This window comes from Episyrphus balteatus, chromosome 1 (assembly GCF_945859705.1).
Source record: "Episyrphus balteatus chromosome 1, idEpiBalt1.1, whole genome shotgun sequence".
Lineage (NCBI taxonomy): Eukaryota > Metazoa > Arthropoda > Insecta > Diptera > Syrphidae > Episyrphus > Episyrphus balteatus.
The window spans coordinates 45,759,663-45,979,947 of record NC_079134.1 but is presented as its reverse complement, the minus strand read 5'-3'; the positions used below and the strand labels follow the sequence as shown (position 1 = coordinate 45,979,947).

The following is a 220,285-nucleotide window of genomic DNA, read 5'->3' as shown; positions in this document are numbered from 1 at the left end:
ACAGTGCAGATTGTTGGAAAACTTTTAACCTATGTCTAATATTGTAACCAAGGTAAGGCAATTTGTATGTCCTCTCGAATGAGGTATACTTACTGTCAATGAATCTTGACCCATAACTAAGACTCGTGTGTTAACCTATTTTAATGAAAAAGAAAACAAATACATATTTTAATAATAATTGTTTTATTATTGTTATTATCAATAGTACCTGGGTGACCGAGCTTTGCTCGGTATCTTTAAATGTTATAACTTTCAGTAAAAAAAAGTCAAATGTAAACAGCAAATTTTTGGAGTGGGTTTGAGTTAGCAATGATCAGTTTTTTCGCGGGTTACAAAACACCACATTCCCACTTTATAATCCAGTTTATTTACGACGATCAGCAATGGATAGAAGGGTTACAGGAATCTGCATTATCGAAAATGCCTACAGCAATGAGATCCCTTTTTGTTCAAATTTTAATTTACGGGTCAGTGGATGGTGTACATAAAGTTAATATTTTTTTCAAGTTTAGCCTTGTCGGCAAAGCTTAGTATGAAGAAATACTATTTTTTATCCCTGTCTCTGTTTTATTTTGTATCAGAGGATGCTTTACTTCTTTATTTTTTTTACTTAGGTATATATGTATTATAAGATTGACATTAGGTCAATGGTGTTACTTGTTGTGAGTTATTTTATTTTTATACGTTAACAGCAGTCGCATTAAAACAAAAGAAAAACGTAAAACAAAGATAATATGTGATACCAAATTAACAAATTACTTAAAAGTTTCAATACATGATCAAAAAAGTCATGATCTAAAAAATTTTGTTAAGTTATTGTAACAAAAAGAAAAAGAACAATGCATAAAAAATGGAATCATCCCTCAAAATTTTATTGAAATTGTTGAATCTGTCTCCGCGAAAAAAAAAACTAATGTAAGAGAAAATACTTCCAAAATGTTGTATTTGCCTAGAGGAAAAAACCCTCAAAATTTCATCGAAATCTTTAAAGGAATTACCCAAAAAACGCTGCGGGCGGATATTTCTAAAAGTACTTCCAAAACATTTTATTCGGCTAGGGGACCAAACCCTCAAAATTTCATCAAAATCCTTAGTTGTTACCAAAAAAATTCCATGTTAAAAAAGTGGGCGTGGCAGTGGGCGGATTTTTCCAAAAATACTTTCCAAACTTTTGACTCACTTAGATATACAAACCCTGAAAATTTCATCAAAATCGTTAGAGCCGTTTCCGAAAAAACTTATATGTTAAAAAAGTGGGCGTGGCAGTGGGCGGATTTTTCCAAAAAAAAACTTCCAAAACTTTTGACTCGCTTAGATAAACAAACCCTGAAAATTTCATCGAAATCGTTAGAGCCGTTCCCGAAAAAACTTATATGTTAAAAAAGTGGGCGTGGCAGTGGGCGGATTTTTCCAAAAATACTTCCAAAATTTTTTACTCGCTTAGATGAACAAACCCTGAAAATTTCATCGAAATCGTTAGAGCCGTTTCCGAGATCCCAATTTTATATAAATATATATATATATAAACAATTTTAGCTCGTTTAAAGTTATAAGATAAGATTTATTTTGAATCTAAAAAGGTACGCTAGGTGTAGTGATCGACATGATCTATCATCGAATCTTTCACGTTTGACTATTGTTAAACATAATTATTTATTTTTTTTTTTTTTGTTTTTTAATTCTTAAAACCACAAAATATTTATATAAAACAAAACAGTAAAATTTTTTGTTTAATTTACACAAAAATGCCTTAAAACAATATTCAAATATACAAATTACATTTTGTATAAAATACCTTTTTTTTTTTAATTATAGGTATACGAAGGGTCATTTAAAGAGAAAAAAAAAGAAAATCATAATATAAAGGAATAAAATAAAAATTCATAAATTACTTTTAGTTACTTTAAAGGATTTCTTATTCTGCTTAAATGCGGATAATTAGGAACAACTTCTTCGATCCATTCGGCTTCGATTTCCATTACTTGTCGAAGGAAATTACGTTCGGTTAAGACTATTTCCGTGAATATTATATAGGCGGGACGATATTTTCCATGTAAAATACTCGAGGGATGAATTTTGGCACGTTGGCGTCCAGACACTGTCAGATAGAAATTGTCACGTTGTAATTCAGCTATATTATCAAATAATCCAGCTAAAATGCATTTTCGAACTTGGTCCATGTCATTGCCACAACTAGTTACTTCAAGTGATAGACGTTGTGAGATCTCGAGCAGTTGATTTCGAACATCTCGTGCATAGAGGAGATTTCTAGTATTGAGGAAATTATCATGGCACCAGAGCTAAAATTGAAAGAAGTAAAAATATAATCAATCAAACAAGTTTAAAATTTGTATTTTATGAAACTGCGACTATTTCGGGGTTATATTTAGTTTGAGATTTGCTGTTTTATTGAAATGGTTTTTATAAATGAAAATAACTTACTTTTAGAAAATAAACTAACGATGTTTTTTAATTATAAGTTTTTGAATTAGTCTAATTTATTCAATCTTCATTAGTTCTGTTTGGATATTTGGAATACAAATTTGGTCTCTTAAAAGATATGAAAGTTTTATAACTATTCGGTATCTCAATAATATTGTATTAAATGTTGGCTTCCTTTTAACTAAACCTATTTTATAGAGAGAATTTTGTTTGGGAGCTAAAATTTAGCATTTTTCTCGATCTGCTTCCTAGGCTTTATTTATTTTTGATGTTTAAAGTATATTCGCTTTAGAAATCGAAATGACCGACTCGATTGGTATTGTTATGTTCAAGGGAGAGATCCTGAGAACTCCGTTGAAAGGCCAAGATCATACAACGTTTAAATACGAATTAAGAAAAAAATTCCTGGTATAAGCAAATGAAAAAAAGTTGGCCTAAGAAATACTGCCGATTTCTGAGGTCAACCCGCGGAACACTAGTTTTAAGTAGATACATGAGAGAGTTTGATGATCGACATGGAGATCATAACAGCGTCGTAATTTAATCTGCAAAAAACTCAATTGATTTTGTTCTTGTTCGCGGTATAATGAAAAGGAGTTGTCATTTAAAACTGCAAGAAATGACTAAAGTCAATATATTTAAAGTAGTGATGAACTGAAAACCCTACAATTGGGTGAAGCTAAATCATGTGGTGAGGTGGCTCAGTTCGTAGTGTACTGGCCTCTGAACTCGCTTGGTCTAGTCTCAATACTCAAGTGTGACGGAAAAAGTTTTTCAAATTAAATGAAAAACTACTAGCATTGTAACGATTGTGGCGCCACCCCTAAAACAAAGCGAATTTTTTTTCCGGTGTCACTTCTATATAAAATTATTCAATGCTACTAGACTAAGCACCACACACAAATGGAATAAAGGAGTCTGATGATCGGATTGGCATCCGTGAAACAGTAGTGCAATTTTAGCCATAAACACTTGGTGGTAGAACCTTCACGATGTTGTTGTTCAAAAATTATAAAAAAAACACTGGTGTTTTATTGCATCTCAAAAGTTTTATCTAACAGAAGAGAAAAGGCGTTTGCTAAGTAAAGTCTAGTATGCAGATCGACCTAAATTTAAGTTCACATACAAAATTCTCTTCAAAATGTAGGTAAAAATTCACATTTTTCTTTTCAACTGTACATTTGTATGCGTCATAATTTAGTGCACGTAATGACAACGAGGAAAAGCGAAGAAAAAATACCATTTAATTTATATGGAACGAGGGCGTATCGCGGCTAAGAATAAATTTGATATTTATTTATATACATTCGTATGAATTTGGAGAATTTTCCAAATTTTTAAAAGAAATAAAAAAAAAACCCTATATTTAAAAGTTAGGGCAAAATTTTACGGAATTCTGTTAAAGTGTATCTACTAAAAGTACAATCGTATCGACTTTTACAACCCAGTTGAGTATGAGTATTGGACATGTGCGGAAACGTTAATGACTAAAATGAAAAAAATTATGAAAAAGAACCTTAAAATTTGGGCATTTTTATTAAGAAAAATCTAGTTCATAAGCATAATATTTCTTGAACGTGCGTTATTCATCTAGGAATCAGATTTTTCTTGAATAACTTTTCAATCAACTTTCCAATAAAATTGACTTCTAAATTGGAAAAAAAAATTGACAGCTAAAGTACCTTACGTTTCTCAACCTTCTTTTTGTTTAGAAAACAACAATTTTTCAACAGAGATTTGTTGATTTTTTTTCAAAATCTATATTCTTTTAAAGAACACAACTTTTTTTTTTTCATAAATATTGAAACCAATTTCGTAGAAAAATAACGAAAAATTCATCTTACCTTAATTTTGTCTGTCTTCTCAAAAGCTTTATATACATTGAGCAGCATCAAGTGATCCCCTAACTTAGACTCAAACTTCGCATGGGCCAAAGCAGCTTGTTCCCGTTTCTCTATACTCGATACAAAGATATTTTCACCAGACAAAATAGCCACTAAACTAAGCATTTCTTCTAAGCAACCAAATGCTGGTGCAGTTAAAAGTAGCTTACTGAATTTGGGATCGAGAGGAAATTGTGACATTTGTTTGCCCAAAGTCGTCAATTCACTTTTGGCATCATTGATTTTGATTGCTCCCAAGAGTAAAAGTTGCTTGTATGCCTTATCAATGGCATCTGGTGCTGGTTTGTCTAGAAAATCAAATGTCTTACAGTCGATTCCAAGAGCAAGCAATTGAAGGACCTTTTTAAATAAAAACAGATATGAATAAAAAGTCAAACAAATTATAAATAGGAACTTACTGTAGCTGAAATATTACTACGCAAGATTTCTGGCTTTGGCATTTTTTCAAATGCTTCTAGTTCTTCTTTTGTATACGTCCGATAGCATGTACCTTCTGCATCACGACCAGCTCGCCCACATCGTTGCCAACATTGCGCTTGTGATATTCGCACCACTTTTAGAATATCCAAATTAGTTTCGGGATTGTATATGCGACGTTTGACGAAACCACAATCAATGACAAAACGAATGCCAGGAATTGTAATTGACGTCTCGGCAATGTTTGTAGCTAGAATCACTTTTCTAGCATTTGGTGGCGATGGTATAAAGCATTCGAGCTGTTTGTTTTGAGGTAGTTGTGAGTAGAGGGGGAATACACGTATATTTGGGGCATTCAAGGTGTTATTCTGAAAGAAAAACAAATCTCTTTAAGTGAACGGACTTTTACAAGAGTTATTTAACAAAGGTAGGATATTTTGATTTTAAATGACTGGGGAAAGAAAAGTTAATTTAAATTTACAAGAATTTATTATTTCTTTATCAAACTAACTGTGATAATTGTTATTGTGTGAATTAAAAAGTTTAAACTTTTTATTTAAAGGTGAAAATTGTTCATAATTAGTACCATAGTTTGAGATTAGTATACTTTCTGGTATCTTTCTCAAGTTTCTTTGTGGAATATTTAAGTTAATACGAGCCAGAAGGTGCAAAGATTTTATGGTACTGTTAATTAATTTAACAATGAAGACAATACATAAATAGGAATGTCTGTTCTCAAGACTGGGTAAATCAAGAAGTCTAGTCTGTTAATATAAGGTGGGAGATTAAATCTAAGAGATCTTTTTTGCATCTGTTCCAGTCTATTTTTATGGTAATCATAATGAGGTGACCAAACCTGGCAAGCATATTCTAGGATGGATCGAACAAAAGCTCTCTTGTTAAACACATAGTTTAACATTTAAAGACGTTAAGTTAACAAACAGTCAAAAAACGAATTAAGATCACATTGAAATTCTTGACAATAACGAGTATATGAAATAGTTTTGAAGCTAGTTACATCATCGACGTAAATTAGACACGTTGAGTGTTTGAACACAGGTGGCAAGTTCTTAATAAATAAAATAAAAAGAATAGGACCTAAATGACTGCTCTGTGGAATTCCCGAATTGATCTTGAATTTATTTGATTTGCAACCATTAAACAGCATTGAGCAAGATCTAAAAACATAAATTAGATTTTATCTATCTTACAAAGTAATGGCTAAATCGTATGTGACAGCTTGTCAAAGGCTTTACAAAAATGCGTGAGCACTAGGGTGTGTCACTTTTGTATGATCCAAAAAAAGTACTAATTTTTAAACGTTATAGCGCTCAAAACTTGCATTAGTGTCCGAGGTATAGGAATATGTAAACAAAATCAAATATCGTTAAACAAACTTGTATATTTAAATTAATTTATTAATTGATTCACATGTGCTCTGGGTAAAAAATATATTAAACGTAAAAAAGAGATATTTTTTTACTGTTATCTCTGAATGTGATGTTGATTGAAATTTTTTGAAAAATAGTCTTGCTTCTTATCTATCTACTGTGAATTTCTTTCAAAATGAGAAAGATATTAATGAAAAGAATAACTCTTAAAAACGGTCAAACAATTTTGGGCAAAATTTCATTTTAAAAATCCATCTTTTTGCACATGCAATGCACATTCGCAGTACCTATAAGTCGTGGAATTTTAAAATTTTATAAATACTTTTAAAAATTCTTAAAAATAAAAAAGACTCTAAAAACGGCTAAAAAATAGGTGTTCTTTAGGAAATCATGTTTCGAGATCTACCCCCATAGAAAAAAAATCTGAAATAGACTGCTTATTTTTTTTTATTAACTTTCCATTGGCAGTAGCCATATTGTAGAAAAAAATTTCCTGTACCCATAATTGTCACTTTGTCGAAGTTCTTTTTGATTTTTTGTTTTAAAAAATCGTTCATAACTTGGTTTTGAAATTTTTGTATTACCTTGTTTATAATTCTTGTATCAAATTTGTCTATCAATTAAAAAAATTAACTCTCTACTTTTTGTTTTCAATTGCTTCGTTTGGATACAATAAAATATATAAAAATATTTTTAAGGTCTCAAGTAAAAGATAATTTTATGAAAAAACCTAAAAGTATTAAGGTTTCAACGCTATCAAATAATGGCCCATATGTATCAAAAATAGTAAATGCTTTTACCTACAAGAAAAAATCTATCTATCACGTTTTTTGCATATCAAAAATAGTTTATATCGACGGTTAAACTTCATAGCCTCGTAGGTCGAAAAAAATATTATTAATGCAAACAATTCAGAAAATTCCGCGCTATCTTTTGGTATATTCAGTTCAACAATGTTTTTTAAACATTTTTCAGGAATGACGAAATTCAAAAGCTCGTATTGATAGATCCCATACAAAAACAAGAAACACAACATATTGTTTTTTTGATTTCTGAAAAACTTGCAAAAACGACTTACGAGGTTATGAAGTTTAACCTTCGATATAATATATATAATATTATGTATACTTATTAATTCTCTAGTTAAGTAAGTCAGTTCTTTTTTCTTTTTTTTTAGAACGTTTTGAGTTCAAAATTTATTTCTTCCAAAAGTAAGTCCAAGAGTAGTCCATGAAATAACTTCAAAAACAACCATTACATGCGTTTTTGGCTTTACAAAAAGATATATCATTATATTGTAATAATATTAATATTATATTGATTTTTAAGATTGTTTTTTTTTTGTTAAAAAAAAAACAATTTTGTGTAAAAAAAAAATGATTTTTATCCTTCTTTTATTATTTCATAGCTTCTTTATTAAGTGTTCAATTTAAACAAATATGATCTTAAAATTTTTAATTTAATTTTCCTTGGAATTATCTTACACTTGAAAGCCTGAAAATATTTAATGTATTTTTTTTTCATCCACATGGCGCAATTTAAAACAACATGAATATTTCAAAAATTTCGAAATTTCTTGGATTTCTTCCTATATTTTGAGCGAATCAGACGAAAATTGTAAAAGCATGATTAAAAGCTTTTGCATTTAAAAATTCCATAGTTGAGCACCGTGACACACTCTAGTGAACACACAATCTACTTGTTTTTATTTTAAAGGAATGAATAGTTTTCAATAAATTCCTATACAAAAGTTACTATTGAGCGACCTTTTGTAAAAACCGTGCTGATTAGGAACAATAAAAGATTTAACGTTAAACCATAACGATTTATAAATAATAGCCTCGAAGAGGTTAGGAATCACAGATAATCTGGTAATAGGCCTATAATTTAGTAGATGGTATACCATCAGTTCCAGGTATCAAGGGGCACGGTAGTGCCCAGCTAAGTTCTCTAGCAACTTTGGCACTACACCCTTATTTACAGGAAACAACTCAGGCCATTTTCGACCCCCCTCTTACTTCCACACCAAAGAAGCTAGAAATTTCAAACTCGCTTCATTTGTTAAGCTGGTCAAAATAAAACTCCTCACAAAATTTCAGCCTGCTACGATGAATAGTTTCTGAGATATAGGGCTTCGAAAATCTCAAAAACCGTAACTGACTGACTGACTGACTGACTGATTCACTCACTGACAGATCATCAAAATTATGGAGAACTTCCCGTTATCGTAGAAACTTGAAATTTTACACGGTGATAGGACTTGTGGTGTATACAAAGGAAAAAATCGAAAATTTGAGATTTTCAATTCAGGGGGCGTGGCAACCGCCTATTTCCGCAAAATTTTCATCAAATATTATAGAGCACTTCTGATTATCTTAGAATCTTGAAATTTGGTAGAATGGTAGAGTTGGTAGTTTATACAAAGGAAAAAATTTAAAATTTGAGAATTTCAGCCAGGGGGCGTGGCAACCGCCCATTTTCACTGAATTTTCATCAAATATAGAGATTTTCAATTCTACAGCCTTACCTTGCAAAAAGTAGTGAAATCACAACAAAAACATTGCTGTTAAAAAAAGAGCCAAGTTCTGCTATGTTGAAATTATGCTGGCACAAAAAGTACTGAGATGTAAAAGTGTACCAAGTTCTAAGGTTTGGGTTCAAATTCGTATCAATAAAATTTTGATTGTTAACTTGGCAATTTTTGAAATAACTTTAAAAATCGGAAATTAAAAGAAAAATTGTCAAGAGAACAATCAAAATTTTATTGATACGAATTTGAACCCAAACCTTAGAACTTGGTACACTTTTACATCTCAGTACTTTTTGTGCCAGCATAATTTCAACATAGGAGAACTTGGCTCTTTTTTTAACAGCAATGTTTTTGTTGTGATACAATTATCGTCAAGGTTAGGCATAAGCTTTTCAATGTTGTCAATATCAATATTGAGTTTTTTCAATCGACAGTTAGCCTATGAATCAGAAGAATAATGTCAATATAAAAACGTTTTTTTGTATGAATAAGTCTTAACTGAGGTTATCTGGCTAGTGAGAAATTAGTTCTTAAAATGGTTAACATTTTGAGAAATTTTGTCAGATTTATCACAAATTAAGGAATCAGTTTAATGTATCACAGCTTAATATATATTACAGTTTAAACAATTTAGAAAACATCCCAACTTACCTTAGCGATCATTCGTATTTGTTGTGCCATCGCTTCAATTTCCTCCTGACCAGTTAGAAACACCAGCACATCATGACTATCATATATATAAAGAAATTAATTAAATTTTTAATTCAACTAATTCACATTAAGACACTACCAACTCACTTTGGTGGCGCACTTCTATGAATCTCGAAAAGTGTCACCAATATTGCATGCAAGTAATCACTTTGTGTCTCCTTAGTATGCATAACTTTAACTGGAAAAGTTTTACCTTCCAGATACATGCCCTTGACACCAAAGTACTTGGCAAAATGGTCAATATCCATAGTTGCCGATGTAACGAGCACCTTCAAAGGCAACATACACCGAAGTTTTCTTTGCTTTTGTGCCTCCTTGACAATGCCAAAGAGGACATCTGTATTGATTGTCCGTTCGTGAGCTTCGTCCAACATTATGACGGAATAGTTTTTCAAAAGCCTATCAGACAATGCTTCTCGCAATAAAGAACCATCAGTGACGAATTTGATTTTTGTGGAACTTGATGTGCAGTCTTCGAAACGCACAGTGAAACCAACCGTTTCACCTAATTTCGTATTCAATTCCTGGGCAACTCGCTTAGCCACAGTTATCGCTGCCACTCGACGTGGCTGTGTAATAGCTATCATGGCCTTGTTGCCAAAGCCTGCGCGAAGTAGTAATTGTGGAATCTGTGTAGTTTTACCAGATCCCGTTTCACCCATTAACACAATTGTGTCTGAGTTCCATACTTCTTGGATAATCTTTAAGCGACACCCATAAACGGGTAGGCTTCTTTGTTGTTTCTCAATTGAGATTTTCTGTTGATTGATTTGATGGTGTTGATGGGTCTTGCCACCAACACTCGGAGAAGCATTACCACCATTCGTTGTTGTTGTGGTAGATTGCTTATCATTATTGGTTTTTTGTTTTTTAATTTTAGTCTCGCCTCGATTTTCGAGGCCAACATTATTACTTGCATTATTATTGCCTCCTCCATTAATTTGAGGAATTTTTCTTTTCACAGCAAACGTGTTGTGTGAATTGGCGGAGCTGGCATTACCTCCATTTAATTTGAATGGAGATTTGCCCATTAGGGCGTATTTTGAGTCCATTTTTTGTTTGTCAAACTAAAACTACAGTTTATTTACATTTCTTTATAATTAAAATAGTGCTTTTTTTAAGAAGTTCGAATTGAATAAAAAAATAATCTATTTTTTATCTAGTTCAATGTATTTTTTTTATTTTTTAAGGTTATGTTTTGAAAAATAGATTTTTGACACACCATACACGACCATACGCACATACGGGCGGTATAATTGGTCGACAGATCGACAGCGACACATGGGAAATGTATAAAAATTTAGACCAGTTTGACAAGTGGTTATTATTTTTGTTTATAGGACTTGGCAATAGATGGCGTATTTTGTTGGCAGTTGCAATTTGAAAAGGAAGGTGGGAATAATGATGAATGTTTATTAGGGGTATTCACGATCCGATGCAACTGGTCTTGTATCATTGCAAAAGTGCAAAAGTGTAAAATCTTGCAACACTACAACAACAAAATATATAAATTGAAATTTTACAATGGTCTTGCACTTTTGCTATACCCTAACCCTATTGCAAAATAAAAATACAATGGTGTAAAATTTTTTTGACAGATGGCAGCTCACCGTCGCGTGTCGCCCATGATGAACAGTTTATCTTTTTTATTCTTATTCTTTTTTATTTTGTTTCTTTTGATGTAATTTGTGAAAATAAATTAACCCGAACACAACAAAGAATGAAATTATAAAAAATTGAAAAAAAAGAATAAGCATCGTAGGAAAGACAACTCCGTAAAAAAAAAGAATGAAGCTGATATAATTCATATCATGGATTCCATTCAATATTTACTATAGATAAGAAGAGGTGCTTTCACGATCTATTGTAAAAAAATAAAATTTTACACTTTTACTAGACCTGTTGCACCAGATCGTGAATACCCCTATTGTCTCTAAAGAAGAGAAATTGGAAACGGTGAGAGAGTTCATAGACCAGTGCCAATCATTTTTGAAAATAAAAAATTTATTAGCAGCATATGGGTGGTGGGATAATTTAAGATAAATGGTATGAAAGGGGAAAAATAAATTGCCCACAAACAAATTGTGTTGGTGTCAAAAATGGGCATTTTTGACGAATTTAATAATTGGAAAAAATAGCCTATTTATTAAATCAATAAAGTTACCCAAAAAATTTTTGATTTTTGAAAAGTTTGGAATGCAGTTATTTAGATTAAAACCTTTTATTTAATTTTATAGTGTGGAAAAACTATACTTTTGTTTTAGAAAATATTCATAAAAGTTGAAAAAATTTTTTCTGACTTCGGATTCGAGCTCGGCGCATGATTTTCTATACTTTGATTTCTATAAAAAAAACTTTTTGACTAGTGAAATCATACAAGGGCATTGGGTTTTTTTCTGCCCTGTTCGATTTCACTAGGCGAAGGGTTTTTTTTTTTATAGAAAACAAAGTACATTTTTCTAATGGTTTTTTATGCGCTGAGCTCGAATCCGAAGTCAGAAATGTACATCTTAATGAGTTATTACAATTTTCTCGTAAACGACTCTAACGATTTGGATTAAATTTTACACACGTAATGTTATACGTAAATGTTTTTTTTTTTCAAAAAACTACGGATAATGGAAATATGATATTAAATTTTTTTTAAATCGCTGATGTCGGCTCTTCCCGTACATCTTAATGAGCTATTTCAATTTTCTCGAAAACGACTCTAAAGATTTAGGTTAAATTTGACATACATTAATTTCTTAAAAAATCAAATTATAACTAATTCAAAATATTTTTCCTAAAAAGCTTTGACATAAAAGCTACTTTTATCATAAGAGCAAGTACGTGCGACCCCAGTCGTGCATTTTATTTTTTTTTTATCAAAAAGAACTGTATACCTACTAGGCTTAAACGAAAAATCTTGTCTTGAAATTCATTTTTTTTTTATTTTTTGCTTGTTATTTGCAATGAAAACAAAAGGTATTTTAAGTTGTTATAAAAATATCCATAAAGCCTTTATTTAAGAAAATATGAAGTGTTTTGCAATAGATATGAGATCAAAACAGTTATGAAAAAAGAGAAAAAGATTACTTTATAGATTTTTATAACATTTAAAAATTGAAATACATTTATATGAGTTTTATCATTAAAAAAATTTTATTTCTATTAGACTTTTTTTTAACAGTATGGAAAAAAGTTAATGAACCATAATTTCAAATGAATAAAGAATGCATGCTTTGATTAAGGGATTTATTTTTTAAATACACATATTTTAAAATAATATTACGTACATTTGTTTTGTTTACATAGGTTTTGAATGAACAACAACAACTTGTGTATATTTACCACCAAGTTCATGGGCTGGAGTTATAGCTATTTCACATTTGTTTGTTTAACCGTTGTGTTGATAGAGTTCAAGTTAAACAAAGATTTCTTGAAAACCCTCTTCAAAAACTGGGCTGAGTCATATATAATCATTTCTGAAGGGTATCGTTCTTGGAGATCTTTTTGAGTTTGAATATTTCTGAGCGAAGAAATATATAGGTCAGATGATACGAAGAGACTGCAAGTATATGAAATAAATCTTTGTTCTGTCGAATTCTTGAAATCTTACATGTATTTTGGTATGTAGGCACCACCTATATTTCTTTTAATTATTTCTTCAGTGACCTTCTTCGTATAATGTTTTTTGGTTTTGACTGCAAAAACAGTAAATTCCTGAGCCTCTACTGACAAATTCTCCAATTGTTAATGATTGAAACTCGATTATACATTTTGTCCATGCGCCAATATTTTATATTGAATTTTTCTCCTTAAATAATTTCACTGTTTCCATGGTTATTTATTTTGTCTCTAAAATGCAACAAAAGCTGAAGTCTGACAAAAATAAAAAAATGTTTACGTTGTTTCAATTTTAATTTAAAGATGTTTCATGTTAGTTTTTTCAACATTAAATCAACTTTGAACATATTTCATTTTACGTTGCGTTGTTTCCTTAAGTGTAGGATCACAGAAGATAAACTAGTTTAAATGTTATTATTATTAAGCCTTTTTATTAGAAAAACCCTTGTAGTCACTGTAGCGTATACGTAACTTTTTTTTCACTGTAGAACTTTTAAAAATAAATTTATTTTGCTCATCAAATAATAAGTTCGTTTGATATTTTACTTCTGCCAGAATAAGTTTAAATGAAATTCATATAAGCTGCGTTCCTTTGGAAATATTTATCTACTTTTTAGTACTTAAAACTGCTTTGAACTACTTTTTCAGTATAGCAAAAGTAATTCAAAGTAGTTTTAAGTACTAAAAAGTAGATAAATATTTCCAAAGGAACGCAGCTATATTTCCTTGAACTAAATCTAATAATAAGATGAAATGGTTTGCCTTCTGTAGAGTGTTCTATTATGATAAAAAAATAGAACTTTAACAGCCGGATGCCGACAGTAGTTGATTAAAAACAGCTGTCCAAATCGGCAGATTTTATTCCGTGTTCGGCCATTTTCTTTAAATAATGACAAGTCGTCATAAGAGAATTGGCATTATAATTACAAGAACAAATAAAGATGAGTGACAAATTTAGTTTGATTTAGTTTTATTTATTCAGAACTAGGTAGTACAAAAAGAAGAGGATTTTTGTTACTAGTATTAACTACTATAAATTTAATCTTTAGAGGTCATTTCAGAGCATTAACAAATTCAAGGAACATTAAAAAAAATTAATTTACGATTTTTTTTTGGTAGTTACTATAAATTTGCGGAAAGGACTTAATTTAGTGAATTGAAGTTATAACTGCTCAATATGACAGTGTAAAACCCATGAAAGTTTCAAAAAATGTTTTCTTAATCTAGATATGCTAATTAGTGGAGTAACTAAAGCTCAAAAATTGGCAATATTAGGGAACCCGGCCGAACAGCTTAGATTTTGATGATCTTTTTTTTCAAACGTCGGTAACTAAAAATACTTTAAAGTCTATAGATTAAAAATTGCCGGTGTTGCCGTTTTGATTTTTTAAATTTTATTGAAGATTTTTGTGAACAATAACAAATTTTTTTCAAAAATTTTTCTTAAATTTCTTAAATTTCATAAATTAATTGATGCCAAAAGATTGTCTAGGAATTTCAAGGAAAAAAAATATATGGGAGTGAGGGACAATCTTCCATAGTTCAAGCATAGTTCAAGCGATAGATGCAATTTTCTTATTGATTGACTTCAAACACAAAAAAAAAATATTTGAACACAACGGCAACACCTACAATATTTAAATATACATTTTTTAAAAGCTAGAAGCTTAGTCATATATGTAAAATTAAAATTAAGTTAATTGAATGAACGGCTTTTGAAAGAATGGTAATTGATCTGAGATTTTTGAAAAAAAAAAAAATTATTGAAAAAATTTTAACATGTCGTTTTTTAAACATGGTCGTAATATAAAATGCATTTATTTTCAAATTTTTTTGGCCGCATTTATTATGATTTCAAATTATAAAAGGAAATGTCAATATGTTTTACGGTTTATGGAAAAAATTAAAAAGTATTTCATTTTCGAAGAATTTTTTTTAATAAAAGTTTTGAAAAAAAATGTAACTTATTTTTTTTTTAAAGTTCAACATATAAACATAAAATTATTTTTTATTCATTTAATAACCCTTACTGTTGAAAGTTAAATAGCAAAAATTTAAAGTTCCTATTTACCACAGTCTTTGAGAAAATTAATTATTTCAATGCAAAAATTCAGTTTTAATAAAAAAAAAACCATTGAAATTGAAGTAATTTTTCATTTTTTTTTCAAAAGTGTGATATATTTTACCTTTTTTGCTTCGAAATTCAACTGATAATATTTATGGCCAAAAATTTTTTTAAATAAATTCATATTTTATTAGAAAAAGTTTGGAAAAAAGTCATTTTAAATTTTTCTAATAACATTTTTTTTTTAATTCTGAGTTTGAGGACCATTTTTTCAAAAAGTCTTGATTTAATTTAGTGGATTTAAATTTAAGAGATAAGAATGAGCTTCTGGCTTTTTAAAAATGTATTTTGAAATATTGTAGGTGTTGCCGTTGTTTTCAAAATATTTTTTTGTGTTTGAGGTCAGAATGTTAGAAAATTGCATTTAACGCTTAAACGATGGAAGATTGTCCCTTACTGCCTTTTATATATTTTCCTTAAATTACCTAGAGAATCTTTTGCTATCATTTGTTTTATGAAATTTAAGCAAAAAAAATGGTTTTGTTAAAAAAAAAAATAATTTTAATTTAAAAAAAAAAACAATATGGCAACACCGGCAATTTTTAATCTATAGACTTTAAAGTATTTTTAATTACCTACGTTTGAAAAAAAAAAATCGTCAAAATCAGAGCTGTTCGGCCGGGTTCCCTTATAATTTGCTTTAGTTACTCTACTATATACCTTGTATTTATTTCAAAAGAACACTACAAATATAGTTTTTTTTTAATCGATTTCATTTTCAATTATTCAATAAGAAGTATTTTGAACAAGTTAGACACTATTCATATAAATACTTCTCATTTATTGTTGAATTTTTCAACAAAAAATATTGTTTTCCTGAGAAAAACATTTTATGTTCACACAACCGACCACTTAGTCGAACTTCACCGGCAAATCGAGCAGTGAAAAAAACAAACAAAATTAAAACACAATAATTAATAAAATAATCAAAGAAAAAAATTCGAAAACATTAACTCAGAAAAAATGAATCACCTGTTTGAAAATAAAATTAAAAAAAAAAAAAAAACAACAAAATATAAACACATTCCAGTGAGCTTCTTCATATGGTCCAAGGAACTGGGTCTTTCATTTATTAATGAATTGTGTTGTTATTGATTTGCAATTCAATTGTTTAATACAATTAATCTCCCTACACACTTTGTTTTACATTAAACTTAACCTTAATTTCGCTAAAGTATATCGTATATGTAAAATGTAAGAAGTAATACATTTCATTATTAATAAAGGGAAATGCCATGATGGCTGGCGTTACACCTTCTCGCCATTATTCCTTCGAAGAGACTCTGCCAAAGATATTTTGAGAGTATTCCAGATAATTAAATTTATATATCTTCTGTGGCAATGTGTTGTCTATGAAAGATAAACATTGTTTTCTGAGAAGTGAATGTCTTATGTTATCATTGTTTTTACAAGTAACATGTCCTTCACCTTAAGAGTGCATTTAGATTATATTTTCATTGGAAATCTTACCGATATACCTAAAGGTGTAATGTACTTTAGTAACTGCAATCACTTTTAAAAAACCTTTATAGGTATGATGTTTTAGATTATTTTTACTTAAATAAAAAAAGAGTAAACATTTGTTTGATATATAAAAATCAAAGGGGAACGGGTCGTTATTCTGTATTCCAAAATTCTGTATGACCAAAATTCTGTATCTGAAGAAAAAATTCTGTATGAACATAATTCTGTATTCCATTATTCTGCTTTTCTATTATTCTGTATTTCAGAATTCTGTAAATCCAAAATTCTGTTTTTCAAAATTCTGCAAATCCATTATTCTGCTTTTCAAAATTCTGTAATTTTAAATCTCTACATGTCCCTCAAGAAAGCAGAGCAAGTACCCCAAAATTATATCAAGTGCTCCCCTACTTTTGGAAAAACTTAATGTTCTGCTAACTCGATTTAAAGTTAGCAGAGCAATTACCAGAAAATGCCCTAAACTGTTAGTAAAAAATTCGGGTTTGGTTTAATATTTAGCTGCCAAACAAAAATTCCAAAAAAAAATTGTTTTTACAAAAATATTTTTTGTTACAAAAATAATTTTTTTTCTGTGATCTTCGAAAACAAAATTTTTTTTTGAAATTATCTTGAATAATTAAGTGCTTTGAGTTAAGTACCCAATTTTCGAAAAAAATGTCAGAGATTTTCCATTAAAAAAAAATATTTTAATTTTCCATACAAATTCATGTTCTACTAACTTGAATTTGTTTTTTTTTTCAAAAAATTCCACTTTTTCGAAAAAATTGGACATAAATAATTGAATGTTCGACTAATTTGAATTAAGCGCTCCATTTTCCGAGATTTTCATGTTCTGCTGGCTTGAATTTCATTTTTCTCAAAAAATTCAATTTTTTTCGACAAAATTTGAATGGATTTATTAAGTGCATGACTAATTTGAGTTAAGTACCCTATTTTCCGAAAGTTTTTTCTTCGTTATTAAACATAAAACCATCGACACACAATTTATCCTTTCCTTTATTAGGTTTTAATAATTTAATATTTTCCATTTTTCTGAATTCATTTTATATCACGATTAACTCATAACACTTAACTTAAGCTGGCGAACGCAAACTGCTTCAAGGTTCTGCATAGAAAATATCAAAAATCTGTACTCCAAAATTCTGTAAATGATAAAAGAAAAATTGTTTTGATAATGAAAAAAGTGCGCACTTTTTTCACTATCAAAACAATTTTTCTTTTATCATTTACAGAATTTTGGAGTACCTACAGAATTTTGGAATACAGAATTTTGAAATCCAGAATTTTGTGTTTACAGAATTTTAGAATACAGAATTTTGAATTTACAGAATTTTAAAATACAAAATTTTGAATTTACAGAATTTTAAAATACAGAATTTTGGAATACAGAATTTTGGAATCCGAATTTTGGCCCATACAGAATTTCGACCCCAACCCAAATCAAAGTTCTAGTTTAAGTTAGAATTCGATTTGGGGGAAGCCCGAAAAATCGAACATTGGGGAAGAAACAAAACCAATAATTAAAAAAATTACCTACCTATAATTTTTCATCTACATTTTTTTTTTCATCTTTTTATTATTTTGTTCATAAGGTACATTTTGTAAGTTGAAGGAACATATATGGACACATTATTTACTTTATATATAGCCCTTTTAGCCCTTTTAGCTAAGAGCTTACTTTACATACTTAAAGAAGTCAAAGTGGGCACAAAGGGTTGCCATGTGTTTTAAAACACTTTGGTTATTGAGAACAACAGGGCTGCCATAGGTCATAGAAATAACATAAAAAAAAACATTCTCATAAGACACAAGTCTGAAAATTAGTATTAACATACCCCTTATTAGCATATTCAAAAAAAAAAACAACAGAAGAACAGGAGTTTATGAACAATTATAGCGCTGCCAGATTCATCAAACATGAAGCTTAAAATCTGTATTCTTGTAAATGTAAAGAAGGAATAAAAACGGCAGAAGCGACCAAAGGTTTGGCCAGGTAAGTTTCGAGTATACTTGCAAAAAGGAGAAATCAACGTGAGGGCCTGACTTTCGATAAGCCCAGATATGAATCCTATAGAACACGGATGGGGTCTTGGGGACTTGCCACTGCCGCTCCGGAGACACTCAGTAGAAAGCCTGAAATGGCGAAGGAACACACCTCCACAGGACATATGTAAGTCCTTAATGGATCTCTCCGGGACATATCTCCATAGTTTGATTATAGAATTTTGTCCCTTTTTAATGGAACCTGAGTCCACAAAATACCATGTGGATTAATATCCCTCCTGCAAATTTTGTTTAGTGAACCACGCGAAAACAGTGAGATGTGAACTTATTTTCTGAAAAAAATAACACTGGCCGACAAAATTCTTCGTACGATTTTAACATTTCAATTTCCAATATTTTTGCATATGAATACTTTTATATTTGTCTTAAGCGCACGTGAAATGCTATTTATTATGTATTCTTTTATTGTGTTCCATTTTTAACTATTACAGTTCGTATAAAAGTGCTGTTTAAAGGATATGAAAAACAGAGATTTTATTTTTCGTACGAAGAATTATGCCGGCCAGTGTATTTCCCTGAACCGATGCAGGGAGGCAAATCACTTCTTATACGCCTTTTTAATGTTTAAAACGTTTTTAACATCACTTCGTTTATTTTTACTTGCGATATAGGTACTAAATATCAAGTTATGCATTCGTACAAAAAAAAAAAAGTTGGGATAACATTTTTCCATGACATTACGATGATAGACAATGCCAAAAAAGTGGGTCCCGGAAGTCCGTCTGTCTGTCAGTCTGTCTGTCTGTCTATATAAGGAACTAGAGCCTAAACGGATGGACCGATTGACTCCAAACTTGCTATGTAGCAGTTTTTGGAGACTCTCCAGAGGGGTTTTTGGAATAAATTTTTTGGGACCAAAAATAACGGTACCTGTCATACAAAAATTTCGAAAAAATTTAATTTCACGAAAACGGCTCCAACGATTTTGTAAAAAAATTCAAATGTTAGTTTTTAAACAAGATCTATCTTTTGAAGAAAAATTTTTTTTTTGAAAATCATTATTAACGGTACCTACCATAGGACCGCTTTTTTTAAATCGCATTTTCTGCAAAACTACTTATTGTATTTTAACGAAATTTTTTATACAAAAGCATTTATATAATTTAAATATAAGCCAAAAATAAAATTTTGAAATTTTTTTTTTGAAAAATCAAATTTTCGAAAACGGGACATTGATTTTTTTTGAAATTTTGTTTTTAGATGTTGATTAGTTATTTCTACAAAATGGCATACCAATTTTATTTTTAAACTTTTTTTTCAAAAAATTATTTATAAAAAATTAGTTTTTTAAAAAAACGATTCTAACGATTTTGAAAATTTTTTTCTAAAAATGCACCTTAATATATCAAATAAAACTGCATACTTGTTTTGTTAGGCGATTTGATTTCAGATATATGAAATTTTTTTTTTTATTTTTTTTTATACCAACATTTCCCAAGTTTCTACATAAAAAGTCTTAAAAATTTAAGCAACCTGAACTCTAAGAGCAAGTTCGTGCGAACCAGTCGTGCATTTTATTTTTTTACAGTGGAGGTAGAATTATTGTGGAGTAATGTCCCTTATTTCCCCACTTGTTCATAAAGAATTTGTGAAGTTATGTCTTACTGAGGTCTGACATTTATGTAAGTCCATTATGGACGGATGTGTTGTGGACCTATGATCTTGCATGCGCAGCCGCCGCCTGAAATTTGGTCTGGTCTAGGAATAAGACTATTGGGACAACACCATCAAAACAAACCCTATTCAAGGCATGCCCACGTTAATGGTTTTTATTTGATATTTGAGAGACAATATCAACTATACTTAAAGAAAGAAAAGAGCTGTTCAAAAGAAAAATATGTAAAATGTCAATTCTGAAAGTTTTGACATTTTTCCTCAATTTTATGTCTTATTTCTAAATTTTTACTTAAATTTTTAGTTTTTAATATGAATTCATTTGTTTGGTGTGATAAACAAAAATGCATTCAAAGAAAGCAAGAAATAACCAATCGAGTAATTTATAACGTGGAGAGAATGCATATCTATTGACACACCCCTTCTAAAATGTGGCGTTTTCAAAGAGATCTTAGACTCTATTCGTGTTATGATGAGTTTGTCTGTACTTATCAAAAATATTTCACCGCTTCGTTTTCGTTTAAGCGCATCATTCCACATTACAAAAAAAAAAAAAAAACAAAGTATTAGTTGTCTTGCTTTGAAAACTATCTAAGGTTTATTTTTACCAATAATTAACTTTTTCTCTGATAAATGTATTATCAACTTTAGCCATCAAGTTCAAAACTAGCTTTAAAATAACGATTTTTTAGGATAAAAAGGAACCACTTTTGAAATTGGTAACTAAATAACTTAGGTATTTTGTTGGCTAAAATTTAACGATTATTATTAAAAATTTCAAACTGGTTATAAAAAAGCTTATTTTATTGGTAGTAATAGTAATATAACCAATATAATTTCCTATGTGAAATCGGTTTTAAAATAAATTGTTAAAACTATAGTTCAGTAGTTCAGTAAAGGATAAGCATCAAAAACAGTTTGTTTTTGTTTTACCATGTTAAATTTTGGATGTTATATTTTTTCTATAATTAAAAGGACTGCACGAATGTTGAAGATTTTACACATCTCTATTTTTTCTTCCCTTAAATATATTGGAATTTTTTTTATTACAATTTTATAAAGTTTAGTATTAAAATTTAAAATCCTCAAGACTTTATGTGCGCCTTACTTTTCCAATAAACCTCACACCGCCCATTTTTATTATCTATAATTGTTCACTAACCATAATATAAATTGCTACTCTAGAGGTGGGATGTGCGTGCTGCCCTTGCCATTCTACTATATACCATCCAAATGAGAATGAGCCATCGCAACTAATCCTGAGCTTTTGTCGATTTTAGTTTATTAAAAGAGCTGCAACAAGTCAGACGTTGCCCCAAGAAATAGTAGTTCATGCAGAACGAAACAAACTACTGACGCTGTATAATGTGTCCGCTAATATTTTGATTTCCAAGAAATTAGATTAGATAACGGCGAATGATCAATTTCTTTCAAATTTAATAAAACACTTTGTTCTGGTATTTATATATCGTTATCGAGTGCCCCTTTTGAAAAGTGCAAAAAATTTGATATCGTCGAATCGAATTTATGACTCGAATCATGTTTCTATTTTCGCGTTGTTTACTTTGGCCATCTTCTTGCGTCAAATTATTAAATTATCAAATTTTCGTTATCGAATTTTTGACTATATTGTTAATTCGACTAAATTATGTTAGTTCGTTGCCATTGGAAATTCCAATCTGTTGTCCCAGCGGATATGTTTTGGTTGACATTAATCAGGGAATTTTACGGTCTGAAAAATACGAGTGCATGTCGGCGGAAAATGCGTCTCGTAGCGACTCCCGGTGGGAGTTTTTTCAATCGGAACTCATTCATGGTTTTCGAATAAAAACCGTTAATGTATCGAGCGTTCCCCAATGTGACAAACAAACTCTGTTCAAATTCTCGGAAGAAGTTGATCTTAGTCCAAGAAGTTGTTTAATTAAATTATATGGTGCAATGTATGCGATATCTTGCCCCCCTTCCGAAAACCATGAATTAATTCACAAAGTGAGTGTAATGAGAAAATGTTGTCCATACGATTACATCTATGAGTCAGAATTAAAAAAATGCATCAAAAAGAATATTCCCCTCAATTACTATGAAGTTTTCTACGATCATCCGGTAGTTTTAAATGACAATCAATTGCAGTGTACATCGAGTCAAGCTATTGTCGAATATAATTTACGATATAATGATTTTAAATTTGTCAACGGATATCTTTTGATAAAATTGACAAATCAAAAATTCGACATTGATGAGTTTTGTGTTGAAGGTGTGGTGAATAGCAATGAAGTTGTGGTGTATAATAGAAGTTTGGTAAATTTTAAGAATTCATTGAGATTTTTGGTAAGAGTTTGTAATCGAGAATCGATTTGTGATCGAATACCATGTATACGGAAGTGTTGTGAAGATGGTCAGATATTGGCGCGTGTAAATGGGACAACACGGTGTATGCGTGATTTAACTGATGTTGGCTATCATAGTTTTGAGAGTTTTGATTTGAGTGGGCATTTTGATAAGCCATCGGGTAAGTAAACATTTATATGTGTTAAGTAGTTTTATATGTTTTAGGTTAAATTAATTATGTAAGTGTATTATTTTTTTTACATGGAATTTAATCTGATAAAATAAAAGTAAACCATAACAGATGGGTCATATTAGGCCTTTGATCTTTTAAAAGGGCTCGTCTATCTATAGGCGGTATGATCTTTAATTCAAAAAGTAGTTTTTGTAGTTAAAGTTCCACAAAACTTGCATTGACTTAAATAACTTAATTCGTCATTATAGCATGTTTAAAGATTGTTAGTGTTTTTCATAAACGTGTTATCTATCTGGTGAAATATGGAACAGCTGCTTTTATTTCAAATTTAATAGCAGGAGATAGAATTTTAAATAAGGCTTCTTTAGACATATATTTCTATTTCTACCAAGATGTGGAGATATGCTGAAACTTTAACTGTTCAGCCTTCATTATTTCTTGATTGAATTTCCTCATCTGTGTGTTCTTTGAAGATTTTAGAATGATGTACAAAATCCAATTGTTAATATTCGTAGGAAAAATCGAACTCTAGATGATGGAACAAGCAAAATAGTGGGTCCCGAAATTTTTTTTATTTGCTTGTCTTTTTGTATCTCAAGTTACATCTTAAACCACTGAAGCGATTAACTACAAACTTGGTAGTTTAATGAGTGTTTTTCTAAAGGGAAATTAAATTTTGTTTGAACAAAATTAACGTGCCAAATGTAAAAATTGTTTTTATCAAAAAACGGATCAAACGAAATAAAAAACATGCACTGTGGCAAATAAGGTCCTACTTTTGATTTGGAATATAAATATTTATTGGATCGATATTTCTGATTTTACCGTAGAATATTTAACCAATAATTTCAAGAGAAATTATTTTTACGAAAACGTTTTCTTAAAAAAAAAAAAAAATAAGTTTTCGTATACAATTTTTCAAACATTTTTATTTACCGTTCTGAAGAAAAGCTTAATCTACACAGTTTTGTCTTTTTTTCTGATTTTTCAAAAAGAAAACATTAATATTTTTTTAAAAATCCAAAATAATGTTTTTTTTTTTTTAATTTATTATTAAACGACTCCAAAAACAAATTATTGAAAATTCTTTTTTAGGACAAGAATTCAAACGGCCTTGTAAAATATATTAAAAAAATTTTCTTCGTAATCCCATAAACTACTTTTAAGGTATTTCTTAAATATCTTATAAAATTAATACTAAAATTAAATTTAATTTATTCTAGGGAATATTTATACAATAAACGCAGGTTCATGCGTCCCAGTTGTGAATTTTATTCTTTAAGGATGCATTTTTAAAAACAAAAAATTGAAAATACAAAAAATTTTCTGAGCACAAATTTTAAGTAATTTGAAATCAACTATACTTAAACTAAAATGTAAAGATCCTTTAATTGTATTAATAAATTTGTCACTGCGACCTTAAAGGTCTATTGTGCCCCCAAATTTGGCTGCAATTTATTACTTACAGTACGGTCTCCACTTTGATACTTTTTAGGTATTTGATTAACTGGAGTATTTTTATCGACGGTAGATCTTTACTTGTTACCTGGTGCTGGCCCAGGTGTCTGTGTCGTTGGTACATTAGTGCTTCACAGTTGCCCAGTATGTGTTCTGGTGTCTCTTCATTATTGTTGCAGAATCTGCAGGTGGCACTGTCTGCCAGGCCAAGGTTGTTGAGGTGTTTTCTCAATCTGCAGTGGCCTGTAAGGACCCCTGTTATTATTCTCAGGTTGTTTCTACTCAGGTTAATGCAGGTTTTAAATCTTTTTTGGTTGTAATTCCCAAGTAGTGATTTCGCCTGTCTGAGTTTAGGAGTCTCTTTCCAAATTTTTGTTCGTTTGGCCTCCTCATCGGTTTTTATCATTTTGTCGGTTTTTATTATTTCTTTGATCGTGCTGTCTCCAATTCCGCAATATGGTTCTATGCCCATAAGAGGTGCGTTGCACCTGCTTTTGCTAAGGAGTCTGCTACTTCGTTCCCTTGTACTCCAACATGTCTGGGAACCCAGTACAGTGTTATTTTATTTGCCTTGCCAAGCTCGTTCAGCTTGACTTAAAATTAAAAAAAATATAAATAAAAAAGTGGTCACAAAAAAGTGTCTTTATAAGGGTGGAAATACATTTTTTTTAAGCGAGGCATTTGGCACATCGAAATATCAAAATATTCAGTGGTGACATGCACTTTTTTTTTGTAATTTTTCGATAGCTTAATGTGTTACCTTTAATTCTATATATAAAATAGTTCTATAAAACATACAAAACCTTATAATAAGCAAAATACACAAAAACGCGCTGAAATATGCCTATTAAATAATAAGAATAGAAACTATAGTTCAGTCAATGGGGAAAAATCTGGAAAAAGCTATGACTTGAGCTAAGTTTGAATGCAGTATTGAAGAGGGGTTTATCCCAAGTACAAATCTCAGATTGCGTATTGTTTGGTCTTGTGGGGCGACCGCCATTTTAAAAAACGCATTTGTCTCAATATCTCGAGAACGACTGGTCGGCTAGAAAACTAGAGAGGACTTTTTAGATTGGAAATTAGTTAATCTTTCTTTTTCTAGTACATCATTTTTCTCTAGGAGTTATAATTTCAGAGTTACACTACCGAAAATTGTGTGTTTTTTGATATTTTAAATATTTTAAACAACCCTTAGAGTTAAGTGCGGAATTACTGAGAATGAGATACTTTGCGGTTCTGTTACTCTGAAAGTATAACTCCTAGAGAAAAATGATGTACTAGAAAAAGAAAGATTAACTAATTTCCAATCTAAAAAGTCCTTTCTACGCATTCTACGATTAATTGATCGCAAAAATAGCTGAAATCTTGATTTTGAAATCCGAAACTTCAAACTCAAATATCTCCAAAACCCCACTAACGAATTTGAAAATATTTTACCCACGTAATGTGCTTACCGTCACCTTTCATTTGATACCCATTTCGTAAGTGAACACACTGGGCCCAAAAATGTGCCATCTCCTTTATATCAAAATATTTTAAACAATCGTTTTTGAAATAATGATTTTAAAGTTAAAATTAGAGAAAAAAAACTTAAAAAAAAAACACAAACTATATGTTTCTATGCTTTCTAGTTTTTGAGATCAGATTTTTATTTTTTTATTTATATTTATGTTTTCTTATTTTTTAATTTTCTCAAAAACTAGCAAACTGGCAATTTTTGTTTGAACTTCTCAATGGGTAAACTAAATTCTATAAAAGATTCAACCTTCCAACACCAACTTTTTTTAAATTTTTGTTTACACTTTCGAATTTGTATATGAAGTGCAAGGTTGAAGCCTGCTAGACCAAGATTATTTTACTTCAACACTATAAGCCATACAAGAGATACCTTACTCGTATGGTCCATTAGCTCTTGGACTAATACATAATGTATTTTAAGTGTTAAAATTTTCAAACTCAACTTGAAGGAATTGTATTTCAAATAGCGTTCTGTAGAGGAAAGCTTCAACAAAACCCATTAATTTTAATTTCCAATTCAACTTCATTAACTTTACATAAGTTAGAGTAAACCTAAACCATGTACATAGGTATTTCAATGTACAGTTAGCAAAAATATGTAAATCTTCTGAAGATACGTCTTGATATCTACATAAAATAACAATTAGAGTTTTATTATTGCGGTCTGAGTATTTGAGAATAAAATTTTTGCTGTAGTTATGTACATATTTTTTGTTCTTTCAAACAGGAAATAACTAGGTATTGTAAAATTTTGTTATAGTTTTAATGAAGGGATAAAAGGATAATGTATCATTAAATGGGAATCGTTTTGGTCACTTGTAAACTAAATTTTATGTGATAAACATGAACAGTTCAAAATGTGCGTTCTTAATATAATACAAATAATATCAAAGATGATAATCCTCTTTATAAATCTCATCTGAATTTAAACTTTGAACTGGTGACGAAGCAAGTAACAAGCACTTTTGACCAGTGGCAGGGGCGGACTGGGGGTCAAAGGGCCTCCCGGGACTTTAAGGAAAAGGGCCACAAATACATAATTCACTTTTAAAATTTTTAAAAAGAAAAGTTGATAAGCAGAAACTGTTTCTTGATATTAAGTTTTTTCACGTTTATTGATCTATAATCTGTGAACAGGCGGATCAATTTATTTGAGTGATTAAAAATTAAAAAAATGTACAGGGCTAAGTTATATAACATTCATTTTAAAACGTTAAGTGGGTGTTACTTTCAGTTAAGTCAAAAGAAAGTATGTATTCTTTATATATCTAATATAAGGTCTTTATATATCAATATATCGAATGTCACTTTTCATTAATGTCCACCTCTTCCAAAAATACAAATACAAATCGAAAAAATCTTTATCTTAATTTGTTTGACTAATGTAGAATGTTATTATTATTATTTGATCTCAACACAACGTTCTAGAATGATATTATAGCCCAGGCAAATTAGTAAATCAAATCGCATTTTTCGCAGGACTAAATTTTTTTCGTGGAATGTATTTTTGTGAATGTCCTTATCATAAAAGTCAATTTTTTGGGATGGTAGGATGTCCAAAGCAGCCGCCATCTAGGAAAAGAGGTTTTGCCATTTATATTATTCACAATAAAATTATCTAAAAAATGATGTTCTAACGAATTCCGTGGCTATATTAAATTCAATATTATAACTGGTTCCGGTTTGTCTCGAAAGGTGGGGACAAATTGACACTTTTACTTACTATATTGGTACTATAGGGCAAGTTAAAAATTCAAAAAAATAATCGGACTTGAGATAACAATCAGACATGACATTAAGATGATAGAGTATGCTAAAAAAGTGGGTCCCGCTATTCTGGTCTGTCTGTCCGTCTGTAAGTACCGCGAGTTATAGCCTAAACTAATAGAGCGATTTTTTTCAAACTTGGTAGTTAATAGTTTTGGGTGATTCCCTGTAGGACAAATTGAAATTTTATTTAGGGCCAAAACTAACCGTACCTACCTGTCTTTTGAAAAATCGATTTTTTGAAAACGGGTTGATATATTTTATGGAAATTTCGTTTTTTTATTTCTTATAAATGGCATACAAACTATATTTTTTGAAAATGTTAGAAAAATTTTATATATAAAAAATTATTTTTTATAAAACGGCTTTAACGATTTTCGAATTTTTTTCTGAAAGTTCCTTTTCATGGAAGATATCAAATAGCATAGGTACTTAGTTTTGCGTAAAAGATCATTTCCTTAAAAATATCAAATTTTAATTTTCCCTAATTTTGTTCAGGGGGCCTATTACATAATACGAAACGAACGGCAAAACAACGATAGCCACGACAAACGATAGTCGCGACAAAGAGCGACTATATAAAACGATAACGCATAAAAGAAATTGTACCAGATGAAACAGGAAAAAAAAATCCTTTTTCAAGCGCAACTAACTTCACTCCTATTTGTGACTGTCAAAATTGGCTCAGTAAACAAACGAAAAAAAAAAAATAAATTAAATTTCTAAACTTTGCTAAAAATGTGTTTTCAGAGTGTATTTGTAGATTTTTCACAAGTGGACATAAATAAGAAAATACCTAATATAATTATACTTGTGTTTAAAAGAACGTACGCGCTTTTCAAGCCATCGATGTATTTTTTCGGAGGTCCACTTGCATTGAGAGTGTCTGCGAAAATGTTCCAAAGTAATTTGGATTTAGCCTTGGCTTGGGCTTGGGTGTTTGGCAAGGTCGGGATTGTTTTCCATACATTTGATAAAAAAATCCATTTGTTGGCGGCCTATTAAATGTATAAAATATTTTATTATTTTCATACTTCATTTCCAAATACAATGTATTCACATTTTTTTGCCGAACAGGAATATCACTGGCAGACACGAAATATTTTTTAAACGACGAATAAAAAATGTATTTATTTACATATTCTCCTCCAATTAGTTTTTTATTTTAATTATTTCAAGAGGAATATCACTAGTAAAGCTTGATAGAATTAGAAGTACGAAGATCCGAGGAAGCCTTCATGTTAAAAACACCATCTCCCAAAAAATTGAACACGACCGACTCAGTTGGTATTGCCATGTTCAAAGGAGAGATCCTGAGAACCCCGTCAAAAAAGCAATATCATACAACGTTCCAACACGAAATAGAAAGAAAGGTAGGCCTAAAAACTCCTGGTACAAGCAAATGCAAAACCACCAGCATTCAGTTGGCCTTAGAAATGGAACAATACAAAACCGGGAGGCTTGCCGCCGATTTCTGAGGTCAACCCGGCGAACCCCACAGGCGGATCACTAGTGTGAAGCAGTTACGTGGGATAGTTATGATCCCCTCGACATCGAGATCATAACAGCGCCGAGAAAAAGGAAGAAGAAGAAGAAGAAGAGGAATATCACTAGTAGACACAAAATATTTTCCACAACAAAACCAAAACGAAAGCCAAACGACAGCAAAATGTCAGTCGTATTGAAAAAACGAGTATCGTTCAGCCTTAAACGATTTTCATTTTACGCAGTCGCGTGTCATCGTTTTTATACGATAATCGTTTTACGGAGTCGCTTTTCAACGATAAGTAATAGGCCCCTAGTAAAATTCGTTAACATCAGAGTTACTTTTACCATAAGAGCAAGTGCGTGGGACCCCAGTAGTGTATTTTATTTTATATATTTCACAAACTTTTGAAACTATAACACTTCTAATTGCACTGGTTTACAGCCAAAATGGACACTCAATCCCACTATTTTTACTTGCTCTATAGGGCAAGTGTTGGTTTCGTGTAGAAAAATAAAATGCACGACTGGAGCCGCACGTACTTGCTCTTATGGTAAAAGTAGCTTTTATGTCAAAGCTTTTTAAGAAAAATATTTTCAATTAGGTAGTCAAATTTGATTTTTTAACTATTTTCATAAGAAATTCAAAAATATGTACATTTTTTGTATGGTATTTCTTACGCTATTAGCTATAATAAAATCACTTAAAGCATTATGTAAGTCAGATTTAGTCTAAGTAAATCGTTAGACCCGTTTTCGAGAAAATTATAATCAACTTATTAACGATGTACGGGAAGAGCCGACATCCGCGATTAAAAAAAAAGTTAGTGTCATATTTTCACTATCCGCATTTTTTGAGAAAAACTAAAAACGCAGTTATGTTAGAACTACGTACAGCATTACGTGTGTTAAATTTAATCAAAATCGTTAGAGCCGTTTTCGAGAAATTTGCAATAACTCGAAAATTTTGTATGGGAGGTATATGTTCTAAGCGAGATATTAAAAAACAAAAAAAAACCAACCTTGGAAATTACGAAAAAATCATCTGTACCAAATTTCAAGAAAATCCGTCCACCCGTTTAGCCTGCAGCTTCATGTACAGCTTTTTTTGACGACGCACCGACGCACCGACGCACAGACCGACGGACGTCATGACGAAAACTACTTTTTCGGACTTCTCCATCATCGTAATGTTAGTTTTGATTAAAACCTCGAATTATTTTTTTGACACGAAACCAATACTTGCCCTATTGAGCAAGTAAAAATTGAGGTTTTAATCAAAACCAACATTACCATGATGGAGAAGATCAAAAAAGTGGGTTTCGTTATGCCGTCCGTCGTCGGTCTGTCCTACGAGCTATGGCGTAAACGGGTAGATATGGTAGATGGATTTCCTTGAAACTTGGTACAGATGATTTTTACCTATTGTTGCAATCTTGTATTGCCTCCAAAATTTTCCGAAATAAAACTCAATTGTTTTTTTGTTTCGATCAATATATTTCGGCAACAAGTGCCATCTTCAGGATCTATTAAAACAATAAAGTTATAACATAATAATTACAATAAATATTAAAAATATAAAATTATAAATAGTATACCTTAAAAAGAATATCACAATTTACTTTTTAAACATTTATTTTGATTTGATCTGTCAAAGAATACTTCAATAAAAAAAAAAAAAAACAAAAACAAATATAGTTGTCAGCCCCTATCACGGTGTGCAGTGTTTGCACGGTCTGTATCTGTGGTGTTTAGTGTGTAGTGTTAACGCGATCATTTGTCACTCGTTGTAGATTTCCATTATTTCCATATGAGATGAGATTGAAATATGTATTTGCGTAATCTTTTTTGTCCGTTTTGAAATTACACGCATCTTCTCCAATTTTAACAATTTGGTTTACTTCATGAACCTGTTACTTGAATTTATTGCGCTCATATCTCAATATTTTGGTCTTATCGAAATTAAAAGAATGGCCAGTTTGTTGTTTGTGGTTAGCCAATGCTGCAATACTTTTCAAATAAGCTGTCCCTGAGTCAACCTTATCACATTCATTTGAGTGTTGTTCGATTCTTTTGCACAATTTTTGAATCGTTTCACCAATGTATTTTTTGAGGCGGTCTGCACATGGAACACAATAAACAACACCTGAGTTTTGCGTCAGAGGCAGTTTTTGTTTCATGTTGGTTTCATAGCTACCTTAATATTTGGAACGAAATATTCACAGGATTTGGCCAAAGATTCTGTAAGCCCTGGAAAATAACATATTGATGAATAGATTTTAGCTGGTTCAACAGTTCTTTGGGTTGAAGTTTCCTCGATTGATTAATAAGGATAGCTACTCCTGTCAAATCTTCTTGTTTTATTTTTATATGAAGATGGCACTTGCTGCCGAAATATATTGATCGAAACAAAAAAACAATTGAGTTTTATTTCGGAAAATTTTGGAGGCAATACAAGATTGCAACAATAACATTAACTAATTTTCCGGAAAAACAAAATCCAAAACTAATTTTAACCTAGTTCCAAAGACCCGTTTTTTTTTCAATATACCGTTTTGGAGGTATTCCAATTTTCTCGAAAACGGCTCTCTAAATTTTGTCTACGTAATAGTCTTTTGGATTCTAACAAAACTGCATTTTTAGTTTTTTCTCAAAAAATTCGGAAAACGGAAATATGGCGTTGTCGTTTTTGCAAAAATTCTCATATTTTTTAGGTTTCTATAATTCATCAAACCATAAGCCAATTTAAATCAAAATTTTAAGGCAGGTAATTCTTATCATTTTAAAGTGTAAAATGCAAAACAAAATTTTAAAAAAGTTTCTATTTTAAATTAAATTTTTTAACTTTATATTTTTTTTAATTTTTTTTTTCTCGGAACTTAACAAAATCTTAAATTTCCAATAGATATTTAAGATAAATATACTTTTAACTACAAGAGCAAGTAAGTGCGACCCAGTCGTGCATTTTATTTTCTTACGTGCTTTGACCTAAGGGTCTCGGAAATTACATTACAAAAAATTACGATGGATACGTTTTCGAGACATAATTTCTCAGTTTTTTGTCGTTGTTTTTTCCCAGCATAGTTAGTACCCATTCGGGCAATATCTTGAGTAATAAACGATCAATCTGCACAGAAAAACCGGCCCTGATAGCTGAATAAATAAGCAACAAACACTAAAATATTTTTTTGGGTCACTCCAGATGTTTAAGAGCAATGTATAAAAAGATTTTTAAAGTAAATTTTTGACAAACAAAATTTCTTACTGAAAGAACAAATTAAAATTTTGTCTATAACTTGAAAACCAAGCTGAATTTGAAAATTTTTATTAAATAATATTTTGAAGATAATCAAATTTTATATCGATATGTATCCTTTAAAAATTTTTTTTTTCAAAATAAAAATTGAAAAAAACTTAAGAAAAAACTATTCAAAAAGGGAAAAAAACGACATTTTTGATGTTTTTACTAATAGTTTTTTTGTATCTTTTGAGCATTTTTAGATATAAAGGAGAAAAGAGAATACTACGTTATCTTTCAACATAATTGTCACAAAAATTAAATACGACTAAAATTGGATAAAATATGGACTTTGAAAATCTACTGTTTTTGATCTTTTTAAGCCATTTTTCTTTAACAAATTTTACAAGTAGCATATTTTTATCAATTTAAAGTATTATTTTATAAAAAAAACGATCTCATATGATATTGTTTATCCTAAATCCCGAAACTATTTTCTAAAGATAAAACCGCGTAGTTCTATTAAATGAGAGGGTGAAAATTGAAGATAGGGGTGCAAAAGCCACATTTTTGAGGTTCTCAATATATCACCAAACAAAGCAAAATTTTTATGTATCGCATTTAAAACTTTTTTGTAGAGAATTAAATTTCCTATAAGAATAATGTTTTTTTTTCGTATAAGAATAATATATTTTTTAAATTCAGAAAAAAAATTGCGTATCTAAACAGTCGAAAAAAAAAACACTAAAGAAAATCAAAAATTTCATTTTTTTTAGTTTTTTTTTGTTATTTTGGTTGTATCTCTTTTTTGGGCTGAGTAAGACATAAATATTGTCTATGGGCCGCTTAATACAGTGATTGTTTATTATGGAAAGGGGGGAGGGTCTATCTGCCCCCTTTTAGGCGGGAACGGCAATTTTCTAAAAAAATACTTTAAATAAAAAAAAAATTATTAAAAAACAACGGCAGCACTTACAGTTGTTAACGATACTATAAGTTTTTTTACAATATTTTAATTTAAAAAATTTCAAAAGGATGCATATCGATAGGAACTTTAAAGCGGAGTATCTAAGGCAAATTATTATTGTAAAAGATCCATAGGAGATCTACATTGAATAAAAGGGCCACAAACATAATTCTGTGGACCTCGAAAGATCCATAGGAGGCCTACATTGACTAAAGGGCCACAAACAAAATTCGGTGGGCCTTCAAAGATCTATAGGGGGCCTACATTTACTAAAACGGCCACAAGCATAATTCTGTGAACCTTGAAAGATCGAAAGGAGACCTACATTGACTAAAGGGCCACAAACAAAATTCGGTGGGCCTTCAAAGATCTATAGGGGGCCTACATTTACTAAAACGGCCACAAGCATAATTATGTGAACCTTGAAAGATCGAAAGGAGACCTACATTGACTAAAGGGCCACAAACAAAATTCGGTGGGCCTTCAAAGATCTATAGGGGGCCTACATTTACTAAAACGTTCACAAGCATAATTCTGTGAACCTTGAAAGATCGAAAGGAGACCTACATTGACTAAAGGGCCACAAACAAAATTCGGTGGGCCTTCAAAGATCTATAGGGGGCCTACATTTACTAAAACGGCCACAAGCATAATTCTGTGAACCTTGAAAGACCGAAAGGAGACCTACATTGACTAAAGGGCCACAAACAAAATTCGGTTGGGCCTTCAAAGATCTATAGGGGGCCTACATTTACTAAAACGGCCACAAACATAATTCTGTGGACCTCGAAAGATCCATAGGAGGCCTACATTGACTAAAGGGCCACAAACAAAATTCGGTGGGCCTTCAAAGATCTATAGGGGGCCTACATTTACTAAAACGGCCACAAGCATAATTCTGTGAACCTTGAAAGATCGAAAGGAGACCTACATTGACTAAAGGGCCACAAACAAAATTCGGTGGGCCTTCAAAGATCTATAGGGGGCCTACATTTACTAAAACGGCCACAAGCATAATTCTGTGAACCTTGAAAGACCGAAAGGAGACCTACATTGACTAAAGGGCCACAAACAAAATTCGGTGGGCCTTCAAAGATCTATAGGGGGCCTACATTTACTAAAACGGCCACAAGCATAATTCTGTGAACCTTGAAAGATCGAAAGAGGGCCTACATTGACAAAAGGGCCACAAACAAAATTCGGTTTGCCTTCAAAGATCTATAGGGGGCCTACATTTAATGAAAGGGCAACAAACAAAATTCGGTGGGCCTTCAAAGATCTATAGGGGGCCTACATTTACTAAAACGGCCACAAGCATAATTCTGTGAAACTTGAAAGATCGAAAGAGGGCCTACATTGACTAAAGGGCCACAAACAAAATTCGGTGGGCCTTCAAAGATCTTTTAGGGGCCTACATTTACTAAAACGGCCACAAGTATAATTCTGTGAACCTTGAAAGATCGAAAGGAGGCCTACATTAACTAAAGGGCCACAAACAAAATTCGGTTGGGCCTTCAAAGATCTATAGGGGGCCTACATTTACTAAAACGGCCACAAGCTAAATTCTGTGAACCTTGAAAGATCGAAAGAGGGCCTACATTGACAAAAGGGCCACAAACAAAATTCGGTTTGCCTTCAAAGATCTATAGGGGGCCTATATTTAATGAAAGGGCAACAAACAAAATTCGGTGGGCCTTCAAAGATCTATAGGGGGCCTACATTTACTAAAACGGCCACAAGCATAATTCTGTGAAACTTGAAAGATCGAAAGAGGGCCTACATTGACTAAAGGGCCACAAACAAAATTCGGTGGGCCTTCAAAGATCTTTTAGGGGCCTACATTTACTAAAACGGCCACAAGCATAATTCTGTGAAACTTGAAAGATCGAAAGAGGGCCTACATTGACTAAAGGGCCACAAACAAAATTCGGTGGGCCTTCAAAGATCTTTTAGGGGCCTACATTTACTAAAACGGCCACAAGCATAATTCTGTGAACCTTGAAAGATCGAAAGGAGGCCTACATTGACTAAAGGGCCACAAACAAAATTCGGTTGGGCCTTCAAAGATCTATAGGGGGCCTACATTAAATGAAAGGGCAACAAACAAAATTCGGTGGGCCTTCAAAGATCTGTAGGGGGCCTACATTTAATAAAAGGGCCACAAAAATAATTCTGTGGACCTCGAAAGATTTATAGGAGGCCACAATATGTTTATATTGACTAGCAACCGAGTATTTTATGAGAAAGTTTTGTTTTACAAAATAGAATTTCAAGTACCTACTTTTAAAAATTTTCTTCTTGCCCGAGGGCCTACCGGGAAAAATCCCGGTTGCCCGGTGGGCCAGTCCGCTCCTGATCCAGTGGTATTTACGCATTGCGAGAATTCATTCTATATAGCCTGAGATTTCACTTATGCTAGCTCAAAACATTAATATAAACAGCGAAAAATACGCTCTGTTGGAATTGATGTTCTTATCGTTTAAGACTGCGCAATTCTACACAAAAGTATGTATGTGTTGTATAATACTCTTATCTATCCTGGATGATATATTCGGGGTTTTAAGTTTTCCCAAAATTGGTTTTATCTAAGATAAAAATGGGATTTTTCACAACTTAAGGGGCATCTGGCTGGAAAAATATATCTGAAAACTAGATTTTTTTATGGGGATTATTTCGCATATTTACAGTTGAATCTTGGTCATTGTCGAATAACAGATAAGGCTAGATATTACTTATATCTGGGACTATTATGAATTATGTTCGAATTTACACACTGCAGACAAACCTAAAAATTTTAGGAGGTAAGATCATGTTCGATTGAACTTTGACATTTAAAATCTTTTTTTTAATAAGAAATTGCTGTTCTTTATAAACACTATTACCTATTAGTTCACCGAATTATATACGTAAAATGTGTTAGAATGACGTATATGCTCATCCTCTAAGGTAAAGACATTAAAAATCTAATATTCGCAAAATGTTTATTAAATAAATTAAAAATAGCCAAAACCAAAACAATGAAATATTTTTGTTTCGTTCACCGGTTTTTGTACTCAAAAGATTCAAAAACATTTTTGAACAATTTTTGTATAGGTATTGTGTTTTTGAAGAAAAATAGAACACCTCTATACGATTAAATGCGACGATCGACTCACACGTCTATCGTTTTGTTTGCTTTATATACAGCTACAGCAAACTTAACGAAAGTAAACAAATAATGTATAGTCATTTTTTATTTGCGAATCTTTTTCAAACATATTTGATTTGTAGCGATTGTAAATATACATAAATGTATCTATATAATTTGCATTATCAATAAATGATCTTTTTTTTTTTTTTTGAGAAATTATTGGTAGAAGTGATGATTTATTGGAAACAAAAGTTCTGAAAAAAAATTATGACATTTTAGGTCTTCGTTGCAAATAGGATTTCTTTACTCTAGAAATCTAAAGCTTCATACTTTGCATGATGTAAAGAGTGTTTTTTTGTAAATAAAAAAAGTACAAACTGTCATTTGAATTAAAGCTCATGAGTCATGAAATTTCAATCAATGGGAATTTATGTATGAAAATCACATGAAATACCATTTTTTCTACTACTTTTTCAAGCATTGAGTAAAAGAAATTCAGGGGTCGAATTACGGCATACGTTCGTTATCGTATCGTTGCTATGTGTCCCTATCTTTCTCTACTAAATAAATAGAGGGAGACATAATCAAAACGTTAACGTAAGATCGTAATCGTGTGCTGTAATTCGACCCCAGGTCTTTGATTAATTGACTCACATCATTTTTTGTCCACAAATTACATCCTTCATGAGGATTCAAGATTGCAAGCCCTTGTGACTACAACGGCGTATACAAGGGGGGGGTCACGGGGTCATGACCCTCCCAAGAACTCAGAACTTAAAAAAGAATTTGTTATGTGATACTGAAATCTCTTGAGTAAGATTATTTTCAAAATGTTGAAGTTTTAGAACATGAACGAAAATTAAAAGTAAACAAAATTTTTGGTATTCAAACATATTTTACCATATTTTGGGGATGTGGTCATATTTTTAGCGAACGCTATGCTGGATTAGGATTATTTTGATTCGTTCGATAATATTAGTTGAGCTGTAGAGTTTTGTATGAAAACAAAATCCGGATAAGTATTATATTCAAAGCTTTTTAAAAGAAATTGAATCTAGTAGGTACACAAAAATAATATATTAAGACACTGCTTACCAGCAAATAGAGAAGCAGCCATATCTTCTATTTTTTTATATGATGAAGTGCTGTGTGGAGGTCAATTCTGTTGATAAAATTCGTCATCGGCAAAATGTTAAAGAAGGATATTATTTCTCAAATCTTTTTAGTTTTTTTGCAATGTTCCAGTTCAATACATTCGTCTGATAAAATTTGGTGAATTTTGTTTGCTTACAGAATATAACAGTATGTTGTACATACTAAATTTGCTAGATCTGTTGCATTTTTTGAAGCAACTATCGATTTGTTAATCATCAATGGCCAGCCAATTATAGAAGCAATGTAAGCAACCTTATCTAAGGCAATTTAAATATTATTATTAAATATCACTTGGGGCTAATTTTTTGAATAGTTAGATAAACCTAAGTTAGAGCTTATTCCTAGGAATAAAAGTTTTTTTTTTATAGTGACATTTATTCTTCTGATAGTCTATCTGACGATTGAAAAAGCAGGGCTTAATCTAAAAAATACAACTGAATGTTTTTTATATTGTATTTTATATATTAATACCTGAAAACGGACGAATTCCAAAATATCGCCAAAATAATTTTTTTGTCTTTACTATTTTAATAGAGGTATTTTAAATTCCCATACAATTTTAAAACAAAATTTAAAAAAAAATATATTTTCAATGCAATTTTTTTTACAAAACTTTGCGATTCGTTTGCCTGAGGTTAGGAAGACTTTTAATTCAAAAGTTAAAACTGTTATTAAGTAAAAACGATTTTTATTTTAACTTTCTGGGCTAGCGGAAAACAATGAACAGTTGTTTTAAGGCAAATTATTCAATCGAAGTACTCGTACAGTACATTTTATTTTAAGGAGAGGATAGCCTCAATTTGTCAAAATTAAAGCCTAGTACGCTGCTGATAAGAAACGAAAAATCCCATACAAAAATGAAACAACGAAATGGTAAACCAAAAATTTCGTTCAACTTTTCGTTCTGTAGTACGCTGTACGCTGTTCGGCACAACGAAATTGAAAGTCTAAACTTCTTTTTCGCACACAAACAATTGCCGGGGACATTCATTGTGTGTGGAAAAATGACATTTTGAGTTTTTTTGTTAGTTTTTGTTGTTCATTTTGTCATTGCATGTCTTTCTGCTATGCGTGTTTGCTTTTTTTTCATTTATGTTTTGCAGTTTTTGAGTATTTTTCGGTCCAGATTTCGCAAGCATTTCGTTGTCCTCGTGGAGACCGACGAAAAATTTCGTTTCACATCAGCTGCGTTCTAGGCTTTAAGGCCTAACGCTTAACTTAAACGAATCTCATACCGTTTTTGTTTGGTTATTTTTAGAACTACATTCGGAACTTTTCGATTCGAAATGCAAGACGCACAAATTTTAATGTTTAATAATTCAAAAAGCCCTGCTATCAAAACTTTTGAAAAAAAAAAAAAAAAAAAAAAAAAATTGGCATGACCCCCCCCAAGAAGCAAACCTGTATACGCCCCTGTGTGACTATTTGTATAGTTAGATGTTTTTTGACTCAATAACACATTTTTCGAATACCTACGCTTATAAATCCTTACCATTATCAGAAAAATCATAACGAAACTCACTGCATAAAAAATCATGCGAGAAAAAAAATAATTAAGGGAATATCGGTTTGATGCCCGCTGGACTTTTCTAAAGCTATTTTCTTAAGTTATTTATGTAATACAACACAACGCACATAGGGGTATTTGAAAATTTTACGCGGACAAAATTATTTTTCCGGTTTATCTTCATCAACAAGGTAAAAGCTTGTATTTAGTACCGAAATAAAGTGTTTTAAGTGTTGATTTCAATGAAAACATTTTTCTTCCTAAACCACTTTTTGATCAAACAAAAAAGTGTCAAGAATGGATCCCAAAGGTTTGTTAAAGCGCTTATAAATGGAGTTCTATTAATGGTATCGCCAAGATAAAGGTCTTAAAATTTAGGAAAAATCATAAGGATTCAGGTTCTGTAATTCAAGAAGTTGAATCTTAAAAAAAAACTTAAAATATGGATGCTGAATACAAGGTAACCATTTTTCAAAACCTAAAATCTTTAAGAAGGGCAAATGTGTCGAAGTTGCACTTAGTTGCACATTTTTTTTACAGATTCAATTAGATAAGAGTTTAACCTTTAGAAAACATAAAATTTTATCGCACAATAATGTGAAATTGTATAACTTATCTCCTTACCAACACAGAAATTTTGTTTTTTTATGATTATTTTATATTAAGATTCAACATATCACTTTTTTGTTTATAGAGTAATATAACATTTTGATACAACATCTAGTAGACAGTTTCGTATCTCCTTATCAATATTCCATAAAAACTTTTTTCTACATCCACTTCAAAAAAAAGTACTTACGTAAGCACAGTCGCTAAATTACAAAAAAAAAATTATTTTTTTCTTTGGGCTGAAAACTTTGAACTCTAGAGCGCTGCTGTTAGTCACCTGAAGGGATAATCAATTTTAAAACTATAAGAAAATGCTAAGCAAGTTATCTACTTTTAGTAGGATGTTGATTTTTTACATTTGGATCAGTTTAAAATTTCGTGTTTTGTCCGCCTAAATTGACTAAATACCCCTATGTGCAACGTTTGCAAGTTTCTAGAAAATTAATCCAACCTTCAATTTTAAAGATGAAGTGCCACATGGGTGTGTTTTGGGGCCGATTGTGTTTTGTATAAATAACTTACCACCTGTTTGTGAAATTGTTGTTTTTAAATTTATATGCCGATTATGTAAAAATTTATTTCTCACGTAGGATTGGTCTGACAGGTGATTTCATTTTTGGCATAAATGGAATCTTGTTACAATATGTAAATGGTCGGTAGATAATTGGCTCATGCTAAATCCGCGAAAAACACAACCTCTCTTAATTTCTAAGATGACACTGAACATTAATAATATCCCTCCGATAACCTCAATTAATTTAAGTGCACCATATGTTAACTCTGTAACCAGTCTTGATTTCAAAATCAAAAATAATTTATCTTGCAGTGTGCAAATACCTCCCGATATACTTTTGCAGTTTTAGAAAACTTTGGCTGCAGATTCTAAACCTCAAGAAACTACTCTTCGAAGAGAATAATAGATAAGAAGTTGCTGAAGTCACCATCCATCAAAATGAGGAAGGAGAAATCCTACAAAAAGAAGGTCGAGAAGGATTAAACGCATGGACAAATTTTGCATTTCAATCAGGAAATCGAGAAGAGGAGATGTTAGTGAGATTCAGGTTGTGCAGAGTATAAACTACTTAAGGACACAGTACACATTAGGGTGCTTTTTTTTTAAGGCGACCATCGATTTTTGTCGCTCCCATTTCAAAATTCGGTTGGAAATGGCCAAAAAAAAAAAATTCCCTTAAAATTTGAGCCCTTTGAGTTTTAAGATTTCCCATACAAAATACACGTAAGTTTTAGAGATTTTTTTTTTTAATTTATACAGCTCAGCTGAATTATATGCTATCTAAATGAATCAAAAAGTTTATTATTCAGTATTGATCTATAAAAGTTTAATAGGTGACTTTACTGTTAATTCAACCAGTGAGGAGGCAGGGCAGGTCATAAAAACCATTTTTTTCCACGATTTTTTTTTTTTTTAATTTATTTCGGTGTTATTTTAGAAATGGGTATTCTACAACAAAATTTTATATGGCAAAGTGTTAGAGCATTTGAAAAAATAAGCTTAGATATGTTCATAACTAGCGATTTTAACAGTAACAGTAAAGTCACTTTTAACACTTTTATAGACCGATCAATTCTGAATAATATGCTTTTTGATTCATTGAGATAGCATATAATTCAGCTGAGCTGTATAAATTAAAAAAAATCTCTAAAACTTACGCGTATTTTGTATGGGAAATCTTAAAACCCAAATGACGAGTTCTAAGTCTTAATTTTGAGGGCTCAAATTTTTAGGGAATTTTTTTTGCCATTTCCAACCGAATTTTGAAATGGGAGTGACGAAAATTGATGGTCACCTTAAAAAAAAAACACCCTATTAGCTGATAGTTTGGTTGCTTTTGAAAGACTCGAAAAGCTTATTTAGCAAACAAATCAAAAGCTGTTTTTATAATTTAAAAGCTACCTACTCACCATATGTGACAACAAAAGTAATCGGGGTGGCATAGCTTATAGATATCTAAAAATTCAATACTCATTTTCTGGCTATGTGAAGTTGGCACCCCCAAATGCAATTTTTTTTTTTTCAAACCTGCCTGGTTTGATTGCCCAAGGTAAGCCCAGGATAGCCCAATATTTTTTTTTCGCTAGCCCACTATTAGTTCTTAAATTTAAACGGAATTATTTGGTTTACTTCGGAAATCACAAAAAATATTTTTTTTTTTTTAATTCAGTGCAAACATTTTTGGTTTTACATTGTGGTTCGTGTGCCCGTTAGCCCAGGAAAGCCCAACTTTTTTTTCCTAATATCAACATTTTTCCATTTATTAGAAACCGCAAAAATTAAGATTTTTATATTTCTCTGAAAAAATCGTTAGTTTAACCGTGGTTTGTTTTCCCAAGGTAAGCCCAGAATAACGCAACTTTTCTTTCCGCTATACAGCCCTTAGTTTAAAATTAATAGAAGCATTATTTTTTATTGACCTCAAAAACCAAAACAAATATTTTTTTTTTTTTTTTCAGTATAAAAATCGTTGACTTACCACTGTGGTTCGTTCGCCCAAGGTTTGTCCAGGATAAACCACCATTTATTTTCGTCATCCCGATCCCAACTATATTTGGTAACAAAGGCAAACTAGTTTCATTATTTTATTAGAAAAATAAAAATAGTAGGACGGTACTGTGATGTAACCTTTTTTATTTTTTATTTTGGAAAAACTAAATCCACTGTGTGGAAACTGCGCCTCAAATGATATTTATTTGACTTAGAATTTTTACTTGATTGAATGTAGTCCATAAAACATTTCTGATAAGAAGCTTAACATGATTTGTTTTATTTCACCTTAAATACCACAAAATACAAACATTTTGATTTTTTTTGGTTTTTCAAATGAGCACCTAGAATTTTTTTTTCAAAAGTAACCACGAATATAAAATGGTGTCTATGGTGCAAGACAAAATTTTTTTCTTTGAAAAACAAATTATTTTTGAGGTAAACAAAAATAATTCCCTTATAATTTTAGGGCTAACGACAAAAAATCTTGGGCAATCGAATGAGTCAGGTTTGAAAAAAAAAAAAAATTTGGGGGTGCCAACTTCACATATCCTAACTTTCTCACTCTTTCGGGAACATTTGGCCGTGTTAAATTTGTTGGAAACAATCAAATGCTTGAAGTATATTGAGTAAAAATTTATCTGAATTTTAAACGCTTAGAATTTAGCTCGGTTACTGAAAACTCTGAAATCTCAGGAACCTTAAAAGTTTGATGGTTACAGCTTAAGAGTGATTTGAGTAAAATGCAAACGCATTTAACGAAAGCTACTAAAAGCAAAAGAAGTTTTCTTTTTAGCTAAGCAATTTACTAAAATTGCTTGAATATTTTACTAAATTGTTTAAAATTAGGCGCCATTATCTCTTTTTTGACCTCTATCCACTGTACAATATTATGGAAACTTAGACTAGTGTATTTATGAGTGTTTTCAAAGTTCTCATGCAGACCTAATTTTAACTTTTTTTTCTAAATTTTATTAATTACATAACATTTTCTTTTATAATTAGTTTTTGGCGTCGTTCGGGGCTTGGAATGCAAAAAATTCAGACTTGAAGCTGATCCGGATAATGCTGAAGATGAACACAGTATTAGCGATGATGATGGATCCATTTACTTACAATTTCTTCGAATGAGATTGGAAAACACTCGATATTGTGTTGAAAAAATTCGAAATGCATCTTCAGGACCTCAAAAGGTAAATCCCAAACTTTTTACAATCAACTCAAATAACCTAACATTTATAAATATCTACTTCAATTGCAGCTCTACACTTTTGTTTGTTTTGAAGATATTGGAAAGGATAATTTAAAATTTAGTTTATATTCAATTGGATGTCTAATATCCTGTTTCTTTTACGCCCTAACTCTCCTAGTCTATTTATCTATTTCGAAATTAAGAAATTTGCCTGGAAAAATTCTGATATGCTTGGTAGTAAGCCTCTTCACTGCATATCTGGGGATTGCCTCAACACAGATAAGACAACCCGATGACAAGATATGCTTTGCCTGTGGTAAGCTCTTTGCTTTGCTTTAATGGCTTTGATAACGAGTTTTGTTTTTTTGTTTATTTTCAGCTTTTTGTATTTATTTTAGCTTAATGGCAGCCTTTGCATGGACAAACGTCATGTGCTTTGATATTTGGCAAACGTTTGGGTAAGTTGAGTGTTGAATAAATTTAATTAAGTAAAAGTGGTTGATTAAAAGTTAGAAAGTAGTAATTAAATAACCGATTTATAACCTTCGTAATTAATAGCAGTAATTAAGTTACCAATTTATAACCTTCGTCTTACTGCTAAGCCAAACCTTCCCCTTGTATATATTAACAAAATCAAGTAATTTTATTTTAAAGACCTTAAGATTATAAACAAATTTTATAGAAAACTAATGTCTAGATCCCGCAATCCAGGCAACTTAAATTTTTTCCTTTTAAGTTTATTAACAATCCAACTATGGGCACTGCTTACTGAAGCCAATAAATCTGGTAGCGGTGGGGTCTTAAATCCCCAGGACATAACTCCAACTTGTGCCATTATTCCACTAGATCTACAAAGTGGTTGATTAACTTTAGAAAGTAGTTATTAAATAACCGATTCGTAAACAAAACTTTAACTTGTATACGTTTAATTGAAAATCAATTAACTTTATTCAAAGAACTTAAGATTATAAACAAATTTTATAGAATTTCAATAAAAACTAAGGTCTAGATCCCGCAATCAGGCAGCTTAAATTTTTTCCTTTTAAGTTGATTAACAATCCAACTGTGGGCACTGCTTATTGAAGTCAATACCTCTGGAAGCGGTGGAGTTTTAAATCCCCAGGACATAACTCCAACTTGTGCCATTATTCCACTAGATCCACAAAGTGGTTGATTAAAGTTAGAAGGTAGTAATTAAAAAACCGATTCGTAACCAAAACTTTCCCTTGTATACATTTACTTCAAAATCAAGTATTTTTATTTATAAATTAAGATTATAAACAAATTTTAAAGAATTTCAATTAAAACTAAGGTCTAGATCCCGCAATCAGGCAACTTAAATTTTTTCCTTTTAAGTTGATTAACAATCCAACTGTGGGCACTGCTTATTGAAGTGAAAACCTCTGGGAGCGGTGGAGTTTTAAATCCCCAGGACATAACTCCAACTTGTGCCATTATTCCACTAGATCTACAAAGTGGTTGATTAACTTTAGAAAGTAGTTATTAAATAACCGATTCGTAACCAAAACTTTCCCTTGTATACATTTACTTCAAAATCAAGTATTTTTATTTATAAATTAAGATTATAAACAAATTTTAAAGAATTTCAATTAAAACTAAGGTCTAGATCCCGCAATCAGGCAGCTTAAATTTTTTCCTTTTAAGTTGATTAACAATCCAACTGTGGGCACTGCTTATTGAAGTCAAAACCTCTGGGAGCGGTGGAGTTTTAAATCCCCAGGACATAACTCCAACTTGTGCCATTATTCCACTAGATCCACAAATTGGACACACCAAAGGAGCACCGCCATAAACATCCAGAGCTCCCTTATCAAAGTCTCCCCCTGCACACATGAAACTTTTGTCCAACTCAAACTCTCCACCAAGACCTGTCAGCCTTAGTACTTGCTCACATCTATCTCTTCGAATTGTGCTCATAGCTATTTTTTTGAAATTACAACCAGGTTTGTCCTGAGCTTTTTTCACCCATCCAGTAACAAAACATTGAACATTTGGAGCAATTTTCTGTACAGGTTTTGGTAATAGACAAATTGTTCTAACATGAGGAGAATGATCAAAGCGGGTTTTGAGAAATATCAAAGCAATATCTTTCATTGGCATCGTGATGTTATATTTTTTTTTATTTTGATAGATGACTTGTCTAATTCGACGTTCTTGTTGGAATGTTCCTTCTCCAGCACGAACTTTTAGTTCATTTTTTGTCTTGTTGTATGTACAGTGAGTTGCCGTAAGGACGACTTGGGTATTGATGAGAGAACCAGTGCATTGTTGAATGTTGATGATTTTATCTTTTAGAATGATTTCCTCTTTGAGGATAACAACGGTCCAAAGAGGTTTATCCAATTCTGTTTCATTTATTTTGATGCCTGTTTTACGGCTCATGGAGACATTCTGAAAATAAAGAGTGTTTTTGTTTATTTTAAGTTTTTAAAATCACATTAAAATCCAAATCTTTATTTGTCTTATCCCAGTCTTTATAGTATTTAAAGAAGTCTTATAGAAGTTTTATAGTAGTCTTATAAATGATACAATATATGATTGAAGTGGTGTACCCTGCCCTAGAGAATTTTGTAGCTTTTTTTTTACAACAAAGTTGATTTGTTTACTTTAAATATGAAGTACAATCAGCTGCAAAATGTTGCTAATTTTAAGTATTTGTTGTTAGTCATCATATTATCTCTCACCTCTCAATACAAACACTATCTATTATTTATTAAACAAATTAATGTAAGATCAATACTTATTAGAAATGAGTTATATGTATGTGATTGAAAGTAAATATTTATCTTTCTACATGAATAAACAAAAATAATGACGTGCAGCTAATTCATACAAAACGTATTTTCTTATCCATTAATAAAAATTGAAGTTTGAATTCTTTGGAACTAAAGTATTGAAGAAAAGAATTGAAAAAAACATTAAGTAGACTTCTGGAAGCTCATTGAAAGATAAGTCCATGGATTTCATTTAAATAATGAAATAGAAGTATGTAAATGTAGTTTGAAAATTTTTATATTTTTTTTGTCACTTTAATTTTTTGCTGATTATTATTATAAATAACACGACTTTTTCGCAGCTTTTTAATTTTACAATTCTTAAATTGAAAAAAAAAAAAATAAAAATATATACAGGGTGATTCAGGAGTAATGTGCCAAAAAGCTAGAGCGTGTAGGTTGGGTCGAGACAAGAAAAAAATCGTATGGGAGTGATCTATTCCCCCTCGTTTAGCGGGGATAGGCAATTTGAAAAAAAAACTTAATTTGGAAAAAAAATTATTAAAAATCAACGACTATACCTACAATATGGTGTTATACCTTTTTGTAAAGCCAAAAACCTAGTCTTTTACAAAAATTTTAAATCAAACCTATATATTACTATTAGTCCAGTCAATTTGTATTTACATATAATGAAAAGTTCTAGTGCAGGTAATTGTTTTTTGTGGCAAAATTCTTTCTTCAAAATCCTGCTTTTCAAAGTTTTGTTTTTAAAATTCAGCTATCTGGTACTCATTAGGGCAGGTTCAGAAACGTTAGGGACTAAATATTTAGGTAATTTCTCGGTCTCTGATTGGTCAGCTGTCAAAAAAATCCTTCCAATTTAGGTAATTTTATTGGAAAGCTGACTGGAAAGTTGGGCAAGAAAATTTTCCCTAAAAATTTAGGAAAGTTTTTTTTGTCAACATGACAGCAGATTGTTTTTAATTAAAGAATTAATTTAGCAAAATTAAATTTATTTGTGTGAAAAACGAGTAAAAAGTGCATCATCGGTCATAATAAGTATTATTTTTTTTATTAAAGTAAAGTGAAATTTGATGTCTGCCCCATGCGATCTCTAAAATTCTCAAGTAAATTTCGAAATTTGAAAATAATGGCATATCCAAAGTATTTTATTCAATTTACTCAAAATTCCGTTCAGAAAATGACGTTACCTAAGTATCTAGTCCCTAATATTAAGTGAAAGTGCCCATGATAGTTTCGTCAAAAGCGATTGATTTTTTTTTTTAAACTGTGCATGTTGTTTTGATATTCACTCTTATGAAAACTGCAATTTTCGAAAGAGAACTCGATTCACAATTTTTAAATCAAAGTGCATCATCACATTTTATGGAAAAAAAAAAAAAATAGCAATTGAGAAATGCAGAAGACTAAAATTGAGTTTTTAGAAATAATCACAAATGCTTATAAGTTTTATTTTAAAATTCCAATACATTAAAACCCGCTTAAGAGAAAAACTCGTTAATTTCAAACACTTTTGTCATCCCCAAAAATCTTTTTCCATTTAAAAGGGGTTAGTTTAAGTGAAAAAAAAACCAGCTTAAGTGAAAGACTAACTGTGACATTTTGCCGTTTATCTTAAGCGCATTTGACTGTATTCAATTTTATCGAAGAAAATCTTGCACGTGAAGACGACATTTCATTTAATATTTATTTTAATAAGAAAATTAATTTTGACTTATTTGAAATTCTAAATTTGTATAAATTTCTAGTTAAACATTCTAGCTAAACAAATTAGAAAATTCCTGTGCCCATATTCTGTAACTTTTATCACTGGTGATAAAATATTTGAATGACTTTTAATCTCATCCAAATAAAAGACATTTAGTACCAGATCATACCTAATTTCATTCATAAGTTCTGAATTTGAAAGTAATTTTCTTTAGAAAATGGATTTTAGAAACGTTGAAAAACTTTTATCGCCAGTGGCAAAGTTACAGAACAGGGGTTTTTGATTATGATGCATTGTAATTGTTGCAAATATATTTCAGTGGTTGCAGGCAGACCAGCTATGAATTTCAACTAAAGAGATTGAACTATTATTGGCATTGAAAATAAAACTTATTTTTAGTTTGAGTATGTACAACATTGTGTGTTTTTTTTTTAAGTTTATTGCAAAAGTATTATGACTACAAATCTCTTAAATAATGTTTTTTTTTTTTTTATTTTATGATTTTTTGTAGCTCATAAAAATTCAATTATGAAAGTAATATAATTTTCCTATGTAGGTAGGTATTACTTATTTCAATTTTTATGAGCTAGTTTTCTTTTTTCTGTGATCGATAAGTAGAACAAAAGAAAGAATCTTTACCGGAGTTGCCCTATCCGCATTTACGGATCAAAATGTTGGACGGTTGAACTGAGATGAAGATGCTTGACCACATCAAAATACGAATGACAAAACATGATCGAATTAAAAGACCGAAGATCGGAGCTAGACTTCGTGTTCAAAATATTACATCGCGAAATCTAGATCACAACAAAAACATTACTGTTAAAAAAGGAGCCAAGTTCTCCTATGTTGAAGTTATGCTGGAACAAAAAATACTGAAATGTAAAAGTGTACCTAGTTCTAAAGCTTGACTTTAAATTTGTATAAATAAAATGTTGATTGTTCTCTTGAAAATTTTTCTTTAAATTATCGATTTTTAAAGCTATTTGAAAAATTGCCAAGCAAACAATCAACATTTTATTTATACAAATTTAAAGCCAAGCTTTAGAACTTGGTACACTTTTACATTTCAGTACTTTTTGTGCCAGCATAGCTTCAACATAGGAGAACTTGGCTCCTTTTTTAACAGTAATGTTTTTGTTGTGATTTCACTACTTTTTGCAAGGTATTGCTGTAGAACTTAAAATCTCTATAATTGATGAACACTCAGAGAAAATGGGCAGTTACCACGCCCCTTGTCTAAAATTCTCAAATTTCAATTTTTTCTTTTGTTTAAACTACCAGGTCTACCATTCTTCCAAATTTTAAGGTTCTACGTAAGTTAGAAGTGCTCTATAATATTTGATGAAAATTCAGCAGAAATGGGCGGTTGCCACGCCCCCTATCCAAAATTCTCAAATTTTAAATTTTTTCTTTGGTATAACTTACTAGCTTTACCATTCTACCAAGTTTCAAGATTCTAACAAAATTAAACTTTTTTTTTGTTGCCGAAACAAAAATATACTTTTCTGAAGGTTTTTGGTGTGCTGAACTCGAATCCGAAGTCAAAAAAAATTAATCAGCTCCCGTTTTTTAAATATTACCGTTAGAAAATGCAGTACTTCGGACCTTATTATTTTATATAAGGAAAATTGTTTGAGCATATTTAGTAACGGTTTTTAAAAGAACTATTTTCCACCTTTTTAAATCTGTTTAAATCTTTCCGATATCTTTTTTACTGCTCGAGATATCCTCAGTTGTTTGGTATTTTTATAAATTTTATAACGTCATTATCTCCTTTATGATGTATGAAGCCAAACCCACTTACTTCATTTTATGATATCTCGGGCAATACAAAAGATATTGAAAAGATTTAAACAGGTATCGAAAGATGGAAAACAGTTCTTATAGAAATCGTTACTAAATATGCTCAAACGATTTTCCTTATACATAAGAATAAGGTCCGAAGAACTCAAAAAAACATTTTTTTAGCATTTTCTAAGGGTAATATCTCAAAAACGGGAGCTGATTAGTTGTTTCTGACTTCGGATTCGAGTTCAACACACCGAAAACCTTTAGAAAATTATATTTTTGTTTCGGCAACAAAACCCTTGTAAACCAGTGTAATCAGAAGTGCTCTAAAAAATTTGATAAAATTTAGTGAAAATGGGCGGTTACCACGCCCCCTGGCTAAAATTCTCAATTTTCAAATTTTTCCCTTTGTATAAACCACCAGCTCTATCATTCTACCAAGTTTCAAGATTCTACGATAGTTAGAAGTGCTCTAAAATAATTGATGACAATTCAGCGAATATGGGCGGTTACCACGCCCCCTGAATTGAAAATCTTAAATTTTCGATTTTTTTCTTTGTATGCACCTCAATCCCCATCACTGTGCCAAATTACAAGTTTCTACGATAACTCCATAATTTTGATGATCTGTCAGTGAGTGAATCAGTCAGTCAGTCACAGTCAGTGAGTCAGTTACGGTTTTTGAGATTTTCGAAGCCCTATATCTCAGGAACTACTCATCCTAGGCAGCTGAAATTTCATAAGGAGTTTGTTTTCGACTAGTTCAACAAATGCAGCGAGTTTGAAATTTCTGACATATTTGGTATAGAAGTTGGAGGGGGGTCGAAAATGGCCTGAGTTGTTTCCTGTAAGTAAGGGTGTAGTGCCAAAGTTGCTATAGAACTTGACTGGGCACTACCGTGCCCCTTGATCATGAATGAGACCCCCGTCAAAAAGCCAAGAGCATTAAACATTCTAATAAGCACTCGAAATTAAAAGATATTAAAAAACTTTAGGTAGAACGTAGAAGCAAAGGCTGACTCAGAAATAGAACAATCTAAAACCAAAACAAACCCATTAGTTTTCTGAGATCAATGTTGGGGAACTCCACAATATGTATGGCAAACACGTGCGAATGTTATTATTATACATGATGTAAACATTCTCTCTGCTATTTCATTCTTTCGGTCTAGATTAGAAAATCATGTATAATTTTTATTCGATTGATAGTGCAGACGAAAGCAAAAGCCAATCGTCATCAAAAATGCAAATGACATTTAATATGTAATCGCTTCATTGCTTGCAAACCCAATTCCAAGTAACTATTTAATCTCTATGTTTGTCAATAAATTGAACCTCAATGTAATGTTGCCTTTTTTTGAGAACTGCGAAGTTAAGTCACATATTTGTATAGGTACTCACCAGACATTGTTTTATATTTGATGGTTCTCCGTACAGTATTTTTCGAATCTCAGCATCTTCTTTTTGGTTTTCTGCTGAAACTGCTCCAGATAATTGCATTAATTCCAAAGAACTCCCAAATAAAATTGCCACAAAAACAAACAACACTAATTTTGCCGACATAATTAAAATTTGATTCTAAATTAAAAAAATTGAGTTTAAGCAGTTTATTTATTTAAAAATGATAACAACTTGAATCATTCCTTGTCACAAGGGCAAAACTTTGTTTATTTCAGAACACATTTGAGCGCGCCGCAACTATTATGTATCTTGATCTGTTTACGTCGATCTTCAAACTGCGAATGATCGCAGAATCGAATTGATTGTCGATACTTTGAATTTGAGTGGGCAAACAATCGTTTTCATTTAGGTATTCAGCAACCGACTATCTTCCATCGGTTTTTCCACATGAGGTTGAAATGAGTAAATTACGGAGATAATTCTCAAAATATTGTTTGTTTTGGTTATTGAATAGAAGTAGAGTAGAGTCTAGGTACCAAAATTGTTTGATTACATTAGTACATAATAATGGTGAATGCTGAGGGTAGATAGAAAATACGCATCAGGTATTTCGTGGTATTTATTGCTTAGATACCTTGTCATTTTCAGGTAGATCATTCCAAATTTTGGTTTTTGTGAATTGAAGATATTAGCACATGGTTTCTACAAGAAAAACATAAAATGATGCAAACTCAATACTCCAGGGCTGGATTTAGTAATTTTTAAGTACATTTTAAATTTGTTATTTCGCGATATTATCTTCAATTGATAATAGTGAGGCGGCTTGGGCCACCTTGTATTCCATCCTGTAGGGTAGATACAAGAGCTTTTCTGTGTTGCACCTGCATTGTTGCATGTTATAGGATAGCTAATGAAACCTTTTTATTAATATAATACATGATTTCGAGGTAATTTTTAACGCCCGATCGAATAAAATCAATAGCAATATGCCTCGACCGTCATTTAAAAAGTTGTTGCACTCTTTATAAATAGTCATTTACTTAAAGAACAAAAGCCAAAATATTACCAAGTACTCCTTGAAAATAAGTGGTAGGCTGATGAAATTTTGTATGCACGTTAACTATACCATAGAAAAAAATAATAAAATATGCTCATCAAAATATTTCGGGTTAAAGGGTGTTTTTTTTTTTTTAGTGATAATAAACACTTTTGAAATGGTATCATTGCACCACATGGAAATTTTTTGCATTTTTTTGAACCGCATATATATTTTATACATCGTATGATGTATGGCATGGTGCAATGGTACCATTTCAAAAGTGTTTTTTCTCACTAAAAAAAACACCCTTTAACACGAAATATTTTGATGAGCATATTTTATTATTTTTTTCTATGGTATAGTTAACGTGCATACAAAATTTCATCAGCCTACCACTTATTTTCAAGGAGTACTTGGTAATATTTTGGCTTTTGTTCTTTAAGTAAATGACTATTTATAAAGAGTGCAACAACTTTTTAAATGACGGTCGAGGCATATTGCTATTGGTTTTATTCGATCGGGCGTTAAAAATTACCTCGAAATCATGTATTATATTAATAAAAAGGTTTCATTATCTATACTATGATATGCAACAAATCGAGTGCAACACAGAAAAGCTCTTGTGTCTATCCTCCTGGATGGAATACAAGGTGGCCCAATATCTCAAAATAACTCTTATATTGAGTACTACCAACGATATAAATTTCATGCTTTTATCACAAAGTACACAATGGAGCTCCTTTTTAATGCTAAGCCGCCTCACTATAATAAATAATTATTAAATTATACTTATGAGACTTTGAATTATTGATCTTCATTTGAGTAAATTCCTATTTTACTGTGTTTTTTTACTTTTTTTTTACAATTTTTCAACTTAAAAACATTCAACGCGAAGTGAGGAATTCGCATAAACTACAACTTATTTAAATACATGTTTTTTGACGTGATAGCGTCTTATAAATCAATGAACCATGGCAGCCACCACAAAAAAGTGACGCCATTTTCTCCCGTTCCACTCACGCACTTTCACAGTGCGGCAAAAATTTCAATTCAAAATTAAAAATAAACTATTAGAGATACAAAAATCTTCTATAGCTTATTTGAAAGATAATAAACTAAAGCTTAATCCAAATGAAGGATTTTTAAAAATTCCGTCATTTAATAGGGTAAACAGGGGTAAAACGGAAAGATGAAATTTGGGCTAAATTTTAAACGCGAAGTTGTAGAGAGTTGATTTTTTTTGCTAAAGATAGATGGGACTAATTTAAGTATAACTGCATTTAAGAAAAAATTCTAAAAAATTTTGAAACTAAGCTATAACGTTTTGTTTGAACGTTGTACACGTGTTGGGACTATGACAAAATGATGATTTTTGGTGGGGAAAATTTTTTTTGACAATTCTAAAGGTACCAGGTGAAAGATGAGGGAAAAAAAAATTAGGCGTCTGAAACGGATTTTTTTCAACACTCTGCGTTTCGAAATATGAATTTTTGAAAAACACCTTGTTTTTTAGGGGTATTTTTGGATAGTTTTTGATTTTTAGCTTTTTTTTTTGAGAGTTCAAAAAATCTGAAACTTATGCATACATGTGCAAAGAAATGGAATCGTTTAGAGAGTTTTGACTGAATAACGGAAGAAACAATTAAAAAAAAAACACGTTTTTTGACCTTTTTTAACCGATTTTCATCGTTTTTTTATTTTATGTTTTTTTCTTTAATAGATACAGGAATAAAGTATATAGAGTAATGATAGACCATGGCTACGACTTAATGTGTGTGTTTTTCGTAAACACAATTTTGAGATAACGGTAAAATCAAATTTTAGAATTCAACAGCTTATAACTTTTGACCAGGAGTAGATAGAAATTGTAATATGTAATTTATGAGCATCCTGATACAATTACCTTTTCTTTGGTATATCACACATAACGGTAGACTAACTACAAGCTACAAAATGTTAAATAAAGAAACTTGCGAAAAACCTCAAAACACCAGTGGAGATCTGTTGCCCCCCGAACAGCCACCAGTAATCTCAGTCTGGAAATTCGCCATGGTTATCTTTAAAAAATTCTAACTTCTATTGTAGGCATCTAAGATTCCATAGCGTGAGAACATAAAAATAAATGTTTTTTTTTGTTTTTTTTAATGAAATTTGATCGAGTTCAAAAAACTCTAGCTCTTTTTGTAGATGTCTCATAGACCTGATCGATATATATATATATATTTTGAGCTAAGACAATAAGCTTGCATATTTTTTTTGTAAGCTTTTAAAATTAAAAAATTAATATAATATGAAAATATAAAAAGGTATTTTTTTTAGCTTTTTCTTGTAAATTATGATTGTTTGAAATAATAAGTAAACGCTTCAATTGACTAATTTTAAACAAAAGCACACATACTGTTTTCTGACGACGTTATCACGTAAAATCATCGTCGGTAAACCGGCTTTACAGACAACCTCTTTTTTCCAAAAAATCAATCCGTGTCTTTGAGCGAGCAAAATACTTAATAAATGACTTTTAGCTATATAATAAAAAGTTACCCATCACTACTTGAGTTCTTCATACAGCCGCACCATAATCAAAAAATTCTATACCGCCGCATCACCGCCGGGCCTCGACCAGATGTTTTGTATGGAATTCTGTGAGTTGTTCTTATCTTTTTATATTTGGCTTAGAATGTATACAATATTTTGGAATATTTGCAATTTGATAGAAAACGGATCTAACGACTTTGATTCGGAAGGTTGTAATAATAACAGGAAAATCTATTTATTTTATGCTCCTAAAGCTTTGCCATTTTTTTTTTTTTTTTTTGTAACTGCTATTCAGTTTTTTGCACTGATATTGAATTTTTTTTGTTCTTGTGAGGGTCAGGATCAAGGCAATATGTTCAAAAATTGGAACGATATAACCTTTTAGGATGACAAAATTTTTTGGCCTACTTGCTATAAAAATAAAAAAAAGTGCAAAGTTAAACAAAAAATTAAAGAAATAGCATACAAAATGGTCTAAATTGTGTTTTACTACTATGGTACTTGGTGGTCTTTGTTTTAATTTGTTTTTCATTTAATATGAACAGTTCTACATAAATCCATGAGCAAACGTCTATTTGACATTCATTTAGTAACATTTCTAGGTTATGTACAGTTTTGAAAAAGAAAATTCTATTAATACTTATTCTGCCTGCCATTTTGGAACCACCATTTTGAAAAAATTAAAGTTGGAAGATTTTTTGTAATTCTCATACTAATATGCTTTAGTGTTCCAAATTTCATGACTTTTCGTCAAGAAATGGCCGTGTAAATGATTTTTGACGCCATAAAGCACCAAATGCACCACTGTCCGGCGAGGAGAATGATAAAAAAAAAAAACGATAAAAAAAAAAAAAAAAAATCGTAAAAATAGGAATTTTGCCAAATTTCGACAAATTTCAAAACGCTGTGCGACCGGAAGTCCTTACCCAATTTGAACAATTTTTTTTCTACATAATATTTAGCTCATATAAGAGTTGTTCAAAGCTATTTTATTAAAAAAAAAAAGATGTTAGGGAGGTTATTTTTTGTTGTTGTAAAAATACCATTTTTTAACAAATTTTTTATCCTTTAGAGCCGATGCGCGGGCAGAAGATATTAACTGATTTTGATTATATTTTAACCCCTTCTTAGTCTTCACCATTCACAACTTTTCCGCGGTATTACGATTTGAAATTCGAAAAAAAAAACCAAAAACGACCCACCTTACTGAGTATGTTCAATGAACATTGTTCATTGTGTCATAAATATCTATAAACAATATTCAGAGCTTCAAGATTTAACACACGGTCTGATGTTTAAGATAACTGTTCTATAATTATTTTGATAGAGATAAATAAACAATATTTTTTTTGTATTTTATAACAAACGTTTTTTCTTTGATTTTTTGAAATATTAATTGTTTACTTGTTAGTAGAATAAAAAAAAAAAAAAAACACTAACCGCAAAACTTATTTTATTTTTGTTTGTTTATATTGATAATAAACCATAAACCAAACAAAGTTTTTGTAGGTATAGAAGCTTTTCTATTTCTGGAACAATCGATTTCTATCAAAAATTAGCTTAATTTTATTTGATTACAAAACAATTACCTATAACTATGTGAATCTTAATCTAATTCTTAAATGTTTAACAATACATTCAACAGCTACACTGACGGTCAACAGAATAGGTTCATCTTGTAAACGGCAAGGAAGAGATTTTTGCGTTTAAATAAAGCTTTTCAAAAACCTTTTTGGGAATGCAGTTTCAAAGCATGTCTTTTTTTTGCTAAATATAAAGCAGGAAAAAGGTAGTTGAAAAACCATGTTACGGTAAATGTATATCTTGTTTTGGAATGTTTCTAAAAAAAGGCTTATTTTGATCGGTCAATAGAATAGGTTCACACACTTTAAAGTAAGTTGGGTTCAAAGAAACTTAGATGAGTGGGCGGGTTTTTTGGTGGAGTAAAGTGAGGAGACAGTCCAAGTGCCTTAGTTTCGAAGAAAAAATAAAAATCAAATTGTATACGGAACAAAATTAAGGTGTGTGTAAAATCGAGAAAAAATGAAAAATCGTAGAACCTTGTTAGCAGTTCTTTAAGTAATAAAGAAAACTACAAAAAAAACTGTAATAAAAATATAATACGAGGGGAAAAGATCCTAAAAATAAAAAGAAAAGCGCACTTTACTTATGTTGGTATTCGATTTTTCCGTAATAAAATCTTAAATTAAATCTTCCCCTGCAAGTACTCTTATAGTCTTTGTAGAAATATTGATGAGAAGTGCCCAAACCTAGATCGCATTTAAAACCAATAGGAAACTCCGTTAAAACCTCATAGAATCGAAAAACGTTGAATTTCGATAAGTGTCACATGAGTTAAAAAAGAGATTTGCAGCGTGTGTGTTCTTTCCGAGGATTTAAATAAAATTTGTGTATCTTGGAAGGTTTACATCATTTCAAATTTGATTTAAAGCCACAAGGTGGAAGTAATGGTTATAGTCAATATTCCATATTTTGATAAGACAAGCCTTGATATTCCATCGTCTTGAGTCATTGCAAAATCATGCAAGTTCACTTTCAAAAAGAATTTTTCAAAGTTTAGTGATTTATTTGGAACCTTTAGCCTTTTCCGCAAGATTAAGAGATATTCACAACATCAGAAAAACCGGTAAAATCTCGCACTTTTGTAATAGTCTTTCCACTCTTCGGACCTTTGACTTGTTGGAAAAAGTCGAACATGTCTTGTTCGTGCATTCTATGAGTGAAGATAATAATAATAATAATTTTCGAATAAAATATAATCAAAAAATCCAATCAAAGAAGCCTGAAGAAAGTAAACTTAAATTACATGAAAAAGTTTTACTACCCAAACGTAATGGAGTTTTTGAGATAGTTGTTAATTAAAAGAGTTTTTTTTTTCTAATAAAAATTGCGTTGGTGGTTAATGACCAAAACCCGTAATCCCAAAAAGAAAATCCCCAAAGCCGGAACCCCCAAGACAAACCTGGGTAAAGAAAAAATCTCCAGAAAAAAATCTCAACAAAAAAAACATCTCCGAGAGAAAATCCCAAAATTTCAGTTGCGCAAGTTGGGTATCCTTTTTTATTCCTTCGGTTTTTGTGGGCGCAAAACTCAACTCTTTATCGTTTATAAAGGGTGAACCTATTCTATTGACCGGCAGTGTATCTTCCACTCACTTTCATAACTGTTTAAAGTGAAAGCTTAAATTTTAGCGTGATCCCAATTAAATAAATACAAATTAACAGGGTGTAGCAAACGGTTCCATAAATATCCATTCGCATGAAAGCGATAAAGTGAAAACTATAATCTTTCGATTGTTTTCATGTTTCGTGATTAGATGGTGGAGGTGTTAAATTCTATCTTTTCAAAATGATTACTATCGTCCTGAAAATAATATTGTAGTCATAATAAATATAAGGGGTTGGGTTATGTCCTTGTGAGTGTGAAATGTTTATTACTGAATGAATTATTCTTACTCTATGTCATTCTCGTCCTCCATTAGGATAAAAGAAGTATATTATATTGGCACTAATCGCTGATTGATTGTTCGTTTAATATGTTTCCCATTAAGATTATATGCATGTGGTATTTTATAATACCCTCGTTAGGATAAAAAAAAACTCACCCAATATAAAATTAATATCTATAATTGGAGTAATAAAAAGACCCACCATTGCGACATTATTGTTGTGGGAGGATATATGGAATTAGGAATTAGTGTGCAACATGCTATAATACAAAACTCGCATTACTATCGGGGGAATTTAGCAAGAAATCTAATTTCAGATAATGCTGCGAATGAATCATAATAAGGTACATACTGTTTTATTTCTGAGTAGGAAACAATTTTCATTCATGCAATTGTGTTTTGTTTTAATCAAAATAACATTTGGGGGAAAGTATCCAGCACTGTTTGTTGATAAAAACTGAATCAGCATCATTTAGGAAAATCTAGTGTAATCATTTGATTCAATGAATGTATCGACATTTGGCCGATTTTAAACAGAAAGATAAGTATAAAATTACAGTTTTTCAGACTTTAGGTACTCTTAGAAAATTAGGCTTTTGTAAAACTTAAAAATTTAAATTTAAAGTGCAGATGCAAAAAATTGGAATTTTGAAAAAAAAAATTGGTTTCTTCTCCAAGTTGGTGTTCCGTTTTAAACCGTTTTTTATTTTTTTATCTTTTTCAGATAATAGGCAGTTCTATATTTGTACAAAATTTCAATCAATTTCGTATTCACATGTTTTGAGTTTTTTTTTTAATACATTAGCTGTGTTTTATTTTCTTCGTGATCCAGATCAGATCCAGCTACACATACGCCGCACAGTGTGACAATTCGCACATTTAGCGGGATTTAATTAATAACGCTCACAGATTATAACTTTTCGATGATTTTTTTTTATAGAATTTATATCAAATATATACAAAATGAAATTAAACAACGATTTTGTTAATATTCTTTCATATTTTTAACCAAAAGAGGTTTAATGGGGGTCATTTTTGGGCAAAAGTACGATAACTCATAAGGTGAAGAATTGTAACGAAATCTTGTAGAGGAGGTAAATACAACCATTTTTTACTACAGGAGAGGGGGTCAATTTCCCCCCGTTTAAGAGGGAGGGGAAATTTTCTAAAAAATTACTTAAAATTAAGAAGAAAATATTTAAAAAGATGGCAACACTTACAGTTATGAATGATACCTTTTTCAAAAGCCAACATTTTATACTAACTTCTTATTTTTAAATCAAGTTATTTTGATAAATAGTTTTCGAAGTAACCAATTTCAAAGTCAAAATTTGGGAAAAAAAGTTTTAAAAAACACATAGAACATTATTTTTTAAAGACTGTGGATGTCAATACAAAATTGACTGATAAATCCAACTGCTTCAATTCACTCATTATCAAACACTAAAAACCATAATGTTCCTATGCCTTCTAGTTTTTGAGAAGATTGAAAAATAAGGAAACTACTTTCTTATTAGATTATTATTTTTTGGCTATTTTCCATAACCTTGGCTTTTACAGTGCCACTATCAAAAATGATCTTTAATATTTAACTTTATAAATACTTTCTGGCATACAAAACCAGCTAAAGTTTCTGATATATAGCTTCCTCGTTTCTCTTGCAAATGTTTCAAAGGAATCCCAAGCGCTTCTAAAATAATGTGAAACATTATTCGATTCCTGTAATTTCAGCAGTTTTTTCTTCATCTCTAAAAAATCTTCTGGCCGTGTTGCCATCTAACATCTAGTCTATAAGCGATGTGTAGGCAGGGGCGTACACTCCCTTGGGGCAAGCGGGGTGGTGCCCCGGGGCCCCCGACCGACCCCAGGGCCCCCACTGGAGACAATGCAGGGAAAAAAAACTGTTAGCATAAATTGAGTTACGAAGTAACCAGGGAGACAAATTATGTCATTCAGTGTAATGTATAATTCATTGGTAGCCACACAATATATGTATACATATTATGTATACTGATTTTAAAAAAAGTTACCCCAGGGGCCCCAAAAAAAATAAACTGCTTTTTTAAAAGAAAAAAACTATAATTTTATCTTAGGGCCCCAAAAAAAATTACTTGAAAAATCTTTGCCACCACAAATAATACATTAGGGGCCCCAAAAAAGCAAAAAAATATTATTTGAGGATCTTCAAAAGTGGTTCAAAACAATCAAATGGAAAATTAAATATAAATTCAGGGGCTCCAACATAAATACATCAGGGCCCAAAGTAAAAACATTACGTTATTGATGGCATTCCGAATATTACTTCAGAACAGAGGCCCAATACCTATTAATTCTTGGCTCCAAGAAAATTATATCCTATTTTAGGGGCCTCTAAGCACTTAATTTTGAGGCTCTAAAAATAATTTTTCAGGGGCCCCAAAATAAAAAAAAATATGTCTAATGATGGAAAATAAAATATGTATTTATTACTTCAGAAAAGAGGCCCCAAGAACTATCAATTCTAAGCTAAAAAAATTTTTATTTTAGGGGTCTCTAAATATTTAATTTTGGGGGCCCCTAGTACAAGAGTTAACTACTTTTATGAGAGCCATTTTAAGTAAGTATAGCAAAGTGCATTACGAACATATTAAAACATTAAAATAAATCAAAAATAAATAAGCCATACAAAAAAAAACCTATGGCGTATACGTAATTTTTTTTTAACTAAGGGGCCCCCAAATATCAAAGGGGCCCCAAAATTTCGTCTTACCCCGGGGCCCCGGCGACTCAATGTACGCCACTGTGTGTAGGATACATTCCATAAACCGGATCCAAGAGTGTAGCGGACTTAACCCAAAGGACATTGCTTGTTGGTCCACTTCCTTTTGCGAAAGTTTGGCTGAATGTTCATTTCAGATGGTTTTGCTGCGCAAATGTATCAGGTTTGTAACGAAGGTGTTATAGATGATAAGGGAATTTCATCTAAAACAATTTGTGGCAGTTTAATGATTTCATTTAACCAATCACAATTATTGCTTTCAAAGCGCTCTATGACAACCAGATTTGGCCATTTTTTCGTCAAACCTCAAACATAAAGTTTTGATGGTTCCCTTTATTGACTTATCCATAACGAAGGAAAACACAGAATCGAAGCGCTTAATTTTGATTTTGTAAATCCAAATATCAAAAATTTGTTTTTTCCAAATTCGGTTGGCATCCTCGCAAAAAGACAAAACACATATTCCACATATACAAAGCTTTAAAACAAAAAGGGTCTCAACCTTGATAGTAGAGTAACTAAAGCAAATTATTAGGGAACCCGGCCGAACAGCTCTGATTTTGACGATTTTTTTTTTTCAAACGTAGGTAATTGAAAATACTTTAAAGTCTATAAATTAAAAATTGCCGGTGTTGCCGTATTGTTTTTTAAAATTAAAATTAATTTTTTTTTAACAAAACCATTTTTTTTTTTTTAAATTTCATAAAACAAATGATATCAAAAGATTCTCTAGGTAATTTAAGGAAAATATATAGAAGGCAGTAAGGGACAATCTTCCATCGTTTAAGCGATAAATGCAATTTTCTAACATTCTGACCTCAAACACAAAAAAATATTTTGATCACAACGGCAACACCTACAATTTTTTAAAATGAATTTTTAAAAAGCCAGAAGCTCATTCTTTTCTCTTAAATTTAAATCCACTAAATTTAATCAAGACTTTTTGAAAAAATGGTCCTCAAACTCAGAATTAAAAAAAAAAATGTTATTAGAAAAATTTAAAATTACTTTTTTCCAAACTTTTTCTAATAAAATATGAATTTATTTAAAAAAAATTTTTGGCCATAAATATTATCAGTTGAATTTCGAAGCAAAAAAGGTAAAATATATCACACTTTTGAAAAAAATATGAAAAATTACTTCAATTTCAATACTTTTTTTTTATTAAAACTGAATTTTTGCATTGAAATAATTAATTTTCTCAAAGACTGTGGTAAATAGGAACTTTAAATTTTTGCTATTTAACTTTCAACAGTAAGGGTTATTAAATGATTAAAAAATAATTTTATGTTTAGATGTTGAACTTTAAAAAAAAAATAAGTTACATTTTTTTTCAAAACTTTTATTAAAAAAGTTCTTCGAAAATGAAATACTTTTTAGTTTTTTTTCATAAACCGTAATAGATATTGGAATTTCCTTTTATAATTTGAAATCATAATAAATGCGGCCAAAAAAAATAAAAAAATAAATGCATTTTATATTACGACCAAATTTAAAAAACGACGTGTTAAAATTTTTTCAATAATTTTTTTTTTCAAAAATCTGAGTTCAATTACCATTCTTTCAAAAGCCGTTCATTCAATTAACTTAATTTTAATTTTACATATATGACTAAGCTTCTAGCTTTTAAAAAATGTATATTTGAATATTGTAGGTGTTGCCGTTGTGTTCAAATATTTTTTTTTGTGTTTGAAGTCAATTAATAAGAAAATTGCATCTATCGCTTGAACTATGGAAGATTGTCCCTCACTCCCATATATTTTTTTTCCTTGAATTTCCTAGACAATATTTTGGCATCAATTAATTTATGAAATTTAAGAAAAATTTTGGAAAAAAAAAATCACAAAAATCACAAAAATCTTCAATAAAATTTAAAAAATCAAAACGGCAACACCTGCAATTTTTAATCTATAGACTTTAAAGTATTTTTAATTACCGACGTTTGAAAAAAAAGATCATCAAAATCTAAGCTGTTCGGCCGGGTTCCCTAATATTGCCAATTTTTGAGCTTTAGTTACTCCACTTTGAAAAACACTGTAAAATTATACTTTCTGTCTAATAAACACATTAAACAGATAGTTTTTTCACTAATTTTTTGCTTCCAAGCACCCCCGTTTTTTATGACAACACTTTATAAAAAAAAACTTAAGTTTTAAATCACAAATATTATACTAATTATAAAAAAAATAAACTTTTCCTTTAAACCTCACGAACCACTTGCAACAGAAGCTAATCCATCAGACCATCCTCCTAAAAATTATCCAAATTTTAATTTCTAAGGTAATTTTTTGTTGTTGTGCTTAGTATCAACTCATAAAAATGTGCACAGTCATTGAGGGGGAGGTTTAGGCTTTAAGAGAAACTGGTTTTTGTTTACATTCATGTATGTTGTTTTTTTATTTAAATCCCGCTAAATGTGCGAATTGTCACACTGTGCGCCGGCCCAGAATTATAAGGTTCTAAGCGCCATTTTTACAAAAAATGAGTTATGGGTAGGATGTAAATCTGGAACCTTACTAAAAAGAGAACATTTTGCTCTCGAGCCGTCAAAAAAAGAGGACTTTTAAGAAAAAAAAAAAGAGAACAAAAAAGAGATCAATTGATACAAAAATCAACGTAATATAAACAATCCTAAGCAGTTACTTATAAGTAGGGGACCTAAAATACAGGACCAACTGATCAAACAGGACTTACTTTTAAAACGATACAAAATTTGAGAATTACACTCAGCCGACGACAATATAAAATACCACAAAACACCAGCGGAGATCTGTTGCCGATGACTAGCCAGTAGCCACCAGTGTAGGATGTACTCGTTTTGGACTCGTTTTGCACGCGTTTCAGAAGCGTTTTGGACGCGTTTCGAACGCATTTCAGATGCGTTCTGAACGCGCTTGGGACGCGTTTCAGATGCGTTTTGAACGCGTTTTAGACGCATTTTGGTCGCGTTTTAGGCGCGTTTCGGATGAGTTTTGGTGCGTTTCAGATGCTTCCGAAACGCTTCCAAAACGCGTCCGACAAGCATTATAAACGCGTCTAAAACGCGTCTGAAACGCGGGTGCGTTTCAGATGCGTTTTTGACGCGTTTCAATCGCATTTTGGGTTTGGGTTTCGGGTGCGTTTAACATGCGTTTCAGACTCTATTTGAACTTAATTGCAATCAGGTGGGTGAGTTTGGTGCTGTCGGCCCAGCTATCAATATTGGTTGTATTTATCTACGCTATACTTGGATACTACTGTTACATGGATACACCTGATACAGCTGTAACTACGCTCCTGCTGACCACCCTTACGCCTTAGAACTTTTCAGGGTGCGGTGAATCATTTGTAGGGCACTTTAAACGTAATGTTCTATTAAAGAAGATTGTGAGGGTAGAAGTGTGAGTTCTGAAATCCGCAGTTTCTGTTTGACCTTGTTTATTTTTTGCTTCACTTAATTTGATATATGTTTTAGTAAAAATAATGACTTCAGTGGTGATGTAAAATATATATTTTTCAACTCTGAAAAATACTCAATTTAACACTTTTTTTTTGTAAATATTTGCAGAAGTTCCCAGCGCGCACACAGCATGAACAACAAGCACAACAAAAAGTTCATATTTTACTCACTATACGGATGGGGATTGCCTTCTCTATTGACAACAATTACCATTTGCCTGACGAAATTTGATATTCTTAGTGACCATTTGCGGCCAAAGTTTGGAAAAGGACGTTGTTGGTTTGAACGTAAGTTTTGAATATCCTTACAAAAACAAACAAACAAACAAACAAAATTTAATACTATATCCTTTTCCTTTCAGATACACTTGCCAAATCACAACTTATATTCTTCTCCTGTCCAATTGGTGTCTTATTTATGGTTAACTTGTTACTCTTCTCCTTAACACTCCGCTATTGTAACAAAGTTAAGCGAGAAATATTTCGAATGCAAAGTTCAAATATCGAAAAGCCTGTCCTGCGAAAACGTTTCTTCATGGATCGTGCCCGTTTTGTAATGAATACAAAGCTTTTCATGGTTATGGGAATTACATGGTTCCTAGAATTTGTCAGTATTATATTTTACGATCGAAGAAAAACAGTTTTCTGGTATCTAAGTGACTCGGTTAATGTACTCCTTGGAGTTATAGTCTTTTTTATATTTGTCTTTAAGAAGAGAGTTTGGATGGCTGTTTTGGTAAAATTAGGTAAATATTCTCAAGCAATTTTTTTAATTCGAATGAAAATTATGATTTTCTTCAATCACCCCAGGTTGTGCCAGCAGAGAATCTCTTAAAAGTAGTCCTGGAACTTATACAACTTATTCCACCTGTGGAACACCTAATCTTAATTTAAATCGAATGAAAAGCGCCGAAAGTCATTCATCACTTTTAAGTCCAGCATCAGCAGCTATAAGGAGGCCATCTTAAATTTTAACAATTTATACGTAATTTTCGATAGTAGTTTTTTTTTTTAGAATTTTTGTTATCTATTTTATCTAGATTTAAGCTTTTGTTAGAATGTATTTAGTTATTAGATCTTTGAATGGTTCATGACGCACACCCCTACTTAATAAATACGCTTTTAAATCTCATTAAAATTTACTTAACAATTAACATGAGCCTTTTTTTGTTTGTTTTTTTTTTTTTTTTTAGAGACTTTTGAGTATTGCATTTTTGGGGGTTCTAGGACTCTTAGTTTAGCCATAAGTTGGCTAGTCGCACAATTACTGGAGATCCCATACCAATATAGGGCCTCGATCAAATTAAATGTATTGGGTTCCAGAAAAACTAAATGGATTTTTTAAATGCAAAATATTAATTACATAGTTTCAAAACTGCACTCCAAGACAGTATAAAACTAGCAATTTTGCTTCTATAATGCTTTACAGAAGCAACATTTGCATCTGTAAAGCTTTATAGAACCAAAATTGTTTGTCGGACGGCGATCTTTTTAGTGCTTGTATAAACAGTGGTCACAAGAAATAAATAAAGTGGTCACAAGACAAACAATAATATACAGGGTGTCCCACAGTCACCGCCCCAAACGAAAACCATGGATTCCTGATGTCATTTTAAGTCGAAAAACTCAAGAAGTAATTTTCTCGTTTTCATCCCGTTTTCGAGTTATGACGGTTTTTATGATTTTTGATTTCCATTCCCTTATATGGCTTTATCTTTGCCAAAATACGTCTGTTTTGAAAGATTTTTTTTACAACCAATCAAGAATTTGTTACAGTTTAAGTTTGTACCAAAATTTTTGTTTGCGGACAACGTTTCTCCGCAATTTGTAACAAACCCAATTTTCTTCGTTTATTAAGTTGTTCTTTCACTTTCATATCATTTTATTCAAAAAAACAAGTAAATGAGTATTAATTTTGTTCACTTATTATTAAAGCCCAGTTTATTTCCTTAACAAAATAACTTTTTTTCATAAAAAAGACTACTGAAAGTATTAAAAAAAAAATAAACAAACTGAGTGAATTTAAAAAAAAAATTATTTTTTAATACAAAATTAACTTAAATGAATTAAAACTTTTTCTGAGCTTTACCTATTTGTTCTTTTCTTAACCGCAATAGCTCAGAAAAAGTTTTTAACTCATTTAAGTTAATTTTGTATTAAAAAAATATTTTTTTTATATTCACTCAGTTTGTTTATTTTTTTTAAATACTATCAGTAGTCTTTTTTATGAAAAAAAAGTTATTTTTTTGAAGGAAATAAACTGGGCTTTTAGATAGAAGAGAGTCTTAGCTAAACATGATGTATTTTATAGCCTTTAACTCTATCAAATATTATACACTTAGGCCTAAAAACAAGTGATTTTAGTGTTTTTTTTTAGCATTTGGATAGGGTTGCCAAGTACTTGTGTGCATTTGCGAGGTGGCACCCGACATTTTTTAGATAATAGAGAGTATTATCTACAATATGGTGTATATTTTAGCTTCCTAATGCATAAAAAGTTATACTGTTTTGTTCAAAGAAGATTTTTGTCATATTGTTTTCATTTGGATGGGGTTGACACATTTGTAGGGTTACAATCTTTATGTTATTTTATTATTATTTGTTTTACTATTTTGACTTTCGTTTGACTTTTCAAAAATTTTTTTATCTGGCCAAACAACAAAGATATGAATGTATTAGTTATGTGACAATTTTTCCTTTAAAATAGGGTTGTCACATGGAAGTTCCCATTTTAGAAGTGGGAACCCTATTTTTTAATTTTCAGTATCAACTTATCTTTCATTTGACACTAATTTTAACCTCTAACCTTATGAGCTAAGTAACTCGACGGTCGCCGCTTGCACTATTGGGACATGCTGGGGACATGCTCGGGACATGCTCGGGGCACGCTCTGAACATCTTCGGGACATGCTCGGGACATCTTCGGAAAATGCTCGGGACATCTTCGGGACATGCTCGCCATTTTTATGTTATTATATTATAGTTATAATAGTGAAATCATACCTTATAATAGGGTTTTTTTTTTAGCGTTTTTTTGCGTTTTTCAGACAAGTGGTAAACTTAGAAGAGATATGAAAATAACACACTGTAAATTTCATATTTCTATCATTATCTATCTATAAAAGCTATCAAGTTGATTTAAGATTTATTTTGTTGGAAAATATTTATATTTAATATTTGATAAGTATAAGCCACGAACATACAACAGTCAAGTTTCTGGAGTAAGTAAAAATCCATAAAGAATCAGCAAAATTACCAGTTTTTCAAAAATTGGTTTTAATTCAGGGTTATTTTTTAATATTTATTCAAAAACCATTATTTTTTAGCTTCAAAATCCCGTTTCAAACAAAAAGATATCATTCATAGAAAAGTTTTTAGAAACAAAGTTCCAAAAGTTCGAATATGGGTAGTGGGGAAGCGAAGCAACTTAAAATTAAATCACCATGGATATACCTCTTTACAGTCCTCGAGAACATCCTCACAAAGTTTGAGCAAAATCTAAAACGAGGCCGCAAATACTTTTTTTTTCTCTTTTTTGACGTTGTCATATGGAATTACTCAATAGGAATATAAAAAAAATTATGGTTTTGTCAATTTTAGCTGTGTTTTATTTTCAACGTGATCCAGTTCAGATCATCGTATTTATTTGTAATTTGTGTAAGTTGATAGCTAAAATGATTGTATTAATTTTGTTTAATTTTCGACCAGAAAAGAGCATACTTCGCTAGACCAATCCACTTAAATACGGTACACTCGGGTGTATACGTGATTTTTATTTAAATCTTACTTAGGTAGGAATTAATCAAATTTTTTTTTTTTTAATGGGACTAGTTCGTTTTTATTTGAAAAAAAAAGTAGATAACAAAAAGAAATGTACAAACAATAAATTAAAGCTATAATAAATGGGACATTTTAGTATTTCAAATTCAAAAAAAGAATAAAACTTTAAAATCCAACTCAGTCATGTGTGTTTTGTTTTTTTTTTGTTCAACACATTACGTTCCGTGTGTGGTGAATGGTTCATAGATTTCTAATGAATAATTGGTTCATATCCATGCTTCCTTGTCGTTGCAGCTAAACAAAATGTCAACATTGTTCCGAATAATGGAAATAATGCTATCGCCGATGCTGATGCTCCAATTAATGATATATTTGTGTTCACCAAGTTTTCTAGTTTTGGCATGCAACCCTATAAGTACATTTATTTTAGTAAAAAGCTAATTAAAAAGTACTATGCATTATTTCTTACAATTGTGTAAAGGCTTTTTGGATCAAAACGATTGCACTTAGCAACTGGTACACTGCAACAAGATGCTGGAGCCATTTTCTTTGGACTTAAAGCCCAGTCTTCGAAGCTTTCCCTACCACAGCATTCCAACTGAAAAATTTAATAAAATTAATGGACAATTATTTAAAGAAATATTTTGATTAATATTTTACATTAGTTTGAACGTAATCAATGAGTTTTGTATTGTTTGATGATGGAGTATTATAATGGCTGATGTCATATTCAATGCCTTCTGCAAGTCCTGAAACCAGGTTATCTTTGTATGTGTACATGTATGCCGAGAGTGTTATGACAGTAAAAAGGATCATAATTAAGAATGCACCGTACTTAAAAATCAGAAAAAAAGATATTAAGTAAATTAATGTAAAAATAAATTGTTTAAGAAAAAGATAAACTTACAATAACAAGCATCGTTTGTTGAACCCTTACAATACAAGTGCAAGCTAGAGTTGCTACAAAAATGATAATTGTTCCAATAGTGACCAAAACCATTGGCGCTACCGTTGAGTATTCTGTGCTGATTTTTAAGTAGTCCTGCAAGTCGGTTCGCAACCATACGCCAGCCCATACAATGGATAGTCCACAAAGCTGAAAACAAATTAGAATTATTTTATTTATAGGTATAATATAAATGATAAAAATTTTTAAGTTGAAATACAGATATTATGAGACACTAGCTAACCCCCACCCCCTTCGCTGAATGCACTTCAAAAAATAGAACCTGTTTGAAAATAAATTAAAACCGAAAAAAAAAACTTGTTTATTGCAATGAACATTAACCAATTTATTGTAATCTAAGCAGTTATTGGACATTGTCAATGGAATAATGGCACTTGATTCTGAAGCCGAATTACACTTCAAAACAATTTTTACTGTAATATAAATTCAAAAAATGAATTGATTCAAAGTGTATTTCCAAGTGAAAGTGCAATAATGGCTGGTACAAATAAAAATGTTTCTGAAATCAACGCAACAATTTTGAACGATATAAACGCACAATTTTTTGTCAACAAATCGGTTGACCTTATCACAAATGAAAGCAAATGTATTAAATTACCAAACGGAGTTTTTGAATTCATTGGATAAACCAGGACTGCGGCCACATCATTTACCTAGCGCGGAAAGTAGTAGCGCCTATTATAATGCTTCGGAACATACAACAACCTTAACTTTGTAATATACAAGACTTGTCTTTAAGGAGTTCATGGCAAATCTAATTGAAGCTACCATTTTTTGTGGAAAATTCAAAGGCAAAGATGTGTTGATTCCTCAAGGTCCGCAATGATTCGGTCAGATTTCCCATTTGAATTTAAGCGTCTTCAATTTTCTGTAACATTAGCATTTGCTATAACCATAAATAAGACACAAGGTCTATCTTTAAAAATATGTGGTATTAATTTAGAGAATTCTGTTTTTTCTCATGGTCAAATGTTGGCTGTTCACAGGCAAGAAAACCATCTGCTCTATTTACATATACATATAAAAGATGGAAAAACAAAAAATGGTGTGTATCAAAAAGCCTTGCCATATTAATAGGCCCTAGCGAAAAAAAAAAACAATTTTTTGGTTCATGCTGGTGAATTTTTAAAGTTTTTGTCGAAATGTCTTAAATTTTTTTTTGTCCCATTTACCTGCGCTTATAATGTAGATACGGATTGCCTTAAAAAGTCAAAGAATTCATACTTTTTGATTCAACATAACGTACAAAAGGGGATAAGCTCCAAAAGACATTTCCTTTGTAATTCATGCCGGGAGAATTATCAGACCGGTCCAATACTTTAATTTGTATTTCGAGGAATAACGTGACATTCTATTCTGAAATCGTAGAATCAAAACGTTCTAAAGCTCCTTTTTATGTTGGCGTGGAGTTATGGCGTTTTCCACAATATAAAAAGAACCTCATCCTTTCTTTGAAATAGCAGAACAGCCAATAATGATCAGATGATGTTTTTTTATTTGAATAATGTACTGCTTGTCTGGTCTTATACGAAAAAAACTACTCAAAATCTTAGAACATTACGTACTGTCCAGACGATCAGAGCTTCTATGTTTATGCAAGTTGCGATCCTTGCCATAAAGTTAAGCATGTCACGTTATTCTTCGGTACAAAAATTAAATATTGGACCGATCTGGTAATTATCCGGGCGTGAATTCCATAGAAAACGTCTTTTGGAGCTTATCCCCTTTTGTACGTTATTTTGTTTCAAAAAGTATGAATTCTTCGACTTTTTTGAAGTCAATCCGTATCTACATTCTAAGTGGAAGTAAGTGGGACAAATAAAATTTAAGATATTTCGACAAAAACTTTGAAAATTCAGCAACATGAAACAAAAAATTGTATTTTTTTCGCTTGTATCTGAGTGTGTATTTGATTGTATTGCCTTTCGCGTAGTATTTTTTGATCAAGAACAATTTGCTCTTCACGATTTGGAGCAACCAATCCTAATTGTGCCAATGCTTTATTGGCAATCATCAAACACATAAAGATCAGGGGTCGAATTACAGCATACGATTACGATCATTCGTTAACGTTTTTACTATTTGTGTCTCTATTTATTTAGTAGAAAAAGATAGAGACACATAGCAACCATACGTTAACGAACGTATGCCGTAATTCGACCCCAGAACTTGATTATACATTTTTTCATTTGTGTAAGCCAAATGTGGATTTAATGTCACACGACGCATTTGATGTATCAAATCCTCAGTCATATTATCACGGAAATTATGCTAAATTTCGAGTGGATTTGAAGGACTACATGTGATTATATTTACTGAGAACAGTATCCGTATTTGATGTGGCGAAGACGAAACAGATGCACCAGAAAACGTTGAGTCCCAATGAGTGTCTGCTTCAAGCAAATTCAAACGTTGACAGGCATCACGGTTTGTTGCACATAATGTTTTACTCAAAATCAGACTATAAACGATAATAATTATTTTGAAAGCCTGTCTTAATAATTTTTTTTACAAATAAAGCTAAGTTAAACTTTTTAAAAAGCTAGAGTGTTTCTTCACTCGTACAAATTGATAGCTATGTGAAGATGGGAGAAAAGGTATTATTTTTTTTTGATACAAACCATCTACATATTAATACCTTTCAAACAACAAACAAAAAAATTACCAAAATCGGACCAGCCAAACGCGAGTTTATCGGCCACACACACTTAACGAACTCTCTTTTATATATAAGAGATATCTTCAAACTTATAATTATGATGTTTCCCTTAAAGTCTTTAAGTGGGATATCAACAAAGGATTTTTAACTTCATAAAAATATTTAACAGTCTAGATTTTGGTGTTGAATATTTTAAAAAGATTAAAAACATTTAGGTAGTAGCAAACGTTAAATACAAAATTTGTATAGAAACTCTTTGACAAAATGCCTGGAATGTTACTAAAAGTTTGATAAAAGAATGTTTAAATTAAAAAAAAACTGCTCCCCAAATTATTCTCTTACAACTTTAGAAATTTAACACAATCCAATTCAAGTCATGAGATATTAAAAAAAACATTTTTTTAAATAAAAAACTATAAATGACTGACTTACTGACAGACCTACTGACAGACCTAATCTAAGACCTCGCCTTAGATGACAAGTGGGGAACGTTCTCAACCCACTTGCGAATGTACTTAACCCACTTGCGCAACTGAAGATAGCAATCTAGAAACTGAGATGGGTGGGAAAGATTTATGTGGTTTGAGGCCGATAACAAACCTGGACTGCAAATGAGCACCGATTGCCTCAAGGTAACGAAAATGCAAATACGTTATTTTGAATTCACACGGTAGAATACTGATCTACTTTATTTAATTCAATATTTCCTAAACAAATTGGAAATCATCTGCTTTGAACCACTAAAGATACAATTTTTGAATGGCGTGGAAACATCGTCAACGGAATTCTGAAGCCAAGCATAACGAAGAAACAATATATGTATTTTTTATTTATTCTATCAAAATAAAAATATTATGCTCTCTATAATTTTTAATTGGTCAATCGGCAGCTTTGAAAAGAATACAATAGAGATTAGCTAAAAGATTGGCGATGGTTAAATTTTAATCTTATTGGACCATTTATTATTTTCGTGATTTGGCTCAACTATTTCACCATAATTTCGTTCAATTGTGTAAGTATGTCAAATAAATAAGAGCGTGTATTAAACAAGAACTATTTTTCAATCTTCCTGAACATTTTTATTATCATCTTCAAATAGTAGTCAAATACTATAGGCTACCTAAATCTATTAATAGCTCATATTGATACTGTTACAATATTCAAACCTTTTCTAAAATTAGTATCAAAAGTCTTGTGCAAACATTTCAAATCTATTTTATACAAATATTATGATTCACTTTTTATTTTTTTTTGGAATGGTCCCAGTCTTTCTTACAATAACCGAATGCCAAGACCTTACTGATAGTAAATTATATAGCTGATGAATACTCGTAAATATTATATTGATACCTCTCTTCTTATCGGCACAATTTAATGATAATTGGGTTCATTAATTCTTTAATTGAACTCAAGCTTAACTTAAAAAAAAAAAATATATATAAGTTGTGTTTTCTTTTCTTTTATTATTATATTATATTTAATAAAAAAGACAATTAGTAATCTTTAGTATGAACCATGATATTATTAAAGATTAATAGGACTCTTAATAGGAGGATCACTTGGAAACGCAAGATTTCAGATTGTTATGCGTCATTGATTCTGTTTACGAATCAGCAAGATGTTAACCCTGGGGGGCTGGATTGGCACCATCGCGCCATATTTAATTTTTAACACAAACAAATTTTGCGAAATTATTGTCTTGTAACTGTTACTAAAAATAATGCATCTGATAATATTTTAAGAGTTGCTAAGAAAACAACATAATTTTTTGTTTTAAATAATATTTAATAATATACTAATAAACAATTATAATTGTATTGTTTTTTTTTTTAAAGTACCTACTTAATGTTTATTTGTTAGATTATATTAAGTGATTTCTTGCGTAGATCTTAGTTGACAAAATATAGAGCAGAGTAAAATGCGTAAGTGTATAAATTTGTTTATTGACTTCTTGGGTAATAAGGTCAACAATGAATCATTTTATATTTTTTTCGTTAAATTTTCAAGTGGGAGATCATTGATTTTTCAAGACAAGGACAGAATTAAGTTTTGGAACAAACATTATCCTGTGTTCGCTCAAAAGTTGCTCAACAAGATGGTACCAATTTTGAAATTTCTTTCTTAGAATACTGATGCTAACTTATGTAATTAACTCTTCAAAAAGAAGTTCGGCCCAAGTGTTGAATTTGCGCTTTTTGTTTCCTTAAAAATGAGTCTTGAATTAGATATTGTGATGGAGAGTGAATATTTCTAATTCCTAGTATCTGGAAGAATACTCTACAGATTTCAACTCAAAGAATCATTCTAGCTAGAAAAGTTACATACTAGATAGAAGATAGAAAGATCCTTAATCCAACTTAAATTTTGTAAATTTAACGAAATTGTGACCTTTCTATTTACAATGTCGAATAATATGATGCCAACCTTTAAGTTTTTTTTTTGTTTAATTCAAATGTTTCCACATAAAAATAAGATGATTTCCCGCTGGAATTAAGTGGATCTGTACGCTTAATTTAAGACGGAGGTCATCGTGGCAAGAAACCATGCAGGAATCCGATTAATTTAATGTGAAATCCAATTGTTTTTTGGTGGTAATTTTTCTTCGTGTATGAAAATATTTGGCTTTGATTATGTATTGTATTTCCTTAAATCCACCAATCCTACAAGCTGCAGTACAAGATCGTTTTCGACATTGAAGAGTGAAAGAGAAAACTGTCCTGCAACCTAAAGAATTAAAAAGGAAACAACTAGACTCGAAGTTGATCCAACCGTATGGTCAAAAGTTGCAGCAACATAACAACACCTCCTCCTTCAGGATGCTTACACTAATGACAACTGAGTGTGGTATTGGTGCCGTGATTTTTTCTGCATGGTTGAACAGAAAGTCTAATAGCTAATAAGTGCCCTCTAAATGGCTTTAACAGAGCCAAGATCAAATTGGTAGTTTAAATTTTGACCACGGTGTCACTTTTACTTTTGTTTCACATCATTTTTATTGAATGATTAATGAAAGATATATAAATACACTGTATTTATATCTTGACTCACATGAGACAAGAGTAAACATTGATATTCCTCTTGGATTATGACGATTAAAATATTTTCCATCTTCCAATAGTAAGAGGAGTTGCGTCTGTATATGTACGTTATTGTTAATCAATAATTATAAGGCCCATCTTTAATATAACTCGAACAAGCAAGTCATAGAAGATATAGCTAGGATCTAAGAAACGGGGCACTGACCAAAAGAAAGGAAGCGCCAAAATTTTACATTCCTCTAATACCTTCTGCCTGAGTTTTGGAAACCAGCATGGTGCATGGGTGATCCAAAGGTTTCTCACATTTCAACAACCCACATGAAAATGGAATTCAGTGCATCGAGAACTAAACCTTTAAAAAAGTTACAAGAAAAAGTAAAAATTTTGTTAACCACTGTAATTATCTCACAATTTAAAAGATACATTCAAAAGCTGATACCGCCAAATGAACTTGTTATCGTCTTTAGCACTTAATCTGTCGTGGATATGCATTTGCCTTTGTATAAGTACCTTTTCAATTTTGATTAGCTTTTTAACTTTAAACTCTCACTTCATTTATGTTACAATTAATATCTCGAGAAATTAGAAATTTTTAAAACAAATAATGCTAGATACTTAAAAACTGCGATTTTCGAACTATTATTTCTCTTAGCTTAAACTTAGCTTAAATTGTTTTAATCAATCAGTGGGTGAACTTAAAACGCGATTTGTACCTGTTTGGATTGGTTATATTTACAATGTTTTGATCAAAATTAATATTTTTTTGGTCTTTTAGTCAAAAATACAAAAAAAAAAAACTTACCCAAAGTACGATGTTGAATAGGAATAGCATAGCTCGAACACAAGGGAATGTCACGTAGGAATCGTTGATAGCCATTTTTGTTTTGTTTTTTTTTTCTAATGAAATGTAAACAAACAAATTTTAAAATAAAACTTATTTAATTGATAACAAACAAAAATATAGAACAATCACAAATTTAATTGAATGAAAGTAGAGCACATGGTATTTGAAAAAAAAAAAAAAAAAATCACCAAACCAAACTTACTGTTCAGAGATGAAAGATGCTTTCAGAAACAGCAATGAATGATGAATGCAATCTTAGACAAGCGAAATTGTTGTGTTATTCTTTTGCCTTGAAGTCGAATCTCAACTCAAATATCACAAAAAAAAAAAAAAAAAAAAAAATAATATATTTAATTGTTTTCTTGATAAGGGGAATTACTCGAACTCATAACTCAAACAACGCATTTTTAATGAGTGAGTATATTTCTTGGGTTAGTCAGTCAGAATTGTTGTAGAATCGGAAATGTTTCAGTTTTATTTATTAGGTTGGATAAGAAATCCCCTAATGGGACGTGTGATTTGTCATTATGATATCGGGGTTTGCTTTGTAAAGTACCCTGCAAAATTATTTTTTTTTTATTGAGGTAGGTTTGGTTTGCAGTGCTATCTTACATATGTATATTAGTTTATTTTTGTTTTTTTTTTAGTAGAGACTCCATTATTATAAAGGCTTTTTAATAGATTTGAAAAAAAAATCTTATGTGTGTTTTGGTTTGTGTTTTTTTAGGGATATTGAAATTTCACTTTTGCCTTTTTATGGAACTCGTGAAAACAATCAAACATAAAAATACGATAATTGAGAATTCAATGGTTCTGTCCTTCAAACTTCGTAATTAAGGGTTTCAGATGATTACATAGAGGTCATATGTTTTCGGACCAAAATTCATGGTACCTACTTGCCATATTACCAAAATGGAAGAGATACTTTTGAAGTTGAACCGTTTTCTTGATTTCTAACTTTGTCGTAAACGACTGAGCCGATTTCATTGAACATTTTTGTACAAAAACGTTAAAGTAACCTTAATAATATGCCATTTTGCCAATTTGTAAGGTGTTTAATTTACCTATATAAAAAATTTTAATACATACGAGTAGAGGTATACCAGGACAAAAAATTAAATGAAGAAAAAAAACGTGATTGTTTTAAGAGATTTTCGATTTGCTGTATCGCAGAGAAAAATAAAATCTAGGTATAAAACAAAAAACATATGAAAGCAACATTCTTTAAGTAACATTTTTAGAGCTAATTTTTTTTTCAAAAGGCGAAAACATTAGAAATACCCAAAATTTTCAAATTTTCTTTTTCCTTTACCCTTTCGGTACCAGCGTTACTCTCATGTAACATATCTTTGAAAATTCGTAAAAAATATTCCAATAAATAATTTTTTAGGTTTGGATGGCTTAATTGAAAAATAATAATGCCTAGTTACTGGATTTGTACAAAAAGTTAGTCAAATATCATACTTTAAATTTTTGTTTTATCGAAAAAGGTACTGAAATCCACATTTTTTTTATTTTTCTTAAAACATTTTTTTTTTTTATATGGTCATAATTTTGAAAAAAAAAAGATATAAAAAATGTTAATCCAGAAAGTGTTTTGTGTTTTGGCTTAGAAAAAGTAGCATACATTATTGTTCTAAAAAAAGTTATTTCCTCAGTTGTCCGATATTATTTGGTGGTCATAGGCAGTGTTGCCGCTGAAAAAAATCAAAAAGGGGCCAAAAAAGGGTCCCGAGACAAAAAAAGGGGCCAATCATAAAATTTCGTGAAGTAAAAAAAAAAAAAATTATATAAACATTACCGAGGACATATCATAAACTTTTAATAATAGAATAAATTAATTAAAAAAAAAAAAAAAACAAACAAAACAGTTCTTGATAAAGTATGTACATTAGGGTGCTTCTTAAAAATCAATTTTCGAAATTTTAATGGGACACCCTTTCATTTTGTTCTTCCTGCCTTAAATATAAATTGGGTAAAATTTGGTCCAGTTTAAATACGTTCTAGGGGTCGCTACCACAATTCAAAGTTTTGAAAAATACACCAAATTTTGTTTTTTTTTCTCCGAAAATTTTAAAATTTGTAATTAGAATTAATTACTTTATATTAAATCTTTAACTGTTTTGAAAGAAATTTTGATAAAAATACAGCGGAATAAAAATGAAGTTTAATTTTGAATATTTTTGAATTTGACATTTTTTTTTGTGTTATTCTGTAGAATAACTAACTGAGTGATCTTTCTTAATTGAAAAATTCAATGATTTTATCTGATTTTTTATGAGCCTAATATCTTTGTTCGACAGACAGTTAACTGACTGTTTATTAGAAGATTGAAAAATCGGGTCTTAAGCGTACTTTGTATTGTAACAAAAAAAATGTTGTTGAAATTGATCTTTTTTTTTTTACTTAAATCTTTAGTGAATGGTAGCGACCCCTAAATTTTAATATTAAAATCGGAAAAAAAATACCATATACTATGCTTATATGGTAGAACATATTGCAGGGGTGTCCCATTAAAAAATCGAAAAAAAGATTTTTTCGACCATATAAGAAGCACCCTAATGTACATATATGCAAATATACTTTCGATATTTATACACTAATTTGGACTTTGGTTTACCCAGTTTTCATGATCTTTTCCTGGTTTTATTGAATCAAGGAATTGCTATGTTTACAAATAATGTATTTTCGGAAATTTTCGTAAGCTTATTTTTTATGAGTGTCAGTCTGAAAACTACTATTTCCGCTGAGGCACTGCTAAGAAGAGTTTTCAAACATAATTTCATCCAAACCATTTTTAAATAACCCTGCCAAAATTCTTCTACGCCATGAATTTCAAAAAATGTTTAAGGAACCTTGTCCGCAGATCCAGCCTCAAGCATTTTATATTTCTCAATAACTTTCTCGGCAGGGGCGTACGTTGAGTTGTCTGTTCCCTGGGGCAAGACTACATTTTTGGGGCCCCTTTGATATAGAAAATAAGAACAAATAAAAAAGGACGTATACGCCCACTTATTTTTTTTTGGGGCCCCTGATGTACCTATCATTTGTTGGGCGCTAAAATTATGTAAGTAATATTTTTTGGGGCCCCAAGATAATATGTAATTTTTCTTTCAAAAAAGCAATTTTTTTTTGGGACCCCTAAGGTAATACTTTTTTTTAGGTGAAATATTATGTGACTGGCTACCAATTCACTGAAAAATATAATGTGTCTCTCTTGTGTCCGAAGTGATTCATGTCAAGTATCTTATCTTTTTGCTTCGATACTTTTATAACCAGTTGCCTTCTCTACATTGTCTCCTTACGGGGCCCTGGCGTGTTGGGGGCCCCGGAGCACCGCCCCACTTGCCCCAATGGTGTGTACGCCCCTGTTTCGCGGACTTCAATTCGACTAAATGCTGGAAATCAGAAACCAGATCTAAGTTCCTAATTGAAGTCAACTGTTCTATCTTTCATAATTCTCCATAAATTTTTATCTTTTAAAACAAAAAGTTTAACTATAAATAAAAAGGGGCCATTTTGCTAATTTTTAAAAAAGTGGGGGCCAAGGGGCCCGAGCTTAAAAAAGGGGCCATTTGGCAACACTGGTCATAGGTGGTGTATGTTTCTTACATGTAACATGAGAATAACACATTAGTTTTACTATTTATTACCTATTTCGGAAAATAACTTTTTGCTATTCATATTTCTTAGTTGTGATGTTTTTGATTCGATAATACTGAAAAAACATTTTTTAATATTGATTTTCATAGCTTGGGTTTGAAAGGGTTAATGAAGCCTTAAGTTTTTATTTATTTGAACCTTCTACGATTTTAGACTGCAATATTTATTCATCAAAAACCATACTTTTGACTTTAACTTTCAATATCAAAGCAACGGAAAATTAAGTTTTGATTAATTTCAATTTTTTACTAAAGTTTCAAAAACTCGAGTTTTGTGATGTAGTTTCGTAGTAAATTAAAGTACAAATGTTTTCGAGAAAAGTAGAATAGTTACTTAAATACCGGTTGTTCAATTAAGGACGAAGATATTCAAAAATTCTTGAATGGTGAAGAAGGATTTTCAAATGGAGCAGGCTTTTCTTCTGACATTGACTATATTTTTTCGACCAAATTCAGCTAATGTGATGTATCTGAAAACGATTCGGATGAAGAAACGGCTGCTCCTAATGTTGAAAGCACTGATCTTTCAAAAAAGTTAGAAAAAATTAAATAACAAAAACGGTGTTAAAAATATGAAGTCGGGCAATTAAAAAAAAACATCCAAATACCAAATACATGTGGTTTTATTCGAATTTATTGTTTTTTTTTTCCTGAAGTGTTTGGCCTATGTCGCCTAGGTCACCAAATTGTCATTTCGCATATTATATCGGCCTCTTATCGGAATAGGCTTTGAGCTATTCCTAGAACGATTTTGAACCCTTAACAAAACTTTTACCATCAAGATACCGCTCCGATTCACACAGCTGTTTGATATAAAGACATAGTTAGTACACCATGGTTTGAAACAACTACATTAGAAATCGTGCTCTTGAAGCTTTAAATGTATCTAACAGTACGAGTTAGAAATTGGTTTACGTAGGCAGTTTGTTTATATCGGGATCAGTATGCGAAGGAAGAGAGCTTAAATGGTGGCCTCGATGCGTTAAGGGTAATTTTTATTAAAATTTCTTCAAGATTCCTTAAAATCTCATATTTTTTAGTTATGTCGTTTTCGATTGGTTTCACTCGAGGATTCACTCGTTCTGAAATCCAATAAAACGGTTTGAATCACTTCCACTCAATTCTGTTTTTTTTTTGCGTTTTTGAAAATTCTAAATGTCAAAAATTTGAATTAATTTTTTTTTCTGGCAAACGAATGACATGGTATTAAAGTTGAAAAATTATAATTATGAGGACGACGACGAAGAAGATAATCATAATAAATAGTTCCATCGCTTTTATGCACATATTTATATTTTTTTTATTAATTTCAATTTCAGAAAACAATTATATAATTCTTGAATTAAAAACAAAACACACTGATTGAGTTTTTTTTTTTTTTTGGCATTTGAAAATTCATGTATTAGTACTTCTTGAGTGGATTCTGATTTGAAATCGAGAAGAGAATTCCTATTCTCAGAATCGTTCAAGCTGTCATTTTCATGCCAATAAAATGGTTTCAGAAGGCTTCTGAACGCTTCCGGACGCTTCTGGACGTCCAATCGAAAACGACATTAGTTAATTTAAAATAAAAGGAATACTTAAAGTTTTTAAATTATTTGATTAACTCCAAAAATTGTCAAATAACTTTTGTTACAGAAAAACGCTAAGTTCTGAAAACATAATTTACTCAGAAAATTAAAAAAAAAGGACGAAACAAAAAAACGCACTAATTTGCGTTACCTTATTTTTACTTGGTCTATATGGCAAGTATTGGTGTCATAAACAAAATTAGAGGTTTTAATCAAAACTAACATTACGATAATGGAGAAATCCAAAAAAGTGCTTTTTGTCATGACATCCTTTGGTCTTTTGGTCAGTTTCAATTTTTTATTTTTTATACTATCTAGAAACTCCTTAATAGGATGAAAAATGAAAATGAAATATAAAACAAAATTTTAATATTTATATATTTTATTCAAATTATCGAATGTTTAAGGAATTTAAAAATTTGTTAACATTATTTGATTATTTGCAATAATATGATTACAATATCCTTGTTTTTTTGTTTTTATTTGTTTTTTTTTTTTGCTTAATTTTAAAACATAATTTATATAATAGGCTTTCGCTTTCATTACGAATGATATATTTTTTATCCATCACGCAAGTATGTATGCGTCCTTGCACAATCAATGGCTAACCACATCATCTCAACTCAAAGGCCATTGTATGAATTTATTTATTTTATTTATAATTTTTATAATTTTTTATCTGGAATATTAATTTCATCAACCGAATTGTCAAGAACAAACTTTATATAAATATTACCTACAGATTTTTTTGAATTTTCTTTTTTAATTTATGAAATTATGTGTATAATGTATGAGTGTTTTGTGTATTTAAATGTGTAATTTTATGTGTATAATACAATAAAGTTTTAGATAGTATTTTTGTGTAGGTAATATTTTATAATAATTGTAGAAAAAAGAGAGAGATAACAATATTGTTGAGTTTTTTTTTTTTTTGTTTATCCTTAATTTGTTGACTAGATTTTTTTTGAATATAATGTTATCTATTTTTTTTTTTTTTTTTAAGTTTGTTTTATTATTTATTTATTTTTTTTGAGTGTATATTTCGGGAGAAAAAAAATTGTTAACAGATCTTTATCATTGCTTCTTTGAATTCTTGATTAACAATATTCTTGAATATTTTTTGTTTATATCATTTTTATGGTGTTTAATTTTAACATTTTTTTTTGTTTATTTGTTTGTTTGTTTACGAAGATTACTGATATAAGATAAGTGATGATTTTATTCGGATTATAAATATCTTGCTGGTTTTCACATTGTTTTTTATTTAATATGATTTATTAATTTAATGGTCATCTTCCAGTTCCTTTGCGCTTCTATTTTAAGAAAAGAAAAAAAAAATTATTATTGCATACTTTTAGGAGTAAATATTTTTTGAACTTACAAGAATCTCGAAATATCTTCAATATCCACCAACATTGAATCCTGACCCATGTGCAATTCATCGCGTTCCATCAAATAATGTACAAGTGAATCATTGAGATCCTCGATTTGTGTGTGCAGATCATTGACGATAATTTGCAATTGAGCAATATTCATATCGGTCAACATTTGTCGTGAAACCCGTCGTTTTTCTGGCGCCATAATTACACCGACTTTTTCTAAAGACCCACGAATAATACCTGTGATTGGTGACAAACGTTGTTTTTGTCTATCCAACTATAATAGACATGTTTATTTTAATAAGTTGATCATTTTATTTATTTTTTTTTTTAATATTTTGATTTTTACCTCCATTTGCATATGAGCCATATCTTTAGCTTGTGATAAAGCCATACGGGCTTCAATTTGAAGTCGCGCCTGTCGAGTAAAGAAATCACATTCTTTGTCAGCAGCATCTGATTGTGGCACATTGGCGGCTGTTTGTGTAGATTTTCTCGCATTATTATTTGTACAACTAACTGAAAGGGGATTAGAATTGTAGGGATGGTGATCGGGAACATCTATTGAGGAAAAAAATTTCGGAGCAGCTTCAGTCCGAGTGTTGCTGCGGGCAACCATGCGAGATAGCTTTGGACATGTCTCGGAGTCTGAACTGTGACTTTCTGTGTCCGATGATGCTTCATTTGTGAAACAGATTTGCAGATTTTTACCTGAAAATAAAGTATTTGAAATATTATTAATATTGCTTATTGGCTTTTTTCACCCTAAAAGTTAAGCTTATTGGGTTAATAGGTTGCAAACAAAATATTTGTCGGTATTTGTCCCCTAATCCATGAAGAAAAATGCTTAAAGAAACTTTTGGGAATAAGAGAATGCAAAAAGAACCTCCTAAACGAGTTGTACAATTTTTTTTTCGCTAAGTTGACAAAATTGTCTTCTATTGAACGTGGAGTTTGAGCATCAACTCTTTCGATTTGTTTATTTAGTTTCTCATTTCATGAAGTGTGGCCTTAGTGATTTTTACAATGAATAAAACCATAGAACAGAAACTTTTTCTCAAATTTAGCACTGCAAATAGTATTTACTTGTCTGAATTGCTTAGAAAGCTGAAGAAGGCTTGTTTTTACCGTATTTTTTTATGTTTGTTACCTCATAACTTTGGACTGAGTGAGTCAATTTTGATAATTCTTTTGGTATTGGAAAGCCAATACCATGCAGTGTTGTCCATCTTGGTTAAAGAATCAATTTCGTCCATTTCTGGAAATAGAATCTATTAGAAAGCCATAAAACCCAGTTACGATCCATGGATATTTTTGGGTTTTGAATCGTTCCATTTTGTCTGGGTATCAACAAATGTTCAACACCACCAGTAAGATTAATATACGATGAGCTCATTATTGGAAGATCTAAAACATGTTAATGTATCAAAATAATCGATATGTAGTTTCAGCTTCGGTAGAATTACTTTGTTTAAATCTTTGATATAGAGAAAGTATTTGAAAGCATCTTTCATAGCATCATACATAAACTAACAACATTTAACTTTTACACAAATACAAACTTAGCTAAGAATCCCAGAAGTGATTGATATGGCTAAATTGTCAAACAACCAAATTAAATGGATGATCCAGCAGCAGTTGGGGAGTACTGTCATGAACCTATTCTAAAACCAAAACACTAAGAAGACATCGAGAAATAAGTTTGCAAATTATCTTAGTAATTAAATATCACAGATAAAGCTTGGTAAAACAGCTTCAGTGAACTCTGATTTTTCTGAACCGGATTTGCCACTCAAAGTATGAAGAATACAAACGGAAATACTCGCAAACGAAGACTCACAGCTACAAAGAAGACTTGAAGTAATAAAGTGTGGATCAGAGAGCTTCAGCAAAATGAAATACCAACGCTGGTGCTGGAAGGAATGAAACAGTTTTGGATAATATTTATTCATTGGCAAAATAATGTGAGCGCTGCTGTGTCTGAAAAGAAGAAGTGTTTACTAATGGTGTTTACACTAAGGCCCTTCTCCCTACAACTAGCCAGCAGAAGGAATTTCCTTTATTTAATATGCTACTTTATAATATATTCACAACTAAAACTTATAAGGAGCGGCTTGACCGGCCTCGCGTTTTTTTTACAGGTATTAAGAGACTTGGTTTTGGAAGTTTTGAAACGATGACAAAGCCTCAGATACCGTTGGATTTACTTATGACGAACTCCGCAAACGGAATATGGACAACGATTTTCGTATCTGCACGTACCACTTAAGGTCTCAAGATAGACAACGTTTATTCAAAATACTAGCGGAGGGCATAAATTGTTATAAGGCAGATATAACTGATACAAAAAAAGTGCGTTGGGAAGATCCAGACAAAAGAAAGCAAATAAACCACGACATCTACTACGGTAACTGATGCAACATCGCTTATTTATGTGTGGATTCATCACTGATGGCATGCGCTGGCAGAATAACTTTAGTTTTGACTGCGTCAACTAATGCCTCACCACGATTTGCATCAAGGCTTAACTCTCCAAAATAAGCCTGATTTGTGCGCATGCGCATCTACGGAAGACAAAAACTATACCACCATATGCAGCTTTTAAGAGCTCCTCGAAAAAACCTACAACCGAATCTCTAGCTACGATATTCAAATTGTCGTGGGTTATTCGAATGCCAAGCTAGGAACAGAATACACCCTTGAAAGAACTGTCAAAAAGCATTGCTTGAAGGACATCACGTCAGGCTAATCGAGTGCTGTGTAAACTCAACATTTTCGATATTTAAAACAGGGCATTGAAAACTTCTAGACTATTCTCCAGTAATATGGCATTAAACTATCCACCACCACTACCTTGTAGTAGCCAATGTACGGAAAAGGATATCCAAGTAAATATTTGACGTCGAACGATTACAATCACAAAAGATCACAGGTCCTTTTCCGATCGTGTCTCGAAAAACCTCTTAAGAAGTCCTATGTCGCCAGCAGCTAGCATAGAGAAGTGGCAACATTGCCAAGAAGCCATGAGAAATGCTGCCTCTTAAGTGCTGGGTATCACTAAGCCACCACAACGAAATCCCTGGTTTGAAAGAGAAATCATAAAAAAGTTGCACTGTAGAGAAGGACGAGAGCTGCGATGCAAATGAGTTCTAAAAACAAAACAAAAAAGAGGCAACACGGGAAAGAAAGAAGAGAAAAACTGAAGCAGGAATAAAGTGTAAACCTTCAATCTGAGAATCCTGCTAAAACAAACAAGAAATATAGCAGGTGAGATGTAATGCCAGATCTTGGAAAAACTCAAACCCATCATTTATTCAAAGTCGCTTATGACAGTATCTATACTATATTCTACATATATAGGGTGCTTTCATAAATGCATGGTTGCGCAAGTCTGACGAATGCAAAGCTTTCATTAATGCAAAATTGCAAATGACAAATGTCAGGTGTTCATAAATGTAAAACGCAAATATTTGCAGCGCAAATGTGCAAATGAAAAAATTCCCATGCGCAATTAATGTTAACTTGAAGAAAGAAGGAACATGACGTAAAAAATGATAAAGCTTTCCTATATTTCTCAATTCTGCCAAAATTTTGATTGGAAATTCAAAATTCAAATAAAAATAACAAAAATAGCCGCGAATTTCTTGGATATAATAAATTTGTAAACATTAAGAGAAATGTAAAAAAAAAAGTTTTTTTTCTTAAAGGATGGAATTGGTTTATTTTGGAGAAGTGGCTGAATTAAAACTTCAAACTTTTGACAAATGACGCAAATCAGAAAAAGTGTTCATAAATTCAAAGTAAAATATACATGCGCAAATTGTTTTTCTAACATTAGTCTGATCGCAAATGACCGCATGTAAACAAAGCAACCATGAAAGCACCCATACTGACTTTAAGAGCAATTTCTAGTTTTGGAATCCCTTGGCAACTCTAATTTCACTCGTCTGTGCAGAATGACCATGAAGAATGCATGTTGCTCCGTCAGGGTCAGCAAGGACCATACCGAGACTTACAAAAAAAAAAAACCGTCGAAACCAAACCAAAAATCATACAAAGAACAAACACAATAATGAACTAATTTTAAGCATCTGCTAACATAATCTACCAACCCTTCGATTAAATTTCTTTTATTTTTATCAAAAACTTTAACCAAAACCCTTCAAAGAATAATTTAGCATAACGAAAACCCTTGAAAAAAAATATAGGACAATGTCGTGGTTCTACTTAATCAATTTATATGCATCAGATTCGGAAGTGCTCCCTTCAAATTCCATAGTTGTTTAATTTATTGATTCACTTCCTATAACCTTCCCTTAATTTTTTTTTTTATTTCGTTCAACCACACACATTTTCGATAAGAGTGCCAATTACATTTAATAACAATACCCTCTTGAAATAACTGATATTAAACTAAGCAGGAAATTATACATATCTCACCCTCATATTTTTTATTTGCATTAAACCCTTATTTATAAGTAGGTTTGTAGGTACTCGTTATTTACGAGGGTTGCCAGATTTTTATCATCAGCGTCAACTATTTAAAGTTTTTTTTTTTTATGAAATTGATTTTTTGCAAAGATTTATTTATAGAAAACGGTGTGAGTTTTCAAAGCCACAAATAATTTACTTATTTTATATAAATTACTCACCATTTTTCATCCGTGATTGTAGGCTCGGCTTTCGTCCTGGTCGCATATTATTACTCACTAATTTACTAAAATAATCATCTTCAGCGCCCATGGCAAGTCTTCGACGAATTTCCTCACGATCATTTCGTCTCTGTAAACAAATAAAATTAACCCGATTAAATTATGGTTTAACTATGGTTCATATATTTAAAAGCTGTTAGTAATAGTATTTAGATTAAAAATCCTTAAAGATCATTTTTTAAAACCAAGATAAACACAAAACTCACACTATATCTTTTAGATTCATGTACATCAACATTTACAACCCTATCAAACTTATCAACAATATCACTGAGAAACTCTGGTTCAACCAGATAAACATCACAATTGAACATTTTCATTTCAACGGTGGGTATTTTTTGACGAAAAACCCGCGGAAACATTCCGTCAATGCAATCGTATTCGGATTTTGCACATCTGTCGTAGTTGAAGAAGAAATTTGAATTAACATTCGCAAAGAATTTGGATTTGAAACCAAAAAATAAACGATCAAACATTTTGTTTTTTCAAAATCACACGTAAAAATTTGTATCTTTTTTTAAAAGTATCTGAGCTTCTTGCTCAAAAAATAAATAACAAAATATCACCAGTCTTTTTTTGAAGACCTATTCCTGTGACGTACGTCGTTGAACTGCTGGATTGTGTCACGTATTTTAAAATTCAATCCATGTCCTTTTTTTTGGTGTGTGTCTCTGAATTGAATGCGTATTACGGTGTTCGTCGAGTTATCAAATTTTTGTGTAAATATGAACATGAACATTGAACATCGTTCATGATCATTTTCAAAGTCCACCACCAAACATGAACCGTAGGTACACAAAAGCAACGCCACAACCAAATAAAAATCCATTCAACAAATCGACACATGTGGCATTTTTTTTTTTTTTTTTATTTCGTTGTTAGTTCAGCTTCTCAGATACAAGATAAGGTTTGTAAACCAGCAGACGAAATAAATCGAAAAAGGTCTTCGTCCCCTATGTAGAGTATGTAGGTATGTATAGTATTTTTTAATAATATAATTCTTCCAAGAAGTACGGTGTTCAATTACAACATTGTGATTGTGATGAAGGTACTACTTGGGAAATGTTGAACATCAGGCAGCTGATCCTTTTCATATATTATAAATCCTAAGAAGTTAGGTGAATTTCAGCATATAGGTAGTTGGTCATTCTGTGTTTAGTGTTTGGTTTTTATATTGCGAACAATTTATATTTATATTATGTAATTGAATTCATGGGAAATACAAAAATATAGAGAGTTCTGATTTTGAACAATATTTATGTATGTTCGAATTCATTTGTTTTCTCATAACTTCTAAATTCCTTTTCATAATTTGACAAATAAGGTATCGTTGGACGCGTCTTAATTGTCCAGTGGGTACATGGACAAAGAAGACCACCTTAAAACAAGTGGAGTGTGTATTAAATTAAGCGGAATTCTGCATTTTTTTTTGCTAATATGACTTCTGTCTTTTTCTTGAATGTGTAAATTTAAAAGTAATCCACTTAATTTAAGCGGAAAATCATCTTATTTTTGGGTGATTAGGCGAGTGCCCTACCTTTAGCCTATCTCACAGTTGGGAATAAGTATGATAAATAATTTTGAAATATTTATTTTTGTCGGTTTTTTAAAACGGATTCCACTTATTTTATTCGGAAATCGTATATTTTTGAAAAGGTTGGGATTTAAGGTGAACATCATCTTTTTTTAAGGTGTCCTTTTTTTTTTCTTCGTGTATGTGTTGACATATTTACATTAAATATAAATAATGACAAAAAAAATAATAATAGGTAATTAAATCCTTAGAAAGTACATTTTTAAAACCAAAAGTTGTTGTCAATTGTTAAAAAAATGGAACACATTAGAGAGCTTGATTTTAATGTTTGTTGATGTCAATAGTTCCTATAGAAACTCACCAAAAAATCTCAATTACCAAACTTGAAGTAAATCACTGTTGTAACTTGGACGAAAAAGTGATAGATTCACAGCCAGTAAGGCATATAGAATTACAGAACTCACTTCTTAAGCATTTTCTATCCTAGTTATGTCATTCCTGATTGTTATTTCGAGTATTATTTTTAATGAGTTCTAAACTCGCTCTATATAGCAAACAATGATTTTTACAACAATGATTTTGGAGTACAAGACATTCGGCAACAACCATGGTCGTACAAATGCTCAGATTTTCAGTAAAAAAAATTTAAACTATTAGGAACTGTGGTGAAATTCTGAAAAAAAAAAATCTCAATAAAGGAAGCGATAAAACACGAATATATATGTATATGAGTTTGAATAGGCAGACTTTCTTGGCTAGTTTAAATTGACTGAGTATCCATACAAAATTGAAATCGAACTGAATTTAAAAAAAAAAAAATAGAAAATGGAGAACTAAATATTTCGAAGATCAGCTGAAGATCAGATGGTGCAAGGAAGAACAATCAATTTTCTTCAGTCGGCAGCCTGTGTATGTAGGTTAAAAGGATTTCCGGAAAATCTTTAAGATACAGGTACACAGTTTGAAGAAAATCATTACAAATTACAATTATGGAGGAGTTTCCTTCGAACAGATGTTTTTGAAAATCAACTTAAAAAATAACAAAGTATGCCAAAGTAGGGATTGAGGATGGCAGGTTTTTATTTATTATTTCATCGGAATTGGTGCAAGGAAAATAAAAAAAAGTAAGTAGTTAGATACCTGTTTTTAGAAAAAAAAAAAGTTAATGATAGTATGTAAACTTTGCAGTTATATGGTGCTGATGATAACATGGTGTTTTTAGTTTTGACAAACCACTAATTATTGTTTAATTAAAGAAATAAAAAAAATTGAAATTTATAATAGAATTTGTATTTTATATATCTTGCATTTCGGAAGTTAATGAGTTTTAATCGAAGGATGCATATTTTCGAGCAGAGTCGCCAAAGAGTTCTTAAGGTTGAAAACCCGCCACAACAATAAAATTCTGATTCCGTCAATTGGTAAACCCTAATCCCCTAATCGAATGAGAAAATGTAGGGGAAGTGGGGACAAGACCGCCTATTGGGGCAAGACCAGACCAGTGCCGGTTTAAGCACTACCGGCGCCCCTGGGCATGATTGCAAGTGGCGCCTCTCAAAAAAAAATTCATTTTAAAACAATTTTTTAAAATCACGAAAAAAGCAATAGCAGATTATGTCATATACTTGTTAATGCATTTATTGACAATGTCCAGTTTATTAAAGTAAATAAGGTTAACTTTAAAAAAAATTAAATATTCATGTTATTTAGGCTCAAGTTACAAGTTTACCTTTATTTCTGACTTTTTTGTTTAAACACATTTAAAGAGTAGGTAGGTACAGTTGGTTTTATTTGAACAATATTTTTTCAAAAACTTTTTTTCAATATTAATGTCGTTTTCGATTGGAATCACTCAATGATTCACTCATTCTGATATACAATAAAAAAGTTTGAATCACTTCCACCCAATTCTGAATCTTAATATCCGTATTAGTGAAAAATCAAATAATTTTTTTTGTTTTTTTCAGTAGGAGAATAAAAAACTTGTAGCAGGCTCCTGAATGATTCCGGACGCTTCCGGACGGCCAATCGAAAACGACATACCTTTATAAGTATTAGGTTTGTTCGTTGTGAGCTCAAGGGCACTCTGGGTCGCTCCGAATTCGTTGTCAAGCGTTTTTTGTAGCTCCTTTTTCAACCAGAGTTATTTCCTCTGTGTTCGATGTTCGCTGATGAAACTAAAGCTCTGAGGTGTTCGATGTAAAATGAAAACCCGAGAAACTCTGATTTTTTTGACAGTTAATTGACATGACTTAGAGTGCCCTGGAGGAGGGAACAACGAACAGATCTATTCTTTTATTCTCACACACAAACGTAGTTTTTTATGAGAAATGGAGAAGCTGTCAATTTTTGGCCTTTCTGGATTTTGGGTTTTCGGGATTTTGGTTTTTCGGGATTTTGGGATTCTGGGTTTTCGGGATTTAGGGTATTATGGATTTTGGGCTTCCTGGACTTTTAATTTCGGAATTCTGTCTGTCTCCCTCCTGTTTCTTTATTCATTATTACAGTCTGGATATTACCAGCTATGATTTAGTGTTTTATATATAGGGGCGCCTTTTCAAAAATTAAACTGGTTGGAGGAATATTAGGATTGCTTTAGTCTTTCAAAAGAAATTGGGGAGCCTTGTTCTTTAAAGATGAACGAAGATTTTGGACACCATTGTCCTTCCGGAAGCCAAACAAATTAACTCAAAATTGGGGGGCGCCTTCATTTTTCAAAAAGTTTAGGACAAACAATACGAGCGCCGTTGAAAAAGTAAAATAGAAAAAAATTGGGGCGCATTTGTGAAAGTAAAAATAAATAAAACATCGATTGGATAGACTTCGTTATTTATATAACTTTTGTAAAAGTTAGGGGAGCCTGCAGCGCCCCTCAATGCTTGCGCCCCTGGGCGATGGCCCAGGCTGCCCCCCCCTTAAAACCGGAGCTGGGCAAGACTGTTTTTGTACAATGTTGTATAAAAAAAATTAAAATTGACAACACTTGTAATGTAAAATAAGTGAATTCTGGTATGATCGATCATGTCTGTGAGTATGTAATAATGAGCAAGTTCAGTTGAAATTCTCAAAAGTAACGGTAAATTTTGTGTCTTTTCATCAAATGTGAAAAATAATTTGTACTTTTTTTTTTAAGTGAAATAATTAATGGTGTTAACTTTTTCTTTTTTTATAATAAAAGTTGGGAACCAATGACAATATATCACACAAGTCTGATTACACTGGTCGGCAAAAAACACAAAAAAGTCGGGAGCAAGAACTTTGTGGGGTGATTTGAATTGACTTTAGTGTGTTGAATTCAAAACTGTTTACAGATTTATTCTATCACGTCTAGTTTTTGAGCTACACTTATCACTATTTTCGCTATAAACTCAAAAAAAAAAAAACTAATTTTTAATTAAGTTCTTTTTGATGTTTAGTCAAAAATATATTTTTTTCCGTAATATGTTGCTTTTTTTAAGTCCAAATCAGAAGACGCAAACTGGAATTTGGTTCAAAAAACTATTCATTACTTCGGAAAAAACAAGCAAGATTTTGAGGTATTTATCATAAATTTCTTTTTTCAATATCTTCGAGAAAAAAATAATTTTGAAAATAATAATAAAAATATTAAACTTAGAGCCAATTTTTCAATAAACCCCAGTTAGGGCTTATTCCTATGAATAAAAGCTTTTTTATATTCGATTGTTTTTTATTAAATGATGTTTTTTATTGACTTTTAAGGTAGTTAAACATCTGATAGCGGTCTTGCCCCTACTTCCTCTACTTCAAATTTGGTATGTAGTAGTTTACTGGAAATCCTCCAGCGGAGTTTCGGAATTATTTTTTTTTAGGACCAACTATAAGTTTGCGTTTCCAAAGATTTTTTGTTTGTTTCTTTATTATGTTTTTTTTTCGAAAATCATTTAACGGCAACTTTATAGTTTTAAAAGAATATTAATTTTTTAAATTTTAGAAAATAAAAACTTCGAAAACAGGACATTGGATTTTATTTTTGAAATTTTGGATTTTGGTAGGTATTGATATATAATTCCTACAAAGTTACATACTTACTAGCTCCAATTATCTGGGTTTGGTAGAATCGTAGCTTTGTAGCTTATCAGATATTAATTGAGTACTGATTTTACATTGCAATCTTTGAGATGATGATACTAAGATTTTGTACGGTCTCACATACGAAGCATCATTCAAAATTTAAGATGAATAGGTAGATTTTGCACGCACATTTTTTCCATTTATCTATATAAAATGAAATATCGTCGCCTAAGTGACAGAAGAACGTAATTATATTTTGTAAGGTCTTGAGATGGGTATTTAGTTTATGGAAAAAACAAGAATTTTATAATAACTATACCCACAAATTTTAATGATATGTTTTCTTAGGTAATATTTGGCCTATCCGTTGCAATATTTTTTCAAAATACTTGACTTCCTCAAAATAGCAACTTTGCGTTACTTTTTTGTGACTTGAAGGAATAATAAAATGCAACACAAGCCCTGTCCATATTTTTCGTGATGACATTATCTTATTTGATTTTACTAGTTGTCAAAAAAAAGCCCCAAATACCTTAGTTTTAATTGAGTTTTGGACATTATAACTTGAAAATTAGTTTTGATAGGAGCTATAAATCTCGGCTAAAAGTAAGTAAACCGTCCTATCATAGAAGCTTCCATGTATATGAATAATTTTCCACCAAAAATGAAAATTAAATGAAGTCCCACCTACGCTCTAAAACTTAAAATTACAAAAGTTAGTTGAAATCAATGTAATAAAGGCATCTGCTTTAAGACTAGTTGAGACTGAGCCAATTCAAAGGGAACAAAGAAAGTGCAAAGTGCGTTACTTCGAAAAGACAATTAAAATCCACTATTTTTTGCTACACAGAGAAAAATATGACCCGCTTAAAACTAACAGATTGCCATATTGTTTTACCGTCCATACATTTCATAAAGAAATCTTATTAAAATCAACGATTAATAAGGTTTTTTTAAGGAGATTTCTTATTATTTTTATAGAGAAAATCTTATTAAAATTTGACTGAAAAGTTGATTTTTTTTGCAACTTAGCACTAAAACAAAAATCGCGATCAATATTTTCATGGCAGGTTGGTTCAGGTGGTAAGGTGGGCGACTAATGATTTGAAGTCTCCAGTTCGATTCCCAGCCAGGTCATCGTTTTTTTTATTTTTTTTGCAGATTTTAAAACAATAAGGAAAACCCGATTGTTTTAATAAGGTTTTCTTCTTGGATGAAAACCATAGAGAAATCTTATTGTTTTTGTTCTATTTTATGTGGTCTATTTTTCTCTGTGTATGCAAAGATTAATTTATTCTTTATTTTCACTTGTTCGATATAATAATAAAGGCAAAAGGTGTCACATACATTATGTACCACCTACAATTGTTCACAGTTCAGATAAAAATCATAAAATACTAGCTGACCCGGCGGACTTCGTTCCGCCATTTTTTGTATTTATTTTTAATTTTCGACTCTATAATTAGTTAACATTTTAAATGAAAAATTGAATCAAAACTTGAAAAGTTCGTAAAATGAGTTTAAAAATATTCACTTTTAAACTTTTAGCAAAAGTGACCCATGTAAAATATGGCCTATGTTAAAAACGGCCAAAAAACTTGGGACAAAAAAACTTGTTTTTCCCGTTATTTGGTCAAAAATCATTTTAAAAATTTAAAAATTTGTAATTGCTTGCGCATGACTAAAGCCTATATTTCCTATAAGTGGAGATTTTTTGGAGGCTTATAAAAATTACAAAAAAAATAAAAACTACTCAAAAATGTCCCTAAAAATTAGTTGTTTTCCAAAAATTCAAATTTCAAATTCCAGGGCCTATGAAAAAAATCCGTATAAGACGTCTAAAAATTAGTATAAGACGCCTAACTCAAGTTTCCGTAAAAAATTTTCCCTACCTTTAATAAGCCTTTTGTCGAAGTTCTACCACATGTTTTCACTGCACAAAAACCTTCACAACTTAGTTTTGAATTTTTTTTTAAATTTTTGCAATACCTTTTTCAACCTTACAATAAATTTATCTATCATTTAAAAAAAAAATCAACTCTTTACAATTTACCGTTTAGGAAATAGCCTCTATTTTCAATGTCGTGTTACCCCTATTTAACCTATAAAATCATTAATTTTTTAGCCTAAAACCTTCTACTCTTATTCCCCTTTGATTTAAAAAAAATAAGCAAAATAAGTTAGCCGGTGTGGCCGGTTAGCGAATGTACAAAAAACCAAACTTTAATATATATTAAAAGCAAAAAAAAACATGTAATTCTATTTTCTCACGCTTAAAATGTGTTATCAAATGAAAGGTAATATTATCAGGATGCTCAATAAAAATAAATCAAATTTTTATAAGCTCCAGATCAAAAGATGTAATATGTTGAAAAATAGAGTTTTATTTTACCGTTATTTCAAATTTGTCATTACAAAATTAATTGAAACTTTGTACAAATATAGTCTTGCCCATTATCTATCTACACTGTAAATTTTATTCATTTATCATTTTCATTTATCTATTCATTTATCTATTATCTATAAGAAAAAAATTTTGTACATGCATGCGCATGATTGAAACCTATATTTCCTATAAGTTTGAGATTTTTTGCAGACTTTAAAAAATTCCAAAAAAATAAATACTCAAAAATGTCCCTAAAAATTAGGTTGTTTTTCAAAAAAATTTATTTCAAAATACAGGGCCTATGAAAAAAATCCGTTTTAGACCACTAATTTTTTTTTTAATATCTTTCTCATGGTGTAACTCAAATTTCTGTGCAAAATTTTGCGTACCTCTAATTAGTTTTTTGTCGAAGGTCTATGACTGCAAAAAAACTTTCACAACTTGGTTTTGAAATTTTTTTTGAATTTTTTCAATACCTTTTTTAACTATTAAATAAATTTGTCTATCATTTAAAAAAAAAGTCAACTCTTTACGACTTACCGTTTAGAAAATAGTCTCTTTTTTCAATGTCGTGTTACCCCTATTTACCCTATAAAATCTTTAATTGTTTTTTGCCTTAAACCTTCTCCTCTTATGCCTCTTTGATTTAAAAAAAAAAAATTAAGAAAATAAGTCAGCCGGTGTGGTCGGTTAGCGAACGTACACAAAACCAAACTTTAATATATATAATAGATGACCCATTTTCATTCAATCTAAGTACATCCTTTATGCATTTCAAAGAAAGCTGTTTCTATGAGTGAAACTTGCACAACAATCCCACACAAATCAAAACTTCATGAAATCAAAACTTCATAAAAGATAAATCTCACTTGGCTCACACTTCCACACATTGCAATATCGCATTCAAATTTTAGAAATTGCGACTTAAAATCTGTTGCAAATTTTTTTTAACAAAAGAAGGAACAAAAAAAAGATCAAAAACAACTTTTAAAAAGTTGTCACACCACAATACATTTGCGAAGCCGCTGGCTGCCTCCAGTTTACATTTTGAACCAAAATTGCATTTATTACGAGTCATATTTGCAGAGTGCTCATATGTATCTGTAACTAGTTTAGCTTGTATCTTCTAGTTATACTACATGACTCATCCAATTTGTATCTCTACTTTTAAAACTATTACACTTTCACTCAATTAAAGTTTATTAAACAAAATAATAAGAAAAAAAAAATAAACTTAACAACTTTAACGTAATTATAACAATCAAAACATTCCAAACCTCATGAATATCCATTGAGACCAAATAAACCAATAAAAAAACCGGTTCAATCTTTTGTTTTGGCCTCGCATAAAAGGTTTTTCGACTTTTTAAAGAGAGGTTAAACAAATTTTGTGTATATTCTAACCTGTTCACTCCAATTGCCAGCAGCAGTATTGTTAACGATCGATGTAAACAGCTCAACTGTGTCAACACTTTCGTTATCATCATAGCACAAAGTATACAAATCAAGGACGAAACGTGAATCCTTTTTGTAATGACGTTTGTCAAATTGAGTTATTAGACTAAGTGGTTCAACAACTTCCATGGTTTTAGCTTATTTTTATTGGCCAACACTGTTCTAGGTCGAATGTGTATAAACACTTTGTTTGTTTACCAACTCATAAATCTTTTTCAAACCAAAAAAAATATATTAGATAATATTTGTAATTATGTCAAAATTTAAAACTTTTGGCCAAAAAAACTTAAAATACACGTCAAGAGTTTGGTCGACGTTATAGTTGACTGATTTTTTGAATTAGCAAATTTGACGAACCGACCCGCGTGATCCACGATAGTTATTAAAGCATTCACAGCCAACAGATTACAAGGTTTGTGATGTTTCTTCTCTCACACTTATTCCAAAATTAAGTACATTATGTACACGAATACGTGAAATTGAATTTTCAGATATAAAAAACTGGTATAAAATCATACCAACAAACGGTATTATAAATTGAAAGTATCTACTTTTAAAGGCAATGGCGGGAAATACAAGTATCCCAATAAAATTTGTATAGAAAAAAAATGCACTACACTACATCATACGGATGCAAACTTCGTGGCGCACACCTGTAGACAGACTGGAGTTTTGGTTGGATTTTTCATGAGACTCTAAAAAAGATAGACACCACAAGCACAACAGTGGGCTTGTGAAAAATCATTGACCGAAAAAAACCTGTACTTCGGAAGTGGTTATATTTTTGTAGCTATAGATAGAGGTTTAGAGCTTATTGTCGTTAATAATATAGGCTGAGAAGTTGAGTTGTAAATGAGTAAACTAAGTTTAAAAAGTTCTGGCATGGAGGCTTGCAACCAATTCGCAACCGATTTTAAACCTTACACTTATGTATTTGAAATCAAATTGATAATAATTTGCGGTAATTTTTCAACTGATTTGCAATTTCTGTAAAACTAGTTTCCAACAACATATTGAACCTTTTGGCATACATTTTTTACAAGACCACAAACTTAAGAAATTTAATATTGAAACTTTAGAAATATTTCAAAACCAGTTTTCCGATATGTGCTGGAGTCTTTAAAGTTAAGAAAATGATTTAGATCTGCAGGATAATTTATTGGTTATAATTAAGTTTCCTTAAGAAAGCTGGTTTGCAATCGATTTGAAACCAATTTTCAATATGAACTTTGCAGACAATTTGTCTGCTGAGGTTTGGACAGCCACCAAAGTCGCAAAACTCGCCTGATTTTGAAATATTAAACGCCAATCGCTTCGTTAAATCAAAATCTAGGGGCGATATTTTTTAGTTTTTTTTTATTTGTCTTAACAAAAAAGTTAAAGTAAATTTGCAACTATTTCAAAACTCATTTTTCGAGTTTTTATACTTTTCAGGTCTGCATGAACATTTTATACTTATTGTCCTCTCGCAAACTGGTCGCAATCAATTTGAAACCAATTAGCAATTTATTTGGAAACCAGCTTTTGTAGTTTGGGGTCTTGAAACTTAAAAAAAAAAAAATGAAAACCATTTCAGATCGCCTTGCAGTCAATTTTGAATAAATTTTGCAATCCATTTGAAGCCAATTGCAATTGATTTGATATTAAAACAAACTTTGACCTGATTTAAATTTGGCCTAAAAACGATTTGGAATTTTAAATAAATTTCTCTTGAAAAAGAATATTTCAGATCTGGATGAATTTTTTTTTAATTAGATTTCCTATATGAAACCGATCTGCAATCGATTTAAAACTTATTTGCAACTCATTTAAAGACTAACCTCTCATTAAGATAGAAAATTTGGTTTATAATTGATTTTTAAATTAATTATTTTTACGAAACTGGTTTGCAATCGATTTATAAAACTAATTTGCAATTAATTTGAAAATGAGGCTGAGTTTTGAAACTCTGAAAATATTCCAAATTTGGGTGATATTTTATTTAAAATTAAAAATCTTCACGAAACTGACTTGCAATCGATTTTAAACTCATTTGCAATTGATTTGAAACCCAAATTTTCTCCATAATCTGGAGTCTTGAAATTAAAAAACAAAATATATTTCAGATATGGATTAAGGTTTATTATAGCTTAGTTTCTTATACGAAACTGAATTGCAACAGGATTTAAAACTATTTAATGATTTAATGACTCTAAAAACAATTGCTTGATGACTTAGAGTCTAAAAAACTAAATACAACAATTTCAGATCTGGATGATAATTCAATATCCGTGTTAAACTCAGTTTCTTTTGCGAAACTGTTTTGCAATTGCAAATGAATTAAAACTATTATTAAAATTATACAATGGATCTATAAACCAGCTTTTCGGTGAGTAAAAGTTTAAAATTTTTAATTTGAATTTAATTTTGTTTTCAATACGAAACTGGTTTATAATCGCTTTGAAACTAATTTGCAATCGATCTAGAACCAATTTTCAGTAACTTCGTCTTAGTGAATTTTTCATTTTAAGAAGACTTTTGTAGGTATTCATTATAAGTAAAAGTCCCCTGTTTCGAAAAGCATTCTTATAATCCAACCTTCCATCCCATACTATGAAGGCTTTGGGGAGTTGTTGAAGTGATGTTTTGTTAAAAAAAAAATGAAAAAAAAACTTTAATCAAGAGATGATGGATATTACTTGTGGCAACGAAAAATCCAAGCTAAGGGAACTATATACGAATGCCATCATAACGAAGTTAGCTACAACTTTATACAATTACCTATACCAGGTTTTCTATTCAAATAGAAGAAATTTATTACACCCGAGACTACAAATACTGTATGTAGACATAATTGTGGGACGAGTTCATTTGTTGAGGTGAACTCTGGAATAGAGAGATGACGAAAATGAGTTTTTGGATGCAAAGTTAATTTTGTAAGTTTGTTAGTTACTATTCAACAGCACCCAATTTACCGGATGCGAAGGTAGAATTTTATTTGAAAAAAAAAGTAATAAAAGGTAAAACGACACGTGAAGTGTTGATTAATGTGGTTGGTGCAGTCTTTTGTCGATGCAATTTTTATATTGGATTAAGATTTGACACCACCTTAATTGGAAAAAGAAAGTTTTAAATCAATTGTTTTTTAATTATAATTGTTTGCAATTAAAAAAAAACACATCAATGGATCAGGTTGAAGTGTAAAGAATTGGGAAGAGGAAATGCATTTAGCTTATGGGTTCAGAAAATTTTCCTTAAGTCAAAAAAAGAATAGTTAATTAAAGGCTAGATGTATGAATTGTGGAATGCAACATTGTTTGACTATTGAAAAGGTTTCAAAACACACTGTAGTACTTTATGTTAGGGAAGCTCATGTTAGGAGTTAGTATGGGAACCATATACAAAGGTCGGTATTTAATAGTGAGTTTGTACGTTAGTAATGGCGTCTGACTGGGACACCACAGCCTTGTTAAAGAAAATACTTTAACACTTGAACATAACTTAAATTTAAAAATTTAACCATCGAGGTACTTTAAATAAGTACTTAACATAAAAATATGCTTTCTTAAAATCTTCTTTTATAGAACTTTAAAAGTGATATACCTTTGGACCAGAACTTTTTAAATGAAGATGTTTGGTTTTTCTACAAAATATTAATCAAATCTTTACTAGCTGAACCGGTACTTCATTTTTTATCCAATAGAAGTTCTGGGGCATTTTTCATTGACAAAAGTAACAGATTGATATGGTAATCACAAGTAGCATTGTTACGGCAATAGTTGCAATATGTGCCCTTAATTATTAAAGTGGACTTAAGTCACTGCTAAGAAAACGATTTAAACTAGAGCATAAAACTAATTATAATTTAAGGGTCAAATGACATTTGATGGCAAATTAAAATAAATAGACTTGTTTATTACTCCTTCAATTATTAAAAAAAAAAAAAACAATTAAATAGTTTATAAAATTATTAAATTAAAAGTATTAATTTTATCAGCATTTTTTTAAACAACAATTTTTGGTCAAAACTTAAAAAAAAACTATATAACCAACATAACAGTGCAAGCAGCCGGTGACCTGAGTTACTTAGCTAATTAAATTAGATGTTAAAATTGACATCAAATAAAAATGAAGTTAATTCCAAAAACGACAAAAGAGGTTTGCCAATTTTAAAAAGAGGATTTTTTATGTTTCAAGTCAATCCTATTTAAACAAACAAGTTGTATATCTAATATTCATCATAACCTTGTAAATTGGTCCAACAAATTAATATTTAAAATTAAAAAAAAAACTTGAACAAGAGAAAAATATAATTAAATAACAGAGGCGCACATTCAACTTTCAACTGCTGCACATTGGTGTCTTTAGTGCTTTTTGACATCAAAAATCATTTGCCCGTCTATTTTTTAACAAAAAGGCTTGAAATCTGGTAGAATGATATTAATATGGAAAATACGAAAAATTTTGTATAAAGATCTTTACTTTTAAAATTCTTAATTCGAATCCAAACTCAAAAAAAAATGTATAAAGTCAAGCTTTTGACATAAAATAACTTCAAAATTAGTTTTAATCTTGGAAACCTTACAATATAGTAGATTTTCTTTGAATTCGGTTTCGAATTTAGAATATAAAAATCTCTTAGTCCTGATTTTTCAGTCATCATATAAATTATCAGATGATTAAGTTAATATAAATAAAATGCACGACTGGGTCGCACGTACTTGCTCGGGTTGGGGTCAAAATTCTGCCGGGGTCAAAATTCTTTTGTCAAAATTCTGCTTTCAAAATTCTGCTTTACAAAATTCTGCTTTCAAAATTCTGCTTTTCAAAATTCTGTTTTTCAAAATTCTGTTTTTCAAAATTCTGCTTTTCATAATTCTGCTTTTCAAAATTCTGCAAAAAATTAAAAAAGGGTTTGGAAAATGTTAAAAAGAGAGCGCTTTTAAACATTTTCCAAACCCTTTTTTAATTTTTTGCAGAATTCTGTAAAATCATTTTTTTGAAAAATTATCTGCTTATTTGATTACTTACCTACATAATTTGTCATTTTTTAAATGCGAATTAATTTTTGTTTTATAAATGAATAAATTTGAAAATATTAAGAAAAGGTTTTTAATATTAAACATTTCCGAAAATAACTAAAAATTTATTAATTTATCAAATAAAGATGAATATTCAAAAATTTGAATAAGAAAAGGAATGAACAACATCGGTTCCAATTAGTATACATATTTTATTTGAAAGAAAGTCAGTATATGCATTTCAAAAAATATTTGCGACACTTAAATAAAAAAATTTAGGAAAGTACCAATGTTGAATTACATTAATGAGGTGTATTTTTCTTTAGCCAGCGCATATGCTATAAAAAAAAAACAGAATTAGCAGAATTTTTTTGTTCAAATATAATGCTGGCAGAATTTTGAAAAGCAGAATTTTAAAAAGCAGAATTTTGAAAAACAGAATAGAAAAAAAACAGAATTTTCGCTGAAAAAGCAGAATTTTGAAAAGCAGAATTTTGAAGCCAGAATTTTGACCCGATCCCACTTGCTCTTGTAGTTCAAAGTATCTTTATCTTAAATATCTATTGGAAATTAAAGATTTTGTTTGGTGTCGAGAAAAAAAAAATTTTAAAAAAATCGAAAGTTGAAAAAAAAATCCAAAATTAAAAAAAAAAATTTTCAAAAACTTTTTTTAAATTTTTTTATACATTTTACACTTCAAAGTGATGTCTTAAAATTTTGAATAAAATTGACTTGTGCTTTGATGAAATATATGAACTTAAAAAATGTCAATTTTTGAAAAACGGCAACGCCATATTTCCGTTCTCCGAATTTTTTGAGAAAAACTAAAAACGCAGTTTTGTTAGAATCAATAAGAGTATAACGTACACCAAATTTAATCAAAATCGTTAGAGCCGTTTTCGAGAAAATTGCAATACCTCGAAAACGGTATGTGGGAGGTATGCGTTAAAAAAGAGATATTGAAAAACTAAAAAAAACGGACCTAGGGTATTACGCAAAAATCATCTGTACCAAGTTTCAAGTAAATCCATCCATCCGTTTAGGCCCTAGCTCGATGTACAGATGGACGCACAGACGCACACACGCACAGACCGACGGACGGCATGACGAAAACCACTTTTTTGATCTTCTCCATCATCGTAATGTTGGTTTTGATTAAAACCTCGATTTTTTTTTCTACACGAAACCAATACTTGCCCTGTAGAGCAAGAAAAAATACATTTACCCATGGGGTTTATTTGGCTTTTGAAAAATTGACTCTTTGCCCTGATTTTTCAATCGTTAGTTAGACTATCAGAAGAATAAAAACTACCAAATGTCATTCAATATAATAATAATATAATTTTTTATTATTTTGTGATTTTTTTCTTAGTTACTACCAAATGTCTATATAAAAAAATTTTATTCCTAGGAATAAGCTCTAACTAAGGTTTATCTGGCTATTGAAAAATTGACTCTTAGAAAAATATATTTCGGTTCAAGGAAAAATTAAATATTCAGATTTGTTGAACATTGTATTTCGAATTTTTTCATATTTTTTAATCTTTACTTTAAAGATTAATTGGCAACAAAATAACGCCAAAATAGTCAATGTTTTGATGGGAAATTTGTCAAAATTGTTGGTAATTAAAACTCAAAATCCGAGAAAAAGTATAATAAAAGGCCTAAAGGTAGGTATGTTTTACTAATTTGGCATTTTTTGGACTTTGTTTACAAAGTTTTTGAACTTTTACTGTTTACCCAACTAATTTTTTCTTCTTAAAATTGTATGAATGCTTACAATTGTAGCTTCTGTAAGTTTAAAAAAAAAAACAAATTGCTATCTCATTCGGTGAAGACTCTGCTAATGGTCATTTAACTTAACGTAATTTTACACAAGTGCATTAAAGCTTTTCTGGATCATTATAGACAAAAAAAATGGGCACGAGTACGATAACTTAGGGGACAAGAATTGATAACCGTATTTTGAAGAGGAGTTCAACACAATCATTTTTTACTTTTGGGGAAGGGGTACTATCTCCCCCCGTTTAGGCGGGAGGGGCAATTTTCTAAAGTATGACGTAAAATACAAAAAAAATTATTAAAAAACAACGGCAACACTTACAGTTATGAATGATACCTTCTTCAAAAGCCAGAATTGTACACTTAATTCAAAATCAAAATCAAATTATTTCAGTTAATTTTTTCTCGAAATAATCAACTTCAAAGTCAAAATTTGTGGAAAAAAGTTTAAAAAAAAACACATTAAATCTATTTTTACCAAGACTGAATTTAAATATGAAATAAATCAATGAAATAAACTGCCTCAATAAATTTCTTATCACATACTGAAAACCATATGCTTCTATGACTTATAATTTCCGAGAAAATTGAATATAAGAAAATTACCTTTTTATCAGATTTTTCATTTTCTTGACTATTCTCGCCAATATCAATATTAACAGCTGCTTCGCGGGTTCCCAGGATTTTAACTACCGTTTTGGGTCCTCTGTCCCGCTTAGACAACTTCGTTGCTCCTCTTAGGTCATTTGAAATCGGTCCTAAGAATCTCGCGATTTTTTTTTATAAAAATGGTAAATAAAAATGGTACAGGTATGAAGTTCAAGGTGTTTCCCTGCTTGGGCACACTATAGGATTTGGGGTGGGGTCAAGGTTGGGTATGTACAAAGTTTCTTTTGGATTAGAAGAAACTTTTAAATTTTGAAAGAAAATAAAAATAAATAAAAATTGTATAGGTACAAAGTCCAAGGCGTATCAAAGTGAGATGGCTAAGGGGAGGCATGCTGCCCCCCTGCAACCCTCCTGTTTGGGAACCCTATAGGATTTGGCGTGGGGTCAAGGTTAGGTATGTATACAAAGTTTCTTTTGAATTCGAAAAAACTTTTAAATTCTGAAGAAAATTTGCCTACACCCAAACTCGCACCCACCCCAAATCCTATAATAGTGAGCCCAAGCAGGGGCGTTGCAAGGGGGCATACTGCGTGTATGCATTATGTTTATGTTAACACGAAAACAGCTAATATATACAAATCTGATAAAAAGGTAGTTTTTAGTTTTCAATTTATAATAATTTTTTTCAAACTTCGTAGAAATTTTATTTAAGGACCAAAATTTACGGTAGGTACCTACTTGCCGTATGACCAAAATAGAGAACGTGGTTTTTTTTTTGTACAAATTTTTGCAGAAAAAGTTATTCTAATATTAAATGTTAAAATATGTAGGTAAATTGAAAAAAAAAAAAAAATCAATTTTTACTGAACACCTATATTTTTAATATTTCCTTTTTGATGACAAAGGTTAAAAATATTTAAAAAAAAGTTTTTGTATAACTAAAAACCAAGTTTTATATTATTTTTTAATTTTTTTTTTAATTTCTTAAAAAAAATTTTTTTGTGAAAATTTCAAAAGCTTTAATATTACAAAGATACTGAATTTTACTTTGAAGGTTGAAAGTTTACCATAAAAATAGTTTCTAAATTTTCACTTTTGAACTTTTTAAAGAAAAAAGTAGTTGAAGCTTTTGAATTTCAAAATTCAAATCGTGGTTATTACCTTGCACAATGCTCATTTCCCCGTCAATATTTTCAGAATGCAGACGAGAATACCTGTGCTTTTCGTTTTGTCATCTTTCACATTTACATGGAATTTTCTTAAGCTCGATGAGTAACAGAGTATAAAACGTTTCTAGAGTATCCACCAGGACTACTAGAGTTTACCAATCTTTACACATGAAGATTTTCTTAAATTTATATGCTTAAGTTTTCCTGTTAATTCACAATCACTTGTTTTTCCTATCATTATTCAGTCAGGTTTATAATGCTTTTACCAGTTGCCCTTTATATCAATAGCAGGCACGTAAAAAAAGACTGAAGATAATTTCGTAGATCAAAAACATGAAAAATAGGTATTTACAAAACCAATTCTAGCTTAGTTTCTAGTTAAGTTTACATATTTACAATAGAATATGAAATCTACTATTTTTTTTAATGACAAAACTTACCCTTCTCTCCTCCTCGTTGGCCCTCTTTAAATGTGTTTCAATTGCTTCTAAATCAATTTCCGGCAAGGCCGTCTCAATATTGTAAACATCAAAGCATGCTATTGTTTTTTTTTATAGTATTTTTTTTGGTCAAAAGAACGAAAAAGAAAAAAAAAAAAAAAACAGAATTTTTTAAATCTCAAACAAAACAAATATTTATCTAAAAGATACTCTATATTTTATTACTCTTACCTGAAGAATCAGCTTCTTCAGTTGTTCTATGATTCGATCGTTTCGAATCCCGAAGACTGGCCGCCCACGAAGCAAAACTATATCGTGTACAATGCGGTTCAACTGGTTTATTGTCAACTAATTGCTCCTCTTCCGCTGTCACTGCCGCCTTCTCATTGTCCATTGTTTGGTGTTCTTCAGTGTCCTTTAACATTGGTTGGACTACAGCAATTTTTCCTTTATTATTATTTCCCATACGGCGACCTGGTAAACCAAATCGATTCACCGATGACGACGATGAATTATTCGAATTACCACGAGCAAACTTTGCTGATTTGTAAATTTTACTATTTCGTTCGTTTTGGGTTTTCTTTGTGCTACGCGAATTGCCGCTACTGCTACTCGGACAATCAAACCAAGCACGCGACTTTACATTGAAATCTAGACCGATCGGAGGCAACTGACGCTCGTCGTAGGAGGATTTCTGATATTTGGGCTTCACAATAGCTGTTGGAATGATCTTCTCTTCAGAAGTAAATGCATTTTCTTCTTCTACTTCTTCTAGATTTGGATCGTCACAAGTGGCATCGTCTTGAGTGGTTAGTCTTGAATTGATACTATTTTCGGATATCTGGCCGCCACTTTGTGATATCAAACAATCGGATGCTCTGCGATCTTCATCTTCCTCTGGTGTTTCTTCATCATCCATTCGAGTATCTTGTTCGGAATTTATTGTACAAGAAGTTTCGTCTTTGATGGTGGATGATGGAGGCAATCGATGGTGAGTCTGATGCAGATCAACAAGATCTACATCTGTGGCATATTTGCTAATTGGTATTTCTTCGGTGCCATTCGAGAGTTGTGCATCAGACATCTATACAGTGTTATCATAAAATGTTGTAATTTTTTTTTTTTTTTTGTAGTGAAAATATGATGATGATATATTTTTTGTTTTATGATCAGATGATCGTGCGAAAGAGAATATGGTATGAATGCGGATCGACGTTAAAAAATATTTCTCAAGTCTTTTTATTTTACAGTAAAAAAAATCATAAGTTTTCTCATATTGAAATAGGTACAAAGTAATTAAGAAACTTCTATTTAAACTATTTTTTAAATCTCAAAACTACAAAGTTATATAAGTTTACGAACGTTTTTAATAGAAATATATAAAAATACAGAAAATATCATGCAAGAGTTTTTTTTTTATTTTTATGAATTTTTCAAGGAAATGAATTTCAAAATTCCACTTTGGAATTTTTTTCGATTTTATGTATGTAATTACTTTTCGTTCTTAAATGCAAAGTAACTAAATTTCTCAAGTGGCGCCCAACATGAGCCTAAAATTAAAATCTCAAAATTTACAACCTTAGGAGTTTGACCGTTTTGTTCTTAAATTAATTTGTCTGTCTCATTGGTGGTTCCCTGTTCCCTTTACATCCGATTTTTACTTTTGACCTATCGATCATGTTCAGAAACTACATACAGGGTGTCCCAAAAGTTAACGTCGCAACGAAAACGGTAAAAAAATCGCAGCCATATATTTTGTGAGTTATGGGCATTTGAAAAAAAGTCGAAAAAATGGTCACCCTGTGACGGTTTTTCATGTGCCGTGACTACAAATCTTAATTTTTCTCATTTTTTTCTTTTGTTACGGAACCTTGAATAACCCTGCTAGGCTACCAACTGCATTTAAAAATTTTAACTCAGCTGCATCAGTTTTAAAGCAAATATTACTTTTTTGCCCAACTAAGTACTAAAAAATTTTACATGACTCTAATTCAATGAACCGTAGTGTAAAAAAAAATGCACTACGATGTTTCGGCAAGTTACCTTCAAAGTTGGTGTGTTCAATTGTCTTTTCAAAATGGTATAACATTGTTGAGAATATTCCATAAATAACCGAGATAAAAATGTTTTTCTTAAGAAATCCGACATTTTTATATTAGGTAATTTTTCCATATTACATATTTAAGTTTTTGTATTCTGAAAGGTTCTGAAAGGGTACAAAACTTAAATAATATGGAAAAATTACCTAATAAAAAAGTCGGATTTTATCTCGGTTATTTATGGAATATTCTCAACAATGTTATACCATTTTGAAAAGACAATTGAACACACCAACTTTGAAGGTAACTTGCCGAAATATCGTAGGTATTGCATTTTTGTTAGACTACGGTTCATTGAATTCGAGTCATGTAAAATTTCTTAGTACTTAGTTGGGCAAAAAAGTAATATTTGCTTTAAAACTGATGCTGCTGAGTTAAAATTTTTGAATGCATTTGTTAGCAGGGTTATTCAAGGTTCCGTAACAAAATAAAATAAAATGCACAACTGGGGTCGCACGTATACTTGCTCTTATAGTAAAAGTATATCTTATCTTAAAGCTTTTTATAAAAAAATGATGCAAAATTATAATTAGATTTAATTAAACTATTTCCCATTATGTAAAAAAGTACCTAAAATCTGTATAATTAATAAAACTCCGTTTTTAAAGATTTTGATCACAAAACGAAGTATGCCATCTGATTTCTTGTATGAAAAGAAGTTTTGAGAAAAAAGAATATACAAATTTTTTTTATCAAAATCGTTAGAGTCGTTTTCGAGTAATTTGGTATAACTTGAAAAATTTGTATGGGAGGTACACTTTCTAAGAGAGATATAAAAAAACAAAAAAAAAACAACTTTCAGAATGCCATAAAAATCATCTGTACCAAATTTGAAGAAAATCCGTCCACCCGTTTAGGCTGTGGAAATGTGTACAGATGGACGCACAACCGCACAGACGTCCGGACGGAATTGCGAGACCCACTTTTTCGGAGTTCTCCATCATCGTAATGTTGGTTTTGATTAAAACCTCAATTTTTTTTTTCGTCACGAAACCAATACTTGCCCTATAGAGCAAGTAAAAATGAGAAAAATTAAGATTTGTAGTCACGGCACATGAAAAACAGTCAGACTTTTTTTCAAATGCCCATAACTCACAAAATATATTGCTGCGATTTTTTAAAATTATTTTTCTGATAACTGTCACCACCTACCCTATCTACCGTTTTCGCTTCGACGTTAACTTTTGGGACACCCTGTATATACTTTTCCCATAGGTTAAAAACTTAAAAGACCAATGTCTTGACAATTTCACCTTTATATTCTTACATTAATTCGATGTATCCATAAATATTGGGAAGCTAATTCTGAGGGATACAAATTCAGAGGCTGTTGCGTTCCGGTACAACTTATGATGCAACGACTGTATATACGGGGAAATTTCTGAAATTAGTTCTACTATCTCTGTTAATACCTTCTTTGATTTCTTTTAGGTCTTCAGACTTATTCTGTCCGTGGGTGATCCCTAGGGGGACATAGGACCTCAAAAACAACTACACCATATGGCGGATCATGGTGTATGATTTCTGAATATGTATACTTCAGTCCCCTCCAGCACTTCCCCAGTTTCACGGACTCTTCCTCTACCTTGACTTCTCGGTCTAATACATCATACGTGAAGAACTGCAGTCTTAGCGCTTCTTGGGACGTTCCGTTAAGAAGATTACGCTTACTATTGAAGTCCCAAGATATACAAAAGGCAATACAAAATGTTCAGGTTTTGATACTGATAAATGAAAGAAGAATGAGAAAGGATTGACAAAAGAAAAAAAGGATGAATCCGCTTGGATGTATAAATTGTCTATTGGTTCTTTCTTACAATTATCCTTTACGCCGTGTTTCCAAAACAAGTTTTTGCAGAGTTTCCATCAAGTTACTTCCAAGTTGACAACATGGTTCAATGGATAGAGAATAGAAGATAGAGGACATTTAACTCTTTTCTAACCCCGAGAACCTTAAGAAAACACCTCTCCCTCAGAAGAGATAAAGAAAATTTAAACAAGAACACGGGATAAATGCCTGACTAACTCAGGTGAGCTTCAGTCATATCATAGAAATTTGTATGGTCGGAAAACTTTAAAAATACCTATTGATGAAATTTGGGGAAAACAAACTAGATTTGTCGAACTTCTTTTCCAAATAATCTTGAACAAATCGTTCTATTAAGAATGGAAAAAGTCATCATAAAGTGAAGAAAAGAATTATTGAGTTTGGTGGGGAGTAACGAGTACCTATAAATGAGCTTTTTGATCTAAATAATTTTTTTAAATCTATCAAAAGATATGCATTCTGAATTATGGAACAGCAAATAGAACTGGAAAATAAAATAACTTTTTTGCTAATTACAACATGGAAACAGATAAGAGAAATATTTGCATGGCATTCAGTGAGAGAATTTTAACTTAACCAGCAAAAAGTATTAATTAATTGGCAACTTCAGCAGATTTTAAGTATTAGTATGAACATTCTTCTGAACAATCGTTTGCTCTTTTAGGACATGAAATTGAATAGAAACTAATCAAAGAAGATGGACTTCGATTGCAATGCAAACCCAGCGAACCCCATAGGTGGATCATTAGTTATGTATAAGTAGATAAGTGGGAGAATTATGATCCCCTCGACATCGCGGAGTAAAAGGAAGAAGAAGAATACTTGAAAGTAGATAACCTTGTTGAAGAGAACTACCATCGAAAGTTTCTAAATACCTTTAATTCATCAAAGGAACTATATTGAAAGGAAAATTCTTACAAATGAATAAATTGCCATCTATAAATCATCAATTTTAGAAAGTCCCATCAGATGAGCTAGCGAAAATTTTGTTGAAGAAGTCCGTTCGTTCATAAAACTGAAAATGACTACAAACGAAAGAAAAAGTACTAAATCTTTTGGCTAACAGAGTTTAATTGGTTACAATTACATGATTTTTTTTTAATGATCTGTTAACTGAAATCATCTTTTGCAATTTACTCATTGAATAGATTTGTTTTTTTCTTTTCAACTTTAAAAAGTATTCTAAGAAATATCTTAGGAAGTAAGGCTTGGCCACACCGAAGAGTACATGCGGTAGCGGTACGGGTAGTTGTATTGAAAAAATTCCAGATCTGAACTTTGATATGTCAGTTTGGAATTTTGTTCATACAAGTACCCTTACCGCTACCGCATGTGCCCTTCGTTGTGGCCAAGCCTGTATCCTAGTTGTATACAACAATAAAATCCGATCACTTTCATTTGGCTTGATTCCAGTTTTTGAAAGATTGGAATTGATATTTTTTTCCCATTTTCAAGCTAAATTTATCACTTTTCCGTTTGGGTTATTGTAGGAATGCAGGTTTCGATGAGACCCAACAATGAAATTATACTAGGTAAACTGAGGGAAAAACCGCAACGTAAAATGTAATATGTTCAACGTTGATTTAATGTTGAAAAAACTAACATGAAATATCTTTAAATTAAAATTGAAACAACGTAAGAAATTTTTTTATTTTTGTCGGACTCCAGCTTTTGTTGCATTTTATCACTCTAATTTTCAACAGGTAAAGCATTCGCCTAGTGACCCAAGAGTTGTAGGTTCGATCCCCAGCGGCTGCCAATTTTTTTTTTTTTTTTTTTTTAATAAATTGATGCTTTTTTTTCAAGTTGAAACAACTTTGATTTAAAAATGTTTTATAACGGCAAACCACTTTAAACTAACGATGTTCTGCTTTGATTTTAAAATTTTCGTCATTCCGAAAAATAGTTGAATCAACGTGGTTTTCGTTGATTTTAAGTTGTTTTTCCCTCAGTATACTGTAGTAAAATTCAACGTCAAGTTTTTGTCAGTAAGGGAACACCAGAATCATATCATTTTTATCATTGTTTCTTGGAAAATTGAACACTATCACCACCAAGTGTAAAAAACCAGAAATAATTCAATGAGAGCTTCAGAAGTGTTGTAGCCATTTGAACGGGAAAGAACGGGACTAATAAACTTATGTTACATTCCTAGATGATGCCTTTGAAAAAATTGACCTCGATCTCAATCTAAAGTGCATAGAAACACCAGGAAAAACATGCGGTCGAGTCTTTTGAGAGATGGTATACTTAAGTCAGTTAAGTTGGAAAAACTTATTAAAGTTCATCGACAAACGCTTGAAATATCTCTTCGGCATGAAACAATTTACAACAACTACGTTGAACTTTATGTCACTATTACGAATGACCTGCCATTCGAAACGACGCTGGTTCTAATTATTGCTTTGTCAAAAGCATACAACAACTCATCTGCACACTTCAAGAATCAAGAAATGTAAGCCTAAATTCAATAATCAAGAAATGTAAGCCTAATGGATTGGAACTCGGTATAGTGTCCGTCCAACGGGTATTTTGTGGGTACTTATGGCCGTCTTAGTGTAGGTCAAGAGTTCCAAAAGGTATCCTCTATCAGTGCCATTTAGTTGTCTGAATACTCATATTTAACTTGATAGTAACCTTAACTTTAAAGGTGTTCTACAAAAATTTCACCTATTACAGTGTATTTTATTGTTTTCCCCTTTCTTGCCCCCCTAAATATTTGTGACTAGTAATAGTTAGGTATTGTTATTTTGTTCAAAGAAAATAAACTGAGTTTAATAGTGCACTGAGTTTCTTAAATTTAAATGATTGCTTTAAAGAACTATTTCATAAAAATTACCTTTTCAGCTTCAGCAACATTATACAAGTAAAACGGTCCCGTTGTATAACTATCAAACTCCAATCGACTATTATATCCACTAACAATTAGTCCAAATTCGCGTTCAACTTCTTGACCAAAATCACCAACTATATCAACCGGTGTCAATCCCAATGATATATCATCTCTTCCCATGTCACTCTTATTCTCTGGCGATGTCAAAAGTGTATTAGGTGGGGAATCACGTTCAGTACTCCTTTGTTGATGGTGTTTATCTTCATCTTCCATAAATGTCGCTTCGAAGCGACATTTCATTGGTGGATTCGGACTAACATTTCGCAATAAATCTGGTCGATTTTCCGGTTTCACCCGGCGACAATAACGTTCACTGTCGTAGTTCTTTATCAAAATATCTGGTGTTGGACACCCAAAATTACCATCGTCTTGGGGAATTTCAATTTGCAAATTCTTGCTGCGTTCATCATTCTCCTGTTGTTGAGTTGTAGAATCATAAAGATTTAAATAAGTTTGAAGGTTATTAGATTCTTTTTCATCGGTGGTGGTGGCGGTATTTCGATTTGTATCGCTGAAACTTTGAGTAACGCTTATCAAAGGAAGAACTGTCAATCCGTCAACTTCATCCGATGTTGACGTATGTCTGTTGCAATTATCTTCGGTGTCATCCATGGCAACAACTGATTTGTGGTCAATTAAATTATTATTGACCACCATGACGGTATTGAGATTGTTGTTGTTGTTGTGATTCATATTGCTTCCTAGGGAACTGCTTCCGCCATCAAGAAAGTCACATTCAAAGCTATCTACACTTAACTCCATTTCATATTCTGAGAGATCACTGTCGTATGGATCAGACGATTGATGATCGATATAGTGCTCAGACAAGGTGTGTGCTAAATGCTGGAAACCAGGGTAATTTGGATTGATTATGCCGCGAGGAAAGTGCGAACGTTGCGGTGTGCTTACCGAAGTACACGATGATGCTTGAGAACTTAGATATTCTTCTAAAAAGTTAAAATTTAAAATTACTTTGTTTACACAAATTAGACAATCTTATACTCACCATCATCATCATCCATAAGACTATCATCATCATCGTCTTGACACAATTCAGATGATCTCGTTATCGATTCTGCATTGTGATGTGGGTCCATTTGATCATCATCGTAATCGTCATCATCGCCATCAATACTAACATTATCGTCATTATTTCTTAGCAAACCACCACTTGAGCTATTACCCCGAATCAATTCGTATGATTTTAAGGATTCTTGTAAGCTCTTGCAATTGCAACTGTTATCGTCTTCGCAAGCTTCACTTATTGATGTTCCTCGTATTATTCTATTAAGCTCACGTTCCAATGCTAAATTATCTAAATGGATTTCTTCAAAAGATGGTGTACTTTGACCACTAAAGTGGGATTGATTTTCTTCCTTTTGAATAGTTGGCTTGTTTCTATCTATTTGTAGGCCATTTATAGTTTCTGCAGGTTTTTGTAAAGAAGTTCTTCGGTAACTCTGGAAAAAGAAAAGATGTTTGTTATTAAAATGGAAATTAATTAATGTAATACATAATCATGATCCTCTAAGCATGCTGAACAAATGTTGGCTGGTATTTGTGGTCTTTTAATATTAGAGTCTGTTTTTGAATAAGTTTGGGGATCTTTGGGCGTTGTACATGGAAAAATTTTTAGTTGGCTAACCAAAAAAGCCAAAATCATTTTGAAAGTACTCTTCCAAATTTGTTGGTAGGTACTCCCAGTATTAGATTTACAACATTGAAAAATGTACATGTTGGATGAGTTTTAAGTGTCTGATTATCATCCTTACTCAATCAAAAGACTTAAAAAATTCTTCTGTATTTTAAATTTTGGTTTTGATATGCGATTATTTTTACCTACTTTTATAAAATAAGTATTTTTTTCAGTATTTCTGATTCTAGAAAAAGGTTTTTTAGACTTTTATGAACTTGACAATTTACTAAGATTTTTCTACTAAGTGAAGTAAAGGAAACAATATTGTTTTAAGTCCCTAAACAAATAAAGGCTTGGCCACACCGGAGGGTATGCGGTAGCGGTACGGGTAGAGGTAACGGTACTTGTATGAAAAAAATTCCAAACTGACATATCAACGTTCAGATGTGGAATTTTTTTCATACAAGTACCGTTACCTCTACCCGTACCGCTACCGCATACCCTCCGGTGTGGCCAAGCCTTAAATGAGTATACATTTTTTGCGGTACGAGCTCACGCAGAACCAAAGCTTAATTACTTAAACAACTCTCAACGACTCCTGTAAGAAGATATTATAAGAATTTTTTAAAGCTAACTATGTCGAAAATTTAAAGCTGAGATTACGGTACTTCCTACACTGGTGGCTGGTCATGAGCAACAGATCTCCAAAGGTGTTTTCAGGTATTTTCCAAGTTTTTTCAATTAAAGAATGTGTAACTTGACTTAAATGAATATTATTAGCATGCGTATTAAAGTCAAATAAAATGTTTATGTGCTCTAGATCAAAAGATATAACGTGTTTAGAAAAAGAACATCTTTTCACCGTTATCCTAGGATTTGAATATGAAATTAATTAAAATTTTGTACAATTTTAGTTTATTTAATTACCTATCTACAATATAAATTTCATTCATCTATCTATTAAAACAAAAAAATTATAATCAATTGATTTTTCTTGTCGCTTTTTCGTTTCATCGTGTTTCAAATCACTACTATACTAAAGAAGTTTTCACTTCAAAAAGTAATTTTTGAAATAAACTGAGAGATTTATTACGTCCAAATTACTGCACAAGACAAAATTTGTTTATCAAAATCGATACAGCTTTTTGTATTGGTCATCATCAAAATCATTACCAGCTTTTACTATTAATTGTTGTTTTAAGAAATAATTTTTAATAATAAGGTTCAAAAAATCTTTATGCTCTGCACCTACCATTTTTAACAAAGAATTATTTGTTTTATAATTGAAAAATTGCTTTTATAGTCAAGTTGCCTCAGCCTCTTACATATAATTTTTTTATTAGACTAGGAGAAGACAAAGAGTTTGTGTGCTCATTTCTTAATATTTTCTTGCATTAAGTACCTCACTCTTATTATATAAGAATACGTCACTGTGGCGTATGCGTAACATTTTGTTCTATAGAAAAACTTAAACAGTTAATATAAAACTTTTAGCACTGACCAATTTCTGAACGGTTATAAGATGTTCAAAAGTGATCATTTCAAATTTACAAGAAAGATGTAAAGATAAACGAGCTACGTTTAAATGCTTTTTTTTCAAATATATAAATCGGAAGTTCGATTTAGAGCCGATTTTTCAATCTTCGAATAAACAGTCAGTTAACTGTTCGACTCATAAACAATCAGATAACAACATTGAATTGTTCAATCAAGAACAATTTATTCTACAGAATAACAAAAAACAAAAATTGACTATTGAAAAATATTCAAAATTAAACGTCATTTTTATTCATAAATTGTTTTTGTTTTCTTGTGTTCCTCTGTATTTTTTGTCAAAATTCTTTCTTTGACATTTGACACAATATTTTTGTTGAAATTATTCCTTAGAATAATTTTTATTCGTCTCTGAAAGAAGCAGATAGTTTTATTCCTAGTAATAAGCTATATCTGCCTGTTGAAAAAATGTTTTTTTTCTATCAGTGGAATAAGTACTAACTGACTGTTTAACTGACTATTGAAAAATTGGCCATTATATACATATTTGAAAAAAAAATTGACAAAAATAATGTGAACTTATTAAAATTTTAATCATTGAAAAGGTTGGTTTTATCTTTTATGTATAACATAAATTCTATATATAAAATATATACTACCTACTGAAATAAATCAGCTTAGTAAAAAAATCACCACTTTTTAATCTTGTTGTATAGAGTATAGGTGTAGTTCACAATAGATTTTTGTCGCAAAAATTTAATGTAAGTTGACTTTAAACTTCGATATGTTTCTATAACTAAAATTAAACTTAAATTACTCTAAATTATTTAGTAATTCGTATAAAATTATATGTAGTTAGAATTATTCTTATGAATATTAACATACAAAGCTTTAACCCTGAAAAGAACTTTTGACGTAAGAGCAGGGGTCGAATTACGGCACACGATTACTATCATACGTTAACGTTTTGACTATTTCTGTCTCTATTTAATTATTAGAAAACGATAGGGACACATAGCAACCATTCGTTAACAAACGTATGCCGTAATTCGACCCCTGGTTTGTGCGATCCAGCGTTTAATTAATACAGAAATCTTTTGAGATTTTTGAAAAGCAGAATAATTATTATGGATTAACAGAATTTTGAAATGCAGGAATCTGAATAAAATTAAAATCATTTGAATACAGAATTATGTTCATACAAAATTTTGGTCAAACAGCGTTTTGGAACACAGAATAACAACCAGTTCCCATGCAATACCAAAGAAATTATTATTTCATAATGCCAAAATTTAAAAAATTCAGAAACTCATTTTCAAAAAAAAAAAAAAAATTAAGGGTTGATGTGATAATTCTGTATGTGCAAAAAAATCCGTTTCCAAATTGATATTATGCCATAATTCTGTATTTTAAAAATTTTTATTTAATATTTCTGGTAATCCAATACTCTGTATTGCAAAATTATCTACATGAAAAAAAAAATTGTTTTGATATGGAAAAAAAAGTGCACACTTTTATTACAGGAACCGATAAAAGCTTTAAAATTTTTTTTTCATTTCAAAAGTGACCGTACTTATGGAAAAAAAATAATTTTTTGTAGAAAATAACCACGAAAATTTTAATTAAAACTGTTAGAGCGGTTTTTGAAATAATGCAATAGCTCGAAAAAAAACCTTGAAGGTTTGATTCGAAACAAACATTTCGATGTTCGATGGGATTTTCTTCATGCCGCCTGCAGCTGGACTGTAAGTATGTACATATATTGTATATGGCTGTGCATTTGTCCGTCCATCTGCATACCGATATAGGGATTAAATGGATGAATGACTTTGCTTGAAATTTGGTATTCAAGAATCAAGATTTTTAAGTAGGTAATTTTCGGAACCTTTTAAAAAACCGTAAAAATTATTATTGATTTATTGAAATTACTCAATTCATGTAATAATTACCATTTGTATATATTTTTCTTCTCACATTTAAGCAAATGGGTCTTTTACTTTCTCACTGTTTTAATGTATCGAAAAATATTACTGAATCCACTTTGCAAAACAATACAACACGACAGAGAACATTAAACCCCTTATCTTAAACGACAAACGATATCGGTAATAGTGGGTGGCAACTGACTTTAATTAAAAGTAAAAAGTTATTGCTAAAGTTCAAATGGTTAAAATACAGACGTCAAATTAATCAAGACTATAATGAAAAATAATGGAAAATCGAAATCAAGCTCTTAACATTTTCTTTGAACTTTCAACTAATTTTGAACTTGAAATGTGAACATAAACATTCCCAGCAAGTTTGCTTGCATTTTATTTGTTATTTACTCCGGGCTAATAAAAGATTCATTTAGACAAATCTAAGGTCAAGATTAAAATCATTGTCAATTTTCATTATTCCCGAGGCCTCAAGGAATTCAAAAGAACTAATCATATCATTAAATTTACATTTACAATCTCAATCCATGGATATAACTAATTTGAAGGTCAATTAGTTGAGACTTTTTTTCTTCTTCTTCACAAAATTGACCTTCTTTTTCCATTTAATCTATACAAAAGAAACTCACTTGACCTTCCCGATTAAATTAAATTATATATTTCTTTCTTTCATTTTTATTTTTATTGACTGACTGACTCACCTCTAAATTCGCAAATTCATTGACGCAATCTTCAAAAAACGAATAATTACTAGAATCGACTTCGACATTTTGCAAGCTATCGACAACGACCTCCACCGAAGAAGTACTCGTATCATTTATTGAATTATTCTGATGCTCTTCTTTTAGTGCTACTGCTTCTGTACCATTTGTTGAATCAATCAGTGAGCCATCAGAATTAAATTGCTCCAATAACAACGTTGCTTTTTCCTTTGTTGTTGTTGTCGTCGTCGTGTTGGTCGTTAAGTTCGTTGTTGTTATTGACGAAGAAGAAGTTTTGCAATTGTGCGAATTCTGTTGTTGTTGTTGTTGTTGTTGGTGGGATGATAATAATGACGACGACAAAATATTTAGGGCTGTGGCATTGTTAGCATCAGAAACTGAATTGTTGGTGGAGGTGGTTGTTATTGTGCTGGTAGTAGTTCTTGAGTTCTTGTTCGTAAAATGCTCTAAATTACTGTTCGGATTCGAATTATTCGGATGGGTCCTGTCATTTTCGTTATTGTTCCCGAATGTTTCTTCTGTTGATTTAGCTGATGTTGATGATGATGATGATGATAACTCTGTTGAATTATGAAGAAGATTATTTCTTGATGATGTTGTGCTGATGATGTGTTTGTTTTCAGCAAAACCATTATTTGCCGCCGAAACTTGCAAAACACGCATAACTGATGCCTGGAAGAAAAAAATAAAAAAAAATCCACAAGAGTTAAATTTGCATTTATAAAGTAGAACAAGGATTGGATATGAAGTATGTCTTCTATATGCACAGGCACATATGCATACAAAGACAGATAAGATTGTATATTAGGGTGTGTCACTTTTGTATGACCGAAAAAAAGTACTCTAATTTTTAAATATAATAGTGGTCAAAAGTTCTGAGGTTTAAGAATATTTAAAGAAAAAGTATAACATCGTTTGTCTTTGGCTCACTCAAATCGGTTAAAGTTGAAAAAAAATAAAAAATATTCTGAAAAAAATGTCTTTTTTATACCGATATCAATTAAATTTAAATTTATTTTAAATTAATTGGTATATTAAGATAAAATATCTTTTATAGTACTTAGATATCTTTACATTAGTTTTTATAACATTAATGACTTTGTTTAACAAAGATAAAAACAAAAAAAAAATTAAAAACTATTACAAAAATAGAAAACAAAAATAATTAAAATTAAATTAGAAACAAATTTTAAGAAAATGATTAATAACATGTAAAATTGAATTTAAATAAGATGAGAGATATCTCCGAATTTTGAATGTGAAAATGTTTAAATTTTTTGTTAAAATATATTCCTGCCTTTTATCAATTTGCTGTATCTGCAAAAATTTTATTTAAAATCTGCAAAAACTTAGATTTTTAAAATGATATTTGTGCAAAAAACAGGAAAAAGAATTTTTTTTGCCCAACATTTTTTTACCATTTTGAACAGTTTTTGTATTAATATCTTTCTTATTTCGATATATAGATTGATTTAATTTAGTGTTTTTCGGTTGGTTTTTTATTTTAAAGAATTTTTCACAGAAAAAATTCTTTTTCCTGTTTTTTTTTTCGCACAAATATCATTTTAAAAAACTAAGTTTTTGCTAATTTTATATACTTACCTATTGGTTCTGTAAGTTTTTAGAATACTTTGAAAAATTCTTAAAAATAAAAAACCAACCGAAAAAACACTAAAAAATAGGTGTTTTTGAGAAAATTATATTTCGAAATCTAGCCTAAGAGATACCTTTTTTATCAACTTATTAGTATAAGCCATGTTATCGAGAAAAAAATCCCCTACACATAAAACTTCTTTGTCGAAGGTCTTTTTTATTTGTTTTAAAAATAGAAATGGGTACAAAAGTTGGTAAAAAATACGCACAATCAGAGACTGCAAATTTATACTAATTCTGAAATGGAATCCGTCTTGAATATAAGAAACCATGTTCGAAGATTAAGAAGAACCAAGCCTCATGAGCTTATGGTTTAAAAAACATGGGAAAGTATTAAAAGTTTAAACTTCCCCCAAAGTGATTGTACAAAGTTAAGAAAGAAAAATCTGATGTCGATCTTCCACGATTGGTCCTGATTAAGAGGTGGTTTTAGTGGTTAAGAGTCCCACACTACTTGGTGTCGAATACTGCGAATCCGAAGTCAGAAAAAATTGATCAGCTCCCGTTTTTTGAAATATTACCGTTAGAAAATGCAAAAAAAACGTTTTTTTGACTACTTCGGACCTTATTCTTTAATATAAGGAAAATTGTAAGAAGATATTTAGTAACGGTTTCTATAAGATTTTTTCCTTCTTTCAAGAACTTTTTAATTCTTTCCGATATCTTTGACATTGTCCGAGATATCTCAAAATGGTGGCTTTGGCTTCATATATCATAAAGGAGATAATGACGTTATAATTTCTGTGGTAGATATAATATGCCAAACTACTGAGGATATCTCTGGCTGTAAAAAAGATATCGGAAAGATTTAAACAGTTCTAAATAATGTTCTTACAATTTTCATTATATAAAATAATAAGGTCCGAAGTAGGATTTTCTAACAATAATATTTCAAAGACAAGTGCTGATTAATTTTTTCTGACTACGGATTCGAGTTCAGCACACCAAAAACCTTCAGAAAAGTATATTTTTGTTCCGGCAACAAAAAAAAAGTTTAATTTTGCTAAGCAGTGTATTAATTATTACAGAAAATTAAAAAAAGTGCATAAGAACTGTTAAATTTCGAAAAAATGTGGTTTAATTTTTTTTTTTTTTATGTTTGAAAAATAATTTTCCAAAAACGAGTTTTTGGCTCTAAAAAAAAGATATGTCATGATATGTAGGTGATTCCGTTAGTTTTTTTTAAAAGAATTTTTTTTTGGAAAAAAAAAACGATTTTATATAAAAAAAAAAGTTATTTCTTTCCTTCATTTATTATTTCATAGCTTCTTTATTAACTGTTCAATTTAAACAAATACAAGCTTAAGAGTTTTTCCTTAGAATTATCTTTCACGTGAAAGCCTAAAAATATTTAGTATATTTAAGCAATTAAAAACAACGTATTATTTCAAAAATTTATAAAAATCCAAATTTCTTCCTACATTTTGAGGGAGCCAAAGATATTAATAAAAATGAAAATTGAAAACGCAAAATTTAATTTTAATAAGCAATGCAACTTTTAAAAGCATTTGCATTTGAAAATTCAATAGTTGAGCATTTTGACACACCCTAATGTGTATGCGGTATCAGCATCCACTAGTTAATGTCATTCAAGAAATCCCCAGTATTAAGCTCTAAGAGGCATCAGCAGAGCATCAGAGAAAACAAAAAAATGCAACCCAAAGAGGATTTGTCGTCGTCCCCCTTTTTCCCCCTCCGCATTCGGATTGAGAACAGATTTAAAGGATAAAAATGTATATGAGTGTCTTGGGGATATAGGATATGTCCTCAATTTCATTTTTTGGCTTAGGATTCAATATGATGAAAATGTATAGCAAAGTCACATACAATGGTTTCATTTTTGTGTTCGTTTTTTTTTTTAAATGGATCTGATGGGGGAGGCAAAAAAGCTTGTAATTTGGTCATTCTTAGTAAAGGAACTTCCTTCAATTAATATAGTCCTTTATTTTTTAAAACACGAAGGACAAATAAATGGATTTTATATTTTTAGCACTCTCGCCTTGTTTTATTTGAAATTGAGGCAAGCAGGAAGGAAGGAACTTGTTGGAAGTTGATAAATGGTAAAATTTTTGCTAAATCAGTTTTATTTTTAATTGGGTTAGCGCAGGCAAGAGAGTGTTTTTAGGAAAGTTTTAAATTTTTTAGACCTGATGTTGGTTAAATTTTTCAACGCCCATTAAGTGTGGGCGAGAGAGGATATTTGTATAAACGAAAATCGTATAACAGAATGACAACTCAAGGATAAAAAGTTTCTTAAAAGAATTCTAAAGAATTATTATTATTGTCTTCGCGACTGTTGTCTTAGTTAATTTTTTTGTTCCTATTTTTTTCTTATATTTTTATTCATAACTTTTTTTAATTTTTTGTTTGAAGGAGTTTTTTTTTTTTTAATGCGGAAAATATATAGAAGGAACTGCCTTAGGCAATAATTAAGGCCATCCAGACAATGAAATGTAAAATTTAAGCAATCTTCCATTTTCTTGCACATTAATTGCAAAAATGTGTGGTGTGTGCGAGGGATTGAGATGAAGAGATTTTTGTGTATTTTCTCCAACAATAGCAAGAAGAACGAAACACACGAGAAATTCTATACCACTCTGCCAGCTGGTATACCTGGCTAAGAGCCAACATTAATTATTTTATAGGGTGTTTGTTGTATAATAATAATAATTATTTATAATTTGAGTGTGGGCTCATTAGGTGCATTGTTTTAGATTTTTTTTTTGTATACATATTTTGTTGGTGATTATGTAATTAAGATTAGATTTTTTATGTGTTACTTAAAATATAATTACATATAAGAAGTAAAAGAATTGTTTTAAATGAGAGTAAAAAGAATGGTACACAAATGAACGGGTTTTACACATAAAACCGCATTACTTTCTAGATTAGACAAGAAAATGTTAAAACAAATAAAAATAAAACTGTTTCTTTATAAGTAAAAAAAACTTTAATAAATAGAAAGTATATGTTTTCAAAATATTATTGTGGTTTGACGCGGATGGAACAATTATTTTTTCAAAAGTACCTATGAGAAAATATTAAGCATGTATTTTTTTAAGTAATATTTTCTGTTTGAAAACATTGGAGCTGCTTTGTACAAAAAAGTTAGATAGCCAGCAATGTTGAAAATTAGAGGTTAATGAGATAGACTTAAAGTATTTAATGTATTTAGTACAGGAAAGATAGACTTTTTTGTGGAATGAGATATAGGAAGGCTGAATTTTGGATTGGGGACAAAATCCCGAAATCCCGAAAACCCAAAATCCCGAAAACCCCAAATCCCGAAAACCCAAAATCCCGAAAACCCAAAATCCCGAAAACCCAGAATCCCAAAAACCCAAAATCCCGAAAACCCAAAATCCCGAAAACCCAGAATCCCGAAAACCCAGAATCCCGAAAACCCAAAATCCCGAATGGGATCCCGAAATCCCGAAAAATTATATAAAAAAACAATCCTAAGTGTGAAATTAAGGTGTTATTACGTAAAAAACAATATAAGTTTATGATTCCATAATATCTCTTTTTTACATGATTTCAAGTTCTTATTGTGATTTCAGCAATGCTTTGTAATGATTGAATTAAGTTGGAAAATCGTTGAACTAAAATCAAAAGAATTATTAGTTTTAATATTTAATTTATAACAATTGTATGTTTAAATTGTTTTTAATTGGTTTTAATTTTATGTTTCAGTTAAAATTTCAGTAAAACACAGTTTTGAAGAGTTTTTTATTTTTTCTGTTTTTTTTTTCGGGATTTTGGCCTTTCTGGATTTTGGGTTTTCGGGATTTTGGTTTTTCGGGATTCTGGGTTTTCGGGATTTTGGGTTTTCGGGATTCTGTTTTTTTGGGATTTTGGGTTTTCGGGATTTTAGGTTTTTGGGATTTTGGGTTTTCGGGATTTGGGGTTTTCGGGATTCAGGGTTTTTTGGATTTTGGTCTTTCTGGATTTTGAATTTCGGGATTCTGTCCGTCTCCCCTGAATTTTTTCAAATCTGAAAGAAATATATTAGAAAAGCTTAAGCCCTAGTTTTTGGGACACCAAGTCCCTGGCGAAATCTACCATTTTGAAAAAACGCGAATTGGACTATATCTCCCATACTATTAGCTTGACTGAATAATTTATCTGATCAAAGTTGTAGGTAATATAAATATCTTTTACTGTGAATACACTGTTTTTCTGAAAGGAGGTTGTGTCGTTTTAGTTTTTTATTTTTTTCGGTTTTTTGAATTTTTGTCCAGTCCCTACGATAGTTACCTACATAATTTTTTCCCATAAGATGCAAAGCATCATATTTCCAATGCCGTCTTCACCATAAGGGCACACGGAGCCCGTGCCCAGGGCCCCGAAGGTACGAAAATTTCTGTCACACATTTATTCGCAAAACATTTTTGTAGTTTTTATATGGCAACCATACAATTAAAAAAAGTTTTTTCTACACCTATACGGAAAATATATGTTTTCAAAATGAAAACAAATTATGTGGGGTTGTATGCGGACAAAAATTAAATACAAACGAACAAACCCAAATTCAATTTTCCAAAAAATAAGACAGTAAATATTTTCAAAAAACAAGACAAATATTTTTTTTTCCACTGAAAGCTTATTTTAGGCTATGACCTATGAGAACAATAGTGGCAAAAGAGCTTTTCATAAAAAAATTCGTCTCTTAATATATCGTTTTTAATACAAAAATAGATTTTTGCTGATAGCTACACTCAAAAATAGATGGCACTCAAAAAATCGTTGTTTTAATAAACCCTGATCTAAAATCTCTTGTGGCTCAAGTGGCTTACGCCACTATTGTTCTAATAGCCTTATTTATTTATAATAAAAACAACAAATTCTCTTCCATTATCTACATTCTTCAATGATTGGCAGTTGGCACCCCCAAACATTTTTTCACTATTTGATTATTGACAATGATTGCTCTCGTATTTTATGATTGACAAATAAAATTCATTAAATAACTTAAAAAAATTGATTTTCAAAAAAAAAATTAAATTTTTTTTAAAATCCAAAAATAAAACATTTCTTAATTTTAAAATCAGTATAAACCGTTTTTATTGAAATCGGTTGAGTATTTTACATTAAGAAATCGGTTCTATGGCTAGTAGGTTAATAAGAGGCCAAAAAAAATATTTTTCTTATTCAAAAAGTGCGGCCTTATCTGCAGCATTGCATGTTTTTTTTTTTTTTGAGAAAATTGCAATATCTCGAAAACTTTATATTGGAGATATCCGTTAAAAAGGAGACATTTAAATAAAGTTCTTGGAAATCACATACAAATCGTGTGTAGGTATCGGGTTTTAAGCAAATCTATCAATCCGTTTGATCTTTTTTTCAATTTTTCAAACTGAAATTATAACGGGGTATAGTTAATTGTTGAAAGTATAAAGAGTACAATTATTGGCAGTGATATATGTAGATTGATGTCCCAAACCCAATGTACGTATTATTGGCACCCCACTGCCACTAGGTACATACTTTATATGGAACGATATATTGGCACCCCTTTTTAACCAGCCATTTCCTTTTATCCAACTTATTTTAGTTTCCAAAAGGGCCCCAAATTCTTGTGTGTACAAGGGCCCCAGGCTAGTTTAAGACGGCCCTGCATATTTCCATTAATTCGGATAACTTTTGAAATATACGGAATTTTAAAAAAAATTTCTCTCAATATGTTGAAACAATCTATACCAATATGATTTTTGGATAAGTTATGAAAAAAAAGCTGAATCGTTATGTGATAACAATAAAAATATGATATGAGAGGGGATGTACTTCCCATCATTTACATTGGGTAATTCTAGGGAATGACCCAAAACCGTTTGATACCAAGTTTGAAGAAAATTGCTTCAGTAGTTTCAACTTTTGAAACTGTTCTTAAAAGAAGATTTTTTAACCTTTCCAACAATATATAAAATATATGTCAAAAATTTAAAAAAAAATGTTTTTTTTCGACATTTTCTCCACTTGAACGTCTATTTTTAGCATACATTTGAATTAATAAATGTCAATTTTGATAATTATTTGAAACAATATTAAGTTTTAATCAAATGAATTATTTTCTATGAAAATCGGTTGAATATTCACGAGGCTAGAGTATTTGCAATGTTTGGAGGTCGAAAAACACATTTCTTTGTCCCTAAATCCAGATTTTGGAGGTATTTTGAAAAACAAAGTTTGCAATTTAAATATATTAAATATGCACTACAAAATGTATTATGTCACCAGAAAAATATGTTCAAATTTCGTTTTTTTTTTTTCGTTAAACAGACTAATTTTAATACAATCAATAAGAATCCGTAATTTTTCTAAAATACACATAATACATAAGTTATTAAGTTAATGGCGTTTTAGATTGGCTGTCCGGAAGCGTCCGGAATCATTCTGAAAAAAATTTATTCACACAAAACTGTCAGTTTTGTACGAATAAAACGCTTTCAGAATGATTCCGGACGCTTCCGGACTGCCAATCGAAAACGCCATAAATCAAAAATTTGGCAGATACGTGTCAAGTTATTTTCTTTTTGCTCTCTAATAACATAAACATTATTTCAAATACATTTCTTGCTGATTTTTGGTTAATTATTTCTTAAACATCAAATTTAACGGTTTTGACTTTTAAACGCCCATATCTCGAGTTACAGATTTTTTACATTTTTTGTTTGTATCTGTGACTTTTATATATTAACAATGGGCAGGTTCAGAAACGTTAGGCCCTAAATATTTAGGTAATTTCTCGCTCTCTGATTGGTCAACTGTCAAAAAAAAATCCTTCCAATTTAGGTAATTTTATTGGAAAGCTGACTGGAAAGTTAGGCAAGAAAATTTTACCTAAACATTTAGGAAAGTTTTTTTTGTCAACATGACAGCTGATTGTTTTTAATTAATGAATTACGTTAGCAAAATTAAATCTAATATAAAAAGCACCACACACAAAATGGAATAAAAGGAGTCTGATGATCGGATTGGCATCCGTGAAACAGTACTGTAACTCTAGCCATAAAACACTTGGTGGTAGCACCTTCAAGATGTTGTTGTTGTTCAAAGATTATAATGGAATTGACGGAACAAAAAAGCAGTCACTGCAAAGTATGGAAACATACGAAAAAACTGTAAACTTAATATGATGAAAAATAATCAGGGCCCGCGCCTAACATCTTTCTAATCACTTTCCTACTTTCGTATATGCAAACGAATTGTTGCTATGCTTAAGACTATGGAGAAAAACATGAAAGAGCCGAACAACAACAATCATACTTGAAGGAGCTAGTAAAAATGCTAAGTCTATTCATTTGCATGTTGATAAACTAAGAAAACCTGCAATTGGGTGAGGCTAATCACGTGGGTGAGGTAGCGCAGTGCGTAGTGTACTGGCTTCTGAACTCGCTTGGTCTAGGTTCAATACTCAAGTGTGACGGAAGAAGTTTTTCAAATCAAAATGAAAAAATTACTAGACCAAGCACCACACACAAAATGGAATAAAAGGAGTCTGATGATCGGATTGGCATCCGTGAAACAGTACTGTAACTCTAGCCATAAAACACTTGGTGGTAGCACCTTCAAGATGTTGTTGTTGTTCAAAGATTAAAAATTAAATCTATTTTTTTGAAAAACGAGTAAAAAGTGCTTTATCGGTTATAATTAATAATATTTATTTATTAAAGAATAGTGAAATTTGGTGTCTGCCCCATGCGGTCTGTAAAAATCTTAAGTAAATTTCGATATTTGACAATAATGAAACATCCAAACAAATTTAGTCAATTTATTTTTATTTCCGTTCAGAAAATGACGTTGCCTAAATATCTAGTCCCTAATATTTCCTGAACGTGCCCAATATCTATTGATTCCAGTATCAATCTTTTTTCTATCACTTTTTGTTCAGGAAACAGGTTTTTGACCTGAATATTCTGAATATTTAAATTTTTTAGTTTAATTCTCTCTGACATAAAATTTTTTAGTGTTGTCGAAAAGTCTCAAAAATGAACTTCAAAGCGTGGTAACCCTATACCTTGACAGGATATCGCCAGACAACGCATGTGCGAACTGTTTCTTTAGACACTACCTTTGAGAAAATATAACTCTCAACTGGTATGAGGGTAGGTCAAATAAAATAAAAGAAAGACATTTTGGAGATCTGTGAAACATTTATTTCAAAAGTTCCTTTAGTTTCTGAGAAAAAGCTTCTCAAAGTTCAGAATAATGCACAAATTTCAAATGGACTTGACACATTATTATTCTGAACATCATATATATTTTGTTTCCACTTTTCCACAATGTATATTTGTTTTCTTACTAAAATAAAAATTAAAGAATCTAACTTGAAGTTTGATAAATTTAATACAGAGTTTTATTTATTTTTTATTTTTTTTTTAATTTTTTGTTTATGTTATCATATATCTAAGTTAATTTGAAGTTGGAAAAAAATTATGAAAAAATTAAAAAAAAAAATGGTACAAAATACATTATTATGAGTTTTTATGTAAAATTTTTGAAATTTGCGATTTTTGGCTCCAAGACTTCTAAAATTTGGCTCCTTGCCTCTAAAATTCTCTGGCAACACTGGACATACCTTAAAATTGGAAAAAAATTTAATGCTTTATTGCATTTGTATTTGCCAGAGTCTAAAATGAAAAAAATTCTTCTGCCGATTCATCTGCAAAGATGCCAAAAATCATTGCAAATAGTATCATGACGTATTAATAAAGTACCTTAAATTCCAGGATACAATCAGCAATTTCAAAAAACAAAATTCCATTTAAACAAAGGATGATAAATAGAGCAATTGTAAGCCCACATTCATTCAATAAAAATCCAGCCTCGAAATTGTCAGCAACATTTCCATGACGTCAATTATATTATTTTGAACTTTATCCACATTTATTTGAATTTCTCTCGTCTACCTCCCACGTTAGTTTCAGAACTTTTTTCATGATTGATTTGAAAGTTCTTTTATTGGATATGAAACAGGTCAACTTTCTCTTCCTTTGCCTTTCAGGATAAACGCGAAAACTATGCTAAAACGAATAATTCCGTTTTTCCTACAAATTCCTACAGCAAACAATTAATTAAATACCGTCCATCGGTATCGCTTTATTTATTTATTTATTTTTTTTTGCAAAGATTTATACAAGGAAATGCTTGTCGATTAACCCACACGAATGAAGTTATTTACACTGCCTTGCATTTCAATGACCAATATATTATGCCCAAGTATGAAAAAAAAAACTCTTTATCCCTTGTAAACTTACTCTAATCCCCATGGACTTCTATATCGAATGTAAGCATTCCGTAAACACGGTATTATTTTATGGTCTAAACTATAGTCCAGACGATAGTGTTGTTTTTTTTTTTGTAGTAAAAATAAGTTCAAGGTGGAACTAAGGATTCCAGGGTTACGGCCAAATTTCCGACTTTTACGATTTGAAAGATTGAAGACGTTAGATTGTTTTCGTGAAAAGTATTTCAGTCCATGATTTGTTGTTTGTCAGTTGCATTGAGACAAATATGCATTTCTTTCTTCTTCTTTTTCTCATAATCCTTTAAACAAATAAGAATGCAACAGTTTAACGTAGCTCCCCCAGGCTATACAGTTTTGAACCAATAAAAAATTATTATGTATTCATGTCTATTATAGGTGTGTATGTAAATTTGAACAAAAACACACACACGCATTCCTCTACTCACATAAAATTTAATAAAACATAGTGGGTGCTTCATCATACTTTGCCATCAACATTATTATGAAGTACATACAGCAGCAGAGTATTATAGTAGTTATATGGATTATGGTTTAAGTATGTGCTTAAGTGCACTCGGCAAGGATTGATATTGGGTCAAAATTTTATTTATTCCATATCAGATGGTGTGCCATCATGAGTGGAATTATAATATTTTATATGGATCGAATTTAATCGAAACGTGATGACATTTAAATTTCTAAAAAACAGGTTGAGTTTGTAGATACATGGGGGTTATTTTTCAAAATATAAAGATGTAAGTTTTGCATGACAGTAAAGTAGTTTACATATTTAGCAAACAATTTTATGTGATGTCACTCATGGGGCTTTACAAAATACTTTATATTGACTATGACAAAAAATAAAACCTTAAAAATAAGATATCAGCAGGGTATAGTTAGTATTTTGTATTGGCCTATATCATTGTTGATTTCCTTAGTGGCCTATAAAAGTCGACACAGTTCGAAAATGGAACGAAATGATACTAATCAATGTCCGTAAATGGAAAGTATTTTCGTCCAAATAAGAGGCATTCATTAAATGTTCAGTGAAATTACGAATACAAAACTCAAGCTGTAAGTTTCTAGGAAAAAGAGTTCTACAAAAACAATCCGAATTATGTAGGTAAAATCACTTAAGACCGTGATAAAATCAAAGGTTTTTCTGGTAAAATCAAGTACCTATCAATTTATAAAAATTAAGGGTTTCACCAGCAAAGACAAGGATCACCCAGGACCATGGTAAAATAACAAACTTGTAACAGCTTGATGGTAACCTTCTCAAGCTTCTCGATCTACAAAAGGATTTTGTTTAATGTTAGAAATGAAATTACACAATAAATGGCCTAATGACAGAGGCTGAAATTCCAGTAATCGCCTGAAGTAGTTCCGATTAGTGTTTTTTTTTACGACAAGACAAAAGCGTTCCATACTCATAACAAAGATAATGGATAACGTTACTATATTTATAGGGTGCTTTACTCTATCAATGATGCAGCCATGAATTAACTTTTATCCATTAATATTTGGAATATTTATTCATTGAAGGAGAACATACATATAAAATATCCAAAAGTCATTCATAGATCATCACGCTATAACAATACTTTTGAGTTAAACAAGCGACGAATAAACGTGTAATGTCCTTAATGGTTTTGCCACCTTTTATGGACTTTGTTTCCAGTTGAACTATGTTCCTGCGCCGAATAAATTTTCAAGCAAAGTAAAAATCGTGAACTTAAGACTAATGCAATAAAACAAGTAGATACCCAAAAAAAAAAAACATAAACGCCTGCAGTTATATTCTACTTTCAGTTTTCAGTAATGCATTTAATAGAAATGTACATTTTTTGGCACGCTATAGTATTCATGCGAAAGCCATTAAAAGAGCAAAAGCAAAGTCTACTCTCAACCATTCTTGTGTGTGTAATTATTTTGTAAAAAAAGTAAGGGACCTACAATTTACCGCCGAGCCTGAACGGCTAAGAAAAGATGCACTTTTTAAAGACAATGATACTCTTCGAGGCTTTGTCAAAAAATTGAGTACCCGCATGGATACAAGATACAAGTTGTTAACTAAATCTATAATTACACTGAATTCTAACCTCTAGCTACTTCTTCTTGTTCCATTTCTAAGGACAACTGAATGCTGCATTTGCTTGTACCAAGAGTTTTAGAGCCTACCTTTTTTCTTATTTTGTATTGAAATGTTGTATGATATTGCATTTTAGACGTGATTATCAGGATCTCTCCTTTGAATATTTGAATATTTGAATAATGTTATTAATGTTCTGAAAATTTGTGAATCAACCTCAACTATAAGTGTTTTTATTCAAGTCATATAGGAAAGAAAGTTCCTGGGGGGTCATTCCGTAATTTTGAAAATTATAATCGAAAAGACGATAATCGTCTCACAGTTTGAGAATCTTTGAAGCTATTTTAAATCATCCCTGATTCAATATTTTCTAAACAGTTTATATCAGTTTTAATATCCCTAGAAGTCGTATTAGTCTAGGTGACCTAGTCGTATTAGTCTAGGTCAAAACATTTTGCAATAGCTGAACCGATATGAATTTTTTTAATAATCCAAAAGTCAAAACTTATACATAGATTCAATACAATTTTGGAAAATGCGTATAGTGGTTGTTATACATTTTTAAATAATTTAAAATGGTTATTTGTAGAAATAATTAACTATTTTTTTTTTGTTTTGGAATAATTTCTTAGCATAAAATAAAATCCAATGTTGCACCCAAAAACGAAAAAATTCTCCGAAAACGAGACCTATTTAGCTATCGTTTATTTATTGACGATTATTGACTTACAGAAAAAAAAGAATTAATTCCAATTTCGGGAGGCGAACCTAGGCCACCCGATTAAGAGGCGACTACTAGCTCACCTAGACTAATACGACTTCTAAGGATATGAAAACTTTTATTTATATAAACTGTTTTGGAGATATTGAATCAGGTATGATTTAAAATAGCTTTAAAGATTCCCAAACTGTGAGACGATAATTGTCTTTTCGATTATCATTCGAATAGTAAGGAATGACCCGAACTCCCCTGAAAATATAGCAATTTTGATATTTTATTTTTTGAACAGTTTTTTTTTTACCAGGGATTTTTAAACATAAACTGGAAAAATAAATATAAATTTTAATGAAAATTATTTGCTCTAAGAGACACTCGTATCTTTGAGGCAGCTCACAAGATTGTCACATATATTCCGAATATAATGCAATTTTTTATCTACAAGCAATATTTATAAATCTTAATACTTTTGGTATAGATTCCAATCTGTTACCTAGAAACTAAGAGGGTTAAATATTTATGATACATATCTAAGTATATTTTTTATTCATTCATTGTTAATCTTCCTCTTTTCAATGTAAACTCAAAATTCTAAGAAAAATAAAATTTTGTCGAACATTATTAATCCAGTCAAATAAGGGTTTAACCTCGGAATGAATGTTAATAGAAATTTTTTTTGCTCAATATCTTCCTTTTGCCATTCTATAACATATCTCAAAAGTCTAGAAAAATTTCATGTCCGCTTGTCGCGATTTCAAGGTCAAATCGCGAAATGGAGATTTTCAAAATTAGCAAAAATAGGCTATGGTATTATATACACATATGATACATGATTTCAAGGTATTTTTAATGCTGATTCCAACAATACCCACAAACAAATCAATATGACCATCCCTGAAAAGTAATGTACCTTATTCATGTTGATCTGACACAAATATCTGAAGAGTAGTTTTTCTATTTTTTCAAATCTGCACCTTATTTTCAAACCAAGAAAATTAGGACTTGCGGACATGAGATTTTTTTAGATTTTTGAGTGTAGTTAAAGAATATCCAAACAAAGATTAAAATGAAAAAATTAGCCTATTAGCACTAATTCCCAGATTGTACCAGGATGTTTTTAGTGCACATCCCAAAATTTCCCCTTTTCTCAAAAAATACCATTTTGTCATAGATATAAATGTTTTTTGTATTGCATTGTTTTGATTCTTAATGATAATGGATATGAAAACCCTCATGCAAAATATGATTCCGCTACCATTACTTTTAAGGGTTTTTCAGTAGTAAGTTAGCAACTGTTATAATAATATGGGTTGAAAGATGAAAAACAGGTATAACTTTTTTCAGAGACGTCAGATTGCCTTGACTTAAGGTTTTTTGGAATCAGCATTAAAAAATACCTTGAAATCATGTATCATATGTGTATATAATACCATAGCCTATTTTTGCTAATTTTGAAAATCTCAATTTCGCGATTTGACCTTGAAATCGCGACAAGCGGACATGAGATTTTTCTAGACTTTTGAGATATGTTATAGAATGGCAAAAGGAAGATATTGAGCAAAAAAAATGTCTACTAACATTCATTCCGAGATTTACCCCTTTTTTCTCCTTATTTGACTGTATTATATAGGATTTTTTTGATTTCCAGAAGGTTAATAGAAATTAAGTAAAAAGTAATCATTTCTTGGTACTGAATGTCAATGTCAAGTTTTATTTACACAAAAGAGTTAAACAGTCGTTAAAAGTATACTTTTCTTCTGAAACCAAAATCTTTACATTCTATTAAAGAGATTTAGGATGAAATCTTGAAATCTTTCATTTAAATTCCCATTGCGAATATTAAACACTATAGCACAGACACAACAAAAAAAGAAAAAAAACAAAGCTTGTGGATTGAAACCCACAAATAAAAAGCATTAATATGTCAGGTAATACACCATTCACAACACTCCTACCAAAATAAAGGTTCCATTTATAGGTAAATAAATTCTTAATTTTATCCAGAATTAATATGTATGCATAGCGAAGTTATAGTTTATTCCGCAACAGCCACTCGGGCGTATACGTACTATTTTTAGTACTGAAATGTTATATAGTTCAAAACTAAGTTAAACCACTTCTCTTCAAGATTCTATTGACATACATATTTTGCTATAAATAAAATAACAAATTTGTAATCAAATTTCTAAGCCAGAGGTTATAAGTTGAAAAAGAGGAAACCATATTCCAGTCTAGGTATGTACACAAAAAGATATACGAATATACAAAAATAGATATAAGAATAAAAGTAACAAAGATGAATCTAGGACACAAATAGCTATGTCTTATTATTTTGTATTTTTATACTGGAAGAGACAAATATACAAACATTATTATTATAATCTTGGAAGAACTCACCTAGAAATTCTAAGAAGATACATTTTTTTCTTTTCAAAAAGAAGTCTACATTTTCTTCTTCTATTTCTATTTGATGATATTTTTTTCTTTTGAGAAAAAAAAATTAATAGAAAACTCATACAATATCAAAAACATGACACACACAAAATATATAAAGAGTCATACCATCATCATGCTTGCAAACATAAGACTTGACCTTCTTTTGCCATATAGCAAACAAGAAATCAAAACCTTGTACTTTAATTATTTGCCTTTTTTTCCAAAGTTATAGCCGTAAGCTTGAGAGACTGTTATCAGACGCATTAACTAATGCAAATATTTTCCTTCATTAAACGTCCAACAGAAATATTACATTGCTATCTTAACTGACAAAAAGGGGGCGTTTATATAGTTAATGTTGACATTTACACAGTTCCCTCTTTCACATCAGCCAGAGCGCAGCGAGGGCAATGTTGGTTGTTTGTGGTGTCTGTCGAGTATTATCCTTTTTTATGAAAATATCCTGATGATATCAGCCTCAACTAAAAAGGCATGGATTAAATATTCCTTCTGACATTTCAATGTTGTTTTTGTTCTTTTTTTGCTTGACACATAAACATTTTGACACATAAAGCTACAAACTGTCACTTTTGGTAGATGTTTATCACTTTCAGTTGCGGCGGCAGCAATGAAGCCAAAGAAACAAAACGAACTAAAAACGACCTTGCTCTTTGGTCGATAAAAAGTGTAAAATTAACGATTTTATGATTCTTGGTGGTTTGTGAGGTTTTGCCAAATAAAATACTTAATTGCGCTATTTCGTAGAAAAGCGTGTTTTGTCTGAGTTAAATCAGTCGTTTCATTAAACCCAAATAAAATAAAACAAAAGGAACTCAAACACACAAAAACTCAGAAGTGTTTTGTTGTTGAATTTATAATAATTGGTCCTATTTATTGCAAAAACTCACAAAACATTCAAAATGGTGGTGAGAAATTATAATAGAAATAAAAATAAGAAAAAACAAAGCCAACACAATAGCGGCTTCAATTAGCCATGAAAACTTTATTACCCATATACTTTAGGCAAGAAACATGCAATGAGGAGGGACGGCCAAATGAATTGGACTAGGAAATTTGAATTTTTATTATCATCATCACATTGTTATTGTGCGGTTGAAGTTTACTCATGAGTGTTGAAGTCTTTAAAGTGAAAATTTACTGAAGGGGGTTTTACGATGCATTATGTTGTGAATTTTATTTTTAGAAAAAAGTTTGAGTCCTTAAGATCGTAAACAATAGAAATTGGAGTAAAGTTTTTGTGCCAACGATTTAATGACCTTGAAAAAATACCCAATTTTACACTCCACAAGAAAAGAAAAGAGGAATTGAATTCCATTGATATAATTGCCATACCATTGATGTTACTAATAGTGGCAATAACCTTCTAGACACAAAACACAATTACAATATAACAATGACGAATCATGATGTAATAATTGGGATTAATTAATGCAAAAGATGTGTGTGCCATGTGTAAATCAAAATACAAATAATAGGATGCTATTTACCAATTATATATATTTATCCCTTCTTGCATAAAAATACAAAATAATAAGACATATTTGTGTCGTAGATTCATTTTTGTTGCATTTTTATAAATCTAGTTTTGTAATTCTTATACCATATACCTTTTTGTACATACCTAGACTGGAATATGGTTTCCTCTCTTTCAACTTTTAACCTCTGTTATTTTATTTATAGAAAAATATGTATGTCAGCGGAATCTTGAAGAGAATTGTTTCAATTAAGTTTGAACTATATAACATTTCAGTACTAAAAATAGTACGTATACACCAGAGTGTCTGTTACAAAATGAAAACTTCAAATTCAAAATATAACTTTGTTGCGCAAATAATCCTGGATGAAATTAAAGATTTTTTGTCTTAAAAATATAACCCTATTTTGAGAGGAGTGTCGTTTAATGCATTATCTCACATATTTATGTATTATTATGCTTTTTCATTCATTCAAAAAGTTTTAATTTTTTGTTGTATCTGTGGAATAATGATTAAATCAAATAAAAGTCTCAACAACTACTCTCTGAAATAGAATATACGGATTTGTACTTCAAAAGAAAATTATACGTTTAGCAACTGTTCAATTCTTTTATGTTGATAAAACATGAAAAGAAAAGTGGAACATTCCGTACCAAAAAAAGATTACTTCTTACTTCATAAAAAAAAAAAACTCTGAAAAAGAAAATTTTCACATAAAAGATCGACACATTTTTATTTTTCTTCGAATTATGAATTAACATTGGAAAGGGAAATCTTAACAATAAATGAATAAGAAATATAGCCCAAATAAGTAAGGTGCCCAACAATATCTCTTAGACCATCGGTTCTCAACCTGTGGTCCGCGTACACCTGGGGATCCGCGTAAAATTTCAGAGGGTCAGCAATAGATTTTCCATGAAGCACCATGTCACGTTTTTTTACATTATTTTAATGTTTTTCATTTTTCTCTATTCTCTCGATTCTTGTTGTCTTGTGCGGAAAAACAACAACCTCCCACAAACCAACAGTTAATCCGTGACCACGACAAGTGTAACCCTGTCGAAACGTCGGGATATTTTAATCGATTCATTTCGTTTAATAAACAAATAAAATCGCGGTAATTCCGAAAAATTAAAACTTAAAAATGTGTAATAACCGTGAAGAAAAAAGTCTAAAATCTAAAATTCTTAATAATAAATTAAATTTATTCTTAAAAATTCAACTTTTTTTTCCAAGGGTCCGCAACTCTCAAAGATTGAAAACCGTTGAGTTGGACTATATCAAACGAATAAAGTCAATATAAAAAAAAATAGAATTCCTAGGAATAAGCTCTAACTGAGATTTATCTGGCTATTGAAAAATTATCCTTAAATCACACAAACTGTTTTTTGTTGTTTTTTTTTATGACGTTATTACGTAAAATTATCATGCATTTTTGAACTCTGCAAATTATAAACAAAAGAAACCTCTCTTCTATAACTTAATCAGGTATAAGTTGACGAAAATATCCAAAAGTTACAATAATTGAAAACTAGAGCACTTGATACCCGGATACCCCATACTAGGCGGGTATTACCCTGGTGATACTGTGCATTGTAAAGAGTAAATAACACATCATAGGTGTGAGGCTGAAAGCGAAAATTAAAGAGTAGAATCGTCGTGAAAAAGGGTTTTAACTTGGTTTCCTAGCAAAAAACTATAGTATGAATACCTGCAACATCTGCATCGCCTCCACTCCACCGCTCTGAGTGGCCGAAACATGTCCACCGGAGAAGGGTTTATGGTGTGTTGTCAAAACCTATCAATTTGTTTATTTTGTGGGTTTTTATAGATTACCTACCATTTAAATTTTCCAAAACTATTAAGTCGAAAAAAAAGCGGAATAAATGAGATTTTAAAAAATAGCTCTCGTATAAAAAATAAGCTAGAATTTTTTTAAGAGGTTGCATTGAAATGAAAATATTTCCATTTCAATTCTGATAAGATTATTGAACGAATATGAACATAAAATTACCAACATTTTGGCGAAATATCAGGAAAATTTAGAAAATACCAATGGATTTTGGTTTTTTGTATGAAAAAATTTGTCCACCCATCATGTATCCCATGGCCCTAATACTCTTAATTGTACCCGTGTACTTGGGTATTGTAGTTTATGAAACTACAACTACCGGGTACCCGGGAACCAGCACTACTCGAGTAGCCGTATACCCGGCATACCGGTTATTACCCAAAAACTCATAGTATCCGGATACCCAGGTATCAAGAACTCTATTGAAAACCCAATACATACTGTGATTTACAAATCAAGAAGATTGCCAAAATATTTCAATTAAGTTATAATTGCCTTCATACAAATTAACTTCATCTAAGTATAATAATAAACTTCCAATTGTTAAAAAAACAAATCCCAATAACAATAGTCCTTAACTCTAAAATTTCAACTTATAAACCCTACCAACTAAAGTTCCCTGTTGATTCCAAACAATAATTGCCCCATCCTTATACATATTTCAATGAATCCGTTTTCGTCAATGTCAAAAATATTTCATTATAAATAATATAACCATTATATTATTTTTTTTTCTATAACATTAAATAATATATTACCAACTTTCATGCCAAGAGAAACAAATTCATAATTCCCATGAAACCATTTAGCTGGGTTGTTATAATATCAAAAGCTTTAAACAAGCCGGCACAGTGAGAACAGTGCGGTGCGGCTTGGTAATCTTCCTCTACCAAAAACAAACCCCTAAAAACCCAACCCACATCGGAAGGAAGTAGGCCTATAATACATATTATTCAAAAAAAAAAAAAAAAAATCCCAACAAAAAAAGAAAAAAACAAACAAAAGAAAATAATCCACGTTATGAGCCGCCACACTGTGTGTGGGGCAGCGCCCTTATAGCAAGGACGACATCACAGAGAGAAACAAAAAATTATAAAAAGAAACACGACATTTTTTTGGCACTTAACACACACTTGCACCCCCAAATCCCTCAGTTACCCGTCACATTGTTGAAAATGGTTTTCTCTATATTTTTTTTTGTTTTCATCAAAAAAAAAAAAAAACTAACAAAAAAAATAAAACTTTATAAAAAGGAAACGGATGCTCCATTGCTTTGCTTTTGTGTGCTCTGGGAAAAATCAATGGTAAATGCTTACAAGTACACAAAAGTACAAAAAGCCAAAACAATGCTTTATGAATTTTTTCGGTACTGACTTTTCGCGGTCTCTTCCCGCCTCCCCCCCTTTGCAACTTGCAACGTTGCAATTAAAAATAAAAAACATGAATGTAGATACATTTTCACAAAAAAAAAAAACTGTGTCACAAAGAGGCTTAAGCTATACAACTTCCGGTTTGAAACAAAAAAAAATTGTAAAAAAAAAAAAACTTTCACTCTTGCACAGAACATTTTTAACAGAGTGAAAGGATTTTTCACTTTATAGCCAATTGCACATAAAACAGCCAAAACTTACCGTTATCCATTTCGGTTCTTCCGTAAAGGACTCAAGGATCCAGGAAACAGATATAAAGGTCTACATATATGTACTTTTTTACTTCACCATAAATGCACTCTTTATTTATTCGAGAGAGTAAAAAGAAAAATATAAATACCAATAATCGTCTGCGGTATTTGTATTATAGCCTTTTCAGAAGATTAAATTGACTCTTTTCAGGAAGAATTTTCAAGCGCGACATCGATGATGTCCTTTTTCTGGGTTTAAATGTGAACCAATAAATGTGAATACACTGCACTAAAACGAAACGACAACGTGCAGGGATTTTTCAATTTGTCGAAAATGTCCTTTTTTTATATTTTTTTTTTTCTTTGGAACTCAATTATGTATGTGTTATATCTGCAGCAAATAGAGACGGTAAAATTTGATTCTAGGCTTTTTGGCCAGATGTACAGATTCCGGTGAATGCTGAGAATATACTAAAATTTTGTATGTTGACAAGAGTCTGACGTGAGAGTAGAGTCGCGAAATATTTATAAAACATCCCTACAGAAGCGCTCGGAGCAGGAAATAAGTACTCAAATCAACGTCGTCGTCGTATCCTTGAAATAGGGGGAAGGTGTGTTTTTCACACAAACATTAAGTGAATTGAGCCCTTTTTTGCTTTAAGGGGGGGTGAAACGAAAGGGGTGGTTATTTTGAGTCTCCCACAAAAACTATTTCTGTAGAAAAATGTAAATGCGCATGACTCATGAGTTGGCTTTAAAAAAGCTTTGATTTGATATAGTTGGTGATGAGGGGGAGCAGCAGAGAGGTAGGATTTTATGTATAAGAATGTACACATGAATTAATTTAATGCCGGTATAGAGGTAGAGATATTTTTGTCCTTATCCGAAGAGAGAAGAGAAGAGAAGTATCGATTCGAAAATAAATAAACTTTGGGGTTTTTTGTGAATTAATTTCGAAGCACAATATTTACGTTCAATTTTCTCTCTGTGTATACTTAGGCGGGTTTTGTTGAGGTTTTTTCTATCTCTGTTGTAGTACCTTAATAAATTGTAGAAAAATATTAGATCATATGTATTTAAATATTTGCCTTTTTTTTCTATAAAACTTTTCTATTTCTAATACATTGAATTATTCAAAGATTTAGGGAGGTGCGTTTGCCTATTTTCAGCCTGTTTCATTTTCTAAAATTCTATTAATGTCCTGCAGTTAAAATTACACGAGGACTTTTTTGGTTTGTTTAGACTTTAGAGGATTGCTTTAAGCAGTCTGGGTAAACGTTAGATGTTAATAAGAACCATCGTTTTAGTTGAAAGCAAATAATTTATAAGTGCTCAGGGTTGGTTTGAAAGGAGTGGATACATTTATTACATGAGACAGGCAGAATAAGTCCCTGATGAAATCTAATGAAATAAGTATTTTCTCTAAAAAGGCCAGTGGCAGCAAAAAGGAAAACGAAACAAATTAGCATAAAAAAGGGTTTTCCCATCGTTGGGTGAATGAACTGTGTTTCAAAGTTGGTAATATTTAAGTTGAATAGACCAGATAAGATGGAGCAGTGAAAAATGAAGATGGTTCTGGTTCAGTTGTGATTATTTAAAGAGCTAAACAAAATGTGATATATTTAAACATGCATATAATGTACATTGTAAAGGGGAATTGTGAAGCTATATCAGCGAAATACCATCTGTTACGAAGTTGTAAGGAATCAAACGAAGGTATGGTCTTCAAAGAAATTATCAACCCTATATTTCAAGGGAAATTCTTACGATTTAAGACGTCATCATTCTCAATTATTTCCTAGGAAACTACATAGAAAACCCCAGCATCTTTGAAAAGACTGTGTTTTTGAATGAATTCTTATTCATCTTTGCAACAGACTTATAAATCCATAAGAAAATGAAATTATTGTCAAATTTAACTCAAAGAAGTCAACTAGACAACGGACAATCAAGACTTTCTTACTAAATACAGCAGCGATACTTCTTCCTGCAGTCTAACAATCTGATTTTCAACTAAAGGAGGATAACTTTCTTTGGAACTCGTGTAATTCAAACACTCAGAGATCTTCACAAATCAGGCAGACTTGAATAGTATTCTCGCCATTTCTAAATAGGTATTCTTTCACTTTAGCTAAACCACTGAGTTATATTTTCCATCTTTCGTTTTAAATGGACCTCTTTCCTCCAAGGAAAACAGCACCCGTTTAACCAGTCTCTAAGAAAGATGACTCTTTTTCACTCTCTTTCTACCGCCTGATTCCTTTTCTTTAAAAGGTCATGGAAATTGTGAAAAATTTATCAGTTTAACAAATATCTGGAAGAACGAAAGATTCTTAATGACTGCACTGAAAAAAATAAGGCACTTTAAAAACATACTAGCCGACCCAGCCCTCGAAATTCGAGTGCCAATTTCTTTATTTTTTTTTTATTTGCAACAATTTTGAACACAACTATACCAAAATAGTTTCTTTATTTTTTATAGTATTTGTTGATGTATTCTTGCGATTAACTACACTTTTTCAAGACAAATTACACAGGAGTATACAATATACCTACTTTTTGATATATTTTAAATCTGATTTAGATATTGTTGAACTACGTTTTAACTACGCTCAACTACGTAAAAAAAGTACCGAAAAAGAAAATGCAAAGTGTAATCGCCTTAAGTGCATTGTGTTTGCACCTTGCATTTTGCGATTCCATTCAACCTGTTTCATGTTCCATTCGTTCAAATTCCATCATTCAATCATTCAACCTCCACCAACTTCACTCAAATTTGTCATTCACACTTCATTTTTTTTTCATGCTTGTAGAAGTTTAAATTTCCGGAAAGGAGAGGGCGTTATTTATCGCACTTCCAGTTCCAATTGCAATGATATTTTTGGTATGGGGAACTTCGAGCGAATGTCATTTCTGGGCTGGTGAAGATGCAAACAAACGTTTTTTGAACTGAAAATAACTTTTTTGTTGTAGTTGGCATGGGAAAAAATGTTTGTTTACCTCTTCACCAGTGGAGGTTGACCAATGAGAAAGAAGTTCTTCTAGTACTTTTCCACTTGGAAAAGATCCATTCAGTTTTTTAGGAAAATTTAAGTGAATGCGTTCAGATACGAGAAAAAAATAAGCTTTTTGCATCATTAATTTTTATTTTGTCGTCGTAAAACTGTCACAAAATGAGTTTGAAATCTATCACTTTTTGACTTTTTGCAAAAAGTGGCCTTGTAGTTATTCCTATAAAGGTATAACTACAACGGCCACTTTTTGCAAAAAGTCAAAAAGTGAAAATTTTTAAACTCATTTTGCGACAGTTTTTCCGACCACAAAATTAAAAATAATGATGCAGAAAGCTTATTTTTGGTTTAAAAAAACAATTTTGTAATTTTTTTCCAAAAAGAAATAGCGCTAGAAAGAAATAAAAAAAAATTTACTTTTGTAAATTTGCCATTTTTTCACTTTTTAGGTCATTGTAGTTAAGGTTTAAACAAACGTCTAAAAGTGAAAACTTGGTAAAATGGCAAAGGAACTGTCAAATTCTTATGTCCTTTCAATAGAGAAAAGGACGAAGATAGATTTTATTGGTTTCATTATTCAGGTTTTTAGTGATTTTATACCTACAAAAAATACTGCAAAGCAAAAATGTATGGTATAACCTTTGGTGTAGGTTACCTTTTTTTATAATCAAAAGTGTTTACAAAAGATTGGGCCTTAGTAATAGTCTCGATTTTAATAGAATTAGATTTTAACAAAAAAAATTCATGGTAATAAAACAAACATCTTACTTCTAAACTTAGATAACTAATACAATGAAAGCTAACCATAGTTAACATGCCATCATAAAATAACGCACCAATGTGAAACCCCCTTAATGTTTTTTGATTTTCGCTGAATGCTTTCACTCATTCATTCATGAATGACATTTCATTCCAGTCGATTGGAAATTTTCCAACAGATATTCCAGTTGTTTTTGTTTTGTTTTGTTTTGTTTTTTTTTTATTAAAATATCGAATTTTAATTTATTGAATTTACCTATTTCGGTTAAAAAAAAACTTTAAAATATTTACATTCTGCACTTCTAGAGCAAATTTCTAATCGTTCCGTATATAATTTATGCCCCTTCGGTTTTTGTGGGCCGCGTAGTTTGTACCACAAAATGATTCTTAAAACAATAAGATTTTTTCTTAAAATGAATGGAACCCGCTTAAACTCTGTTAAATTTAAAGTGGACTTTATTGCCTTTTGATAAGAATTTTCATCTTCTAAAAAACCCGACAGAAAATAAAAAGATTCCATTACCTGTATACTTATTAATTTAAAAGATTTTCCTTAAAATAATTGTTTAAAATTAATGTGGAAAATTGAAACAATTATTTAAAAATTTTTATGAGAATTCAGCTTTAGTTGTATTTTATCATACTAATTTTCAATAGTGATATGGTTTGATGATAAAGCACTCACCTAGTGGTATCATTTGTAAAGCCTTTTTTTTTTATTTGTTTTTGTACATGAAAGAGTTTTTAAAAAACAGAAACAATATGTTAATAGACATAATACTTCAACTGTGCCCATAAGTACACATTAACAAATGTTCACTATGGCGTATACGTACTTTTTTTAAATAAATTGAGCTTATTTTTTTCACTTATTTAATTTAATATTTCAATGACCTTCAGATGCGGCAAACTATTATTAAATCAACCCAATACTGAAAGTAGACAACCTACTTCGTCCATTTGTCTACATATATCATATTCTTTCAGTAAAGGCAAGATGTTTGAAAATGACAGATAAGGATATTTATCTAAGAATAAAATTCTTTTAGCAGTTTAATTATATTTTTATTATTTTTTCTGAGAAGAGAGCCACAAATATAATAAGGGGCCAATTATAGCCATCATTATTGAATTTTTTTATTTCCGATTTTAAGACGGTGAAGCAAGCAGTAATGAATGGCTATGAAGGGTATCAGCACGCAGATAATAAGTTATAGAATATTTTTTGAAGTTATACTACTTATGGGACGGTGGGTATGAAAATTTGTTTTTTTGACAAGAATGTCAAAGGGATTATGACGCGATTGCCATCTCCGAGACAATTGGGCAGCAGGGCTGTCGTTTCACCTTCAGAGTTGTAAGTACTTTAGTATTTAAAAATGCAGTTGTACGCCTTAGAACGGTAAAAAAAAACACACACACAACACGTGGCAAGTTGCATGTTTCATATCGCAAGTTGCATGTGGCATGTGGCAATTACCATGTGGCATGAGTGATGATGCAAGTGTACAACATAGACTAAAACTTAACTTGTATTGATATAAAGGACATCAATCGTAGATAAAATTAAATTTTGTTTTTCTCAAAAATTTAGCCCCGGAAATTGGTATGAAGATTCTTAATTTCCAATTATAAAGATTTTTTCATGCATAACTATATTCAGGGAAGTCAGATTGTCTTGGGTTAAGGTACGGAGATGGCATCAAAAAATTTCCCAAGAATACCATAAGCTGAGATTGTTAAGAAAATGCGCTCTTTGATTATTTTAATAATAATATAAAACAAAAATAATAAAAATATCAAATGAAATTCATTTAATATACTGAGTGAGAAGTATAACTTCCATGTGGGAAAGGTGTGGACAGTGAGACAGTGCAAACAGTGAGACAATCCATTTTTCTCTTTTCTGAAAATAAGCACAGTAACACTAGTTTGGGTCAAAACGTTTATTTCCCCGTCTGCGTCTTTTAATTTTGTCCCGACTTAATTAAAGCTGTCCATTTCCCTACACCGTAAAATATCACACAAAATCAGGTGAAAGTAGTTTTTGGAGTGTTATAAAAAGAGTGTATAACACAAAAAAATCTGGTTAGTGGAGAGAACTTTTTTAACATAAATGTATTATATTTATATGTTCTTTCATAAAAAAATATCATGTAATTAGAATTCCTTCTCGTTTTTTATAATTTTATATTTTTCCGAAAAATGACAAAAAGTAAACAGTGAGACATTATGTAAAAGCAAACAGTGAGACATAAGATTTTTAAAAAGCAAACAGTGAGACATATAGTTTTTAAAAAAATCTATTATTTTAGAATTATCAATATGATTTCGAAGTGTTTTTTCTTTCGTTTTTTTTTTTTTGGGCTTTTTGTTATTTTTATTTGAAAAAATGGGTTAAAGTAACATAAATTAATTATTTATATACTTGTCAATTACCTAATTATTTGACGTTTTCGTAAATTTTTTGTTTCACCTAAGAATGTCTCACTGATCGCACCCCTTGCAAACAGTGAGACGTTTTGAAGTCCAATGTGATGCTCTCATTCATTCTTTAACTACAAGTTTTTTTGCAACATTAAGATAAAATGTGTCTTAAATTGTCTTCAAAGTTTTGTTAAGCTATCTTGAAAACATTCTAAGATATACCAATTTAAAAAAGACACCCTGTCTCACTGTCCGCACCTCTCTCCTACACCCACTCTTTTTTTTACTTGCGATATAGGTACTATAGGGCAAGTTTAGGATTCGTAAAAAAAATCGAACTCGAGATAACAATTTTACATGACATTACGATGATGGAGAATGCCAAAAAAGTGGGTCCGGCAATTCTGTCTGTCTGTCTGTCTGTCTCTATCTGGAGCTGCAGCCTAAACGAGTGAAGTGATTTTCTTCAAACGGAAATAGAAAAGTTAATTTTTTTCAAAAACGGCTCTAACGATTTTGATTAAAATTTTTGTGTGTAGTACTACACATAAGAGACAACTTTTTAAATAAAAAAAATATTTTTTGTACCGTTATTAACGGTACCTGTCATAGAACGGTTTTTTTCGTTTCTGAATATCTCGTACAACATTAACCCGATTTGAACGAAAATTTGTATACAAAAGTGTGTAAGTAAAGATAATATTAAAATTTTACAAAATTTTCAAAAAACGCATTTTTGGTTTTTTTAAAAATATTTCAAAATTTTTTTTTGAAAAATCAATTTTTTGAAAACGGATCAATGAAAAATTTTGAAATTTAGTTTTTATGTGTAAATTAAATATTTCTTCAAAATGGCATACCAACTTTTTTTTTGAAAAATGTTAAAAAATTTTTATATATAAAAAATTATTTTTTTAAAAAACGGCTCCTACAATTTTCGAAAATTTTTTTCTAAAAATACTTTTTTATACAAGAAATAAAATGGCGTATTTGTTTTTTTTTTTTAAGATAATTTAAAACGGGTTTAATTAATTATAAAAACAGATTTAATTTTTTTATACTACTTTTAATTTTAAATTTCTTGAATAAAAAGCTTTAACATTATAGTTACTTTAAGCATAAGAGCAAGTACGTGCGACCTCAGTCGTGCAATTTATTTAATTCTTGATTTCAACTTTTCTTAAAATACAATTTTATCATATTTCACTGATTGAAATTGATTACAATGAACAGCTGATTTTCTTTTTCAAATTGGGAAAAATCGTTTCGTTTCGAATCGTTTCACAGAAAATGTTCGAGTCACTCTCTGTTTTCATGTGTCAGTTTTGGTTTCACTGATCGACTCTAATGTCTCAAATGTCTAATTACAGTAGTATATTTTTGACTGACAAAATTGTCCACTGGAAATATTGCAATAATAGTTAATTAATGCGATGATATGTAATGAGAGCGGAAACGAGTTCCGAATGTCTTCTTAAACAACTATATAAATAAAGCAAACTCGGTTTTTCTTATAAGCTATTTTATAAAGAAGTATTTGAAAAATTGAAAATAATGAAAAAAATTTTTTTTCTTCTGAATATAAAGAGTTATTAGCTTTACAAAAAGGTATAGAACGTCATTTCAAGTGCGACTATTGATTTCTAATCATTATTTTCGAAGATTAGAAAATTGTCCCTGCCGGCTTAACAGAAGGGAAAAGACCCTTCTGAATTGAACTTTAACATTTTTAAAACTCTTTGTAATTGTTTATAGAATTATGTAAAGCAGAGTTTAGAAAAGCAGAATTTTGGAAGCAAAATTGTGTAACAAGACTTTTGAACCCGCAAGAATTTGGACCCCAACTGTAAATACTTTTTTATATAATGAAGACATATGTAAGTATTTTCGAAAAAAATTTTGACGAAAAGGTACGCACCCATGTTTGACGTTTTAGTTTTTCAGTTTGGAACAATTTTGCCAAAGTTAAGATTTAATACAGAAAAATTGAAACAAAACAAGTATTATGAGTTCGAAACTTTACAAAACATTTTCGACCATTTTAGGGCCAAAATCTGTCTTTGAACACATAAAATACTTACTCTTTGTGAAACCATAGTTAAAAATTCCCGTTTTATATACAATTTTTAAAGACCTAAAGAAATCATTTATTTTTATTAAAATACTATCTTCCAACATTGTTCTTTATAAATTCAATGTCAATTTACAAACTTTTCTGACATTTCAACCTTGACTTTTGACATTAAAGCAATTATAAGTCTGAACATCACCAAAAAAAAAAAAAACTTATTGTCAATGACATAGACGCCACAATCTAACATCTTTTTCGTTATAATTTTCCTTTTTTTTTCATATTTTCAATTTAATTAAAAAAAAAAAAGAAAAATAAAAATAATAATGCTCATGCTCATAGTGATACATACACACACAAAAAAAAAGAGGACGAAAATTCAAAGTCAATTACACAGTCTCTGCTGACAAATGAGAGGGCCTTTCATCTTCCTAAAGCCTATACACCATAGTGATAATGTGATGCTTGATGATGACCATGGGGTCAGGTAACCTCCTACATATACTGTACGTATCTAGGACAACATAAGTATATGATAGTGTGCTTGGTACGTAGGTACTATAGGGTTAATGTTGAATATATATACAATGTAGTATGTGATGACTTACTCTTTTATTATCCTTTACAAACGAACAATAGTCAAACTATATACATTAAACAGTAGAACAAGTTAAAAAAATGTAAGAAGAAAGTAAGGACAAAAAACTAAAAACACAATAACCCATTCATGTGAATGTGAAGCCTTCGTCGTCATAAGTTGGTTGGTTAGTTCGTCGTAGGTTGGTTTTGAGTGCGGCACATCGAATGTCAATAGCAGTGTGACTACTTAAGCCTGTAGAGAGCATTTAAGTTGAGGCCAGCCTCAGCTAAATGAAAAACTCGTGTTGTACATCTATTGATTTTGCGGCAAGAGCAACTAACCATCATGGAAAATATACTTTCGTTTCATGTTAAAGCTGCAAAAACATGCAGAGCTTTAATGTGATGTAAGCTTCTGTTTTCTTTTTTTTTTCAAATAAATGATGGAAAACAATGGCGTCAATGATTTCCTCTTATAAATCCTCTTGAAAATAGTAAAAGGAAAAAAATTGTTTTTAGAGGTGAGGGCTAAGAATGAAGATTGAATTTTTTTTTCAAATACACATACTGTATACCTACTCTAGCATGCTAGGTTAAAGCTTTAATGTCACTGTGGATACGTGTTGAGGTTGTAAAAACAGTCTTTTGAGACTTTAGAGTATAAAAAGATGTCGTAAAAGATAAACGGAAAACGAAACGAAACAATCTTTAAACGTTTCCTACACTTTTCGAATAAGTAATTAGGTGTTTTTTCAGATCAACAATGTCATGTTGAAGGTATAAAGAGGGTCAATTAGTTTGTGTGGAATAGAGGAAGTAAATCCCGATGATGTTTGAGATTTGAGTAAACGAAGACGTTCCTAAATCAAAAACATTGTTCACTAGGCCATATTGTTGTGGTTTGAACATTTTTGACCCAAATTGAAATTGACGGGATTTCTCCAAAGGGAAAAACTTTGCCAATATGCTCATGGCTAAGTAATCAGCAAATTTTGAAATGAATGTCAGCTTGGCAAGCGGTCAAATGGGAATGGCTTGCAGGAGATGTTCGAATGGTAAATCGTAAATACATTGAAGAGGGCACTAGGATACTTATTTTTTTTTTTTTTTTTCAAAACCAATGCCTACATGCAATCATTTTTGAATGCAATCTTTAATGACTTCAATCAAAAGACTGCAATCTTTGACTTGCATTTGAATCGTTTATTTCAGAAACAGCATAAGTCCGTTTTACCCAAAAATTTTTTTTTTGAAAATTTCTCATTTATGTATAGTTATTCATCTTCTGGAAAAAAAATTAAATATGTCAGACCCCCCAAAATACGAAAACTGAAAGGAAAGGGTTCAAAATATATGGAAAGATTTCACTCGGTGGTCGGTGACAACATTTTTGACTGTTAAATACATGACTTTTTACCAGTTTTAAATTATTTTGGCAGCAATCTTGACACGCACACCCTTTTGTTATACATCTTTAAAAAGGTAAGGAATTACTCTATCTATATCTATTAAATTCCTCAAAATTGAACTCAGGGTCCAAAAGTTATAGCCAGATTTCCTCGCTGTGACAGCTTGTTTAACTGTTGAATATATGACATTTTACCAGTTTTAAATTATTTTAGCAGCCATCATGAGACGCAAGCCTTTAAATCATACAACAATAAAAAGGAAAAGATTAACTCTATCTACTGATATTTTATTCATTAAAATCAGAAGCAGAGTTCAAAAGTAATAGCTAGATAAAAACAAAAGTTTTACCAAAAAAAATTCGTTTATTTCAGAAACGACATAAGTCCAGCGACTTAAAACCTTAAAAACCCGTTTAGACTTAAAAAAAAGTTTGTATTTTTAAGGTTTTTAAATGCGTCTTTAGCTAGAATATAACTCGGCATACTCTAAATTTGAAGTGTTGTGGAGTTTTAACATAAAAAACAGTTTTTTGTTGCTCCTGAAAAGTTAGTGCTCATGGACTTATGCTGTTTCTGAAGTAAACGATTTATTTGAGACTTAGACTTCAAATTTTGCAATCACCAATCATTTTTCGTGAAATGATTGCAATCTTTTTTTTACCAATCAATTGACTGCATTCAAATGATTGCAGTCTTTTGGGAATGCGTACAGTCTTTGCATTCTTTTTGCAGTCTTTGCATTCCTTGGCAGTCTTTTTGCATTCTTTTGCATTCATTTGCAATCCTTGGCAGTCTTTTGCAGTCTTTTGCATTCTTTTGCCACATCCATGACAAACGTAAGGATTTCACAAAATTTTCATCATTTTTTTAGTTCAATAATGAATGTTTCTGCAGTGGCCGCCCGTTCTACTAATTTAGTTATCAAAATTAAATACTCTTATTTGATTTTAAGTAAAAATAGAAACCCCATACAAAAATGCCTTGTAGTTTTCGAGAAATTAAAAAAAAAACTACTTTTTTCTGCGAAAACTACAAGTTTCAGTTGTAACTGATAAACTAACAAACTAATACACTAACTAATAAACTAGCAATGTAATAATATCTTGGAAACTTTCCACCTGCACATATTGGGACACATTCATAGTCGTTTTTAGACCCCAGTTAATCTTAGACTGGGGTTTTTACAAAGTTATTTGAATAGGGTAAACTCCAATCTTTCTTAGTAGCAACTTAGACAGCATATATGAATATGGCCTATTATGTAGTTCAGATGAAAAGATAAAAAAGGACACAATAATTCTATTGAATTCTTTAAAAATCACAAAATAGGATTTAAAAAGTCTTTTTTTTATTAACAACTGCTCTGTTACATGGTTTTTATTGTTTTTCATAAAAAAAAATTGAAATTGTATTTGGTTGGCAGCATTTTTTGTATTCTTCATATTAATATCCTTATATCCAAAGTACAAAAATTCATCTTGGTCATGCACAAGATTTTTGACGCAAAAAAACATGAGAGCACAAATGTGCATCACCGTGTCGATCAAGGGTTTGAAAAACTAAGAAAAGTGGTTAACTGTTGAGTTAATGAACAAATTTAAAAAGATTTTAAAAATCTTCGGGTCACTATGGCGTATGCGTAATATTTTTTTTTATAACAAAACTCAAATAATTAACATACATTTTTATTGATACTCTATACCACACAATGCTTGATTACCTAACCTTACAGGAGAAAGAGGTTGTATTTATACGGGCCTAGTTCTTCATATCGTTTTCATAATCACAAATCTTTTGTATGTAATTGTGATTCCCGTGGAAGAAGATTCTGACATTTCGGTAAAAAAAAAACTAGGCACTCTCATCACACGCACAATTCCATTTTCCATGACCTAATGCCTGAGGTTTGTATGCACATGCACATACTACAAACCAATTCTAAAAGAAATGTACAAGATTTGACCCAACACAAGTGAGGCCATCCCTACCTTGAAGGTATCCAATAAAGAGTCATCCATTTATAAAAAGACACAAGAGCATCAAAACAATAGGAAACAAATTAAAAGTACGAGAAATCTATTGTAACAGAACACCCCTTTCGAAAGCTGTCAACATATAGTGGCTGTCATCGATTTATTTCTGTGAAATTATAAGCTCATAAAATTCGATTCTTTTTTTATTGTTGAAGGTTATAAACAGAATTCTTGAATGAATTTATGTCATGATGATGAGAATTTATCACGTCATCATGTCTGTTTATTTATATTGGCTTAACACGTAAGAGAAAATACAATACTAATCGGCGTTAGCCAAGTGGACATTGGCTTGTAGTTATTGTTTTTGGAAAGTGCTTGTACGAGCTCAAAAACACCTTTTTTGAAAACAAAAATCTTATAGAAATTTGAGCTCCGTTAAAATAATCATGAATCCTCTGAGACATTAATTCTCTGTAATCACGATAAAATAGCAAATGTACGCACAACGCAAAAGTACATAATAGAAGGTTCGTAATTTTAAAGTTGGGTTAACCAACGAACATTCCCTGAACGTGAGTTTTCTTTAAATTAAAAAAAATATATATACCTAGTCTTGGAAAACTAATAATACAAAATGTATGAGAACATCGTTTGACAAGCACTTTAATTAACGTCCTACAACCTTTTGGTACAACACCCTCTCTAGAGGCTGCTGATGGTTGGATATTTACAGTTCACTCAAGGATATTCCACAACGGAATATTCTTCTCTTAATCTGAATTTCTGAGTTCATCTGTCTGTAAATGAGTGTATTTTTGAAACGACGACGATGATGACAAGATGTCGTCGGTGGGAGAAAAGGAGTGAAGATTCATACTACTAAAAAGAGAATGAAATGTCAACATGCAATGCTTCAATAAACCAAAAGCAGTTAAACAGGAGGCAACTCTATGCTCTATGCACCTGGAAACAGTTTTTTCTTCTTTTTGTTAGCTGTGTTTTTTTTTAAGAGTGTAGAGATGTGTCGAGGACGAGTGCAATTTCACGATTTACGTTACGTTCGTTGTCGGGAAAGCTATGCACTGTGCACATTTTTGCTGTGTGCTGTGTTTCATCGTTTGTGACACTTGACATTGTGTTTTCAAGAAAAAAAAAGTGCCGAACTATGAACTTTTAGAAGAAGACAACGCCTAAGCTGTTTTTTATCTTTGCTCACTTATAATATAGAAGAAGGCCTATTTGCAGTCAAATTCAATTCTGGCTTGAAAGTGGCAGAAAACCAGTGAAATTTATAACTCTGTCTAAATACTATTGGTCCTGATTTGCAAATGTGATGAAAATCGCAATATGAGCTATGAAATGCGTTTTTCATGCCATTCGCGGTCCAAAGTGCGTTGTAAGATCAATGTTTTGAAAATTTAATGAGACGATCCCTTAATTCGGTGTTATGTTCTAAAATAAAATTGTGGGCAAGTATTGGCTAAAAAAAATAAATTACTGTTGTAGTCCTTTAAATTATCTACAATTTAAAAAAAAAAAATTAGCTTTCTACGACCCACACGAGCCGAGAAATTAATTTTTTAAAAAAGTTCCAAATGCCCAACGAAAAACATGAGACAAATCCTCTTATAACAAGAAACAATGAAAACAACCCCTCTCACTGAGAACTATTGTTCGACTTATAAACAAGGTAAATTTTTTTAAATTTTCTTACGGAATGATGCTTTCTTAAAATTATAATAACTCGGCTCGTGTGGGTCGTAGAGAGCTAATTTTTTTTTTAAATTGTAGATAATTTAAAGGACTACAACAGTAATTTATTTTTTTTAGCCAATACTTGCACCGTTACAAAATAATAAGGCAAGAGTTTGCTAAACAAAAAAACGTTTTGACTTGATATTACTTATTTTGTATTTGTTTCAACAAAAATAATGTGCACCAAATCGATAGAAAATGTTGTAACGAACAATTAATAGCTTTATTTTTTGTCGTAGGACACTCTGAAGCCGAGTTATTCCCAAAAAACGATATTTTTGGGTGTTTTCGCACCGGTTTTGCATGCGTTCATTTATCAATTGCTCGGCCATCTTTGGTGATAAAGATCTGATTTTTTCTGTAAAATGCAGGACATAAATAGGGCTACAAAATAGATTAGAAAAATGTCAATCATGATATAAGCTTTTTTCGAAATAATGACAAAAATGTGTTTTTTAACAACAAGAATTTGACTTTAAATGGCTGCCATTTTGTATTTACTCATTCAAATACAATGAAATTACATACAACGATAGAAAATATTATAAGGAAGAGAATGTATGTTTATTTTTTGGTCTACGACAATCTGGAGCAAAGATATTAGCTTAGAAGTAAAATATCCCAAAAAAAGCATTTTTGTGAATAACTCCGCTAAAAAGAATGATCAGGTGGTGAGAAATTGGGTTTAAGCCTTTTAAATATACCCCTATCGATCCATGAAATAAAAACTGACAGTGCCTCTGTGCGCAAGGTCAAATGACGCTTTGACTGGAGTATTTTAGAGGTGCTTACCGGTACATCTGTACTATTTTCTTGAGAGCTCTAAAACAAAAATATCCTAAATTGCTTGTCAGAACCTTTAAAATTTTTCCAAAATTTTTGTACATGCCCAAGTTTGTAGAAACCATAATCAACAACAAAAACCATAAGAGTCGGAGTTACACTAGAATCGAAACTACTACCATCCCTTTTCAGCATCTTTACTTAGGGCCAACCCTAGCTTGAGATGGCAGAGACCTTCATTTTGCTGATGATTGTCTGGTATAAGTGACAAAAGAGTCGAAGTCACTACATGGTTGGCAGGCTAAATGACAAATTTTCAGCTTTTAAATTAGAATGTCCAATAATGTTTTTCCCAGCCTACTCATATTCAGGGGCGTACACACCATTAGGGCAAGCGAGGCGGTGTCCCGGGGCCTCCGACACCTCAGGGCCCTGACTATAGACAATGCAGAAAAGGCAAATTTTTATAAAAGTAACGAAGCAAAAAGATAAGATATTTGACATACATAAATCACTTCGGACACAAGAGAGAAAAATTATATTCTTCAGTGTAATGCATAATGAATTGATTGCCCGCCACTCATGTGATATTTCATCAAAATAAAAAACATTACCTTAGCGGACCCAAAAAAATAAATAGGTTTTTTGAAAGAAACATTATATTATATATATTATCTTAGGGCGCCAAAAAATGTAATATAAATGAATAATCTTAGCAACCAACAAATGATACATCAAGGGCCTCGAAACAAAAAAAGTATAGGGCGTATGCGTACTTTTTTATTTGTTCTTATTTTCTATATCTATATCAAAGCGGCCCCAAAATTTAGTCTTGCCCCGGGCCCCGGGGACTCAACGTACGCCTCTGCTCATATTAATTGGAAAACTGCCGTGTTTTTTTTTTTTTTTTTGGCCTGAGCATTCTAAGTTAATAAAACATTTCAAGCTCTTCCCGCCAAATTATTGGAAGCACCATATTATTTATATTTTTTTCTTGCGAGGAATTAACAAAGCGTCTAGGACTTAGGAATATTATTATCATCAATAAGTACATCTGTGTTTGTACTCAGTTGAAAATTTTAGGTCCCTTCATTTCATAAAAACTAGTTTATTTAGAGGTAAGGTATTGTCACATGGCCTTTCCCTTGGAAGAAGAATCATCGCGCCGCATCAAAAATGTATAATAATTTATTATGTTTGACATGTAAGATAAGTGGCTTTCATCGATTTGTAATTGGGAACCCTGCCAATATTCAGGACATATAAACAGTTTTGACGTCAGAGAAGGTAAACATAGATTGATCTAATCTTGAAATTTTTCCAGAGAAAGAGCAATTTTTTTTTTTCTTTGAAAACGGGAGGCTTTAAATTTCTGTTATAAAGAATGTATGTACATTAAGGTGGTCCTTATATTGCTTTTTGCCGAAATTCCACGGTGTATGGACTTCAATTAGTTCTAACTAAGAAAAAAAAAATCTCTAATTTTTGCGAATTTTTATTTCAACTGCTTAGTCTCCGGGTACAATCCGGAAAAACCCATACAAAACTAAATAAAATGCACGACTGGGGTCGCACGTACTTGCTCTTATGCTTAAAGTTACTTCAATGTTACAGATTTTTATTCAAGAAAATTAGGGAAAATTAAAAAAAAAAAATTTGTTTTTATATTTAAATAAACACCGTTTTAAATGATCTTTTACAAAAAACCAAGTATGCCATTTTATTTCTTGTATAACAAGGAATATTTAGAAAAAAAAATTTCCGAAATCATTAGAGCTGTTTTTTAAAAAAATAATTTTGTATATATAAAAATTTTCTAATATTTTTTAAAAACAGATTTTGGTATGCCATTTTGAAGAAATAATTAATTTACACATAAATACGAAATTTAAAAATTTTTCATAAAGCCTTTTTCAAAGAATTGATTTTTCAAAAAAAAATTTTGAAATATTTTTTAAAAAACCAAAAATGCGTTTTTTGAAAATTTTCTAAAATTTTAATATTATCTTTACTTACACACTTTTGTATAAAAATTTTCATTTAAGAGCCAATTTTTCAATCATCTAATAAACAGTCAGTTAACTGTTCGACGAATAAAGTTATTAGGCTCATAAACAATCAGATAAAAACATTGAATTTTTCAACCAAGAATAATTTATTCTACAGAATAACAAAAAAAAATTGTCAAATTAAAAATATTTAAAATTAAACGTCATTTTTATTCATGATTGTTTTTGTTTTCTTGTTTTCCACTGTATTTTTTTCAAAATTCTTTCAAAACAGCTTTGACAACTGACACAATATTTTTATTGAGATTATTCCTTAGAATAATTTTATTCGTCTCTGAAAGAAGCAGATAGATTTATTCTTAGAAATAAGCTATATCTGCCTGTTGAAAAATTGATTTTTTCTCTATCCTTAGGAATAAGTACTAACTGACTGTTTAACTGACTATTGAAAAATTGGCCCTAAATCGGGTTAATTTTGTACGAGATATTCAGAAACGAAAAAAACCATTCTATGACAGGTGCCGTTAATAACGGTACAAAAAATATTTTTTTTATTTAAAAAGTTGGCCCTTATGTGTAGTATTACACACAAAAATTTTAATCAAAATCGTTAGAGCCGTTTTTGAAAAAAATTAACTTTTCTATTTCCGTTATATGGCAGATACCGTTAGTTTTGGTCATAAAAAAAAATTTCAATTTCCCCTCTAGGGAATCACCAAAAACTGCTAACTACCAAGTTTGAAGAAAATCACTTCACTCGTTTAGGCTACAGCTCCAGATAGAGACAGACGGACAGACAGACAGACAGACAGACAGACAGACAGACAGAATTGCCGGACCCACTTTTTTGGCATTCTCCATCATCGTAATGTCATGTAAAATTGTTATCTCGAGTTCGATTTTTTTTACGAATCCTAAACTTGCCCTATAGTACCTATATCGCAAGTAAAAATTCTCTTGTCCGCATTAAAAAATACCTTGAAATCATGTATCATATGTGTATATAAATACCATTGTCTATTTTTGCTAATTTTGAAAATCTCCATTTCGCACTTTGACCTTGAAAATAGCGACTTGCGGACATAAGATTTTTCTAAACTTTTGAATGCAAAACGAAGTTTTTGAGCAAAAAACATTCTATTAGCATTAATTCCGACGTTAACCCGTTTTTCACCTTATTTGACTCTGTTACTGTCATTAAAATTTAAAAAAATTTGGAATGGATATTTGACTGCGTTTCCTTTTGATTAGAAAAGCAAATGATGTTCTGATCGATTGGAAGTCACCCAAAGAATTTTCTTGAGAAAAAAAGTTTAATTGAGCAAGATATTTTTCGTAAATTCATTTTGCAGAACAACTGATTCTATTAAGTCTAAAAATGAATAGTTTCATTTATTTGTGTTCAAATTTTACACGATTCCAATTACAGATTTTAAATATCTTCGGCTGGATTTCAAAAACGAAAACTGAAAGAAAAAATCAGAAAATTTAATTTTCAAATTAAAGTTTGTCTGCAGATAGACTTTTGACTATAACATCCCCATAATAGTACTCGCTCTTGCAGTGACACAACCTCTCAAAACATAGAACGAAACAGGAAGAAACAAATTTTAATGAAATATGAAAAGTTTTCCCAAATGTTGCCTCAAGCAACAGCAATCATCTCTGAAATTATTATGAGAAAAATAAAAAAAAAAAAAAAAAAACTTAATTGTACTTTGAACTTGTGAATCAAATAAAAAAAGAATGCAAACTCAGACAATTAAAAGTATCCATTGTCCTTTTCCTTTATATAGTAGAAATAGCTCCAAAATAATGGGGACCCACAATATTCCAATTCCAGGATGAGGTAACTTTTATGTTTATAAGTTGTTTATATGTTTTTGATAAGTTTTCTTTGCTATTTGTTGGAATTTAGTTTTTTTTTTTCGTTCTTTTATGAGGTTTTAATTTTGATAGAGAGTTTCGATTTTTTTTTTATAAGAGAAAAAAAAATCAATGTAGTGCAAAAGCAAACACAGGGGGTCCTTAAAAACGCAGTTTATAACTGAAAAAAAAAAAATAAAATTGATGTCTCTTTATTAAAAAGCAGACAAAATAATACAGTTATAATATCAAAAATATTTTTCAATGTTTCAAAAATTTTCTTCGATATTTACTATATTTATTATTTAGTTTTTGAAACTTTTTGGATGATGAACAACTATAATTTAAATCAATAATAAAATACAGGATTTTGAATGCTTTATAGAAAGAACAAGCAAAATATTTCCAAAAATAAAAAAACAAACCAAATTATTATTAATTAAAATAGATATTAATTAAGTACCTATATAATTTTCTTGTACACCCTGTACCCGATTTAATATGACCTAAATAATGCGCGAAGTTCAGTGCAACGTGAATAAAAAACCATAAATCGCTTTTGAATAAAATGAGATTTCTTTTGACTAGATGCTTACAACGCAACCTGAAAGGATGCAGTCGAGTCCTTTTCACATTGAATTTAATATGGATTAATGTTTGCGTTAAGAGGGTACCTAGGTACTGCTACTGCCATAGATATTTCAGATACCTAAGTAGGAATCCGTGTAGGTTTGTGAATGAACAGAACCATAGGTTACAATTTAATCGTTTGTTTTGAAAAGGGGTTAGGTTTACTTAAGTTTAGTTTTTTTTACGAGTTAACTCAGTTAACCCGGCACCAGTTATTTAGTGAAAAGTTAACTGGATTCTATTTTACTGTCAAAAAAAACTATCAAAAGTCGATCTTGATAGTTTTTACTTGCGATATAGGTACTATAAATCAAGTTTAAAAAATTCCCAGGTAAGTTTTATAACAAGGCCCATCTTTTAATGAAATTTTTTTTTTCGAAAATCATTATTAACGGTACCTGCCATAGAACCGTTTTTTTTAAATCCGAATTTCTCTGAAACTACTGATTCGATTTTAACGAAACTTTTTGTTAAGAAGCATTTATATGATTTTAGTATAAGCCAAAAATAAAATTTCGAAAAAAATAATTTTTGGATTTTTAAAAAAAATTTGAAAATTTTTTTTTGAAAAATCAAATTTTCGAAAACGGGACAGTTAATTTTTTTGAAATTTTGTTTTTGATGTTAATTAGTGATTTCTACAAAATAGCATACCAATTTTATTTTAAAACTTTTGATTTCAGATTTTATTCTATTTTTTTTTTTTAAACGAATTTTATTTTTCTTCTTCCTTCAAGAGATTTTTTGTCCCTTAGACTGAATCTATAAAGTGATTTATTTTACATGTTTCTATTGGTAAAAAATATCTGTTTTTGCTACTACGTTATAAAAGGTTCTGTCTTTTGAGTTTTTCTTCAGCGATATTTAATAGGTTAAGGCTTTTGGGTCTCCAACCAACAGGGTTAAAAAAATTTATAAATAAATGCTTTACTGAAAAAAAAAGACAATATCATTTTAACATTTTTTAAATATTTATCAAATTAAATATCTTATCAATTCAGCAGAAAATGCTGGAAAAATGTGTTTTATGATAATTAAAATATAAGAACAATGGTGCAAAATTTTAACAGATTAAGTAAATTGCTAAATGCATTTTAGTAAGTTTACTAAGCCAAAAGGCATACGAATCAGGAAGATATTTTAATATCAATTTAAAAAAAAAATTTTTTGACATTATAATTTATCAATTTATCTTTGTGTATTTTTCGAAGTAAAATGTATGAATTACTGAGAAACTTTAATCGGCAGTAAGATTTTAATTCACAAAATTTGGGAAGGAAATAATAAAACAATTACATATATCACGTATAATAGAGAAAATAATATCACCATTATTATATTTATAAAGAATATTTACTTTTGGTAATGTTTTGTTTCATTTTAATGAAAAAAGAAAGAAAATACTCAAATTAATAAAAAGAAAAAAATAAGAAATATCATTCATTATAATAAACTGAAACGTAAAATTTAAAGCGTTTTATTCGCACAAAACTAATAGTTTTGTGTGAATAAAACTTTTCAGAATGATTCCGGACGCTTCCAGACTTCCAATCGAAAACGCCATTAGTGAATATTTAAATTGTCAAAGTGAAATTTTTATTTTCAACCTAGAATTAAAAAATATCATGATCATGTGATAATCATATCAAAATTGATATGGGGATGTGGTCATATTTTAAGCGAACGCTATGCTGGATTAGGATTATTTTGATTCGTTCGATAATATAAAGCATTGGTAGGCTAAAAATTAAGCTGTGTTATAGAGTTTTGCATGGATTTAAAATCCAAATAATTTTTTTATTTTGACAAAACCGAGAATAGATAAGAATATAATAAACCTTGTCTGAAGGCAAATTAAATATTTAAGCAAGCTTAGGTTACTTAAAATAACCTTCGAAAATCAATTTGAGAAAATCTAATAAATATAACTGAAAATGTTTTATATTTTAAACCGCTGATAAATACCTGAAAGCTGACGTAATCAGAGCCGAATATTGTAAAGAATATTACCTTAGTAACAATTTAGCTTTCATAAGGGTCAATGCAATGCAATTGCATAGGACTTTCCATCGCAGGTAATCCACAAGTTAATAGTTTGTGACAAACAGCTTAAAATGGCCTTACGGAGGTGTTCCTGCAGACGGTTTATCTAATACACAAACCGGATTACTTGCGTAGGATGTTATAATAAGGCCTTATAGAAGTTGTTGAAGGTGTTGTAGAAAATGTTGAATTTATGCATTAAAAAAAGAATTTATTGAATTTTATTTAATTTTTTTTATTTTGTTTTGATTTTTTTCTGTTTTGCATTTTCTATATATTATTTTATCTATTTTAATTTTTTCCTATTTTGTTTTTCAACCTTTTTTGGTTGTTCTGAAATGATGAGAATATTATTCTAATTGAAAAAGAACGCATTTTTTTTATTTTCATCACATGGCCCGGCCAGGAATCGATCCCACGTACCTCTGCATACCAAGCCAGCACCTTACCAGTAGACCATGCTCGAATATTAAAGATGAGTGGAATATTGGGAGCTAATTGAAACCTCACATTGAAATGCAATGTTTTTTTCTAATGCATTACAAACATTGCATATCTACAGGATAAAAACTTTGCATACTTACAAGAACCTCTTGGAACAGGTCTTATAGAGGCCTTCTGTTCTGTATTTTAAAGACAGGATGGTCTTAATTGGTCAGACTTAAGTCTAAACCCCAAACAAAAGCAAACGAATCACAACATTTTTGTTTGGTTATTCTTAGAACTCTTCGGAACTGTTCGGTTCGAAATGCAAAACGAACAAACTTTAATATTTTTAATTCAAATATCACATTTTCAAATTTATGTCTACTTTAAAAACTTTTGTAAAAAAACATTTGGCATGACCCCCCCCCAAGAAGAAATCCTGTATACGCCCCTGCAAGAAATAGCACAGAAGTTGTCGGAATATATGAAAGTTATAGAGGCGGATATTTTAGACCCTAAAAAATTTCCATTATGTTCATACGGTCTTAAACTTTGTTTCGCCCGGCAATTAAATCATTTTAGTCTTTCCTCAAATATGTATGTAGGTAGATGGTTCTCTAGTTTAGTTTTAGCCGAGCTAAAATTTACTAAATAATTTTAGCCGACTTTGTGTGTTCATTTTTTATGTCACGATTTAGTTCACGGAATAAAAATGTAGAAAAACGATAACAAAAATAAAAGCTACCCAGTTGTACAAATATTTAATCCGTGGTTCAGCAACTTTTATCTTTTGAACTCGGTGGTAAAATTGATTTTTAGCACTGGTTCTAGGTCCATATATGTTGAAATAGCTAAATCCATCCTTGAACCAAAGTTGATCCACTGCTAACCCGCCGAAATCAACAAGTCAAATTCCTGATCCGAGGCTGAACCACGTTTGTACAACTGGCCCTTAGAGTTAACTTGGTTTCTTAAAAGGTAAGGCCACTCTAGGTAATTTTTTTTAAATTGAAAGATAGGTGGTAAAAACAAAAATCTTCTTTTATGTTATTAATCATAAATCATATAAAGTGTTCTGTGAAAAGAAAGTAGCTCAACGGCACGCAGTCCAGTTATATCTGTTTTGAATATTTTCACTTGAAATTTGAAAAACATCATTTCGCACTGTAAAACGCACGGGATTTTGGAAGTATTACAATTTTGGATATTGGTACGCATTTGAAATAACTATTCGGTGTTTTTTTTTTTGGGTACTAAAAAAATTAAAAACTTTTAATTGTTACGTATTAATTCGTACGTATTTTCTGTGCACCAAATTTCAAATGGAAATACCTTAAATAGCTTGAGCTATACAGCGTGTCGTTTTTACAAATTGAATTTAACTTTAGAGAAGCAATTTTGTCACATTTTGTATGAACATTTTGAAAGATAGTCTTAAATACTTTTAAAAAAGTTTAAAAAAAAAATTCTAAAAAACATTCCCTTTTCCACCACTTAGAGTTACCTAATCCCTTAACAAACGAAAATCTTCATTAACCTCAGGCAATTTGAAATTTTTCCGTCCCTTACAGAAAATTGTACTGATCATCATTTTTCAAAAGTCTGCCTCGTTTGGAAAAGATTCAAAGTAGTTATAACGCCCCCAAAAACAACAAAATGGAGCAATTTAAAAAAAAAAAAGTTTTACAAGAACTTTTAGACCTACAATAGTTTTGCATAGATACAAACGATTATAACGAACATTTTAACAAAAACGATAAAGTTGAAAAGTGGCCTAGTACCTACTTATTTTTGAACAACTCAGGCTCAGATTTCAAAAACTTTCATTAAATAATAATAACAAAACAATTATAAATTTAATTACATAAATTGTTGTCCTCTATTATTCTCTAATTCAAAAACCTATGTAGGACCGCAAAATTTTGACCATCAAAATAGCTTTAGTTTGTTCTTCCTACCAACAATATGATTGTCAATATTTATAAAACGTTTTGATTGGGCGCTAACATTGTGGTAGTCACAAGTACCAAAAATATAATTTTCCGACTTTTCCTCAAAAAAGCTCTTTTATGTACATATTTACATTTCTCTCATCACAACTATTTAAATTGTGATGTAACTTATAAATATATACCTCATATCTCTTCCGGCTTTTTTTAAGCTTCATCAGCATCATCATCAACATCTGCAGAATCATAACTATCGCATATACCTATTTCAACCTGGACCTACCTCACACAGAAAAACAGAAACCGAAAAATCTACCTACAATTGCTCTAATTTCAATTTTATATTTAGTAAATGAAAGAGCTTTCAACAATAAAATTAGGTTAACTTCCGCTTATCTATCCTCTACAAACACTACTCTATTTATTATATTCTATAGCAATACAAAATAACGACATTGGAATTGGAAGCAACTTCCTTCTTCTTGCAATCTTATTGATTGATCACAAATATTTTCCATCAATCATTTAAGACTAATGGCTAGCCAGAGAGAAATGTAATAAAATTAATGGTGATTGATTTTTCTCCCGACCCGACTTATATATATTATTGTATCATTCTATCGCTACCATTCACCACATTGTTAGCTTTTTTTATTTGTTTCACTCCTTGTTTCAATTTAAAGTCTTGGTTTGTATTTGTGTGAAACTAATAGCTTTTCTATTGTCTCTCTTAAATACAAACAAAAAAAAAAAACACCGGGAACTACTGATATCCTCGCAATGAAGATACAAAGGATACCTACGTTAAAATATATATAATATATACCAACGACGAGTAACTCAATTTAAATTCATCCCTCTGCGCCTTCACTCTTAAACTATGTGTGGGAGGAGTTGGAAAAAGCATCTTTGTCTATCGAAATTCAAAACCATTTACGAGAATATCTATATCGTATTTTTTTAGATACGGATGAATAAATAAACTTTAAAAATGTCAAACATTCTAGATTAGTGGAGGTTTTTAAATTCTTTGAAATCTCCTACCGCACTTGTAAATCTTCTAAGAATATAAGACGAGCACATTATTTGAAGCCCACAATCCAATGCACTCTCATTCCTTCATAGCGAGCGGTGACGATTGTCCTGACGCATTCACAGAATATGACTCAAAGAAGAGTCCTTACAAAGGTTTTTGTGTATTTTTTCAAAGTAAAAAAATGAAAACATTATTTTTTTTTATTTCTATTCACTTTTTTTTAAGAATGAAAAATGTTTTTTTACGAAAAAGGACTCGTGTTCCGCAGGACTCCCTACCTACCTTTGTTGACTTTCTTTTTCCACCCGGAAGGGGGTGTTAGTATAGAAGCAAAGTGTGCGTGTGCATGAGAATAATGACGATGACGAACCAGAAATACAAAAAAAAAAAAAAAAAAAACAGCCAAAATCGATAAACGAACTGCCTTCTTTTCGTCCCAAATGGGAGAGGACATTTTCGAAGGTTTGAATTGTGAGTCTTTTTATAACTTTTAGATACTAACAGAATTTCTTAAAGCTTATAACTTTTTTTTCCATTTTTTTCTACACAAAAATAGATTACCTAATTTAAAATAAGAAAAAAAAAATCTAGTCACATATAAACAAATCAATTTATAGGTATAATGTCCTTGTACAGTCTCAAGAAATTAATATTTTTTTTTTTACCTTAATTTTTTTTTTCTACGACTTGAGAAGGCGATGAAGGTTGTTTGTTTGATTAAAAATGAACACCGGATTTTATTTTTTAATGTTCGTAGGGTTTAAAATTTGGACCCAATAAATTTGTTGGTTTAAAATTAATTTCTATTAAAACACTAAGGGGGTATCTATATTTGATTAAAGGGTTTTTTTTTAGTATTCTCTTTCTTTTTTTTTTTTGTTGAAACGGTTTAGCCTATGATTTAACACTGGTATGATTAACTATACTGTCAAGTTGTGGAAACGGACTGACCATCACTATTTAAACATGAAAAATTGTATGAACCTTTTTGTGTTGAGTTATTTTTGGTCTAAAGGGATGGACTGTGTTCTGGATTCCAAATTAGTATGAAAATGGATTGTTTATTAGTGCGCAGGTTTTTCAATGCAGGAGGTGTGTTTGTAAAGGGAGACATTTTTTTTTTTTTAAGTTTGACACAAAGAAGGACTGTTTGATAAACATTTTTTTAAATATTTTTTAATGAATTAAAACTTTCTTTAAAGTTTTATATTTTATTTATAAAAAAAAAAACATGTCGTCGGTGAAACCAGAAAAGTGTGTAACTCCATTATACCAAATTTTATAGGAGAGCAAAAAAACAAAATCGTTTTGAAGGCATTTGTATGAGTTTTCATTTTCTAATTTGCTAATAAAATAAAAACTATGAACTTATAAGGGGATTCTGAGTTTAAGGAACGGTAGATATTAGGTTTGTCTAGCAGATGGCATTCAAATCTAATTTTCAGAAAATTTGGAGTTACACACTTTTCTGGTTTCACTAACGATGTGAACAATTTCTGAAAATCTATCTGTTTAAAAAAAAATAACAGTTTTCACTACAGTCTAAACTGTCTAAAATACGATTTGACATTTGAAGTGAGATATTTTTTTTTTAAATTAAAAATATTTTGTATCCTTTAGTACCTCTGTCAAAGAACCGTTTTCTTAATTTTTGGTATGGAACTAAATCTCAAAAAATGGCAATATTAGGGAAACCGGCCGAACAGCGCCGATTTTGATGATTTTTTTTTTAAATATTTTTTTTACAAAATATTCTAACACAAATTCAATGACACCAACCATATTAAGATATATAATAATAATCAATTAAATTAAATGAATAGTTGTTGAAAAACCTGGGGTCGAATTACGGCAAACGATTACGATCATACGTTAACGTTTTGACTATTTCTGTCTCTATTTAACTATTAGAAAACGATAGGGACACATAGCAACCATTCGTTAACGAACGTATGCCGTAATTCGACCCTTTCACCTCGGTCACTAGGGCGTATACGCATCCTAACGTTCATTTTTATTTTGTAATGATGTTACTGTGTTACTTCAACGTTAAACAAAATTTGAGATCTCCATTTCTTGGTTTGATCCAGCGTTGTAAAAATACATACTAATTGAAAAATGCATCTGAAGTTAAAAAAATGTATTGCAAATACAAAAATTCCATTAAAAAAAAAATTATTCCAAACAAAAATATTTTTTAATAAAAAAAATAATTACAAATAAGAAATTCAATACAAAATGTCTGTATTAAATGTTTTTTTTTTTAATATTCGCCGAATTTCTTAGGCTACGTCCACGTCCTGAGTAGTCCAGTGCATTTATAGTTTGACCTCCAAATTTTTTTTGCTTATTCGATAGAGCATTGGCTGAATATCATTACCCTGATTTTTCGCACTCGTGAAATTCACCTTTCGGCCGCCATCTTGGATTTTAGTTTTTATTAAATATATCCATTTCTATTTATCCTACATAAAAGTTGTGTATACAAAAAACGTAGACAATTTAGAAGAAACTATTAATAACAGTTATTAATACAGTTATTAATACTTTCTTTTTAAATTGTCTACGTTTTTTATATACACAAATTTTATGTAGGATAAATAGAAATGGATATATTTAATAAAAACTAAAATCCAAGATGGCTGCCGAAAGGTGAATTTCACGAGTGCGAAAAATCCGGGTAATGATATTCAGCCAATGCTCTATCGAATGAAGCCTGGTACGCTATTCGAGTTTCGAGCTATATTTTAGCCGAGATAAAATTCCTATACAAGTAATCGATAATTTGTATGGGATCCATTTTGGCTCTGCTATAAATTTTCGATAATTTGTATGGGAGCTAAAATTTATCTCGAACAGCGTACCAGGCTTGATCAAAAAAAAAAAATTTTGGGGTGGTACAAACTGCTGGGTCGCCCATATGTATACGAACATCATTAATGCACTGGACTGATCGTCTGAGCTTTCACGCTGGCTCACACGCTGGAGGAGTCGATATAGCTCGATTCCTATAAGTGCCAATTTTTTTAATTTTTTTATTTTATAATTCTAAGAGCCGATTTTTCCATCTTCTAATAAACAGTCAGTTAACTGTTCGACGAATAAATTTATTAGGCTCATAAACAATCGGATAACAACATTGAATTTTTCAATTAAAAATAATTTATTATACAGAATAACAAAAAAAAAATTGTCAAATTCAATAATATTCAAAACTAAACGTCTTTTTTATTTATAATTGTTTTTGTTTTCTTGTGTTCCTCTGTATTCTTTGTCAAAATTATTTCAAAGCAGCTTTGACAATTGACACAGTATTTTTATTGATATTATTCCTTAGAATAATTTTTATTCGTCTCTGAAAGAAGCAGATAGTTTTATTCATAGGAATAAGCTATATCTGCCTGTTGAAAAAATGATTTTTTCTCTATCAGGAGAATAAGTACTAACTGACTGTTTAACTGACTGTTGAAAAATTGGCCCTAAATAAAATAAAGTTGGTATGCTATATTTTAGTAAATAGGTATAGATCAACACCTAAAAATAAAATTTCGAAAGACCTGTTCTCTAAAATTTGATTTTTCAAAAAAAAAATTCAACATTTTTTTTTTCAAAAATCCAAAAATGTATTTTTTTTTAATTGATAAAATTTAATCCGTCGTTTGAGAGAAATTCAGAGTTTAAGAAAACGGCTCTATGACAGGTACCGTTAATAATGACTTTCAAAAAAATCTTTTTTTTTTGTTAGAAGATAGGCCTTGACCAAAAACCCACACTTACCTAATTTTGTTTTTTTTTTTTATTTAACGATTTATTAATTTGAGAAAATTAATCTTTTCCAGGATTGGTGCATTACAGGTATCGTTAGATAAGCACAATCTCCAAAAACCTGCGATATAACAAATTTGAAGAGAATCGATCCATCCGTTTAGGCTGTAGCCTTCTTAAACTGACAAAGATTCGAGTCACGCTGGAGTCCTAGGTTCGATTCCTACCGGTGCCTATTTATTTTTTTTTTTTTTTATTTTAAATAAAATTTTATATATTTTCAGAGTTGCTTAAGATGTCTGGCCACGGCCACCCTGGAAGACCAAAAAATACACTTTTTTCTTTTTAATTAATAAATCCAAAGCTATTATAGCCCGAAATATTTTTATTTTTTAAATCAATATCAAAAAGGATTTCAAGAATAACATGGTAAAATTTTGTTTGAAAATATTGATAAATGGCGAATTTATAAAGGTCGTCACGGAAGGCCTACACACGAAACGCGTTGTCCTTGTCTAGGGTATCCATCTGGGACCTTTCTTAAAAAAAACTTTGCTTAAAAAAAACACGCCCGTCTACTCTGTAATCGTAAATGTTTTCGAGGCTGTTTACCATCGGCAGAGAAGTAAATTTTAAATAAATAATATTTTAAAATCTTGGCTTTATAGAATCTGATTAATTCCAAAAAAGGTTGACCAAATATTTTGATTTAAAAAAAAAACTTTACATAAACCCAAACCTTGCATCCACTCAATATCCATTATTGAATGGAGTGGAGGAGGGTAAATATTTTTTTTTTTTTTTTAAATAAATGTATTAACTTGTCTGCCTCGGTCTTTTTAAAAGCCAACATTTTGTGTCGAATTTTTGTTAACCCATTTTTTACAATCCGTAGAAAAAAAGTCTACTTCACAACGCAAAGATAAAATTTTATTAATGCAAACAATAAAAATTAATTAAAAAGAAGATAAATTAATTGAAATAAATAAAAATTTAGTTTGAAAAAAAAAGAGAACAAATAATGATCCTTGGGGAAAAAGAAAGTGTAAAATAGATCGCAAGCAAAAAAGAGAACATGTTCTCTTATAAAGAGATACGATATGGACACCATTGTATATATATTTCCATAGTACTATCATGAAGTAAAACGATCTTAGGAACTCTAGTGGTGACTTGAAAAAGCAGAATTTGTATGAAAAAAACACACTGAGCGCCACCTCAAAAAAGTGGCGACATCAACTAATACTAAATTCGACTTCATGATAGTACTATAGAAATATATATACAATGATGGACACCCTATATCCTTGTCCCATCTGGTAATCTGTTATGGTACATCAAAACAAAAAAAAAAAAAATACAAAATCAAGTTATTTTTAAGTAGTCTGGACTACAATGTAGCGTAACCGATTTTTTTTTGGACCTTTAGAAAAATTATGTTGAACCGTCAAACATTTTTTTTTTCATTTTATACCAACATTTATCAAGCAAAAACATTAATATAAACAAAACTAATCCAGCTATCAAAAAGTTCCTACATTGTAAATATTATATTCAAGAATATTTATTAAAAATTTGAAAGCAATCGGATGAGTATTTTCCGAGATCTCGAAGGTACCCTACCCAGGTCAAAAAATGTAGCTTCGAGTGACTGTTAATTGATTGAAAAATTGGCTCTAAATATAATTTTCTTCACGAAAAACAATTAAAACAACCATTCAAGAATTTGACAAGTAATCCACGAAGGAAAATATAGAAGTATTGGTTATCACTTCGTCACCAGGGATGGAACTTTGCTGTAATTGCAGTAGATCTACTGCATTTTCTTCGAGAAACGAATCTACTGCCTTTAAATAAAATCTACTGCACTTTTTGTTTTACAAAAAAAATATCAGCTTATTGTGAGTTTCATGTGATACAATTGAATTTTACTTTTACAATATTATGAGTTCCGTGCGGAAAGTTGTTGACGTTCAGAAAACTCCCCGTATTTTTTTAAGTAATGTGCGAGGCAGTATTGCCAGAGCCGGCTATTTATCGCCAAACACGCTTCTTGAACATTTCACTCTTAAAATTTTGATTTCCGATTTATCGGAATATGGCACTTTTAATTTTGAACTTGGCGACTAAAGGCTCCTTTGAAATCAAAACATTTTACAACAAAAATCCATTAGAGATGTGAACAGAGATAACCAATTTGCATACATTTTTCATTATTCACTACTACTAATTTAATAAATACTTCCTTATTCCGTGACCTTTCTTTTTAAATAAAGTGAATCTTCTTCGTTGGCTATAGGTCTTGATTTGAGTCTATCTTTACTTCTAATTAAATTTCATGCTCGTCAATGAGCATAAAAACCAGAATATACAAGTATCAACAAAATGAAAAAAAATTGTTCTTGAGGTCTGATATCCAAAAGTTTTCTAAAAATTAAAAAAAAAAATCAAAAATCTCATACCTACAAAAAAAAAAACTGTATGCGTTTTTAGGCCATATTTTAAAGCTGCAATTTTTGGATCCAAGATTTTTCAAAATCGGCTCCTTGCCTCTTAAATATTCCGGCAATACTCTGCGAGGTAGTCGACAGGTCTCTTCTCACTTAAATTTTAGTGGCGAACAAAGAACTAGTTTTGCCGTTTTTAAAATTCCATGCGAACAAAAATGCTTCGTGTGAAAAATTTCCACGTGAATCTCATGTAAAAATATTATCAGCATATTATTTATATTATGTATTTGTTTGATCGTTATTCTGCATGCAGTCAATCTCATTCTAATACGTAACGTGTGTTTGAATATTGAATATACAAAAATGCATACATTTTTGTTTTGGTCCGTTATATTTTTTTTTAAAAGAAATGAATGTTAAGTTTTTGTTATTTTTTATGAAATTCTATAAAAATATTAAAATCTACTGCCATAAAAATGAATCTACTGCGTTAATTGTTCAAATCTACTTTGACATTTTTTTCAAAAAGTCCCATCCCTGAATCGTCACTCATTCAAAATTTTGGGAGTGAAGAATTCACTCCTTTTTCAATTTTGGAATTTGAAATCACTCTTTTTGTGAGTAATTTTATAGCTAGGGGTTAGCATTTCGTAAAGCTGTCTTTACCCAGTTTCTTGCTTCCCAGATATACCCATTTCCCAACCTTACGTTACGTTATTATTACTTTTATTTAATTCCAGAAGTATTTGTATCTTTTTTTACAAATGAAAAACATTTTATCAGAACAGTGTTTTAAAATATACAAAACGGAAATTTTTAATAAATTGTAAATCTTAAACAAAAGTATATAAAATAAAATTTATAATCATTGAATAGTCATAGCAAGTTCTTTTTCAAAATTAGCGAAATCTTCTTCGGTGAAAATAGATTCCTCTTCTTGCACGTCTGGTTTTGGCTTCTTGATAACATATTTCTTATTATGAATTCGTTCAAAAATCTAGTGGAATTTTAATTAAATTATCAGCATTTTTAAAAGAATGTCTAATTTGTTAATACCTTTTCCGCATTCTTGATCTTGGCTCCATGTTTGGAAAACATAAGAAGTTTGTTTACATTTTGTGCAGCTCTTGCATTACTCGATTCCATTTCTTTTCTGATATCATTGATGGTTTTCTTAGCTGGTATAATTTATTTTGAATGCATAATAAATTAATAGTTTTTTTTAAATAATTTAAAAAATATTACCAGGTTTTTTGAATGCAGATTCTTCATATCGAGGGTTTCTCGATTTGAAATCCTTTTTCTTGACAGTGCTTTCTTTTTCTAAAAATTTCAATAAATCAAGTTATAATCCTTACATTTGAAAGCAGAAAAATATACCTTTTCTTTTTTTAGTTGCTTCCATATCTTCTTCGACTATTGCCATACTTTTTTTCAACATTGACATAGACATTTTAATAAAATATTTTTATATTACAAAGTTTTTGTTGAAATTGTTAAAATTTTATTTTTGATTTATTTTTTTGTCCACATGAGCTTGAGAAAAATAAACGTGAAGTTAGCTTTGATGACAAATGCCAAAAATCTCGAATGGTCTAAAAATGAAATGCTTAAAGATTAGGGTGCACACATATTTTATTGTGTCGGGTCTACAAAATATTTTACAGCTTTTATGATTTCTTAAGCCTAGTACGCAGATCGGAAAAAAAAACAAATTTTATCTCTACAATTTTAATCTCTACAAAACATTTTGTAATCCTGCGCAAAATTTTGAAGTTGGAGAAATTACCTAGGGTAAACTGCGAACTGCCCAATCATTGGCACCTGTAGCGAATGTGGCACCAACTTTAGTTCGCAGTTTTTTCCGTATAGCATAAAACTATTAGGGGTATTCACGATCCGATGCAACTGGTCTAGTATCATTGCAAAAGTGTAAAATCTTACAACACTACAACAACAAAATATATGGATTGAAATTTTACAATGGGGAAGTTCGAACATTTGTCCTTGTCTTCTCTTTCTATTTACAGTTACCATTTTGACGTTTTAAACTCGGCGAAAATCAAAACAAACCAGCAAAAACAAACCAACAAAACAAAAAAGCAAAAAATACAGCATAGAAATATATTTTTAATTCCGTAATTTTTTCGATTTTTAGACACTAAATTAAGTTAAAGTAGAACGTTACTACCAAAAAAACACTTGAAATCGATTTGTATGAGTTTTTTTTTACAAACAACAGTTCTTTAAAATTGCGTGCGTCCTTGAAAAATTTGGTTTGTTTTGATCTTCACCCAGTTTAGGAGATATTTTTTTCTATTTTCTTTTGTTCTTTTGGTACTGACAGATGAGCGAAATTCCGAATGGTCTTGCACTTTTGCTATACCCTAACCCTATTGCAAAATAAAAATACAATGGAGTAAAATTATTTTTGACAGATGGCAGCTCACCGTCGCGTCGCCCATGATAAACAGTTTGTCTTTTTTATTCTGTTTATAATGGTTGTCGCTACTCATGTCCCGTAATTTAGTTTCTTTTGATGTAAAATAATTAGTGAAAATTAATTAACCCAAACAAAACAAAGAATTAAATTATAAAAAATGGAAAAAAAGAAGAAGCAACAGTGGAGGAAAAAAAAACATCATTCATGCTTCAATATTTACTATAGATAAGAAGAGGGGCATTCACGATCTATTGTAATAAAATAAAATTTTACATTTTTACTAGGTCTGTTGCACCAGATCGTGAATACCCCTATTATTAATACTTTTTTTTTGTAATATCAGTATCTCGTTTGCTAAGAATATGCCAAAAAAGGCGAGAAGAGTGAATTTTTAAACAAAAAATAAAAATAGTAGTTGTAAATGGTTTTTAAACTCAAGGTGCCAATCACATGGGAAGTGGCAACAATAGGCCAGTTTACCCTAAGTAATTCCTATCAATAGTTTTTTTCTTCTTTCAAATTAAATTAATTGTTTTTTTTTTGTTTTTGATTTGATTCTGAGTTGTATTTGCTTCGTCTTCACTTTCCAAGTATTTTATTAAAAGTCCACCTTGATTTTGTTTGATTTTTTTTCAATTTTTTTTTTCTTGTCACAATTTTTGACGGCAGAATAATGCTTCGAACATTATTTGTCCGCATAAAATTAAGTGGAGACTTTTCCTTTATAGCGGCTCCAAATACTTAAATTTTGCGCGTGAACTGCGTACTGCTTGGAAAAATATTCAAGACAAAATTTGTCCCGAGAAAAATTTTGAATGAGAAATAAATTTTTTTCCCGATCTGCGTACTAGGCTTTAGGTCATTATTACAAAAAGTCCACAGCGGACATGGTAACGAAAAAATACCATCTGGTATTATAGGAAAGTAAAAATAATAAAAATACAAATAAAAAAATTCAAGAAAAAACATCAGAAAATAAGTTTTAAAACAAAATTAATTTCGTTCAAGATTTCGTTTCAGCTGCGTAATAGGCTTGACTCGGGAAATGAAATTTTTTTTCCATGAAATTGTTGGATGGGATTGCGAAATTGATTTTAATTACCAAAAGCAGTGCTTGATATCGTAAAATTTAATTAAAATAAAGGCTTAACTACATTCACTTTGTGATTTCAAAAAGTGAAAAATACACACATACTACTAGCGACATCTTCACACGAAAATGAGTATCAAAATTGTGTTTAAAACTTTAAGGGCCAGTTGTACAAATATTTAATCCGTGGTTCAGCAACTTTTATCTTCTGAAATCGGTGGTAAGGTTCCGGTTTAGCACTGGTGCAAGGTCCACATATGTAAAAATAGCCACATCCATGCTTGAACCGAAGTTGACCCGCAGCTAATCCGCCGAAATCGGTATGTTAAATTCCTGATCCGAGGCTGAACCACGTTTGTACAACTGGCCCTAAGATTATCTGTCATTTGTGAAAAAAAATGTGTGTAGTTAAGGCTTGGCCCCACCGGAGGGTATGCGGTAGCGGTATGGGTAGAGGTAACGGTACTTGTATGAGCAAAATTTCAAACTGACATATCAACGTTCAGATGTGGAATTTTTTTCATACAAATATCGTTACCGCTACCCGTACCGCTACCGCATACCCTCCGGTGTGGCCAAGCCTTTATTTGTTTTTGTCTTGCGGTTAAGATGTGGAGTACCACTGATTTTTGTTTATTTCTTAATTATTATTATTTTTTTTTTCTAATTTCTTTTAAACATGTGGGCATAACCCCACTAACACAACAACTTCTATAAATTGAAATCTCGCAGGTACTACTTATTATACAGCTTGTATTGAGCTTGCTTCAGAATTTAATTGCTTATAGAAGTTCGAACTTGTTTAACAACTTCTAAAAAGTTGTTTAAATACTGTTAAAAAAAGAGTCAAACTTGTATAACGTTCTTCTTTTTTTATGCCCAACAACCTTACTAAAGTTAAAAAGAAGTTGAAATGGTAGCTCCTGTAATACCTTTACCAAAGCTGAAATGTTAGTTGGGGGAAGTATATTAAAAAAAGAATTTCATAATTTCTATCTTGTCCAATATATATCCACTTTTTTTGATGTTTTGTTCAATATGCGTATGAGCTTCCCTCATATGTCTATTTTGTTATTTTTTAAAAATGTTTTTAATGTAATAAAGTTCGAAATAAGAGCTTAAGCTAAAGAAAACGAATTTCTGGTTTGTTTAACAGGTGTGTTTTTTATTACAACTGGTCTTAACTGGACAAAAAAACGCAGTCGGGGCTAAGCAATTTACATGTTAAATACAACAACACTTTAGCCCTGTGGGCTTAGTTGTTTAGCCCGGAGATTTCTCTGGGCTTAACTTTTTGAACAGTTTTAAATCTGTGCTACCAAACTAATTTTTTCAGAAATTGTTTAGAATTTGTTTACAAACGTGAAAACTCACGTTTGGAATGATAAAATGTATTTAACTAGGTTTACTAGCATACATTATTGTATTTTTATTTGTAAAACATACATGAAAATAAAGCAAAAACTCGAAAGCGAAAAATATGACAACCCTAAATATTTGTTGTGGTATGTCAGCTATTACATGAAACCTAAAGAGGCGCGCCTCTTTTCAAAACTAATGAGTGCAAAAGAGAAAGAAGATAAAACAAAAAATTATCCGACCGGAGAGTCGTGGGCAAAAATTCTGAGACTCTTTTTTGACGTTTCTTTTTCCACTCTTTCTTTTTTCAACATTCCCTTTTATTTCTTTTTGCTTCTTGGTGGAATACAACAACAACAATACTTAAATTAAAAGAGAAATGTCAAATTTGAGTCTTTGACTCAAGAGGCGTCGTGTAATAGTACGCGCCTCACAGAATGATTATCAAAAGAAAATTCGAAAAAAGAGTCAAGCCTCTTGAGGCTTCATGTAATAGCTGACTATGTGTTTTCGGAACATTCAATATACAGTGCTGCCAAGATTTCAGGTTAAGCCCCGATGCGTTTTTTTTTGTCCAGTTAAGCCCGGTGGTAATATAAAACACACCTAACGTTCCTAAAAAATTAATATATTTTTTATTTTTTTTTTAATTTTCTGAAAAAATAAATATTTGAATTGAGAAACAAATAACCTTTTTATTTAAACACATATTATTTTGATTCGAACCAAAATAAAACAGTGTTTGACTTTTAAAGGTTTGGCCACACCGGAGGGTATGCGGTAGCGAATCGGGTAGCGGTAACGATATTTGTATTAAAAAAAATTCCACATCTGAACGTTGAAGTGTCAGTTTGGAATTTTTTCATACAAGTATCCCTACCGCTACCGCATTTACCCTACAATGTGGCCAAGCCTTTAAGTATTATTTTAATTCATTTATTTCTTGCTTTAAACATTATTTTCTGTTGATTTTTCTTGATTTTAAATTAATTTTGAATTTTTTTATTTTGACTTTGACAGAATACTCGATGATATTTTTTCGTTAGCATTTTAGTTGTCGACTTTGGAGACTTGCAAATTTTTCGTTTCGCATCAGCAGCGTACTAGGCTTAATTTTACGTTTGCTGGGTGCTTTTAAAAATTCCAAAGAAGTACCAATGCCAACCCCACCTTAAATATTAATACCTCTCTCCCACGAAGCATTTTACCCATCTAAAAGTCTAATTTTATACCATTCATTCAACCCAACACAAACTGTCAAAAGAAAAATGAACAAAAAAAAAATTCTCCCCCGACGAAACCGATGGAAGTTTTTCAACAGCACACACACAGTAGTTGTGTTCTTCTTCGATTAAAATTCTTAATTTTTATCTCATTATTATAATATATTTTTCTCTTGATTTCCTGTATGTGTGTTTAAAATTTTGTTCTATTATTAAAAAGAACAAAAATAATAAGTTTATTATAAAATCATTCAAAAGAAACATAAACACCAAGAACAAAAACAAAAAAAAAGTGCTATATAACTTCTCTCAATTATCAAGAAAATTCTATCTCTATTATATTTTTGTTCTCAAAAAATAAGAAGAAAAAAAAAAAAAAAACTCAAAATGAAATAAGAAAGCAAAAACAACTACAAAAAAAAAAGAAAAAGAGTTTTTTGACATTCATTGTTTCATTGAGACCAGACCGAAACCGACGAGACCACAAAAAGAATCAAAAGAACCAAGAAACAAAAAAAAAAGCCAAAAAAAAAGGAGAAGTAAAAAAACACCGCCACTGTCTTCGTCCGCCGTTGTCAAAAATCTTCTCTCACCTCACATCTCTCCACTCGACTCGATCACATTTTTACTCTAAAAATAATTAAATTTTTTTATACATCTTTCATTTTTCTCTTATTTTCTTCTTCTATTTTATAACATACTAAACTACAACTATGTTCTATATATAGTCTCCATTTCTACACATAAATAATATATTATAATTATCATCTCTCAAAAATATTCACACACTAATCTTTATTTTTTTTGTAAATCACTCAAAAATACAAATAAACAAAAAAAAAAAAAAAAGAGTTAAAATAATGTCTTCCAAAAGCGAACTAAAAAAACTCTCCGAAGAGAGTCTCCTTCAACCGCCCGAAAAAGTTTTCGACATAATCTGCAAATTGGGCGAAGGAAGTTATGGTTCCGTTTACAAAGCTCTACACAAAGAGAGCAGCTCAATTGTGGCCATAAAGCTAGTGCCCGTGGAATCAGATCTCCATGAAATTATAAAAGAAATCTCAATCATGCAACAATGTGATTCACCTTATGTAGTTCGATATTATGGAAGTTATTTCAAACAATATGATTTATGGATTTGTATGGAATATTGTGGGGCTGGAAGTGTCTCCGATATAATGCGTCTGAGAAAGAAGACGCTGTCTGAGGATGAGATTGCCACAATTCTCAGTGACACTTTAAAAGGTTTAGAGTATTTGCATTTGAGAAGAAAAATTCATAGGGATATTAAAGCGGGGAATATATTGCTCAATACAGAAGGTTATGCTAAATTGGCAGACTTTGGGGTAGCTGGTCAGTTGACAGACACAATGGCCAAGAGAAATACAGTAATTGGGACTCCTTTTTGGATGGCTCCCGAGGTTATTGAAGAAATCGGCTACGATTGTGTAGCTGATATATGGTCATTGGGTATAACAGCTCTTGAAATGGCTGAGGGAAAACCTCCTTACGGCGACATTCATCCAATGAGAGCTATATTTATGATTCCCCAAAAACCTCCACCATCATTTAGAGAGCCAGATCGTTGGAGTACAGAGTTTATTGACTTTGCGACTGTTTGTTTGGTTAAAAATCCCGAGGAGAGAGCTACAGCGACAGATTTACTCAAACATGAGTATATTCAAAATGCCAAAAACCGAGCCATCCTCAAGCAGATGATTGAAGAGGCTTGTGATGTGCGAGAGAATCAGAGAATAAGCCGGCCGGCGGGTATGAGTCAGGCCAAGAGTCTATTGACTCAGCAGGACGAGGAGGATGAGGAACAGGCGGCGATTAATTCGGCGACAATCAAGGAGTTTCCTGAGGATGCTGGGACTTTGGTGCCGGGTGGGAAGAATGACCCGAGACCAAGAGGACCCCGAGCTGATGGGAGTACATTGGTGCCAGATAGTGGTACTTTGGTAGAGTTGGAATCGAATTTGGGAACAATGGTTATAAATAGCGATTCGGAGGATTCGACTATGAAGAAACATGATACGAATCCGGAGATTCCTAAATATAGGCCACAGTTTTTGGAGCACTTTGATCGGAAGAGTACAGATGTTGGGGGAAAAGCAGTGGTTAAGAAGGCAGATGTCGAGATAGAAGCTCAACATGATCAACCTGCACAACAGCAACAACAGCAGGCATGGCCACCGCAAGCTCAGCAACAACACCAGCAGCAACAACAACAACAAGCAATGGAAATGCAATTGAATCAAATCTCAGCTATTAATCAATTTGGAATGCAACAACATATGTATCATGCAGCAGCAGCTGCTGCTGCTGCAGCCGCGGCTGCTGTAGCTCCTTCAGCACCTCCACATCCTATGCTAGATGCTGTTCATCAACAACAACGTCAGCAACAACAACAGCAAAATAACAATAACAAAATGAATCATCATCATCATCATTATAATAATTTTGTCGATGGAGAATTTGAATTTTTAAAATTTCTAACATTTGACGATTTAAATCAAAGATTAAATAATATTGACTCAGAAATGGAGAGAGAAATAGAAGAGTTGAATCGGAAATATAATGCCAAAAGGCAACCGATTGTCGATGCCATGAATGCGAAACGGAAACGCCAACAGAATATAAATAATAATTTGATTAAGATTTGAAAAAAAAAAGATTTTTACATATTATTATTATATAAAAAACAAAATTATTATTACATAACTGTATTATGTCCGACTCTAGAGGGTTTTTTTTTTTTAATAATAAATAAGAATTTTATATAGAAAAAGAGTGGGAATTTATATTATATATCAAGATTTTTTTTCTTTCTTTCTTTTGTATGTAATAATATTAAAAAAAAAAGAAGATTGGTTATGATGATATACAAAAAAAAAAAATATTTGATAACTGAGAATTAACACTAAGAGGAGAGCGATTAAGTAAAATAATAAAAAGAAAAAAAAAAACAGATTGCACTTATATACACTAAAATTGTTGTTTGTCTTTTTTATTTATGACTTTTTTTCAAAGGTTACGTTCCTTTCAGTGAATTTGCGGAATCAAGAATACTTTTTTAGAAGAGCTGGGTCTGCTCTGTATTTCGTTCGTTTATGAGAACGAGTATTTTGTACTCTTAAGCTTTAGCGAAACGAAACATTTTTAAGTCTCCAAGGCAGTGGTTGGGGCATTTTTGAAAGAATTACCTTTAATCAGTACCCGAATTCCCTTTCATAATTTATGTACAGCCTTATTATTAACACAGGGTGTTTTCATAAACGTCGGAAATCTGCGTTAGTCCAAATGTCTTTCTGCTTTGCTGCATTAATGAACACACCAATTCTGCAGAATATTTGCAGGCCTGCGTTGGTACAGTTTTCAGCAAAAAAATTACCACAGAATGAGTTTTGTTTAATAAGCAAAAAATATTTTCTTTTCAGTTCCCGGAAATATTGTTTTTAATAACACGAAAAATTTGTAGACCGTGTTACATTAGGGTGGCTTAAAAAAAAAAAACAACGAGTAGGTAGTTCACATTTAAAACAAATTATCTATGGAAAAAATATTTTTAATTAGGGTGTTCAAGAAAGTTTTTTTTTGCGTTTGAAAAAAAAAATGATTTTTAGTGCACAGAAAGTTTTTTAAGTGCATTTTTTGCTATAGTAATATTAAATTCATGCAAAATTAATTAAATTGAATTTGGTTCAATTCCAAGCGTATTTCTCTGTAGGTAGTGAAAATTATTTTTTTTTTTCATAATTAAAAAAAATTGAGCCACCCTTAATGTAAATTTTTTTTTCTTCGACAATTTGGCCAACATAATATTCACGTTTAATTTTTTCGAATTCCACAGGAAACTGTATAAGTTTACATTTTTTAGGGCCACCCTAATACGAAAAAAAAACAATTTAAACTCGTTGTACAAAAAACACGATTTTAAAATTTTCTGCATCATTAAAATCAAAATTTTTCGAAAAATGAAAAAAGAAACATTTTTTGCACCACCCTAATTAATATGTTTGCTTTTCATTTTATTTTTTACTATATTTACAATATTATTAAAAATAAAAACTTCGAATCAAAAGCCAAATAAACTTCTTCGCGAGATCTGCAGTCATAAAATTTTGGCTGCGCAATCTGCCTGACGACGTTTATGAACAGCAGTACTGCAGTTGGACTAAGGGCCATTTTTTTCACTCGGAGTTGAACAAAACTTGAGAATATTTAATATAAAAATTCTCAAGTTATGTTCAACTCTGAGTGAAAAAAATGACCCTAAGTTAGTCCGATCGCAGATCTGACTTTATGAACACGACTAACGCAGGCCTAAGTTAGGCAGACGTTGATGAAAACACACACAATTTTGTATTTACGTACCTACTGTACTTGTGTGATTTAAATTAGTAGTTTAAATTTTAATTATTTTCGTGTAGGTACCTATGTATATCGTTTGTAAAATATTGGTATTGATGATAGTGATAACTCACTTCATAATAAACAGATATTTGGTATTTACTAGACAAATCTAATTAGAAGACGCAAATTGAAAATTCTTCCTGCGTTAAAATTCTTTTTGTTACGTTTAGGACCATACTAGGATATCTAAATTCCGTTCATGATATAAATTTTTCATTTAAAGCAGTTACATAAGAATTATATGTTCACACTTTTATTTTTCAAAATTTATTCAAACATTGTGAAAACATATGTTTTTGGGTTTAAGCAGAAATTCCCACAAAACCAGGTGGGTTTCCCTTTTGAAGTCAATATTCTCACAAAAGGGAATTTTTCCCACGATCTCTCAGCTCTGCTCCAAAGTCAACAGCGAACATGTTAACCCTTTGCTTCCTAGTGGTTTCACCATGAAACCACCTATCACAACAAAAACATTACTGTTAAAAAAAGAGCCAAGTTCTCCTATGTTGAAGTTATGCTAGCACAAAAAGTACTGAAATGTAAAAGTGTACCAAGTTCTAAAGCTTGGCTTTAAATTTGTATACATAAAATGTTGATTGTTCTCTTGACAATTTTTCTTTAAATTACCGATTTTTAAAGCTATTTGAAAAATTGCCAAGTAAAACAATCAACATTTTATGTATACAAATTTAAAGCCAAGCTTTAGAACTTGGTACACTTTTACATTTCAGTACTTTTTGTGCTAGCATTGCATAACTTCAACCACCAAATATTAATGTTCTACGAAAGTTAGAAATGCTCTATAATATTTGATGAAAATTCACCGGAAATAGGCAGTTGCCACGCCCCCCCGGCTAAAATTCTCAGATTAAAAATTTTTTCTTTGTATAAACTACCAGCTCTACCATTCTACCAAATTTAAAGGTTCTACGATAGTCAGAAGTGCTCTATAATATTTTATGAAAATTCATCGGAAATGGGCGGATGCCACGCCCCCTGAATTGAAAATCTCAAGTTTTCGATTTTTTCCTTTGTATACACCACAAGCCCTATCACCGTGTAAAATTTCAAGTTTCTACGATATCGGGAAGTTCTCCATAATTTTGATGATCTGTCAGTGAGTCAGTGAATCAGTGAGTCAGTTACGGTTTTTGCGATTTTTGAAGCCCTATATCTCAGAAACTGCTCATCGTAGGAGACTGAAATTTTGCGAGGTGTTTGGTTTTGACCAGCTCAACAAATGTAGCGAGTTTGAAATTTCTAGTATCTTTGGTGTGGAAGTTAGAGGGGGGTCGAAAATGGCCTGAGTTGTTTCCTGTAAATAAGGGTGTAGTGCCAAAGTTGCTAGAGAACTTGGCTGGGCACTACCGTGCCCCTTGATTAATTATTTTTTATTTGTTATTGACCAACAAAAAATTTAATATCTGTATAAAAGTAAATATTTGGTTAAAAAAATGCAAGATTTGTGAGGGTTTTCTCAATTTTTCAAGTAGCCTTAAGCTTAGAGCTATAAAATTAAATAACGATAACACTGAAAGAGAATGATTATAATGGTTCTTCAATGTATGGAATATGTAAACATGTTTTTAATCAGAAAATTTGCTTTTCCAATCTAAATACTTGTTTAATAAGACTTTTTGGTAAAACATATTGGTTTGTACGCGCATTTTTATCTTTTAGTTCTTTTAACTAAAAAATGGACTTCAAACATTCCTTATACAATGTAATTACTAGTTCAATCATTATTTTTTCGTTTTGGTGTGTAATTAGAAAATATCAAAACTTTTTCTCAAGATTTTTGTGATTTTTCGTGAAAAAAATTAAAAAAAAAAGTTACTCCAGGAACAAAGGGTTAAAAACAAAAATACCATCGAGTATCGAAAAATTCAAGAAAAAACATCTGAAAATATATTTTAAAACAAAAACAACAAAAATTTAATTTCGTTCAACATGTCGTTGTACTATTTTTGTATGGAAAATTTCGTTTCGCTTCAGCTGCGTACTAGGCTTCAAGGGAAGAACAATTCTATGTACCTACTACTTTCAAAATGAGAATTACAAAGGTGAAGTTTTAATTGTAAAAACTCTCCGATTGGTATCTCTCTGATTCGTATGAAATGGGACTAATTTCCACTCCGACGGATACCTCGATAGGGCCGAAAAACTCGTAACTCTTGTCTAAATGGCTTAAAGCATTCGAATTAAGAAAATAGTTTCTACAAAAAAAGGGGTAGCGAAATGAACGAAAAAAACTTTGGTGATGGTTGATATTAAAAAAAAAAATGAAATTTTTTAGAAGGGAATTATTAAAACAGAAATTGATAGGTTGATGGAATTCGTGTGTTCGCATACGGATTTGGTAAGCAGGCATTTGAAAGTAACTGACGCTAAGAACATTTTTATGAAGATAATTGCATCAGAATTTAAAGCTGAAGAATTACCAATGAAAAAAAAGACAATGGAAAAATTAAATTATTCCTATTTTGAGTTTTACGTGGAAATTTTTGTTAAACCGGAATTTAAAAAGCTATTGCGAGTTTTACTCTTCTTCGCCAAAATTTAAATGACAAAATAGTTGTTGATAACCTTGCATATTACATGAACAAAAGGTTCAAAATACGAGGAGTTTTCGAGATGTGAAAAACTTTTGGCGTGAATTGCAATTTTTCCGGGTGAAATCTTTTTGACGTGAAACTCACAATAGGACTGAAATATCATTCGTTCTACATTTTTAATAACAATCAAGCATAACATAACGATGTCTCTATCATCGAAAAAGTTCTGTCTGTCTATCTCAGCCCGATTTAGTTCAAGCTCTGTAGTTACATAATGTATCCCAAGAGGAGAATTTGATTTTTTTATTAAAATAAACCGTGCCTACCATTATGGTCAAAATGGAAAAGCAACTTTTATCATAAGAGCATGCACGTGTGCGACCCAGTCGTGCATTTTAATTTCTGCAACGATCATGGCTCAGCTGAGTCTATATTATATTTTTACTATAAAAAGTAAAATTTGTTCTTTCAGCCTCGTTTGTTACTTGTTTTGATCTTCTGAACTGAAAAATCTGAAAAGTATCAACTTTGGGTTCGAAAAAAATAATCCATTGGTGGGAAAAGTATTAGGTACTTTTCTTTAATTAAAAAAAAAAGCAAAAAAAAATCAATAGTGCATTTGATTTATACGAGAATAGATCCATTTTACCATTTTACATACCTACTTCTTTTATTTTAACGACAAAACTAACCCAAGGCCGATGAAAATACAAACAGAAAGAAAGAAAAAATGACATTTTTGAACTTCTTTTTGCGGTCATTCATACCGCAAAAAGAAGTTCAAAAACGATTTTCGTAAAACATAATCGCAATTTAACGATAATGACGAGTTGGTTCCTGACGCTTGCAATTAATTGGCAATCTCCGAAAGTATTTGTGTCATCAGAAAATTAATGACAACACAGTCATTCGGAATCCGCAGAAAATTGTAGGTCTCCTTCTAATAACATGCACACAGGTTTTTTTTATAATTATACCGCACTTAATGAGTTTATGGTTACTTTTAAAATGTTATCAAAACTCAATGGAAGTGGAAGTATTTAGGAAGAGAGAAGATGATTTAGTAGGAGGCACCGATCTACCATTGATTTTAAACTTCTGTAGATAATAATGCAAAAAGAGATGAATAAAGATGAGACTAAAATATGAGCACTTGTGCGACCGAAGTTGGGTTCAAGGTTCATATGGGCATTCCTAGCGAGACGGGTGTTTTTGTTAAATTTTTTAAGGGGAGGAATGCAGCGAGCATTCTTCTCTTTCACTTTAGTACTGATTATAAAAAAAAAACGATAAAAGAGAGAAAACAGGTGACATTTCGACGCTGTTCGAGAAAATCCATTGATTCTGGCTCAAAGATGTTTGAGAAGTGCCTGACCAAATATGTGAATTATATTCTAGTTTTAGAAGGGTTAAAGAATTTCATGCACCTTCGAAGCATATAATTCTTCATTTAACAATGCCGTCAAGATCAGATTTCAAAGAATCGTTCCGTTCCAGTTCTACATCCGAAGAGCAGAGACGTGAAATTGGAAACGAGTATAAATATGTATTTGATGTTTTAAGTCACAGCTCACAGGTACTTTTTTTGAAAAATATTTGTATGCTGTCAGCAGATTCTCTAGGTCTAGCGTTAAGATATCTTAAAATGTTGTATAATAATGCAATATTATATTTATTCCCTGTGAGATGAATGAATGAATGTTGTGTGGGGGGGAAGTTGGACTGCGAACTTTAAGGTCTATTCAGTCTTCACAGTTGCCCAGTATGTGTTCTGGTGTCTCTTCATTAATGTTGCAGTATCTGCAGGTAGCACTGTCTGTTAGGACAAGATTGTTAAGGTGTTTTCTCAATTTGCAGTAGCCTGTGAGGATCCTTGTTATTATTGTCAGGTTGTTACCACTCAGGTTAATAAACAGGTTTTAAAACTTTTTTGGTTGTAATTCCCAAGAAGTGATTTTGCCTGCCTGAGTTTAGGATTTTCTACCCAAATTTTAGTTCGTTTGGCCTCTTCATCGTTTTTTATCATTTGTTTGATCGTGTTGTTTCCAATTTCGCAATATGGTTCTGGGCCCATAAGAGGTGCTGTTGCACCTGCTTTTGCTTAGGAGTCTGCTACTTCGTTCTCTTATACTCCAACATGTCCGGGAACCCAGTAGAGTGTTATTTTATTTGTGTTACCAAGCTCGTTCAGCTTTTTCACACATTCCCATACGAGTTTGGAGTTGATGGCGTATGAGCTTATTACTTTTAATGCGGCTTGGCTATGCGACATGATGGCTATGTTTTGGTTTTTATATTTTCTTTCGAGATTTCGTTCTGGGGCATTTATCTACATGTATATATTGTTTTGGTTCTAGGCCCAAATATTCCGGCTCCAGTTCCATCAGCTGTTCTCGATCCATCAGTGTACCACTTGATGGCGTTTGCATTGAAAGTGTAGTTCGTGGATTCACTTACCCACTCTGCCTTGCTATTAAACTGTGTTTGAAAGTTTTTCTCGAAATTGTATTTCTTGATCATGCAATCTCTTGGGATGGCAAGGAGGTTTTTTACTTCCTGTGAGATATAATGTAACGATTTCTTTTCTACTTTAAATTCTATTCGAAAGTTGTTTCCCATAGCTTTACATATCTATACAATACGTATTTCAAGTATTAAAGAAAAAAACAATATTACGGATCCTGACAATAAGCTATTCTGGAATCAATCGTTATGTTAAATTTAATACAAATTGCCATTACCAACGGATTCAGTAATTTTTCTACAAAAGCAGTCAGTTACTGGTTTAAAAAAATTTTTAAGTCCTGGGATTCCTTAAATCGGGATATTTTAAATTGAATGTTTTTATTTTTTTCTATAAACAAATCTTTTGGCCGGATTCCGCTTAAAAGAGTTTCAATTGTAGTACTTACCTTTACACTTTAGAGATTTTATTTTTCCTTTCGTACAACGAGGTAAAATTCAATTCAATTCTTGCAAAGCAATTACACGCACACGGGAATGGTTGACAGTTGTCAGTCCCTGGGCCTTGCTCCTTCATGGACTTGTCAAACTGTAGCTTACATGTGTTTTCGATTGAGTATAATTCCAAACGAAATTTCTTCAACTTTCCATAAGATAAAAATCAGTCCGTATTTACTTTTTTCGTTCCGTAGAAGACAATTATCCTTATCTTTGAAAACCACAACAATTAAGAAACGAACAACTAGAATAGTAACAAACCATCGGTGACTTTCCTTTGGAGGTGGCAAAATACTCATGAATAGCTGAAAACCATAATCTACCATTGGGAATTGGTTTAATGCGAGTTCTTTGCCACTTTCAAAGGAATACAAAAAAAATAGATCTGCAACAAATAAAAAATGCACCACGTTATAAAATTAAGTACATATAATATACATATGTGATATATTATACCTTTTTTTTATATAATAATTATATTTATAATCATTTTTTTGTTTTATATTTTTTTTTTATTTTTGTGTGATTTAGTTCATTTTTTTTTGTTTTTGCTTTTTATGCGTTTTTCTTCTTGCGATGAATTAGAATAAAAAAAAAAGGACGAACTAAAACAATAACTATCATCTACATAATTATGATAGAGAAAAGAATCATAAAAAGCAAATATTTTTTAAATTAAATTATGTAAAAAATAATATGACAATAAAAATTATTTAAAAAATAACTGTTTACGATTTAGCGAAAGGCGAAAAATAAAAAAAATAAAACAAAGTCTCCGATCATCATCGTCATTATTTCATACTTCTATCAAATATATATAAAAAAAAAATATTTATAAAAAAAATAATAAAATATTCATGTCAAGAATATAAATTAACTATTTTCTTTTTTATTTAAGTTTTTTTTTTTTGTTTTATTTTAGTAATGTATTAACATTATGAATCCAGAAGCAAAAAAAGTACAATAAAAATATTTAAATATTTTAAACGCTTAACAACGTTTTTGTTTTATGCTGATTGTGAAGCAACAAAATAAAATAAAAAAATATTAGAAAAAATACTGTTTTTGTTGATGTGGTTTCAAAATCACTAAATCAATCTTTTATATACATAATCATTTTTTTTAATATATATATATATATATTTAATATTCAATTACATGATAAAATAACATTTTGCGCAATTCTTTCTTGTGTTTTTTTTTTAGTTTTTTTTTTTCTTAAAATTTATTTATTTACTTTTATTTTTTTTTTCATACTCAATAATATATATATTTTTTAATTTGTTTGAATTAAAATTAATTTAAAAAAGTTTTTTTTTATTTTCTTTATAATTTGGCCATATTTTTGTTTTTTATTTTTGTATTTGATTTTTTATTTTCAACTTGTTTTATCCAATGAATTCTAATTAATTTTCTTTTTGTCTTAGCTGTGTTTTCAACTTATTCATCTCCCTATCGATAAATAATTAATTTCTGTCTTATTTTATAAGTTTTGTAAAAAAAAATTAGATAACTAAAAAAATTAATGAACAAAAGCGCAACTTAATGGGAAAATTTAAAAAATAAACGGAAAACCAAACATTTGAAAAAGATTGTACGTAGAAAAAAGAATAGAGAATGTGTAATAGGAAAGTCGTTTTCTTTAAAAATTTATTTCAAGCATTATTCCTATAATTTTTTATAGCTTTACAGCTAAATATTCTATTTATTCATAGAATATGAAAAAAGATGAGTTGAGAACTTGAGAGCAAAGAAAATAAGCCGATATTGGCAAAAATTCTTGGTCTATTCACTGAGAAATGTGAATGAATACTGATTAGTGTATGAGCAAATCCTTCTATTTAATATTTTGGTCATTCGGCATTTATCAAATATCAAATCCAAATAGATTACATTTAGAAGAATTCATTTTAAAATTGGGACCTCGGTTTTGAAAAAAGAATAGTGAACAAAAACGCAGTTTTGAGATGATGCATTTTTTGACTACTGTATTATTACTAATGCCATTAGACTGTCGGTTTTTAGTTCCTCACTAACATCGAGTCCTAACTTATACTCGGTACTGATTTGAGTACTAACGATTGATATAATAACCAGGTCCTAGCTAATTTTGAGGAGCTAGCTAGTACCAAGTCTTAACTAGTACCTACTCGGTCCTAAATTTACAGTTCTAGGGCTTAAAACCTGAGTGAACAAAATGAGCTGATACCAATTTGAGTACTAAATTTAAGACTAGGACCGGTATTAGCACTCTGTGAAGAAATCGGCCGTTGAAAGTATCAAAATAAAATATTTCAAACATCAAAATATTGTCAGAATGACAGCCCAATTTTATATGTACATCGAACAAGTTATAAGTACCATCTTGGAACTTAAATCGATTCCTATATATGTGAAGAAATACTCGGGTCCTAACTTTTTCTTGTGACCAAGTACCTGGTCTAGCTAGACTGGATACTACGCTGGGCTAGTAACTTTTTCAAGACATTGTCCTTATAATGTGCATTCTTTTCAATTATACAAATATTAGAATAAAATTATTCTAATTAAGGTTATTTAAGATTGTACGGGGTGATAACGCGGCAAGCCGAATCATCTCACTCGGATTTCATTGTGTTTCCCAGAGGTTAGGTTGTGAAGGATTTGGATGAATAAAGAAAGGGTTGAATTTTTCTATGATTAAGAAAAAACAATTTTGAAGACGAAATGTAGGTGTTGTATGTATACAATTGATTAGATTGGTTAAAAGAATAGAAAGGAGCATAAAAAAGGAGAAGATATGAGTTTGTAATAAAATGAATAACTGACTATTGGTACTAGTAGTAAGTAATTCATTTTATTTATCAACATTTCAATACAAAATTTGAATAAACATAGGTACAGAATTTTAAAACTCAGCTCAGTTGGGAAATTTTATGAGGTCATTTTACTTTATATAATAAAATTTAAATGAATTGATTTAAACGAATTCAGTCATTAGTAGTTTTCTATACTTATAAATTGATTTTAAAAAACAGTACAATAGTTTCCAATTTGAAACATTTTTAATAATGGTTACTCTTGGTACTACGAACAATTTGAAATATGTTATGTATTCTGCCTATCATCTTCTTAGTAGTTGTCCATGTTCAAGCTCATATTTCTCGCAAACTCTTCCTTTTAGACAATTGAGATCGTTGAACTGCATCAAATCTGCCTTAAACCAATTTTTCCTCACTAGAGGTTTCCTTTACTATGAGATTTAGTATAAAGAATTTCTTGAAGCAGAAATACATGTAAGTTATGCCGAAAGCTAACAACGAGGTACGAAACTCGATTTATTTACAAATAATTAAGTTGTTAAAGTATTTTATGAATTTGTCTTATTTTAATTTTTTTAAATGTCTTCAAATGACCTCAACTCCAATGCGTTTCGCCCACTTAAAATAAAAGTAATTTTTAATTATTTTCTCCTTTGTTTACAATAAACCTAAGTTATTCGTTACACTCCATACCATTTGATAAGATTTGAAAGCTTTTTGTATTTTTAATCAAATTTTTTAAATCATTTGAGTTAGCAGGTTTACACTCTAAGTCGACGATTTGTGATTTTTTATGGTGTTGTAGAATTTGAGAACATTTGAAATTCAATAAGTATTAATTTTGTTCAGTTAGTTAATTAAAAAAAGGATATTATAAGAAACGTTGAATATTACGTTAACAGACAAATGACTTTTTTTTCTTAATTAAGCTTTTAATAGAAATAATACCTAAATTTTGTCAATATAATTATTAAAAAGAACGTTGACAAAAGAAAGGTATAGAATCTTTCACAAAGCCTATTAGATTGTATAAACACAAAATGGAGAGAATAATAAATCATAACGCAGCTGAAACATTAAATGAAAGCTGTGTTACAAGATATTATAAAATACGAGTCTAAAGAAACTTAGGCTCAATTTATTTACATACACTCTATTGTTAAATTTAATAATGTAAGCATTATAAAAGGGAAATTTTAAAATAAATAAATAAATTTTAAAAGATTTCTAATTTTTAATGGGGACGTTAAATATAATGGAGAGTGAATAAATTGGGCCTTTATGTCGTCGTCGAGAACGTTTCTATTGGTATAACAACACAATTTTGAGGATCTAGAGACAAAATTTTTGGCATAATAACTTTTCAGAATTTTTTTTTTTTAAATATCAATAGCTGTGTTTTTTTTTTGCATTGCTATCCGTATCCGCAGTTGGCGTTTACATGCAGTAAAAAAACAACATGCAGCTGCCGATAAAAATAGAAGCTAAACCAAGCTTCGCATATAATTTTGATGAAGTGTTTCAGTTTAAGTTTTCCTATCTCTTGGTACATGCATATACATTTTTGTTCAATGTTGATATTTGGGAAATCCTACTGCGGATAGCTTTGTCAAAAAAACACGCCTTTTAACTACATTCCATTATTTAAAATTCTTTCTTAATAAAAAAAAATTAAACTACAAAATAAAATTATTCTAGAGTACACATACAGCTGAAGTTCATAAAAATTGGAGTGAGTTTTTGGAGCAATATAGGGAACTGTCCAGTTCAATTGTTTCGTGTGTTGCCAAAACTGACAAACGTAATATATCAATTTCCATTCGCCGATATTCAACCCCATTCATTTTGTGATTATAGTATCTAGTCACATTTATTACATTACATTATTTCTTAATTTTAAAAGAATTTTAAGTTAAAATCAACAACTCATTAGCTACTGAAAATTATGTTTTAAAAATTCTTTTAAAAGAGCGAAAAGGTGTTTTTGACCTCTTTTATAAATCAAGAGTCGAATCGACGGATACGAAAACGTTTGAAGGTAATTATTTTAATGATTTGATAAAAGAGATAATTCTTCTATCATCGAAATCAATCGCTTAAATCAATTCATTTTATTGATTTGTTCTTTTGATATATGTTAACAATATAAAGAATTTAAAGCAATGGCATTATCGTGAGCTCGGTTAGCAAATTTATATATAAATGTATCTTTTCTTTATAAAATAATAAATAAATATAACTATTCAAATCCTGTGATAATTAACATTCTATACTTGTAAATATCTTTCAAGAATAAGACCTTAACTGAAATGTACACTTTTTGTTATTTTTTGTGTGAAATCACTTTTGACAACTCATGTTTCTGCTAAAAAAATTTCTTACCTAGATTTTATAGTAAAGAAAAATGTTGTTTTCTTTTTCGGTTCAAGCAAAAAAGTTTTAATGTTCACGATTTGGATGCGTCACGTTGTTCTATCATTATTTATATAAATAATGCTCTAATGAAATAGCATTACTCATCTCAAACAATTTCGGACGTATCGTCAAATACAGATATTCTTTCTTCAGCAGCACTACACGAATGTGAAATATGCTACCCGCCTCCCTTTTTCCATTCCATTTGAAAACTCAGAACTTCAAAACTAATGTTCAGCAAATACCGGGATTTGTTGAGTGATCGGAACATTAAACAGTGGCCTTTTTTTGAAATAGAATAATGCAAATTAGTTCAAAATTGAAACCAAAGATGGAATGAAATTGTTATTTTAATTGAAACATAACATTTGGGGTAAGAAAGTAGAAGAATGGCTTATAAATACAAAAAACTTTTTTGTTTATGTTGAATCGGACTTTTTTTTGTCACTTCCTTCTATATAAATTTTTAGTATAGTGCCATATAAATTTTTATTTCATACTTTTTCCCTACGTTTCGGCGTAATTTCTCGACTTCATCAGGTGTATTTTAATTAATCTGTTTAATTATTGGCATTTAATTCGTACATCGTTTTTTTTAGTTACGCACTCTGTGTCTGAAATTAAATCCACGTCTAAAGTTTAAACATATTTACAGCCAATACTATTGACACGCTGCTTAGATGCAATATCTCATATTTGGGGAAAAGCCATTTTATAGCCCAATAGTCTATCATGGTAAAAATCTACAGTATTTATTAGATTTTTGTCTACTTATACAATGCATACCTTTTTTTCAAATTGTTGGAAATATGCTTCATTTAATAAAAATAATAATCACATTATTCGCGGTTAAGACCATTTACTCTTGTGTATAAGTTTGACAGCTATAAGACAACAATAAACAAGGTTTTCGATCACATTTTCCAAATTTTAACAGTTGTATAAAGTTATACAATGTTTATAAATACGGGGACTAGTCCCACGATGACACCATACAGTTAACTTTGAGGTTTTGCCTAAAATGGGTAGTAAAATCGTATTGATTGCATGGATCGTATGCAATTTGTTAACTAGTACATAACAAAAAACATTCATGATTAAGTTTTCATGAAAAATAAGAAGTTTGTTTAACTCTTCTGTAAAATTTGGTAGAATCGAGTAACACACTATGAACGCATCATCGAGGATTTATAATGTGGAACGATATCAACTCGAAAGAGCTTTTTTGTTGAAGATCAGTAGACTATTAGCACTTTTGAGTGAGGTACACAGGCTGTCAAGTGGAATAATCTTGGCAAAAAGCATGCATGGAGCCTGAAGGTAGTAAAGAAGAATGAATACCCTTTCTATTAAACTTGGGAGTTTAGTTTATCATCTTTGCCGCTGTTATTGTATTTTGTTTGAAATGTATTTACTCTCTCCCACTCATCAATTTAAGCTGAGCTTTAAAATATAGGATTTAGCTTGTCTATTTGTGTTTTTTGCGTTTTATTATTTTTTTTGTTTAGTTTCCTTATAACTCTTACTAAATTGTAATTAATTATATTTTTTTTTTTCGTTTTTTTAAATAGAATTAATGTTTTTTGAGCCATTTTGAGTCGCTCACAGATACATTTTTATTCATTTTTTTTTTGTATGTATAATTATTTATATAAATATGGCTGCCTTTTGATAACTTTGAACTAAAATTTTTTCTTTTACTTTTTTTTTTGTATATATAATCTATATATATAATGTATTTATATATATAATTTTTGTTTAAAGTTTTATACATAATCTAATGCTGTACTTTTGTCTGGCGAACGATTTTTTTCTTATTATTATATATTTTTTTTTTTGTTTTCTTTTGTAAGTAGTTTAGTTAAACTTTTGATTTAATTACTCTACGGTGTATTTATGTGTGCTTGTTTGTGTCTGGTAAGTCTCTCTCTTTGGGAGGGGAAGAGAAAATAGTTTCATTTTTTTTGTTTTGTTTGTTGAGAGAACGACCTGGGGAGAGACATAGAGAGACCTACACTCTTAGGATAGGAAAAGGGAAATAATAATATTTTTTTTCTCATTTGTGTGTGGAAGAAATCTAGATCTACTAAATGTCTTTAAATAATAAAATCTTGCAGATTATTTACAGTTAAACTATAAAAAAAAGTCTAAAATTTAAAAACAATATTAAAAAAAAAATTAAAGATGATGGCGAAATAAACTCAACTGCTATTGAGGATGCTGCACCGGATTGTGTGGTGGTAGATTCGTTGGTGGTGCCCCAGGCATCGGCGGATATGGTGGCGGCTGCGGCAGCATATGATGCTGTGACATCTTGGGCCCGTCTTCGGCCTTTTCCTCTTCGCGTCGTTTTAAACAAGCTGCCTTGGGATTAAGATTGCGTTCACGTACCTGTTGTTCTAGTGTCATGATCACTTCCACGGCCATATTCAGGATGCCGAGCTTCGTTTGTGGCTTGTCAGATTTGAGGTGTGTCATGCACATCCGACCGAGTTCTTTGAGAGCCTCATTTATATCTCGGATGCGTATCCGTTCGCGAGCATTGTTTGCTTGACGGCGTTCTTTTTCGCGCAGAGCCTTAACAACGGGCTCGCCATCGTCCTCGTCGGCACTGGAGCAATAGCGTCGGGGACGTTTGCCTTTGCTGCCGGGACCATTGGAGTTGGCCTCCATTGAACTAGTGGGTTTAGAGTCAGCATCTGAGGGCTCTTTTCGTTTCTTCGCCGCCTTTGTCGTGGTAGCGGAGGGTGGCACAACGGGAAGGTTTCGCTCCATTTTAATATTGGCTGCAGTAACATCTGAGCCAAGACCACCGCCAATAACATCGCCTGGCGATGTCATCGTGCTGGGGCCAATGTGAGATGAGGGAGAAGTTGGCACAAATGTGGACAAAGCCGCAGCAGCGGCGCTAGCATCCAAACCATCAACCATGGGGAGACACCCGAGTTGCGGTTCACAGTGGTTGCGCAAAACATTGAGGGCGTCATCCAGGCGCTCTTCCATTCGAGCTCCTTGAAATGACATATGAAGATTGGGTGGCACAATGTCATTCGCGTATGCACTTGCAGAACTATTGCCTACAGAAGATGCTGGGCCAGCACCAGAACCATTCAGAACCGGGTTAGCGGCAGCTGCCAAGTGCTGCCATGATGCACTGCTTGTAGCTGCAACAACTGCTTTATCCGAGAGAAGAAGATGTGCAGCAGCAGCGGCTTGTTGAGCGTTGGGAGCCGTTGTCAATGGCGGTGGAGAGTTGACCGGTGTCGATGGGTTCGAACTGAAACTACTAATACTTTGATCTGGCGCGATGTACATGGCGTTTGTTCGAAGTGCAGCCGAAGCAGCCGCTGCTGCTGCAACTGAACTTTGTAGAGCAGGACTGTGCTGCTGGTGGTGGAGGGTGTGCTGAGCATGGGGGATACTGTGTGGATGTTGTTGTTGATGTGTTGGCGGTCCCAAATGGGGTGGCGAGCTGTAAAGAGCCGCCGGCGATCCGGTAGCAGCACCTTGGGAACCTCCTGGGGTGCCCATTTGTTGGACCGTTGGGTTACCGCGAAATGAACTCATCGGTGGTAGAGAGGTGGCGGCCGGATTGTGTTGTTGTTGATTTCCATCCATGTGTACCATACTGCTGGTCAGAGTGTGTTGTTGTTGTTGCTGTTGCTGATGGTGGAGGTTATGATGGTGGTCTTGGTCACTGTGCTGAGGATGGCCTATCGTATTCTGGTACGGAGTTTGAGGAGCATAGCCGCCAACTGGCGAGGCATACCAATGGTTGCCGGTGGCATCAAAATACTGTTCTGTTTGGTGGTATAATCCGCCGCTTGGATCTTTAGTTACTGAGAAACGTCCACTGCTGCCAGGGTTATCGTGCACAAATTCATCGGCTGAATACATTCCATTGTCTAGACCACCACCGCCGCCTCCGCCACCATATGGCGATTGGTAGCCATTTCGATCATTTGCAACTGGTTGTTTGTTTGCTATTTTATTAAAACAATTTTGAAATACCTCATACAGGTGCATCGGTTCATCGTCACTCGTTGCCATTTTCTATCCTATTATTTATTTTGTTTCCAAGGAAAACTAGCGTCAGATAAATTTCTAGAAGCCTCTGGGAATAGGCTTTTCCGTGTATTAACTCACCCGGCGAAATGTGGCAGATAAAATACGTTCTTGTTTAGTTATCTGAAATGAGAAAGAATAAAACATAAAGTTAGGCTTAGAAGAAAACAGCGCAAGATTAAATTAGAATATCGTCTAGCTATCAAAACATTGGACATGTCTATCGAATAAAATATAGGTATATTTGATCGATCCTAATTTGAAGAAAAAAAAAACATAAAAATTGCATCAAAGTCAGTAGAATAAGAATCATGTTTGTGCGGAAGAAAGGTCAAAATTAACTGCATACAAAGATTGTGGCCTTCCTGATCGTGAAATAGCTAGAAAAATAGGGAGATTCAACCACGCGCAAATTAAAAAGCTTACAATACGTTAAGTTCGAATGATATAGCGTGAAACTATCAGAAACAAGCTAAATTAAGGCCAAACTTGACTTGCCTGTATCAACTCGACGCGGCAGACAATTTTAAAAGCCAACTCTAATCTTTTATACTAAATAAAAATGAGCCAAGAAGCCACGATGCAGCCCATAAGTCAGCAAGGCTTCATTTCGCTGAAAGTCACATAAGCTGGACGGAAGAGTATAGAAAAGTTCTGTTCAGTGATAAAAAACAATTCAATTTGGATGGTCCAGATGGATTTCAGTCATATTGGCATGACAACATCTTGAAACAGAAAAATTGGTCATATAAAAAATACATACATGGAAGTGAGAATGAGTCCCAACTTCGGTGGCGACAGCGTAATGGTTTGAGCAGTTTTTTCTGCAAATGGAAAGACTGAAATTGCATTTGTGCCTGGAAGAATGAGCTCAAAAATGTATGCTCAGTTGTTAGAAGAAGTTATGGTTGAGAGAGCTGAAGAGTTATGCGGAACTGAATTTATATTCCAGCAGGATAATGCTCCTTTTCACGTCTCTAGAAGGATGAGACTGGTTTGAGGAGAAACAAATAACATTGCTCGATTGGCCGTCTCGAAGTCCCGATTTAAATCATATAGAAGAGAATCTCTAGAATACTAGCCAGACTTGTTTATGCCACCGGGCGCCATTTTAACAATGTTCAAGAGCTTCGAGACGCAATAATTGAACAATGGACCGCAATTACAACAACTGGAACTGGAAAAGCTTGTGGAATCCATGCCAAGGCGAATGATATCGGTCGTAAAAGTAAAGTGCCATTCATATGAAAATCCGATCTACGTCTGCGAATTCGTAATGGTCGCTGAATTTGAAATTTCATTAATATTTGTGGACTGCGAATTTAAAATTTGACAGTTCGCAGATCGGAGTTGTTGTTCGCATAGAAAATATAAGAATGTGTTTTCTTTTGTATTTTTAACGTATTTTTAACTAGTTTTACGCAGCATTCTAGCAATAAAAAGCTTCGGAAGAATTATACGCAAATTGTTCAAATTTGGTACAGATGATTTTTATAGAATTCTCAAAGTTGTTTTTTTTTTTATATCTCACTTAGAAAGTGTACTTCCCATACAAATTTTTCAAACTATACCAAATAACTCGAAAACGGTAACGATTTTGATTAAACTTTGCAGACAGTTGCAATAAAACTGCATTTTTAGTTTTCTCAAAAAAGTCAAATAACAAAAAAAAATTCATTTGCCTATGTAAATGTCCGCTCTCTCCCAACATCAACAAGATTTCTTTAAAATTTATATAGAGCCAGCTCTTAAAACTTACAAGTAAACTAACATTAAAGTGCTTTGAACTGCAAGAGCAAGTACGTGCGACCCAGTCTTTTGTTTTTTTTTTTTTTTTTTAATTTTTGTTAAATCTCCTACAAGGTTAAAAGTAAATAAATTTATATTTTTCTTAACAACTTTGAGTATTTTGTCTTATTTCATAAAAATGTATGGCTAAGTTGCATGCAGCAAACAAAAAACGGTTTAAAACAATGTGTTTTTATAGGAATTTCTTCTTCTTCTACAATACTACTGGAACAATATACACAAAACTATATAGAAACTATAAAGAAACTCAAAGCTAGAATGCCAATAATTAAAAAAAAAATTAATCGAATGTAAGAGAGGCTTTTTCAACGAAAAATCGATATAAGCCTTTTAAATAAATTCCTATGTTTAAAGAACTAAAGGAAAATATGTAAGAGACAATTTTTGAAACATTTTTTTTTTTGATACATTGCTTATCACATCTAAATTGCAATTGTTGATTTTTTATATTTTTTTTTTGTATTGAATTTCAACAACTTGTAAAAACAACGCGGAATATCTACTTTACATTGCATTAAATGTCCACTGAAAGTGATGCGCATTGCTAATGAGAATGATTCACTTATAAAATTGAATCTATCCCGCATTAAAATGCTACTTTCTTGAACTTCAAACTCAAAAAGTCAACTCTAAGTAATATATCTATTTTATAATAAAAAAGATTCATTTAGATAAATAATCTACATAAATGATAGATGTACATTAAAACGCATAGAAAGATCATATTTCATAATCTTATCTCAAATCGAGTAGGTACACGTGAACTTCAGAAAACCGATGTTTAACAAGTGTTGATCGAATGATACAACCGTAGAAACAACAAAAAGAATAAATATCAAAGTAGACATGTTGTATTATTATTGTAATTTGCAGATTAGACATACAAAAAATGTTAATCAATTGTTTTTTTTTTTTTTTTTTTTGCGTAAAGAATGACAATTGCAGTAAAAAATGATTTGCAAAGCAATAAGCAATAGCTTGATATCATTTAATCTTTTTGATTAGTGTGGTATTGTTTGTCTTTTCTGATTGTTATTTTCTTGTACCTATAATGTACCTAAGTTAGTTATTAATTTTTAAATTTTCGCCAGTTATGTATTTAGAAAAAAAAACACATTTTCTTCAAAAAATTGAAAAGGATAATAATCACAGTACTCGTATCTTTGGTAAAAGTAAAAAAGGTTTCAACTCAAGTTTTGAGAACTTTGCCAAACATTGAAGATCTCATTTATTCTACTTACAAAAACAGCTATTACAGTAATGGAAAACTTAACATTTGTCAAAAGAGTACTTTGCTTATCTCGTAAGACTTACCAGTGAATTTTCTTTTTACGATCTTTATATGGTTAGTTAAAAAGTATAACTATTTCTTTGGTTTTTAGTTTGTGTTATAGAGAAAAATTGTATTCTTTGTTGCTCAATTACGCAAGCTTTATATCGACTTTCGTTAAAAACGCGAATTTGATATCTCACGTCCGTATAAGATTATTGAATTATATCTTTAAATGACACTAAAAACTAGTATGTGAAGAATTCAAAATATCAACAAAACAATAAAAAAATATTTTTTTTTGCCTCGTCTTCTGGATTGGAGCTTCAGACATACATTAGATTATGAGAGTTAAATATGTTGGATCAAGAACATGATCAAACTAATCGAATTTGGAATTAGAGTCGCGCTATACAGATTCATAAAGCATCTCGACATTCATGTCGGACTTGTTCGCTTGGGTAGATGAGAAATCTCACTCCACCGTCAAAGTCGGAGTTTTCTTATCCAACCCCGATAAACAACGTGGCAGAGAAAGACAACATTTAAGATGGCATGATCCATCTCAAACAAATTGATATGAGCAACTGAAGACATCTAGCTAGGAATCGAGCTTGCTAGAGAGTCTTGATAGTTGGGGACAAGATCCAACCTGGATTCTAAATGCCCTCTTAAGTATTTGCTCCAGGGGTTTAAGGCTGAAAAACATGAAGCTTCACAGTGAAGGATGAGTCGATCTAACAATATTTTGACTTCAACTTATTGTTAAGGTTCTAGTTGTCTTCTTAAGTCAGTCTATTAAATATTTGCCAAAAATTTAAATTTACTGATTTGTAATTAAACCGTGTTAATTGCGTGTTGCGCGAAAAACCACGAAATTTTTGGAGTTTTTCAGCAATTAATTAAGAGAACATATGAGGCGTCAGAATAATAATGTGTTCATTTGAGTCCATTTGAAATGTGTATTCAACAAATTATTTTCAACCATGATAAAAGCCGAAGTAACACAACTGATGGATAAAAATAATGTGGTTATAAAGTCAAAGGTCAAAACATCAATATTAGCAATTCTGCTCGTGCAGTTTTAGACACATAACATAACGTTTCACTACGCCTGTTGAATGTGTTGATGATTCTTTAAAAAAAAAACTTTATTTGAGCTGACAGAAGATTTCTTGCGCGAGAGGGAACGTATTCATATTAAAATTAGAATAAGTTCCATTTATGGCGATAAAAAACATGTAAGTTTGCCGAAATGTATCGGCGGCGCTTCCAAGAAAAGTGCAATAACATTGCAGTTTTTAAAATGGTTATGGAATTAAACAAAAATGTTGACCTTCAGTTTATCATATTGTATTAAACTCATGTCGGTTTCGTATTAACCCTTTTTTCGTGTGATGGAACGTAAACGAGTGGGTGTAAATAAGTAAATAAGTGGGTGTCATTTTTCTAAAAACCTTGTTGTTGTTCATTCTTAGACAGGATTTGAAACGCTCTTGGTTTTAAGAAACATTTTGGACTGTCTCAGTTTTGGTATTTTTGCCCAGTTTTTTGGTCTCCTGGCCTCCACGTCTTTTTTATTTTGTCCTATTCCGCGAAACGGTTCGGGTCCCATTAAAGGGACAAATGCAAATAATCGTTAAAACAAATTTCAAATACGTATAGGTGTATGTAAATCAGACTAAAAACCAGCAGTACGCCGGAGTAAAACAAATGTTACCTTTTTATGGCGTAAAGGAACACAAAACCACTAGAAGGGAAATTAAGAACTAAAAGAGTACTTTTAGTGGAGTGAAGGAATACGACATCAGATAAAGCACCATAGTTTAGGATTTCAATCTGTTCACAACAAGCTAAGTTGTCACACCAAAAGTTCTGTTTTTTCTTAAATTCAGAAAATTTACTGAGTATGTTTAGAACGCTCTAATCGTGATCAGAAAAAATAAGCAAGTAATACGTTGAGTTCGGAGTATTTTTTGTAGAGATTGTTCCATCTTTGATTTAAAATTTTGATAGTATGTGGATTTGTTAAAGGAAAAATTTCTTTTTATAATTCTTAGGCTCGTTTCACACATAACTAGCAACTTAGTTAACGGTCCTGAATATCCGTTAACTAAATTGATCTTTGGAAGCAACTTTTTGAGATTGATAATGGAAAATTCCTGAAAAGTCTTTGAGAACAAATTCAATATTAGCAACTTTAGCAACTTTATGTAGCAAGAAAAAAAAATATCGGCGTGATCTATCTTGAATGAGGGGTGTTTCGCGGAAATCACAAGAAAGAAGAACTACTTTCACTTTAAGACATCTTGACGTTTAAACTTTTACAGAAAGTAGTAAGTAGTAGTCAAATCAAATTCTTCTGATTCTGTGGCAAGAATATAACAAGACGACGTTTTGTTAACGCCATCAACAATATTTTAGCCATCTTAAACGAATGAAACTTAAGAAAAAACAGCCGATGATAAACGTTAAATTCGATTAAAGTTTTCAGGACTTAATATGAGATATAAGTTGGAAAACAATAGTATCACGTGGTTTTTTTAAGACGAAAAAAAAAAATTAAATTTGATGGGTTTTATTTTCACGATTTGAGAAAAGAAACAAGGGTTTTTAGCGCCATAATATTCATGAGGGGGAAGCAGTCAGTTATTATTGAACAGTTTTGGAAACAAATATTCCTAACTTTTCTAACATCTTTGGACGCATAAACTGGATCTACCATTTGATCTAAAAATCATGAAAATGTCCTGGAATGTTTGGTACGCAAAGTTTAGGGGGTTGCCGTCAAGATAAAGAATATATAATTTTCAATTAAATTAGCGTAGAAAAAAATTTCGTTAAACTACACTTAAAGTTTCAACGATATGATGCTGGATGAAGTTTACAAATTACATAAAAATAAAGATGGAAGTAGGTACCAACTATTAAACTTTAAAAAAGCTTGTTCATTCTATTCCAATATGTACCTAATAATTTTAATATCTAGTTATTTGTATCTTTTTAGTACACTAAAAAAAAACGTGACAAATGTTTTTCGAAAATCTTTTCTTTCTAAGATCCAAGATGTTTAGGTTAAAAAATGGATTGAGAATTGCCAAGGTCAAAAGCATTCCTTTGCTCCTTGAACTTGGGTATTTACTAGTTTCTCAACGTCAAATATTTCAGATTCGTGAATTCTAAACAATACCATTGTCTTGCTCTCGAATCCTTTTTATTTTTTTTTTAAATGTTCTAAATGGCATCTCAATTAACCTCCTAAAATATTTTGCTGATTAATCATAAAGTCAATTTCTTTGAAATTTTAGTTCTTGAATATCTATGATAGTGTTTCAGTAGCAAATTAAAAAAGTAGTATTTGCTGAGTTTTAGAACCTACATCAAATCGTTGATACCATCTACAAAATCTTTAAGTATATCACGGAGCCATAAACATGAATTATATTGACCGACGTTCTTAGTACCCTTCTCTTTATTTGATACATAAATGACATAACCGATTCGGTGAAAGGTGGTATTGCCATAAGAGGAAAGAATATCCCAGGACTGATGTTCGCGGACGATATAGTGTTTCTAGCTGAAACTATAGACGGGATGCAGCTAATGATAAACAGGCTTCAACTATATTGCAAGACATGGAATCTAGCAGTTAATCTTTCTAAGTCAAAAATGATGATATTCAGAAACGGTTAGAGATATTCCAGAAGAGAGAAGTGGACGTTTGAGGAGAAACCGATAGAAATAGTAAAGGAGTATAAGTATCTGGGAGTCTTGTTTGCTTCAAACTTGAACCTAGAAATGCATCTGCAATCCAAACTATCGGAAGCAAAGCGTGCTATGTGTTCCGTGTGGAGAAGTTGCATTCAAAAAAATAGCGTTTCTCACGTCGCTAAATACAAAGTCTTTCGAGCTACCGCAATCGCTATTCTGTTTTACGGAGCACAAGCGTGGGGGTATCGATCATTTGAAGCTGTCGAAAAATGCGTCCGTCCTTCAGGCTGCCGAACTATATGATAAATCTTGAAACAGGAATAGGACCACTTTTTTTGGACACACTTAAACTACATTTCAGCTACATAGCGAAAGTTATGGCGATGGGCGACGAAAGGATTCCGCGACTAGTACTCACGCAAGTTATCAATTCTGGAGGAACGTGTGTAAAAGAGTGGAATAAACTGGCAACCGAATGTTCATCTACGTTGTCAATATCAGCCGACGAAAATATCGATGTGCTTAAGGTGAAATTTGATAACTTGCTGAAAAAAGCCGGCAATATGATGTATGAAAAGTTTAAGAGTGAAACTGAATCATCCATTTACAGAGCGTACTACAGTAAAGCAAACCACTTCTTGAGCCAAAAGACCTACTTCTTAGCTAAATACACTGCTCAAAAAATCAGTCTGCTTTTTAAAATAAGAGGCGAACTCATCAATTTAAATTACATTCCTCATCGACCAGAGCTACCAATATTGTGCAATTTATGCAACCGCAGAGAACGTGAAGATATATTTCATTTTCTGGGAGTATGTCCAATATTTAAAGAGTTCCGAAAGTGCTGTTTTGGGGTAGAAATACTTAGTTAAGAGGAAACGATCAGCATTTTGAATGGAGAACGAGGTTGGGATCTTCTTTATGAGTATTCATTGAACGCTCTTCGTTACAGAACCCGTATAGTTGAGGAAAATTTTTAAAGTTTTCAATAATTACCAAGAATAAATTATGAACAAAACAAGAAATGTATGTACATATTAGTTTTTCTAATGTAAAAATTATAACATAAATGTCAGTCACTTTATATAAATGTCAGTCTGGTAGACGGCCTTCGGCCAAACTAAAGACTTATGTCATCTTACAATTAAGTAAAATATATATTTTTGTATTAACTTCTGAAGTCAATAAAACTAAAACTAAACTAAAAAACTATTGACCGACGTTATCAATTACATTAGTTGCAATGTTTTTTAAATACAAAAAGAAACAATAATAAACATACAAGATAACAAAACTCCAGATGGACAAAATAAACCACGATAAACATCATCTTCACCTTTTTTTCCCATCCAAGATACCATACAAATTCCGATTGTCATGTCTGCAATATAATTAACACTTCTTCATACACCTTCAACAAGTATCAAGCCAATTACAACAACAACCCAAAACAACATTCAATAAAAAACGCATCAATCAAGACCAAATAACAATTTTAAAATTAAAAAAAAAAATGCAAAAAATTACACAATCAACAAGTGATATCATTTTTTTTTTTTTTGTATTTGGTATATTTCTTTTTTTTTTTTTTTTGTCAAGAAAGAGACAGGTGGCCAAAAAAAACTTTTTTGGATAAGAAATTTGATATCGTTTAACAACCCACACGATAAAATGGATATTGGACGATGATGAGGTGACAACGACAATGAAGTTTACCTACTCAGTGTCGGTATCGTCCTCTACAGGTAGTTTTTTTTTTTTTTTTTAAATTAGGGTAGAGTTGCTAGAAGCCGGCTCCTTAAGGATTTTTTCTCATGAAATAAAGCGCTGAAACGTCAAATATCAAAATTTTTGAATAATTCTTGAAGTTAACTGTACTTTTCTAGTGTCTCATCTCCGGCCACTAACTTTATTAGGTCAAGCTTAAATAATTTGTAATGTTTTTTATTTAAATTTTTGTTATTTAAGAATTTAGTAACAATTTTGAATATTAATAAGTAATAACATAAAATAATTCAAAAATTAATTTATTTTTTTCCTTGAATTTCAAAGCTTTTTTTAGTTTTATAAAAATTAACAAAATTTACATCCTTTTCCTATTTTAAACCTATTTTAATTGAAGAATAATATGCATTTAATAAGAAAAACAACCAGCCCTATTCTGCTATTCGATTCACGTGAATCGAAAGATTTCATTGCTTTGTTACGTCAAGCTTGTTTTCAAAAACAAATAACTTTCGATATCAAAAGGGTTGGGTTCGATATCCCGCTTTTTATATTCGCGTTTTTTGAAATTCCGCTTTTAAAATCCCGTTTTTTCATAATCCCGCTTTTTATAATCTCGCTTTTTTATAATCCCAGCTTTTATAATCCCGTTTCTTATAATCCCGTTTCTTATAATCCCGATTTTTATAATCCCGTTTTTTATTATCCCGATTTTGCAATCAAAACTAGTTGTTTTATTTTAAAAAATCGCGCAATTTTGATATTTATTTAAATGAAATTTCTTTTACTTTTGAACTCAATTTAAGGTTTTAATCATTTTATGTTTTTACAAAAGAAATACCGTTTTCATATTCTGTGGGCTTTTTTTATTTATGCATTAAGCATGTATTTTGTAAAAAAAAAAAACGGGATTTGCGGGATTTGACGGGATTTTAAAATGCGGGACTATAGTTGATCGGAATTTTAAATAAGCATGATTTCAGAAGACGGGATTTAAAAAATCGGTAGACGGGATTTTGAAACTTTTTTTTTTTGGGATTTTAAAAAGCGGGAATCCGATACGCTCCCATAACAAAGCATTGTGTCCGTCTGTCTTAGCAATTCTAAAGAAAAAAAAAATTGCTTAAATTTATGTTTAATCCCATTTAAAGGGTTCTTATTGTAGACTTTCACGTAAATCGAATAGCAGAATAGGGCCAAACATTTCAAAGCATTGACTCGGAAATTGTTTACACAAAACACAAATTACGATAGTAGATTTCGGCATTAAAATTATAACAAAAAAAACCTTACCCGATTAGATCACGGCACAAAAAGTTATTTTTTTCAAAAAAGACTGACTAACAAGAAATAAAAAGAATATTGTAATTTTAGGAGAGACATTTAAAAGAACAGCATAAGAGCAAACAATTTGGAATAAATCTTACGAAATCACTAGTTATAATGATTTTTCTGAAAAGTGGCCGGAATTAGGCAACTCTACCCTAGATTACATTTTGTTAGAACAAACAAAAAGATTTTAAACCGGCAGAAGAACAAACCCAAAATCCATGAGAATTTTTATTGCAATTTTAAAGAAGATAGTAAAAAAAAAAAAAAAACAGCAATCTTGACCAAATTGATAACTATTCAAATACCTATACCAGAAATCTTTGTTTTCTAATCTTAAAAAACGAGAAGAATTTCCACCAACACCGCTCAATCTCAAGCTAAGCATGAAAAAATGATAAACCATAAATTTATATTTTATCAATTTATTCGTGTGGTTTGCAGCAAAGCAAAGCATTGGGCAGAAAAAAACAACACGAGAATATGACAACAAAAGAATATATTCACTTCACAATTCCACTTTGCAAAAAACTGCAAAAAAAAAAAAAAAACATGGAAAAGTGAGAAGACAACGAAAAAAATGTGCAACAATAAAAAAAAAAAAAAAAACAACAACAAGAACAACATACACTTCCTCCCTTTCCTCTCCCCTCCCATGAATTTGACTTTAGTTTCGGTTTCTGGACCCACAAACTAAAGGTACCTTAAACGAAACGATACGAACTACCGCAGGTATCGAAAGATGTATCATTTTTTATGAATTTGCAATTAGAAATAAATGAGAGAATTACTTGGTCATTTTTGATGGGATAAGAGTAATTAACTAAAATAAAAAAAAAAATTATATAAAATAATTAAAAACAATGCACAAATTGAGAAGAATGAAACCACTACTCACCACGTCTCTCGTCTCGCTCGTCGTCGCTCGGAGGCAAAACAATGTTGCTTGCTTTTGAATGTGGAACTGCTTTGGCTACTTCTACTAACTACGACGACGTTGTTGGAGATGGCGATGATGATGATGAATGTTGTCGTCGTCGTTTTTCCACAACCACACAAAAAAAAAGTTTAATAGTTTACAATATTTTTGAATGCAAAAAACTCAATGAAAAAAATAAAACAAAAATAAAAAAAAAGAAATTAAACAAAAAAAAAAATAAAAGAAACACAAAAATGTTTTTACAAATTGTTGTAAAATCTTTTGTAGAATTTTTGAAGTTTTTGTGGTTGTTGCGTGGAAAACATTTGAGTTGTGTTTTTTTTGTTTAGAGAGAAAGGGAAACTTTTTGTGAGGAGATTTTCTTTTTGGATTGTGGAGGTCGTCACTAGATTTTATTTTTATTTTTCTTCAAGTTAATTTAATTCCTTTTCTTTCGTTTTTTTTTTTTTTGTTCGTCGTCGTTGTTGTAGTAGAAGTCTCTTTTGCTTAGTGCTCTACTCTACACGAACTCGATTTGATTGCTCAAAAAAAAAAAAAAATGTTCTTGTGTTGCACTTTTTTTTTTTTTCTTCTTGTGTGTAAATTTTTTTTTTTTTGATTGAGAAATGAGATAGAAAAAGCAAGCACTTTTTTGAGAAATATTGTTTGATGAATATTTTTATGATTTATATTACATAATGCCGATAATTGTTGCACATTTTTATGTATTTTGTTTTTTTATATTAAACAAAACATAGAGAATTTTTGATTTTTTTTTAAATTGTGTGGGAAAAAAATTTATATTTGGTAAACTTATATTGACATAAAATGCACAAGAGAGAAAATGGCGGCGTACATGTTTTCGTTTAGTTTTCGTTGAGTTTATCCCACGAAATATATAATTTTTTTTTTTGTGGTGTAGTGTTGTGTTGTTGTTGTTGGTGGTGGATTTTCGCTCATGTAGATGTTTCGTGGAGTTATATTTTTTCGTTGGGATTTTTGTTTTTTTTTTTGGAGGTGTTGAGAGGGATGTGTTCAGGTGGTTGGTGATTTAAGGTCGTGGTCACATTGGTTGTGTTAAACCCATAAACAAACTATACCAAGACTGGAAACTGAGCGGTCTAATGACGTTTGCCTACAAGCTGCGAGGTGTGGTGAATGTCGTGAATCTATCGTTGTGTTCGTGTTCGATGTATGGTCAAATATTGTATATATATTTCTATAGTACTATCATGAAGTCGAATTTACAGCCCTATTCTGGGCAACCTCACTGATGCCTCACAAGTCACAATAACCTCATAACTCGAGTTGAACTCGATTTTGTGACTTTTTCGTATTCTAACGAAAACCTCACAGTCACAAGAACCTCATAAGGTGTGGTGAGTTTGATTTTGTGAGGTTTTTTTGAATTCTGGGGTACCCTCACAACTTGTGAGCCTCATAAAAATTGTTAAAATTGTGATCTCCTTCAGAGCAGGTTACTAGAGTTTTGATATTTTTTGTTTCCATAAATATTTTGGGAACAATTTTAAGTTTTGATTTAACAAAAATTGAATTAGATTTTGTTTTGTTGCATCTTATTGCAGAAAAAAATCAAAATCAATAACCAATAACCAATTCCAAGAAGACACCCTAAGCACCTTCAAAGATTTTTGTGGATTTTCTACATAGGAATCCATCAACAGCAAAAATGACTTGCACATGACAGTAAACTTGCGGTAATAGTTTATGTTTTTTTGGCGTCTTCGTTGGCAATGATATTGTGAGCGACACTCTCGAGGACCAAAACTCTGTTGAAGGTCTACAACTCTAGCATTTTGTCTACGTTGTAATGATTGGTATTGCCTTCCATGTATCTCTGCAGACATTCGGTTGCCAAGTCAAGCTGCTTGCGTGTTGTGTCCAGCCAATAGAGCATATTGAATACATGTCGTGCCTTTCGGGAATTGATTATATTTCCTTGGAAGAATGTATATATCGAAAATATATGAAAAAATAGTAGATTTTTATTTATATTTAAAATGTGTTGTTTTTTTTTTATCTGAATTGTTCTGACAAATCAGCTGGCTGTCAAAATAAAAACTCACCTCTTCTTTGGTGAATTTGCTGTGAGGTTTCTTATGAGGTTTTTCGCAGAATACCAAATTGTGACATCCTCATAAGAAACCTCACAAAAATAACCTCACAAAAAATTGTGACTTGTGAGCATCACAACTCCAGAATAGCCCTGTTAGTATTAGTTCATGTCGCCACTTTTTTGAGGTGGCACTCAGTGTGTTTTTTTCATACAAATTCTACTTTTTCAAGTCACCACTAGAGTTCCTAAGATAATTTCACTTCATGATAGTACTATGGAAATTATATACAATAAATGTGTTTTTTATTACCACCGATCTTAACTGGACAAAAAAACCGCAGTCGGGGCTAAGCAATTTACATGTTAAATGCAACAACACTTTAGCCCCTTGGGCTTAGTTGTTTAGCCCGGAGAATTCTCTGGGCTTAACTTTTTCAACAGATTTAAATCTGTGCTACCAAATTAACTAGTTCGTAAATTGTTTAGAATTTGTTTAAAAACATCAAAACTGATGTTTGGAATGACAATTATTATTTTAATATTTATTTAATAGTTAGTTAAACTTTTTTTTTCAAAAACACACAAGAAAACATAAAAGCGAGAAATATGACAACTTTATATTTTTGTGTGTCTTCGTGTAGAAGCAGACAATGTATAGGATTACTTACGAGAAAATGCAGTCTTATAATAGCCGTGTTTTGCTATGCATGTGGATCTTAGATCAATTTTACACACAAAACAAAAACAACAAGTTAGTGATGCTCTCTATTGAACCGAAAATTAGTTCCTATCCTGGTCAACAGATGGATTTTGTCTGTCGATAGAGAGAAAAATAAGAGAGCCTGAGTTTAGTGAATAAACAAATATGGGCGAAAAAGAAATGAATATAGAAATCAGGGGTCAAGTTGACAGTTAATTTGCACAATTTTGCTGTTGCTTAATAAACTGTAGAGCATAAAAAAAAGTGCTATTTGAGGGTCAACTATCAAATATCACCTTATAGCCTGTTTTCACTAGAGCCCAAATGAGATAATTTCGCAAATTACTCGACCAACATTCCCGCTTCTATAAAGCTTTATAGAAGCAACTATTGCATTTTTAAAGCGTTATAGAAGCAAAATTATTAGTTGGGGGTCAGTTCAGGGGTCAAACTACGGCATACGTTCGTTAATGTTTTGACTATTGCTCTCTCTATTTAATCAGAAGAAAATGATAGAGACATAAAGCGTCAACACGTTAACGTACGTGTGACGTAGTTCGACCCCTGATTTCAAATTCAACTTTTTTTCTATAGAATTTGACATTCGAAATGAGATAATTTGCGTAATCCTATCTGATTTTGGAAATATCGTCAAATATATTTTTCAAAAAACCAATGAAAGATGGAACCTCTTAGATACCTGCGGTCACACCAGGAAACTTTGGCCGAATTACGACGAGAAAAAATATAATAATATCTTACTACTCAGTAAACCTTTCTTAAGATGCCTTATAGGTGTCTTAACGGGACATAACCTACTGGGCTACCATAAAAAGAAAATAGAGCTTAGCACAGAGATGACCTATGTAGAGGCTGCGGCAATGAGGACGAACAGGAAGACACTACTCACTTCCTTTGTCACTGTCCAGCACTCTGCAGCACTAGAAAAACATTTTTAGGGAACTACTTCTTTAATGAATTAGAAGAACTATCAGAACACTCAGGCAACAGCCTACTGAACTTTGTCAAGTCTACCAAATGGCTCGACAAACCATAGGATTCATAGGATTACACTTTTTTAATGAGGTTATAAATACTTCAGGGTATCACAAGGGATCTACATCGATCTAAATGTGACGGTAACAACATCAACTGTCAGCCCATTTAACCTAACCTATCTCATTTTGGCTCTAGTGAACCCATTCGGCCCCAGTTTCTATTTTGATCCAGATCGTTTTATTTTGTAATCAGTAGCAGTTTTTTTTATCTCACTTGATCCATATAAATCATTAATTAACACGTAGTACAACAACTACATGAGATCTGGCTTTTCATCGGGATCATGTTTCGTGATTCTGATGAAAAGCAAGATCACGATTCGTGATCCAAGATCGCATAAAGTTGTTGTAATATGTATTAATTAATGATCTATATGGATCAAGTGGGATAATAAAAAAACAACTATTATTTATATGAACCATTGGTCATAATAAAACGCAACTAATATTCTGCTTTTATTAGATGCGGTTTATTACACCTAACCAATAACACATCCACACAAAAAAATATAAAAGTTCTGACCTGGGGTTGCGACTAGGTTTTTCATATAGTTTTTGGGTCGCTGAAACTGAATCCGAAGTCCGTTTTGCTCCATCACGTCAAGATAACCTCATAAAATGTCACGAAAACAATGCGAATATGTTTATCATATAGTTTTTGGATCGCTGAATCCAGATTCGAAGTCAATTTTGCCCTATCACGTTAAGTTTCTGAGATATCCTCAAAAAAATGTCAAAACCAAAAAAACAAAAGTTTTTATCTGGGGTTGCGACTAAGTTTTTCATATAGTTTTTGGGTCACTAAAACCGAATCCGAAGTCTATTTTGGTTTTTGAAATATCCTCAAAAAATGTCTAAACTAAAAAAAAAAGTTCTTATCTGACATTTTTAGAGGATATCTCAAAAACCTGACGTGATACGGAAAAATAGAGTTTGGATTCGGTTTTAGCAACCCAAAAACTATATGAAAAACCTAGACGCAACCCCAGATAAGAAATTTTGTTTATTTTAGTTTTGACATTTTTTTGAGGATATCTCAGAAACCTGATGTGATAGGGCAAAATTGACTTCGAATCTGGATTCAGCGATCCAAAAACTATATGATTAACATAGTCGCACATCCAGATCAGAGAAAACTTTTTTTGTTTTCGTGACATTTTTTGAGGTTATCTCCAAATCCTGACGTGATGGGGCAAAACGGACTCCGGATTCGGTTTCAGCGACCCAAAAAATATATGAAAAACTTAGTCGCAACCCCAGGTGAGAACTTTTATTTTTTTTTGTGTGGCTGTGTAATTATCCATATACATAGACCATGATTATATAACAAAACATATTGGATCAAAAAACTGTGGTGAGATTCTGTATGGCTAAAAAGAGCAAACGTTTTCGTGTGTGCGAAAGGTTTGATTCATACAAGTTGAAAAACGAAAGAATTTGTTCTGTATACAGGGTGTCCCAAAAGTTAACGTCGAAACGAAAACGGTAGATAGGGTAGGTGGTGACAGTTATCAGAAAAATAATAAAAAAAATGGCAGCCATATATTTTGTTAGTTATGGGCATTTGAAAAAAAGTCGAAAAAATGGTCACCCTGTGACTTTTTTTCATGTGCCGTGACTACAAATCTTAATTTTTCTTATTTTTTTCTTTTTTTACGGAACCTTGAATAACCCTGCTATCAAATGCATTCAAAAATTTTAACTCTGCTGTATCAGTTTTAAAGAAAATATTACTTTTTTACCCAACTTAGTACTAAAAAATTTTACATGACTCTAATTCAATGAGCCGTAGTGTAAAAAAAATGCACTACAATGTTTCGGCAAGTTGCCTTAAAAGTTGGTTTGTTCAATTCTCTTTTCAAAATGGTATAACATTGTTATGAATATTCCATAAATAACCGAGATACATTTTTTTTTCTTAAGAAATCCGACTTTTTTATGAGGTAATTTTTCCATATTATTCAAGTTTTGTACCCTTTCAGAACCTTTCAGAATACAAAAACTTAAATTATATGGAAAAATTACCTAAAAAAAGTAGGATTTCTTAAGAAAAAACAGTTAGTTAAACTTTTTTTTTTTCAAAAACACACAAAAAACCCCCAAAGCGAAAAATATGACAACTTTATATTTTGTTTTGTCAGCTGATTTCGGAACATTTAGTATGCAGTGCTGCCAATTTTTCTCGCTAAGCCCCGAGGCGTTTTTTTAACCAGTTAAGACCGGTGGTAATAAAAAACACACCTAATAACAAAACAAAATCCTGCTTTTGTTGTAAAGCTAATAAAAACAATAATAAAATTAAACACAGCTAATATTAAAATATTTTGAAAAAAGAATTGAACACGCAAAGTTTTAGGGTAACTTGACAAGTTACCGCAGTGTATTTTTTACACTACGATACACACTACTATTCATTGAATTAGGGTCATGTAAAATTATTAACTCGACGCGTTGACTTTTGGCATACCCAGTAGGTAACCATTTTTTTTTTTTAACTATTAATAAAAATCGGGCTGAAGCAGAGCAGTTACCTTGTACCATTATTGTTTTTGCTATTTATAAATGATTTACCCGACGTTACGACAATTACGGTCAAAATGAACCTATCACAAATGCTTGTGTTAAATTTAATGAATATGCAAATGATTTCTACCTTAATCAAAACAGAAATATGTTTAAATGTTAATTATTTAAGATTATTTTGTATATATGTAAATGATTAGTCTAAGAAAGTTTTTGTAAACTTATAGATTGTAATAAATAAATAAATAGTTAAAAATAATTATGTGTGACTAATTTAATAGCCAATCAAAGTATTTTTTAAATGAACTATTAAGTAGTCATTTTTAAATGCTAAAATAGTTGTTTGTAATGCAGTTATTGTAGAATCTTGAAAAATTCCTGTTTTCAAACAATTATTAATTATCAAAACATTTTTTAATTTTCTTCGTCATTTTGCTACAAATAAGTTATCAACTAGAAGTTTTAATAAAATTAAATTTCATACTTTTATTTGAGATAAACACCTTGAATAAATTGTATGGGTTGAAACTGGTTTTCAGCGAAAAAAGAGACTTTTGTTTAAAAAAAACAACAAGTTTAATTCTTTTTAAAGAAGAGACTCTATTTTTGTACCGAGACACGACTTCAGATTTATACACGCACATTTGCTTCTACAACAAAATTATTTATAACTTATACAAAAAAGTTAGGTACTTTTAACTTTTTTCTATGGCAGGTGATTATTATAATTGTAGTTTTTAACTATTTTGTAACTATTTTCTGTTCAAAAATAGTTATTCTCAAAATTTTATTGGATTCCTGTTAGTGAGTATGCAACTAGCTATGAAATAACTATATGAGTGTGGTTTTGAAGTTTTGCAGGGCACCGGATTTGAAAACGTGAGTTTTTGGGAAAACTTTTTGAACACTGCTATAAACTGTAGCCTTCGGCGTTTTTTTATGCATCGAACTGTTGGTTTTAATTAAAACCTTGAGGACATTTTGTTTGACATTTTTTAATGTTGATAAATTTGATGATGGAATTAATAACAATAATTAAAAAAAAAAAACAGTGCAAAACCCATTTATTATGATAGTCATATGATATACATAATTATCATGTTCAATCTTTTAAAGTTTGAGACAAACGTGTCAAGATAAATTTCTTATCCGGAAACTCAATTAAAAGAGCATCAACAACTTCTGCCAAATGATTATTAATTTCAACCTGCTTCTGCATACTCAGCTCAACAGATGTCTCTGATTTGGAAACCCTCGGTTGTGAACTAGCCGCAGTCAATCTTCGATATTCTTTAGCTCGATTTTGTTTCCTTACAATACTTTCCAAATTTTGATGTTTCAAAAGAATACCCTGTTCAATTTCATTGCTAATCAATCTATCTTGATTGACTTCCATATCAATATCTTTTTGTACACCGTTTTTAGCTTGTTCCAATTCAGCATGTTCCTTTGAAAGTTCATTCAGCTTCTTTTCAGCAGCTCCAATTTCATAGTTTACTTGTTTAAGTTTCGTTTTAACATCATTAATTTTTTGCTGAATATTTGTTCTACAGCGAAAATGTGCTCCTTCCATTTTTTGTTTAGTCGAAGCTACCACAAAAATCCTCTCTCTATGCATAACACAATGATCCAAGTCCTGAATGAGTTTCTCTTGAGCTCGTTTCAATTCTTTGTAACGAATTTCCATGCGATGTATTTCAGCACGCATATTACCGATTTCACTTTCAACTGCTGATTCACTTCTTCGCCAACGAAGGGTTTCATCGATTAATTTGTACTTGGTTTCCCAAGAGAGTGCTTCTCGATGACGTTCTAGGACAATATTTTTGTGGTGTTCAATGTCTTTTGTAAGATCGGCAGTTTCTTGTTCAAGTTGTAAAACCCTCATTTCACTGTCCTATAAAGAAAAGAAAACTCAATTAAGGTCAATTCAACCCGGGACAGCTCAACTCAGCCAATCCAAATTGGTTCTCAACAGAACTCAAGGCAGTGGCGACTTAATGTTTCAAGTGTTAAGTTTCCTGAATTTCCCATCCTTGAATTGTGGTGAAAGTCGAGTAGAGGGGGTTGGGATGAGTTGTCCCAAGTTGAGTTGATAATGCAAATTACCTTCAATTTTTCCAACAAATCAAAATGTTCCATTTCACATTCAAATTCCGTGGCCTCGTGTTGTTTCTTTTTTTCATAGCCTTTAGCACTTAAAAGCTCCAGTTTTGTAGCGAAGCTTTGAATTTCTCGTGCTATTTCTCGAGTATTGTTTTCAGTTTGTTCCATTTCGTTATCAATTTTCAGAGATTTTTGACTTATAATCAGGAGTTCTGAAAAGATGCTTATATTTTAAAGAGTTTGATCCTACAAATATTTTCAAAACTAACGTTTTCTAGCAACTTGAATGTCATTCAGTTGATTATTTCTCTTCTGAGATAAATGTACAATGTGTCCTTGTAGAATCAACCAGATTTGTTGATGTTCTTGAACTTTTTGATCAGTTTCTTGTATAGCTTTCTCCAAGTTTTTAATCTTCATAAAAATTATATTTTAACTTATAAAATTAGTAATTCTTTATAAAAAATTAAATCTTACCTTATATTCCGTTGGACTAACCTCACAGCCCTGAGATTCTTTGATCAAATCATCCAAAATCTTCGATAACTTATCAATTTGTTTCAATTTCAATGCAATTTGATTTTCTATTGCTTTGATATCATTATTTATTCCATCCGATTCATCGGTAAGTTCTTTCAATGTTCCACTCAAGGCATCACCTTCTTCATGAAGTCGCAATATTGCACTCTTTTGACGTTCCAATTTTAGAAGCATATTTGAGAGTTGAGTTTCTACTTTATGCAAATTTTCTTCCATTGCACGACGACTCTCTTGATGTTCACTTAAAACTTTTAAACGAAATTTTGACGCCTTATCACACATAAGTTGATCTTGAGCAATTTTAAGAATAGCTTCTTCCATGTCACTCTTAATGGCATATTGTTTTTCTAATTTAAATTGAAGAGCATTAAGTTGGATATTGAGTTGATGTCCCTCTTGTTTGGATTCTTGATAATCTTTTTCAGTTTGTTCTAGAATTTTGGGGAGCTCTTCCATTTTCATCTCGAGCTTTGTCAGTAGTTTTGATTGTTTATCAGCTGTAAAGAAATTATTTTGCAGTTCAAAATCAATAAGTTTAAATTAATTTACTGAATTAATACACAAGCATAAAACTTCTGCACAACATGTAAGACTTAATTACATAATAAAATAACAAATTCATTAATGGCCGCGTAAAGTCCACGTTTCATACAAATTTGCCCATTTTCCTTTGTCAATAAAAAAAGTTACGCATACGCCAGAGTGACTCCATAAGAAGGTTTAAAAACTATGCATCTTCGCTTGAAAAATAAAACCACTTGACGTTGGGTGACTAATCGATATTCGAAATTTAAAATAGTTAAGTGCGAGCAGGCCTTAACTTCAGTTTCTATTGGTTAGGTAGATACATACTATGCAAATGATGTGTTCGAAAAACTTGAGAATGTCTTTTTAAGCATTTTTCAGGAAAACAATTTGTAACTTACAGACATAGTTTTGAAATTGCTCATTGCAATGTTGGCATAGTTGGCCTTTTATTCTTTTCTCACAATTTTTTTTAAAGAAATAGACATGGACAAAGAATGTATTTGTTTGGCCACATCAAAAGTTTATAATAATTCAGCAACAAATGGATTTTTATCTCACCAAAATGTTTGTTACATTCCATTTTTTTGACGTGATAACGTCTTATAAATCGATGAACCATGGAAGCAACCACAAAAAAGTGACGCCATTTTCTAACGTTACTCTCTCGCACTTTCGCAGTGCGGCAAAATATTTCAATTAAAAATTAAAAATAAACAATTAGAGATACAAAAATCTTCTATAGCTTATTTGAAAGATATTGACCTAAGGCAAATGAAGGATTTTTAAAAATTCCGTCATTTAATAGGGTAAACAGGGGTAAAACGGAAAGATGAAATTTGGGCTAAAATCTAAACGCGAAGTCGTAGAGAATTAATTTTTTGCTATAGATAGATGAGATTAATTTAAGTATAACTGCATTAAAAAAAAAATTCTAAAAAATTTTGAAACTAAGCTATAACGTTTTGTTTGAACATAAAAATAATTTTTTTTTTGCTTTTTTAAGTGAAATTTGATCGAGCTCAAAAAATTCAAGCTCTTTTTGTAGATGTCTCATAGACCTGATCGATATATATATTTTGAGCTAAGACAATAAGCTTTCACATTTTTTATATGTTGTTGGGAAAAAAAAATGGAATTAATGACGTGAGAAGATAAAAATTCATGTTTTTTTTGCTTTTTTTGTTGAAAATGATTGATTTCAATAAATTATTTTTATACTTTTTGCGCATTGCAAAAATTTAAAAATGGTTTTATTCTTAAGAAGAAATACTTGGCTTTTAAATTGCATAATTTTTTTTGTAAGCTTTTAAAATAAAAAAATTAATATACCTAATGAGAAAATAAAAAAGGTATTTTTTTTTAGCTTTTTCTTGTAAATTATGATTGTTTGAAATAAGTAAACTCTTCAATTGACTCATTTTAAAAGCACACAACCTGTTTTCTTACGACGTTAACACGTAAAATCATCGTCCGTAATCCGGCTTTACAGACAACCTCTTTTTTTAATTATAGAGAAACGCTTATAAAAAAAAATGCACATCAAAATATGCATAGAAGGGGGTTACGACCACGTGGAAATAAAGTCAATACGATTGCTCTAAGAAAAGTTATTGCAGATTAAAAACAAGAGTGCTTGTTTTTTTGACTTCAACAGGTAAAATATAATCGAAACCCATGTGAAAAACATGCTACACTGACAAAATTCGGGACAAGATTCGGAAAAAAGCAGGGAGAAAGGATTCATAAAGTTCTTAAAATTACTTTTGTTGAAAGGGTTGTATTTTTTAAGGGTTAAGTTGTGTGTGAGAAAGGTGTCATAATAGCTGACATACATATTGTTAATTTTTTAAAAGTAATGTCTGTTTTAAGAACAAAAATCAATAAAGTCTATTGATAATAAGAAATGATTAAATTCGGTATTAGTACCACAAAAACTGGGACAAAATTGTTACACCAATGAAAATTGGTACAAAAGTTTAATTTATGACAGAAACTAAGAATCTAAGTAGTCTATAAAAATATTGTAGGTGAAAGGGTGTTTTTTTAGGTGTAGAGAAAATAATGGGTATTTTTTAAAAAAGTGAGTAATACCTACTAGAGTAATAGGAACTAGTGGTGCCCTATTGAAATTCAGCAATTATGTTACTTTTGAGATTAGAAACAAGAATCTAAAGTGTCTATAAGAATGTCATGTGGTGTTTCTAGTGAAATCAAAAATGATGGCACACTCAACTGAAACTCGGTAAAAACGTTGAGTTTGAGATAGAAATGAAGAATAAAGAGTCTTCATAATCTTCTGGAAACGGAAAAAAACTTTCACCAAAATCCACCCCAACATCTTGATGAGAAAGATGGTCACCCACGAAGGGTATCCTAAGCCTAGGTTACTGAGTACCATGGAAATTTTGGGAAAAATCTCAATAGACACCGAAAAAACAGTTTCTTTTCACGCTAGCACGGATTCAGTTTTTCACCGTGGCTAGTTGCAAACTCAACCTTCTCCCAAAGCCACCCTTCTATTTCAAATAAACACCTATAATAACTGACTTATTTTTACTTACTATCCCTTTTCAATGACATTAGATCTCTTGTCAAGCGTGACTTGAAGGCTTCCAGCTGTTCATGTTTTTCAGTCTCTTTGATTGCTTGTTTTTGTGTTGCTTCGATACTTGAAGATGTAAGCTTTAATGATTCCTGTTGTTTTCTATAAAATAAAATTGGTTACCACCATAGTTATTTGAATGAATAAAAGCTTACTGCAAGATCTGCCTAGCCTGAAATAGAACCTTATCTCTATGCTGAATAGCAACTATAACTTCACCCCAAGACTGTGTAAGTCGTTTATGCTCCTGCTGCAAAACTTCCAAATCGGCATTTGCATCAGACAAACTTGTCTGAAGGACATTGTTTAACATAGTCTGATCTGATATTTGTTGAGATAGCCCTTGTAATTCTTCCTCACGTTTTTTAACCTCAACTTGCAAATTAAAAAACATCAAATCAGATTTTTGCTTTTCTTCAGCAATAGCTTTTTGAAGTTGACCATCTTTGCTAACAACACGTTTAGAACTTGTCAATTCCGTTTCAAATTCATTAGTCCATTTGCGAATATTATTTTCCAAATTTTGCAAATGGCCAAGTTCAACTAAACGTTGATTGTATTGGAACTTTCTCTCTTTAGTTAGAGCAAATTTTTCATCATATTCTTTTTGAAGAGACTCCCTTAGACGTTCTTCTTCGATACGTTTTGAAACGGTTTCGTGAATATTTTTCGAATATTCTTCAAGAATATCGTTTTGCCTTTCGATTTCATGTTGTTTATCATACAGCTTTGCACCGAATTCTTCTCGTTCTTGTTCCTTTAATTGAATTTTGTGCTTGATTTCATCGATTTCATCAGTTAACTGGCTTTTAATCCGAAGAAGATGTTCCTTGAGAGATTGTTGAAATCTCTTCAAGAGCGGATGATCAGGTGGCAGAAGATTTTGCATTTCTAAATCACTTGGTTTTGTAGCACATGGAACAAGTGGTTCAGCTTTTTTTGAAGGTAAAATTTCAACGACTTCTAAAGGTTTTATTGGTTCGCAGTTATCCATATTGATAAAGATAGCCTTTTTCTTCTCAGATTTGATTTAATACTCTCGTTAGTAGTTTGATTTCTACTGAAGAATAAACAAAAAACTAAGTTGTTTATAGTTTGATCGATAATAACAAAGTTGCTATAGGATTTTAGTTTTAAGGAAAAATGAAAGGTAGGTAAATGATTGTTGCTAAGGTATAATCCAAATGTTATTCTAAAGCCTAGTATTCTCATTTGTGTGTTTTATGTTTACTTTTTTATTTTTGAAATATGAATACAGGGTTTCCCGAAACTAATGGATCAATCTGAATTTGGTAACTTGTTCAACCCAAATCCTAACGGTTTTCAATAAATTAAGGGCTTTAATTAATGGGTTTTCAAAGAAAAAAAAGAAAAAGAAGTAGAAGCTTTTGTTTAAAGAGAAATAAACAAATAGTCTATTTAAAATACCGGAGCTCCAGAGCAAAAATAGAACAAATTCGTTCAAGAGTTTTCATTGCTGATTATGATTCCTTGGCATAAAAGAATACTCCAGCCAAAAGTGCTACTAAATCCATTAATACATTTCTGAGAAAACGGCAACACTGGTCGGTTTTCAGTTTTTTTGATTTAACTCGAAAACCAGTCCTAACTTTGAAATGGTTCAAAGAATCTTTTCATAGCAAATTAAATTTTCTATCAAGTTAAGCTGGATACAAAATTTAAAAAATTATTTTTGACTAAAATTCTAACCTAAAATCAATGAAAAAACAAAAAAAGTTAAAAAAATTGAGGATTATATTTTTTTTTACTAAATCAAGTGGCATTTCGTGTAGGTAGCCGGTACGTCCAAACTTTGTACTAATGAAATAAAGCAGAGGTACAATCCTTTTATAGTATGCAATTTTTTTTTTGTCAAGAAACGACTGAAATGTACCTTTTCATATTTTTGACTTTTTTTTAGTCAAAAGCAAGTTTTTAAAATTCGATAAAATCGTAATAATCGTTTTAGACTTTTAAATAGTCTAAGATCCGGCCATAGGACGACCTACCCTCATCGTTATACCAGTTGAGAGTTATATTTTCTGAAAGCTAGTGTCTTAGGAAATAAATTGCACATGGGTTGCCAAGCGATATCCTGTCAAGGCATAGGGTTGCCAGGCCTTAAAGTTCATT

At 31.0% G+C, this 220,285-nt stretch overlaps 9 protein-coding genes across 10 annotated transcripts; 2 read left to right on the top strand and 7 right to left on the bottom strand.

Moving 5' to 3' along the window:
- Positions 1-1,540: 1,540 nt before the first annotated feature.
- On the bottom strand, positions 1,541-10,646 carry LOC129917310 (ATP-dependent RNA helicase DHX33). Its single transcript, XM_055997682.1, has 5 exons — positions 9,483-10,646; positions 9,336-9,411; positions 4,745-5,131; positions 4,287-4,685; positions 1,541-2,300 (listed from the first exon to the last, which is right to left on the bottom strand). The coding sequence occupies exons 1-5, from the start codon at positions 10,445-10,447 to the stop codon at positions 1,899-1,901; spliced, it is 2,229 nt and encodes a 742-aa protein (XP_055853657.1). The 5' UTR covers positions 10,448-10,646; the 3' UTR covers positions 1,541-1,898.
- Positions 10,647-21,813: 11,167 nt separating this feature from the next.
- LOC129917326 (G-protein coupled receptor Mth2) lies at positions 21,814-65,394 on the top strand. Its single transcript, XM_055997683.1, has 7 exons — positions 21,814-22,798; positions 43,156-43,343; positions 43,412-43,658; positions 43,722-43,800; positions 64,350-64,528; positions 64,603-64,986; positions 65,051-65,394. The coding sequence occupies exons 1-7, from the start codon at positions 21,817-21,819 to the stop codon at positions 65,206-65,208; spliced, it is 2,217 nt and encodes a 738-aa protein (XP_055853658.1). The 5' UTR covers positions 21,814-21,816; the 3' UTR covers positions 65,209-65,394.
- On the bottom strand, positions 44,929-51,374 carry LOC129917342 (phenoloxidase-activating factor 2-like). Its single transcript, XM_055997684.1, has 2 exons — positions 51,002-51,374; positions 44,929-45,754 (listed from the first exon to the last, which is right to left on the bottom strand). The coding sequence occupies exons 1-2, from the start codon at positions 51,161-51,163 to the stop codon at positions 44,966-44,968; spliced, it is 951 nt and encodes a 316-aa protein (XP_055853659.1). The 5' UTR covers positions 51,164-51,374; the 3' UTR covers positions 44,929-44,965.
- Positions 65,395-68,087: 2,693 nt separating the features above from the next.
- On the bottom strand, positions 68,088-75,824 carry LOC129906535 (tetraspanin-6-like). Its single transcript, XM_055982324.1, has 6 exons — positions 75,731-75,824; positions 75,487-75,581; positions 68,928-69,116; positions 68,681-68,854; positions 68,490-68,618; positions 68,088-68,429 (listed from the first exon to the last, which is right to left on the bottom strand). Exons 2-6 carry the CDS (start codon positions 75,559-75,561, stop codon positions 68,271-68,273), a joined length of 726 nt encoding a protein of 241 aa, XP_055838299.1. The 5' UTR covers positions 75,562-75,581; positions 75,731-75,824; the 3' UTR covers positions 68,088-68,270.
- Positions 75,825-81,237: 5,413 nt separating this feature from the next.
- LOC129915442 (probable serine/threonine-protein kinase DDB_G0282963) lies at positions 81,238-164,676 on the bottom strand. Of its 2 annotated transcripts, XM_055994995.1 has the most exons (11): positions 139,133-140,059; positions 138,994-139,053; positions 117,848-118,540; positions 113,086-113,539; positions 112,026-113,026; positions 105,491-106,343; positions 105,260-105,357; positions 86,793-86,922; positions 82,490-82,851; positions 82,143-82,417; positions 81,238-82,074 (listed from the first exon to the last, which is right to left on the bottom strand). In XM_055994995.1, exons 3-11 carry the CDS (start codon positions 118,529-118,531, stop codon positions 82,044-82,046), a joined length of 3,888 nt encoding a protein of 1,295 aa, XP_055850970.1. In that variant the 5' UTR covers positions 118,532-118,540; positions 138,994-139,053; positions 139,133-140,059; the 3' UTR covers positions 81,238-82,043. The 2 variants fall into 2 exon arrangements, with proteins under 2 accessions (XP_055850970.1, XP_055850962.1); XM_055994987.1 differs by lacking the exons at positions 138,994-139,053; positions 139,133-140,059 and adding an exon at positions 164,378-164,676.
- A 6,064-nt stretch (positions 164,677-170,740) lies between these two features.
- LOC129906030 (uncharacterized) lies at positions 170,741-171,495 on the bottom strand. The gene is made up of 4 exons (XM_055981654.1): positions 171,308-171,495; positions 171,173-171,250; positions 170,984-171,105; positions 170,741-170,924 (listed from the first exon to the last, which is right to left on the bottom strand). Exons 1-4 carry the CDS (start codon positions 171,378-171,380, stop codon positions 170,793-170,795), a joined length of 405 nt encoding a protein of 134 aa, XP_055837629.1. The 5' UTR covers positions 171,381-171,495; the 3' UTR covers positions 170,741-170,792.
- Positions 171,496-176,109: 4,614 nt separating this feature from the next.
- On the top strand, positions 176,110-179,036 carry LOC129905683 (serine/threonine-protein kinase hippo). Its single transcript, XM_055981223.1, has one exon. The coding sequence runs from the start codon at positions 176,903-176,905 to the stop codon at positions 178,706-178,708; it is 1,806 nt and encodes a 601-aa protein (XP_055837198.1). The 5' UTR covers positions 176,110-176,902; the 3' UTR covers positions 178,709-179,036.
- An 8,585-nt stretch (positions 179,037-187,621) lies between these two features.
- On the bottom strand, positions 187,622-206,902 carry LOC129917747 (protein daughterless). The gene is made up of 2 exons (XM_055997842.1): positions 205,998-206,902; positions 187,622-195,378 (listed from the first exon to the last, which is right to left on the bottom strand). The coding sequence occupies exon 2, from the start codon at positions 195,238-195,240 to the stop codon at positions 193,399-193,401; it is 1,842 nt and encodes a 613-aa protein (XP_055853817.1). The 5' UTR covers positions 195,241-195,378; positions 205,998-206,902; the 3' UTR covers positions 187,622-193,398.
- Positions 206,903-213,423: 6,521 nt separating this feature from the next.
- On the bottom strand, positions 213,424-219,247 carry LOC129907074 (coiled-coil domain-containing protein 40). Its single transcript, XM_055983116.1, has 6 exons — positions 218,308-219,247; positions 218,112-218,254; positions 214,960-215,519; positions 214,752-214,896; positions 214,486-214,694; positions 213,424-214,273 (listed from the first exon to the last, which is right to left on the bottom strand). Exons 1-6 carry the CDS (start codon positions 219,144-219,146, stop codon positions 213,479-213,481), a joined length of 2,691 nt encoding a protein of 896 aa, XP_055839091.1. The 5' UTR covers positions 219,147-219,247; the 3' UTR covers positions 213,424-213,478.
- Positions 219,248-220,285: the final 1,038 nt, after the last annotated feature.

Coding starts and splice junctions, on each gene's coding strand:
- LOC129917342 (XM_055997684.1), bottom strand. CDS start 51,163: ATGTCGGCAAAATTAGTGTTGTTTGTTTTTGTGGCAATTTTATTTGGG. Junction 45,755..51,001: donor CAAATATAAAACAATGTCTG/GTGAGTACCTAT, acceptor CTTTATTTTCAG/AATGTCTCCATGAGCCGTAA.
- LOC129906030 (XM_055981654.1), bottom strand. CDS start 171,380: ATGTCTATGTCAATGTTGAAAAAAAGTATGGCAATAGTCGAAGAAGAT. Junction 171,251..171,307: donor AGCAACTAAAAAAAGAAAAG/GTATATTTTTCT, acceptor TGAAATTTTTAG/AAAAAGAAAGCACTGTCAAG. Junction 170,925..170,983: donor AGATCAAGAATGCGGAAAAG/GTATTAACAAAT, acceptor AAATTCCACTAG/ATTTTTGAACGAATTCATAA.
- LOC129905683 (XM_055981223.1), top strand. CDS start 176,903: ATGTCTTCCAAAAGCGAACTAAAAAAACTCTCCGAAGAGAGTCTCCTT.
- LOC129907074 (XM_055983116.1), bottom strand. CDS start 219,146: ATGGATAACTGCGAACCAATAAAACCTTTAGAAGTCGTTGAAATTTTA. Junction 214,695..214,751: donor CATTCAAGTTGCTAGAAAAC/GTTAGTTTTGAA, acceptor GCATCTTTTCAG/AACTCCTGATTATAAGTCAA. Junction 214,274..214,485: donor ATTTGTTGGAAAAATTGAAG/GTAATTTGCATT, acceptor TTTTCTTTATAG/GACAGTGAAATGAGGGTTTT.
- LOC129906535 (XM_055982324.1), bottom strand. CDS start 75,561: ATGGCTATCAACGATTCCTACGTGACATTCCCTTGTGTTCGAGCTATG. Junction 68,855..68,927: donor AACAAACGATGCTTGTTATT/GTAAGTTTATCT, acceptor CTGATTTTTAAG/TACGGTGCATTCTTAATTAT. Junction 68,619..68,680: donor TTGATTACGTTCAAACTAAT/GTAAAATATTAA, acceptor TAAATTTTTCAG/TTGGAATGCTGTGGTAGGGA.
- LOC129917310 (XM_055997682.1), bottom strand. CDS start 10,447: ATGGACTCAAAATACGCCCTAATGGGCAAATCTCCATTCAAATTAAAT. Junction 9,412..9,482: donor CATAGAAGTGCGCCACCAAA/GTGAGTTGGTAG, acceptor TATATATGATAG/TCATGATGTGCTGGTGTTTC. Junction 4,686..4,744: donor GTAGTAATATTTCAGCTACA/GTAAGTTCCTAT, acceptor TTATTTAAAAAG/GTCCTTCAATTGCTTGCTCT.
- LOC129917747 (XM_055997842.1), bottom strand. CDS start 195,240: ATGGCAACGAGTGACGATGAACCGATGCACCTGTATGAGGTATTTCAA.
- LOC129915442 (XM_055994987.1), bottom strand. CDS start 118,531: ATGCGTGTTTTGCAAGTTTCGGCGGCAAATAATGGTTTTGCTGAAAAC. Junction 113,540..117,847: donor ATGAATTTGCGAATTTAGAG/GTGAGTCAGTCA, acceptor TTCTTTTTCCAG/AGTTACCGAAGAACTTCTTT. Junction 82,075..82,142: donor GAAGATATTTCGAGATTCTT/GTAAGTTCAAAA, acceptor TTCTTAAAATAG/AAGCGCAAAGGAACTGGAAG.
- LOC129917326 (XM_055997683.1), top strand. CDS start 21,817: ATGACTCGAATCATGTTTCTATTTTCGCGTTGTTTACTTTGGCCATCT. Junction 22,799..43,155: donor GCATTTTGATAAGCCATCGG/GTAAGTAAACAT, acceptor TTTTATAATTAG/TTTTTGGCGTCGTTCGGGGC. Junction 64,987..65,050: donor GGCTGTTTTGGTAAAATTAG/GTAAATATTCTC, acceptor CAATCACCCCAG/GTTGTGCCAGCAGAGAATCT.